The sequence below is a fragment of the Gavia stellata genome, chromosome 5 (genome assembly GCF_030936135.1).
Source record: "Gavia stellata isolate bGavSte3 chromosome 5, bGavSte3.hap2, whole genome shotgun sequence".
NCBI classification, from domain to species: Eukaryota; Metazoa; Chordata; class Aves; order Gaviiformes; family Gaviidae; genus Gavia; species Gavia stellata.
This window is the reverse complement of record NC_082598.1, coordinates 21089-293915: the sequence shown is the minus strand read 5'-3', so window position 1 is coordinate 293915 and position 272827 is coordinate 21089. Positions and strand designations below refer to the sequence as shown.

At 60.4% G+C, this 272827-nt stretch overlaps 13 protein-coding genes across 14 annotated transcripts; 4 read left to right on the top strand and 9 right to left on the bottom strand.

Annotated features, from left to right (window-relative positions):
• Nucleotides 1–5375: 5375 nt before the first annotated feature.
• TLX2 (T cell leukemia homeobox 2) lies at nucleotides 5376–9414 on the top strand. The gene is made up of 3 exons (XM_059817824.1): nucleotides 5376–5772; nucleotides 8276–8513; nucleotides 9198–9414. Exons 1-3 carry the CDS (start codon nucleotides 5376–5378, stop codon nucleotides 9412–9414), a joined length of 852 nt encoding a protein of 283 aa, XP_059673807.1.
• A 4128-nt stretch (nucleotides 9415–13542) lies between these two features.
• On the bottom strand, nucleotides 13543–15905 carry LOC132317038 (interleukin-12 subunit beta-like). The gene is made up of 6 exons (XM_059817823.1): nucleotides 15836–15905; nucleotides 15115–15336; nucleotides 14692–14800; nucleotides 14432–14613; nucleotides 14159–14307; nucleotides 13543–13704 (listed from the first exon to the last, which is right to left on the bottom strand). The coding sequence occupies exons 1-6, from the start codon at nucleotides 15903–15905 to the stop codon at nucleotides 13543–13545; spliced, it is 894 nt and encodes a 297-aa protein (XP_059673806.1).
• A 2506-nt stretch (nucleotides 15906–18411) lies between these two features.
• On the bottom strand, nucleotides 18412–25359 carry DQX1 (DEAQ-box RNA dependent ATPase 1). The gene is made up of 11 exons (XM_059817873.1): nucleotides 25075–25359; nucleotides 22328–22521; nucleotides 21648–22023; nucleotides 21086–21325; nucleotides 20675–20774; nucleotides 20331–20489; nucleotides 19923–20114; nucleotides 19669–19794; nucleotides 19177–19367; nucleotides 18900–19090; nucleotides 18412–18670 (listed from the first exon to the last, which is right to left on the bottom strand). The coding sequence occupies exons 1-11, from the start codon at nucleotides 25357–25359 to the stop codon at nucleotides 18490–18492; spliced, it is 2235 nt and encodes a 744-aa protein (XP_059673856.1). The 3' UTR covers nucleotides 18412–18489.
• Nucleotides 25360–29355: 3996 nt separating this feature from the next.
• Nucleotides 29356–113685, top strand: LOC132317027 (dedicator of cytokinesis protein 2-like). Its single transcript, XM_059817651.1, has 53 exons — nucleotides 29356–29398; nucleotides 31372–31455; nucleotides 31657–31697; nucleotides 31927–31982; nucleotides 32087–32183; nucleotides 32255–32403; nucleotides 32895–33030; nucleotides 33164–33318; nucleotides 34130–34211; nucleotides 35390–35525; nucleotides 37083–37158; nucleotides 37668–37747; nucleotides 38261–38386; nucleotides 38504–38628; nucleotides 39512–39610; nucleotides 40132–40204; nucleotides 41177–41280; nucleotides 44218–44407; nucleotides 46882–46979; nucleotides 47534–47623; nucleotides 48228–48328; nucleotides 48498–48632; nucleotides 54840–54931; nucleotides 62848–62941; nucleotides 63566–63672; nucleotides 65579–65690; nucleotides 67029–67050; nucleotides 69313–69402; nucleotides 99684–99782; nucleotides 100051–100145; nucleotides 100639–100717; nucleotides 100863–100963; nucleotides 101176–101234; nucleotides 102074–102222; nucleotides 103688–103773; nucleotides 104345–104501; nucleotides 104814–104854; nucleotides 105113–105203; nucleotides 105281–105400; nucleotides 105918–106007; nucleotides 106142–106246; nucleotides 108429–108570; nucleotides 108755–108836; nucleotides 108937–109021; nucleotides 109278–109364; nucleotides 110680–110856; nucleotides 111000–111083; nucleotides 111195–111332; nucleotides 111679–111764; nucleotides 112198–112348; nucleotides 112724–112835; nucleotides 113393–113526; nucleotides 113596–113685. The coding sequence occupies exons 1-53, from the start codon at nucleotides 29356–29358 to the stop codon at nucleotides 113683–113685; spliced, it is 5433 nt and encodes a 1810-aa protein (XP_059673634.1).
• On the bottom strand, nucleotides 72824–84897 carry LOC132317028 (INSYN2B protein-like). The gene is made up of 4 exons (XM_059817652.1): nucleotides 84023–84897; nucleotides 83363–83974; nucleotides 78297–78371; nucleotides 72824–73025 (listed from the first exon to the last, which is right to left on the bottom strand). The coding sequence occupies exons 1-4, from the start codon at nucleotides 84895–84897 to the stop codon at nucleotides 72824–72826; spliced, it is 1764 nt and encodes a 587-aa protein (XP_059673635.1).
• Nucleotides 113686–114751: 1066 nt separating the features above from the next.
• On the bottom strand, nucleotides 114752–116982 carry LOC132317120 (BCL2/adenovirus E1B 19 kDa protein-interacting protein 3-like). The gene is made up of 6 exons (XM_059818128.1): nucleotides 116892–116982; nucleotides 116187–116319; nucleotides 115948–116077; nucleotides 115764–115858; nucleotides 115472–115621; nucleotides 114752–115128 (listed from the first exon to the last, which is right to left on the bottom strand). The coding sequence occupies exons 1-6, from the start codon at nucleotides 116980–116982 to the stop codon at nucleotides 115080–115082; spliced, it is 648 nt and encodes a 215-aa protein (XP_059674111.1). The 3' UTR covers nucleotides 114752–115079.
• A 395-nt stretch (nucleotides 116983–117377) lies between these two features.
• On the bottom strand, nucleotides 117378–128641 carry AUP1 (AUP1 lipid droplet regulating VLDL assembly factor). Its single transcript, XM_059817801.1, has 12 exons — nucleotides 128574–128641; nucleotides 128012–128149; nucleotides 127322–127472; nucleotides 126226–126413; nucleotides 126066–126138; nucleotides 123006–123079; nucleotides 122035–122101; nucleotides 121350–121455; nucleotides 120866–121012; nucleotides 120529–120692; nucleotides 120230–120318; nucleotides 117378–117426 (listed from the first exon to the last, which is right to left on the bottom strand). The coding sequence occupies exons 1-12, from the start codon at nucleotides 128621–128623 to the stop codon at nucleotides 117378–117380; spliced, it is 1296 nt and encodes a 431-aa protein (XP_059673784.1). The 5' UTR covers nucleotides 128624–128641.
• A 441-nt stretch (nucleotides 128642–129082) lies between these two features.
• On the top strand, nucleotides 129083–138604 carry HTRA2 (HtrA serine peptidase 2). The gene is given in 8 exon segments (XM_059817712.1): nucleotides 129083–129444; nucleotides 131434–131659; nucleotides 131661–131903; nucleotides 132149–132181; nucleotides 132602–132710; nucleotides 133539–133608; nucleotides 137816–137911; nucleotides 138223–138604. Coding segments are annotated over 8 exon segments (1305 nt in total). The 3' UTR covers nucleotides 138389–138604.
• Nucleotides 138605–140704: 2100 nt separating this feature from the next.
• LOXL3 (lysyl oxidase like 3) lies at nucleotides 140705–152331 on the bottom strand. Of its 2 annotated transcripts, XM_059817450.1 has the most exons (15): nucleotides 152022–152331; nucleotides 151168–151331; nucleotides 150278–150489; nucleotides 149685–149738; nucleotides 146965–147024; nucleotides 146496–146715; nucleotides 146001–146181; nucleotides 145515–145669; nucleotides 144460–144633; nucleotides 143697–143859; nucleotides 143114–143357; nucleotides 142454–142569; nucleotides 142179–142315; nucleotides 141559–141670; nucleotides 140705–141289 (listed from the first exon to the last, which is right to left on the bottom strand). In XM_059817450.1, the coding sequence occupies exons 1-15, from the start codon at nucleotides 152329–152331 to the stop codon at nucleotides 141216–141218; spliced, it is 2376 nt and encodes a 791-aa protein (XP_059673433.1). In that variant the 3' UTR covers nucleotides 140705–141215. The 2 variants fall into 2 exon arrangements, with proteins under 2 accessions (XP_059673433.1, XP_059673434.1); XM_059817451.1 differs by lacking the exon at nucleotides 149685–149738.
• A 9266-nt stretch (nucleotides 152332–161597) lies between these two features.
• LOC132317111 (protein O-GlcNAcase-like) lies at nucleotides 161598–180267 on the bottom strand. The gene is made up of 18 exons (XM_059818108.1): nucleotides 180228–180267; nucleotides 176739–176790; nucleotides 171509–171606; nucleotides 170806–170936; nucleotides 169692–169863; nucleotides 169229–169327; nucleotides 168722–169006; nucleotides 168289–168417; nucleotides 167094–167749; nucleotides 166716–166895; nucleotides 166470–166644; nucleotides 166097–166153; nucleotides 165050–165135; nucleotides 164705–164809; nucleotides 162842–162933; nucleotides 162363–162555; nucleotides 162111–162282; nucleotides 161598–161734 (listed from the first exon to the last, which is right to left on the bottom strand). The coding sequence occupies exons 1-18, from the start codon at nucleotides 180265–180267 to the stop codon at nucleotides 161598–161600; spliced, it is 2859 nt and encodes a 952-aa protein (XP_059674091.1).
• Nucleotides 180268–186143: 5876 nt separating this feature from the next.
• On the top strand, nucleotides 186144–192190 carry DOK1 (docking protein 1). The gene is made up of 5 exons (XM_059818037.1): nucleotides 186144–186206; nucleotides 186671–186967; nucleotides 188847–188958; nucleotides 189114–189286; nucleotides 191060–192190. The coding sequence occupies exons 1-5, from the start codon at nucleotides 186144–186146 to the stop codon at nucleotides 192176–192178; spliced, it is 1764 nt and encodes a 587-aa protein (XP_059674020.1). The 3' UTR covers nucleotides 192179–192190.
• Nucleotides 192191–197054: 4864 nt separating this feature from the next.
• On the bottom strand, nucleotides 197055–235739 carry M1AP (meiosis 1 associated protein). Its single transcript, XM_059817653.1, has 10 exons — nucleotides 235702–235739; nucleotides 226365–226657; nucleotides 220756–220938; nucleotides 211266–211443; nucleotides 202901–203074; nucleotides 201281–201431; nucleotides 199891–200032; nucleotides 199119–199325; nucleotides 198109–198264; nucleotides 197055–197809 (listed from the first exon to the last, which is right to left on the bottom strand). The coding sequence occupies exons 2-10, from the start codon at nucleotides 226611–226613 to the stop codon at nucleotides 197669–197671; spliced, it is 1581 nt and encodes a 526-aa protein (XP_059673636.1). The 5' UTR covers nucleotides 226614–226657; nucleotides 235702–235739; the 3' UTR covers nucleotides 197055–197668.
• An 11642-nt stretch (nucleotides 235740–247381) lies between these two features.
• Nucleotides 247382–249361, bottom strand: LOC132317037 (uncharacterized). Its single transcript, XM_059817822.1, is given in 5 exon segments — nucleotides 247382–247554; nucleotides 247713–247863; nucleotides 247865–247920; nucleotides 247923–248457; nucleotides 249263–249361. Coding segments are annotated over 5 exon segments (1014 nt in total).
• Nucleotides 249362–272827: the final 23466 nt, after the last annotated feature.

Here is a 272827-nt window from a genome sequence, read left to right as displayed (position 1 = left end):
TTGGGGCCCCGGGAGCCCGCCGTCCGTCCGGCGGGGCCACCTCTCACCCTGCGCGGTGCTGCCCCGGCAGCGCAGCATCCCTGTCCCAGCCCCATCCCAGCCCTCTCGGCGGGTCGAGGTGGGGAGCGCACCCGCCGGCTGCCACCCATGTCACCCCGCGCACCCCGGCCGGGTGCCGGCGCCCACCCCGGGGCAGGCGGCGGGGGGCACCGGGAGTGTTTCATGCGGTTAAGAAGTGTCTGATTGAGGCAGGAGGCGCCAGCAGCTCCCCCGGGAGCCGCAAGCCAAGGACTGGAGGACCAAATGCAGGCTAAAGTAATCCAATCTGGGCTGGCTTCATCTAATTAGCCCAGAATTAACCCAGCAGCCAGAGAGGAGCTGACTGTCCCTATAGTTTGCCAGCGGGTTTGGGGGGAAGCGGGAGGAAGAAGGGGACGTCCAGCGGTAATGAGATTACGGGGGGGAGCGGGCGGGAGCGGGCGGCTTGGCAGCATCTTGCCAGTGGTAACGTGGGGCCCTACCAGGCCTCCGCCGCTTAATTGCCGCGCGCTGGCCGGTGCGCGGGGAGCGGGCTGTCAGCGGTGAGGGGCAGGCAGGGACCCGTTTTAATAACTCCTGCCCCGGCAGCAACACCTGAGCCTGGCAGGAGTCCCCGTGGGGGACGGGGACACCGGCACGGCTGGCCCGCAGGGATGCAGCGCCGTGAAGCCGTGCGGCTGCGTCGGCTGCGACTGGCAGCCCCAGGGCCGTGGGCACCCGCAGGCATGGTGGGGGACGGGGTGAGAGGCTGGCGGCGGGTGTCCAATGGAGCACCGGCAGCTCCCGGGGTGGCCGCAGGGACGGGCAGTGACACCACTGGGACCCCCGCTGTGGAGCGGGGCGAGGGCCAGACCCCAACGTGCCCAACCACCTGCCTCCCACATTGGCTGTGCCAAGGGCTGGGGGGCCCCGGGGTGGCGTGGGGGGCGCGGAGTGTTGGGATGCTGGGGTGCAGCTCCACTCTGGCAGCCGGCCCTTGCAGAGCCGGTGCAGCTCGGGCGGCGGCAGGGCCCAGTGCCGCGGTGGCCGCAGGCAGAGTCTCGTGGCTGAAGCCTGATTTCCCACCTGGAACGGGGCAAATGCCCCTTCTTCTGCCATGTCCCCTCCGGCCGTCCCTGCCACCCAGGTGCCAGGTCACAGTCCTGCCCCGGCGTGGGGACACGTCCCCTGTGCTCCATGGGGGACCCTCAGGTCCAGCCCCGCGGGGCAGGAGGGGGCACACACCGGGGACCACGGGGGTTTGCGCTGTGGCTGAGGAATGAGGAGCGGGTTTGTACCGGTGGGCTGGGCGGTCCCAGCCCTCCCAGTGCGGGTGAGCGGGGTTCCCCCCGCCCGAGGCCTCGCTGGCCGCGGGATGCCAGGCTGGAGGCAGAGCCGGGGGGAGCTGGGGGCAGGGACCCTGCCTGGCCCCCACCTCGGGCTGCACGGCGGCTGTGGGGACCCCAGGGGCAGGCACAGGGAGACTGCCCCGTCCCGGCTGCCGGTGGCCTGAGGGTCACTGGGCAGGCAGGGCCAGCGGCACAAGGAGGTGACAGCGGGGGGCCCTGGGGCCAGCGGGGGCCCTGGAAGGGTGACCCCCCTGCACCCACAGCCGGGGGTGGCAGAGGACTCGCCGACTCCCCGAGCACCCTCATCCCTTCCCTGTGAGCCCTCGGGGCTCTCCCTGCCCTGGGCCACCCTGGGGCAGCCCTAACCCCGGTGCCGGAGGGAGCCAGGCAGGGGTGTCTGCCCCAGCCGAGGCACCTCGTGCTGCCAGCCCCCCTGCCTGGTGGTGCCGGCCCCAGCTCCGGAGACGTCCCGTCCTTCCAGAGCGGGTGCCCGGCGCTGGGGGCCCACCCTGAGCGGGGTCGGGGTGAGCACCACCCGGCGAGGCCCCGGCTGGGGGTGCCGCCCAGCAGACCCCCGTGGGCGCGGGGCGGACCGTGGTACAGGCAGGCGCCGCGTGAGCCCGCGCCGCCCCCGGCCCCATCACCTGCCCCCCAATCCATCTCCCGGGACCGGCAACATTCCAGCCCCTGGGCACGGCAAACATCTGCCTCCTGCTCCAGGTTTAATTAACCTGCTGCCGCCTCCCTCCCCCAGCACCAGGCATTTCCTCCTCGCCACCGCTCCCGGCCGGGGCAGGCGCCAACAGGGCCTGGGCCAACACCCGCGCCAACGCCAGTGCCAGTCCCGGTGCCAGTGCCGGTTGCGCCCCGTGGGGCCGTGGCGAGCCCCTCTGCTGTGGCAGGCCTGGAGCCGGTGGCTCTCTCGGGGTGGGAAAGCCGCAGCCGTGCCATGCGCATGCAGCGGGAGCACCGGGCAGGTTTCTCCCGGCACCTGCCAGGTTGTGAGCAAAAAATGCCGAGAAACATCTAGCGCTCAGCCCGGCAGGGCCCTCGGCGGGGCAGGGTCCCAGTGCTGCGGGCCAGAGCGCAGTGTCCCCCTCCCCTGCTGAGGCGCACGGGGACCTGCACCCGCCGCACGGGGCTCCCTTGGGAGCAGCGGGAAGGGAAATGCCCCCGGCATGGAAAGGGGCAGCTCCGTGCCTGCCCGGCGCTGCGGTGGGATGCGGGCATGGCCAGCTTGGCACGGCACGAGGGTCGGGCAGGGCGGCATGGGGCCAGCGTGGGCCTGGTGGGGATGGATGTGTGCATGTGTGAGCGTGTGCATGCGTGTGCGTGTACCAAGGCGGTGCAGTCGGGCCTGCGTACGAGTGCGCAGCCATGCTGAAGTGTGAGGTGTGCGTGCGTGTGCACGCGGGTGCTGTGTGTGCCGGGGCAGCTGTGCCGTGCCTTGGGTGATGTGCGGGTGTGTGAGCATGTGTGTGCGTGTGCAGCCGTGCTGTGCAGCGTGCGTGTGTGTGCGCGTGCAGCCGTGCTGTAGGCTGGGTGTACACCCGTGTGTGTATACACACACTCTGCCCCGCTGGGGGGGTGTTTGTGCATTGCCACCCCACGCCTCCGGGCGAGCGTGCGCCCCTGCAGCCCCGGGTGCCGTGGCCCCACGCCCCGGCGGACTGCGGGTGCAGGGACCGTCACCCCACGCCGCAGCCGGTCCGGCTGAGCCCAGGTCCACCCGGTGCCCCCGGTGCGTGCGGTGCCCCTGGGTCTGCCTGGTGCCCCCGGAGCGTGCGGTGCCTGCAGTGCGTGCGGTGCCCCCGGGGCACGGCAGCTGCAGCTCCCGGTGCCGCCGTGATTTACAGGCGCAGGCCCCGGTAATGTCGTTTGCCCCAGACCGGTGGCGCCAGGGTGGCCGGGTGGCCGCCCCCCCGCCCGCCGGCCCCTGCCCCGGAGCCGTGACCCGCCGCCCCGAGCCGCCGCCCGCCCGGGAGCCGGGACCCCTGGCCCGGGAGCCGCCGGGACCGACCCGCGGGGCCGCCCCGCCGCCCCACAGCCGCGCCCCACGGGCCGGACCCACCGCCCGCGGCGCGGCTGTCGCGATAGTCGCCGGGAGGCCCGGCCCGGCCCGCGCTGCTCTCCGCTGGCCGCCACCGCCCGCCGGCGGAGCGGGGCCGGTCCGCGGGCCGGGGCCGGGGCCGGGGCCGCCCCGAGCGGCGTCGTCGCACCCCGCGCCCGGACAGCCGGTGGGGCCGCAGCCGCGCCCGCTCCTGCGAGCCAGGTACGAGCGTCCCGACGGGGCCGGTCTGGGCTCCGTGCTCGGGAACGGCGGGCTGGGGGGGACCGGGATGCATCACCCGGGCAGGGCGCGTCGGGGGGACCGGGGTCGGTGTCCCGGGAACGGCTGGTTAGCAGGGACCGCGGGTGCGCGGTACCGGGAACGGCGAGTCCGTGGGAACCAGAGTCCCTGACTCGGGAACGGCGGCTCGAGGGGACCGCGATCCATCACCCGGGAACGGCGGGTCGGGGGGACCGGGATCCGTGCCCCGGGAACGGCGGGCTCGGCGGAAACGGGATCCGTGATCAGGGAAAGGCGGGTCCGTGGAAAACGGGGGCCGCGCTACCGGGAACGGCGGGTCCCGGCGAAACGGTATCCATGACCCGGGAACGGCGGGTCGGCGCAACTGGGGTCGGTGTCCCGCGAACGGCGGGTTTCTGGGAACCGGGGTCCGTGCTACCGGCAGCGGCGGGTCGGGGGAAGCGGGCTCCGTACCGCCGGGAACGGCGGATGGGTCCGTGTCCCGGGAAGGGCGGGTCGGGGGAACCGGAATCCGTGTCCCGGGGACGGCGGCTCCGCGCTACCGAGAAGGGCGGATTGGTCCGTGTCGTGGGAACGGCAGGTCGGGGGAAGCGGGCTCCGTACCACCGGGAACGGCGGATGGGTCCGTGCCCCGGGACCGGCGGCTCGGGGGAACCGCGGTGCGTCCGGGAGCGGCGGGTCGGGGCCACCCCCGGGTCGGTGTCCCGGGAGCGGCGGTGCCGGGGGCCGCGAGGTCCGTTCGCTCCGGGGTGGGCGGGACCGGTGGGAGCGGGTCGGTGCGCCCGGGCAGCGGCGGGTCGGGGGAGCGAAGCCTGCGCCCCCCGGGAGCGGCGGGAGCGCAGCCGGTCCGTGCGCCCCGGGAGGCGGGAGCGGGATAGCGGCGCCGGGGCCGGCTCCGTGCGCCCCGGGATGCGCAGCCGCGTGCGCCCGGGAGGGCCGGGGGGGGCCCGGCTCCGCCTCGGGCGGGCGAGCGGCGGCCCCGGCCCTGCCGCGCTGGGCGCCCCGACGCCGCCGGGACGCGGAGAGGCGCCGGTACGGCGGCGGCTCCGGCGGGCCCCGCGCCGCCCCTTCGCGGCTGCGGGCCGGGGGACGTCCGGCGGCTGCCCCGGCGGCGGGGAAGCGGGCCGGAGCGCGGCGGGGCCGGGGGGCGTCCCGGGGCCGGGCGGGGGCGCCGTGCGCTCGGGGCCCGACGGGCCGGGCCGGCCGCCCCGGGGCCGCGGCGGAGGCGGTGCGGGGGCCCCGGCGGGCGGCGGGCCGGGCGGGGCGGGGGCCCGGTGGCGGGGCGTGGCCCCGGGATGCGCGAGCCCCCGCCCCCGGGGGCGCGGGGCTGTCAATCACGGGGCGCGGCCGCCAATCAGGGCGCGGGCGGCCGGGATTTTGGCAGGTCCAGATGGAGCGGGGCAGCAAAGCGCGCGCCGCCGGGGCCCGCCGCGCACCCGCGCTCCCGCGCCGGGGCCGCCAGCAGCCGCGGGCCATGCCCCGGACCCGGCCGCTGCCCCGGAGCCGGCCTCAGCCCCAGCCCCGGAGCCTGCCCCAGCCCCAGCCCCGCCGGGCGCGCAGCCGGCGCCCCGAGCCAGCCGCCGCCGCTCCCGCCGCCGCGCGGGGCCGCCCGCCGCCGCCCGCCGCCCCCCGCCGCCCCCCGGCCGCCGGCGGCCCGGCCATGCCCGCGCCCCGCCGGCTCTGAGCGCGGCCGGGCGATGGAGGCGGCGGCGCTGGCGCGGGAGGGCGGCGGCCAGGGCCCCCCGCCCCACGAGCCCATCAGCTTCGGCATCGACCAGATCCTCGGCGGCCCCGAGCCCGCGGGCGGCGGCGCGGGGCCGGCCCGGGCGGCGGGGGAGCCCGACTACGGGCTCTACGGCGGCGGCTACGGGCCCGCCTGCTCGCTCGGCTCCTACAACCTCAACATGAGCATGAACGTGAGCGTCAACGTGACCCCCGCGCCCGCCGCGCCGCCCGCCGGGGTCATCCGCGTCCCGGCGCACCGGCCCGCGCCCGCCGCGCCCCCCGCCGCGCCGCCGCCGGTGCCCGGGCTCTCGGGGCTCACCTTCCCCTGGATGGAGACGACGCGCCGCATCGCCAAGGACCGGCTCTCAGGTGAGGCCCGCGGGCCGCCTGCCGACGGCTCCCGGCGGCTCCCGACGGCTCCCGGCCGTTCCGGCGGCGCGGCGCGGCGGGGGCAGAGCGGGGTCGGGGCGGGCGCGGACCGGGGCCGCTCCGCCCGCGGGGACCGGCCGGGGTTGCCCGGGGGGCCGTGCGCTCCGCCGGCTCCCGCAGCGCGGGGTCCTCGCCCGCCGCCCGCCCCGCTCCGCTCCGCTCCGCTCCGCCGGGGCCCGGGCCGGGCCCGCGCCGCCGCGGGAAGCGGCCGCCGTCGGGGCCCGCGGAGAGCGGCTCGGGGCTGGCGCAGACAGCGGCAGCTCCGCCGCGGTCCCGCTCCGGCTCCGGGCAGGGGCCGGGCCGGGGTCCGGCTCCGAGCGGCGCCCGAGGGGTCCCGCCGTGCTCCGGCCTCGGGCTCTGCTCCGTGCGCGGCCCCTTCCCCGGGCCCGCGGGCAGCGAGTGCCGGCTCTGTCCCACCCGTAACGGGGAGGCTGCCCCGGGGGCCGCGGGGCGAGGGGAGCCGGGGTGCGGGCTGGGGGCAGCGGCTGTGGCGGGAGCGGGGGGCAGGGACCCGCCATGGGGTGGGGGCACCCGTCCGCGTGTGGGGCTGGGCGCGGGGAGCAGGTGCCCCTGTCCCGCGCGCCCCTGGGGCCGGGGCAGGCGGCGGGGGGTGCCTGTGGGGCCCGGCTGTGGGGCGCCTAGGGATGGGACTCAGACACCCGTGCGTGCAGGGACGGGCACGGGGCACAAGGTGCCGGTGCCGTGGGAGAGGCTGGGGCTGGTGCGTGCCGAGGCCGGGGAGGACGGGCGGCAACGCAGGTGTCGGGGAGGCGGTGCGGGGTCCCGGTGCTACTGGTGGGACCAGCTCCCGTGGTGGGAGCTGGAACACCCACCGCTGGGGCGAGGATGCCGATCGCTGCACCCCAGAGGAGATGGCGCGGGGTGCTGCAGTTGGGGTGCTGGGTGCAGGGGCTGCATGCCAGGCGCACGCGGGTGCCCAGGAGCTCTGGCCTGGCTCGGCTCAGCTCGGCTCTTTCCCAAAATGGCGGCGCTGCCACGTCCACAGCGCACGGCTCTACGCAGGGACGAGGCCGGGGGCCGCGTGGGGCTGGGGCCCAAGCGCTGCCTATGGGGGCTGCTGGAGCCATGCGGGGCGGGAGGCCGGGGGCTGCAGGGGCCCAGCCCGGGCACCAGCAGAGCCGGATTCGCCTCCTGGCCCACCCCGCCATTCCGGTGGTGACGAAGCACCGTCCCTGCGCAGGGGCGGTGGGTGACGTCCCTGTCTCCTGCCTGGCGCCAGTGGCGGGTGGACGGGGCGGCCCCTCCCCGGCACGGGGTCTCCCAGCCGCGGCCATCACTCAGCGCCGCTGGCCTTGGGGTGGTCTGTGGGCTGTCGGCATCTGTTCCCGGCGAGGGGCCGCCCCGCACGGGGAGGGGGTGCGAGGGCCTCCGTCCCCCCGACTGCGTGGCTCCACCTGCGTCAACCGCGTCCGCCCCCGCCGGCGGGCAGGCTGGCCTCCTGCCCGCGCTGCCTGCATGGGTGCTGGCGGGAGGGAGGGTCTGGCCTCGCAGGGAGGGTCTGCTGGGCGCCGGGCTGTCCCTGGGGCTGTTGTGGGGTCTGCCCCACGCCCCCGCGGGCATGGGGAGCTGGGGCCCCATGCCAGCCCCATGGGCCAGGCCATGCGCAGCCCTGCCCATGTGGTGCCGGCGATGGCGAGGGCTGTGGCTCAGCCCTTGGCCACCAGCAGAGCAAGGGGGAGCAGAAGCTGGGCGCTGCACCCTGGCCAAGCTCTTGCCTTCTTCCACACTCCTTTGCTGCCCTGACGCTCCCCGTGGCTCTGGCTCTGGCTTCGTCTGGGGCTGGGACGTGGCATGCCAGCCTTGCTGTCCTCGGCTCACGCCCCGGCCGTGCAAGGACAGCCCCTTCCCTGGCCCCCATCACTTGGACGCTGCTGGCACGCAGAAGGAGACGTCGGCCACCTCCCGACAGCTTCTGGGGTCCTGTCTCCTCCCTGGGAGGGCTGGGAAGCCCCGGCAGCACCACAGAGGCTCCTCTGGGGCTGCGGCAGGGCTCGGCGCGTGGGGAAGGGTGGGTTTGTGCTGCCGGGAGCCTCACCGGCACCGCACCGGCGCTGGGACCGGGCCTGCCCAGCCGCCCCACTGGCCCCGGTGCCCACCCAACGGGGCTGGGGGAGCGATCCGGCCGTGGGGTGGGGATGGGCCCTCTCGCCACGTCTTGAGCTGCTGAGCGCGTCCCTTGGGCTATGGGAGCGGGTGGGGACAATTCAGGGTCTCTTCCTCCCCTCCTCTCTGCCAGGCAGCACTGGTGGCCCCCCCGGAGCTCCCCATCCCCACGGCCCAGAGCATCTGAGCATCCCCCCTGGGCTCCGGCGCTGCCCTCGGCAGGGGCTCTGCCCGGCCCCTGCCTGCGCGGCAGCAGCGGTGGGCAGGGTGCTCTGCCCGTGGCTCCCCGAGCAGCCCCTCACCTCACCTCTGCCCACAGCTGCGCTGTCGCCCTTCGCGGCGACCCGGCGGATCGGGCACCCCTACCAGAACCGCACGCCGCCCAAGCGGAAGAAGCCGCGCACCTCCTTCAGCCGGGTGCAGATCTGCGAGCTGGAGAAGCGCTTCCACCGCCAGAAGTACCTGGCCTCGGCCGAGCGTGCCACCCTGGCCAAGGCCCTCAAGATGACGGACGCCCAGGTCAAGACCTGGTTCCAGAACCGCCGCACCAAGTGGAGGTAACGGGGCCGGCCCCGGGGCGGCCGCCGCAGCTCCGACTCCCTGCCTCCCTCCGGCAGCCACCCCCCACCGCGGCTGTGCCCCCCCGGGAGAGGCTGGGCTGGGGCGAGCTGGGGTGCTCGTCCCCGCTGCATTCCCCTGAGCCCGGCTGGGTGAGGCACGGTGGTGCCAAGGGAGGGATGGGCTGCCGGGCAGAAGCTGTGGGACATTGCCGCACCAGTCCACGGCAGTGCCGGCAGCAGGATGGGCTGTGGGCAGAGGCTAACGGGGCGCTGCTGCATCGGTGCGCAGTGGTGCCAAGAGAGGGACAGGGCTGTGGGGTGGCGGCTGTGGGGCAGTGCCACACCGGCACGCAGCGGTGCCGGCAGCAGGACAGGGCTGCAGGGCTCTGCCAGACCGGTGCACAGCAGTGCTTAGAGAGGGACGGGGCTGTGGGGCAGAGGCTGCGGAGCATTGCCGCACCGGCACGCAGCGGTGCCGGCAGCAGGGTGGACTGCGGCGGGAGGCTGTGGGGCATTGCTGCATCCCAGCACACAGCGGTGCCGGCAGCAGGATGGGCTGTGGGGTGCAGGCTGTGGGGCGTCGCTGCACCGGCACACAGCGTTGCCAGAAGCAGGACGGGCTGCAGGCGGCAGCGGGCACGGGCAGCGGGGCAGTGCCGGACGGGCCGTGTGTGCTGGCAGGAGGCAGACGGCGGAGGAGCGCGAGGCGGAGCGCCAGCAGGCCAACCGCCTGATGCTGCACCTGCAGCAGGAGGCCTTCCAGAAGAGCCTGAGCCAGCCGCTGCCCCAGGACCCGCTCTGCATGCACAACTCCTCCCTCTACGCCCTGCAGAACCTGCAGCCCTGGGCTGAGGACAACAAGGTGACGTCCGTCTCAGGGGTGGCCTCTGTGGTGTGAGGTCCCCGGGGAGCTGTGGACGTGCCAGGAGGCGGCAGTGGGCGATGGGAGCGCGGCAGGGTCTGAGCCTGGCACCTCCAGCCCGTGGCAGGGAGGGGGCTGCTGCTTCCCGGGCGTCCCCTCCATCGGCAGCCCCCTCCCTGCCACGGGCCAGCCCCCTCGGGCCCCCCTCGGCCACCCCACATCTCTGGGTGGTTGGATGGGCCCCCGCGGTTCGACTCAAAGCTCTGCCGACCCTGCCTGGACCCCCGCCCGGAGCATCGCTGTGGGCAGCCCCTTGCCCGGACCCCCCAGGGCTGGGCCTCCGCACCCCGCGGGCCTCTGCAAGCGCAGCCCCCCCCTCCCCAGGGCCCCCTGCTCTGGGGGCAGCTCCTCGGGTGGTCCCTGCTCAGGACCTGCTGCCCACCCATCCGTGGCTCTCCCGGCCGGGCCAGGCCCTGCTCCCTTGGGACAACCGCAGCCCCCCAGCCCACCCAGGGCCGGCCGAGCACGGGGTGGGGTGGACCCCCCCATTCCCGGTGCTGGGAGCTCCCCCTGCCCTCGCTGGCGGCCGCCGCGGGGTCTGCACCACCTGCACACACTTGCCTTATCCCAGTGGGATTTCGCCAGCTCTGGCTTCCAGCCGCACCCCCTGGGCTGGACGAGGAGCCCAGCTCCCCGGCCCCCGCAGTGTCGGGACAGACTGACGGACTGGGCTTGTTTGCCCCACGGGCTGGGCTCCCCAATGCTCCCGGCCCCCGCCGGTTTGCCGGCTCCCTGCGGCCCCGGGCCTGGACGTACCCCCGCAGCACCCCGCAATAGACTTGGGGTGCCCCTGCGTGCCGAAGGATTGCACCAGCCCCCCAACCTCCCCGCGCGGAGCTGCACCCGCCAGCCTCTGGCCCCCTTCGCCTCCCCCTGCGCAGCCCGGGGTCGGACTGAGCCTTGGCCTGGCGTGACCCACAGCACACTCATGGGGAGGCAGAGGGGTCTGCTGGGGGCTGAAACCCCCCTCCTCCAGCAAATGTCTGCCCCCCCTCCTTTTCCCTGGTGACCCCCTGAGTGTCCCCAACCTCGGGCGGGGACCCCCTCCCCTGCCTTGCTTCCCCCCCCCCCCCAGGGACCGATGCCCTCAGCCCTACTCCAGCCCCGTTTGGGATGGGGCATTGCCCCCCCCGCTCTGCCAATGCAGTGCCCAGTCCCCGGGGCCAGCTCCGGGCGGGGTCCCTGGTTGATGATGGAGGGGGGGGGGGGGGCAATAGCGACCACCCTGACCCTAAACTTGACCTTGACCCCCCCCCCTGCCGCTGTCCATGGTGCTGCAGCCGCTGACCGGGGGCCGGCAGGAGCCTGCCCCCGCCCGCAGCCCAACGGGCTGCGGGCGGGGGGCAGGCTCCTACCGGCCCCCCCCCCTCCGTTGCTACCGGGAGGAGGCGGACAACCGGTGCCGGTTCCGCCGGCGGCAGGATTGGCTGCGTTTCCGTGACGCGGCCCCGTTTTACCGGGGGGGTGTGGGGGGGGTGTGTGTGGAACCGCTGCTGCGCCGCCGCAGAGCCGTCGGGATGAGCGCGGCCGAGGGTTGGCCCCGGTCCCGGTGCCGGTGGGGCGGTGGCGAGGCGGTACTGCGTGCCCGTGCCGAGGCTGCCGGTTACCGGAGGTTGCTGCGCGCCCGCGCTGCCGAGGTGGAGGCGCTGCGCGGGGCCGTGGGCGCGTTGCACCGGCAGCTGGAGGGGCTGCGGGACCGGCGCAGCGGGGAGCTCGCTAAGTACCAGGTGCGGTGGGGCGGGGGGGACACATGCGGGGATGGGGGGGTGCCTCTGGGGTGGGGGGGTCCCAGGTGGTTTGGGAGGGGGCATGTGGCTGGGTTGTGGGTGGGCGTTTGGGGTGGGGGGGCCCAGGCAGCGGGGGGGAGGGGCTGGAAGGGGGGGGGAGAGGGGTCGGGATGGAGCTGGGGAGGGGGAGAGGGGTGCGGGGGGTGGGGGAGGACGGGGGACGGGAGGGGGGTGTGGATGGGCTTACGGGGCGGGATGGAGCTGGGGAGGGGGGAGAGGGGTGCGGGGGAGGACGGGGGTCGGGATGGAGCTGGGGAGGGGGGAGAGGGGTGCGGGCGAGGACGGGGGTCGGGATGGAGCTGGGGAGGGGGGAGAGGGGTGCGGGGGAGGACGGGGGTCGGGAGGGGGCTGGGGAGGGGGGTGTGGGTGGGGTTAGGGGGCGGGATGGAGCTGGGGGGAGGCGGGAGTGCGGGGATCCGGATGGAACCGGGGGGGTGTACCAGCGGGGGGGCAGGGGACGAGGGTCGGGCTGGGGCGGGGGCTTGAAGTGGGATCCGGGCGGGGGTCCCGGGGGTCGCGGGGGTCCCGGGCGGCGCTGACGGCCCGGCCAGCAGGAGCGGGTGGCGGAGCTGGAGCGGGAGATCGGCGAGGCGGAGGCGGAGATGGCCCGGTGCCTGCGGGAGTACCCGGCGCTGCTGCGGCTGCGGATGGCGCTGGAGGCGGAGATCGCCGCGTACCGGTACGCGGGAGGGGGGGGCGGGGGGGCGGGCCGCGGGGCTCAGCCTGGGCCTGTCTCTTGCAGGGAGATGCTGGAGGGCGAAGAGCTGCGCCTGGGCTGCCTGGCCCCGCCGTGACGGGACCCCCCGCCCCGCGCCCGGGCCCCCAGACCCCGGACTTGTGCGCCTCGGGGTCCCCTGAGCCCCCGCTCGCCCGTGCCTCGGGACCTCTGCCGCTGGACCCCCAGGCCGTGGGATCCCTGGACTCTCTGGACCCCCGTGGACTCCTGGAGACCCGGACCTTCTGTCCCCCCGCGCCATGGGCCCCCCAGACTCCTGAGACCCCCGGCTACCCGGGCCCCCCAGACCCCTGCCCCGGGGGGCCCCGGCCCCCCAGGAGGGCAGCGCCCACGGGGCCGCACACTCTCACCAGCCTCTCCGGAGCAGCAGCGGGGCTGGGGTCCCGGCCCCGGCCCGTGCGGAAGCACCTCAATAAAGCTCCGTGGCATTACCTGGAGCGGGCCCGTCTGTGGTGGTGGGGCAGCGTCCCCCGGGGCACCCCGCTGCGCTCTTGGGGTCTGCGGCAGAGCCGAGGCATGGGGGGGCTCTGTGGGAGCTGGGGTGCCGGGGCCGTGTCCCACGGGGGCTGCCTAGCTGCGGGGTCTTGGCTCCCTCCCGCCTGGCCGCAGCCCCTCACCCTGGCGCTGGGCATTCCACGGGGATGCCGAGTGGGGCACATCGTGGGGGCCTGGCCACGGCCACGTGGTGGAGGGAACTGTGCCTCAGTGGGAGCTGAGCCCCCCCAGTGCTGGTGGGTGGTCGCTGAACCCCCCACACCATGGCCATGTCCTGTGCCGGGACTGGCGCTCCTGGGGTCGGGCAGGGATCCTGCACCCCGGGACGTGGGGACGGGGTGCTGTGCCCCAGGCCATGCCCCCTTGGTGTAGGGCAGCACATCCCCGCTGGGGTGCTGCCCCTGGGGCTGGGCATGTTGCCCCAGCATAGCCCCCAGAAAGGAGGCAGATCTGGGGGGGGGTGATGAGGAACAGGGGGGTTCAGGGCGCCCATGTGCCCTGGCAGACAGTTGGGCAGGGCTGTGGGTACCCCCACCCAGGCCAGAACTGGGTACGGCTGCTGAGCTGGGCTGCCCCGGCCGGGGTGGAACGCGTGTGCACGTGCGTGTTAACACGTCTGTTTTCAGCTGTGGGTAAGGACCCCAGGGGCCGAGCCCAGCAGCCCAGAGCCGGCAGGGAACGGGGGCCCCTCAGGCAGCTGTGGGGCAGCGGGGGCCTTGCACAAGCCTATGACCCCCCATGGGGCAGGGGCCAGTCTGGGCACCTTGAGCAGAAGGGCAGGGCAGGCAGGAGCCCTGCCTGTGGCGTGCCCAGATGGAGTCCGTGGAGGCTGGGGGCTGGTGGGGCCCCAGCAACCCCCCCCGCCAAAGACTAACCGAGGTTTGTCGTAGTAAAGCCAAGCCCAGCTCTTTAACAGAGGTAGAAAGCCTCTTCTAAATCATACAAGAGAATGGGAAGGTCGGTGTTGGGTGCCTATGGTTGCCACACCTGGGGGGTGCCCCCCAGCCCCCGGCATCCCTGTGCACATGGAGGTGCAGCGGGATGGGGGAACGGGTGCGAGGTGAGAAGGGGGTGTCGTGCGCAGGGTCAGTGCACTCGGAGCCGGCGCGGCTGGGCTGCATTGACGTCCTGCCAGGCGCTCCAGGGGCTCCAGGCAGGGTTGGCGTAGGGGTCCTGGCAGCTGATGCGCACCCGCCGCGCGCTCTCCTGCAGCTGCGTCTCCTCCGCGCCCTCCACGTACTTGTCAACCTGCAAAGCGGAATAGGTCGTGGCCTCGGGGAGCACCCCGGCCCCGGGGTGGGGGGCAGCCGGCACGGGCGCCGCTGGAGGTGAAGCTGCGGGGAAGATGGGACAAGGCAGGAGCAGCGCTCGGTGCTGGGGGCTCGGGAGTGGGAGATGCCGGCACCTCCTGGACCCGGGCAGTGATGCTGCCTTGCATGGGCAGTGCTGGGGGTGGAAGGAGAGGTGACAGCCAGGAGCGACAATTCACTGCACCGAGGAGAGAAGCAGCGTAGCAGGGAGGGGGCCATTGCTGAGCCCCCGGCAAGTCCCTGTTCCCAACGGCACCCCTGGGCAGAGGGGAGAGCCCAGGCAGGGGCTGGGGCACGGGGCAGGGTGGGCACGGGGCAGGGTGGGCGCAGCAGAGCAAGGACGAGGGATGGCACGCGCAAGGGCAGGCTGGGCGTGGGCATCCCACAGTTACCTGGGTGCCGTTGAGGAGCTCGTACTGCAGCCGGTAGAGCAGAGCGAAGTAGGACTTGGGGAGCGACCAGGAGGCTGGGGGGGCCCAGGCCAGGTGGAGCTGCTCCCCCCGCCGCTGCACGGTCAGCTGCTGCGGTGGGTCAGGCCGAACTGCGGGCAGAGCAGGGCTCAGCATGGGGCAGCACTGCCCAGCCCTGGGGCTGAGCCCTCCCACAGGGCCCCCAGTGCCCCGAGGATGCCCCCCCGGACCCCGCTGCCGCTGGTCTGAGCTCACCGATGTCGCGGACGAAGAAGTGGATGGAGAAGTTGAGGTAGGAGGTGTCAGTGAGACCCTCCAGCTGCAGCTGCAGCGGGTGCAGCTCCTCGGCGAAGGGGCAGAAGGAGGGGTCCGTGAAGCTGGCGCTGAACCGGCCACGGTGGCTGGCCACTGGCACCCACTCCCCCAAGGAGCCGTCGCTGCGGGGGGAAGGCAGGCGTGAGGGCTGGGTGGCCATGGGGCTGGGGCTGGGTTGGGGGGGTCCCTGGGGCACCCACCTGTGTGTGAGTCGGGTGCGGAAGGCGGCAGGGTAGGGGACGGTCCAGGAACAGCGGAAGGAGCCGCGGTAGGACTCAGCCTGGCAGGAGACGTTCAGCCTCTCCTCGCCTGGTGGGCCGAGGGGTCGATGGCTCAGGGGCTGCATGGGGCCAGGAGCGCTGCCCCTTCCCCGTGCGGCACAGGTGAGGCTGCCCCACGGCTGGCCTTCCCCCGGCCCCACCCAGCCCCGCCCGGTGCATCCCCACAGCCCCATGGGTTGGGCATGAACATCTGTAGATGCATGAGCATCTCCTGGTCCCCAGCCTGCCCCGAACTCCCTGCATCCCCCCCTCACCCCATCACCCCCCATCCGCCCCCCTGCTCCCTCAGCCCTGGCTCCCCTGCCCAGCCATGCCAGCCCCCTCGTGCCCGGCCCCACGTACGGGTGCTGCTGACCACCACGTAGGTTGTGTCCAGCAGGACGGTGCCGGCCCAGCAGCTGTAGTTGCCTGTAGCCGGCAGGTCCAAGCCGTGGATGGTGAGAGTCTGTCCCTCGTTCGTGACCTCGATCATGGGGTCCAGCTCCCCGTTCAGCGTCCAGGTCACTTGCTGCTCCGAGGTGTTGCATTTCACCACCATATCCCCATTCATTTTCCCCACCTGAACTGGAGACGAGAGGCAGAGATTGGGGTCAGAGATGGGCTATGGTGTGGGCAGCCCGTCCCCCACACCACGATGGGGCTGGGTGCCCCCTTGTCCCAACACACCACATCCATCCTTCCCTACGGTCCCCACCGTGCTCCCGCACCCCACATCCATCCCCCCTGCCCCATCACCTCACATCCATCCCCACCCTGCCTCATCACCCCATGTCTATCACCCCACATCCATCCCCACCCTGCCCCATCACTCTGTGTCCACCCCCCTGCTCCGTCACCCATGTCCACCGCCCCCCCCGACCCCATCACTCTCATGCCCGTCCTCTAACCCCCACCCCACCAGAAGAGCTGCCCCAACCCAGGCTCACGTCGCCCCGTATCAGAGGGATGCAGGATGCGGGCGCTCCCTGCTCCCTCCAGCTGCTGTGTGGGTCCTGCAGTCCCCCCCACATCGGGGTGTCTCCCCTCCAAGGCCCCCCCGGTGCCCAGGCAGGGCAGGACTCACACTTTGGGGGGAAGGCAGTCAAGGCGTCCGCAGGAGCGAGGCACAGCACCAGCCCCACTAGCACCAGCATCTGGGAGGGGAAGGGGAGTGGTAGGGGAAGGGGAAGGGCAGCCCCGTGCCGGGGAGGGGGCCCAGCCGTACCCCAGAAGAAGGGGAGCCGGCTGAGCTGGGGTGCAGCCAGCAGCACCAGCGAGGGCAGAGCCCTCGGCCCTGGGACAGCCGCAGGGTCAGGCAGGAGGGGGAGCGGTGCAGTGGGGTGGGGGAGCCCCGCAACAGGGCTGGCAGCTGATGCGACGCCCCGACCCTTTCCGCTGCGGCCCCGCCGGGTGCCCCCCCGGGCAGGGGGTTGCAGTGACTGCCTGGAGCAGCAGCTTCCCGGGGCTCCCCGGTGGCCGAGCCCCCCCCCGGGGCCGCAGCACCAGGGCCCCCCGGCAGGCCCCGTGCTGTGCCTACCTCGCCGTCGTGGTCTGCGCTGCGCCAGCGGGCTCGGCACGGGCTGGGGGCCGGCGGGCAGCCGGGTATATACCGAGCTGGGACCCTGCGGGGCTGCCCCAAGGTGAAGCCAAACCACAGAAGCATCACAGTTCTCAGAAGAGGAGAAAGCTGCGCTGGGTAGAGCTGCGAGCCGGGACCCATGCTCAGCCCCCGACCCACCCGGCCCCAGCCTTGCTGGGACTCACCGTGGGTACTTCCCAGGCTGGGGGGCACCGGGGACCCGCTGCCCTGCCCCGGCTGCAGGCATCGCCTCGGCAGAGGGGACGGATCCCCTCCCATGCAGGGGTGAAGGGGCAGCGCTGGGCACGTGGACGGGTGCCGGAGCCCTGGGTGCTGCCAGCTCCCTCAGAGCAGTCCTGAGCCCCAGGACCGGCTGAGGGTTTGCACATCACCATGTGCCCCAGGGAGCACCGAGGTCCGGCAGTGCCTGTGCCGGGTGTCCGGCGAGGGGCAGGCGCGGAGCTCGGCCCTGGCCGGTTGGGCTGCAGTGCATCCCTGAGGAGAGGAGCGGGTCCCTGCAGAGGCTCGGGGTGCTGTCTCGCCCCTGCCCTGCCCTCCCCTCCCCGGGCCATGCAGCTGCCCCGGCCACTTGTCCCGCAGGACACTGTGCCGGGATGGGGACACAGGAGCAGAGGCAGCCACAGCCACCAGCCTCCCCTTCGGCATCCCTGCGAGCACCAGCCCCGCTCCGCTGCACGGCCGCCTCCGCTCAGCCTGGCAGGGCGCAGCCCCCACGCCCAAAACGGGCCCCAGCCCCAGACCCCACTGCCTGTAGCCCCAGCCCAGGGACAGGGCAGGCCCCCCACCCTGGGGGCAGGCCCCCCACCCTGGGGGCAGGCGGCCCCTGGCTGAGAAGGGTGGAGAGGCGTGAGCTGCGCCCTGCTGCTCCCGCTCACGTACTTTCTGGGGTTCCTAGAAAGCGAAGGGGAAGTTCGGGCTCTGAGGAGGCTGCGGGGGGGCCCGACCCTCACCCTTCCGGCCGACCTTCGAGGCGCTGCGGTGGGAACGGGGCGGCGGAGCCTCTGGGCCACTTCCCGGGAACAGCGGAGCACCCATGCGTGGGCTGCGGGGAGGGAAGGAGGGAGGGGAGACAGGGGGGTTGGCTGCCGGGATGGAGCAGCCCCATGCTCATGCCAAGGGGTCCGTCCTGGGGCAGGGGCTGGAGCACAGCACCTGCGCCGGGACCCCCGGCCCCCCCGGCAGCAGCTCAGCCCTTGGCCATGATGCCATGAGAGAAGCGGGACATGCTGGAAAGCTGGAGGGGACCCCAAGGGAGGAACGGGGACCCCGAGGAGCGGGAGGGAGGGGGGGCACCTCGCCCCAGAGGAAGCACCCGTGCCCATCCCGTCCCAGGGGGAGCAGGAGCTGGCTGCATGTCCAGGCTGCCGCCCGCCCCCCCACCAGCCGCAGCTTCCCCTCTGCTTCTGCAGAAGAGCGCGCAACCGCGGAGGGGAAGACCCGGAGCAAAGGCCAGGGCTGCCCCTCGGCGCGTCGGTGTTGACCGGGGCAGCGGCACGCTACCCAGAACCGGAGGTGGGAGGTGAGCAAGACCAGGGATGCTTCATGTTCAGAAACCCCCCTGGGAGAGGGGAGGCTGGGGGGGGCGCAGAGCTGCCCCACAGGGGTGCGGGGGGTGGAAGGAGCCCTCACCCCACTGCAGGCAGGACCCCGGGGTGGGATGGAGCCCACCCTCACCAGACCCCTCTGCAGCGTGAGCCCTCCTCGGCTGCAATCACGGACACGAGGCCAGGAGCAAAGGTCACAAAACTTTATACAGGAGAGACCCACAAGTGGCCCCTCGGCCACTGGGCGCAGCTCCCCCGGGCGCAGGGGGAGCGGAACAGGCAGGGCTGGCAGCCCCAGCCCCACGGCAGCCCCCGGGGAAACACGGGGTGAAGGAGCCCTGTGTGCCTCCCCAGGCCCAGGGCCAGCGCTCCCCCAAACCGGGCTCCGTCCCCAGGGGAGATGCCGGGGGCCGGTCCCCTGGCCGCTGGCACCGTGACCATGGCGCAGAGCTGTGGTAGCAGCAGGCTCTGCCTGCGCCTCCCTGGGGATCGGGTCAGCCCCCGCAGCAGCACAGCCTCCCCGGTGCTCTGCCGTCTCCGGTGATCACAGCCAAGCCCAGGCGGCCCCGACGCGGGGGCTCCGGTGGCTCCGGCTCACTGCAGCACGCAGACTTCCCTCTCCTCATCCTCGCCACCAGCCGCCTCTCCCAGCGGCTCTGGCACTGCTGGCACATCTTCCACGGCCACCACCTTCTCCCGCAGCTCCATCAGCAGGTCGCGGCTCTCGCTGGGCGGCAGGTTGCTCAGGTAGTACTGGGGTGCCAGCTCCACCAGCCTGCAGGGACAGGGGGTCAAGGAGGGGCCACCACACCCGGCGGCCTCCCTGGAGCAGCCTCCTCGTGCCCCCACATGGGGACAGTCCCCCACCTGCCCACAGGAGCGGAGGCCAGGCCAGGCAGCGCACCCCAAGGCTCCACTGCGCTCCCAGGCCAGTGGCAGCTCCGGAGCCACGCACAGACGCAGCCCGGGCGCGACCCGCCCCTCCCCGGCCCCGAGGTCCTCACATTTGGGGCTGGATCTCCGAGACCACGCGGAGGCAGTTGTCCTGCGAGATGGTGAACTCGTGGTAGAGGACCCAGGGGGGCAGGCGCTGGGGGGGCTGCCGCAGCAGGTAGCAGCAGGCGGGAGGCAGGTGGGCCACGTGCTTGTGCGTCAGCATCACGTAGTTGCCAGAGCCGTCGATGTCCCGGGCCACCTTGGGGGAGCGGAGCGGGACGGGAGCGGGGCTGGCTAGCACGACCCCCGCCTCGCGGCCGGGCCCCTCGCAGCCCCCCGGCCCACCTTGAGGAAGTAGCCAGAGATGAGCGCTCTCTGGATGTTGAGCACGTTGGCGTCGGTGCCGAAGGCGGGGGGCGAGATGGGCAGCTCGATGCGCTGCATCACCTCCAGCAGCTCTGCCCGCACGATGCCCGCCAGCCGCAGAGCCTCCCCGCTCACCGCGTGCTTGCGGCACCAGCCCTCGTCAGCGTTGTCTGTGGAGAGAGCGGGGTCAGCATCGCGGGGACAGGGCTGGACGAGACCCCACGCAGAAGTGCTGACACCGCTGCTCCCGCAGACTGCGTCCCCTCAAGGCAGCGCAGTAAGGGACTACGCAGAGCACGGCCCCCAGGCTGGGGCTGGGACCCCCTTGCAGCCAGGCTGGGGCACCTGGATGGGGTCACGAACGTGGCTGCGGTGCTTTCTCCCGAAAGGAGCAGGGGACGCGCGAGGGAGCTGTGGGACACCGGTGGGGTGTGCAGCCCACCGGCAGTCGAGTCCCTGCCTGGCACTCACGCTGCTGGAAGGCGTTGAAGATGTTGATGAGGGTGAAGTGGTCTCCGTCCGGGTGCAGCAGGGCCCGCCGGCGCATGGTCACAGCTTCCTCCAGGTGTGTGGAAGGGGGCACAAAGCAGGGGGAAGCTGGGGATGGCGCAGAGGGAAGGTCACCGTGTGCCCCCCAGCACCACCCCTGCCAGTGCTGGCGCTCCGGGGCTGCGCCGTGCCCCACGCCAGCAGCAGAGCGAGCTCCGAGCCCCTCGGCACGGTACCTGTGAGCATGGCGGCCAGGCTGACCATCTCCTCCACACAGTCGAACTCGCAGGAGGCGATGAGCGCCTTGGCCAGCTGGGGGTCCAGGGGGAACTCCGACATGATGATCCCCACCTCCGACAGGTTCCCATCATCGTCCAGGGCAGCCAGGTAGTCCAGGTCCTCCAGTGCTTGCATTAACGACTCGGGGGCTGGGACAGGACGTCAGCCGGCTGCCAGGACCAGGCAGCCCTACCCATCCTCCTCCTGCAGAACCCTCCAGCCCCTCTCCAGAGACAACCTGGGCTGCAGTGACGGCCACAGCCATGGCCATCCTCCAGCTCCTCCTGCACAGCCACCCCTATCACGCCCCTCTGCTCCGGCCCCCCCATGCTGTGCCCGGCCCCTCTGCACCCCACGGGCACTACCTGGCCGGTCGAGGAAGTCGCACTGGCCCATGTCGGCGATGTCCAGGCGCTTCAGCAGCAGCACAAGGCGGCTGAGGCTGGTCTCGCTGACGTGGGGCGCAGGGCTGGGGGGCAGGCGCTGCTCATAGAAGGCCTCCGAGTAGAGGCGCAGGCAGGTGCCTGCAGGAGAGGGGCCGTGAGCCATGATGGTGGGAGGGACGGAGCCCAGGGACAGGGCAGCAAGCACAGGCAGGCAGGCACGGAAGCGTGCTGGGCCACGGGCTGCCTGGGGCCCCAGCAGGGTGGGACAACAGCCCTCTCCCGCTGGAGGCACATTTGGGGGATGCCCGGGCAGGGGCTCTCACCTGGGTGGCTGCCTGCGGCTCGCTGCATGCGCGACTCTGCCTGGCTCTTGCTGATGGGCCGCAGCACCTGGGACTCTGCCCTGATGCGGGGGTTGTAGACCTGCAGGCGAGGCCGTGAGAAGGGACACCCGCAGGCGAGCCCCCACCTTCTCCCAAGGCCCCTCCACCCCGCCGGCACAGCGCCGCCACTGCCACCTCCCTGGAGCAGGTCCCGCACCCCGCACAGCGTCCCCCAGCCCCGGGCGTCATGGCAGTGCTGGGGCTGAGCAGACAACGCAGACCGCCGCGGCTCTGCTGCTTGCTCCCTCGTGCCCTCCCTTGCGGGCTGCGCCCCAGAGCAGAGCCAGGCCCTCTGCTTGCCACTGCTCGGCTTCCCATCCCGCTGCCCCCAGCGCAGGCTGGCACACTCACGTTGCGCAGCTCCAGCCCTGAGTCGATGACGAAGCGCACGGTCCCCAGAGAGAAGGACGAGTCCGCAAGCCAGTGGGTGACGATCACCCGCCTTTCTTGGTCGCTCTCCTCCAGCACCTCGTACACCTTCTGTGCTGCGCGGCCCACGCCGGGGTGCAGGGGCAGGACCAGCAGCGGGCCCAGCCCTGGGTTCAGCGCCATGGCCTCGGTCTGGATGGCCCCGCAGCACTCGGTGATCTCCTGCGGGGAAGGACGGGGGACATGAGTGACGCCCACCGACGCCTGGAGCGGCCCCATCCCCAGGACAGGGCGCTGCGCTGTGCCCTGCGGCTGCCTCCCGGTGCCTTGGGGGAAAAGATCCCAGGCCCCACACGGTGCCCACGGCCCCGCTGCAGAGGAGCCCCAGCACCCACAATTTAATCCCCAGCAGCTCCCGCTGTCCTCAGGGCTCCCCGCACACAGCCGAGAGGGATCCCCCATACCTTCCCACCGCCCCGTTTCTGCCTGCCTCATGGCACACTGAGACCCCCAAGAGCTGAGCCACGGGGCGCCTGCAGCCCACCTGCTCGCTGGCCAGGAAGAGCAGGACGTGGCCGGGCTCCTGCCGCCGGTGGATGTCCAGCACGGCCTGGCAGGCAGCCGCGACGCGGCCGCGGGCCGGCGGGTCCCTGTAGAGCAGCTGGGGAGGGGGCCCAGGCCCCGGCACCCGCACCACAGGGGGGTCCCCGCAGAAGGCGCGGAGCCGCTCCTCCATGGCCGGCGAGGTCACCACCACCACCTTCAGCGCGGGGCGCTGGCGCAGCACGTCCTTCAGCAGCCCCAGCAGCACGTCGGTGGGCACCGTCCGCTCCTGCGCCTCGTCCAGCACCACCACCCCGTACTGCCGCAGCAGCGGGTCTGATGTCATCTCCCGCAGCAGCATCTCGTCTGAGCAGTACCTGCCGTGGCCCAGCCCTGTCAGCGTGGGGCGGCCACGGGGACCCCTGGCACCACGGGCTGCACCCCCGTGAGCGTCCCCGCACGCAGCCCCGAGGGAGCACGCCTCACCCCCTCCCCCATGGCAGGAGCCCCCGCTGCAGCCCCAGGAGGGCCCGGGCAGCCAGCAGCCCGCTTCGTCGCTCCCTCAACGAGGCCAGGCTGGATTAAGAGATTACGCTGCTGCCGGGGAGCTCAGCAGGATTAGAGCGCGGTGCAATGGGTGCTCCCGGCACAGGCAGCCCGTGGGCCCCCCCGTCCCCATACCTGAGGATGGTCTCGGTAGTGCAGCAGTCTTCGTGGGGGACGCAGTAACCGACCTCGTGGCCCAGGTTCAGGTCCATCTCGTCCGCCACGCGCAGGGAGAGGCTGAGGGCGGCCAGGCTGTGGGGCTGGGTGCAGGCCACCAGGCCGTGGGCGAACTGCAGGGAGAGGGCGTACTCCGCGCACCACTGTGGGATCTGCAGGGCCAGAACGCTGGTCAGGGCCCGGGGACAGCGCAGCCCCAGCCAGGAGCACTGGGATGTTCCCCTCTCCATCACCGAGCGGCGCCTGCTGGGCCCCCCCAGAAGGGCAGAGGGACCCTCCCCACAGCAGCCCCCAGAGATCCCGCTGTAGGACCTCCCGGGCCAGAGGCCATACAGAAGCACTCGACAGCCCTGGCAGGACCTTCCCTCCCTGGTACCGTCACTTCTGAGCACCAGCAACCGGTGACACGAGGCCCACAGCCTCATCGCCCGTGCCTGCAGCTTTCTGCCTCGCTATGGGACACCATGTCCTCAGCTCTTGCATTAAGGACATGGGACAATGTCTCTCTCCGCCTCCACCTCCCCAGGAAAAATGGGGCTGGGGGGGGTATGAGCTGCGCTGCCTTTGCCAGAGCTGCCAGCTCAGACAGAGCAGTGCCTGCGGGTCACGCCTGCCAGGCTTTAAGAGGCATTTGGGCACTGCCGTTAATAATGTGCTTTAAGTTTTGGTCAGCCCCGGAGCGGTGAGGCAGTTGGACGAGGTGACGGCTGCAGGTCCCTTCTGACTGCAGCCATCCTGCTCTACTCTAACCAGCCCCCTACTCCTCTCTAGGGAAGGCTGGGCAGGTCCCCGGCCAGGTTCAGCACCGAGCAGTGGTCACTGCCCAGCTCCACGAGACCCAGACCTTGCAGCAGCCACAAGTCTGGCGCAGGGGCTCGAGCGTTCTCGCATGGGGCCAAAGGGATCACACACCACCCCAGGAAGCCCCACGGTGAGAGATGGGGAAGGAAGTGCCAGGGAGCAGCCGCTGCCCAAGCACCTGGCCAGGCGGTGCGGGACTGTCCCGGGGCTGTGCTGGCATACCTTGGGCACTGGGGATCAGAAATCTGCTCTTTAACTGCTCCCAGCACACCTGCCCGCCTCGCTCACTCCTCCTGTGCCGTGTGCCCCCCATGAGCAGGTGCCTGCGCCCCTGTCTGCCCAGCACCTGGGGTCACAAAGCAGCAGAGTCCTGCCCAGGGGCTGCCTCCAGAGAGCCCAGCTCACAGCCGGGCGGGAACACACGGGTCATCCACGCACCTGGCAGTGACTGCGGGCGGGCGTGCAGCCTGCTCTGTTCCTCCCCCCGGCCCCACAACTGCCCCACGGATTGGCCGTGCTCGGCCATGTCTCTGTGCACGGCTCTGCACCCTCTTCTCCACCGCCTTGCTGCATGCAAAGACCGGCAAGGGCAGCAGCACAGGGTGCAGACAGCCCTCAGCCGCCACAACGGTGAAGGGACCTGGCTTGTGCGTTGGCTCTTCCCACTTTGGGTGGAAACACCACGTTTGAGGGGTGCTGGTGCACCAATGTGCAGGATTAGATGCTCCACATGGATCGAGTCACATCCCCTGGTCCGTGCAGGGCACAGTGCTCCCAAGGCCCCGCAGGGATTGTAGGCAGGGTGCCTGCACCCAAAAGCAGCCCAGCCCTGGGACCAGCCCAGGCCAGGGCCTGCACAAGGGCTTTATTCCCCAAATCCGGCACCCTGTGGGTCAGCCGGCGCTGCAGGCTGAACCCAGGCCTGTACTGCAGCGGGGTCACACCCAAGAGAGGTGGTTTGAGCCAGCAGCCCCGAGCCCAACGCCCCGATAGCCCCAGAGGCCAGCAGCTGCCATACGGTGACGCAGCCTGCATCCGGCCCCAGGGAGGCCATGGCTGCCCCTGCAGCTTCCAGGTGATCCCTCCCCGGGTCAAAGTCTGCCTGACGATGTCTCCGGGTGCCGCAGCAGGGGCTGTCAGACAGGATCAGCTCCTCGGGGAGGGCAGGCGGGATCCTGGCAGCACGGACCCACCACCGTCCAGCCCGACTGCCCACAACTGCTGCCGCCCTGTGCGCCCGGGGCCAGCTCCAGGGAGGGGCCGCTTCCCCCTCCCTGCGCTGCTGCGGCAGCCGCTCCCGCAGCGGCCGTGGCACCACTTCCGGGCTCGTGCCGAGGCTTTGCCCGGGGCCCCAGCGCCTGCCCCGGCACATGCTGGCACGCGACCGCCCAGCTCTGCACTAGCCCTGCCCCACGCTGGGCTCACCGCAGCAGCACGCTCCCGGGTACCGCGGTGGAGCCAAAGCCCTGTGGGGTCTGCTGCCACCTCTGCTCCCACCACAAGCTCAGATGCTGCCATGGGGTCAGGGAGCTGCTGCCCGGCCATAGTCCCGTCTCCGTGCCTTCTGCCCGCAGCCCCACGGCTGCCCAGGCTCCCACCATGGCCCAGGGCCTGCCAGCATGCGGCGAACGTGTGGTAACGCTGCGCAGGGGGCTGGTGGGAGGGGAGCGCGTGGGGCCTGCCGGCGCTGCTCTTGCAGGGGTGAGGGCCTGGCGGCTCCCATGCCACAGGGGCTGTGGCTCGCTTGCACAGGAGCGGGATCCATGCGCAGGCTCCGTGGGGAAGGCAGCGGCCTCGGGGCAGGACCCGGCTACTGCCAACAGTGGTGCCGCAGGTGTTTGGAGCAGGAGGGACGGGATGCTCAGCTGGGAGTCCGGCTGCCCTGACACGGCCCCCCCGCTCACCTGGGTGCTCTTGCCAGTGCCGGGGGGCCCGGACACCAGGACGATGCCGCTGTTGCCTTCCAGGTGCTCCATGAAGCTGTACTTGGTGGTCCAGACGGGCAGCTCTCGGCGCTGCCGCAGGAGCTCGTAGTAGCAGGAGGAGAAGGGCAGCCCATCGTAGGGGTTCACCTCCAGGTCGCCGTCGCAGCCTAGGGCTGGGTCATCCTCCTCCTCCTCCTCCCTCTCCAGCACGCAGCCAGAGCCGCTCTGCCGGGGTGGGGAGCCGGGGGCCCCGCAGCCGGCCATGGCGGGGACGCCGGCACCGGTGCTGCAAGGGCAGGCAGGAGGTGGAGCGGGACCCGCCGGCTCACAGCAGACCTGCGGGAGCCCGGCACTGACCCGCCCTCGCCCGCGTCCCCGGCAGCAGCCTGGGGCGGCCCACCGTCCCGTCCCGCTGGGGTGGAGCGACCTGCGGGGCACAGGGGACCGGGACGGGCTGGAGGGCGCGGGCAGAGAGGAGCAGGGACAGGCGGAGGGGGTGACAGGGCGTGGGGAGCAGGGACAGGCAGGGACCGGGCGGGGGTGCGGGGGACTGTCAGGGCACCGGGGGGACAGGCAGCGGGGTCAGACCGGGCCGGAGGGGGCCGAGCCGGGCCACAGGGAGAGCACGGCAGGACCGAGCGGGCTGCGGGGGAGCGGGCCGCGGCGCAGGACAGGGACGGACACCGTGGAGGCGGGCGGACAGCCCGGGGCCGGTCCCAGCAGACGGACCCGAATGGCACGGGCCGTACCGGGCCGGGGGGGCACGGGGCCGGGTCGGACCGGCCCGGGCACCTGAGCACCGGGACCAGACCGGACCTCACCGGACCGGACCGTGTCCCCCGACTCAGCCCCCCGAGCCGCGGCTCCGGCTCCGGCTCCGGTTCCCGCTCCGGTTCCGGTTCCGGTTCCGGCCCGTCCCGGCCGCCGCTCACCTGCGCGCGCCGCCGCCACCTCGGGCCCTGCCTCGGGAGACCGTCAGGTGACCGCGGCGCCGTCACGTGGCCCTGCCCGCGGCCACCAATCAGCGCCGCGGGGCGTTCCCCGCCCGCCGGCGCGCGGCCCGTTGCTAGGCGCGGCTCTGCCTGCGTGGCCACCGGCCGGGCCGGGCCCCGCTGCCCCCGCCGGGCCCCGGGGCCGCCTGCGCGCCCCGGCCGAGGGACGAGCCTCCCGCTGCCCCAGCCCTCCCGGGAGCGCGCCCGGGGCGCCCCCGGCCTCCGCGCTTCCCCGCGGGCTCCGCCCCGGCGCGTTCGCATGGAGCAGCCGCCCGGGACCCGACCCCGGAAAGGGGGACCCGCCCCGGCAGCGCTCCCGGCCCCGGCCGCGCTCGGTGGCTCGGACGCGAGCGTGCTCGGTAGCGCGGGCCTCGCCCCCTCCCCGCTCGGAGCCCCGCGCTGTCCAGCCCGCGGGCCGGCCCGCTCCCCCGCGGCTGCCCGGTGCCCCTCCGCTGCGAGACCCGGGTGCGCGGGCCCGAGCCCACCGGCATTGCGAGCCCGTGCCGAGCACCCCGGTGCCGGGCATGCCGTGCCGGTGCCGGGCATGCCGTGCCCGTGCCGAGCACCCCGGTGCCGGGCATCCCGTGCCGGTGCCGGGCATGCCGTGCCCGTGCCGAGCACCCCGGTGCCGGGCATGCCGTGCCGGTGCCGAGCACCCCGGTGCCGGGCATCCCATGCCCGTGCCGAGCACCCCGGTGCCGGGCATCCCGTGCCGGTGCCGGGCATCCCATGCCCGTGCCGAGCACCCCGGTGCCGGGCATCCCGTGCCGGTGCCGGGCATGCCGTGCCCGTGCCGAGCACCCCGGTGCCGGGCATGCCGTGCCGGTGCCGAGCACCCCGGTGCCGGGCATCCCATGCCCGTGCCGAGCACCCCGGTGCCGGGCATCCCGTGCCGGTGCCGGGCATCCCATGCCCGTGCCGAGCACCCCGGTGCCGGGCATGCCGTGCCGGTGCCGGGCATGCCGTGCCCGTGCTGAGCACCCCGGTGCCGGGCATCCCGTGCCGGTGCCGGGCATGCCGTGCCCGTGCCGAGCACCCCGGTGCCGGGCATGCCGTGCCGGTTGCCGGGCATGCCGTGCCGGTTGCCGGGCATGCCGTGCCGGTGCCGAGCACCCCGGTGCCGGGCATGCCGTGCCGGTGCCGGGCATCCCGTGCCGGTGCCGGGCATGCCGTGCCGGTGCCGAGCACCCCGGTGCCGGGCATGCCGTGCCGGTGCCGAGCGCCCCGGTGCCGGGCATCCCATGCCCGTGCCGAGCACCCCGGTGCCGGGCATCCCGCACCGGCGCGAGGCATCCCGTGCCCGGGACCCTGCACCCAAACCGAGCGCCCTCAGCACGCACCGGCGGCGGCTCCCGGTGGGGGCCGGCAGGTGGAGCTGCCAGACCGGCAGACGGCCCGTGGCAGCCCGGCCCGGCCCGCGCACCCTGGCACCGAGCTCCCGCCGGCGCCGCGGGGACCGGGCAGCGCGCCCCGCGGGGCCGCAGGGCAGAGCCCGGCCGTGCGGTCCCTGCCGGCCCCGGGACTTCGGCGTCGGGAGCCGCCGGCGCGGGCGGGGCCCGGGAACCCCGGCTGCCGGTGGAAAGCGAAACCGCGGAGCCGCCTGCAGCTACCCCTGCCCTCGCAGCTCCGAGAGACGGCCGCCGTCCCCGGGCCCTGCCTCGGCGTGCCCGTGCCTGTGCCGCGCTGTGCCGTGGGGACGGCCGTCCGACTCGGCCTCGGCCACCCTAGAGCCGTGGGCCCCGGCGTGGGCAGGTCCGCGCGGGCGCGGTGACGGCGGGGCAGCTGGCTGCACGTCCCGACCTTTGCCGCCAAAGGATGGCGGCTGCTGCGGCTCCCGCCCCTCGCACCTCGGCCCCGCGTGTCAGCTCTCCCGCGTCGAAGGTCCGTGCTGCAGGCTTCAGCGCTGGCACAGCCCTGCGGCAAGTGCCCGCGGGCTGCAGCACGCCGCCCCGACGCGCTCTGCTGGCACTAGGCATTGCCACCCCGGCCAGGGGCCTGGCCGTGCCACCACGCGGGAGCAGATGCCCAGGCAGAGGGGAGGATGCTGGCAGAGCGGTCGTGATCCCAGGTTATCCCCTCCCAGCTCTCTGCACTCGGGGCCCTTAAGCCCTCCCGGCCACCTCCTTGCTCCTGGATCCCCCTGTATGCCCAGCTCCCCTCGCCCAGCTCCGGCGGCTCACCCGCACCCGCTCGAGCACCCTTTCCCGTGGGGCTCCACGTCCCCTCCATCATCTCTTCCACATGCTGAAGGGTCTGTGAGGGCTGCCTGGAGGGGGCTTTGGGCCAGGGGTGACCCGTGGGGTGGGGAAGCTGCACCCAGGGGTGACCCCAGTGCGGGCTCAGGCTGGCGGGGGGAGGCGGGGGCCTGCAAGGGGGGTGCGGGCGGTGCAGGGAAGGAGCCTGACGCTGCCTTGAAGGGGCCGATGGAGAAATGGTTCAAACTGCGAGAGCGGCAGCCCAGCTGCGGCAGGCCAGCAGCGGGTCTGGGGGCACAGGGGGTCCCAGGGCAGTGTGGCCGTGCAGCGGGAGAGGGCCTGGCCAGCGCTGGCTCGGGGCTGAGCAGGGCCAGGGGGTGAGGGTGCCGGACAGCCGGTTTTGCAGCAGGCGGGAGGAAGGAAGTGGTTGATGCTGAACCGTTGCTTTGCTCACCGTCCTGGTGCTGCAGGGAGCAGAGGGCTGGGCACGGGCCCGCAGAGCCCCGGGCGTGGCCATGCACCGTGCCGGGCATTTGTGGTGCCGAGCATCGTGCACTGAGGGATGGGGACGGGCAGCCCTGGCTGGGGAGGCAGAGGCCTTGTCCCGGCGGTGCTGGTCTGGAGCGGCACAGCTGGCCCAAGCGCACGGCTCCCTGCGGCTCCCCATGTTGTGGGGCGGCCAGGGCTGCCCTTGCTCTGTGCTCCGGGCTCCAGCCCCGTGTCCCGCTGGCAGCTGGGCTCTGGCAGCGGTGCTCAGCCAGAGGGGCTCGCGGTGCAGCATTGCCCGGGGCCGGCAGCCCCATCGTGCCCTGCGGGCAGGGCCAGTGACCCACCCGAGCCTGGGCCCCCAGGTGGGCGGCGTGGCAGGGTCCCGGGGGCTCTGTCCCCACCATCCCTGCCCCGGTGCATTGGGGGGGCGCAGGGCGGTTGGGTGGGTCCCTGCAGCACCCAGCTGCGCGTTGAGGAAGCGGAGGTTTGCACAAGCCGGTGAGATACACGTGACCTGGGGAGCGCGGCAGGAGGAACCAGCAGCTGCCCCGCGGAGGGCCTCGGTCCCTGCGGCTCAGCCAGCCATGGCCCCGTGGCTGCCCACCAAGGAGGAGAAGTATGGTGTGGGTGAGTGCAGGCTTCGGGGCTGAGCGGGCGCTGAGCCCTGCTGGGCTCCCCGGCTCGCCGGAGGGGTGTGGGGCTGGTGGGATGAGGCACTCGCTGCCAGGGTGATGCTGCTGGTGCCCCCCCGGATGCCGTGGCCCCACGGCAGTGGGCTGTAGAGGGGGCGGGCGCTGGCGGCTGTGCGATGGTGTGGGGCTGCGGGGGCTGTGGGGTGAACGGTGCCAACAGCGCCGGTGGTGCTGGGCTGGGTGGGGCTGACGGCGATGCTCAGCGGTGCGAGGCGGGGGCCGTCCCCCTGCGATGCCAGCGCTGGGTGGACCAGTGGGTGCAGGGATGAATGGGGCGTCGGCGGGGGGCTGCAGGGCTGGTGACAGGGTGGCCCAGGGGACCCACACACCCAGAGGCTGAGCATGGCTGATGCTGGGTGGGGATGGGGAGCTGTGGGGCTGAGCGGGGCGGGGGTCAGAGCACTGGGGCAGGGGGGTTGGCACAAGAGCTGGCCCTCCCCTCTGAGCTAGGGTCTAAGCTCAGCCTGGCTGTTGAAGTGCGGAACCCTCCACCCAAGAGGTGGTTGGCTTGTTAACAGGGATCGTTAGCTCCTGTATGACCTGCTCTCGGGGAGGTGCCTGGGGACGCCAGCGCCACCCCTATAATTTACCCCCGGTTCTGGCTGGGTCTTTGCTCCCAGCCTCTGTGTCGGTCATGGCAAAGCCCTGGGCAGCCCGGTTCCCTGCCCCACCTCCCAGCTCCGGGTCCCTGCGCCGACCCCAGTCCCCGTGCGAGCACACACTCCTCGTGCCCTACGCCGGCCCTCGCAGCCTTGCGCCTCTTCCCGTTTCTGGCTGGGGCCGTTTCCCGCGCCCTCCTCTTGCACTGCCGGCAGCACCGGGAGCAAGGGCTGAGCCCCCGTGGGGTCCTGGGCAGTGCCAGGAGCAAGGGCTCGGTTCCTGCTTGTGCCCGGCGGGCATTGGCTGTCCTGTGAGGAACCCGGCCTGGCTGTGGCCTGGGAGGGGTGGGAAGGGACTAGAGGGGAGCGAGCCTGGACCGGGGCTGGATGTTGGTCCAGGCTGACTTAGGGTCCTCATGCGGAGGGCGGGGTGGCAGGAGGGGTCCCGTGGGACCTCAGGGTATCCGCCGTGCAAGGTGTGCCGGGGCCAGCACGAGGGGTCCTGCTGAACAGTGCGGGTCTGGGGGTGTCGCAGTATGAGCTGGCCGGGGCCGGGGCTGGTGGTGGGCACAGGCAGCGTCCCAGCAGGGACCCCCCGGGTGCAGGCATGTCTGCAGGGGACTGCCCCCCGCTGCAGGTTGCAGCCGGTCCTGGGGCCAAGCCAGGGCTGCCTCCACCAGACAGAGCTGTCACTGTCCCCAGGACCAGAAATAGCGGCAGGACTAACCACAGCCTGGCCCGGTGCAGCCCGCGCCGCAGCAGGAAACGTCTGGCCGCCAGCGAGCTCCTGCGCTTCCACCACCTCGCTCCGCTCCCCCCGCCACCCCCACTGCCCTTGCTGCCCCGCTCCTGCCGCCAGCTCCCGCTGCCCCCCGGTACCGGCCCCGGGGGGCTCTGCGCAGGGGCTCAGCTGGCGCTTGCCTCTCCGTGCCGCTTCTGGTGGGAGCGGGACCACTGGGCTCAGCGCTCGCTAGGGCCAGTGGCGCCAGGGTGCGGGTGGCCGGCAGCGTGGTGGGGAGGACGCCGGGCAGGGGACCCTCCTGTGCTGTGGCCAGCACTGCTCTGCCTCTGCGTCGCACCACGGCCCGGCCCCACGCCTGCTCGAGGGTCTCACGTGTTTGTGTGGGGCTGGGACCCTGCACCGTCTCAGGGCTGAGCAATGGCTGTTGAGGTCGCTCTGCCTCATGTGGGGAGGCCGGCTGTGGGGCACGCTGCCCCTAAGGGCACAGGGCCCCGGGGGGGCTGTGCTGGGTGAGGGGGGGTCGGGTGAGGGACCCGTGCTCATGGCTCCCTGTCCCTCTCCCCGCAGCTGTGTGGAACTTCTCGTGCACCAGCGAGCATCACCTCCCGCTGCAGATTGGGGAGACGGTGCACATCCTGCAGGCCTCCGAGGGTAAGAGGGTCCAGCAGCCCTGGCCAGGGGTCACCGTCCCCTGCCCGGGAGAGGCTGGGCTGGGTACCTGGCTGCATCCTGACATGGGGGCTTCATGCACCCTCTCTTGGCCGCGCTGCCGGCGGGCACCCAGCCCTGCCCTGCCGCGGGCTGCCGGGTCCCCAAGCCCGGCTGACGGCATCCCCTTCCCTCCCCTTGCAGGCTGGTACCGCGGGTACTCGCTCAGGAACAGGGCTGCCCGGGTAGGTGAGGGGCTGCTGGGGGCCAGGGCGCAGGGGAAGGAGTGGGCATGGCCGGCGGCTTGCCCTGCCCTTGCAGGGGGGACGTGCCAGGCACCCTGTGGCACTGCCAGGCTGGGACCCTCTGCGGGACCCTCAGTCCCAGGGCGGGGAGCCCCCGGCTGTGGCCCTTGGGGAGGGCTGTCTCCTGCCCAGCCCAGCCCGCGGGTGCTGACGGCTCCGGCTCCCCCAGGGCATCTTCCCGGCCTCGCTCATCCACCTGAAGGGCGCCGTGGTGGAGCGCAGGGGGTAGGTACCAGGAATGGGTACGGGCGAGCGGACCCCATCCGTGTGCCCGGAGAGGGGCCCGCGCGGTGCTGCAGGGCTCCAGGGCTCCCCCCGTCTCTCCCCAGGGCGGAGGAGAGCGTGGTCCCCGCCGAGATGCCCATGGTGCAGGAGATCACCACCACGCTGCGGGAGTGGGCCACCATCTGGAAGCAGCTCTACGTGGTGAGGGCCGGGGGCCGGGGTGGGGCCGGGGCCGGTGGGGGCACGCGGTGACCCTGCGCTGCTGCCCACAGGCAGGGCAGATGGAGCGGTACCGGCAGGTGAAGCGGATGATGTACGAGCTGATGGAGCAGCGCTCGCAGCTGCTCTCGGGGACGCTGCCCAAGGATGAGCTCCTGCAGCTCAAGAAGGAGGTGACTGGCAAGATCGACTATGGCAACAAGTGAGAGTGGGGACGGGAGCGTGGGGTGTCCCGGGCCTTCGCCCCAGGCACAGGCTGCGCGGTGCCGAGGAACGCTCGGCCCCTCCGCTGCAGTGTCGCTGCCAGCCTGGCTGGCTGTCCCTTTGTCCCCATCCTCCTGGCTGGCCGGCAGTATGTCCCTGCTGTCCTGGCTGGCTGTCCCAGGGTGGCTGGGGACAGCAGGTGCTCTGGGGGTGTGCAAACCACCTAGCCAAGGGCTACCACCAGTGAGCCCTGGCTGGGGCAGGAGAGCATCCCTGGTGCTGCCTGGCTCTTGTCACCTTGCCACGGCTCTGCTGCTGTCCACGACCCGTCGGGATCTGTCCTGCCCCCACACCATGCCTACACCCCCAGACCCCGTGCCAGCCTGTGCCTGTGCAAGGGCAGGCGTGTCCCAGTGGGATGCACAGACCCGTGTCCCCCCGGTCTAGCCGGGTGCCGGGTCCTGCCTCACCCTGGCCTGGCCTCCTCAGGATCCTCGCGCTGGACCTGGTGGTGCGGGACGAGGACGAAAACATCCTGGACCCTGACAGAACCAGCATCATCAGCCTCTTCCAGGCACACAAGAAGGCTGCGCAGACCATCACGCAGCGCATCCAGGAGGAGATGGTGAGAGCCAGCGCCGGCCCCAGCACGCCGACCCCTCCGTGCTGAGAGCCTGCTGCCCCACATGTGGCCATGCCATGCGAGCGGCTGTGCCATAGGGCAGAGCCGTGGCGCTGAGCAGCCTCGTGCCTCGCAGAGCCCGCAGCAGAGCGCGCTGGGGTGCAGCGCCCGCCTGGCGGCTTCACCCTCCCACAGCCTCTACCTCTGCGTGCGCAACTTCGTCTGCAACATCGGCGAGGAGGCGCAGCTCTTCATGGCGCTGTACGACCCCGGCGAGCAGCGCATGATCAGGTGGGGCCCCAGCGGTGCAGGACTGGCCGGGTGCCCGTCCCACCACTGCCTGCAGCGTCCCCTGCTCTTGTTCCCCCTGAACGGGGAAGCCCCTGCCCCTTCGTACCCCCTTCCCACCCCTGGGCTGCCCCTCCTGCCCAGCCCGGCTGCCCGCCCAGCTCCGCACGAGCCAGCACTTCTCACAGAGGGGAAGGACGCATGTCGCTTCCCGCAGGGTTTTCTCCTCCGGAGCGGGAGGGTTTGTTGGCAGCATAAGGCATGCAGCAACGTCCCATGGGGCAGCCCATGGCTCGCCCTGCCCGGGGCCATCTGTGCCCGATGTGCTGTGGCCCGTTGCGGGTGTGCTGCCCCGTGCTGATCTGCCTGCGGCCCCACGGCAGGCAGAAGCCGGCTCAGCCTACGCCGGATCCTGGGTACCGCTGGGGCAGCACAGCCCCGTGCAAGGGACCGTTGAGCTGGTGTGCCCGGAGCACCTACAGCTGCCTGCCCGCAGGCAGGGCTGGGCTGGCAGCCCGTGCTGCTGGGGATGGCCAGGCTGGGCCAGTCCGTGTGCTGTGACTGGAGCCACTGGTCGGACGAGGGGTCTGCGTGTGGGAGCTGGCAGGGCCCGGGCACGCGACCCGGGGCCCGAGCGCACCCTGCCCGTGGCCGAAGCGCTCCGGCCATGTCATGGTGTTCGCTCGTGGGCTGCTTGCCGGCAGCCTCTGCCTGGCTGGACCCCCGCTGCGCAGGGACACGCTGAGCTCCAGCTTTGATGTCCTGGTGCCTGCCCCCCCCGCGGGCTCCTCACCCCCTCGCCTTCCCCTCACAGCGAGAACTACGTGATCCGCTGGGCCAGCACAGGCGTCCCCCAGGACATCGAGCTGCTCAACAACCTCAAGGCCATCTTCACGGTGAGCGCAGAGCCCTCGGGAGCAGCGCTGCTGCTGCCTGCCTCTCCCCTCCTACAGAGCTGCCTGCGCCTCCTCCCCTCCCCGCTGCCTGCGGAGGTGCCCCCCACACCGTGCAGCATTTCGGATGCACCCAGCACCATGCACGGCCCCAAGGCTCCGCCACAGCTGGGTCTCCCTCCGAGAAGCCAAATCCCCGCTCTTTCCCGCTGCTCTCTTGCTGCTCGTTTCTCCCACACCCCCCAGCCTGGCGAGCCCCACGGCTCCCCCGCAGACTCCAGTCCTGGCACCAGGACATCGGCACCCTTGCAGCCTCCCCTCCCAGGTTCGGGGCTGCTGGGGCACCCGTGCCCCCATCCCCACTCCATCCCTCTCCCGCAGCTGGGCTCCTCGGTCCCTGGCTGCGGGCAGGAGGGAGGCACAGGCAGCGCCTGCTGACACAGCATTTTTCCTGCTGCGCCAGCAGAGCTGAGCTGACCCTCAGGATGGCCCAAGCAGAGCTGTCGATATGCAGATGAGCCGGGAAAATCAATGCTAATGAGCAGCATCAGCACTTCCAGCCCCTGCGGTCCAGCTCCCCTGGCTCTCGCCCACCTCTGACCCCTGCCCGCTGCTGGTGTCGGCTGCGCATCCCTGTGTGCTGTGGCGTGACCCTGCCCCGTGCCGCAGCCCCGTGCCGCAGCCCCGCAGGAAGGTTCTCGCACAAGGGCAGCACCCGCGGGACCCGGCCCCCCCAGGGTGCCTGGAGCTGGGGTGCGTGGCCACCCCACCAAGCCCTACGCCATGGCAGACCTGCTCCCTCCCAGGGCAATGTGCCCCCCTCAGCTGCGCTGCCTGGCCTGTGGGTGCCCCGCGGGGCCATCGGTCGCCACCAGCCCCAGCATCGTCCCCGTCCCTCCGGCTTAGGGCTGCCTGGGGTGCACAGAAATCCCAGGCTTCCTGGGGCAGTGGGGCCATGTGCCCTCCAGCTGAGCCCCTCTGTGGGGCACAGCGGCAGGGGGACTCCCCGGCCCCTGAAGGCAGAGCCGGGGTGCCGGGAGCAGGGACCTGCGGTGGCTCTGCACCCGCTGGTTCATCCTTCCGCACAGCCCCGGGTACACTGTGGTCACCCGGCGCTGGCAGAGGCACATCCCTGCATGGTGCTGCCGGTGCCCGGCTCACACAGCCCCTGTCCGCCCCAGGACCTGGGCAGCATAGACTTGAAGCGGGAGAGGCTTTTCCTGGTATGCCAGATCATCCGGGTGGGACGCATGGACCTCCGGGAGACCTACAGCCGCAAGCTCAGCACGGGCCTCCGGCGGCCCTTCGGCATCTCAGGTGAGAGCAGGGTCTGCCGTGGGTGCCGGGAGGAGAGCCCCCAGCGCCGTCCGTGCCAGCATCCCCCAGCATCCACCTTTTGGCCATCGGGCTCCATGGGGCTTGCTGGCTGTGGGGTGCAGTGGTTCGGGCCAGCAACGCCCCAGGGCTCCTCCTGCCTCCAGCCAGGCAGCCCCCATCCCCACGCATGGACCCCGATCCTCGCTTGCCTCTGCACGGCCGTGCTCGCCCCGTCCCCCCGGGCTCGCTGCCCCGTCTCCCCCTCCCCAGCCTGACCCACAACCACCCATGGTGGCGCAGGGCCTTTCCCGCGCGTGCCTGATGCTGGGGTACGGGGAGGGATCTAGCACGGCCGCTCCGGCAGCCAGGAAAGCTTTGGCTCCCTGCTCCCGCGACAACCAGGGCCAAGCACTTCCCCTGGCCGCCGTCGCGTCATCCCCCACGGGCTGGCCCTGCCCTACCGGGGCTGCGGCTGCGGGGCCCGTGGGGGTGCAATGCACCTGCCCCGGCAGGGGAGAGGGACTGGGGGGGCCCAGCCGTCCCTCCTTGCTGCGTGGCAGCGGGGACCCCCAGCATGGCGCTGCCAGAGGTGCCCCCGGGACAGCCCTGGCTCCTCCGTGGCACCTGTCCCCCGCGGCTCAGGGAGCTCCCCCCTCCGCCTCGACCAATGCTCCTGCTCTGGGTATTGATCCCCATCGGATGGGCTTGCTAGGAAATTATTAATTTTACTTGGCTAATTAGAGTGTGCTAGGACCTCAGCCACAGAGAAACTACCAGGTGAATTATGAACATGTCGGCGGCTAATCGTGCTCTGAGCTGAGCGTGTCCCCGCGGAGGGGCCAGATGGATCGTCCTGGTGCCCACTCTGCCGTGCCCTGGCCGTCCTGCGCCAAACCCTCTGTCCGTGGGCGATGGAGAGGTTCTGGATATGGCTTATTTTGCCCAAAACCTGCCCCAGACCTCTGAGATCACCTGTGGTGACCGTCTGGTTGGTGGCCGCACCATCTCTGTGTGCCATTCCCCAGAGGGGACGCTGGGCATGTGGCACGAGCCCGGAGCCGCCAGCTCTGCCCCAGGGCGGCCGGAGAAGCGCAGGGCAAGGAAGGGAGAGCCGGAGGGGCGGCCGGCCTTCGGGCCAGACCCCAGCACGGGATCCTTCCCTGCGCTGGGGGCTGATGTCAGTGCTGCTGCAGCCCCCCCAGGAGCGTTTCCCATGGGTGAGCTGTGCCGGGACGCTAGGTCCCAGCCATGTTGGCAGCACGTCCGTCTGCCGTGGAGCCATGCGGCTGAGGGGTTTCTCCCCACCAGCTCGGTGCTGTCTGGCGTGGGGTGGCAGAGGGGTCTCGGTGGGGCACAACGACCTCCCCGTGGAGCACCGGCTGGGGCACAGCAGGGTCAGCACTGGGGGCACAGGCGAAGTGGTGGCTGCAGGACGGGACGAAACCGTCCTGGGTGCTGGTCCCAGGAGGATTTGGCACGCAGGGCCGTGGCGCAGGGGGCTGGGGCTGCCGGCACCCATGGCAGCTGCTCCATGTTGCTGCCTCTGTGCTGCTGCAGTGATGGACATCACGGACATCACCAAGGGGAAGTGCGAGAGCGACGAGGACAAGCAGCACTTCATCCCAGTGCACCTGTGAGTCCCGCGGGGCTGGGCAGTGGGCAGGGGGGCAGCGGGCAGGGGGGCTGCACTCCATGGGCCTGGCTGGCAGAGGGACAGTGGTTGTGAGGGGGCAAGAGGTGCCAGGATGAAAGAGAAAAGATTTTTTCCATTAAATGTAGCTTTGCAAAGGGACCATGGATCCCTGGGACACGATGTCACCAGGTCCGAGACCTCGGTGAGGTTACAAAAGGGGTATTTCTATGGGCAGTGACGTACTCGGAGATACTGAAGCCCCGCTGGAGCTCTGCCTCCCGGTCCCTTGGGGCATACATGTGCTCAGGGTCCCAGGTCCACTGTGGGTGCTGTCCTGCACCTCCCTCCTGGCAGGCTGGAGGCTGGCAGGTTGGGGAGCCGCAGCGGGATCCGGGCTGCTGTTCGGTTTGCTGGCGGTCAGTGCCCGGCTGCGGGGAGCTGCCACGCGGCGTTCCCCGTGTGCGCCCGGCTGGGAGCTCCTCCGAATTGCCCCACTCTGGCGTTTGCAGGGTGGCTGCTGACAACGATTTTCTTCACAACATGATCAGGAAGGCGGTGGAGGGGAAGGACATCAACCACAAGGGACAAGGTAGAGCTCCCACCTGCCCTGCGTGCCCGCTCTGAACCGTGGTGTGCAGTGGGGGACGGGGTGAGACCCCTCCCCGGCCCACCCGTGTTTTCCTGCAGCTGCTGCTTGTGCTCGGAGAGTCGGGCTGCCCCCCAGCCCCTGCGCTGGGCCAGCCCCCCCGACGCTCCTCGCAGGGTCTGGGGGCTTGGTCCAGCTCCCAGCTGGCCCTGGGCCCCCTCCCACTGCCTCCCCCCGCTCTTGCACGCTGTCACCCATTGAAAAACCCCAGCGGCCACGGGGGTGTGAGTTTGATCCTGCGTGTGGCCGGGGCTCGCTGTGTTCATTGTCCCGGCAGTTGGGATCAGAGCCGTATGGGGTGACCGGGAACGACCACACGCATCCAGGGCTGAGCCCCAGGGAGGGGCAGCCGCTTCCGCAGGAGGCGTGCATGGGCAGCGGTCTTGCCCGCCATTGCACAGCTCAAGCTGAGCTGATGCGGGCCGTGGGGCGACGTCCCGTGCTCTGTCCCGGCAGGGTTCTGGGTGTCCCTGAAGATGCTGTGGGGAGACTTGAGCCAAGTGCGGAAGGACCATCCCCACCTCGTGGACCGCAGCACGGTGGTGGCACGCAAGCTGGGCTACCCGGAGGTCATCATGCCAGGCAAGCAGGGTGGTGGGTTGGACCATCCCTGGATGGTCTCTGGGGGTCCCAGCATGGGGTCACGGGGTGCCCTGCTGCAGAGGGGACCCGGCCTCGCTGACGGGGCTGTCTCCCCAGGAGACGTCAGGAACGACATCTACCTGACACTGGTGCAGGGCGAGTTTGACAAGGGGAACAAGAAGACGCAGAAGAACGTGGAGGTCACGGTGTGCGTCTGCGACGAGTCAGGCAGCGTGGTGCAGGTATGGCAGGCACTGGATCAGACCTGGCGTGAGGGACTGTCCCTTGCATCACCCCGCCTTGGGCAGAGGCAGCATCTCCATGGCACGCCGGTGCTGGTGTTGGTGCTGACATGAACCAGCTGGACTAGCCTATTTTCTGGCAAGCTGGAGCCCCTGAAGCTGCTCTTTAGAATAAAGATTTGGAAAAGGGGTGGGAAGGGATAGAGAGACAGTCGTCCTCCCTTGGGGACAGCCAGAACCCCTGGCCAACCCCAGAGGCCCCCGGCGCAGGGTGTCCCAGCCCTCCGTGTCCCCAGAGGGGCAGGAGGGGGAAGGAGGCGGACTGGCTGTTGTTGCCTTGCGTCTCTCCAGGGTGCTTGCTTTCATTTCCCACGCAGTTCTCACCCGGCCCCTGGGGAACAGGCTGTGAATTGCTGAGGGTCCCGCGGGGCTGGTCCAGGGGCGCAGCCCCCACCTCCTTCTCCGTCCCTGATAATGCCTTTCCCACGGGGCAATGGAAGCCAAGCCATGGCTGTGCCGCGGGGGGCTGTGTGTCCCTTGCCGGCTCCCTTCGGAGGTTGCACCAGGCCTGGTGGAGGTGGAAGGGTTGAGGATGGGGATGGGGAAGCCTTTCGCTGCTCCCGGGCCCTGTCTGGGAAGGGACAGTTGGAAAGATGTCCCCGCGCCGGCTGGGTGGTTGTAAAGGGGCAGCTGTGCCGGGGGGCACTCGGGTGGGGGCTGCCGTGGCGTGGGCAGCGGAGAGCAGCTCAGGGGGGCTGGACCACTCGGGGGCTGGCCCGGGTTAGCAGGGGATGCAAAATTCTTCAGCCCTTTGAGTTTATTGTAACAAGTAATGTCAGGAGCTGACCATGAAGCATCTCTTCTGCTGCTGCCCTCTCTGCAGAACGTGATTTACCACGGTGCGGGGGACAAGCCGGCGAGCGAGTACCGCTCTGTGGTCTACTACCAGCAGCGGCACCAGCGGTGGATGGAGACGGTGAAGGTCTGTACCAGGCTCAGGGTGTGGGGACCGAGGTGGGACTGGGGCTGCGACCCCCCAAGGCTGCGTCCCTCGCTCCTCCTGCGCAGCGGGACTGAGCTGCTGGAGGGGAGCCATCAGGGCTGGCTTTTCAGGGGGCAAAGTCCCCTGCTCCCTGGCTTGAGGAGGACAGGAGATGCTGCCAGTGTCACGGCTTGACCCCTGGATGGAGACCCAGGGCAACCCGCAGCAGGCAGGCGATGTCCGCCGCCCCTGCCGACGAGCAGGGCTGGGGCAGGGACTCTGGGTGCGCTGCATGGCCGGCGGTGCTCCTGCATCGCTCCTGCCTCTCCCAGCGGGCTCGTGGACGTACACCACCGGCCCCGCACAGACACCCGTGTCTCCAATTCAGCCTCATTAATTGAAAGGAAAGCACGTGGGTTTGGATTTAGCACAGCCTTTCCCCAGGCACAGCGGGTCTTGGCCAGCCAGGTCGCTCAGCTCGTGCCCTCCTGTCTCACGCGGGCACACGTTCTCTCTCTCAGATTGCTGTTCCCATCGAAGACGTCCACAAGACCCACCTGAGATTCACCTTCCGGCATCGTTCCTCCAGCGACTGTAAGTATCTCCTTTCTTCAGGTCGTCTTCCGCTAACGTTCGCAGCAAGGGCTGCAACGGCGGTGGGCTGTCTGCAGCTCGGGGGCTGCAGGAACAGGAGGGCCCTGTGAGCGGACCTCGTCTCACACCGTGTGGGGACACATCAGGGATGCTGTGAAACCTGGATTCACGTGTGGGGGGAAGGAGGCCGTCACCCCTGCTCTGCTCTGTCCCCGCTGCCCGTGGTGAGGCAGCAGACCTCCGGGAAACCTCTGCCTCTTGCCCGCAGCTGCTCGCCGGCTGCCTGCGCTTGGCTCTCCGGAGCTCCCGCCCTGTGTCCTGTGGCATTTGGCTGCAGCAAAGCTGTGGGCTGCGGTGTGCGGCCAGGAGGATGGGCCGCTCCCGGAGCAGAGGCGCTGCTGTCGGTGCCTTCACAGAGCCGAAAACCACACGTGGTGAGACGTGGTGTGGCATGTCCGGCGACTGTGGGGACCTTCGCCAGGGCCACTGTGGAGACCTGCAGCTGAGGCTGCTGCTCGCCTGTCTGATCCTGCCTGCCCCATGCCCTGCCTGCCCCATGCCCTGCCTGCCCCATGCCCTGCCTGCCTCAAACCCATCTCATTCTCGCAGAGGCGGCTCTCCGACGGCTGCTTGCCCAGGCAGCACGTGCTGGCAGCCCAGCAGCTCCTCTGGTTGCACATCGGCTTGTCGCTGCCGTCTCTCCCCTCTCTCTTTGCCCGAGGTTCCCAAATGGCTGCAGCAGTCGCTTCTCCTGAGTGCGCCGGGGAGACCGGAGTGTCTCGCTGCACGTGGGCACAGCCTGTGGGCTCCAGGAAAAGAAAAGCAATTTCCCTGGCAGACCCCTCCCTGGACCGCTCCAGCTGCCGGGAGGGCAAAAGCCCCCGGCTGCGCTGCCCCTTCCCTGCCCACGCGGCGCGTCCTCGGGCTCCTCCTGAGCCGGCTGCACCTCACCCCGTGTTTTGTCTCTCCCAGCCAAAGACAAAAGTGAGCGGATTTTCTCCATGGCCTTCGTGAAGCTGATGCGACCGGACGGCACCACTCTGCGTGACGGGGAGCACGACCTGCTTCTGTACAAGGTACGGGGGGGCCAGGCAGACCCCCCTCGAAGCGGGGAGGCCGCAGGATAGCAGCTCTCCTGGTGCGCAGGGCTGGGGTCCCAGTCCCTGCCGGAGCTGCCGCACTGGTGGCACGTACCCAAAGTCCCCCGGAGGGTTTCCAGTCCCTCCCTCCCGTCCTTTCTGTCCTTGATGGGGGGGCTTCTGCCACGGCTCCCTGCACGCGGCATCTAATCTCTGCGCTGCTCCCTTGCGAATGACAAGTTTTGTTTAGAAAAAAGTAACTTAAACGTATCTGACTTGGGAGGGAACGTCCCCGTGAAGATACTTGCTGAGCTTTACCTGAATTCACCAGCGTTTGTCTGCCCAAAACCGCTTGGTTTTTCTTCTGAGAGAGCAGAGAGAGAATGCGAGGAGGGAAAATTCACTGTTCATTTGGAGAAAAGGCGGGTGGCTCTGACGCTGGAGTGTGAAAGACCCCATGAACACGCTGCCCGCCCCTTGCCTTGGTGTCCCCCTCTCCCAGGCTGGGGCTGGCTGCGGCCAGGGGAGCGGGAGGTGTGAGCTGGGCCCCGCTGCAAGGATGAGCTCAGGACTCTTCCTCTGCGTGTTGGCACCACTTTGGTGTTCCTCGCTGGCAATGGAGCTCCAGCCTCCCCAGGAGGTGACCTTCCCACCTCAGCCCCTTGGCTGCTCTGGTGTTTAACTGAAGTTTTCTCTAATTTTCCCTGCTGTTCCCGGCGATGTGACCGCCGTTACTTGAGGCAGACCCATCTTCCTTCCCAAGTCCTGCATCTTTTTTGTGATGCGCAGATCTGTCTCCCGCCTGCTGTGGCAGCTGTGCGGCTGGCCTCAGGCAACGCTTCCCATGAGCCTGATGGAGGAGTTCCTCCTCGTCATCATCCCGTTTCCCTCTTAGCACCCCGATGCTGCTCCTGCAGCTACGTAACGTCCCGCAGCAGCAGAGGTGCTCCAGCAGACGGGCTGCTGCCAGCACACCGCTGTGCTCACCATCGTCCCACATCGGAGGACTGTGCTGTGGATCTGACGCTGTCACTCCGGAGCGCTCCTGCCCTGTGCTCACGTAACTGCCCCACAGGGGCTGAGCCGCCCGTGTGCCCCTGCAGGTCTCTGCCGTCTGTCTGTCCGTCTGCACCGGGGCCACCCTGTCCATCTTCTGCCCCGAGGCAGGACCAGCCCTCCCCGAGCCGTCCTTGCTCGGACATGCTTCTGCTGACGGGACAGGCTCACCCCTGCCTGCCCGGTCTGTCCGTCCTGGCGCTGCCATTACCGTTCCTCCTCTATCGCTGTTGTGATGCTCGACGTCCCTCCCGCAGGAAGCCCACGGTGCCCTGCCCTGCCCAGCCTGGGGACCGGGACAGAGCAGTGCTTTTCTTCCCCAGCATTTGAAATTGTTATCGTGTCCCTCCTCCCTGTTCTTTTCGGGCAAAACACCCAAATTCTTTAAATGCTGTCGTGGCCTGCAGAGCTACAGACGTGGTCCCTGGCTCTGCGGGGGACTGTCCCCTCCGCAGCCTGGGCTGCAGCAGGAGCACCGAGCGCCTTCGGGATCTGCCAGTGCTGGCTGGGGCAGCGAGATCAAACCCTGCACACCTCCCACCTAGATGGGTTTTCTCCTTAAAGGGTTGTTGCTGCCCTCGTTGAACCGTCGCGTTCACCAGCATCCTCCGCCCCTCAGCAAGTGAAAGCCAGTGTGCTCCGCTTCGTCTTCTCCCTGGCTGACTCCTGCTCTTCCCGGCAAACACCGGGGCTTGATTCTGGGAGTCAGAAGCTATTTCATCTTTTTATCTTTGTTTACCAGAGGAATGTGAATTATATGCTTTTAGCTCCTCAGGCCTCTTGATCTCATGCTGGTCGAGAAATGTGAAATTAAGCCAGTTTACCCTACGAGGGCTTAGCTGCCCTTGGAAGAAGCGCAGTGCCTCCTGCGAGTCAGCTGGCCACCGTGGGTGCGCTCCGTGGAGAGAAAAGCCAACAACAAACAATTTTGTGATCTTCCTCTGACCTTCAGCAGGAAGGCTTTTATTGTGCAAGGTTGCAGGCAGGGAAGGATAAATGCCCTGTTGCCGAGCCGTAAGCGAGTACTGGTGAGCTCACAGCGGCACGGCTGCGGTCCATCGTCGCATGTCTGTCCAGCTCTGGACATCCACCACGTCCCAGTCTTGCAAACAAGCACGGAAGGATCATTTAGAAAGTCACCCCAGTGAGTCCTCCTAGATGTAACATCATCTTAATTCTTCAACTTAAGAGTAGGGGACACAAAGAAATAGGATGTTTTGCCGCGGTGGAGAGAGACCCTGGTCTGCCCACGCAGGCAGGACATGTCCCGTCGGGCTGGTGACGGTGGTGCCGTGGGACCGCGCTGGCCGCGTGGTCGGTGTCGTGCTGCGCGTCCGTCCCCGCGACAGTGCTCAGGCGCGTGCTTCACTCCCAGCACGCTGCTGCCCTGCCCCAGGCTCCTCCACGTCACGGGCCTCCCCCTGCGCTCTTCCTCCTGCCAGTTCTGTCCTCCCTGAGTGGCACTGGCCAGGATTTGGTATCTCTCCCGGTCAGTTGTCCCAGCTGAGCAGGGGTTCCCGCAGAGCCCCGCAGGGAGAAACTTTGTTGGATGCTCTGTTGAAGTTAATGTTGGGCGAGCCCGCTGTGCTGCCTGCGCAGAGCTCCGCGCTGCGGGCAGCACTTCCCCTGGGCCGGCTCCTGCATCCCAGCAACTCCTGTGAGCCGGAGGTTAGCAAGCTGTAAGGATGCCGCTAGGTAGGAGCCACCGTTACTTGTGCGCGGCTCCGCTGACCTCCTTGCCCTGCCCCATCCTGCACAGCAAAGCCCCCTGCGCAGGGGACTTGATGTGGGGTCAAAACCGAGCCCACGGGCCAGCCCTGTCCCATGGGGCTCCCGCAGGGCTGCGCTGCCCGGTGTGAGCCGTGCTCTGCCTTGCAGGGTGACAGCAGGAAGCTGGAGGATGCTGGCGCGTACTTGACCCTGCCCTCCACGAGGAACCTGTCGGAGCCGAAGCTCCTCTCCGGCTCCTCCTTCCGCGTGAGCGGGGGCGCACCAGGCTTAACCGTGTCGGCCCGGGACAGCTTCCAAATCTCCACGCTTGTCTGCTCCACGAAGCTGACCCAGAACGGTGAGTCCCGGCTCTCTGCGGGCGTGGCGGCGGGGCTGTGCCCCCACTCCACCGGTGCGTTCCCACCCACCGGACCCCGCTTCTCCCAGCTGCTGTCTGACGGCAGCTGGACCGGGGCTTGCGCCCGTCGTACACGGCACTGGGGCAGCGTGCCGAAAATGCAGGGAGAGCGGGGTGAGGACTGAATTGCCGTTTTGACACGGTCAGGACTGCCAAGGCTGTTCCTGGGGCAGGTGCAGGCTGGTGGGGCAGCACGGGCGCTCCGGGGGGCTGCCGTCCCGTGGAGAGGAGCGGCAGGAACGCCTGCGGCCAACGTGGCGCTGCCCTGCCCACCGCCCCGGCCATCAGCGTTCGCTGTCCTCGCCCCGTGGCACCGCTGCCAGGCACCCTGTGCCGAGCTGCCCCGGTGCCTGCACTGCTCTGACGGGACATGGTTTGCTGCAGGCTCTCTTTGCGTATTGCTGGGTCAATAACTCCGGGCTGTAAGTCAGAGAGCTTCTCAGTTTTTTCTCTTTTTTATTAAGGTTGTCTTTTGGCTTATCAGCCTCCTGAGCCCTCCTGAGTTAGCAGCAGATTAGTTTTCCAAGGCGGGGGAATGAGAACAAACAATAACAGGCTGCAAGTGTTTCCAGGCGCTCTCCCACCTTGGGGGCGTGGAGCCGCTGCCAGCGGCTGTGGGTAGCGAGCGGTTTCTTGGCTGTTACAAACCCTTGCAGATGGTACTTAATCTGCTCTTCCCCCCCCGGGGGGAAACTGAGCCACTGCCTCCGGTCTGGGAGCTGGAGTGAGCTGCTGAGTGTTGCTGTCAAAGGCTCCATGACCTTCTTGGGCCACATCAGGGTGGGAATTGGGACTGCCTGGTTTTAAACGCTGTCCTCGGTGAGCTAGCGTGGGCTTCCAGCCCTGGGGTGTTGGCACAGTTCGTTGCAGGGCAGCCAGGAGCGTACATGCCGCCTCAGCACAGACGCATCAGCATTTGCAGGTGGGATTTTGCCTCGTACAGAATGTTTTGGGAGGTGGCAGAACCTTGAGCGAGTGCTGGCCATTATCAAACTGCTTCCCGCGCCCCTCTGAAGTGAGCGGGGAGAGTGGGGCTGGCAGCGAGCAGCCAGGCACAGGCACTGTCCGAGTGCCCTCGCAGGCGCCCGGCTCGGGGGAACTGCAGCACACGCACCTCTGCCGTAACGGGTCTGACCCCGCTGTGCTGCGTGGCGGAGCTGGCGCTCGTGCCGTGGCCACATTTTCAGCCCGTGCGTCTGCGTGACTGCAGAAAGCCCCGCAGCTGCCCGTCCCTCGGGGCAGGCAACACGAACGCCTGGAGGTCATGTCTCCAACTGCCTGGGGCGTTAAATGCTGCACGGGAACACCAGCAGCCGATGGGCGCCGCGGCCAGGGCACGAGCGGCAGTGATGCTCAGCCAGGGGAAGAGCGTGCAGGGAAGTCGGGGTTCCCTCCCATCCAGCAGCATCGCCTCTGCAAGGCTGGCGGATGCAAACGCTTTGTCCCGCTTTTGCTGAAATGCAACGATGCAGCTGGGGAAACCGCAGCCCTGGCACGGGGTGGGGTGCTCGGGGACCCCATCCTCGCGGCTCAGGGGATGCAGTGCAGGGTGGCTCACTGCTGCCTCACTGACGGGGTCTGGGGCTGCTGTGGTTCAGTGCGAGCGGGGCTCGGGGCCGTTGCTGGTCAGTTAATTCCCTTCCTGCAGCACAATTACAGCTTCTACAGTAACAACCTTTTATTTAACTGAGTTTTATGGTACCGAAGTCAGGAAGCTGTGCCGAGCAGCAGTTGTACAGGGAGTTGGAGGTTGGCGGGGTCCTGGCTGCTCCTGGTAGGGCTGTGCTGACCACCAGCTGGCACGGTGCCGAGGCCACGCTCTGCGTGTGCCGCAACCACTCCCCAGGAGCAGCGCTGGTGGGTCGGCACACGGTCCCGTGCACATCTGAACGGCAGCGGTCAGCTCTGCTCAGTGCAGGAGAGGAGCTTTGGAGCGGCCGCTGTGGGCAGGCAGCACGGCCGGTACCGTGGGGCAGGCACCTGGGGTGGGCACCGGGGAGCCCCAAGGGGCGCGGGGGACCCTGCTGGGTCCCAGCTGGCGGAGGGCACGAGTCGGGGGAGGATGGCGACCCACCGACCCGCTGCCCGAAGGGTCCCTTCTTCTGAAAGGTCCATGGGGAAGCTGCAGCTCCAGTGCCGAGTCCCGCTGTTTCGGGTCTCAGTTCCTCTCCTGCAGGGTTGTAAAGAGGACGGCAGCGCCTGCCCGCACGGCCGCACGATGGAGCGGTGGGAGCTCAGGCACGATGGGCGCTTGCCCTGTGCGTCCCCGGGTGTGGGGCCAGCAGCGAGTGGCACTGTGTCCTCCCAGGACACGCTGGGCAGCGAGAGTGGGGCGGCGGAGCCTGGGGGGGTCGGTGATGTTCGGGTCTGGCAACAAGTGAAGCTGTGCTGACTCTCCCATTCCTCCCTCCCAGTCAACCTGCTGGGGCTGCTGAAGTGGCGCTCCAAGCCCAGCCTCCTCGCCGGGAACCTCCAAAAGCTGATGAACGTGGATGGAGGGGAGGTCATCAAGGTACAGCCGGGATCTTCCCTCCCACCTCCTCCCTTCCCTGCTCCCGTGCTCATGTCTCCAGCCACGTCCCCAGGCGGCTGCTCCTGGGAGGGGGCAGAGGGGCGTGAAAGCTTTCGGGGGGCGGCAGCGTCGGCACCAGGGGTTTTCCGGCAGCCTGGCCAGGCGTGCCGAGGGCAGCTGCCGGAGCGGGGGGAGCCGCCCTGGGCTGGGGCTGGAGCGGGCACACTGGGAGCATCCTGGACAGCCTCAGCACCTCTTCCTCGGGGAGAGATGCTGCCTCTGCTTGTGGTGATTGCCCCATCGGCCCCGGGAGCCCCGCTGGGGCTGCTGGGGCAAGCAGGCGGCCGGAGGAGCAGTGCCGGGCTGCCTGCCAGGGGACAGGTCAAGCCCGGGAGTTGTGTCCTGGCAAAGGGCTGGGTGCCCCAGGCTGAGAAAGGCTGAGGGTGGGCACAGGAGCGCTGTGCCCAGGCAGGTCACTCCTGCACGCAGAGGTGGGTCCGGGATGATGCTGGGAGTTAACGCTCGAGTCCTCACAGTCCTCTTGTCTCCCCCAGTTCCTCCAGGACACGTTGGATGCCTTGTTCTCCATCATGATGGAGAATTCGGACACAGATGTCTATGACACGCTAGTCTTTGACGCCCTGGTAAGCAGGACCTGCTTCCCCACGAGTGCTGAGCGTGGCTCTGAGCCCACTGACCAGTGCAGGATGGGACCGGGTCAGACTGAGGCAGGTTTGAGATGGGGCTTGCTGATCTGACTAGGCAAGCTGTGCTCAGAGCCATGCAGTGCCTCTGGCTCCCCCGCGGTGCTGCGGGTCGGTAGAGCCCAGCCGACCCAGCACAGGGCAGGACCATGGCTCTGCGGGGACGCTGTCCCTCCAGGGGACAATTCCAGCAAGATTCAAAGGCATTTCTCCTACACCGAGACAAGAGTGACCCCAGTGACAGGACCAGGGAGGGTCGGGGTCAGGGCGGCTCTCGTGGGACACCCAGGGTCGGTGATGGTGGAGCTCTGTGCAAGCTGGCCATGAAGAGTCCTGCGGCCATTGGGCTCGGGGCTTGTTTTGGGCTTTCCGTGTCTCAGAGGTCTGCCCATCCCAGCAGGCTGGGTGGGTGTGCAGGGGGCTCCGGTGGCCTCAGCGGCTCCCACGAGGGGTCAGTGCCGCTCTGGCCGCAGCTGCGGGCACCCGGCTGTCCCTGGGCATCCTGCTCCCGCACCGAGCTGTGCCCGCTGCCCACTCCCCCCAGGTTTTCATCGTGGGTCTGGTGGCCGACAGGAAGTTCCAGCATTTCAACGCCGTCCTAGAGGCCTACATCCGCCAGCACTTCAGTGCCACGCTCGCCTACAAGTGCGTACCCAGCGGCCGCAGCACGGGGAGGGATGGGACTGGGACAGCGGGTGCGGGGCGGGATGGGGACGGACCCCAGCGCAGCGTGGCTCAGTGGCTGCCCTGAAGGCTGCTCGGCTGAGGCCAGGAAGCCCGCCGAGCCCTGGCCACATGCGTCCCTGTCCTGCAGGAAGCTGATCTCGGTGCTGACACAGTACGTGGACCACGCGAGCCGGGGGGAGCCCTGCGAGCCGCTCATGCGCACCTTCAAGGCCTTGGAGTACATCTTCAAGTTCATCGTCCGCTCCCGGCACCTCTTCGCCCAGTGAGTACTGGCGATTGCTTCCACCGGTCCAGGTGCCGCGCTCTGCCGGGCTGCGACGCCAGCGCTATGTGTCAGCAGCCCCTGGGGACGGGGTCTGCGGGAGGGAGGAAAGGAAAGGTCCCACGGGGGTCCCTGTGCTGCGGGAGTGGTGTCGGTGCCGACCGTTGGCCCCAGGGATGTGGCACTGGCACCTCGACCTGCCTGGTGCTGGTGCCAGCTGCTCAGGTGGGATGTGGCACCCAGGGGTGGTACCCGTGGCTCCCGGCACGCTGTGGTTGTGCCGCTGTGTTGGCCGTTCCCTGGCCAGGCTCTCCTCCACCACCGCGCTTCCTGTCCCTGAGGTTTCCGGCAGTTCTCTGCTGCAGGCTGTCCTCCGGTTGCTGCTGGAGTGGTCGTGGTCTGGCGCGGGTGGTGGGGAGCACCGTCCGTCTCGGGGCGGGAGAGCTCCTGCGGCATGAGGGGCCGTGGCAGGACGGGTGCCGTTGCACAAATGTCTCTCCGGCCAACGAGCGTCGTTTCACAAGGTTTGCAAAGCGAGTCAGCAGCAAGGCAACGCACCCCCGTTAGCACGAAGCAAGCCTGCGGTTTGCTGTCTGTCAGGCTAATTGCTGCTGGTTCCTCCTGTGCGTGTGCTGATCGAGAGCCTCGGTGTGGTGTGCTGGTGAGATCGGCTTTGACGCCGCAGCTGCGGGGTTGCCCACGAGCCCCGGGCTGGCACGAAGCCTGCACTCCCTCCCTGCCGCACCAACGGCTTTGCTGCGTGTCTGCACAGTCGGGTCCTGCCCCGGCTCCCGCTGCCATGCGCGGTGGCGTTGGGAAATGCCCAGCTCCTTTGTGTACGGCTAACCCAAACGCCATGTGAACAAGGCCAGCGGGACCTGCAGTGACCTCCTGCCCAAGGCAGGGCTGGCTCTGCCCGAGCTGCTGCCGACACGTGGGGTTTTCCAATGTGCTCTTAAAACCCTCCCACGACGGAGACAGCAAAACTTCCCCGGGCAGCCTGGTCCCCTGCGTGGCTGGCACTGTGGCTAGAAAGGTTTTCTGGCATCCAGCCTCGCTCTTCCTACTCGTTCCCGGAGAGCTTCTGCCTGCCCAGCCTGTGCTGTTCAGGAGCTTTTTAACGGATTTTTCCTTGGAGAGGAAAACGTTGCACTTACCCTCAGCGAGGCAGGTCTTACTATGGAGCGGCGCTCAGCTCGGCTGAGACCGTCTCACCCCTCAGCCTGTTGTCAGCCTCGATGCCGCCCCCGTGGCATCTCCAGCTCTGCCGACGGCGTTACCTCCGAGCCTCCTGCTCAGCACTAACGTCGCCATTAGCAGGTGCGGGTGGCGGTGGGTGTGGATGGCGGCAGGTGTGGTGTCAGCGATTCGGGCAGCGGGGTCTGTGCAAGGACCACCCTGGCACATCAGTGACAAAGACGCAAGTTTGGTGTCGGAGGGTTCCTGCGAAGCACCCTCTACCTCTGCAGCTCTGGCGGTGCCCGCAGCTCCCGGACCTCGTCCTGGGCGGCTCTCATACTTCAGCCGGTCCCTGGGCTTTCAAGTCATTTCCGATGCAAAAGGCATATTCGGTCTCGGGGTGTCCCTTGCGCCACAACAAAACCAGAGACGGCACGGCGCCTGCCCTGGGGCCTGGGGAAGGGGGGCCTGGGCCAGCCCCCCCCTCCGCACTTGTCCTGGCTCAGCAGCACATCCCCCCGCTCAGCACAAGCTCTAAAGGGGGTTGTGAAAGACAGAGAGAGGCTTTTTACTTGTCCTGTAGTGACAAGCCAAGGGGCGATGGTTTTAAACTGAAGGAGGGCCAATGTAGATTGGACACAAGGAAGAAATTCTTTACTGTCAGGGCGGTGGGACACTGGACCAGGGTGTCCAGAGAAGCTGCGGATGTCCCATCCCTGGAAGTGTCCAAGGTTGGGTTGGACGGGGCTTTGCCCCATCCCTGGAAATGTCCAAGGTTGGGTTGGACGGGGCTTTGCCCCATCCCTGGAAGTGTCCAAGGTTGGGTTGGACGGGGCTTTGAGCAACCTGAGCTAGTGAAAGATGTCCCTGCCCACGGCATGGGGTTGGACTGGATGATCTTTGAAGGACCCTTCTGACCCAAACCCTTCTGTGATCCTGTGATAAGCGGTGTAAGGGACTGGGACCCTTGACAGCTCCTTGTTGCTGCTGAGGATAAGGTTAAAGTCCCCCCGGGTATCTCCAGAGTCCTCCTAGGACCTGGGTTGGTTTGTTCCCATCCTAATCTGTGTGATGAGACAAACAAGCCTCTGCCACGCAGCCTGGGCAGGCGTGGGTGAGCCCAGCCGTGCCGCTGGGCTGAAGTGGAAAACCGAAAACACGACTGACCAGAGTTACCAGAAAAAGCAAGTTACATTCCTCTTTCATTCCAAGTACACGGCACCGAAAGCTGAAGCGTCCCAAGGGAGCGGCGGGAGGCGGGGGCCCTCTGCATACAGCGGTGCTCTGTTGGTGCTCTGCGCCCCACTCGCAGTCAGGAGCTGTGTTGGGTTCCTGGCATCCACGGGGACTCTCAGACCTCCCTTTGCCCCCAGTTTGTCTTCGCCGTCTCGCTTTGCTGTCTGCTGGGGGTTCCCCGTGTAGCTCAGGCTGCAGAGCACCCGGTCTGCCGGCGTGCGAGCTGCTGCAATCCCTGTCTGTCCTTCCTCATCGCTGTCGCCTGCCAGCCCTTCCCAGGGTCTCATTCACGGCCAGGCAGCTGCTCCAGGGCGCTGGGATGCTCCAGCATTAGACAGAGGTATCTACCTCCTCGTCATATATGAAAATACAGAGCAAATTCCCCAGCTTGTAGAACTGCTGGCAGAGAAAATTAATTATATGGAGCATTTGCAAACAACCCTGTGAATTAGTTTGCATTGGAATGAAGACATCCCTGAAGACATTTAGTGGTTTTATTCATCTTCCCTTTATCTTAGTGATCTTAACAGTGCAATAACACGGACTTCTCAGATCTTCTAAATACTTTAAACGGTGCTACAATTTGTACACAGTCTATAATTTAAAGAAATTAGATTGTAATTATAATAAGTTACTGCAGATTACTGTATCTATTTGATTATGTGTGCTACCGCTGGAATCGGATGAGCAGCTCAAGCAGCTCGTACGCGGATCCCGGGTTGCTGTGAGGATGATCAAAGCGGGGCCCAGCTGGTGTGGGGCTGGAGCTTCAGCGCCCGAGCCCCTTCGGCGGCTCTGGGGCCACTGCGTGGGGAAAGGGCTGATTCCCCTCCTGCCTCGGGCCGGAGGCGAGGGAGCTGGTGGGCTGCGAAGGGGCTGGATCCTGCCGCCAACCATGGAAGCTCAGTGCCCGAAATGTGCTTTCCTGAGGGAATGCGCCCCCAGCCCTTGCTCTGCAGGGAGCCGCCGTGCCCTGTCTCCAGCCGCATTCCCCTTCGGCACCCCACGCACCGTGCTGGGGCATGCAGGGACTGGCGGAGCCCCCCAAAGCTCCCCGCGCCCTTCCCGATGTTGGGGACCTCTCCTGTCCCCCACCCTGGCCGTGGTAACCCCAACTTCCCTCAGAGCCCCCCCGGCGCCTGCGTGGCTCCGTCGCCTCGGGGAGGGGGCTGGAGGAGCTGGGGCTTGGCGACGGTGCGGTGACGTGGCCTCCCGCTCTCTGCTTCCTCCCTGCCAGTTCCTCCAGCTGCTTCTGCTTTTTGGCTGCCACCGAGAGCGGCCAAGTTTTCCTGAAAGCGCTTGTCGTCACCCCGGGGCTTGCCCCGCGCGGGGCGTCCTCTCACCTGCCAGCGTGGGGGGAGCTGGGGTCACTTGCTCTCGCCAGCATCCCTCCACGGCTGCCTGCTTCTCGGCTCGCGGCCCCCTTGCCCAGCCTTGAGCAGCCCCCCCAGTTCCTGCAGCCGGCCCCTCCGCCGGCAGCACCCGCAGGCTCCGCCACGGCCACGCTCGTCCCCTCTCCGGTTCCCGGGGCAGCCCAGCGTCCCAGCGAGGACTGTCCCCTTACCCCCCCGCCCTCTAGCCAGCCACTTGTGCAGTCAGGGACCCCACGGCTGCTGGGTGTCCCCACCGGCCCCTGTCCCGCGGGGACTTTGCTGGGGTCCCCGGGGTCCCCAAAGGCTGTCGCAACTGCTGGGCTCCAGCTGCCGTCCGGCTGGAGGCTCCTGCAGAAGAGCTCCGGGGGTTCGCAGGCAGGGCGGCCCTTCCCGAGAGCCACGCTGACCCTTCCCAAGTAAATCACCTTCAGCACGGGTTTTATCACAGTCCGTACTCATTTGCTTAGTGGGCTGGTGGCCGGATAATTTTTCCTGCTGCTTTGCTGTCGGTGCTCGCGGGATTTCTGTGCCGCTCCTCAAGCTCGGTTGCATGCCGGAGCCTGAAGCTGCGGGATGTTTTTTGCACACTTTTTTTGTGTTCAAAAACCATGTAGACGTGGCACTGTGGGACGTGGTTTAGTAGGCGCGGTGGTGCTGGGTTGATGGTTGGACTTGATGATCTGACAGGTCTTTTCCAACCTTAACGATTCTGTGTGATTCTGTGAACCGAGGCAGGAGCGTGCCCGGTGTCTTCACACCCAAGAGGCATTGGGCTCACGGACCGGGCTCCGCCTGCCAGTTTTCCGGATGAAATCCTCCAAATCAATAGGTCGGTGATAAACTCAAGACCGCGCTGACCCACGTCTGCTGCAGCAATGTGAATCAGTCGTTATTTTGGCTTAATCGAGCTGCACGCTCCGACTGCTTTATACTGCTCCGGTTTAAGTCATTACACAGTTAAAAGTTCAGAAATTAGTGTTGATAATACGTCTTACAGTTGTTAAAACAGCATATCGTATTCCTGCGTGCCCTCTTCAATGTAAAAATACGGAACTTTGTAGGCAAGAGTTTACGGTGGAGATGAGCTTGACTATCCATGCCAGTCGGTTGTGGAAAAAAGGGTCTGCGTGAAAAATCCAACAAATCTCTAATAAACGCCGATCGTTGCCAAGTTTTTTCAAATTTCCCGTCCTCTGGTGGTGTTTTGGGGCAGGCAGAGCAGCTGGGCCAGGCTCCAGGGCTGCGGGGAGCGGGGGGCTGCTGGGGGCTCCCACCGTTTAGTAGCCTTTAAGGCGTAGGATGAGAGGGAAGGACCTTTCCGGAGCTAGTCTAAAATTTGTTTTGACTTGGAAGTCGGTCAAGGGCTGTAAACCAGCCACTGCTCAGCCGGTGCATTTGTCTGAGCACATCTGAGGCGCCTCAGGCAGATCAACAGGCTTCTTCCCGCTGCCAAACCCACGATGTTTCGTATGTTCCCTTGGGCTCCTTTACCGGATAGGAAAGATGAATTTTAAAGGAGAACTGTCTGACTGTAATTATATAAAACAAAGCAGCAAACTTTTTTACAAAAACTAGACCCAATAAAAATAGCTGTTACGCAAAAAACGACAGATCTTGTTTGTTCCGCTGCTGTACGCACAATTGGAAACCAAAACATGGTTAAGAACCCAACACGTTTTGCGTGCCGCCGTGGCGGTTGGCATGCAGGGGTCAGCTCGGGCTGGAAGACACATCTGTCTCGGCGGCTGTGGGGAGATCAGCGGTTTATCCCGCGTTTCCCCCATCCGTACCTGCAAACCGTTCCCCAGCGGGGCTCGCTGCTTCATTCGCCGTGTCAATGGACGTGGTGAATTAGCTCAAATACGACCTGTTTTTCACAATGAGTTATTACGGTGACCTTATTCTTATGAATATGCACTTGATTAGCAGCTTTGACACTTTCTCGCTGTTTTGCACGTCTCAGCGCTAAAATTCCCTGCGTGTTCAGTTTGTTCTGCGACTGGTCACGCGGGTCGTGGTCAGGCTGGAGGGTGCAGGAACTTTCCTGCTCAGGTGGGAAGACGCTAACCTCCTTTGAGAGGACTTTGGTCTATAAAATCTTGTATGTAAAATCATTTTATTTAAAAAAAAAAAGAGGATATACGTCAGTACGTATAAGTGGTGTACATAAGTACTGTAAGAGAGCAGATAGCGGTCTTTAATATGGGTAATTCTGCACATCTGAAGCATTGCTTCTGGCTGGCCTCGGGCCGGGGCAGTGGCCGTGCCGGGGCAGTGGCCGTGCCGGGGCTCGCTGCTAGACCCAGCTATGGAAAATGGTCACCGAGGAGTGTAATTAATTGGGATCACAGGTGACACCCGCAGTCCCCGGGGGCAGGCGCGCGGTGTGGCGGTGGTGCGGTGACTCTGGCTGTTGCAGGCTCTACGAGGGGAAGGAGACGGCTGAGTTCCAGCACTCGCTGCAGCGGTTCTTCCTCTCCCTGAACCAGCTGATGAAGTCTCCGCTGGAGGGTCCCACGCTGCTCTCCCAGGTATGGCGGGGGGCCGGTGCTGGGGGGGGGCTCAGTTCTGGTGCGTGGTGGGATGGACGGTGCCCCAGCGGGGGTGACACCGGCTGTCCTGCATGCAGACCTCCCCACGCACGGGGCATCAAAGGGAGCTGCCACCTTGTGTGGTGCATCGCTCTCCCTGGGGACCCCCATTTGTGCCCCCGGTGCAAAGCCCCCCGAGACCCCAGACCACAAACCCCTGCATTGTGCTGGTGCCGGGGGCTGTGGCATGGGTTGAGGTCAGCAGCTCAGGCAAACGCTCTCCTGGCCGTGCATGTGCCGATGCCGGGAGAAGAGGGTCTTGGGAGGGCGCCTGGGGCACGTCCCTGTCCCAGAGCTGGCCTGGCCCCTCTCCCTGCACCCCGGGACCAGGCTGGCACGGGGGGCCCGGGGGGAGCAGAAAGAGTGCCCTTGGCACTGCGGGTCCCTGTGGGCACGGCTGCGTTCTTCACCGGCAACCGCTGTCGAGGTCCTCCAGCTGCCGGTGTGATGGTGCCGGCGGTGGGAGCTGAACGGAGAACGCACGGAGCCACATGCACTCTGCAAAGTCAATTAGTGAGAGGAGGCAAGAGCCGGTGCCGGGGCTGAGTCAGGGCTGGCGTTGGTGCCGTGCCAGGGGTGAGGATGGGGCCGCACTCCGCACCCGCGGTCTCGCAGCTGGAGAGAGGTGCTGCAGAGTGCAGTCAGGGACCTCGTCTGCAGGCTGGGACGCAGGGTGGCCCCAGGACAGCTGGCAGCTCCTGCTCCTGTGTTGCATTATTTCATGGCTTTCTTAGATAAACCCTTATAAACTAATCTAATATAAAAAAAAGTCGTTTGAAGACCAGTATGGCAGCTATCCTCATGGAGAGGAGGAGGGCTGTCCCTCCATATCCCCTCTTCCATCTAAACACTGATCATTATTCTGATTTCCATCTCAATACCGTTGCTCTAGAGACTCTCTGCTATGGTAACCGGAGCGCTGCAGGGTTAGCGACTGCGGCACATTCACCTGTGCGATTTCTGCATCACTCAGCACCTTGTTCAGGTCTGCAGAAAATAATTCTTGCAAATGCATCCAGAGTAGAGAGGCCACCGTCCGGGACAGAGGGGAAAGGTCTGCCCGTGCATCACCAGAAAAGGCGTCCCGACAGCTGCCGGATCAGGAATAGCAGTGGCAACAGCAAATAATAGCCACGAGGCACACACGGTGTGGCAGGGTCTGCTACGGGGCACAGACGGTGCAGCCAGGTCCGCCAGCCGCCTGTCGAAAGCGTTGGGGAGGAGGCAGCGGACTGTCGGGAGCGGACGAAGCCCACGTCTGGGATCCAGCCATGGCGGGTGTCCAGCCGAGGCGTGGGGAGACACGGGTGTGCTTCACCCCGAGCGCCCTGAGGCTGCAGCCCTACAGCAGACGGTGTTAACTGGAAAAGACGAGGCTGCGGTTACCCCAGCTGGGCTGGCGTCTCAGCGCTGGGGCAGTCCAGGCGAGCCCCTGCCGCATGGCCAGCAGCGGCTGCCCATCTCAGCAGGACAATTTTTCCAGCTGCAGCACTATTGCGGTTCCTCCGGTGCGCTCGAGGCACTGTGGGTGTGCACAACACACATCGTTAAAAAGCAAGCTGGAAAATGGTGTTTCCTCATGTATCATCGCACTGCTGTGGCTTCGGAGCGGGATCCCTTAGTTCGGGGTGGGGACTCGGTGGGAGCTGCTCTCTGCCCAGAGCATCCTGTAGGAAGCTGGGGATGGGCCTTGGGAATTTGCCCCCGCTGCTGCTGCTGCTGCTGCCAGGTTTGTGACTGTGCTTTCTCCTAGAAACAGCCAACTTCTGCAGTGGGATCTCAGCTGCCGAGCGGGAGCTTCCCCTGTGAAAATAGCTTTTCTAGTCACTATTACTTTGTTGGAGAGAGCAGGAGAGATGGAAGCTCTCTGGCAGATCTGTGCTGTTCTCTTCAAGGGAAATGTCCCCCTTGGAAGCCCCCGGGCTCTTCCTTGGGGATTGCTGGAGTCTTGAGCAGGTCTAGGTGCTGGGGCCACGGTCTGTAGTGGGCTTTGGTGATGTGCAGTAGCAGGATGCGGTCCTTCAGAGAGACTTTCCCCCTGCTCCCATCTCTTCTGGGTGTGAATAGCTGGACTCGGAGAACTCATCACCGCATCGCTGGCTTGGTGGTGGCTCCTTGGAGGTGGCAGAAAGGGGAGCTCGTTCCATCAGAGCGGGGTGGCATCAGGGTTGTTTCTCGTTGACCTCCCCCAGGTCATTTTTGGTCATCGCCTCCCAAGTTTAAAGTTGTCAAGTCTGTCGATGCAGCTTGTGTTCGGTATTTCTGAGCGTGGCTTTGCGCTCAGCCGCATCGCAGCGCATGGTGCCGACTCGCCCCGAGCGTGGTGTCAGCTGCATCTCCTCCTCACCATCACTTGTCCTCCTTGGTGCTCGCTGCCGGCTCTGCTGCTCCGCAGATGTTACGGTGACGGGGTTTCTCCCAGGCCACCGACAAAGTGCTTCTGGGGGAGAGAGGGCCCAGATGAAATTATTCAGTGTGGAAGTGAAAATCAGAAAATGGTCTTAAAAGGGAGAAACCCCTTAACTTTAAACGCACAGTGATGGGCTCTGAGCTGACCAAGGCGCTGGTGCTTAACACCTGGGACTATCACGGATAGTGGTCTGGCAACATAAGCTTCATGCCTGGCACTGATTAGGGAACACTCACTCAGAGTTGGGAATTATCAGGAAGGGAGTCGAGAAGAAAACGGAACACGTCCTTTGCCACAGCACAAGTCCCTGTGGTGCATCTGCATCTGGTGCCCACGCTTCAGAGAATGCAGCTGAGGTAGAAAAGCCCCAGCGAAGGGTGACCGGGTGTACGGGGCAGCGTTCAGGTGGGACCAAAACCCCTCCATCCTGGAAAAGAGATGTGCAGGGAGCTAGGACAGGGAGCTGCAGATTCGCCTCTGATCTGGAGAGGGGGGTAGGAGATGGAAATGGTTGCTCAAGGTCTCTCCTGACTTAGGAAGGAGGGAGTGTCTCGTGAAACGGGCAAAGGCAGTGCTTGTTCATGCATGCACTGTGTGATGAAGCTGTCGAGCTCCTTGTGATGGTCTGTGTCTGCTCCTCGGAGCAGGCTGTGGGTGCTGAAAGTTTGTGCAAGTTTGCGGACAGCTGTACTGCTCTGTGGAAGAAAAATCCACCCAAGATTATTTAAATATAAAGACATTTCTGACCGAAGAGGCCTGACTTTGGGAAGCACCACTGCGGGCTTGTGAGCCAGCAAGGTCCCGTCCTCTTCCCCTCTCAGCCCCGGACCAAGTGCCCGGCCTTGTGATGCCTGGCTCCCGGTGCCTCTGCCCGGCCTCGCCACTGCTCCGCTATCCGGAGGGTCTTGTGGCTTCCCCAGTGTCCTGACCCACGGTCACTCCGGAGGGTCTCGTGGCTTCCCCGGTGTCCTGACCCACCATCACTCCAGAGGGTCTCGTGGCTTCCCTGGTGTCCTGACCCACGGTCACTCCGGAGAGTCTCGTGTCTTCCCCGGTGTCCTGACCCACGGTCACCCCGGCCTCGGTTCTCGTGCTGAGTCCTGCAGTGGTTCCTGCTGGACCCCAGCCACAGGTTCTTGCTGTATCCAGCCCTGATGGTATCTCCTGAACATCTTGAGCAGGCTCTCCAAGGAGAGAACTTTTTTTCTTGTTGTCTAAGTGGACTTTGTAGCTGCTTTACAGAGTTTGCAGATCCCCTGCATCTCTAGCTGCGATGACCAGCTCCCATCTAGCAGCTGAAGGTGATACCTGGAAGATCTGCTAGTGGCTGACGTAAGCTTTGCAGCTTCATCCCATTCTGCCTACTCTTTTCGTTAAAGCTGCAATTATCTGATCAGCCCAAGGCAGAGCTGATAATAGCTCCTTAGCTGCAACACTCCTGCAAAGGCCACCTCTCTTGTGGAGAGAGCCAGTCCTGTTGGACTACATCAGGCTGGGAGGTTTTGTACTATTTTGAGTACTCGGAGCCGTGGAGAGGAGGCTGAGACTCTTTTGGCTCTGCTTACTGGTGTCAGACAGGCTGGCGGCCAGGGACGAACCCACGGCCTGGTCCTAGCCGGAGAGCAGGAGCAGCTCTTCAGCGAAAGACCTCCAGCATCGCCAGTAAACGCTGTGACCTGGAGGGTGTGCCAGATGTGAAGGAGATGGAAGGCTGCCCACTCCCTGCGTGCAGCTGCCTTGTACATCTCCAGCCAGGAGACGGGGCTTCTGCTGCAACTGCTCCCTGCTGTAGCCAGAGGACTCTTGGGAAGAGCTTCACTAATCCCACTGCTTCCCTCCTGGAGCCCTGGTTTTCTCTGCACCCAAAGAAGTTGTGTTTTGAGGCGGGATTGGGGCACAGACTTAAGCAAACCCTTAGGGCTCGCGCCAGCTGCCAGGACGCTGAGCAGGGCGGAGCAGAGCATCACGCTGCTGCCGGCACAGTCTGCTTCAGGGCACCCAAAGTGGGTCCCGTGCCTGGAGACAGCCCGCGCAGGCATGCAGCGACGCAGGTCACTACTTGCGGTGGGTGGACGTTTCCTCTTGTTCATGCCTTGAGAAGGACACCCCGCTCCCCTCCGTCTTTCCTTGGTGTAGGTCCCGGCTTACCTGCAGCTCAGCGGGGTGGAGCGGGGGAGATGGTCTCAGCCCGCTGCGGCCCCGTGGAGTATTTGGGTTTGCATTTGCATTTCACAGCCCGGGTCAGGGGCTGCGTTTTCCTGAGGGTTGCCCACGAGTGTCCGCGGTAGGAGCTTCGCTGAGGTTGCTCCGACGCTTCCCCTGTGGCCGCTGGCACGTGGGTGGGTTTCTGCAGGACACCCTGCCGCCGGCGTCATGCAAAGGCGACAGTCGCTGCCACACGCTCCAGAAGCAGCTCCCGCCCCAGGCCGGTGACCGCTGGGCTCGGCGCCCGTCCCCGCTCTGCGCTGGGCTCCCTGACGGCCGTCTCCCTGCCCGCCACCACCGGACCCGGCGGGCGGGTGCCAGCAGTCCTTGCTCCAGCCCCGCCGGCTCTCTCTGCCAGAGCATCACCAGGGAGGGCACGGACGGGGCAGCTGGTTCGAACAAACATCGCTCTTCTGCCGCTGGGGGGAAATCAGACACGATTTTTGCATTGTGGCCAGGCCGACACACTCTTGCCATGAAAAATCAGTGAGAGGGGCTCGTTCTCAGCAGTGAAAAAAAGATTTCCAGTTCTGCAAGGCCAGGCAGTTACCTCAGCAGTTGCAATAAAGGCCAGAACCAGTTTCTGGAAGAAATCCTTTCTGAGACATAGATGCTGATATGTAAGAAGTCTCGTAACACTGGAAAAATTCCCGAGGAGTGGGAAAAATTCTGTATTAGCTCATTTTTTAAAAGGTGAATCAGATGACCTTGCTAACTGTAGATCAAAGAGGCTGACCATTGATCCCGGCTCAGTCGTGGGGAGGATGCACTCAATTCAGAGTTAAAGGGTGGCACTATAATTAATGTTCATCAGTCCAGCTTTACTAAGCATAGAGTTTAATAAAAAAAAAATCACATTTAGCTGTTACTTTTTTGAAGTTACGAATGTGACTGACTAAGATAACTGACATAATAGGCGAGACTAACAACTGTTTGACTTCATACGGCATTCTAATTTAAAGTTAGCATTGTGTAAGTTTATTAAAATAACTACTTTTAAGCTCCTTAATATATATCTTCTTAGTTCGAAAAAAAGGAATTACAAATGGAGAACCATTGTGCTGGGACGGGCATTTCTTTTGGGTCCTGGGGGAATTGGCTCTTGGCTCTCGGTCCTTGGATTTATACGCAAAGAGGCATTAAATGGAAATATCTGGAGGGGCACGCGATGTGAACGAGGCTGTTGGTGGATCATGCGACCGGCTTTGCTGCTCTCAGTTGCAACAGGTATTTAAGCATCGGAAGAGTGTTTGCAAAGAGCTGCAGAAATGACTTGGGGGTCTGGTGTGTCTGATGAAAATTAACGCTCTCTCGGATAGCTGGAAGAAGATAGCAGAGATGCCGATCACAGCCTCTGCAGACCCAGGGGGAGAAGGCGTTGCTGCAGCATCGCTTAGTGTCGCAGGCAAAGGCAGAGCCCAGGCTGGCAAAGGGTGCTGGAGCTCACCGAGCTTGCTGGGAACGCGGTGCCAGGCGGCAGGACGGGCGACCGCCGTCGCAGGAGCTGGCTCCGGGCCGGCAAAGCCTCTGGGATGGAGTTTTCAGTCACACCTAGAGATCTTCAGAGAAGCCCAGATGTCCCGGCTCGGGCCGGGGGTCCACCCTGCCCGTTACTGCCCTGACGTGGGCAGCAGCCGCCCAGCAAGGGGTGAGAGCCGAGCAGAGGTTTCGGTCCCGCTGCAGGGTGCTCCCAGGGCAATCCCCTCCAGGGACTTGCCCAGCCTGCGCCCGTACTCTCCGTATTCGCTGTGCTGTGAGGGATGTGTCCAAGGTGAACTTGTCCAGGCACTTTTTGCAATAAGTGCTGGTCTCTCAAACTCCTACCGTAACTCAGAGGGAGACAGCGGACTCGATGCCGAAACTGCTGGGTAGAATTCCTGGAGCTGAATCACACATCAGTCACATAGGACCCTCATGACAAGAAGGACACTGAGGTGCTGGAGCGTGTCCAGAGAAGGGCGACGGAGCTGGTGAGGGGTCTGGAGCACAAGTCTGATGAGGAGCGGCTGAGGGAGCTGGGGTTGTTCAGTCTGGAGAAGAGGAGGCTGAGGGGAGACCTCATCGCTCTCTACAACTTCCTGAAAGGGGGTTGTGGGGAGGGGGGTGTTGGTCTCTTCTCCCAAGTGACAAGTGTTAGGACAGAGGAAATGGCCTCAAGTTGCGCCAGGGGAGGTTTAGGCTGGATATAGGAAAAATTTCTTTACGGAGAGAGTGGTGAAGCACTGGAAGAGGCTGCCCAGGGAGGTGGTGGAGTCACCATCCCTGGAGGTGTTCAAGGAACGTGTGGACGAGGCACTGCAGGACATGGTTTAGTGGGCATGGTGGGGTTGGGGTGATGGTTGGACTTGATGGTCTGACAGGTCTTTTCCAACCGTAGTGATTCTGTGATTCTGTGATTCAGTCGGACCCGTGTGGATCTGTAGGCATCGAACCTCCTGAAACCGATGTTGAAGTGCAGATGTGTGTGGAGACCAGCTCTGGCTGGAGGGACTCCGGCACCGCTTTCAGCACAAACTGAAGCCCGGGGAAGCCTGAAGGACCAGCTGCCCTGCAAAGCTAGGGATCGCCAGAACTCAGCAAGTCGTTTATGCTACTTAGTCACATCACAGACACAACGAAGCAGATTTTAATGCAGAACAATTTGTGGTCGGTGTGTTTGCTCTTCCAAAAAACAAATAGCCACGTGTCCCCCACCCTCGCAGCCTTCCAGCGAGGGTGCAGAGCCGGGCTGGATGCCGGGCAGCCTGCTGCTCCGGCAGCCTCAGCTGTGGCAGCAGCGACTGCCGGCAGCCGTGAGCAGTGTTGGAGGGTTTTACAAGCAGTACAAGCCAGGGACCACGTACCTGATAGTAGTGTTGTAGGAGTTCATGGGGTTTCAAGGTAAAAGCTGCAGACAGTTACTCTTATTGACAATGGTAGAGGTACGTGACCGTAGCGGTTCTGGGTGCTTTGCTGGGTGCTGGTGGCTTGGCAAGAGGAAGCTGCTGCCAGCTGGACGCCCCTTCCCCAGGGACGGTGACGGCGATGGGCTGGCGGCTGTGGGCGAGCCTGAGCGCAGCGCTGCCTGAACGAGATGGGCGGCTGAAGGAGGCTGGTGCTGGTTCAGCACCCACAACCTGGGGGGAGGCAGGAGGGGCCGGGGGTCACCTCCCTGCCCACACAGCATCCATCTGTCTGTCTGTCCTGCCCCACGGGCGCATGGCGAAGCACGGCTGGTGCAGAGTCAACTCTTGTCTCTTTGCAGGGAGCAGCCCTGAAGTACCTGCCTTCCATCCTCGAGGATGTGTTTGGGATCTTCGACTCCTCTGTGCTGGGGTAGGGTCCCCGTCACCCCCCATCCTCCCCGGCCCCGCTCTGCGGCGTGCTTGGCGCCTGCCGCAGCCACCTCTGCCCCCGCTCCCATCCTGCAGCCACGCCCCATCCCAGAGCTGCCGGTGGGGATGTAGGCTAACACCATCGAGCCAAGGGCGAGGGCAGGCAGAGGGGTCTGGGTTTCCTGATGCCTGGGAATCGCCTCCTTATCCCTTTCCTAGTGCAAAACCATGGGAGGGTTTTGCTCAATTTGAGCAGTAGCCTGTGCTTCAGGCACGGGCTGAGCCTGGAAGCCCTCAGTCCCAGCCAGCTCCGTTTCGGGTATTCAGGCGGGGTTTTTATGCCCGGTGTCTCCATGCAGCTGTCTGCGGTGGGCACGGCTGCCTCGCCGTGTCATGCGGTGGGACTATCCTGCCCTGCACCTCCCTGCACAGCTCTGCCTGCCTCGAGCAGCTCCCCCTGCCCCGCAGCCCCGTCCTGACCGACACACGGGGGCAATCGGTACCCGACCCCCCCCGCTGCGTTTGTTTTCTGCAGAAGGAAAGGGGCTGCAGGTGCTCGGGACTGCAAAACAAGCCGGGTTCTTGCAAGCCCCGTATTTAACGCTCGTTAAATCCTGGATGGCAGGGCCTTGCTGCGGGACTTCATTGGGAACCTGCCACCCCAGCGCCTGCTGAAGCAGAAGCTGCAGTCCCTGACCGACATCGTCAACAGCAAGATCTTCCAGTCCTACGGTGAGAAGGGGCACCGGGCGGTCGCGGTGGCACTGCCCGTGCTGAGCTCTCCTGGGAGGGCCATGGCATAGGATGGGGACAAGTCCCTGCAGCAGGGACCTCTCCTCTGCCCCGGAGCCAGCGCCCGTGCCCGGGGCGGCTCTGCGGAGGGAGGCAATTCCCTTGGGCTTGTGCTGGAACCGTGCGTGGCCCAGCCCCTTGCCGGGGTGCCTCTGGCGCAGTTGGGGTGAACCTCTCCCGCTGTCGGAAGCACTGCCAGGCTGCAGAGGGAAATATGGTTTAGCTGAAGCAACATGCGGTTGGTGTGACGATGGTTTAGCAGTGGTGTTCAGGGAGGGGGTGTCGGGGGCTTGCTGCCAGACTGGAAGGGCGTGCTGAGTAGGATTCCCCAGGTCTGCCTTGACTCTGATGCTGTTTGGTATTCTTAGGAGTAAGCTAGATGATGGAAAAAAGAGTAGACTCGGTAAATTTTGCGCAGCAAGGCAGAAGTGGCTGGAGGTACGCTGGAGGACAGACTCAGGATTGAAAATAATCTCAACAAGGTGGAGAAAAGGTTTTGAAAGCTATAGATTGTATTTAAATTGAAAACAATCACGTGAAAGCAATCACTGAGCAAGCAGGGGCCGGAGCCCAGGGCGGCGGCAGTGCTGCGGGAGGGGTTTGGGCTGGGGGACCAGAGGGGCTCGGCGATGCAGCCCTCACGGGGGAGCGTCCCTTGGGCACGCGAGTGCCCTGCACCCTGCTCGGCATCACCGAGTCCTCGGCTGGGCTTACTTCCACATGCGGTTTTGGGTGGCACAAGAAACTTGTGTCTAGACCGGAGAGAGTCCAGAAGAAAGCAGTGAGAGAAGCAGAGCTTAGAAGACAGGGCAAGGGAGAAATGACCGCGGCCTCGGGGCAGGAAAGGGCACAGTGGAGATGCGATGAGCTTCCATGGGTATCTACACGGCATCGTCAAGGAGAAGGGGAGTGGGCTGCCTTGGGGTGCTGTGCCAGGGGCCCTGGGCTTCAGCCGCAGCAGGGAGGCTCGGGGGAGCAGCTCAGCCGCAGGCAGCAGGAACCGTTTTGTGTCTCTGCCCGTGGAGACTTTGAGAGACGGCAGCGTGAACATGTCTAACTCAGCCATCGAGGTCACCTCCTGCTGCGTGCTCCCGCTCTGCTCTGAGCCGCCGTGATCCTGTGAGTGGTCCCCGCGTCCCTCCCTGCATCCTGCCCTGGGTCCCTCCCTGTGCCCTCGGGAGCCAGCACGACACCGCTCCTCCGTACCCCACAGCAAGCAGATGGTCGTGCCAGCAAGAAAACATTGAAGAAATGTTTCCCCCCACGTTCCTTCCCCTCAGTCCCCCTTTAGTGGTGCCGTTGTAGTGATAAGCAGCGTCGTGGAGCCGCCAGTGCAGCGCGGTGTCACAAATACCAGCCCTGGGCGGAGGAGCAGCGTAGTACGCGGTGGGGAGAGCAGCAGGTTTCTCATGTATTCAGCACTAGAGACTCTGGTTTGTCTAGACGGTGTCCAGTTTAAAAAGTCTCCATCTGTTAAATCTGAAGCACTTTTAACAGAGCAGAGAAGCAGAACAAAGTCCGTTGGTGGAAGCTGAAGCAAGAGCGGTTCAGATGAGGCTTTTCTATTTTATTTTACTTTATTTTAGTGGAGAGGGTAAGTAGCTGTGTAACAGGGTGCAATGGATTCTCTGTGTCGGAGCCTTCCCACCAGGATTTAATGTTTTTCCAAAAACCCTGCTCCATCTGAGGAGGAAGTTGGCAGCTCCATGCGTGTGGGTCGCAGCCCAGCCCAGGCGCCGTGCTGGTCCCGTCTGTCCTGTGGGTCCCTTTCCTGCCCCGTCCTCTCCCACGCTGGGGTTGTGCCGGCGCACCCGCCAGCCCCGTGCTTCCCTCTCTGCCCCAACAGAGTGCCGGGAGCTGCTGCTGCAGACGGCGGTGCCCATCCTGCAGGAGCTGATTGAGAAGGGGGAGGAGGAAGATGCCTGCATTGAGCTGCTCAGCAACATCCTGGAGGTGCTGTACAGGGCCCAGAAGGTAAATCCCGTCGTCTCTGCTGGCTCCTTTTCCCTCTCCACTAATGGCCGTGGAAATGACCTGACTAAACCCATTTGAGTAGGGCTAAGCACAAATTACTGGGCACGGTATGGTTGGGACTGATCGCGGTCCATCCAAAGTCAAAGGGGGCCGTTGACGTTCACCAATCCCAGTGGGAATCAGCCCAAGCTGGGGCTAGAAATCTTGATTTCCACCTCAGCTGCTCTCTGGTGAGTTCCCATCAGTCCCCATGACTCTGGGACAGCACCGACCCAAAGGCGAGGGGTGCAGCGCCGGCCGTGCCTCTCGCTGTCCCTGCTCTGCAGACCCAGGAGCAGGGCGAGGGCAGGGGAGAAGGCAGCCGGTCAGCGATTGCTTGCTGGTCCCTGCGCAGCGTTGGGCTCCAAAATTAGCAGTGACGGCCCTAAACATGAGCCAGAGCCCCACGGCACGGGGGTCCAGCCCAGCATCTGGCAGCAGAGAGCCGACCGTGCCTGGAGCGGTGGTTGTTGGTGCGGGGTACCAAAGCAAGAGATCGCAGTAATACACCGGTCCAGCTGCACCGGGGGCTCAGCGTGCTGGGTGTCCGGCTAGGCAGGGTCCTGCTGCGGGTGCCTGATTTGTCCTGGGATGGCCTCCGGTGGAATGGGGCCGTCCTTGCTGGGCATCAGCCCGACTTCCCAGGGCATTGTTTTGTTGCAGAGAGCAGAGGAGCTGCGAGTGCAGCAGCGCGCAGGTGAGGGACGGCACAAGGACCACGGGGACGCGGAGCTGGTGAGTGTCTCTCTGGTGGGATTCGGCACTCGGCAGGTGACGGGAAGGAGCCAGGCGCCCCTGCGCGTTCGGGAAGGGCTTATCTGCATCTCTCGATGGTGACAAACCCTGTACGGTCACCTGGAGTCGGTGCGCAGGGCTGGGCTGCTGGCAGGGATGCCGCGGTGATGGGTCAGGCGTGGGAAGTGCCCTGCAGGGCTGGGAGGCCGGGGGTCTGCATGGCTCTAGGCTTGCTGTGAGCCCCCAGGGACCCATGTCCCACCCTGGGGTGGGGGATGTCTGTACCCAGACCTTCGCCCTGGTCCCCCCCGTGGCCTCGGTGCTTCCTTGTGCACCGGCAGGTGGGCTCCGGCCGTTCCAGCTCCTCGCTTGGGCGAGGAGCGAGCAAGGTGTTGTGGCTCTTGGTGGGGGGAGCAGGGCAGCCCGGTGGCATTCCCAGCGGAGCAGGCGAGGCGCGTGCGAGGTGTGCCGGCGCTCCAGAGCCGGCTCACGCTGGGTCGCAGCCCCGCCAGCATGCCGGTGGCCCCGCTGGACTCGCTGCTCCCCAGGCGCTGGAAGGATAAAGCGTGGGCTTGCAACACGAAGCAGCGTACAAAAGATGTGGCACAACTGGTGACTGCCGACAGCCGTGGCAGCGTGACCTGCGGTCGCAGCTCTCCTTGTAGGCTCCTGCCCCGGCATCATGGGTGTTTGGGCTGAGCACGTTGAAGTCGCAGGCGCCGGCACAGCCCTCGCACAACTGTGCTGGCAGCTCCCTCCTTAGGTCACCCTTCTCCATTTCCCACGGCACAGAAACGCGGCACACAGCGTGGTGTGGGATGCTGGGTCACGTCGCTGTGGTGCCAGGCTGATCTATCTGGCAGGGCCAGGCGTGTCCGTACCTCGGTAGCTGTCTCCCTTTCCCCGTGTTGCCTGGGTGCTGCCCTCCATCCCCTGCCTTTCCGCAGCTGGCATCGGGCCATGTCCCTGGGCCACCAGTGAGCCCATCACCGTCTCTCCCCGCAAGCCCCAGTCCACCCACAGTGGGGCCGAGTGGCTGGAAGTCACGTGGCAGCTGCCGGTGGTGGCCACTCCTGCAACGTTTTGGGAAAGTGCAGGGATCCATGCTCTGGCTCTGCAGGATACTTCCTCCGTTTCTGTCCTTTCTAGGCTGGTTTGTGCTTCGGGGTCCCTTTCTGGGACCCCTTGGGAAGTCCAAATGTCACACCTACAGCACAGCGACCGGCGCCGTGGATGCTGAATCAGACACATGCCACCACGTCCTGGGTGGGCGAGGTGGCTTTTTAATTCCCGCGGCACTGGGAAGCCCAGGCAGTGGAGGGGAAAGCTTGGACATTGTGGTTGAAATGTCTCATTTTGGCCTTAACTTTTAAACCTAAAATAGCCTTTAAGGAGAGGATAGTCAGGATGCTCATGGGTGAGGATATTTCTCTTGTGTCAACCCCATGTGAGCTGAAACCTGTCTTTTTCTGCCGTACTGACTGCTCGGGGGGACAGCTCTGGCTAGTGTGGACGCAGCCGTCCCCAGCCGTGCCCAGCCGTGCCCAGCCAGGTGGCCGGCTTCGCCAGGGCGGTGTAGGAGGCCGAGCTGTGCCGAGACCCTGAGCTCCATATTTACACCGGAGTGCATCACCTTGTTCCAGCTGCAGCTCCAGCTGGTCGCCCTGATGCTGCCAGCCCCCAGCGCGGTGGTTAAATGAGCCGTACTTGCTGTGCTGGAGTGGACAAGACTTTTATTTCAGTATTTCATATAAATCACGAATCTTTAGAGTCAGCTCGTGATTTCCCATCTCCCGAGGTGCCATGAGCCTGTCCCTCCTGGCAGCGTGCTCCCACCCGGCCACTGCCAAGGACCAGAGCTGTCTGATCCCACACTGGGATGAGGATCCTGGCTGAGGATCCCGGCTGAGGACAGGGCTCATCCGGCAGCCACGCTCCCCCACAGCTGGAGCTGCAGAGGTGTCAGGGCTCATCTGATGGCCACCGTCTCCCACGGCTGGAGCAGAGTTTCTCCCTCACAGAATCACAGAATCACAGAATCACAGAATCACTATGGTTGGAAAAGACCTGTAAGATCATCAAGTCCAACCTGGGGGAAAAAAAAAAACAAAACAAACAACACAAAAAACAACAAAAAACCAAAAAAAAACCCCACAAACAACCCACGCAAGCCAACCACCACACAACAACAACAAGGCACAACACACCAAAAACCAACCCACCCAACACCACACAGCACCATGTCCATCAAGCTACATCCCACAATGCCACATCCACACGCTCCTTGAATACCTCCAGGGAGGGTGACTCTACCACCTCCCTGGGCAGTCTATTCCAATGTTTCACTACTCTCTCGGTAAAGAACTTTTTCCTAATATCCAGCCTGAACCTCCCCTGGGGTGACTTGAGGCCATTTCCTCTAGTCCTGTCACTTGTCACTTGGGAGAAGTGACAGGACTAGAGGAAAAAAACCCTCCCTGCTCCACGGAGCACTATGGGGTGCGGATGAAACTTGTGCCCTCAGTCCCAGCTCCCGTGACCTCTGCCAAGAATAACTGCAAACACTTTGCAACCTCCTTGCCTGCTTCTTTTGGTGAGCCGCAATAATTGCGGCAGTGCCACGGGGCCGATCGCATGTGGCCTGGGAGGTGGTGTGCCTCCAGCAGCGGGTGCCTGCGGGTGCTGGGGACCGCATGCCAGCTCTGTGCCATGGGGGCGATCCCCGTAGGCTGCGGTGATGGTGCTGTCACCTGTGCCCTCCCTCCCAGCACCATGGCAGGCAGCGCTGGGTGCTCAGGCATGGCTGTGACACCTCTTGCCTTGCAGGTGAAGGTGAAGAAGCACATCCAACTGATCCTGGAGCAGCTGCTGCACACCGTCAATCGGAGGGTGATCGTCCTGGACCGGGAGAACTCCCTGCGGGTGAGTACCACCGCCGCTGCCTCGTGCTGTGCCAGGCGTCAGGGCCGCGCTGCTTCCCATGGCTGCCTTTGGGCAATGCGGGAGATGCAAAAGGCGTCGTTGATTTAGGGGTCTGGGATTTGGTGGCCAACGCTACTCCTCAGCTGGCATTGCAGCCTGGCACCCGGCCGGCTGGGGCTGGACATGCAGGTATTAAACACAGCGGGATGCACGAGAAAGCCCAAAAGGGAGGGGGAGCCATGCCAGGAGCAGGTCTGGAGCAGAGGGTGCGTTGGGAGGAGCAGGCGGGGTGTTTGTGATGCAGGAAGCCCATGTTGGAAGCAGATGCGGGGTTTGGGCTATGTTCTCCAGAAAACCAGCGACTGGACCCGGTGAACCGTCACAATTTTACATGCCAAGAACACGTAGGGGGAATGTGCTGGGACACCCACCTCTCGTGGGAGGGGTAGGCAGGTCAGAGCGCTGCCCAGCCGAAGCTTCATGCAAAGCCGCTGCACCGGGTGCAATGATCTAATCATGAAGGAGGGGGAAACAGAGCTGTGGCCAGCGTGGGTTCATGGGCAGTCTGATGTGGACGTGGCGGCAGACCCAGCGTGCCTGGCCAGCCAGCGAGGCATGGGACCGACAAGCTGCTCTGGGTCATGAGGGTGGTAAGGACCTGGGTCCAGCCGCATTCCAGGAGCCTGGAGCAAGCGGCAGGGCCGTGCAGCAGCGGAGAAGTGCCGTGCTGTGGGGAAGTGCCGTGCTGTGCCGTGCCACACTGCGTGCCGTACCCGGGGAGGTGTGGGCATCTGGAGTGGCAGCTCGGCCCTTTGCTTGAGCCTTCTTGGGATAAGCTGCAGGTTTGCCATCCTGTTCTTTGTTCTCATTAATAAAGACCTAACTAAACCGAGGCAATAAAGCCGGCTGGCAGGACAGGAGATTTATCCTCCCTGGCCCTGCCCATGCTCTCCGGTGGATGAGGCTGCCCTGGTCTGCCAGCGTCCCAGGTGCTGGGATTGCTCCCGCCGATGCGCTGAGGCACCGGCGTTGCCGCTCCCTGCCTGGTGACCCCTTCTAGTAACCCCGAGGGACAGGGGAGGCGCGAGGTATCCCCTCCGGCTCTGGGCTCAGCCTGCCCTCCCCTGCCCACTCGGCCAGCGCAGCCCCGGCGGTGCGGCCCCGTGGTGATGTTTCCCGGCAGCGGCTCTGCTGTCCCGCGGTGGCTCTACTGGCCGAGCCGATGACGGGTGCAGTCCCCGGCACGCGTGGCCTCGTGGCCAGGCAGTGCTGCTTCGCTAGACGTGCCCGCGGCTCTGCTGCCAAAAGCCGCACCGCTGGGGCTGTGCCGGGCAGGAACAGCGGGCTCTCAGCGTTGGAGTATGATTCAGGCAGGAGATGCGACTCGGGCAAGAGATGGGTACAGGGCTGCAGTTGGTATCATCTTGCTTTTAGCCTTTGTTCCCAGGCTGTGTGATTCAGTGCCAGAGGAAGCAAGAGCAAACAGAGCTGTCGGGCACACTCTGCCAGGCTGCGACAGAGGGGAGAAGGGATGCTGGGTGCTGAAGCGTGGCCCCATATACAGTGTGGGAGAAGGGGAGCGGTCCTTTGGCTGTGCCTCACTCCCACCGCTTGCTCCCCTTCCCACACGCTGGCCCTGCCGGGCTCCAGAAATGCCATCTGGCAGCTTTTCCAGTGTCGTTCATGGTTTCCGTGCCACTGCTGCATCCCCTGCTTCCACCCCCGTGTCCGAGGCCCCTCAGCCCAGGCTGCTCCAGCCGCTGTGGCTGCCGGGAAGGCTTCGGGGAACCAGAGACGTGTGTGCCCACACCAGGGGTGGCCTCCATCCACGGGGCTTGCGAGCGCCTTGCAGGGAAGGGATGAGCTGCCACAGGAGCGGCTGCGGCTGAGGCTCGGGCGGCTGCTGGCGAGCGGGACTGGTGCTGGGCGCTGCAGCATCTCCCGTGGCCAAGCAGTCAAGGCCCCTTGGCACCACGGGGTCCCTCGGCACCGCCGGTCCCCCTCGGCACTGCCGGGCTGCAGCCCCACGAGCGCCGGGCAGGTCCCCGGCACAAGGGATGGGGCTTAACGCCGTGTCAGCTCCTGCACGCGCGAGCCTCCTGCTTTGGGGTACCGCGGTGTGGGCGCCAGCTGGAGAGGCCGTGGCCAGACCTCCCTGCCCTGTGCCCCGCCTCGCCAGACCTCTGGTCGCAACAGCCGCTTGCTGTGGCCGGGGGTTCCAGGCGCTTCCTGCAGCAGGCTGGGTGACGTCCTCCTCTCCAGGGCTGGTGGCCCCGCTGGGAGAGCCGTGACTGCTCCTGCCGCCAGCGTGGAGTGGTGAGAGCCCCGGTGCTGTGTGCGGACGGCATCGCCCGGAGCGCTCACCCCGCGGCTCCACGGCTGCGGAGGGTGGTCAGGGCACGGCGTTTCCCGGCGGGCTGGGGGGGGAGCGTGGGGAGCACTGACTGCGCCACACTCGGCATACACTCGCCTCCCACTGCTGCCGCCGGCCGCTTTGATCTGGGACCCTCATTAAACTGACGCTGAATTTCTCCTCTCGCGGGCAGCCTCGCAGAGGCCGGAATATTTGAGCTGCTAATTCCTTTCTCCCTGTAATTAGCCAGCGCATCCTGCAGCCAGAGAGGCCGTGCCAGCCGGCTGCAAAGCGGGAGAGGGAATTTCTAGCCTTCGCCACCCCAAGCCACCCCCGCTTCTGCAGCAGCCCCGGGTACAGGCAGGCTGGGGGGGCTCAGCCCCCAGCCCCCTGGCCTCGCACAGGGGAGCTCGCCGGAAGGAGAGCCATGTCCCCCGGGACCCCCACACAGCCCACACACCCCCCCGGGAGGTCTCGGGGACAGCTCTCTCCTGGCCAGGGTCCCCCAGAGACCATTTTCGGCCGTCCCTGACCGGGGGTGCAGGAGGAGTCCCGGCACTCCTGGTTAACCTGCAGGCAGCAGCCGGGGGGACAGGTGAGCAGCCCACGCTGTGGGGCGCGGGGACCGGGGCCCATTTCAGCTGGGGCAGGCTGGGAGCACTGGGGCTGCAGGCGGCCCTCGGGGAGCCCCGAGGCAGAGGAGGGCTCGGGCTGCTCTCGCCGAGGGGCTGTGGGCGCCTGGGGCTGGGCAAGCACTGCAGCCTGTGCAGGGGAACGGCCGCTGGCCCCCTCCTCATCCTCATCCAGAACAGAAGTGCACAGTGGGAGAGGATGTAACAAAAATAGCGTCTCCGTAGGATTTATTGAATTCTCATTAAATACAGCCATTGTTCCCCTCGCCTTATTTACACAGGGGCTTCGATAGATTAAACTGAACGGTTAAAAATATAAAAGCTGGTGCTACCCAAACCCTACCGTCAGAGGGAGGGAGAGGAGGAAGGAGATGTGGGCAGGGGGTCAGTGCTGGGATGGTGCCCCCACGCTCCTGGCCTGCCAGGCACTGCTGGCTCACAGGAACCAGAAGCATTTGCGCCTGGATTTCTTCGCGTCCAGCTTCGCAGGCAGCTTTGTCACCGGCGACAGCTCTTGCCTGGGCGGCAGGACGGTCCCCGCCGCCGCTGCCGTGGGGGAGCTCGGCATTGTGTCGCCCTCGATATGGCTCAGCACCCGCTGGAAGCGGCCCTCCTGCTGCCGGAAATCGTGCTCCACGCTGCGGGCGAGCAGGATGAAGGGGACAGCGTTAGAGGGCATCGCCCGCCACGGTCCCCCACCCGCCACAGCTCCATGCCCCAGCACCCATCTCCACCCCTGTGCCCCTGGGGAGCTCAGTCCCCGGCACGTCCCCAGGGCACGTCCCCGGGGACCTCAGCCCCGCTGCGCTCCCGAGGCTGCTGCGCGGGGACGGCGCGCATGGCAGGGGACCAGCCTGGCGTCGGCAGCTGTCGTCCTGCGGCTGGAGGGGATGACTGAGCCCGCGGGATGCGCAGGGGCCTCGCGCGCTCAGCCGCCGGCTGGGAGCCTGCGGTGCAGAGCGGCCGTTTGAGCATTTCTCTGGCAGCTTTCTTCAGGGCTCCCGGCATTTCCCGGTGGGCAGAATTCCCGGGGTCACCATGCGCCCCTGCGAGGGGATGTCCTGCTGGCATGCCCTTCGGACAGCTCCTGCCCACCACCCTCACCCTCAGAGGCTCTAAGTGGTGGGATGGGGGCCGGATCCGTTCCTAACGGAGCCTCCACCTGTGGCAGTGCAGTCCGCAGCCGGGCACGCGGCACTGCACAGCTAAACCTGCTGTGCCGGAGCAGCCAGGGACCTCTCCTTCTAGGACAGACCAACAAACAGCCCCTGACCTGGTGGCAGGGGATATTTTGGGATGGGTCACCCTCAGCTGCCCCCCCGCACCTTCTTTCTTATCCAGCCTCAAAGCCTGGCGCTGCCTCTGCTTTTCTCTCGGGCTCGACTGTGCTTTTTCCCGTTTCACCCACTCGCCAGAGCTCCTTCGCCCTAAACGCCTGCCCTAAACAAGGACAAACACACCAAGTCCCTCCTGGGGAGCTGATCTGCTGCAAAGAGCCTCCCTAAGTGCCAGGGACTTGCTCCCGGCACGCTGTGCTGGTGGCACTTAGGTGGCACTCGGGCACCGGGCAATTGGGGTTTCCTGCAGCAGAAGCAGAGTCCCCGGCTCGGGAGCGCAGCGGCTCCTCTGCCCTGGTCAGGCCATCGGTGGCAATGCCCCTCAGTGCCCCGCAGGCACCGGTGGCACTGCTGCAAGGGCTGACTGTCCTTGGCAAGGCGGCCGCGCTCCCAGCACGGGGGGACGGGCAGAGGAAGGCTCCGGACGTGCCGGGCACCCTGTAGTCACTGGCCACAGCAGCATGCTTCCCTCGCTGCCATCCCCTCACCGCAGGACTGCGATGTGCTCCCCCCGAGCAGGGTACGGCTGCTGGTGGTGCTGCTCTGTCCCCTCGGGGCTGCAGGGTCCCTCCAGCTCAGACGAACACACGAGGAGACTTTGCCGGTGACGTGCCCGGGGCGGGTAGCCAGCCAACCGCCCTAGTTGGGGACGGGTGCTGAGGCAGGGGGCCGAGCCCAGGGTCTGTGGGACCCTGGTTAGCACTGAGCCCCCCAGAGAGGGGCTGCCCGGCCCTGGGGCCAGGGTGTCTTGTCCTGCCACTGCTGCCACCAGCACTGTGCGCCCGGACCCGATGGGCTGAGAGCAGCTGCGGCATCAGGAGGCGGCACAAGACACGATGGCTGCGCTGCTGCCTGTCACACCACTGGTGATGCAAGGAATTAGGGTGCCCTGGGCCTGGGTAGGTAAGGGGGTCTGTGCCCCCCACCACAGCCTTCAGGTTTCCTGCAAGTGCCAGAGCCCTCCGGTGTCCCCGCAGCACCCCGCAGCACGCAGGCTGGCTGCTGGCGGACACGTGCCATGCTGCTTCCTCACATGGAAAGTGCTCTGATCGCCTCACACCAGCCACGTCCCATCGGATCAGCGAGGTGCTGCGGTGTGTGCTTGGGACCACCTACGTGGCACGGCCACCGCACACATGGGGAGCGCCCCACGAGCCCCACGCAGCACACTAACATCTCCTGTCACCTCCTGTCTCCTCGCCCTGCTAGGACACTGATTGTCCCCAGCTATTTCTAGCAAAAAGGGCAAGCGGTGGCAGACAGCCCCTTAGCAGGGGGACAGCGTGGGGAGCGACCCCGACTTCCCAGCACAGATGCAGAGGAAGGGCTCAGGGCCACTATAGGGGCGCACAGCTGGCGCCTTCGTGCGTGGTCCTGGGACGGGACGCAGGCGGGCAGGTCTGCTCCCCGCCTGCCGGCGATCCCCGAGGGCTGGGGCCGGGAGCACTGCCCTGGCTCCTGGCACCCGGTGCGCTCTGCACTCGGTGCTGCCGCCGCTCCCCCCCACGTCCCATGTCCCACTGGAGCCTCTTCTCATCACGCGGACGGCAGCAAAGCCCAGAGGGAGTCCCCAGCGGGAGCCTGGCAATTACAGGGAGCCACCTCCCCTAGATGTGACATTTCTCCCCACCGCAGTGCTGTGTGGAGACAGGCTCGTCAGACCCAATTAGCACTGAAGTCCCCCACCAGCTACAGGGGGGGGCAGTTCATGGTGTAAATAAGCAGAGAACAAGAGAGACAGACGCAGCACTGCTGCGGTGGCACGGGTGCGCAGGGCAGCCGGCGCAGGGGCTGCGAGGACGCCGGTGCGCAGCAGGGGCCGGCGCCGGGGCACCCCTCAGCCCAGAGGTGCCTGGAGGAGAGCGCGTCTGTCCCACGCACAGGCACTCACAAAAGCACGGGGGGGGCAGCAGCTAAACCGCCATGTGTGCACTCCGCGGAGCACTGCTTGGTGCGAGCGCTGCGTGCTGCGTCCTGCGCTTCTGAGCACTAGCAGAGTAAGCCTAATTAATAGCAAAATGAGAACATGCCTGGCCAGCCACCTGCATGTGTGGCAGGCTGCACGGCCAGAGGGGCAAACAGACACCTGGATGGGCAGAAGGCTTGGGTGAAACTGCAACGCCCCGATTCCCATAGGGCTGATGGGGAGAGGGCTCTGGCCATGTCATTGCCTGCACCGGGAGGGTGTGAGATGCCTTTCCCTGAGACTGAACGGGCAGTGGAGGAAAGCGCTTCCACGCCCCAACCCAGTGTCGACGCCAGGGAAGCAGAGCTGAGGTCGCGTGGTCCCAGACCCTGGCAGGGGGCCGGAACCCCGTGCACGACCGGCAGCCCAGCTGCAGCATCTGTGCCAAGCTGACACAGGGACAACGAGATGCAGCCTGGGCTCAGAGCAAGTGAGCAAGCCCACCCACCAGCCACTAATGAGGCTTTCCCTGATACATTGCTTTTACAGAAGATAAATGCTCTGCCGCTGAACCGGAGCAGCTCTCCTTCCAGCTGCAGCCAGTCAGCTGTCCTTCATGAAAATCACCCCATCTATTCCTGGGAGCGAGAGCTGCTCTCCACAGAGATAAAGGGACCAGATTCAGGCCACGTAACACCAGGACCCTGCTCTGGCCTTTTGACGCGTGGTAGGACCTGGCTGCAGAGCAGTGATGTGCCTGAGCCCGTGCCGGGAGCCCCGGCAGCACACTGGGGAAGAGCTGGCACCGGTGTGCCGGAGCAGCTCCTCGGCAGGCCCAGTGAGCCGAGCCCTGCTCCGAGGACAGCGAGCACCCACGCTGTGCTAGCACCCGTGCCCCTCCAAATCTGCCGCTGAGGGGTCCCGGCATGCCGGCTGCCAGCCGCGTCCCGGCGTGGCTTCAGTGTCCTGCCTGGCACGGGGATGGCAGGGCCAACGTGTGACCGTGCCCTGGCACGGTGTACCCTGCCGGGGGAGATGCTGCCTTTAGAGCCACGAAGAGAGCCGCGAGGAGAGAGGGGAGGCTGCAAGCTCACAGCCGGAGCGTGCCGCTGGTGGGGAGCAGCCTGTGAGCCCCATCTGAGGACCCTTGCAGAGGGAGGGTCAGCCAGCAAAGAGAAATCATCCCAGGAGGGGCAGCTGCACCACCCTGCCCTCAGAACAGCCCAAGCTCAGGCTCAAATGGCATCTCTGTCCCTGCTGCCCCCATCCCACCTGCCCTGGCGCAGCAGCCCAGCTGCCCGGGCTGGGTCCGGGTCCGGACCCCCTGCTTGGTCTTGGCTGCAGCAGAGGCCGGGGAACAGCAGTCCTCCGGGTCCGGACGAGGCATGGGAATGCATCCCCAGCTCTGCCACATCCCCAGCTCTGCCACATCCCCAGCCGGGGAACAGCAGTCCTCCGGGTCCGGACGAGGCACAGGAATGCATCCCCAGCTCTGCCACGTCCCCAGCTCTGCTGCAGCTCTGCCCGGAACTCCAGGGTACCCTGTGCTGGCCGAAGCACCGATGAGCACACCTCTGCGTCCCTGGGGGTGCACGGTTGCCCGCTGGGCCCCAGGCTGTGAGGCGGGGCTGCGTTTTGCACCAAACTGTCTTCTGGCATGACAGGCACTGCCGGCTTCTCTCCAGTCCCATGGGAGCCTCCCGGCAGGCGCAGAGACCTTGGCAATGGCCTGTCCTTGGTAAATCAGCACCTCTGGCCTTCTCCCGCAGGCTGGCAGAGGCTGGCAGGCGACGTGTCCCCTGGGGCTGGTGCGAGACGAGGGCGCGCTGCAGACCGCGCGGCGTCGGCCCTCTCCTCCCGGCCAGCTGTCACCCCTGTAACTCGTGATTAGCAGAACGCCGTTGTGCCGACGCGGGCTGGGGCAGCTTTGGTGGTTGCAATGAGGGCGGTTGCCCGACACCCATGAGAGGTCTGTACGTGATACCCAGCGACACCCGTGAGCAGTCCATACGTGGTGCCCCCCAACACCTGCGAGCGGTCCGTACATGGTGCCCCAGGAGCAGGGGCAGCTGCGGGGACAGCGGGGCTGACAGCCCTCTGCGTCCCCAGCTGCTGCGGGGCCACAGACAGGACGGGTCCCTTGGGACAGGGATGAGCAGGACGAGGCGCAAGGACACAGCGCTGCACACATGGCACAGGGACAGCTGCTCCCTATGTGCCCTGTCACTTTTTCCCTTGAGCTTCCAGCAATGGCCTCTGCCAGGGACCTGGCACAGGGGGTCTTAGCTGGTCCTGTACAGCCGGGATTGTGTCTGTCCTAAGGCGCTGGAGGCGTTTCTGCGACAGAGAGCTCCTCCGCTAGGAGGGACAGGAGAGGAAAAGCTGCGACTGTGTTAGTGCCACGTCTCCCTGGGGACAGCTCAGACCTGGGCAGGGTGAGACCCTGCAGCCCTCGCGGCTCAGGGTGCCCTGAGCATCCACCCTGCCACGGGGACAGGAGATGGAGCGTAGGCGGGCAGGTCCCCTCCGTCCCCCGACACAGTCCCCAGGAGTGAAGGCTCGCAACTCCCCTGCACCTCTGCCTCGTAGCCAAATTAGGAGCCTGAGGGGTGGAGGAGAGCAGGGGCCCTGCCGGGAACATCCAGGGTGCCAGAGCTGGCTCTTACCTGTAGATGATGCAGGCACAGTCCCGGCAGGTCCCACAGTTGGCGATGTCTTGCCCTGTCCGGTACGAGTGTCGCCTGCAACAGAGCAGAAGTGCTGTGAGCCTGGAGACCCGGCCGCCGTCTGCCTGTGCCTCCCCAGTTCATAATCCAGCAGCCAAGAGCCGGGACCCAGCTCCTCTCCTCCCTGAGTCCCAGCTCCTGTCCTCCCTGCGATCCAGCTCCTGTCCTCCCTGGATCCCAGCTCCTGTCCTCCCTGCGATCCAGCTCCTGTCCTCCCTGGATCCCAGCTCCTGTCCTCCCTGTGATCCAGCTCCTGTCCTCCCTGGATCCCAGCTCCTGTCCTCCCTGCGATCCAGCTCCTGTCCTCCCTGGATCCCAGCTCCTGTCCTCCCTGTGATCCAGCTCCTGTCCTCCCTGGATCCCAGCTCCTGTCCTCCCTGCGATCCAGCTCCTGTCCTCCCTGGATCCCAGCTCCTGTCCTCCCTGTGATCCAACTCCTGTCCTCCCTGTGATCCAGCTCCTGTCCTCCCTGGATCCCAGCTCCTATCCTTGCTGGGATCCAGCTCCTCTCTTCCCTGGTTCCCAGCTCCTCTCCTCCCTGGATCCCAGCTCCTCTGTTCCCGAGAGATTCCATTTGCTGCCAGGCCAAGTGCGGTGCCTGTCAGCTCCGCAGATTTCTCAGATGGTTGCAAATCAGAGACAGACACAGCAGAAGCCCCGAATCCTTCACACCTCCTTTCATGTCCATCCCAGAGCTGCACCTCGTGCCTGTGGCCACCCCAGGCCACCGTGCATCTCCCCACACATGGTGCCACAGAGGTGGCGAGACCGTGGGCAGCGTGAGTGCCCTGACGGATGGGCAGAGGGAGATGCGCCAGACTAATCACCAGCCAATGCCAAACTCAGGATTTATCTCTTTTTGATGCTTTCACACCAGAGAAGCATCATCCTCCTCCAGGGAAGGTGCACGGGACTCAAATTAAGCTGACGAGCCCCAAAGCTCAGCTCAACCTCAAAGCAGTCCTCCTCCCCAATCCCTACAGAAGGTATCTGCACCCCAAATGTTTCTGCTCAACACCAGCCCCGGCGCACCCCCCGGCCAGCTGCACGCTGCGCAGGGACCACACGCCGTGCCGCCCCGCTGGGCGAACGCCGGCTGCCTGCCCTGCTGCCCTCCTGCCCAGAGCTCCCCGGGACCATGTCTGTGCTCTGGTCCCCCCACACAGAGTGAGTGTCCCCGGTGTCCCCGCTGCCTGCCGGCAGCATGTCCCAGCTCCTGCCGCCCTGCCAGTGCAGGGTGTCTGCTGGCTGCAGCGTCCTGGCACCCCAGGGGCCAGGCAGCTGCGGGGCACCGGGTCAGCAGCGAACCTCTCGCCCGGCTGCAGTGCCAGCCCGGTGCTCCCCTGAGCCCGGCAGCCTCCATGTGCCACCGCTGGCCCTGGCTTCGGCTGCCGGCAGGATAGCCACCACCTCCCCGGGGACATGGCCCACCGATGTCTCTCCTGGCTTAGCAGCCTGCAGCTTCTCTGAACAGAGCTTGTGTGCCTTTGGCTTTGCAGCCCTCCCGAGCCCCCGGGGTGCCGGGGCTGTGCCAGGGCTGTGCCGGGGAGCTGCCCACGGCGCCCGGTGCCCCAGCACTGCCAGCAGGTACTCCTCAGTGGTGCCCCAACTCCGGTTGCTCTCACAGCTGTAAGAAAAGGGCTCTATGAAATGCTTTTGGTCACCCTTGCAGACTCCGTCTCCACATTTCCATTGCCCCTCTTAGGCAGCGCAGGCTGCAATTTTTGGGGGACAGCTGAGGAAACACCCCCATATCCAACTTAGCAGTCACATTTTCCTGTTTAAAGCTTCCTCCTATCACTCGACCTTGATCATGATTGTTCTCAGCCCTTGAAAACTAGGTTTTTTAATGCACCAGATTATGTATTACAATTGGGATTCTACTCTTAGCACGTAAATTAGATCACTATACCTTTTTTGTATATGTAAGGTACATATATGTGTGTGTGTGTGTGTGTGCGCGCGGGTATCTAACATCATATAAACTGCACCTCTCTACCAGGATGAGATCTAACCCTGATATAGGTGTTTGGTGTGGGATGTTGCCAGCGGTAGACGCCTGGACCCTGCGAGGACACTGTGAGCGGCGTCGGGGCTGGTAGCACTGCTCTGGTGCATGGCGGGTGCCTCGGAGCCACCGTGCGTCTGCACGATGCAGACTCGTGGCAAATGAGGCCACGCTGTTCCTCAGCATCAGGACACTAGGATAATTTTTTTATGTGATTTCCCATCCCATTCCTTATGTCTCCAGGCATCTTGTTTGCTCATTTGACTGCAACAGTATACAGAGCCGAGATCTTAATTAAGCTGCCCACAGTGAAGCTAAATCAGCTTCCCAAGCAGACAAACTCAATTCTGACAGTGGGAGCAAACCTGCCCTCTCAACAGAAACCACTCTGCGCACACCCTCGCCATACCCCGCAGGGACGAGGCTCGGCATGGCCACGGCACGGCCACGGGTCTGCGGGCGCCCCAGAGGGCAGCACCGCAGGAGGGGGTCACTCCCCGGCCTCTCTCCTCCGAGCAGCCGCGCAGCCCTGCGGGCAGCAGACCCTCGTGCAACCCTGACAGGCGAGGGGCAAGCGGGCTGCGCCGGGGGCTGCACGGCGAGGGACAAGCTGTGCCGGGGCTGCACGGCGAGAGGCAAAGAAGGCTGTGCCGGGGGCTGCACGCTGACGCGCAGCAGCGGCAGCAGTGATCGCGGGAGGAGCGTACCCCAGCCCTGGCCCTGGCCGGAGCCCTGGCACCGCTCTCAGGTCCCGGTCCATGGAGGCAGGAGCAGCACTGCTGTGCTCGGCTACAAGAAGCACTTTTTCAGCGCTTTGCTCTGAAAAGCCAGGAAAGCGCAGGCGGGGTGCTGGTCCCCCCGGGGACCCAGAGTGTGCTGAGCTGCTGGTGCTGCTCCTCTTTTGGGGTGAACAGGGCCAAGCTCCAGACCACGCTCTCCTCCCCGCCGGCGCGGTCACCCGTGCTGTGCTGGGGCAGGAGTGACCAGGGCGCGCACAAAGCCGACCGGGGCAGGCAGCTCCTGCGCGGCCAGGGGGGACGTGTGCTCAGAGCCCGTGGGAGCTGGCGCCCCAAGGGCCGCTGGCAGCTCCTGGCTGGGACGGGCACACGGCTGCACCCGCGGCTGGGCAGCCTGCGCCGGGGAGGGAGCATGGCGCTGCACGCCCCGCCTAAACACCCGTGTGGGCTTGCACGCTCTTGCTAATGCCTCTGTGGGATCCACGCCGCCTCTCTTGCCCCTAATTGGGAGGAAGTACTCAGCAGTCATTCATTTTAGATAAAACAATCAAACACCTGCGCAGGCACCAGGGCCAGGACTACCAGGAGCTGCCCATCTGGCAGGTCCAGCTCTCCTCCCGTGTGCCACCCTGCCTCCCCAAAAGCCGCGTGCCAAGTCAGACACACCAATACCGCCGAGGCAGACACTGAGCGCGGTGTCCCTGGCAGGCTGGGCCCCTCTCCAGCTGGGACACCAAACTAACGAGCTGCCAAACTGACGAGCTTTCCTGTCCCGGTGCCGCAGGCTGGCCCCACGCGGCTGAAGCGCAGCACGGCTGTACCTGAAATGCCACCCGTAAGCAGCGCGGGGGATGCTCCACAGCACCGCGGTCCCCAGCGCCCCAGGGCCACCTCGCAGGCAGATAGGTTGAGGGCAGGATGGGTCAAGCTGTGCTGCTCAGCGCGAAGCCTCCCGGGCTCTCCCTCCAGCCCAGGCGCTCCCGGTGTGGGCACCCAGGTGAAGCTGCTGCCTCCCTGATGGCTGACCCAGGGGAATGATGGCAGGAGCTTAATGGGAATATCCTGAGCCGTGGCCACTGCTCGGTACCACAAAGGCTGTGTGCGCGTTTCTCCTCACCGCTTCTTTCCCCACGAGGAGCAGAGAGCACCAGCTGCACAAGCACTAGAGATTGGGAGCACATTTTCACCCCAAGCGTTGTCAAACACTGGGACAGGGGCCCGAGAGGTGGGGGATCTCCGTCCCCCTGGACACTAAACCGCAGCTGCGCAAGGTCCCGAGCAGCCCGTCCTGGCTGCACCCACCTTCGGTGGGCATTGGACCAGAGACCTCCGGCAGCCCCTGCCCACCAGCACTGCTCCGGGTGGCACGAGGGCAGCTTTGCCCGCACTTCAGTTACAGCCAACATGGGCTTCGTTAGGTATAACGACCGGATCACTGCACTGCCCTGGTGGGACCTGGCCATCTCAGGGCGTGGGTAACATGCCCCAGAGGGTTTTACAGGAGGGTGCCAGGACCGGCACGGGGTGAGCAGCGCCTCGCATCTCCAGGGAGGCTGGTGGCCCTTGTGTGAGATGAGTTTGGAGGGTCTCAGCTCTGGGCCATCACAGACTAACCTCTAACACCTTGCTCCATTTGGCAAATCTACCTGGGAGGCCAAGGAAAATTGGTCCAGGGGATGCCCTGCCCCACCGCCCATGGAGCAGGTCCTGGGCAGGGCAGGGCAGGGCAGGACTGGGGTGCGTGGGCACCTCCACGGGGCGCAGACATGTCAGTCACTGAGGCACCGGCCGCCTAATTTGTGCCTTAGGTAACTTGAAGGATGGGGCTGAAAGCAGGCGTGAGAAATAGGGGGGCTGTCCCCCAGGCATGGCAGGGAGGCTGTCCTCGGGGCATCCGCCATGGCTGGCAGGGTGCAGCATCCCAGGTCTCTGCTCCCAGTGACCAACGGGCACATCAGCTATGCCAGAGCCGGGCAGGGGGCCCAGCTCCCCTCGTCCCCCTGCCCTGCACCCCCTGCACCCTTTCCCCGGGCACGGGGAGGGCACCGTGGGCACACGCAGAACAAACCAGGGCAGGCAAGACATCGCACCAAGACGCGGTGTTGCGTGTGCGTGGACGGCAGCTCTGAGTTTCTCAGAGGTAAATGCGTCTGGGAGGCGGCAGCACCCAAATCTCTGGCAGGGTGCCCCCATCCTCCATCCACAGCCCCCCCCGGGATATCGGCCCCCCCAGGCCCCCGCCTTTGTTCGCGCCTGCTCACCCGTCCCGCTGGGCCTCCTTCTTCTCCAGGTCCTGGATGACGTCCAGCAGCACCCGGATGGTTTGTTGGCTGGTCTCCAGCACCCCTTCCAGGGACTGCAGCTGGGACTTCAGGTCCCCCTGCTCCCCGGGCCCCCGGGGGCCCTCTCCCTGAGATGTCTGGGTGTCCTCGTCCCCCGTTGGTGGTCCCACCGGCCCCTTGGCCACCACCACCAGCTGCAGAAGGTCCTGGACGTGGCGCAGTGTCTCTGACTGCTCAGCGGTGAGGCAGGGCTGCCCATGCCGGGGGACCTCCGGTGCCTGCCCCGCTGGCTGCGTCCCCACACCGGGGCCCTGCAGGGCCGGGGGCAGCGGCTCCCCGGGCCCCTCCAGTCCTGCCCCGCCATGCCCAGGCTCAGCGGCGCGCAGCCGGCTGCAGATGCCACGGGGGTCCGGATGGCCGCGCGCAGCTGGTGTCTTCTCTGGTGCGGTGGTGGCAGACCCATGCCAGCCCAACACGGGTGGGATGGGGGCTGGCGAGGTGCAGCAGGGTCCCCCCCAGGGCACGCCGCAAAGCTGGTGCTGGGGTGGTGGGGGGTCCCGTGGGGGGTTGCCCTGAGCTGGCTGGCGGAGGCTGTGGGTGTCCGTGGCGGGGACGGTCTGCTGGCGGTGTGGCGAGGGCTGGGGCGGTGGGCGCCCACGGAGCAGGCTCCACTCCGAGTCGCTCCGGCCGAGCCCCTGTGGCTCGGCAGGCAGCTGGGGCTGACCGCAGGGCATGGAGGCCGGGCGCAGGGGGACCCCACGGCCGTCCCTGGGCTTCCCGCGGAGTCGGGCGCAGGCAGGAGGTGGCAGGCAGGGCTCAGGGGCGCAGCTCTGAGCCGGGGAGTTGCAGCAGGCAGCGGGGCACCTGGCTGTGCCAGGGTAAGGGGGACAGGGATCCCTGGGCGGTGGCGGTGGCACACGGCACACCGTGGCTTGCTGGGCGGGGGCTGCGTCACGATCATGCACGGGGAGGCTGCCCGGCACCTGCGGGGGCACAGCCCGGCTGGCGCCGGTGGGCACGGCCCCCCCTGGGCACCAGGTGCTCCCCACAGTGGCAGCCAGCACCGCGTCCCCAGCCACATCACAGATGCTCTTGCTGCGGGGCTGGGAGGCCGGGAAGGGCTTCTGGAGGCTGGGAGAGGTCTGGATGGCGGTGCTCATGCACGCCTTCCTGGGCATGGGCAGTGTCAGCGAGCCCAGCTGGGCCTGGGGCCAGCTCCGCCGCGAGGCACAGAGAGCCGCCGGCTCAGGGGCATCCCTGGGGGGCGGTGAGGCACGTGGGGTGTTGGGGCCAGGGGCGGCCGGGGGCCCTGGGGTGGGGCTGGCTGCCTGCCCCACGCCGCCCTCCACCAGGTCCTTGAAGCGGACCTGCTGCGTGCGGTTGCGCCGGCGTTTGAGGCGGCTCTCGATGTCGGGAGAGTCACGATTGAGCAGCACTGAGCGCACCGTCATGGCTTTCTCCTGGCCGCCCTCGCTGGTGGGGGCCGGGACGGGAAGGGGCTCGCGGCTGACCATGGCTCAGGGCCCCGGGGCCGCTGCCCTGCGGCGGGGTGCTGCGGCGGGGCACGGGGGGCCGAGCACCGGCGGCCAGAGCCCTGGGCTGCACCCGTCCCCGGAGCTGCCCGGGGTAGCGGGCGGCCTCATCCCGTGCCACTGCGGAGAGGGGATGCTGCGTGGGAGGCAGATGAGGGGCCGCTGGCCATGCTGCCCGCTGCCTGGCCCTACAGCCCCTGGCACGCTGCCCCGACAGCCCTGCCCGCCACCATGCCTCCCCAATGGTGCCGGCAGCCCATAGTCCCGCCACCGTCTGCCCTGGCTCAGTGCTGCCCGCAGCGGGCTGCCCGGGGCGCCGGGTGCCGGCCGTCCTTGTCCACGGCTCCTGAGCTCCCGGACCTGTGGGGACAGAGAGAGGTGGGTTAGCCCCAGCCCCGCCGCTGCAACCCCCCGAGGACGGGAGCGTCCCCAACGCACCGTGCTGCCCTACGGAGCCGCTGGCCTCTGCCCGCCTCTGCGCGCTCCCTCCCAGCCCCGCCATCACGAAACACAAAGAGACAAGCTTTGATCTCCGGCACTGCCTCTTCAGCACAAAGAGAGGAGGAAAAAAAGAAACCCCTTTAGCATAAACACGTTATAAGTTCACAGCTCAAATCAAGCAGAAGCAGCTGTTAAAAATAGCTCTGCCTCACTGGGGCTGGTGCCTCATGTTCGCGGGGTGCTGGCAGCAGGAGGGCAGGCATGGGGCAGGCACAGGGGGCTGCTGCGCGTGGGCACGGGGCAGAGCTGGGCTGGGCACGGGGGGCTCCTGTGTGGGATGGATGGACGCGGGGCATCCGCTGTATGCGGGGCACCGGCTCTGCGTGGGGCTGGACAGGGCGTGGGGCACCCAACCTGTGTGGGGCATGGCTAGTGGGCACGGGACCTGTCGTGCGTGGGGCAGGGCTGCACCGGGCACAGAGGACCTGTTGTGTGTTGGACGTGGCCAAACTGGGCACAGGGGACCTGTTGTGTGTGGGGCATGGCTGGACTGGGCACGGGGACCCATCCTGTGTGGGGCATGGCTGGACTGGGCACGGGGACCCATCCTGTGTGGGGCATGGCTGGACTGGGCACAGGGTCCCATCCTGTGTGGGGCATGGCTGGACTGGGCACGGGGACCCATCCTGTGTGGGGCATGGCTGGACTGGGCACGGGGACCCATCCTGTGTGGGGCATGGCTGGACTGGGCACAGGGACCCATCCTGCACGTTGGCACCCACCAGAGGTGCGGCAGGGCTGGCTGGGCTGCAGGTGTGGGGGACCCGCTCCATGAGCAGGGGGAGAGACTGCGGCTCGGGGACACTGAACCACCTCGGGAGCGTGAGAACCAGCCGAGAGGGAGAACGGGCATCACGGCTAAGACACCGACTTTGGTGAAACCAGGGGATCACTCCCTGCCCCTCACCGTGGGGAAGGGCGGTTGCTGGTGTCTCTCCAGCTCTCGGCCCCGGCTCTGCCGCAGGGCTGTGGCTCAGGGGGGCTGCGGCGGGGGTGCCTCTGAGAGCGAGGTCTCCCCAGGGCATCGTACCTTCTGCCACCGTGCAACCCCTGGCAGCCTGCCCGCCCGCGCCGACCGCAGCTCTCACCTGCCCTGCCTCATGTGCAGGCACGTGGCACAGCTCCCGCTCGCAGGGCCACCGCAGGGACCTGGCTGCAGCACCGAGGCCGCAGCTTGTGCCTGGGGACACGACCCTGATGCCAGCAGTGCTTCCCAGGCGGCAGAGGGGCAGGATGCGGGGGGCTGGCCCTGCCCTTGAGCAGGGGCTCTCACAGCGGGGGGATGACACCCAGCCCTGTCCCCTTCCCTGCCATCGTTAGCGCACAGCTATGCAGGGCTCCTTCTCCCAGCGCGGGCAGGGCAAACCTCCCTCCGCAGCCCTGTCCTGGCCATACCCCCCGACGCCAGCACCGAGCCCCCATGCCCACCTTGCTCTGCCTCTGCCCACCCTCATCACCGGCTGCTGCCCCGGCCTGTCGCACTGCCGGGGCATATGACACCACGGAGCACGGGGTGCACGTGGGGAGCCCTGCCCAGGATGCCCCTGGGAAGCAGAGAAGGCTAACAGCTCATTTCGGGAAGCAGCGCCAGGGACAGGGCGGGAGAGACGGAGACACCAGCCCCGGCAGGCAGCAGCGCTGCTTCGCCTGGTGGTTCAGTCTCCCAGCATTCGGGGTCTGCAAACATCCAGAGGTACCTGTGGCGTGTGCGAGGAGCGGAGCGATGTGGGTTCCCCCGTGGCATGGACTCACCTCCTCGCACCATGCCATGTCCCGCATCCCGCAGCACCACGGCTGGCACCGGCCCGTGCCCTGGACCACAGCCCGCATCCCCCCGGTGCCTCCGCACCCTCTTCAGCACACCGAGACAGGAGCCGTGCTGGCTCCGCAGCCCTCCTGCCCTCACTGCGGACAGACACGCGGCACGAGCCAGCCTCCCCAGCCCACCTCGCCGTCTTGCCTTGCTCCTGCTGTAACGAAGCAGCTGACTCAGCAGAGCGGCCTGGAGTCACCCTGCACTGGTAACGAGCAAACTTCCCAAGTGCTGAGCGCGCCGGTGCCCGGTGCTTCCCTAGACCGGCAGCAAGCCACCAACCCAGCAGAGCCGGGGGCTCACGCACCCCTCCCCGGCACTCTGCGCCCCGGTGCCTCCGCACCCCGCCACAGCATTAGTCGGGATGCTGCTCCACGCGCCGCCCAGCCGCCCAGCGCTTTCCTTCCCGAGCTTGGAGCCGTGCCCAGACACCGGGAGATGTTTGTGAGGCAGGACGCGACGGAGACACAGCGAGCGGAGGGATGGGGCACCTCGTTAGTATGGACAGCAACAGGCAGAGGAGAGAGCTGGCTCGGGGACGAGGCCAGCACCGCCTGCCCCTGCGCCCCGCGCTCGCCGCAGCCTGCGTGCGAGCCCGGCAGGAGCAGCCCTGCGTTCACGCCTGCCAGCGGGCACCTGGCCCAGGGCAGCAGCCGTGCCGGCACCCACGCGGGACGGGGCAGAGCCTGCCAGGGTGGCGAGGGGCCGCGGGGCAACCCCCTGCCCGAGGTGCTGCCGCAGCCACAGTCACCGCTCCCCGCTCGTGCCGCAGCGACGGCCGGTGCCCAGAGCTCAGCACCCCCCACCCAGGTACCGCTTCAGCGTCCTGGGCTGCGTCTGTGCCAGGGCGGCAGCACGCCGCGCGGCAGAGGGAGGCCGGCTGGCATGTCTCCGCGCTGGACTGGCCTCCTGAGTACAGCTTGGGACCAGCGCGGCCGGGCTGAGCGCTCCCGGAGGGCAGCCTGCGTGTGGCCAGCCTGCTCCAGAGGTTTCCTTAACGAGAGCGCTAAGGGGCATGGGGCAGAGGGTGCCAGGAACTGCTTCAACAGCCGAGCGCGGGACAGGAACACTCCCGGCATGGTCCGAGCGCGGATGCAGCCGCCATGAGTCCGCAGCAGGGACCTTGCTGAACCACGGCCGATGGTAGAGCGAGATGATTCTCTTCCACTGCCTGCGCAGCAAACACGGTGCTGTCAGTCAGCAGGGCCTCCACCGAGGCACCCTCTGCCTCCCCAACCGCACCGCTGGAGAGATCAGAGACAAGCCACAAGGACAAAGAAAAAGTCCATAAATTATACATGCACTAACTCCATTTGGGAACAGCTCTGAGGATGTCAAACACCAAAAGCTAGGACCCTCCCACTCGTCTCTGCGTATGCTTTATGGCACGGTTAGGTTTAGTGCCACGTTCGGGCGCTGTTTGCAGCGTGCCGGCATCTTTGAGTGCTGATAGAGTCCTGCTGTAGGACAGAATCAGGACTGTGCAACCCAGTGGCTGCGGTATCTGATGCGCCCCCCTGTACTGTAGCTGAATCCGAGGAAACTGCTCTGCCAATGGATCCGTCTGGAAGCGTGGCTCCAGGGACATTTTGGATGCACAGAAAGAGCCACTGGGAAGGGTCTGTGCAGGAAGCAGAGGCACCCAGCATCCAGTCACACCAGCATTTTCCAGATGCTATCCTCAAGCATATACACTGGGAAACGGCACTCAGCCCCACGTTCCCGGGGCCACACGCTCACCCACGCCCCCCCCCGTGTTTCGCTACCTCAGCCGATGCACCGCATCGCATGGAGTCATGCGGCACGCAGTCATGCTCCCCGATCGCCTTCCTGTGCCCCACCAGCTCCCCCGTGAGCACCCCAGTACGGGGACCTGCGCTGCTCAGACTGGAGCAGCAGGAGCAGGGACGTCTGCCGCTAATGCCACCCTACCCCAGAACATGGGTCTGGCCAGTCCGGCAGTGCTGAGGGCTGTCGGGAGGACAGCGCTGAGAGACGAGGTGCTGTGAAGCTGGAGCCCCTCTGAGGTCCCAAACCCACAGCAACCCCTTCCAGGGTCTGGTCCGTCAGGAGCCCAGGGCTGCGGTAGCTCCTCGCTCCTGGGGGACGATGGGGATCGGGGACAGAGGCGGGCAGGGGAGGGGATGGCTGAAGGGGATCCGTCATATCTAATGTGTCATGGATCTATCTATGTCATATCTACTGGCCCTCTACTGAGCCCCGGCGCTCTGCGCTTGTGTGCCCCGCTGGGCTCTGCGCCTGCGGGACAGGGGACATCGGGGTCCTCCCTGGGGTGCATCGGTGGAGAGCAGCCTCGGGAGAGCCCGAGCGTGTGGGACGGGGCAGCGGCAGAGCCCGGGCGCAGGGCGGGCCGGGCCGGCGCGGGTGGGCTGGCACTGGCCGGGGCATGCGACCGCCAGCCCAAGATCGGCCGAGGGCTGCAGCGGGGGAACGGGCTCGGAGCCTGACTAGTAACAGCTGAAGGACAGCAGCATGTACCAGCCATGCCAGTCAGCGCAGGGCCATGGAGAAGACGGCACATCAAACCAATTTGCTGTCTGTTTTGATGAGGTTCCAAGTCTGGTGGATGAAGGTAAAAGCCTCGATGGAACAGACTTGGATTTCTGTGAGACATTTGACATTTTGACGAAGAAAGGAGAATAATACGAAAGCAATGTGGCACACATTAAACGGATTAAAAACTGGTTAACCAGCATGTCTCAAGACATAATCATCCCACGATCATCGCCAATTAGCAGTGCTTCTGCCCAGCTCCTGCAGAGGGGCAGCCGGGCCCCGCGCGGCACTGGCTGTCACTGACCCAACAGGAAAAAACTCACCACTGGGAAAACGTGCGGATTATACCAAGGCTGAGAGAAGGGCAAGGAAGGAAAAAGACAAACGCAAAGCCGTGAGAGGAGCACGGAGCGGATGCTGTGCAGGAGGGGTCTCTGCTGCGGGAGCCTCGGGCTCCTCTTCGGCCGAGCAGGCAAAGTACAGCAAAACACGTCGGCTGAAAATCAGGGGTCAGCGCAGTCAGAGGAGCGACTTTCTGAAAAAGTGAGGCCAGCCGGCGCTAGAGCAACGTGGAAAGGATTTGCACGGTGGTGGATCATCCGTCTTGGTAAATTTTTAAGGTCTGAGTGTTTTTCTCCTCTAGTTCATATGGGAATTACAAGCGCATGAATAAGGTGAGACAGCAGGTCACATCAGATGATGTATAGATAAAATCAGACGACGCCACTATAATGCAATAGATGACATGAGTACTTCAGCGGTGGGCTCTCCGGTTCAGCTGGACGCTCAGCACAGTTGGGAATGATGTCTCCTCTGCTGAATGAGCCCAGGAGCCGAGGAAGCGTCAGGGACCGCTTCCTATGACCTGGCCGTGGACACCACTGAACTTCAGGTGCCAACTCCCACCCAGTCCTCAGATTGTCCTCACTCCCCGCAAACATCAAATGCTCCTCAGAACGACGGGGATTTGTGAGCAGCGCTGGGGCTGCATCCCCTGGCTGCCATCCCCAGCCTGGAGCCCTTCGGATCCATGAACCTGCCGTGCCACCTTGGATGGTGGGATGCAAAACCTGGTCCTGCGTCACTAGCCCATGCTTTGCTGATGTGCTGTCAGCTCCCACGTGCAGCCTGTAAAGGGCTTGTGAACGCCCCTTGGAGAGCCCCATGACTGGGTCACCCCTCCTTGGCCAGTAGTGACTGATGGTGAATTTTGTGAGAGGGAGGCACTAAATCTTCCGGTTTTGCATCTTGAGACTCGTCTCTCATGGGCTGCAGGGTTGACCTCAGAGGAACAGAGCCCTGTTTCACACCGTCCTGTCCAAAAATACCGCAGAGCAGAGGGAAAGCCTCCAGCTGCCTGCTTGCCTCCTCCTCCTCCTCCTCCGGGACAGCAAGGCCCAGCTCAGCTCTTCCTCCTGACTCAATGGACGTCGGTGTCCTGTGGGAGAGACCAGCCCGGGACTGATGAGGCTGCAGGGCAGACGCCAGCGCACCCATCGAACAGCGGGACCGCAGGCACCGACGGAGGGTCCGGCTGCCCTCCCCAGCCGTGAACAACCCTGCCCTGCCCTTCCTCCACCCATCCTCCACCTCATCCTCCTGGTAACGTCTGTGGCAGAGGGAAAACCAGAGCAGACACATAAATCTTCTCCTCAAGACGCAGGAAGCCTGGAGATTAGATTTATGAGAGAGGAAGTCATATTCTCCTGGAACTGCAGAAGAGAACAGCTAATTACCCAGCTCCTCTCACTGGGCACCACGGCTTATCTTGGGACAAACCCTTTGCTTTTCCTGATCTCTGGAAAGGGAAGAGGTGCTACTGGTGCCGAGAGGGGTGGCAGCAGAGGATGAGGCATTTGCTCTCAGCGGAGGACCGGGCAGGAGCCCGGTTCACCACACATCACTCAGCAGCAGAGCTTAATCCCGCCTTGGCTCCGGGAGGACTCGACGCGCTTGTACTGGGATCGGAGCATCTGTGGGACTCAAGGATGGAGGACCAAGAGCATCTCCTCAGGCAGCTAGCCAACCCGAAATCCGGTTCCTTGCTGAGGGAGCTCCACCACGAAGCCAGCTCATGCCCTACCCTCGCGGTTCTCTTGGAGGCTCTTCCAGAGCCCGGCTGCGCAGAGGCTCACAGGCCTTCTAATTTCCTGCAGGCACTTAATCACGGCCAGTTTATATCCGATTGTGCTCGTGCCAGTACAGTGCTTCCACTTGAACGGCTCTTCCCCCTCCTCAGCGTTCAGCCCGCCTGCCTTCACAGCGAGGCAAACACGTTCTTTCTCCGGCCATGCTTTGCCGTGCTCAGCAAGTCCAGCTCTGCCAGCGTCCCCCGAGGCCAGCTCCCCGGGGCTCCGACGATCCTCCCAGCCTCCCTCCGCACCCGCAGCGCTTGACCTCCTCCCTCCTGGGAGCGTTCAAGGCAAGGCCTTGGGCTCTGCTCGAACACCGCTGGGGCTCCACCAGAAACACCCGGGCTAGTCCGGCTGCGGACGGCAGGCACAGTCCCCTGCCGCCGGGGCGATGCCCTGGGTGCCTCGTGCTCTGCAGCACCCCGGCGAGCATCGCCCGGGGCCTCCGGGGAGCGTCGCTGACACACACGGGTCCTCCCCTGCATCAGCTGGGGCCTGGTGCAAGCGGCAGCTCGCACGAGCGGAGGGATCTGCACGCATCTCTATTTAGGTCACTGGCTGAAGTGCTCTGCAGGAAAATTAGTCACTCTCCCAGCCACAGGGCCCAGGAGAAGGCTCTCGTCGCCCGGCTGGAGCAGGGAGCCCCCGCCACCCACCTCCCTGCAGTGCCAGCACCCCCGGGCACCCTGCGGGCGCCTCTCCAGAGCTGCCTGAGGCTCCCGGCTGCCGTCGCCACACGCACCAGGGCTAATGCCCCGTGGAAGGGATCCCATCAATTAGGGAAGAAGCAACAACATCCTCCTCCCGGCACGCAGGGGTCATCGACTCTCACTCGCATCGCTCCTCTCTCTTTCAACTGCAGATACGCTGGTGCTGTCAGATGGAGACTTTACGTGGTTGGGAGACGCAGTGAAATACAAAGCCGTTGCACAAAGCCTTCAGAAGCCAAATTACTCCTCTGTCTCCCATGGATGCTAATATGGCTGTCATGACAGTAGTGCCTCTGCTCTCACTGCTACCCGCTCGCTTTCCCACCTCTCTTTGCCAGGCAGAGGCATTTTACATGACAGATGAAGAGGTAGGGTGACCTACCCAGGGGAGCACGGGCAGACTGTGGCAGACAGCCCGTATGGAGCGGGATAAGGTCGGGACGAGTTTGTTTCACGTCCCAAGGCTTCCCTCAGCTGCCTCCGTGTAAGAGCAGGTGAGCCTCCCTTGTGCAGTCTGCAGCCGCTGTTGGGCACTGGGCTTCAGCACCTTTCCCAGGGGCTACAGAAGAGACCACCGCCGGAGGAAGGAAACACCTTGTTTGGCTGCTTCCTTCCCAGTGAACGTGGCGTGGGCAATATCACATTCCTCCAAGTCCCAGAGACGCCTTGCACGGCTGCACGGACGCGGGAAAACACCTGATGCGGAGATCCGTCCCGGAGAGCAGGAGAGCTCGGCCGGTGCCCAGCACCGAAGCACGCAGACTTTGCCCGCGCGTCCGACACGGGCTATTCCCGCAGTGATTACAGGACAAGGGAAGGAGGAGATGGCCCAAAGACTTTCGGCCATGGGAGATGCAGCTCATCACAAGACTTCCCGCAGATCCACGCTTTCCTGGGGAGGAACGTCTCCCCTCTGGGAGGAAGGCGCTCAGGCACCCATCTGGAGCCAAACCGCCCCAGCGAGCGGAGCAGCCGGCCGGGCTGGGGAGCCCTGACAGACTGGGACTCCGGGTGCTCCTTCACATGCCAGAAGTCTTATTAGAAAGCCACAGGCTGTCCACAAAGCACATTTCTGGAAAAGGCTAGAAAGGCTTCGCCGCCCAGCAGTTCACAGAGGCGACCGCACTGCCCTGGCCGACTCTGCACGCGCCGGACCAGACTCCCGGGGGCTCAGCCCCGGGCACAGGCAGTGCCCCCCCAGCAGCCTCATCTGCCCCCACTGGGCAGCTCCCCGTCCCGCCAGTGCTTGCCCGGCCGTGGTCCCTGCAGCCAGCGCGGGAGGCCTCTGCGGCTGCGGCCTCCCAGCACAGATAGGGAGAATGTAATTTCAGAATACAAATTCCTCCCCTTAAGTGGATTTCCAATGCCATCTAGCAGCCACAGCAGCCCCCCCCCCCCCCCCCCCCCGCCTTTATCTTTATGCGCTTTAGACAACACTGGCTACCAGGGGAATTTAGGAATTAGCAAGTGTCTGTCTTTGATGTGTGCCTCGGTTTCCCCACCCACCAAACAGTCAGGATGATACAGACCATCTTCGTAAACATCCAAGAGAGACCCTGTCCGAAAGCACCAGTTAGGACTGAAATAGTATTGTTACTAGAGATGGGAATAGACCCACTAATTATTTGTGGCCTCTGGATGCTACCATACTATTAAATAATTATAATAATTATAATTCATAAAGAAGATAACCTCAGTCTAATGGAGCTTCTGCATTTAAATCCACTCTGCTCCTCTGAGCACACTGGAAGGACTGAACACTTCCCGCAGAGAGGAGACATGCTGGGAAAGGACGGCGGGTGCCAGCCTAAGCCCGGCTTTGCCTGGGAATCACTTTCCCGGCGGCTCTCCGGCCCCCTTCCTCGGGCAGCACTAGCAGGGAAGGAGCGCAGCCGGCAGTCCCCAGCACCTCCTGCCACGGCGGCTGTCCCAGGGGGCTTGCTCCCGTGCCCCCCGGGAGGTGACGAGCGTGGAAACCGCCGGGAGCTGCAAGCTGGCAAGGAGCACTCCGCGCCTTCAAGAGCAGGCAGGCAGCCCGGCTGATGCCCGCCGTCCCCGTGCGGGCACACGCTGGCAGAGCCCAGGTCCCGGCGATTACTCATACGTGTCCACCTCATGCTCCGAACATGAAAAGGGCTCTGTGGAGACCTCTTCTCCAGGCTCTCCCCACACTTCTGTGAGGAGCTGCGGCTCTACCTGGATTTTGCGTGTGCTCCTGCGGGGAGGAGACGGACTGTAGCCGCCCCGAGAGCTGCGCCTTCCTATTTCATGGGGAGCAGCTAAGGCTGCACCCGGCTCTGCTCCTGCCTCAGCCCCACCGGCAGACACAAAGGCCTTGAATGCAGAGCACGGCGCTGGGAGCTGCTGGGAGCAACGTGGGCTGAATCCCTCCAGCGCGAGCAGCCGTACCCTTGGCCGGCGTCAGCGTGGCGTGCGGTACAGAAAGTGTCATCCCTGGGATCACGCGTGTGCGTGTGTCAACCAAACACAGCCCCGGCTGATGGACGCGTCTCCCACCGAGGGGGAGCGGAGCACCGGCCAGCCGGGCCGAGCAAGGCGGGCTGCTCCCGGAGCGCAGCTCCCTCCCCGCATCTCCCGCACGGAGCTGCCCGGCGAGCGGAGGTGCCGCGGGCCGGGGCGGCACAGCGGGGCAGGCGGAGCGGGCGCGGGGCTGCAGCACCGGGGGCCCCGACCCTCGGGGGTCTTCGGCCCCTCCAACACGGCAGCTCTCAGCGCGGATCTATCTCCCTCGCCCGCACACCGCGCCGCCGCCTCCGGCACGGCCGTGTCCCCCGCAGACCCCCGCACCGGCAGCCAGCGGCTTGCCCGGTGCGGCGTGCCACCGGCGCCGCGCGGGGCGCCCGGTGCGGGGTGCCCGGTGCGGGGTGCCCGGTGCGGGGAGCCCCCGGCCGCCTTGCTGGGGGGTGCCCCGAGTGGGGTGCCCGGCGCGGGGTGCCCGGTGCGGGGTGCCACCGGCCCCGTGCCTCCCGCGCTTCCCCGCACAGCTCCTGCCCGGCGCCGGGCGGAGGAGGGGAGGACCGGGGAGCGCTGCGATCCTCGGCGGCACGGGGCGCCGGGGCGGCCGACGCCGCCCGGGGCCGGGCACCGCGCACCGGCGGCGGGGAGGAAGGGGCACGGCGGACCCAGCCCCCGCCCGCCCAGCCCGGCCCCCTGCCCCGGCCCCCCGCATCCCGGGGGGCCCGCTGCGCCCGGCCCCCGGGTGCCTGTACGGCCCCGGCGCCCCCGGGCTCCCCGCACCGCCGCGGAGTCCCGGTTTCGGGGCTCCCCGCCCCGCTCCGCGGCTCTCGGCCCCGCAGCCCCCGCCTCGCGGCCCCGCCCCGCCCCGGCACCCCCGGCCGCGGGGCTGCCGCGCCGCCCCGGGTGCCCGTGCCGCCCGGGGTCCCGGTCCCGGCCCGGGTGCCGCCGCGGCGCTCCCGGCGCAGCGAGCGGGCGCCGCAGGGCCGCTGCCCGCAGAGCCCGGCCTGGCCGCTGCCCCGCTCCGCTCCGCTCCCCCGGCCGGGGCCCCGCTCCCCAGCCCGCCCGGTACCTGGTGCTCGGCGGCGGCGGCGGCGGCGCGGGTCGGGCAGCGGCGGGCGCGGGGCACGGCGGGGCGGAGCCGCGCGGGCTCGCCGGGACCGGGGCGGAGCCGGCGGGGGCGGGGCCCGTGTCGGCGCCGGAGCGGCGGGCGGGCGCCGGCGGAGCGGCGGGAGGGCCGCGGGGTCCGGGCGGAGCCCCGCGGCGGGGACCGCGCCCGGGTGCCGAGCCGAGCTCCGGTAGCTGCAGCCTCTCGGCCGGGTCCCGGGCGGTGCCGGGCAGGCGGGGAGGGCAGAGCCGAGCCGAGCCCCGCCGGGGATGGGACCGGGACCGTCGAGGCTCCGGGCAGCGCCCGCCCCGAGGGCTCGGGGCCGGGCACACGGAGGGGCGCGTCCCCCGTCCCCCCGCCGGCCCCGGCCCAGCAGCGCCGCTGGGCCCGGGAGCAGCTGCACGGGGCCGGGAAAGGCCCCGGTCCGCCCGGCTGCGGGCACCGGGGAAGGCGGCCTCGGCGCCAGGCGGGGCGGCAGGAGCCCGGCCGCCGCAGCGGGCGGGGGCTGGGACGGGTCCCCGCGCTGGGGAGCAGCGGGCGGGAGTGCAGCATCCCCCGGCGAGCAGAGACCCTCCGCTCCGCCGTGAGCCCGTCCCGCCCGCGGCCCTGCCGGTGCCGGGTGTGCGGCCGCGCTGGGGCCGTGCCGGGGCTGCGGGGGCTCCTGGAGGTGCTGGGCGGTGGGGCTGCGGCTCGGGGCTGTTTGGGACCGTGCGTGCCTGTGACCGCCCAGCGGGTTCGGGGGCCCCGTGCTGTGCCGGGCTACCCTGGGCCCGTTCCCCACGCGCACGCCGTCCACAGGACAAGCCACATCCATATGTGTAGCAGTGCCTGGCTGTGTGGCTCCCAGTAATGTAGTTTAAATACGGTTTCCCTGGAAGAAGGTGTCGCAGGCGGTGCGGGGAGTTCACCTGAATCTAACTCCAGCAGCCACCAGAACAGCTGTTTGCAGACGGCTGAACTAATCTCATTAAATCCCCAGAGCCGACCGGCTTACCACAAAAGTTTCCTCCCGTCGCCTTCTGCCTTGCCCCTCTTTCCCCACGGGGCTGTGCTGGTTGGGCAGCGCTTCTCTCTGCAGCGATGGTGGGTGACGTCCGCCCCTGGCTGGTGCATGAGAAATGGCCCCCCAGAACCTCGGCGACAGCTCAGGCTGCTCCTGCTCCGCTCCGGAGAGCAGCGGGGCTGCGCAGCCGGGCTCTTGTCAGTGGGTAAGGTGAACCCGGCTCCTGCCACAGGGTCTCTCCCGAGACCAGGGTTCTGTGGCGTCGCACATGTGGATGCTCGGGGAACATAGGTGGATTGGGGCACTTTCCCCACTTTGCCAGCGCTTGGTGCTTGCTCCCTTGCAGGGAGGGCATCCCCTGCTCCTGAGCCGAGTCCTGGGAGCAGGCCGTGCTGCACAGTGAGGAGGGACTCGCCTCCAGCTTTGTGGGCAAGTTGTACTCGCTCAGACTCGTGCAGGCAGGCAGCCGTGGGCAGCCGGCGACCTGGGCGTCTCTGCAGGATCGCTGCCGCGCACCTGCGTGGCCTCCTCGCATGGAGCTGCTGCTGGCCCTGCTGCGTGCCGGCGTTCAGCAGGGAAACCTCAGGTCTGTGGCTTCGCTTTGATGCTAAAAGCACTGGGATTTATTGGGGTTTTATTCATTTGCTTCTCAAAAGATAATTCCCTGCAAACCTGCCTGCACCCTTGAGGTCGGCCAGGGCTGGCCGTGGGGCACGGCGCTTCCCTGCAGCAATCCCTGCCGCGAGCTGCAGCCCTTCCCAAGGAGCTCCTCCGGCTCTGCTGTTGGGGCTGCTCAGGGGCCAGCGGGGCGAACCTGGAGCCCTTGGTCACAGGCAGCAGCCGAGCGGCCCTGGGCTGTCCCCTTTGGCCTCTGAACCCCCCTCCCCGCTGGCTGCTCCATGCAGCTGGCGAGAGCTGGCTGGGGCTCCATCCCTGCCACGGAGTGAGGGGATGCCGGAGCGGGTGGAATGAGCCAGGAGGAAGCTCCGGCAGCGGCTGAGCTGCCCTGTACCTTCACGCAGCTGCTGGGGCTGCTCCTGCGCACCCGGGACGGGCAGTGGTGCTCCGCACCCAGTGGTGCGCTCTCAGCACAGCCGTCTCCAGGGAAGTGTTGGCACCTGAAGCCACCCCAAAAGCTGTGTCGGTGACACTGGGGCATGGCAGGGCCTTCGCTCCTCCTGAGCCTGCCAGACAATGCATCCTCCTGCTCTTGCCCCCAGAAATAGCCGCCCTTTCCTGCAGTTTCCAGTCCCGGGCGCATCCCCAAGACAGCTTCCCAGCTCAGCAGTTAGACGTGGGCTACGCTGGACACTGCTGGAAACTGAGTCTTTAACAGCAGGAAGCGTCAGGCGCTCTCGTGGCCAGGCGTTCGCCCCTCCTCAGCCCCGGCAGGGCCGGGCTTCCACCACGCTGGAGTGGCCTGAACAACCCCGGGCTCTGCCCGTCCCCAGCACACCATGGCGCTTCCAAGGGTGGTTGGGTTGGTTTCTATGTTCCCCGGCGTCTGCGGCTCGGGTGGTGGTTTGCGGGGTGACAGCACCCTTGCTACGGTGGTTGATGCTGAGAGCAGCCAGCTTTTCCACGCGCTGACTCTGCCGCTGCGCTGCGGGGGCTGGACCAGGGCTGCTGCGTCCCCGTCCCCGGGTGAGCTTGGGTGACTCCTGAGAACCCTTCCCCAGGGAGTTCCCTGTAGCTTTGTCCCCAAAGCTTCCTCTTAACGAGTCAATATTCAGGGTGCTTTAAGGTCTGTTGCAGACTCAGATTTTACATTAGAAGTATCGTCAGGAAAACGCTGCGCTGATTAGCTCAAGGGAAGATGAAATGCTGTAGTGAGCAGCAGGTGGGTGTTGCACCCTGCCACCCACACCTCTTGTTTCACAAGCAATGCAGCTGAGCACAATTTGGAGATCAGGCACGGCCTTTCTCAGGGTGCAGAGACGGGCAGCCTGTGCCACTGCCGCGCTGCTCATCTGGCAGCAACGCTGTGAGCGCCCAGAACAGGAGTGGAGTTAATGGCTCAATTTGGGACCCTTCGCTAGAGGCAGTCTAGACACATCGGCCTCCGGAAAGAAGCTGCTTGCCATTTACAAAATGCACTTACATCCACATATTGCCTTAAATTACCTTAAAAATTACAGATGTGTGCTACAGCAAATAGGCTCTATAGTTACAACTGCGTCCTCACCAGCCTGGTGTCAGAGCTGTCCCACCTCCAGAGTGGGATGTGTTGGACCGGGAGAGGAAGGGCTGGCTGCAGGAGCCGAGGCTGAGTGGGGCAGGAGGAGAGGTCTGGAGAGCCAGGGAAGAGGGGACCGCGGAGGGCGAGGGGCCCCCAGGGCAGCTGGGGCTCTGGGTACGGACCCGCTGGAGGAACATGGGTGGGTGCGCGGACCCCTCGGGACCCCAGTGCACCCCGCGGAGCCAGCCATGGGGCGCCCCTCGGCCCCAGCGCACCCCACGGTGCTGGCCATGGGGCCTCGGCAGTGCCTGAGCAGCTCCTCTCCCCCAGAGTCACTACGTTGCCTGCATGGCCGCCATCCTGAGCCAGATGGACAAGGACCACTACAGCTCCTACATCAAGGCGTTCCCCTCCCGGCCTGAGCTGATGGTGAGTGCTGCCCCATGCAGCGAGACCTGGGCTCTCCATCACCCGCACCTCCCTGCCTCTCCACCCCACATCTCGGGGCATCCCACCGGCCCCAGTGCTCTGCTTGCATCCAGGCACCTGACACTGGTGCCACCTGCCCTGGACCCCAGCACAGCCCACACCCCCTCTCCACGGAGGTGAAGCTCCCAGCCCCAGTGCTCAGCACAGCATCACCCCGGGAGGGCATCATGGTCGAGCCCAGCTCCTGACATCTCCTCCTCCCCGGCAGGACTTCCTCATGGAGACCTTCATCCTCTTCAAGGACCTGATTGGTAAGACGGTGTACCCCTCCGACTGGATGGTGATGAACATGGTGCAGAACCGGTGAGGACCTCTGGGCTGGGAGGGACCTGCGGGCGGACATTGGGGCTAGACGGGAGAACCTGGGGTGCCTTGCCGGGGCCTGGGCGGGGGGCACGCTCCCTGCTCTGTCGGGCCACTCCGGCCCCATCTGGGAGCCGGGTGGCAGAGTTGCTCTCTGCAGCCCCGTCTGTGTGCTTGGGGGGCAGCGGGAAGCTGATACCAGACACCCCACCCCTCCCACCCTGGGCGTTTGTGCATGGCGTGGATGCCGGGCGTGCAGGACCGGTGCATCCGGGTGGCACTCGGCTGCACCGCAGTGGGCAGAAAGGACCAACTGGAGTGTGGGTGCGGGCGGGAGCACGCTGCGAGGCCTGGGACCCGACTACTCCCCGCACTGCTCCCCACCTCACCGTCGCTGGGAGCCACCAGCCCGGCTCTTCCCGCTGCTGCAGGGTCGGTGGGCAGGCAGCGCGGCTGCCCTCCGCTCAGCGCCCTACGGCCGCTCACCCCACAGGGAGTTCCTGCACGCCATCAACCAGTTTGCCACAACCTTGACGGAGATGTTCCTGAGCAACAGCAGCTTCGAGCTGCAGGTGAGCGGGCGCTGCCCCGGCCCCGGGGCTGCCTGTGCCCCGTGGGGGCCAGGGGGGTGGGACGGGGACCCAGCCTGGCACTTGGTGCTGCCTGCCCCCCGCCGAGCCACCCAGCCTGGCATTCGTCCCTGTGTTCTCACCGCAGCTTTGGAACAACTATTTCCACCTGGCCGTGGCTTTCCTCACCCAGGACTCCCTGCAGCTGGAGAACTTCTCCCAGGCCAAGCGCAACAGCATCCTGGCCAAGTGAGTCGCCCTCGCTGGCCCTCCCCACACGGCCGCCTGCCAGCAGCGCCTCAGGGTCGAGCTCTGCAGCTCCACTTCAGGTTCCTGCCCCAGCCTGCTGCCACGCCATGGGGTCAGGGATTTTGGGATGAGCTGGTTGGGCTGTGCTTGGGCTCCTGGCCTGGGCGCTGCACCCCAGGCTGCGGAGCGATGCTAACCATCTGTCCTGGCAGGTACGGGGACATGAGAGCCATGATCGGAGCTGCCATTCGGGACATGTGGTACAGCCTAGGTGAGCCACAGCGTGGCCAGCAATGAGGAGGCTTGGCAAGTCTCTGCAGGCTGGCGTTCATCAGCACTGTCCCCAGAACGGGTGCTGGCGAGCGGGATGTTGCCCGTGTGGGGCATGAGTATTTGCAGGTGTGAGCAGGGTGTATGAGCCCGCAGGCACGCAAATCTGCAGGTGTGCAAGCCGTGGGTGTGAGCCCTCACACTCCCCTCTCCAGGCTGGTGTCCGCCTGTAGCGCTGCCTTCCCATTCCCCAGTCCCACGGGCTCCTGCCTTCCCTCGTTTCTCCTGCACGGGGTCTGGCAGCGGTGCGGGTCACACTGCCAGCAGCATCTCGGGGCCAGGCAGGTGGGGAGGGCGCAGCATCTCGGGTCTCTGCCCCACACCCCAGCAGAGAGCAGGGGGGGAGCATGTGGGGCAGCCCACAGCGCGGCATCAGGCACATCCGGAGGCTGGGGCTGTTGAGCCTGCCTTTGGGTGACATCTCACGTGTGCGGGATGGTGGAGCAGTGACAGGTGCCTGCAGGCTCCTGCATGGGTTGTTCACATGTGCCAGAGCCTCTGGACCACCGGCACAGCCCCAGCTGATGGTCCCATAGCCGAGTGTTTGCCGTGCTGTCCTGGCCATACGGCATCACCTGCCCGCCAGCACGGCTGCCCTGGAGGATTGCCCGGCTCTGCTGCGGCCGCCTGCCCCGGGCGTGCAGCCCTCTTCCCGGCACCGCTCCCCCTCCGCTTCCACGCGTTGCTGCCCGTTCGCAGCCGCGGGGACCCGGGCCAGGGCTGGCCCCGGGGAGCAGGCTGCAAGAGCCCGGGCCCCCCAGCATTCCCTGCCCTCCCCAGGCCATCGCAAGATCGAGTTCATCCCAGGCATGGTGGGCCCCATCCTGGAGATGACTCTCGTGCCAGAGCTGGAGCTGCGCAAGTCCACCATCCCCATCTTCTTCGACATGATGGTCTGCGAGTACCAGCTGACTGAGAGCTTCAGCCGGGTGAGTGCCCAGGGCTGCGGCCGGGCCGTGGCGGGGGGACACCGTGGCTGGATCCTGCTCCTCACCCGGGCTGGACCGTGGCTGGATCCTGCTCCTCACCCGGGCTGGACCGTCCCTTTCGGGGCGGGTGCAGGTGACGCTTAGCCTCCCCTCTCTCATCCTGGGATGTGGGGCTGCAGGAGGGAGGGCCGAGGGACAGGGGACAAGGGAGCTGGCGGGCATATGAGCAGCAGGGAGAGCCGCAGGGTGATGCAGAGGATTTCCCGTGGATGAGCAGGGACAGGTCAGGCGTCACCCACTCAGCCGGCCCCAGCACTGGCTGGAAACAGGAACACAGCGGGGAGGTCTGCACAGACCTCCTGCATTTCCACTCTGTCTTCCCTCGTTGCTGTGAGTTTTCGCCATGCAAAAGGCTTTTCCAGTTTATGAGTAGGTGGCATTTCTCTCTACTGAGCTGGAAGCCTTTCCCCCTGTTGGGGTGTCCCATGGGAGGAGGGGGGCTGGGACTGCCCTGGGAGCCGCGGGTGACACGGGTCCTGCTGCAGCCCCTTCCCCAGCCCCTTGCTCGCACCTGGGCCTGCAGCCACAGGAGAGCTGCACTGGAGGAGAGGTGCGGGCACGGCGGGGCTCGGAGGACCTGAGGCCTTCGCAGGCGATGTCCCCAAGCCGTCAGGGCACAGGGGCTCCGTGGCTCGGGAGCCGACCGTGGCAGTGCCCCTGGCCCAGGCAGACAGGGACCCCCGAGTGCGGGAGGTGCAGACCCCAGAGGGACCCAGCGTGGAGGCAAGGGGTGCCGGCGATCAGATACCTGGTCCGGGCCTTCCCATCCCATCCCATCCCATCCCATCCCATCCCATCCCATCCCATCCCATCCCATCCCATCCCATCCCATCCCATCCCATCCCGTGCATGTGCAGGATCCCCCAGGCTTTTGGGTCCATGGACTGCAGCTGGAGCACAAACTCCATGGACCTGAAGGCTGAGCATCAGCTGGGAGATGGGGGGCCGCAGGCAGACCCCGTCCTGCCACCCCTGGCAGGGAAGGCTGTGGCTTTAGGGGGCACAGGGCACTGCCCCGAGACCCCCAGGGTCAGCTGGACCCAGGCTGCTGGGGGACGGCGTCGAGGCCAGCACGGGAGCGGGACGGGGACCTGGGGAGCACGTCAGGGACCTGGAGAGCGGATGGGGCCGTCTGTGCCGGGGCAGTACGGGGGCCCAGCCACACCAGGGAGCACTATGGCCTGGGAGGGGGGACAGGGACCCGTCTGTGCTGGGCAGTCCTGGGGGAAGGGGCTGCAGCAGCGGAGCCTGGGGGCTGTTTGGGGGCCTGAGCTGGCTCCAGCTCCCACAGCCCCCCCTGTCCCAGCGCTGCGGCCCCATGTCCCGGGGGCTGCAGCTGCAGCAGCCTGGCGCCAAGCTCAGCGCATCCTCGGCTCCTCGGCTGTGCTCATGCGTGTCTCTGCAGTTTGAGGATGAGATCCTGCACAAACTGGACAGCGAGGTGGAGGGCGGCCGGGGAGACGAGCAGTACAAGCAGCTTTTTGAGAGCATGTGAGTGTGCAGTGGCATCCCCGCAACCTTCTCTCCAGGGCACGACCCTTTGCTGTCCACCATCCTCCCGCCCCAGCTGAATCTCGGCCATCCCGCTCCTCCTCACGCTGTGCTCTGACCCAGAGCATGCCTCTCGGGGGAGCGGGACCTGAGAGGAGGAAGGCTGCTGCTCCAGCAGCATCATGTGCCCCTTGCACACCGCTGCTGCCCCAGCCAGCCTGTCCCTGCCTGCCCCCGGCAATGCCCCTGCCCCAGAAATTACCCCTGCCCTGCCCCAGGTGATGCCCCTGCCCAGCCCAGGCTTTGCTCCTGCCCCGTGGTGCCCGTCACAGATTCGTGTGCAGGGTGGCTGGAGCTGTCAGGTCTCTCCCCCATTCCTGATGTGCCTGGTGGGGGGCAGCACAGGGCTTTCCCCGTCCCGCTCCTGACCAGGGGTTGCTTTTTGTCCCTTGTTGTGGGGGCCTTCCCCCCCTGCCATTCCCTGCAGCTTGGGGGACCTAAGCCGGGGCAGTGGTGGGAGCGTTGCGGAGCTGAGCACACAGTGAGACCTGTGACCTCTTCTCCTCCTCAGCCTGCTCAGCTGCTGCCGGAGACACCCTCAGCTGGCCAAGCCCGGGGAGAACTTCGTCGCACTGGTGACCGGGCTCCTGGAGCGGCTCCTCGACTACCGGGCTGTTATGAACGATGAGAACAAAACCTACAGCATGAGCTGCACCGTCAACCTCCTGGTGGGCACCTGCCCCATGCCCCCAGCTCCCCGGGGCCAGCAGGGCTCAGCCCCACCTCCCCCAGGTCCCCCCAGGGGCTGCGGTGCCCCTGGCACAGCAGAGATGGGGTGCACGTGGTGCCAGACCCGGTGTCCCCTGGGAGGTGCTTGCTGGGAGGCACCGTGCAGCTCCCCGCTGCTGAGGGCAGCCCAGTCCCCACGCCGGGAGGTCCCAGCAGCACCATGACCCAGAGCAAGGTGTGCGAGCATGGGAGGCTGCGGCACGTGCCCCCTCCTGGGCTCACTCAAAACAGGCTCATCTGCTCTTCCCCAGAACTTCTACAAGGAGATCGACCGCCAGGCCATGTACATCAGGTGAGCACAGCCCTGGGGAGACCGGCATCACCCCGGGGTGAAGGGTCCCAGGGCCCCGAGCTGCTCCAGCCCCTTGCCGCCCTGGCCCCAGGCACGTGGGATGGGGATGGCGGAGCCAGAGCGGCAGGAGGGGCAGGGCGCCGGGGGCTCTGCCTCCCACCTGGCTGCCAGGGCAGGACGCTGCCCCGTGGGGGACCATGAGCCGGACCCTGAGCCACACCGGCCATCGTGCCCCGCGCACGGTGCCCTCGCTCCCAGGTACCTGTACAAGCTGAAGGACCTGCACGTCAGCTACGAGAACTACACCGAGGGAGCCTACACCCTGCTGCTGCATGCCCGGCTCCTCAAGGTGGGGCATGGGGGGCTGTGGGGGACACAGGGGGCCGCAGGGGCTCAGCCTAACAGGCTCCCACTGCCTCCGCGCAGTGGTCGGACGAGGCGAACACAGCCCCCATGCAGGGCTTGCACAGCCCCAGCCTGCACACCCAGCGCCAGCTGAAGGAGGCTCTCTACAACCAGATCATCGACTACTTCGACCAGGGCAAGGTGAGCGCGGCCGCGTGCCCCTGGCAGCACCCCTCGCCCCGGCCAGCCGGCAGGAGCTGGGCAGTCCAGGGCAAGCCCACCTCCCCGGCCACTGCCGCCTCCTGCTCCGAGCCCCCAGCCGCAGCCCGGCTCACCTGCCCTCCCCGCCACCATGGCAGGGCTGCAGCTGCCTCGCAGCGAGCCCGGGCTGCATGCTTCACCGCACAGCTGCGTAGCTGCGGCGGCGGTCCTTCCCCCCGTCCTGTCCCATCGCAGCCTCAGCCCCATCGCTGCCTGGGGGCACCCCGGGAGAGGGGCTCGCCGGGGCAGGGGGCTCGGTTGCTGGTGACAGCAGGAAGCCAAGTCCTGCTGCAGCCCACCAGTGCCCAGCTGGACAACCAGCCTGCATGGGGAGACCCCTCCCTTCCTCGCTGAGGAGCAGGGGTGTGGGTGTCCCCACAGATGGGGCTGATCTCCTCTGGAAGCCCCCAGTGCCCCCCTGCCCCAGCTCACCCCGCCCTGGCCCCATCTCATGCAGATGTGGGAGGAGGCCATCCACATCTGCAAGGAGCTGGCGGAGCAGTATGAGAGCGAAGTCTTCGACTACGAAATGCTGAGTGACATCCTGGTGAGTGCCCGGCTGGGCTGGGGAGGGGGCGGCTGCCGGCAGAGCGGGCTGTGGGGAGGGACAGGGGGTCTGCAGGGCTCCCGTCCCGCAGAGGAACCCCCTCCGTCCCCACTCCTGCCCCTCTCCCCCTGCAGCAGCGGCAAGCCAAGTTCTACAAGAAGATCCTGAAGGTGCTGCGGCCCAGCCCGGACTACTTCGCTGTGGGCTACTATGGGCAAGGCTTCCCCCCCTTCCTCCGGGTAAGCAGCCCCTGGCCGCGCTGAGCCCAGCGCTTTGCCAGCGGCCGGCAAGCTGCACCTGCCCAGGCCGGTGCCGGCACCCACGCCAAGCCTCACGGCTGCCGCCGTCTCAGGGTAGCACCCTGCGAGCCGAGCCCCGGCAGCGTCCCCGCTCCTGAGGGATGGGGCCGCTCACCGGGGTGGTGGCCACGACTGGGTGAGTCCGCAGGGCTGAGCGCCAGGACAGGCTATCCCCGTCTGGGAGAAGTGGAGGAGGTCTGGCAGCGCATGGGGTCCCTGCCCGCTGGGACAGGGGTGTCCCCCGGGACGGGGCAAGCGGGGCACGGGCAGGAGCTCGGTGCCTGCTGGGAGGCAGCCTGGCCCTGGCTCGCTGCGGGGTGCGGCGCAGGGTCTGCGAGCCCCGGCTCTTTGGGCACACTGCTTCTAAGACAGGGATTTGCAAGGGTCAGAAGAGAATTTTAGCCACAAGCAAAAAGCACAAAGTGAGAAGCCACATCCCCAGCGGCAGGTGAGGAGCCACTGCTCCTCCAGATCCCTGTTACCTTCTCCGGAACACTCCGGGAGCGCCGGCAGAGCGGTGGCTCCAGCGCTGCCCCTCCAGCTCCCGGCCCATGCTCCAGCAGCAGGGAGGGTTGCGCGTGCAGTGGGTGTCCCAGTTCTGCCTCCTTCTCAGGAACGACCTTGGGAAATGCCTCACGTTAACAGCTCTCACTTCGGGTGTGCTGCCAATTCTGCCCAGGCCATGTGCCAGCCAGGCAGCGGATGTGACCGTGGCCCCGAGGTGCCATCCGGCGCCACCAGCGCCCGGGGATGACGCTCCTCTTCCCAGCACACACCGCGTGCTCTGCCCCTAAGGCAGCAGCTCATCCAGTCGAGCCTCCTCCAAGGACGAGCGGCGCGGCAGGGTGGGCTCCATCCCAAAGCTCCTCTCCTCCGTGCCCCGGCCAGCAAGTGCCTGGCCATACCTGCACCCCTCCGGCACGGAGCAGTGCCAGGTCCGGGCGGGTTTGTCTGCCAGCAGGCACCCTCCCTGTGCTCCGTTCCCAGAGGTGCTTGGTGCTCGCCTCTGTGTCTGCCACCTCCATCCCCGCTCGCTGGAAGGGTTTGGCCACTGTCAAATGAAGCCAGCAGCTTCACTCTAGCCATGCCGAGGGTTATGGTCCCTATTTACAAACAGTTGGAGACAGACTTAGAGAAGAAAGGCGTGGAAAGTTGTGGTTCTCCCTAACGCACGATGAAGGGGCTCCTGGACTGTGTCCTCTGCGCACAGGGATGTTGTATCTCTGCCGGGCTGTCCCTGTGGCCCGCGGTGGGGCAGGTTCTGCTCCATCCCTGGTGCGTGGCTGTACTTCTGCTGTTTCATGATTGCGGCACACAGATACGTGTGTCTGCACCGTGTTGTACCTGGGGTGCAGGGACAGATGTGCGTTGTATTGTGCTTTTGGTGCAGAGGTGGGTCTGTGCTAACGGTGCTATTTATGAAGAGATTCGGGTACCTCCGGGGTCAGTGCGGGAGCCCCGCCGACCCTCTCCCCGCTGACCCTCTCCCCGCCGACCCTCTCCCCATCCCTGCAGGGAGGTGCTGTGGGCAGGGGTTTGCTCAGCATCTCTCCCTTTTCCTGTGCTGGCAAACGGGCTCCTGGGGTCCACCCGTGAGGGCAGGGCTCGTCTTTCCAGACAAGAGCAAAATGTTTCACCCCCATTCACTGCTGTTGCATTCCTTAGGTTTTTAATCTGCTCAGATATAAGTTGGCAAGCTTGGTGGTGTTCTTCCATCTGAAGTGTTGGTCTTTATTTTCCCACTCCACTGTTAGGGCCCAGCAAGGGCAGCACCGTTTTCATGGAGGTCACGGCAGCTTTCAGGGGCTCCTTGCTGTCTCCTGGCTGGTTTCTGTACCCACCGACCGCAGACCCCCGTCGCTGCGTCCCCAGCCAAAGACCTTCGCTCCAGAGCCCTGGCTGTCTGAGCCAGCCCGCCCTTTACTTCCTTTTTCCTCCAGTTGCTGGGTTTGGGGAAATATTTTTTTCTAGGGGGGGTCTCCTGCTCAGCTGGGGGCTCAGCCTCGTCAGCGCCTGCACCCCTAACACACCGGGGCTTGCTGCAGCCGTAGCATGGGGCCGAGGGCTCCCCAACCCCGCTCCGCAGTGCACTGGGACAGGCTGCCATCTTCCTTCCCCGCAGAACAAGGTCTTCATTTACCGGGGCAAGGAGTACGAGCGCCGGGAGGACTTCGAGATGCGGCTGCTGAGCCCCTTCCCCAACGCCGAGAAGCTGAAAAGCACTTCTCCACCCGGCCAGGACATCACCGGCTCCCCAGGCCAGTGTATCCTCCCAGTGTGGGGACGGGCTGGGAGGGCGGCTCGTTCCCTGTGCCATCACCCCCCGCGCAGGTCCTGCAGCACCTCCCCACTCACCCCTGGGGCTGTCCCCCTCCGGGCCCTGGGGACCCTCTCCCCTGTAGCCCCCGTCCCCCGCAGTGCGCACTCGTGGCTCCTTCACTCCCGCAGATATCCAGTGTTTCACCGTGCAGCCAGTGGAGGAAGCCAAGGTGCGGTTCAAGGACCGGAGCATCCCGGAGCAGATCACTAAGTGAGTGCCCCAGCGTGCAGGAGTGCACCGGCTCTGCTCCGTGTGGGAGGGAGCGCAACACGGGACATCTCCCATCCTCTGCCCCTTCCCTCCCCTGCAGTTTCTATAAAGCCAACCATGTCCAGAAGTTCAGCTACTCGCGGCCGTTCAAGAAAGGCCCAAAGGATCCAGACAATGAATTTGCAGTGAGTGCTGGCGGGGGCTGCCGGGACCCCTGGCTGGGAAGCACAGGGAAAGCTGGGGGGACCCCGTGAGGAGCCAGGTGTCCAGAGGAAGGGGGATGCAGGAGAGACAGGGGGTCCCCCAGTCCTGGGATGGGGAAGGTGGTGGCCCCGTGCCCATGGGAAGGGGAGTTGGGAGCTCCCTGCCCCAGGGGGCAGCCAGGGGTGTCCCAGGGTGATGGGGAGGGGGGTGACAGGATGACTGCTGCCCTCCCTGCAGACCATGTGGATTGAGAGGACGACCTTCGTAACAGCCTACCCCCTGCCCGGCATCCTGCGCTGGTTTGTGGTGACCTCCACCACCACGGTGAGGAGGGGGGTGCGGGGGGAGTGGGGCTCTCCCAGGGCATCCCTTCCCCGACCAGCATCGCAAACCCCAGATCCAGGTGGGCACGCTGCCCCCAGCCCCTTCCAGGCTTCCCAAGCTCAAGCAGCTCGAGCCGGGGTGCAGGGAACACATCCTGCCTGGTGCCCCGGCTGAGCCCCTGTCCCGGTCCCCACGCCCCGTCAGTCTCTGCTCTCAGTGCAAACCCGATCCAGCCCACCCAGCGCTCAAGCCCCCAAACCCCGCAACTCCCAGCTCGCTCCTCTGCCCCTGTGGTCCCTCGGGTGCGTGGCCCGGGGCAGCGCCTGCAGCAGAGCAGACTCAGCTCTCACGTGCACCCTCCGCCTGCAGAGCGGGGTGCGAGCACGGCCCCCTTCGCTCTGCGAGCACAGAGCCCAGCTACCACCCCTGCCCAGCAGCGGGGGACCACCCCCCTTTGGCATCACCTTGGCCCTCGCTGCCCCGCTCCGGGGGCTGATCTCAGGCCAGTGCCCCATGGGAACACTGTCCCAGCGCACAGGGAAGGGTTTCTCTGCTGACACTGGGCACAGAGACCCCCCCGGCACCCAGGGCACCGACAGCTTCCATCGGCTGGTGCTGGTAGCATCAACCCAGTGACAGGGACAGGTTTATGTGGCTCACCCACCAGGACGCACATCTCCGTGGGAAGCAGGAGACCGTGTGCAGGAAGCAGCAGAGGCGCTGGAGGAGTTTCAGCAGACCGCTGCTACCTCTAGCACTGCTGACAACAGCTCCGCGCGTGGGTTTTACGCCTCTGTCAGAGGGGGGTGCTTGGCCAAAGTCCAGGGCGTTTCAGGTGCTGCAGCAATGAAGACACGCGAAGTGCCCTAGCTGGGCTGTCGCAGGACAGCTGTGCTGCAGAGCAACTGCATGGCTGCACGTCTGTCTGCTGTGGTGCTCGGGCTGTGCACGCTGCTGTTGCACAGCTGCCCTCTCACAGCGATGAAGTTTCCCTGGGTTTCCCCTAAGCCCACCGCTGAGCTGCCACCGCCACCCGTCCCTCAGCTGGCCTGCAGCCGCTCACCTGCAGGACTAACCCCGCCGGCAGCCTGTGCTCGGAGCCAGGGACCGGCACTTCCAGTGCTTCCCCCATGAACCCTCGGCTCAGCTCCAGGCAGCCGGCGCCGGGGGGCCGCGGGGCTTTGTGGGGTGAGATGTGCAACCCGGGGGCCTCCCTTCTGCGGGGCCAGGGAAAGACCACCTTGCTGGCCCTAACCAGGATGGGCAGGTCGCTGGGTCAGCCGGCTGCTGACCTTCCCTCCCTCCCTGGGCACAGACTATCATCTCCCCCCTGGAAAATGCCATCGAGACCATGATGAAAACAAATGAGAAAATTATGAGCGAGATCAACCGGCATCAGAATGACCCCAGCCTACCCGTCAACCCGCTCTCCATGCTGCTCAACGGCATCGTGGACCCTGCCGTCATGGGTGGCTTTGCCAAATACGAGATGGTGAGGACACGTGGGTGCTCTGCCGGGGCCAGTGCGGGTGCTGTCAGGGCTGGCGACTGCAGGCATTGGCACACTTCACGCCACCCCCTGCCTGCGTGGAGCCGAGCCATCCTGTCAGCAGGACTGAGAGGGCGTTGTTGCAGGCCTTTTTCCAGGAGTCCTACCTGCAGGAGCACCCTGAGGATGAGGGGAACATCGAGAAGCTGAAGGACCTGATCGCCTGGCAGGTACAGCCCGTAGCATCCCTCTGGCAGCTGCTCTGGGGTGCCAGATGCCTGACGTCCCTGTCCCAGGGGAGCCCCACAAGCCCAGGCGGACCCGTTCCCGTTCTCCCGCAGACCCCACTGCTGGCAGAGGGGATCCGGATCCACGGGCGGAAGGTGACGGAAGACCTGCGGCCCTTCCACGAGCGCATGGAGCAGTGCTTTGTCCAGCTGCGGGCGAAGGTGGAGAGCCAGTACGGGGTGCGGGAGATGGTGAGTGCTGGTGTGGCAAGCACGGTGCAGGCTCAGCTGCGGCTGCACGGGTGGTGTGTGGCACCTGTAGGGTGACGCTGGACAAGCCCATGCAGGTCTGGAGCAGCAGGGAACAGCTTGATGGGACTGCAGCAGCCACAGGGCAAGGGGCACTGTGCATGGGGGACCTTGGGGTCCCTGCCTGCCCTGGGTGGGGGGACAGCACTGCCATAGGTGGCTGGTACTGGCACAAAACCAGGACTGGGCAGAGAGGGCACTGCTGGCCCTGACTGAGCGAAGGGAAGGAGAAGGTAGGCTCTGTGCTCTCATCCCTCCTGGCTCGCTCTCACGCTCCCTGTGCTCTCAGGTCTGCTTCGAGGACCGGCGGAGTGGACGACCCAGGTCCATGGCCTGGGGACCCGACTGGGACCGGCTGAGCCATGCTGGAGACAGGCGAGTGCTGTGGTGGGGACCACCGGCCCCGAGCCACCCCCTCTCACTGCCCTCACCCCTCCCCGCTGGCCCCACACCCTTGAGCCATCCTCGCTCTCCTCAGCCCCGGACACTTCTCCCCCACCTCCCCAGTCCGCTGCCCTCCCAGCTTCCCTTTATGCCAAGCTGCATCTCAGGGGTCCATCCTGCCGTGCCACCACGATGTCCCCATCCCCATGGGGTGGCGTGGACACTGCTGTCACCTGAGCCATCCATGCTTGTCCTGCTGGCTTGTCCCCCATAAATAGCCACTACTGAGCTCTGCCAAAGATGGTGCTGGTGCCTGGCTGAGGGCGGCCACTCCTGGCCATGGTCCAGCTGGGCCACAGCGCAGCCGGGCTCCCCACTCCCCCCTCCACCTGCCTGCTCCTCACCAGCCACAGTTGCTCCACAGCACGGAGGCAACCCTGACCCCAAAGCCTGCCCCTCACACCTCCGAGAGCGAGGACCGCAAGAACGAGCGCAAGGAGAACCGCTCCAGCACCTTCTTCGGGTACCGGCGGCAGGACCTGCGCCAGTCCATCTCAGAGCTGCCGGAGCCCAAGGTGATGCTCAGCACAGCCCTGGTGCCTCCCCTCCTCCCCAGGCCCCACTCACACTCCCCGAGGCATCTTGCTGCACCCGGAGCCCCTGGCCCAGCCAGCAGCACCAGGACCCAGCATGGCTGGGACCCCTCGGGGGGCTGGTGGCAGCCCTGGCTACAGAGGCAGCTGGCTGAGGGCAGGGGGGCCAGGAGCAGGGGCTGGTGGGGAACAAGGCTGGAGACCCAGAGCTGTGGGCAGGGGCTGCCTTTGGGCTGCAGGCAGGGTGCTGGGGAACATCGCACCCTGCCAGAGGCTCCTGCATTCCTGGGGCTGTGGGTGCTGCCATGCAGCCTGGTCCCCCCCCCCGAGGCGCTGAGCCTCCCCTCTGCACCCCAGGACGAGAAGCGGAGACTCTCCCGCAACATGAGCGAGAGCAGCCTGGGCAGCTCCGATGGGAAACAGCCCCCGCCAAGCCGAGACACCGCCGGTGCTCAGCCCAGCACTGCAGGTAATCCCGCTACAGCTGCCAGCTTGGGGCACCTTCCTGGCCCCCCACGCACCCCTGGCATGGCTGGGGGGGCACCTTCCCTAGCCCCCACAGCCCCAAGCAGCATCCAGCCCTTGTCTCCACGAGCAGGGCCGTGCCCCCACCCCAAGAGTGCAGGTACCAGCACCCCCAGCCCTGCACCCCAGTGCAGGTGCCCTCACCCCCTCATCCCATCCCCACAGCGGCACAGGCGTGTCCTGCAGTCGGGAGCAGGCAGGGAGAGCACTCGGTGCCAAAGCACAGGCAGATCCCACGCGGCTCACGTATTGCCCCCCAAATGCTCCCTGCGGAGCTGTCGGCCGTCGCTCCCAGACCTCGTGCCGCTGGGTCTCGGTGCCAAGATCAGCTCCCAGCAGGAGCCAGCTCCCCTCTCCCAGTGGGGCTCGCACCCCACGCTACCCCCAGCCTCTCTGCTTAAGGCTCTCGCAGGCAGGAGAGCTGCCCCTGGCAGCCCAGGGCACCCCAAGGGGCCCCCCAGGCTGGCCGCTCTGCCCAGCCCACGTCCCCTGCCTGCGCAGGGCTGTGCCTCTCTCCCACTGGCTTCGGCGGCCGCGTGAAGAGTGCCAGCAAGGCCCCGCCGCTGCCCCGCAAGATCAGCCCCACGGTGTACGAGACGTTCCTGGAGCAGAGCGACGCCGCAACCGGAGGGAAGGTACTGCCCAGCCCAGGCCCCCAGCCCCTGCCACCCCCCGCCCTCCGTAACCGTCCTCTCTGCTCGCAGGCATCCACATCGCTGACAGCGGATGGAAATAAAGGCCTGAAGTCGCCACCGCTCCCACCACCGAAGTCCAAGCGCATGTCACAGCTCTGACCCGATGCCCACCCGCAGCTGCACTGTCTGCTCACGGCCCCCCCTGCCCATGGGATGGAAAAGCCAGTGGTGCCCCTGCTCCCATCTGGTTGCTGGACAAATAGCCCTGCTTGATCCTCGCCCGCTGGACCACTCCTCGCCCCCCTCTTTTGCAGTATTTACACCACAAGCATCCTACACAGCCACGGGGCTCCTTGTGCATCCTGGTACTCGGCACAGGGCACTGCCATCCTGTGTCAGCCCTCAGGCTGGGCTCGCCTCCCTGCTAAGGTGAAGCAGTTCCACGCCAGCCTGTGCCAGGACGTCTCTCCCATGCAGAGCTGTGCTGAGCTCCCACCCACACAGCCCCTCCGGTGATGCGACCACAGGCACCTAAGAGGACTTTCCTCCCTCCACCCAGAACTGCCCATGCCCCAGGCGCAGGGCGACAAGCAAAGCTCCCCGACGGCATGCGCTGAGCTCTTCCCTCCCCTCCTGCTCTCCACCCCAGGGGCAGCTCCCGTCCCTTGGCCGAGACCCCATCCTGCAGCACCGCACCAGGACAAGCACTTCTGGCCCAGGCACTGTGACTGCACGGGAGCCAGCCCGCTCTGTGGGTGGGCCCGGGTGGTGTCACGCTTCGCAGTGCCAGTTCTGCTGCCCGTATCTGGCTTTGCAGCCCTGCCTGTGCCAGGCTGGTGCTGGTGCCTTGGCCAGCCGTGCTGGGCTCCAGCCCCTGCCTCCCTGCTGCAGCAGGCCACAGCCACGGCCAACTAATAAAGGACTAACACATCAGCTGGGCACCCTGCGGTGGGGCTGAAAACCCTGTATGCACCCCAGCACTCATCCCTGCCCATGCACAGCCCAAGCAGGGGCCCTTCCACGGCCAAGCACCACCTTGGCCACTGTGCCCCAGCACCCCAAAGAGCAAGGGACTCGCCCTCCCACAGCCTGGAGCCCCACGGCAGGGAAAGCCCACGGGAACTCAATGCTGCTGGGAAGCACGTTTGCTCTCCCCTGGCCAGGCTGTGCCTGGTCTGGCGCGGTGACTGCCGGCACGCTGCTCTGCCTCCCGTGCTGGCACAGGGCTGTTTATTTGCACGTGGCGTTGCAGGATCAGGAGTCATATTTACAGTCTTGTGTTAAAGAAGAGGAACCTGGACCCGTAACCAAGGGATGGGGAGGGCAGGGGCTGCCTGCAGCAGGGAGCTGCCATCAGTGGGTTCCTGTCTATGTAGGAGAGCAGGATCAGCTCCCTGGGCTGGGGCTAAAGAAAGGACAAGGGAAGACGGCACCTCGTGCCACAAATATGAAGTCTGGGAGCAGTCGGGCTGCGCTGGTGCCTGGGCTCCCTCCACAGGCTGAGCGGAGGAGCGGGGCAGTGGAGCCACACGCCTCTCATCGAGCCCAGCTCTTCACAGCGGGTTTGCTGAGGAGGCTGCCAGCCGCTTCCCAATGTAGATCCTGGATCAGAGAGAGCGACTGTAAGGCACCAGCACGGGGACAGCCTGCTGGGACTCAGCAAGACAGCAGTGAGGGGAGAGGGCAGCAGCCACAGAGACAACTGTGGCTGCTGAGAGAAGTGGTGTAGAACAGCACCCAAGCATGAGTGGTCCAACCCCAGGAGCATTCCTCCACCCCCAGCTTCCCGTGGGGACAGCCCCCTGGGTCAGGGCAGCCAGAGGCACCCCGGCAGCCCCAGACTGCACAGACACCCAGCAGCACAGGGCTCACCCCGCCTGCACCCAAGGGGTCGGTTCTGGCCAAGGCCCCTCGACAGCACAGGTCAGGCCCATCAGAAACTCACCCCAGTCCCAGGGTCAGCACGTGGCTGAGCAGCAGCGAGGGGATGAAGAGCAGCAGCAGCTCTGAACTGAAAAGTCTCTTCTTTCTCCTCACTGCACCTCCCTGCAGGCTCCACAGCACCGGCTGGGGGGAGCACACAAAGGCAAACTCCCTGGGAAAAGCGCACCGTTAAACGTGGCACAAGGGAAGAGGGCAGAGCACACAGGAGGGTATGGGGACAGCAGCACGGGGCTGCAAGGCAGACAGCAAGAGCACAGGACAGCAGGACACGCTGGTGGGGACACGGGCCTTACTTTGGAGGCAGATGCTGAGGGCAGCGGGCACAGGCCCAGCCGAGGGATGCTGGCAGGCATCGCTCCCTCCGCTCAGCTTCCTCCGGCACATCCCGCTAGAAGGAGGCATAGGGCAGGTGAGGCCTGGGGCACGGCCAGCACAGCCCACGGGGTGCAGCGCAGCGTGGGGGGCCGGCTCCCTTACCTGCCGGCGGGGGGGGCATCCTGGCTGGGGCTGGCTGCAGGGAAGGAGCAGCTCGCTCTCCCCAGGCTGCTCGCTCGCCTGGCTGGCTCCGTCGTCATCCCAGGCCGGGGAGCCCAGCACGAGCAGGGCACTGCAAACATAACCCCCTCGGTCACCAAGCCTGTGCTGCCCCTCGGCCCCCCGACGCCCACCCTGGCTGGGCAGGACTCCAGGTGCCCGGGCTCCTCCTCGGGACTCACCCGTCACCACTCTCCGTCTCCAGCTGGGCCTCCAGCAGCATCTGCTCCACGTCGGCATGGCAGGAGGAGAACCGCGAGGGTGCGGGCTCGGGCTCCAGGCACCCTGGGCCATACCGCAGCTCCACCCAGGAGCCTGGGGGGGCTGTCAGCCCAGCACCAGCCTGGCCCCCCGCGCTGCCCACCCACTCTGCCCCCGACCCACCAGCACACCCCACGCTGTCCAAGAGACCTCCTCGGCTCAGCCCGCCCCGTCCCGTCCGGGAGCCCTCCCCGGAGCATCCCACACCACTGCCCAGGGACGACGGGAGCAGCAAGTGTGGTCTCGGACCTGGGACGTCCTGCCCCCCCCTACCTGCCCAGGGCTGCCCCTTGCCGTGCCCCGCTCCCCCGTGACCCCCATCTGCCTCCACCCTGGCCCCCACGGCGCACGTCGGCCCACCTGTACCAGACCCCCCTTGACCCAGCCCCCCGCCCAGTGCACATCAGCCCACCCGGGGCCCCGCGGAACCGCCCCCCCGGGGCACACCGCCCCCCCTGGAGCACACCGGCCCCCCACGTCGCCTGCCCGGGCTCCCCACTGACTCGCCCCCGGGACTGCCGTTGACCCCCACCCCCCACGTGCACGCCAGCCCGCCCAGGACCCCCCGAGCTCCCCAGACCCCCCGGGTCACGCCAGCCCACCCGCGCCCCGGGCGCCCCACGGACCGTCGTCGCCGGCGCACGCCATGGCCCCACGGGTGCAGCCGCGCTCGGCCCCCGCCGCTCTGCCACTCACGTGACGCCCGCGAGCCCCCATGTAAATAAAACCACCGGCACCGGCAGCCCGCGTCTTAAAAGGGCACCGGCTCCGTCCTCCGGGGCCCGCGCCTGGGCGGGAGCCGGGTGCCCGCACGGCTCGCCGCCAGCGTCGCCCCGGGGGCGCGGCCGCCGCGTTGCCCCTTTAAGCGGCGCCTACGTGCGGCGAGCGAGCAGGCGGCGGCCGCGGCGCGTGCGGATCCGCACGCAGCCGGGCTGGCCCCGCCCCCGCCCGGTGCCCCGCCCCCCCGCGCCCGGTGCCCCGCCCCCGCGCGCCCGGTGCCCGCAGAGCCGAGCCGCGCCAGACGCTGCCGCCGTTTATTTCCGCCGCCAGGGGGCGGCCCGGCCCGGCCGCGCAGGGCACGGGCGCTTCCGGGCCCGCCCCGCCGCGCCCGCTCAGGGGCTGCCGCCGGCCCGCGCCGCGCCGTGCTTCTCGGCGAACCTCCTGCGGGAGAAAGCGCCGTCAGGCAGGGCGGGGGCCGCCCCGGCACCGGGCCCCCGCCGCCGCATCCCCGGGGCTCTGCCGCTGGCGGAGGCTGCCGCCCGACGACTCCTGCCAGAAACGCGACCGGGGGGCTGCGCCGGAGCGCGGCCCGGAGAGGGGAAGGGGCGGGCGGAGAGGAGAGGAGAGAACCCCACGGGGCCGGGGCCGGCGGGCAGCGGGGGTGACCCTCTCCGGGGGCGGCTGGAGGCCCCGCGTCGGCGGCTGGGCCGGGCCGCTGCCCCGAGCGCCCGCTGGCTGGCCTCGGACCCCCTTTCCATCTCGAGCTCGGGTAGAGCCGAGGGCAGCGCGGGGGAACCCAGCGGGCACAGCACTCTGTTCCCGGAAAGCCACGCGGCTCAGTGAAGCGACGGGCAGGGACAAGACCAAGAGAGCGTTCACCGAGCGCGGGACGAGCCGGGAGGAGCCGCGGGAGTCTACCGGAGACTGCCAGCAGCAGCTCCGGGTCCCGAAGGGGTCCTGCCTGGCCTTCAGGAGGGAGTTTTCCCAGCCGAGGCTTCCTGACACGACGGTTCTCTCGAACCACCCCGCCGGCAGAGCCCCAGCCGCTCAATGTTCAACACGTCCAGGCACGGTACCGGCCTGCGTCCAAAACCTTCCACCCCGGTAAGCTAAAAAGCACACGGGAAGTGGTGCAGGCTGCTGGTAAGAAGCTGTAACTGCCCCCAAGCGTGGGGCTGTGAAAGCTAAGCCTTACACCTCGGTTTGGATGAGAACCCCAGGCCCCAGAGGCAAGAAAAGGTGCCAGACCAAAGACAGAGCACCTGGGGGGACGGAGAGGTGGCGCTGCAAGACCGCCAGACTCCTGCGACCACCGCCCTGAACTGACAGACACCCAGCTTCTGCCACATCCTGCGTGCGCTGCCATTAAACACCCGCTAACAGGGTAAGGAACCCTGCTGAAAAAGCAAAATCCTCCCCCGAGAACAGCCATGTCTCGCTGTGCACCACCAGCACCTTCAGCAGCCGGGGCAGAGGGCTACGTGAAAAGAAAACATTCAGCAAGCCTTGAGCTGCCGACCTTTTCTGAGCTTCAAATGGCTGAGCGACAGCGGTTACTGCTGTCACTCAGAACCCCTTCGGAGTAAAGAAAGGTGAGGAGCACAATCACCTTTCCAAACCTCACTGGGATCCTTTCCTCTCAGAGGAGGAGAGAGATTACTACTCTACAGCCATAAGCCAGCAGAGCCTCAGAAAAGGGACGTAAAAGATCGGCACGCAGAAGAGCAACAAAGTCAGGTGGGGTATGCACAGGAAAGGGTTTCCACCTCCTTTTCTTTGTTGTTGAACAGATCATGCCCGGTGGATCCAGCAAGAGCCCTCAACCATCTCTGTGCTCGGGTTAAAAGGTCTGGGGGACAACTCTGAAGATGGAGTCTAACATCCCCTATGGCACAGGACTATTCTGAGATATAATTCCTCTAAAATGAAATGATCTTTCAGAAAAACAGACCTGTTTAAATTAAATTCTTGGTGACTTAAGAGCCACCCGGGGCCACCTAGGGCTAGCCCTTTAGAAATGGGCACTCTGAATTTGCCAAGCTTCAACTTCCAACCATGGGAATTTCCTAGACTTTCAACAGCAGGGAGAAGCTGATGTGGTGTCAAAAAGCCAGAGGATCTCAAAGGTTTAACTGATCCCTGAGCCTCCACAATCTTCTCCCAACTCCCGGAGCGGTCTGGGGCAAAGCTCAGTGCAACGCCTGAGCACGGCACCAGACGGATTCTCTCCTTCACAGCGAGACCCTACGGAGTGGAGACCCGATCTTGCAGCAAGCCAGCCTCGCGTCACTCTGGACTGAGCCAAACGCTCCGTTAGCTCTACCATCTTCTGCAGCATCTTCTCAGGAGTCGGCCAGGCTCACCAGGAGACACCCAGACACCGAGAAGCCATCATTTCTGCTGGAAGCTTATTCCACTGATTAATCCATTTCCTTTTCAGAAACAACTACCCTATTACCTGTGTGAAGTCTGTCTGACTGCAACTTCTAACCATTAGTCACTATTCTGCTTTTCTCTGCCAGATTAAACAGCCTTTCAGAACCTGGTTCCTTCACCCAGAATTACATATAGTGTGCCATCTCATTTACAGTTAAGTTTAACAGACTTAACTTCCCCTCCAAACTCATTCTGAATTTTCAGTACCTTTTCTAAAAAAAGACCCAGACACCAGAACTGGACACTCGTTCCAGTATTTGCCTCATCAAAACCACGCACAGAGGTCAAACTCGCTCCCTGTTCTCTGTAATTCTCCACTTACACTGAGGAAGATTAATTGCACTGTCCTTGTTGCCAAACAGCCAACTTCTTTCTAAAATGAGTGCTCCATAGCATCAATACTAATTTCAAAGAAATCAATAGTCCCGCAATGACTTCTATCACTCAAATCTGTTACACCAAAGAACTAAATGAGGTTTTTTTTGGCTAAGCCCTATTCCTCAGCAGCTGTGTCTCTGTCCCACCTAGTCCCCAAAACCAGAAGCCCAAGTGGCAATTCAGGAGACAGAGTGCTTCCCAGGAATGACAAGGGGCTGCATGCTTGGAAGAGGCGAAGCAGACAAACATCTGCCTCCTCTCTCCTTCAGCCACAGTTCACTGCCTCAGCCCTGCTGTCTTGGGCCAGAGGAGAGGAATGGGAGGACACGAGGCAAAGCAAGGGCTGACCCTTGCTTGGGGCAGTATCTGGCTACTGCTGGGGACGGGGCTTTGGGGACTCCGACAGGGTGAGGTGTGGGTGGACTCTCACCTCCTGGCATAGTCGTACAACGCTCGTTTCCGCTCCTGCAAGGACAGATGCCGCTCCACGGGGGACTTTGCAAATTGCTTTGTAGCTGGCTGGAACAGAAAGCACAAGAGCCATCAGGAGACAGTCAAACAAAGCCAGGAGACCTCCTTAGTGGCTCTGCAAGGATCTGGCATGCCAATTCGGTCTCCAATTTAAAATGCTCTGTTCCCCTGACATCATGGCTAGTCCTGAACACAAGGCCATCATGCTCTGGCTGCGAGCCCTCAGACCAGAGGAGACAACACAACCACCAAAAGTACCTTGGAAGAAGGCACAGCTACGGAGCCCTGGATGCCAGAAGCAGCTGCAGCCTGGGAGGTAGACGGGGCGGGCAGGTCAGTACCAGCCTCCTTACTTTCAGGGAAGAAGGGTACTCTCCCCTCCAGCAAGTTGGCAATGGTGGTATCCACACAGTTGGTTTGGGCTGTAGGGACAAAGAGGATCTGTTAGAGAGGGAGCTGCTACATCAGGACACTCACATCCTTGCTGCCGTTGTGCTCCACTGCAGCAGGGACAAGGTTTCTGCTTTCAGGTACCACAGAGACTTGGCATGGAAGGCGACCCTGCATCCTTGCTAATACGCCAGGCATTGCTTACCCAGGTCTATCCTGATGACCTCCAGAGGCACGTGAGGCAGCACCTCCTTGACCCGCTGAGCCATTGCCGTGATCCGCACATCCTCAGGAGCGACACCAGTCAGGCTGGAAGGCATCCTGGGCCTGGCTGCCAAGGGCTGGCTTGAGGCTGCAAGAGAAACAACAGTGGGCACAAGAGGGTGGCCTAAAGGTGCACGGCCTTCGAGTTGCAACAGTTCCGCTTCTCTAGTATGAACTGGCGTGATAAGAAAGCCGGACTTTGCACATGACCATCATGTCTGTGCTCGGGAGTGGTGGTCCTCTCCCTGCCACCTAGCTACAACCCCCAGCCCAGAGCACACAGGCAGCCCCTGCTTCCCAGGAGGATGTCGAACATGCCTTCTCCTCTCCCTCCACGCATGAGTAACCAAGAGCAGCCTAAGGCCATCCCAGAGGCAAAGCCTAAGTGGCAGTTCCGTAGTCGGGACACTACCCAGGACACCTACCTGGGGCAAAGGGCAGAAGCGATGTGTGTCTCAGCCTCTTCATGTGTTCAGTTTTATCTGCTGCAGTGAGCCGTGTGGATACCACACCCAGCTCCATGGCCAAGAGCTGCAGAAATGTAGAGAAGAGTCACATGTACACGACACACAACCCGTATGACCCAGGCATTCCCATCTTGCAGGGGAGTGTATCAGATGTACAGGCCTGTGTGGAGCCACGGCGAGGGGAAGAGGACAGGGAACTGATTTCTCCAGGGCCTCAGTGATGCATTTCAGTGTTGCATGGAGCACATGAAGGACCAGGAATAGGCAATATCATCCTGCCAAAACAGGCTGACAGGGAGATACGAGATCTTTGGTACAGGAGCTATGAAGTACCCAGCACATAAGGGAAAGGCGGAGAAACAATCGCTTTATTTGATTTGTGGTATCATGAAAAGGGAGTGAAAGGTTCAAACTGGATGGGGAGAACCTCGATAACTGGCAGAAAGAATAAATGGGGGGTAGCAAATAGGCCATGGAAACACTGAATAATTGTAACGGGCAATAAATACGGGCCAGAGTTCCCATCATACGAATGCACCCATCCGGAAATACCCTTTGCAACTCTGCTTGCACCCCACTCTCCTCTGCGACCATCCCAAATTGCAGTAGTCCTACACATCCCTCTCCCACGTCACCCTCCTACCTCCTGAACTCGGAGCGCAAAATCCTCACTCAGTTCTTCAGCTCGTCTGGGGACAGACGGCATCCACCTGAATGGGGACAACAGCACTGGGCTGACTGCTTCAAGGGCTGCTGGAGGAGCCAGCCCCATCTGGGATCATAGTGCAATGGTGCTATCCCCACCTCAGCTCTCCCTGCTCACCCCAAATCTCTCCCCACCAGATAAGTGTCAAACCTCAACACTAGCTTGCAAAATTAAGGGCAAGGCATGGCTCAGAAGACAAAACTGGCTCACTGAATCTTTTATTAGCACTCAAGCGTAACACGCAAAGTGTCTCCTAATGAAGTGCCCAGAAAGGCCCCAAATGAGGAGCCACTGCCATTTACATAAAAGTAGAAAACAGATCAGCAAGACTCGAGCCAGATAGGGCCGGGGAAAGCTACAGCACAAGACTTTTCTTTGCTGAAATACCCCGACCCCTAAATTTGACTTCAAGTCCCTTCTTCTGCCTATGAACCCTTATTACACCAAAGCTACTCAGCCAGTCTGGGCTCACCTGGGCCTTACACAGGTGTCTGAACCACCTCTGCAATTCACAAGGGATTGCAGGGAAGAGACAGACGCCAGAGGACTGAGCTGCCTGCAGAGAATCACCCATGGGACCTGAGCAACCCTGGGGTGAATTACAGCAGAGCAGCTAGCTTCAAAAATACACCCAGCAAACTTGACATAAAAGCCCCAAGAGACTCCTCTCCTTCACCAACTGAACGCAAGAACCAAGAGCCCTCTCCACTTCAGAAGCTGGTTGAAGCTGGTCCAGAAGCTGGACCTGGCATGGACCAAATAATGGTGAACAAAGCCATGCTGAGATACCACAATGAGGGCGCGCATTAGCGCATACCAAAAGATCTCTTACTACAATGGCAAAAACGTCAGGCTCTCTGCCCACCCTAAACCCTGCCCCAAATGAAAGAGAGAGAGAGAGATAGTACCTTACTTGATATACTGTGAAGGGAACAAAGAAGGTCCAGAGCAGCTCTGTAATCCAGGAGGAGTCAGCCACACTCTGGGGAAGAGAGCGCAATGAGATCGCGGCCCACAAAACATGAGCTAGCCAGGTCTCCTTCAGGGAAGCAGGTGGGCAGAACACAGCTAAGCCATGGCAGTGAGTAACAGATACACGGGCAGAGAGATGTGGAGGACTGGGAAAGAGGGAATGGCAAACCCAGCGCACAGTGAAGGCAAGCCCCAGGGCAGATTCACCTTCACTAGTCTTCACCAGGCAGAGCAAGAGAGTCAAAGTTTTCACTGCTCCAAGTCATCTTTTCCTCCCACTAGGACAGCAAGATTTTCCCTCAAGATCCTCACATTCTCTCCTAGACTGTGCCTTTAGAAAGGACCGAAAATGCCTTAAGACCTACTAACACTTTCTTAGAATCATGATCAATCCTCCCTTGTTCTGATGGGAACAGCCCCTGTAATGTCTCAACTCCTGTATGCTTTATCTCTTCATTTCCAAACAGGCTGCACTGTGAAGTCTTAAACAACTCTTCTCTTTGAAGATAAATCATTAAAGGTGAGCTGTAATTTATTACTTTCTTCCTTTTTCTAAAAATTAGTAAATAACCTTCTCCCTAAGAAGTACTGCGATGCCTGCCAGCAGAGAGCACTGGAACAGGTGCTCCGAAGCGGTGGGCTCTCCATCCTTCTCAACAGGACACAGCCCCGAGCGGCTGGACCATACTCAGAAGCCAGCCTGACTGTGAGCAGAAAGCTGAACTAAAGACCTCCAGAGATCTCCCCCCAACCTACACGGTTCAATGATTCTAAAGTATTTGCTATCAAATGGACATTGTTCTCAGGATTTTTGTAGTTGGTTACTTCTATCCTGCAGTCACCAAGCTTTCCACAAGCTAGTGAGAACACCATCTCAAGATCTACAGCTCGCAACGTAGCTGCCTTGGCTTCTTTTACACCTGACTTTGTCCTCGACCCAAGCAGCGTGGTTCCAAGACAGGCCTCGTGCCTGGTTTATTCCACAGCCTGGAAAGAGGTGCTATAAAGGAGAAAAGCCCAGAAACCACAGTCACCAAGGGTAACATAAAGAAGCCTCATGTCCTGGATAAACAGATCTAAGAAACCTAAAATCAAATGCCTTACAGTGATGCCAATAGTCAGACTTTAGTTACACTGCCTTGTGCCACAGAACAACACCCTCCTTCAATGTTCCAGCCAATCGGAGCTGGAGAAAATTCTTTCTTAAACCCAAATTCGGTGGTTTGCTCAGCCCAGTGTCTGTAAAGCACTGATCAAACCATTCAAAGTATCGCATCTCCAGTCCTCGGAAGTTTCTGATGGTTTAAAATTACGTAAGAAATCCACCGGGATTTACTTAGCCTATGTGTTTGAAGGGCAAAAAGTCCTGCTCGACCTCTGAAGGTAAAAATTTGAGACAAGAAGTGACTATAACCAGTATCTTCAAACAGATCTGCAGTTACGTGCATACTGTTCTGCCTAACATTCATGAAGGAAAGGCTGCACAGACGAACATACAACTTGTCACGTCTCATAGAATTTCTCGGAGGAGCCAAACCCATAAAAAGATAAAGATATTCATCATAAACAGCCCAGAACAGGACAGCTCTCCCACTTCTCTGGAGCAGTCATTCAAAAATTTAAAGTATCGTCACTGTTAGAAAACTGCATCTTAATCCAAAACTGAACTTGTGCAGCACCAACATTTAGTCTTAGCACCTGCAAAGACTGCTGCTATGTGCTTTGTCAGAAAAACAAAACAAAAAAAAGAATTCTCCACTCTTAAGCCTCTTCTCCAACACGCAAGCAGCTATCCACAACAATCTCTCTGTCTCTTCTCTGATAAGCTGATTAAGCTGAGTGCCTTTCAGCGCTGCTCTCTGGATTCTGCATCATGCTTATGGCCACCTTGAACTCTGTCTACTACTGCCCCACTTTCTTGGCAGCGGGGTTACCAACGTTTCGCATAATATTTTAGTGGTTTTCATCATTGCAGACGTCCAGCTAACACTGTGTTCCTCACCCTGCCAAATACTCCTCTTGTTATGCACCTACAGACCACATTAGACTTACAAGTAACAGCCGTTCACTGGCAGCTATCAGTAGTTCATTGGACCACGACCAATAATCTAGCTTCTTTGTTATTCACCAACTGGAACTTTACCAGCAGTGGTCTCAATATTGTCATCTGCAGCGCCGATAAAAGCAGTAAATAGTGCTGGGCAAAGAACTAATCCCTAACAGAATCTCACTTTAAAAATACCTGCATGCTGATGGTTTAGTATGGGCAGCGATGTTTTGTGACCTGCTGGTAAGTGGCTTCAAATCTATCTGCTGTGCCCTACTACCTTAAAAAGATGGACAATAGAGAATCAACTAAAATGTCTGACAAATATAAAATGTAAGCATCTCTTAATCAAGTAGATCCATACATCATACCAAGAAACAAGAAATTCAACAAAAATCTCACTTTGTAAATAAGCTGAGAACAGTTTCATTGCAATCTGTTTAGCAGCGCTAGTATTACCATGATGAACTTTGCCACTTTTCTGAAGCTAATGTTGCATCATGTTACATATCTGCCTTTGGGAGATGTGAGTTCAAGAACCTACTCCAGAGAGCCTTGCACAACCTCTGGCACATCAGCCACTCTCCAAGGTGACTGGAGCTATTCTTTCAAAGCACTTTAAAAGAAGGGAGCTCACAAAGAGGAGAAGAGGCATAGTGATGCTATGGTCATGGAAGCCAGATGGCACATTGTTAGACAGCTGAGCCACTAAAACGTTTATCAAAATGGCCAGTGTAACTAAAAGAGTATTGACTTAGCAGAAGTTCCCGGGGAAAGGCACCTGAAAAACAGTGTTAGCACTCAGAAGCTAGTCCTTGGGGTGACAGGACACAAGGCCAGGCTGCACTACCCACAGGCTTCAAAGCAGAAGCAGAATTAACAGCATCGCCAAGACCCTCACGCAGTGCACGCCTCCACAACTCCTCCTTGCCCTACGTCCCTGACTCACCACAGTGATCAAAGGCCTCTGAACTTGTAGGGCAACTGGTTGTACCACATCCAAGATTGAGAATGGCCAAGAGCTGAAAAGGAAGAATTCAGCAGTGAATGACCCCAAAGCTAAAACAAAGTGACGACAGCCCCACCGCAGGAATACCCACTCCTAGTACCTGAAGCGGAGCAAGCCAGCCCGGCCATTGGTGGCAGCCTCCTCCGGGAACAGCAGCAGTGGTGGGTTTCCTCTGTGGGACGAATACACCTTCAGGGAATCCACCAGCTCTGCTCGGCTTCCTGTTACTCCCAGCTCCATGAATCCCCGTGACCAGCAGATGAAGCCAGGGGCACCGTTCAACGCAGGCTGCAAGGAAAAACAAGAGTAAGGAAGAAATGCTGCCCTGTCCTCCCCTCAAGGCCTACTTTCCCAGATGACAGTGGGAGACGAACTTCCTGCTTATTAGCAAAAATGCCTCTGGGGGCTGAAGCAGCAACCTGCATGCTAAAAGCACTAGTAGCAGAGAACACGTTACTGCCAGGCTTCAGGAAATGCTCTGGCCCCAATTCCCTAGGAATTTGATTCCTAATCTTCAATTCAGACTGTACTCCGTCTGCCCGAGAAATGAACTCCCGCCCCCCGCGCTGGGCGACAACCTTGTTTCCGGCTGTTCTCTCTAGTAGTTCCTGACATGCCTGGCAAAGGATACGCTGCTTCCAAGAGTTACTTTTCTCCAGGTAAGGAGCAAGTCTACTGCTGTGCAGGATATAGGACCAACCAACTCACTCCCAGGCACATTCGGAGCCTGTTGATTCAGGAACTCCCCACATAGGGAATTTCACAAGAGTACAGGGAAAGTTACGCAACCACCACAGCTCCCCTCAGTGCTCCTCTGCAGCGCAGCCGGCGGTCCACACACACAGAAGTGGCACCCAATGCTGGGGGAAAACCCCACAGCCAACCCTGCTTCTGACACCACCTATTTGAAAGGCCAGAAAAAGATACAGATGCTACGATTTACCCACTCTCTTTCCATAAAATCAATACCCACTGTAACATTTCCTGTTCCTCCTCACCCTGTTTCATTTTTTCATGCAGACCCTAAAGCGTGACACTGAACCACAGAAAAAAACTCAAGGCTTGTGCAATCCTGTGTTAATAAATAAAAACTGAAGAGGCTCAGGACAACACCTAAATTCTGAGTGAGATCTCTGTGCACTTCTCTTGGAGAGAGGTGCTTCCAGACCTGCCATGCTCGGCTCCGAGTTACTCACCGTATTACATGAGGTCAGAAGGTTGATGACGTTGTGATCGAATTGTGTCACGTGGTTGGCAATATACACCCTCACATTGACATCACGAAGCCGGGGATCACTTTGCCGCACAAATAAGCCCAGCACTGAGCACATCACACGTACAATAAACCTGGGAGGGGGGGAAAAGAGGTTTCCTCAAGTCTTGCAGTCCGACCCATCGCTGGTTTACACATCTGACAACCAGAACAGAGACCTGGGAATTCATGTGACTTGCAAAAGGACACTGGTACAAAATGAAAATGATATGACAGATGTCTGAGACGGGAATTGTTGGGGGACTACAGTTGGGGCTGAAGGCTGCCTGCATGCTGTAGCTGCAGCATGAAATATGGGGCAGCAAGCCACACACAGAATTTCTTAGCAGGATACCCAGCTGATCCAAGTGTCAGTCCCCGAGCACTCAAGAGGCAACTGCCAGCTTTGGCCTTGGCAGAGAAGGCACCTTCATGGGTCCTGGGGACAAAGCGTCCTGAAAGCACAGCTCCCCGTAAACCTCTACATGAGCCAAGCCTCCACGGCTAAGGACCCCAAATGGGCAAGGGCCGCCCTCCTGCCCCACGCTGCCCCGCAGCAGTGTCTACACGCCACATCCCCACCCCGGGGCAACAGCAGGAGCTCCACGCCCCGGGCAGAGCTGGGCTCACGCACCGTCGCAGCACGCTGTCAGGCAGGGCGCAGCTGACCAGAAAGACATGTACACCGATGAAGAGGCGCAGGATGAGCAGGCAGAGCCCCACGGGTGCGTAGAGCAGCAGGGCCAGAAGCAGAAACCCATCGGTTGGAAACCTGTAGGGTCAAAAAGCAGCACAGACAGCCTGAGCATGGCTGGGACACACGCAGGACGACCGGCTCCCCAGCTGCCCAGCCGGGCCCTCCCCAGGGAACACCCTGCTTCCCCTGCTCTGTGTAACCTCCCGGGCCTCCCCAAGGAGATACCCAGCCCACCCCGGGCCTCCCCGTGGGCCTCCCGGGCACAGCCTGAGCCCTCACCAGTCCCCGCATGGCACACCCCGACCTTCCCCACGGCACTCCCATGGCAGACCGCTTCCCCCCGTGGACCCCCGGGGCCTCCCCCCAAGGACACCCCAGCTTCCTGCACAGCCCTCCCACAGGACACCCCGAACCCCCGGGCCTCCCCGGGAGCCTGCGGCCTACCCACGCGAAACGCGGAGAGGGCCACGCGCGCCCCCTAGGCCGCCGCGGTTCTCACCGGTGCGAGTCGAAGAGCCGCTCGGGGCCCGGGGCCGCAGGAGGCTCCATCCGCGCCGCACCCGATGCCTCAGGGCCGCCCGCCGCCCGCCACCATCTTCCCCCGCAGCCGCTCGCCTGGCCCGCGCGGGGCAGCCTGGGAGGTGCGGCGCCTTCCCGGCGTGCACCGCGCCGCCGCACGTTCCCCCCCCCCCCCCCCCCCCCGCTCCCTCCCTCCCTCTCGCCGCGGGCCCTCGACGGTCGGCGGTGCGGGGAGGGCGGTTGGCGGCTCCGGCGGGCCCGGTGCTCTCGCCGCAAACCCTGCCTGTCCTCCCCCGCCGGCGGCCGCGCTACTGCTACCGGCGGGACTACAACTCCCAGCGCGCCGCGCGGCGGGACTACAACTCCCAGCGGGCCTCGCGGCGGACTACAGCTTCCGGCAGGCTCCGCCTCCGGACTAGGCCTCCCGGCGGGCCTGGCGGGGCGGGGCTCCAGCTCCCAGCGTGCCCCGCGGGCGGGCGCCGGAGCAGCATGGCGGCGTTGGCGCGGTGGGCGCGGGCCCCGCTGCGGCCGGGCGCCGCGCCTTGGTGCCGGGCGCTGTGCGGGGTCGCCGAGGCCGCTCCCCCCACCCCGCCGCCGCCGCCGCCTCCTCCCCCCCCACCCTCTGCCGGGGGCCGGGCGCTGGCGGCAGCGTTGGGTGCCGGGGCGGCGGCGCTGGTGCTGCTGTGGGCCCGGGAGGGTGAGAGCCGCCGGCCTGCGCTGCCCGCGCTGCGCGCCGCCGTGCCCGCCCCGCCGCCGCCGCCGCCCGCCTCGCCCCGCGCCGCCTTCAACTTCATCGCCGACGTGGTGGAGAAGACGGCGCCCGCCCTGGTCTACGTGGAGATCGTGGGCAGGTACCGGTACCGGGCGGCTGCCCCGGCCCGGCCCACAGCCCCCGCGGAGCCGGCTTCCCCGCTGCCCGACGGGGAAGTTTCCCTCTTGACCCGGTCCCCTCCCGCCCTGCCTCTCCCAGAAGGGCCTGGCCTCGTCCTCCCCGCACCCCCCAGGGAGGGATCCCCGACTCTCCCCGTCCCCCCGGCTGCACAGCCAGCCTCCCTGCACAGGGCAGCCCCCCGCCCCGGCCACCCCCGGGGCCTCTGCTGGCCTCTCCCGTGGCCGCCCCATCTTGTGTCCCAGGCAGCCTGAACTGGGCACAGCGTCTGGGTAGGGTCCCACAAGTGCCACGGATCCATCCCCTCACCCCGCTGCCTGCGCACACAGCCAACATGCGGTCGCCCTTTGCCACAGGGACACGCCGCTGCTGCACTACTGCCGCCTTGTCCTCCAGGACCGTTTTGGCAAAGCTGCTTTCTAGGCAGTGGCTCCAGGCTGTCCTGTGGCACAGGATTACTCTCTCCCAGGAGCACGACTTTGCATTTACCTTTGAACTCCATAATGTTCTTGCTATCCTGCGTCTCCAGCCTGTCAGGGCACCTCTGAATAGTAGCTCTGCCCTTCAGCTTGTTGACCACTCCCTCCAGTGTGGTGTCACCTGTGGGCTCGCTGAGTGTGTGCAGTGTCCCAATCCTCTGGTTCATGAACATAAAAGGCGTTAAATGGCGTTGGTCCTTCTCTCAGTTCCTGAGGCATGGTTTTAGTAGCTGACCACCAGCTGGACTTGGACCTTAGTGGTCCAGCCAGTTTTCCATTCGCCTTCTGAGATTATTAGCCTGCATGTCACCTGCGTGGCTAGAAGGGTACCATGGGAGACTATGCTGAAAGCCCACTTAAGATAAACAATAGCTGCTGCTCACCCCTTATCTGAGCAGCCACTCATCTGACCGCAGAAGCCAGCCAGGTTGCTCAACCATGATTTGCCATTGGTAAGTCTGTGCTGGCTGCTCCCAGTCCCCTTCTTGTGTGGTGTGTGCTGGGAAGTCATTTCTGGGAGCATTTGCTCCGTAACTTTCCCAGAGACGGGGGTGAAGCTGACTGACCTGCAGTATTCAGGACCCTCTTTCTTAGCAATCTTGCAGGCTGGTGTGACGTTTGCCTTTGTCCAGCCATCAGGAGCCCCCCCTTTACCACTGTGACGTTTGAGCACTCACAGGGGCATCAGCTGTCACCCTCATGTGTATCCTGTCTGGTGCCGTGGACTTCTGCGTGTCCAGCTGGCTTTAGCGATCCCTCCCTTGATCTTCTGTGTAATGCTGCATTCCCACAGGCTCTGCCTCAGGGCACAGGGACTTGAGAGGCCCAAGCAACAAGGCAAAAAGGTACCGATCATCTCGGCCCTTTCTGTGTCTTGTGTCACTAGGTCCCTTGCCCCACTGAGCACCAGGCCTTCCCACAGAGGTCAGGGTGACTGATGTCCCCCATGGGGACCAGGGCCTGCAGTCGTGAGACTTCCTCTAGCTGTCTAAAAAAGACATACCCGTCACCTCCCAAGTGGTTATTACCTGCTCCGAGGCAAGGCTCTGTGTGTTCAGGCTACTTCTTTGCGCAGATCACAACCCCTCCTACTTAACCTCATTGACGCTCTTTCCCAAAGAGCCTGTGCCATCCATTGCAGCTCTCCATTCATGTAAGCTTCCCACCATGCCTCTGTAGTCCCAGCGGGATCATACCTTCGCAGCTGTGCACAGACTCCTGATTCTTCCTGCTTGTTCCCCTGTTGCGTGCGTGTTTGCGCAGACTCTCGAGATGGGGATGTTTCACTGGGAAGTGAACGAGTCTCCCTCATCGTGCTGTCGCCCAGACATCCTCACTATCCCCCGCTTCTTTCCAGGCCTACCAGTCTGGGCCACCCAGTCTGCCTGCCTCCCGTGCCTGCCCTCCCCAGCGTCCCCAGCAGTCCCCTCAGGGTCCCTGCCACCGCTCCCTGACCTGTGCCCACCTTGCAGGCATCCCTTTTCGGGCCGTGATGTGCCCATCTCTAACGGCTCGGGTTTCCTGGTGTCCCCGGATGGGCTCATTGTGACCAACGCACATGTGGTGGCAAACCGGCGGCGCGTGCGGGTGAAGCTGGCCAGTGGCGAGCAGTATGACGCCATGGTGCAGGACGTGGACCAGGTTGCAGACATCGCTACCATCAAGATCAAGCCTAAGGTGTGCATCGCGGTTGTGGAGACGCTCCCTTCGCTCCCTCCCATCCGCTCACCATCCTCCTTTCTTCCAGCACCCGCTGCCCACCCTGCCCCTTGGGCGCTCCTCCGAGGTGCGGCAGGGAGAGTTCGTGGTGGCCATGGGCAGCCCATTTGCCCTGCAGAACACCATCACCTCCGGCATCGTCAGCTCTGCCCAGCGGGGCAGCCGGGAGCTGGGCCTGACCGCCTCTGACATGGAGTACATCCAGACTGATGCTGCTATTGATGTAAGGGGAGCTTGCGGTGCGTGGTGGGTTGGTGTCTCATCTCGGCTGCCCTCTTTGGGGAAGGGGGAGCTGTGGGTGCTGTGAGGTCAGAGGAGGCTGGACACAGGACTGGGAGATGAAGGGATTCTGGCCGATCACCTGGGCACTGGCTGCATTTCTCGGCCTGACCCTGTTCTCTGCCGCGGGTCCTGCTGTGCGAGGATGTTGCTTTCATGGCCTGTTTACTGCTCTCTCCTCTGCTGCAGTTTGGGAACTCCGGGGGCCCCCTTGTCAACTTGGTAAGTTCTCCTGCTTGCACCCTCGCTGGCTGGGGCAGAGATGTGCCTCGTGCCTTTTGGTCTGTGCCCCCCGTGGGAGCACTTGTGGGTGCTACAGCTGCTGGGAGGGGAGGGATTGTGCATGCTCCAGCCTCCGTGTGAGGGGGAGCAGGGGATCGGCCCAGTGTGGGAGCCTGTGCAGCGTCTGTTTCAGGGAGCCGGAGCTGATGGGACTCTGGGGAGGCCGGCTTGGCTGATGCTGGCAGGGCAGAGGGAGGGGCTGCGTGGGCTGCAGCCCGTGGGTCCCTGCCCAGCCTCGGCAGGCTGCAGAAGCAGCAGGCTGGGAAGGGACGGGCGCACAGGTGGGACTCCAGGCTTGCACAGTAGTTCCCCTCTCTACAACAATGCAGGCTGGATAGCACTGTGCCCTTTCCCCTGCAGGATGGCGAAGTGATTGGGGTGAACACTATGAAGGTGACATCAGGCATCTCGTTCGCCATCCCCTCAGACCGGCTGCGGAAGTTCCTGCAAAAGGAGGAGCAGCGCAAAAGTGAGTTGGGTGCCTCCCTGCCCAGGTGTTGGGGGAAGGAGGCCAGAAGGAGGAGAATGAAGGAGGGAAGCTCTAGCACAGCTGGGCTCCAGGCCCTTCTTCTGAGAGAAGGGCAAGCGGAGCAGGAGAAAGAGTCTTTGGGGGTAAGAAGATTCTCCCCTCTGCCATGGGAAAGCGATGCTGCTTCTTCCCTGCCCTCAGTGGCCTAACAAGGCAAGGAGGATGCTGGCCTGCATTTGCTGCAGATAAAGACTTTTAAAGTGTCCCAAGTAGCTTGCACTTAAGTCCCCAGGGGTAGGTGAGGGGTTTTTTTTTGGTCCATTGCTGCTTTTCATTAGATCTCAACATACGGGAAAATCAGTGGACCATTTGTTGGTGTTTGAAAAGGGAAAGGGTGACCTGGAAACTGGGGGCTACTTAGCCTTGTGTCTACTAATGGAAATGCAGGTGCAGGATTCAGCTGTATCATAAAGGACAGGTAGTTAGTTTAGTCCTGTGGAACATTGCGTGGTTTTGTTCCTTTGTGTTTGTGATAATTTATTTAATGCAGACTCTTGCTATCTGGTTCTCATGTTGACACTGTGGAGTGATATTCTCAGTCAAAAAAATGACATCTCAAACCAGGAAAGCGAAGTATGCAATACCTATAAAGCTCGTAACTGGTAAATGGAACGTAAATAAGCTCTTGGTAGGGAATCAGAATGACTCCCTCTGCATGATGTCTGCCTTGAGGTGTGTGGGCTTTGTGACTCAGCTGGCTCAGCCCAACGCTATTTTGAGTGCATGTCTGTTTTCAGCCTTGTCATTTGATGTCCTTTCCTTCGACAGGCTCTTGGTTTGGCAATACAGACACAAAGCGCCGTTACATAGGGGTGATGATGCTGACTCTTACACCGAGGTATGTGTTCTAAGGTCAACGGCCAACAGATTGATCTTGTTGGGGTGTGATGACTGTGTGATGGGATGTTCCAAACTAACTGAGAGAGTGCCTGGTTGTGGGAGGATTGTCTTCACAGCTTAGGCATTGACTCTCAAATCTCTTTGTGCTCATGTTGTGTTTAGACTCTAGGCTGTGTCAGAGGTAATTTAGAAGCTTGCAAGTTTCTACACTTGTGGCAGAATCTGTAAGCAGGTCCCTGAGCCTACTCCCCAGAGTGCCAGATCAGTCTGCCATTGCCATTGGGAGAAGCTCGATAGAGAGCCATTGCAACACAGCATGAATGAAAAGCCACCAGAAACATGGTGTAATTAACAGATACGCAGCGTGCCAACTGGAAGTTGTGATGAAACAGTTGGGCAAGTTGTACTCTCTGGGAGGAGGGATCTACCAGGTGAATTGCTGTGGTGCAGAAACAGTTCTAGAATATGGGACTTACAGAATAAAAAAGGGCAAGTTTGCCTGCAGTAGGGTTGACTGAGGGAGGAGGTAAACAGGTAGGAGAGCAGGCTGTGTTGGCACGCACAGCGTGGCTGCCACCCAGGGGGTGGTATGAGGGTCCTGGGTTTCAGGAGGAAGGCTGGGTGCTGCCTTTGGAGAGAAGTCATCATGGTGCTGACCAGTGCAGCACTGGCAAGTGGGAAGAGGGTGACTTCTTGTAGGTCTGAGACTCTTCACCCTCATGGCTGTGGCTTGGGAAGGGCATTGTGTTACCTCCGCATCTCAAGGAACGCTCTGGTCAGCAAAGAGGACTGCAGACAGACAACCTGCTTGGGTCTGATAGAAGGATCACCTGCTGCCCTTGTTTCAGCTGGTCCCCAAGACGTGCCTGTGGCCTTGGCTGCCAACCGAGCGCCCTGAGACAGGTGCCCTGCAGGCAGTGGCAGCTGTGCCTTGCTGAGGGCTGGACAGCCCTGGTCAGGCCTGCACAGAGCTCTGCTCAGGGCTGCAAGGCCCTGGGAGGGCATTGCTGCAGGAGCTATACCTGAATGCCTGCCAGCAGCCTCCTAGCTGCAGCAAGTGCACGTGTTAGGAGCGTGCTGGACCTGCACTCTCACTTCTGAGAGCAGTTCTCCTTTTCAAGGACGGAGTGACTGCTCTGGTTCCTTGGCTCTTGCAGCCATCTTTCAAGAGACCTTTAACTGACTCTCGGGGCTCAGCGTGCTAGTGGGATTGGTGCTTGGCAGAAACACCTTTCAGGGCTGTGCTCTGGCCTCCCTAAAGCTCTCATGGTTCCTGTGTGTTGGTTGGGTTTGTGGGCTGCCTGCACCTCTGGACACCACGAGCAGTCTCTGGGGTTCCTGCCTGGGACACAAACGGAGGAGCAGATGCTCTGTGCCTCCTGAGATTTGGGGCAGTGGGGTGGGTGGGGGAACACTGTCAGCATTGCTGGCATGCCCAGTAGATGGTGCTGGTACTTGGCAAAACCTGTGGGATGTGGGAGCCCAATCTCCTGCTTCACTGGACAGGCATGCAGGATGAAGTCTGTCAGGGAAGAAGCGTGAAGTGCTTAGGACGTGGCTCTTGGGAAGTGGGTCCAGCTTCAGCACAGCCAGCGAGCGGTCTGGCAGCTGGTCCTGGGAAACCATCTGACTGCAAGGCTTGTTTGTGCCCAGTTGCTGGGAAGATCTCCCAACAAGGGATTGCTCGCCTTGGAATCGGGTGATTACACTGTCTGAACATGCTCATTTGAAAGGTCAGAAACTTGCCCTAGCACAGGAAGAAGGAGAAGCTCCATGCTGGGTACAAGAACCTCAGCATCCTGGTCCTGCTGCACAGTTTGTCTGGCAGGCAGGAGCTTCCCGAGACACCAGGCCTTTGCTCTGCTGCCCAAAGGAAACAGACGTTTGCCAATGGCTTTGAGCTCAGCTGTGGCAGAGCTCATAGGTACCCTCACCTTGGCCGCAAAAAGCCATGGCATGAGGCAGGGCCCTGGCTAGCACAGCCCTCTGCAGTCATCTTGCGGGATGGAGTAAGTAGGGACTGAGCAAAGGACTTAGAAAACAGCAAAGGAAAGAGATGCTCATTATCGGGAACAGGTTCTACATGAAACTGCTGCTGGGGTGTGTTGCTGGTCAGGGGAGTTACTAAAGGGATGTCCAAAACATGGGGTCGTTCTTCATGCAATGTGTGATAGAACTTGCTGATGTTGTAGGGTTCAAAAGAGCAACTAAAAAACTTCACAGAAGAAAAGTCTTACTGGCTTTCAAATGCAAAGATGCAGCGTTACAGCTCAGGAGCTTCTTGAGCCAGGCAGCTGGAGGCCATAGGCATCTGGGGAACTGTCTCATCCGCAGCTGGTGTTGTAGGTGATAGGGTGGTGGGGAAGATGGACCCCTCATCTGACTGACCTGTGGACTGGGTCTGGCTGGGATGGAGACATTTTCTTCATAGCAGCCCACGTGGTGCTGTGTGTTAGATCTGTGACCAAACCTGTCGGTAACACACCGATGTTTTAGCTGTTGCTAAACAGTGCTTATTCAGTGTCAAGGCCTGCCCCTCCCACTCGGCACCCCAGGGAGGAGGCTGGGAGGGGACACAGCTGGGACAGCTGACCTAAACTGACCATGCCATATGATGTCACGCTCAGCAGTAAAACTGGGGGGAGTTTTTCCAAGGGAGCCATTGCTCAGGGATTGGCTGGGCATCAGTCTGCTGGTGGGAGGTGGTCAGTGAGTGCCTTTGCATCACTTGCCTTTTTTTTTTCCCCTCCTTTTTTTCCTTTTCTTTCTTCACTTGTTAAACTGTCTTTATCTAGACCCATAAGTTTTCTTGCTTTTGCGTTTCCAATTCTCTCCCCCATCCTGCTGGGGGAGTGACCGAGCAGCTGGGTGGGGACTTACCTGCCAGCCCGGGTCAACAACCCACTGCAACCGGGTGCAGCCTACATAGTGCTATGTAGCCTAAAATCACAAAATCACGCATTTACTATGTTTGTACAGAGACCTGCTTACGGGCATGTATAGTTCAGTGTTAGTGACTGAGGCAAAGAAGCAAATGACTTAGTAAGCACGCAGACCACATCAAATCACTAGTTCTATCAGTTAGTGCCCAGTGACAGGACAAGAGGCAACGGGCACAAACTGAAACACGTGAGATTCCATCTGAACACAAGAAATCACTTTTTTACTGTGAGGAGGGTGGTCAAAGCCTGGCACAGGTTGCTTGGAGAGGTTGGAGAGTCTCCAACCATGGAGAGGCTCAAAACCTGACTGGACACAGTCCTGGGCAACCCGCTTTGACGGAGCCTGCTTGAGCAGTAGGCTTGGGCTAGATGTTCTCAAGAGGTCCCTTCCAACCTCAGCCGTGCTGTGATCCTGTGAAATCAAGAAGGGATGGCAGCTTGCAAAGGTCTGTGAAAAAGTACAGTAGAGTTCAGCAAGGACCAGTGCGAAGTGGGGAGCCGTAACTGACTGAACAGGTACCTGATAAGGAGCCAGGAGCCGGGCAGAGAGACCGTGAGAATTTCTGGGGCTGCAGTGAATCAGATCTGATGCACAGTGTTTGAAGGAAGAATGCTGTTTACATGATGCATGGTCCCTGCGCTCTGGTGAGATCCAGCTGGAGGGCTGTGTCCAGTTCTGAACACTTTCAGGAGGGGTGAGGAGCAGTTGGAGAGAGTCAAAAGAGGAGCAGTGAGAGGTGCGGAACTCAAGCTAGGTTTAGAAAACCTAATCTGTGGGAAGGTTGGAGGAACTGCGATTATTTAGTCTATAGACTCTGGAGGAGAGATGTGGGCATACCTCTGCTTGACACGTCTGGCAAAAAGAGGGGGCATAGCTTTTGTACTGTGTCCTACCTGCCAAAACCAGAGAAGTGAAACTGCAGCAGGGGAGGGGTAGATCTGATACCAGGAAGGGCGGTCTGACGTGGGGCTGCTCAGGCAGGGGATGTGTATCACCAGCAGCTGTGATCCAGCTGGCAGCTGCTCTGGTAGTTCCCAGCTCTCTCTGGCACAGTCAGGCCTTTTGTCCTCTAGTTTTTGACAGGAAGATGGTGGTGTTTGGTTGCCCCTGGGGTTTGCAGCTGGTTGCTTGTGCTTAGCAGGGTGCAGGGAGGCAGGAGGAGAGGTTCCGTGCCATGGTCTCCAAGCCTGTGCAGCCACGGTGGGGTGGGAGCCTGCTCTGCCTCCCAGCTCCTTACCGTGATGCTGATTTTCACTCTGCAGCATCCTGGCTGAGCTGAAGCTGCGTGACCCCAGCTTCCCCGATGTCTCCTATGGAGTGCTAATCCACAAGGTGATCATTGGCTCCCCGGCCCATCAGTAAGTGCTGCCCTGTGCCTTGGGGGGTAGCATGAGAGAGCAACTACGCAGGATGGGTTGTATTTAGCTCTGAGTGTTGTGCTCCAGCGCAACAGGGCTTGGGCCCCACAGCCATCAGTCTGCAGCAGAAACCAGCTGGTGACCCTTGCCCAGGCTTGGTGTCTCTTTGGCCAAGGTACCTGTGTGGCTGCAGGAACACCTGGTGCAGTGGCCCAAGCCTCCCCTAGTGTCCGGCTGCCTTTCCTTCTGGGAGGACGAAGCTGAGTGTCTGCTTCTCCCACTGTGTGCCTCTGCCGTCATTCTCCCCACAGGGCAGGGATGAAGGCGGGTGACGTTGTGCTGGAGATCAACGGGCAGGCATCACGCCGCGCAGAGGATGTGTATGAGGCAGTACGGACGCAGCAGAACCTGGCCTTGCTGGTGCGGCGTGGCTACGACACTTTGTTGGTGAGCGTCGTCCCTGAGGTCACAGAGTAGCGGTGCTGTTGCGCAGGCCGCTGTGGGTGCTTGCCAGCGGTGCTGGCCGGGAGCTGAGGACACAGGACTGAACCGTGTCTGTGCGCTGGTCAGGGAGAGACTGAGAGCTTGTGAGGGACTGGAAGGGGCCAGGCAGAGGGACCCGGCCCAGTGTTTGCGTGGACTCATGGTGCATCCGCTCCCCTCTGTACTCAAATAAAGCACTTTTCTAGGGACCCCCCAGTGCTGTGTGGCCTCCTTCCCATGGCAGCGGCAATTGCCTAGGGGAGGCTGGGCTGTGTGGGACCCTGCCCCTCCTGTCTGTCTTCACGTGAGTCCTTCCAGCTGGGGAGGAGTACACTGGCTGTGCCTCCAGGGAACTCCTCCGTGTTAGAACAGAGGTGTCCTGCCACCCACTCGGCACCCACCCAGGCTGTGATCCGACTCCTCCATCTGTAACACGCAGGCTCCTGTTGAGCTGTGGCTCATGACACCACCTCTTCTGCGAGTGAGTGGCCCTGGAGCTGCTCTGGGGCAGGCTTTGCCAGGGCGGCTCTCCCTGCCTCCCTGGTGCGCCGGCTGAGCTGGTCCTGGGCAGCGCTCACTGCTGTGGCTGTGCCCATGAGGCTAGAGGGACGTGGCAGATGTCTGCCTCACCAAATTCCTTCCACTGGGAGCATTGCAAATCCTTTAAGGTCTGCATCCACACCCGCACCCATAAAGCAGCTTTCTTGGCCATGGTGAAAGGGGTGTCGATGCTGGACTCTGAGACGGCCGGGGCAGCATCTTGCTGGCCCTGATGTTCGGGAAGGCCGGAGGTGGGAGCCTGCACTGGGGCTTTGCGTGCCTCATTGGTGCTGCCCGTCCCTCCCCCAGCCCAGTGTCCGTCTGCGCTGGAGCGCTGCTCTCCCACGCACGCAGCCTGGCCTCTGGGGACTGGCCGGGCCCTCCCTGTGCTCTGCAGCTGGTGGCTGAGAGCCCGGCCGGCCCTTCTGGGAAGGAGCAGCTCTGGCTGTTCCTCGCCTTCCTGGAAGAGCCCCTGCTCTGCTCCGGCCCCTGCCAGAGGCTGCAGGAGGCAGGCAGCTCTGCGGCGAGGGCTGCCTTGAGGGGCTGTGTCTGGCCCTGCTCTGGTGGGAGGAATGCATGTGTCGAGCCAGGCCCTGCTTGTGACGGGGCTCCCGAGCCCTCGCCCCTGCCTGTTATTTTTAGGAGATGAAAGAAGCACAGTTCCTTGGGGGTGCTGTGGCAAAGGGCAGCTCTGAGCTGCTGCTCCCCACCGTGCTCCTCCCGCCCCAGAGAACAGGCCTCCTTTCAGGCAGCCCTGGCCTCGCCAGAGGAATTTGTTCCCCCGGCAAGCCCCAGCCGGCTGCTTGCAGGGGAAATAGCTGAGACATCGGGCGGCGTTTCTTACATAGCTGCTCCGGCAGCGCTGACCGCAGTGCTTTCCACTGCCTGGAGCCAGGGCCTGCCCCAGCCCAACCGCCGGCTGCCCCTATCCTCCCTGGGTGTGGGGAAAAGGACTCTGTCCCCCAGCAACATGGAGGTGGCTGAAGCTGCCTCTCTCTGCTGCAGATGGGACCAGAGCATCTGGCTGAGGTGCAAGAGCTGCAGGAGCTGGGGTATCCCTCCCTTTGCCCTCGTTCTCTGCCCCAAGTGTCTGTGCCCCAAGTGTCCGCTCCCTCCATGCCAGTTGAGGCAGCCCATCTCTGCTGCGAGACTGCAATCCTCGTGAGTCACAGCCCCACGGTGGGATTTCTGCTCAATAATATTTGCATTGCATCTGGTGTGGGGGAACCAGCACTTCACCACATCCTTGCTGCGCCAGGGTGTCCCCATCTGTTCCTTCGGGTGCAGTGCTGTGGGGCTGCTTCGGGCCAGGGCAGCTACGCTTGGGCTCCTGCTGGTCCCTTCCTCTCGCCCACATGGGCTTCTCGCAGAAGGACCGGTACCATCTTTCTCTAGCCCAACACTGGCTGAGGGTGGTGCAGGCAGGTGAGGGGGAACTGGTGTGGGACTGGTCCTCGTCCAGCCAGGGCTGTGTGGGCAGGGGGGAGCTTCCTTGCTCCATGTGGGTGTTGGAGGTGGGTGCAGGGGACAGCGGGGGCAGCTCCCATGCTCTCTCTGTGCCAGAGCGTGCCAGCCAGCTCTGCAGCGTGAGCCATGCTGTGCCTCCCAGTCCTGCCGGGCTCCTCGTCCCACCCCAGAGAAAAGCCAGCAGCCGTTAGGGAAATAGAACTGACAACTTTATAGAGAAAATAAAATTACAACTAAGAGAGGGGTGTGGGAGCCACTGCCGGGCAGCTGGAGGCAATGCTGCCAGGGCAGGGGCAGCCACACCATCCCCAGGGCAGAAGGGGCTCCCTGGGGCTCTGCCGGTGCTATGCAGGGGTGCGACTCCCTGCATGGGTGGTGGGTCCTGGGCCCTGCTAAGGGCAGAGCGCTGGCGAGGGCTGTGGGGGTGAGAGGAACCAGGGCAGAATGGGGGAGCAGGAGGTGGGGTGCAGCTGGGACGGCAGGAACTGGGAGCAGAGGGGCACACGGTGAGGGGGGTACAGGACCTCCTGGACCGTACCCACGTGCCACAGCCCAGGGAACGTGGGCGCAGAGTCTTCTGGCCAGTGGTTGGGGTGGTGGCCCCAGGCTGGGAGGTGCAGGTGTGCAGTGCCTCCAGCACCAGCCCTCCGAGGTGGGGAAGGGCAGCTGGTGACGGTGAGAGTCCTGGGTAGTCCCCAGCAGGGCACGGTGGTGGCAGTGCCGGGCACGAGGCCTCCCTGCCGGCCCCCCAGCAGCTTCCTCCCACCTGTGCAGGGCGAGGAGGGAGATGCCCGTCTCCCCAGGGGCTGGGGCCCTAGGAGATCTGGTTGTTGAGCTGACCTGGGTACTGCTCAAACCGCTTGTTGGCCTCCTCGCTGAGCGCATCACCTGGGCAGGCAGAGGGCAAGAGCTGTTGGCTCTGGCACTGCGTATCGCCTGCCCCGCCAGCACCTATGCTCCCACCGCAGCTGCCCCCACGACCCCAGCCCCTGCCTCCCTGTGCCAGCCTGGCCATCCTGCCACAAGCCCCACAGCCTGCCCCCAGCCCCACTGCTTCCTGCAGCCCCCTCATTGCCCTCCTCCTGGGCCATTCCTGCCAGGACACCCCTGCCCCGGTGTGCCCTCACCCCCCCCGTGCCGCGTCCCAGGGCTGTTACCGATGTGGCAGCTGTGCACCCAGATGCGGTGCCCATCGTACTTGCAGTTGCATTTCATGGCGTTGTTGGTGAAGTCGCTCTCTGCCACCTCGAAGTTGGGGTTGATCACAACCTGTGGGGCACTGACAGTGAGGCTCACAGCTCCCTGCCCACCTGGCAGTGCTGCAGCCCGGCACCATGTCAGCTTGGCCTTCCTGCCCTTAGCGGAGCTGCTGCCCGTGGCACGGCCCCCAGCCCCGGCAGGACTTGTCTCCCCAGCTGCAGTGGGGGTGTGGAGGGCTGGAGGGCTCCAAGGAGCCAGTGGCTGCTACAGTGGTGGGGTGGCCCTGTCACTGTGCACCATGTGCCCACGAGCAGTGTTGCTCAGAGCATGAAAACCCGGGCTGAAGCATGCCTGAGCAATTCCTGCACGACACCTGCACATCTCCGGGCAGGAGGACAGGCAGCGTCCCACACCGTCACACACCCCATCAGTCCCGCTGCGCTCCGCCCTGCTCAGAGAGCAGGGGAGAGAGGGCTGGGTGGCTGGGGCGCATGGAGAGCTGGGGGTGCAGAGGCAGAGGGTGGGGGTGCATGCGGGAGGGTTGCAAGAGGGGCTGGGGGTGGCTCAGCTGCAGCACCTGCAGGATGTAGTTGCCTGGCTTGACATCAGTGATGTCGATCCACTGGCAGTCGATGTCGTGCCGGTACAGGTCCCAGCAGCCCACAGTGATGCCCTGCTCCCCAAAGTTGGCACACTCGTACCGCTTGGCCACGTCTGCAGGCAGGAGGAGAGCACAGCTCGTCCGTGCTGCAGCCCTCTGCGCAGCCCCCGTGTCGGCCCCCAGCCTGGCCCCAGCGCATGCCATGGCTGGGGATGGGCGGGGGCAGTGCCGCAAAGCCTGACGGCGCCCACCTTCCTCACACTCGGTGTCCTCGAGGCAGAAGCTGGCCTTGTGTCCCTCTGCCACCTTGGTGCCGTTGGGGGTCAGGATGTCGTAGTGGGTGAAGATATCCATGCTGTGGTAGTGCCTGCAAGACGGAGCCCACAGCACCCTGGCTGCACCAGTGCCCGGATGCCGGGGAGCTCAGGGGATGCTTGGGGCGGAGGAGGAGACCCACGGAGCAGACAGGAGACTCGCCCTGCTCTGCTGCAGGTCACCCGCTGCCTGCCCGGCCCCTCGCTGTTGGGGAGGGTCCCCACAGCCACTGCTCTGAGGCCGCAGTGCTGCAAGGTTGGGCAGAACTCAGTCCTGCCCTGGGAGGGGACACAGCTGTCCCCAACCAGATGGCCCAGGCAAGCCGGGAAGGGGGGGGGGCTCAGCTGCAGGGCACAGCCTGCAGCCCCATCCCTGCCCCCCAGCCCCAACACTGCTCATCCAGGGACAGCCCTGAGCCAAAGCAGGCAGAATTGGACCCTGGGGAGCAGAAGCTGCCTCACCCAGCGCCACCCTCACCTGGCGTCACCCTCGCCCGGCCCACCGCAGCAGCAGCATCGCCCTCTCCTCACCCTGCCCCCCCGGCCCAGACTGTTCGCCTGCCGGCATGCCTGTCCCTGCCCGTGCTGCACACGCACCGGTGGCACTCGTGCCAGACCCAGGAGTGCCGGCCGGCCTTGGGGCGGAAGTCCGCGCGGCCGTTGTTGTGGATCTGGGAGGAGAAGCGGAGCAGGCGACGGTGCCCATAGGGCCAGTTGGCCAGGCGGGCCGAGCTGGAGAGGCAGTTCTCCTCGGCGGCGCAGTACAGCATGTGCAGCGGCCGGTCCTCAATGTACGCCGTCTCCTGCACCAGCGGGGCGTGCAGCAGTAGGTCGGAGGCGGCTGGGGAGCAGGCAGCTGCTCAGGGACAGACCGCCACCCCGCTGCTCGGCGGGCAGCAGGGACGGGGCGAGTGGCAGGGACGGGGCGAGCACCCAGCGCAGGCAGGGCTGAGCCAGCCGGGGGAACGCGTGCCCTCCCCATCGGCTGGGCACAGGCTGACCCTGCAGTCCCGTCATCTGCAAACGCCATTGCCTGCAGCCCCATTGCTCCCAGCCCCTTTATCTGCAGCCCCTGGCCCCACAGCACCATCGCCTGCAGAGCCCGCTGCCCGCAGACCCCACTGCCTGGAGACCCCATTGCCCCCAGACCCACCCCCCCCCAGACCCCATCACCACTCACTCTCGGAGCAGATGACGCCTGCGGCGAAGCGCGTGCCCGTGTTCCTGCAGTTCAGGCTGGTGCCATGGTGCTGGCAGTGGCTGAGGGACATCTCATGGCCGGCACACTTCACCCCGCTCAGCACCATCTCTGTCACGTTGCTGGCATCCCAGTACCACGTCTCCTGGGGAGGGGGCGAAACAGGCTGGGCGGCAGGGCTGGCTGCCGGGGGTGCCCCAGCTCACACGTGCCCAGGCTGCAGCCAGCGCCCCGCCACGGCGCAGCCCTGCCCACGTGCCCAGGCTGCAGCCAGCGCCCCACCACGGCGCAGCCCTGCCCACGTGCCCAGGCTGCCCACAAGGGTCCCGTCCCGTGGCAGGGAGCGGCCACGTCCCTTTGCCCTCGTACAGCCCCACAGCCGTCTGAGAAGCGCCGGTGCCTCTGCTCACCGGGGTGTCACCGGGGCCCTCCCTGCCGGCACCTACCGTCACTGCGTGCAGGGAGTAGCCGAGGCCGAGCTGGCGACAGGCCACCATTGCCTCCTTGGTGGTCCAGCCATCGCTGCACACCATGCCCCACTTACTGCCTCGCTTCACCTCCACGCGGCCCTCAAACGCCGTCCTCCCGCCGGCTAGGCGGATCTGCGGGGAAGCCCTGGGGCCGTGAGCAGGCACCCTGCGCCATGCTGCCTCCCACCCCGTCCCCGTCCCATCCCTCTCCCTGTCCCCACGGAGCAGTGGTGGTGGCGGCTCGCTGCCCTGGCCAAGCTGGCGCTGGCACCTACTTGTAAGCCGTGGTTAGCGAATCCCAGACCCAGCTGGCGACAGGCCACCATCGCCTCCAGCGTACCCCAGCCTTCGCCACAGACCAGACCCCAGCGGGGCTGGTCCCCGTCGCCAGCCCCCACCGCCACTTCGACCCGCCCCTCGAAGCGGCTCCGGCCCCCACTCAGCCGAATCTGCGGAGAGAGGCAGTGGCAGCATCATCGTCATCACAAGTGATGCTCCCGCTCTGGGGGCCGTGTCCCACAGGACAGTCCTCCCCAGCACCCGTCCCGCAGCGGCGGCAGCTGTCCCGTCCCCGGCACAGCCAGGGCTGTGCTGCGGCACCCGGACGGGCCCGGGGCCAGGAGCTTTGGGGTATGCGGGGAGGTGGCAGCCAGGGGCTGAGCGGAGCCAGGCACAGCTTTGGTCAGCAGGGAATTCACAAAAAAATGGCAAGGTTTCGCGCCAAGAAATTGCTCGTGAATTTGGGAATTGTCTAAGCAAAGCAGGGAAAATGGTTCATTTTGAAATGGCATTCTCACTTCAGAAATGAGGTATGAGAGCTTTAAACATGATTAAAAAGCCCCAGGTGGATGAAATGAGAGGCCAGGGCAAACAGGAACACACGGCTCCATTTGCTCATTTCATCATCCATTAAAAAAAAAAAAATCTCTCTTGGTTGGCCCACAGCGATTTTTTTTTCTGGTGCTTTTGCTGGGGAGCTGGCACGGGCTGGCAGCAGGGAGAGCAGCAGGGAGCAGGTGCCCCACACCACCCCACACCGCAGGGCACCACAGGGCGCCCAGAGACCCCCGTGCCCTCCCTTCCACCCCTCTCCTCACGGGCGCAGCTTGGGACTCCCACCCGCAAAATCCCCAAGGCCCCCACGGCAGCCCTTGCCCCAGACCGGGGGAAATGCGTGGGGTGTGATGGGGTGCAGAGGAGCAGAGATGATGGGCCATCCTACAGCGGGTCCCATGCGCCCTCCCCCAGCACCCCGCTCCAGGGGCCCCGATGCCGGGAGCTGCCCGGCACCGTGGCCCCACGGATGCTGGCAGCCCCCCGCAGTGCGCACCAGGTTCTCGTAGCCCATGTAGGGGATGTTGCAGCGGACGGCCGCATCCTCCGTGTGCTTGCAGTCCTCCTGTGTGATGTTCTTGAAGGGGCAGCTCCAGAGGGACTTCTCGGTGCCCAGGCACTGCACCTCGTTCATGTGGATGGGCCCCGTCCCTGCCGAGGGGATAGCCGGGCTCAGGGCCGAGTGACACAGGGACAGCCGTGGCCATCCTGTCCCCATGGCTGCCCTTGATCCCCGGCATGCATCGAGGGAGCCCGGCGCACCCCTGGCCCCCGCGGCTGCTGCCCGGGGCAGCACGGTCGAGTGGCCACGGTTCACAGGATGGTCGGGGCAGCCCTGCACTGCCTGTAACCGGCAGCCAGGCGCCACCGGACGAGCCTGGCCGTGGCTCCCCCCAGCCCAGCAGAGCCCTGCGCCTGGACAAGTGCCTCGTCTGCAGGCCCAGGCGGGCGATGCCTGGCCCCTCCACCCCGGCACCCTCACCTTGGCCCATGCGTGCCCCGGTGAGCGCCTCCTTGGCGCTACCAAAGCCCAGCTCACGACACACCACGCTGGCTGACAGCAGGTTCCAGCGGTCGTCACAGATGGTGCCCCACTCGCTGCTCTTGAGCACTTCGACGCGGCCCTCGCCGACCTTCGCACCACCCTTCAGCCGGATCCGTGGCTGCAGGGGAGCGGGGTCAGGCCATGGTATGGGACAGCACGGTACGGTGCGGTGCTGAATGGCGTGCTGCGGCACAGTGCAGCACAGCATGGCACGGCACGGTGTGGCACAAAGTGTGACACAGAGGTTGCTGGCCATGACTCCTGGGATGTGCAGGGACAGGATACCGTCCCCACCTCCTGCTCCATGAGTTGGTCACCCAGGGACCCACACACCCGCTCTCGGGTGCAGCCCGGGGGGGACAGAGCCCTGCAGTGGGGCAGTGGCCAGCTGTGGGCCCCCGCAGGACTCGGCCCCCTCCCCACAGGGCTCACCTGGCCCTGCTGCTGTTGGCGTTGCTTCTTCTTGTGGGCATTGCCAGGGGTGAAGAGGGGCCCAGGCACGCAGCTGACGACAGCGGGCATGCCGGCCCCGCAGGCGGCCGAGGCGTTGCCCCGGTAGAACTCGAAGGCGCACATGGAGAGATGCACCTCCGTCCCTGTGCAGGAGACAGAGTGCAGGCGGTAGTTGAGCTGCTGCCGCTCCGTGAAGAGCCTGCAAGGAGAGAGGAGCCCTGAGACACGGCCAGCCGGCAGCGGAGGTGTCGACAGCCACCCTGCCTGCGGCTACGCTCGCTGTCTGTGCCCCTTGCGGCATCCCCCAGGGAGAGACGCGCTGTGTCCGCAGGGCGCCCGTCCCTCGCCAGCTGACTGCCCCACGTCCCCGGCAGCACAGGGACACGCACGGCTCCGGCAGAACCGAGTAGGGCTCCTGGCACTCAGGGTCTCCACTGGAGCCATTTACCTCTTCTTGGACCTTACGTCCTCCCTGCGCTTTTGTTTAGGCTGAGATTTGGAGGCCAGCCTGGAAAACAGAAAACAACCATCAAGGAGCCCGGGGGCTCAGGCTGTCACCTCCGCCGGCTGCAGAGACACAGGGAGCGCAGCCTGCCCCGGCTTTCACTGAAGACTGAGCTGGGCACGTTGCCCCCCCACCCAGGGAGACTCATGCACGTCCCCTTTGTGTCACGCATGGGTGCAACGGCATCATCTGCTGCCAGCAACTTGACACAACTGCCCTCCGCAGCAATGATGCAGTTTCCTGCCCACATCCCACCAGGAAACAGTGCCGGATGCAGCAACATCCCGTGCTGCCTTGTCACACAGCAGAAGATCAAACACCAGTGGCAGCAATTTGATCTGTCAGGTACAAGTGAGGTGTGCCCACGTCCTCGTCCAGACACCAAACAACGTCACTGCGTCGTGCTCCAAGGGGAGCAGGACGCCCAGCACGCACAGCACCAAGCAAGCGGCACAGGCGGTGGGCGCTCTCCCCAGTGCCACGGGGCACGGTGAGACTTGCTGCAGGCTTGCAAGGACCCACTCCCAGCGAAGGGAGCTCCCTGGGCACACGCTGAGTGATGCAGGGAAGAGGAGGCTGCCCCGGGCCCGGCGCACACGTGATGTAGGTACGGTCCCAACACGCTCAAATGCTATGCTTCACTTGGGGAGGAAGATGCCAAGCAGGGCCAAAACCCCAGGGACCACAAGGAGTGAAGAGCAGAGTGCCCCAAAACAGGGCAGGGGACCGACACTTCCCCAGGGACAAGGAAAAACCAAGCCTGGCAACTGACCCTGCTGGCCGGCAGCAAGTTTGTGTCATCCCACACAGCCCAGCGAGCCTTGGGACACAGGACAGGGCCGCCAGGAACCGGGATTCAACTGGCCGGCCGGAGGACATCGGTGCCCATTCGCACTCATGAAACCACATCTCAATCCTGCTCGTGGTTCTGGGTCCCCAGTACAAGAAAGACATCAGCTAAGCAGTGCGAGCCCTGGGGACAGCCACCAAGACATCGGGGCTGGAGGAGAGGCAGGGGCACGGGGCTGCTCCAGCCTGGGGCTGAGAAGACTTCAGGGGGCTCTGGCAGCAGCTGACCTGCACCTGCAAGGGGCTGTCAGGGAGCCAGAGCCCGGCTCTCCCAGCCGTGGGAGGGAAGAGCACGAGACAAAACAGGCGTGATGATTGGCAATGCAAGGTTCAGACCCGGTGTAAGGAAAACTTTTTCCCCATGAGGGCTGTTCAGCATTGGAGCAGAGGCCACAAGGCTGTGGGATCTCCACCCTTGGAGGTTTTCAAAAGCCAACTGGATGAAGTCCTGGGCTGACCCACAGCTGGCCCTGCTCCACGCGCGAGGTCGGACCAGGACTCCCCAGGGTCCCTTCCAGCCTGGATTAACCTGTGACCCCACGTATGACTGCAGCCACGCAGCCCCAAATTGATCAGCCCCGGCAAACCAGCTCATGGCTTTCAGGAGACAGCTGCTGCTCTGGGCAGAGGGAAGGGAGCAGACCGCAGCTTCATGGACTTCACAAAGCATTTTACCCAGTGCTGCAGGGGAAATCCCTGCTCATGGGCAAAGGGGCGGTCAGCACCAAACCAGACAAATAATGGCATGTTGCAGTGAGCAGGACCTGTGGGTGGGAGTTTGAGGAGACCCCACGGGCTGAGCTCGTCTGGATTTCCATCACCAGCGCAGGCACGGCTGCAGGAGCTGGTGAGGACACCTGTTGGGGACACAAAGCTGGGAAGTGTCACAACGAAGAGCTCAGGATGGGTCCAGAGTGTGGGGCACCTTCAGCACCAGGGAAGGTGGTGGGACCAGGGCAAGGTCGTGTGCTGGGGGCAGAGCAACGTCTCCACGTGGCAGTGGCTCAGGCGAGAGGTGCCATGCCACAGCCCAGAGAGGATGGGCTCTGGCTCGCTGCACCCACCACCAAATCCAACAGCAGGGTTCAGGGTCAGAGGGAAAGGGCAGCCAGACTATCCCTTGGGACTGGCAGAAAGGCAGCAAGAGCGAGTAGACAGAGGGTGCGAGAGATCCTGGCAGATGCAGCACGTGGGACAAGACCTGCCACACCGTGCCCATCACACCGGTGCCCAGCACTGCTAGCACTGCTGTGCCCATCACCCTGGTGACCAGCACTGCCGAGCAAGGGCTCTCCTGCCCGCGCCAGCCCACCCTGCGGGGAATGGGGGGGTGCGCAGCCTTCCCAGCTTCCCCACTGCTGCTTTCTGCAGAAAGCAGCCCATTTCCACAGCCCTTCCTCCCCATCCACCGGGAGAGACGGCTCCGCTCCAAGGCCTCCCGGTCCCTGTGGGACCACAGCACAGGATGCCACAGCCCTCTCTGCGCCTCCCAGGGGATCCTGCCCAAAGTGGTGCTGCAGACCCCAATCCCTGTGCCAGGACTCCTGCCTGGTGCACGGGATGGGGGCGGCTCTGCCTACGGCACGGCCGGCCTGGGAGAAAGATTGTCTCTCACGGGGGATGGGGGACCCCGGCACGCACAGGCAGGTCCCACCGGGGTGGGGTTCGTCCTGCCTGCCCAGCACAGCCCGGGCCCTCGGTCTCCTCCGTCCGGATCCATTTGCGCCAGGATCTGTTCTGACGGCTGAGACCGGTGGAGCCGGACAGCCCAGCTCTGCCAAGGGCTCAGCAGATGGGGCGCCCCGGCCCCTTACCTGCTGCCTGGCCTCAGGCTCCGGCCCTTCGTCCTGGCCGCACGCTTCAACCGCCTGCAGGAGCAACACTGCGGCTGCCCGGTCAGGGGCACATGCAGCACCGGGCGCCGTGCTAGGCACCACGCTGGGGGTAGAGCGTCCGTGCCCACACCCCCGGGCCACCTCGCTCAGGCCATGGTGCTGCTGGAGCATCCCCGCCTGGCTCGGCCGCAAACCTCCTCTTGGGGCGTGGACCCCTGCACTCCGCGCCAGAGGGAAATGTGGAGGTGTACCACTGCCAGGGATCAAAAGCCGCCCCCTTGGAGCGGCCTCTGCAGTAGTGCTGGGGTAGGTGGGCGGCCATGGCCCCCCAGCCATGCCATGGCCCCCCGGCTTGGTTAGCGAGTGCCCATATGGCCAGCTGGGGCTAGGACAAGTGAGCAGCAGGGATGGGAGGGATGCTGGGGAGCCACAACGCCCAACAGCATGTCCCCCTGCTGCCCCCCCAGCACTGCCCCGTGTCCCTGGCACCGTCCCCACCTCTGCCCCAGCCCTGTGCCCCCAGCTCTGCTCTGACACCTCAGGTCCGCGGGCTCCCTGCCAGCTTCACTCACTTGTAGAAGTTCCTGTTGACCTTCTTCTCAGCAGGGAAGCCCATCATGCCGCAGACAACACGGCTGTTCTGGCTGTCCCAGCCCTCGTCGCAGATCTGTGCCCAGCCGTCCTTGTAGCGCACCTCCACGATGCCCTCTGTCACCGGCAGCTGCCTCCGGGCCCCGGACACCACCGGCCGCAGGCGGACCTCCTCCACATGGCTCTGCTCGGTCTGCAGGGCACAGGTCAGCCCAGGCTTGCACTGCACCCCGCTGCCCCGGCTCCCTGCCAGCCCTCTCCCAGGGATGCCCCAAGGATGCAGGCACCCGCAGGGGATGGGATCCCCAGTCCCTCGGCGGGCAGGTCCTGCATCCCTGCACGCCACATCCGATGGTCCTGGGCAGCCAAGGACCTAATTCCATCCTGTGCAGCCAGTGCCCCACATCCCCCTGGCCCCCCGGGTGCATCTCCTGGGAGCGCAGCCAGGAGAGCCAGCGCTGCCATCCCATCACCTCGGGATCCTCGGTGCACCCCAGGGAAATACATGCTCACGCGACTCAGGGGCACTGCGGGTCCAGGGAGCCAGGGCAGTGGGGTAGCACGCTCCCCTCCCCATGGGGAGATGGGGACAGCCCGTGTGCTAGGGCTGAGGGAAGGCACCGACAGGGCCCCCTGGTCCTGCACAGGGGAGCCTGCCAGTGTGCGGTGGGGAAGCTGCCTCCCAACTATTCAGGGAGGACTGAGGTCAGGCTGGCCTGCCCCATGGCAGGGCTGCCCCACAGCATGGCTCCCAGCAGCTGGCTCTGCCCCACAGCATGGCTCCCAGCAGCTGGCTCTGCCCCACAGCACGGCTCCCAGCAGCTGGCTCTGCCCCACAGCACGGCTCCCAGCAGCTGGCTCTGCCCCTCACCTCAATGATGTTGGAGTCCTTGAAGCCTGGGATGCGCTCATCCTTGCAGATGACACCCGCATCTTCCTCATGGCTGCAGTCGCTGTTCCCCCAGCCCCGGTGTTTGCAGTCCCCAATGCTCTTCTCGCCTCCGGCACAATTCACGTTGTCCAGCCAGATCCGCCCTGCCAAACACCGGGGCCAGGGGTGGGGGGGGGGCAAGCCCACACAGCATCCCCCAGGAGCAGGGAAGGTGCCCATGGAGCGTAGCCAGGGACCACACAGCCGTACAGCAAGAGTGTGGATGTTGGGCTGGGGGCAGCCCTCCCTCGGCACAAAGGTGAGGCGGCAAAATGCCAAGAGTAAAGCCCTGAGTGGGGGATCGGCAGATGGGGAGTTTTCATCGCCCCAAGGGGCTGCTCTGGCAGACATAAAGCCCCATGTAACGTGCGCCCCAGGGTCTGTACAGCATCTCACCTGCAGCAGAGCCTGCTACACCTCTGCACCATATGCCCACACCAGCCCGGACCTGCAGCCCCCCTACACCGCCCAGGGGCACGCGCAGCCCTGTTGCTGCAGTGCATGCCTGCAACCGCTCTATGCCTTGGATACATGCACAGCAGCTCACGCACAAACATGCAGAGTTCCCTAGCCCGCTTTCCACGTGCATACATGCGCAAGTGCCCACACACAGACTGCTGGGTACGCAGCAACCACAAGACCTGCCTGCCTCTGCCCCCCCGTCCCACCACCAGCGCATGCAAACCTGCTGTGGCATGCACTCCACCCCACGGCAGCGGGCTGATGTGCAGCCCCAGCCAGCCTGGCCCCAGCCCGTGTAGTATGGGGGGCTGCGCCCACCACCCCTCTCTTACCGACGCCTTTGCCGTACTTGGCGCTGTGGGCCCAGCCAGTGGCAGCCACAAAGCCGAGGTGCCGGCACAGCACATGCGCGTTGGCCAGCGTGAAGTCATCGTCACAGATGGTGCCCCACTCATCATTGTAGAAGACCTCGACACGGCCCTCGTTGTGCTTGCGTGGGTAGCCAGCCAGGCGAAACTTCAGCTGGGGTCCGGGGCTGTGCGTGGGGCCCGGGGCGGTGGGCTGGGCGCTGCCCACCCACAGCCACACGCTGCTCAGCAGCACCAGCAGCTCCTGCCATGCCCACGTGCTGCAGCTTCCCATGGCAGCTTGGCTCTGCAAGGGCAGAAAGGGTCAGGGTACGCGGGATAGACTAGCTGTGCTGAAACACCAGCTCCCCTGGTCCAGACCTGTGCTGGTTAAATCCCCTGCTCACACGCAGCTCCGCTCAGCACCAGCCCTGCACCCCCAGCGCTGCCGGAACCAGGGCTCTGCCCAGCGCCTCCGCGGCACCTCGCACCCCTCCGCGAACGGCTGCTACTGAAATCCCACTGCGCCGCCGGGTCGCATCTCCTGCGCCAAAGCGCAGTGACGGCAGACAGGCAAAGGGGTGTGCGTCACCCCCGGGAGAGTCAGCCGGAAAGGAGGGGGATCGGCTGCCAGAGCAGAGGGAGCTGGAACAGGACCAGGGCCCGGGGAAAGCCCGGCTGGACCGTCCAGGAGCTTGATCCACCAGGAGCGGAGCAACGGCTGCTGGCGGTGAGGGGCTGCCAGCCCATGCGCCTGCCCACTGTGAGGAGCGAGGCAGCCGGAGCGGAGCTTCGCATTCCTCTCTGCGGCATTTCTCCAGCCCTCCAATAACATCTGTGGCTCCCTGAATACCTGAGGGAGATGTGGTATTCCTGCACCAGCCCCATGGCAAACAATGGTGAAAACACTTCTCTGTGAACCGCCTTCCCGTGCACTATTCCCATTTATCCCATCAGGGACCACTTTAACTCCGTGGGTGCCGCAGCAGCCCGAGAACAGCATTTCTGCGCAGGCGATGTCAAGCCCTGCTCCAGGCTGGGCTCGCCGTGCTTTTGACGGCAAAGCTCCCATGTTCACCCAGCACCGCCGGCGCGGCGACCCGCCTGCATCCCACCACCGCAGCCTCACCTCACCCTTCCAGCCAGTCCCTTCCACAGCCGGGAAGCACACCCCCAAACCTGGGAGCCCCCCCAAGACAGGCCCACCAGAAATAAGTCTCTGCGCCCTACACCCCCGCCCCGAGAGCAGATCCTGCACGCCACACTCGCACACATCGTGCTTGTTGTTAGGCAACGTTGCAAAGAATAAGGTCTGGCTTACCCACGAGAAGGGGTGATTGAATACTCCAACGTTTAGCTGCAGGATTGCAGAGGAAGGAAAACAAATGCAAACCCCGCGCAGCGTGGGGCTGTGATGGAGGCCAGGTCCCACCTCCAGCCTCTGGGAATGCCTCCTGGACCCAAGGCAAGGACGAACGAGGACCGTGTCCAGAGACAGCCCCTCTTCCATGCCCATGGCACCAACAAAAACCCCTGGAGGGGCCCAGCCCCGCTGCCCGCCTGCCCCGTCAGACACGCGCCACGTTGGAGGTGCCACCAAGAGCAGCGGCTTCCTTGGGATGAGCGCCTGGTGCCCGCAGGGATGCTCCGGGAGAGAGGGTGAGGGGTAATGAGGACCAACACCACCGGTCCAGGCCAATGCGAGACATCGTGGCAAGAAGCACACCCCCCCCCTTGGGGCAACCACATCAGCACCGGGTCCGGCTCTCTCCTCTATCCCAGCCTGAAGCACGGGGGACAGCACGGAGCTGATGGAGACACGGCAGCAGGCAGGACCGCGCCCCAGCTCAGGGCAGCCCGCGAGCCCTGGGGCTGGTGGGAGCTGGCTCTGGGCTCCCCACACCTCAGCTGCCTGCTTTGGCACCGTGAGAACAAAACAAAGCCCGGCAGGAAGCATATTTGGGGGCAGCCAGCGGGGAAACACTTTGCTGAACCTTTTAATTAGCCTGTTACGGCAGGAGAAAGAGGAGGGCGGGCACAAAGGGCCCCCCAGCCCTGCCAGCGGCTCGGGAAAGAGGGGCTCTGGGCTTGCCAGGGGCAGGCAGGGCAGGAACGCTCCATCCGCACCTCTGCGCTGCCTGGAAAGCAGTGAGGGGATGAGTTTACCGCCTCACAGCAGTGATAAAATACTTCTTATTCCGCCCATCGGTGACTGAGGGGACATCCCCCTGCCCAAACGAAGCATCAGAAATCCTCAGAGCTATATCACTTTGCACATGACAGAAAAGTTTGGGTCCTCTCAGTGCTAACTCTAACACACCTTGGGAGGCTGTGAAAGCTGCGAGCGCGTAAGGACTAAAGCTTCACCAGCACTTGCACTGACCGAGCGAGATGATCTCTGCTGACGCGGACTGCAGGAAGGCTCCAGGCTGTTTTGTAACGGGGTCAATGCAACGCTAAAGGACAGCCACACAATTAATGCCAATCTCCACAGTTCTGCAGAAATAGCCCGTGTCAGAAAGCTGGTGTGACCTTTTATGAGATCACAGGTTTGGTTAATTGGAGTAACTGTGTTGATATAACAGGCTGAGACTGGAAGGCATTCAATTCATCTTGCACCACCTTTTAATGAATAATTAGCACTCAACAAAATCAGTGCACCTTCTACTAAGTGGATTAAAACTAGTCACCTGCTGGAACTAAAATGTGGTTACAACGGGGCAGTCACCATTCAGTGGGCTTTCTGGTGAGGATCACATGCTTTTCAAAGCAAAACTGTGTCTGCAGGAGGAAAAAAGTCCTCTCCTGCTACAGTCTGCAAAGACAGAAATGGCGGGGGGGAGTGTGGAGAACTGTGATGGGGACAGACCCGGACAGCCTGGTAAAATGGCATCATGTAGCCTATATCCTTGACTACAAGGAAAATTTAAGCCCGTGCATTTAGGAACAAAGCATGTAGGACCAGAGACCAGAACATGGCACCTGGGAAAGCATTTGGGCTTTGTGCAGCAAAGCACCATGTCCCCACCGAGCCCCAGTCCCCACCGAGCCCCAGCAGTGTGACCTCCAGGATCCGGTATGCTCAGTCTGAACAGGATCACCAAAATCACCAGTGACACCGCTTGGCTTGATGCGAGGTCTCAGCCCCAGCCCTGCAGCGATGTGGGGTAGCCCCACATGTGCCTGAGGTCTCACAGCCCTGCCAGACGAGCACCTGGCCCCACGGCTGGGCACGGGACGCAGCCAGAAGAGCTGATGCTGGGAGGGCATCCACGTCCTGACACCGTGGTGGTCAGGGCGAGAGCTGTACGGCTGCGTGAGGCCACAACAGTCGTCCCCCAGCCCAGGACCCCAACCCCTACAGCAGCGGCAGGAGGTGCCCTGGGACAGGGCAGTGATGTCCCGCTGAAGCCCTGCTCTGTCACCCCCCAGCTCAGCTACCTCAGCCTCCATATTCAAAAGCTCCCTGTGGATGTCTCTTCCTCACAGTCCTGCAGTTCCTTCTGAACTTGCTCAAACTCCTGCCATCCATTTCTGCATTAACCCCAGCTTGCTGCCACCCTCGGCACTCTTCTCCCTGGTCATAGCTTTCCTCTGATCAGGCTCCAGCGTCCCCCATCCCCACTGCGCTTCCTCTGCCCTCGCAGCTCAGCGCTCAGCAGCTCCTGCCGCTCGTCACGGAATTTCCCAGTGAAGTGTCCTGTTGAGGTCTGCATGGGCCAACGGCGCTTCCCGCACCCAACCGAGGATAGCCGTCGGGCTGGCAGCGTGAGCTCCCTAGGGCACGGCAGGAGCCGTTTCCCCGTTTCTGTACTATCTCCCTCTCTGAACGTGCTCCGAGTCCATGTGCAGGGAGGTCAAGCTAACAGGGCTCTCATTGTCCAGATCACTTTTTCCACTTTCTGAAACGCAAGCAGTGCATTTGCTCTTCTCCAGCCATGTGACGCTGCCCAACTTCCCCGCTCCGCTGGCAGGCTTTGCTCCGGGTCCTGCCTGCTGCTCCTGCACAGGCAGCCCACCCCCAGCCCTGCCGGGGCCGTCCCGGGGAGCTGTGGCACAGCCATGCAGGCTGGCGATGGGGCCGACCCGTGCACAGCATCTCCCGGTTCCAGCCTGGGGCCAGCCCGGACACAGCCTTACGGGACCGCAGTCCTGCCGGCTGGCACAAGATCTGTGCCAGGGCTGGGTCTCTTTGGCTGGGACAGACAAGCCGGGGCTGACCCTCCACCCTGCAGGGGCTGATCACCCAGCACAAGAGTCCCAAGGGGGATCTCCCATCTCCTTCCCACCTCTGGCCAGGGGAAGGTGCACCCCTTTGCCCAGCCTCGGCAGGCTATTCCTGCTGGGAGCAAGGGTCCCGCAAGGGCAACAGCTGCCACCCTGTTGGCACATGGGACAGCCGGTGCCACCAGCAACACAGTGGGAGGATGTGAGCGCTGGTGCTTTCGGAGGGCCAGGAATCTGCAGGAACCGCACACATCCCCTGGAGACGGTGAAAGGCAGAGGTGCAGACAGCCTGGGCACGGCCAGCCAGCACCTGTGGGAGGGGCAGGGGGCTGAGAATTGCCTGGGACAGGGATGGAGTGTCCGGCCATGTCCCCCGGCTGCTGCCGCCACACGTCTTGGACAGGAGCCGGGCGCGGTCCTGCCCGGCCTCGTCTGCCCCAGCCATCCTGCTGCCAGCTGCCGCTCCGGCCAGGGACAGTCTCCTCTTGGACTGGGGCTCCTGCCAGAGCCGCCGGCCAGCCTGTGCCGTGCCGTGCCGTGCTGAACGTGCCTGCCCTGGCAAGCAAATGTGCTCAGATGCACAACAGCACTCATGTTGCAAGTGGAAAGGGCTCAGGAGGACGGGCTGGCCCTGAGCGAACGCTGGGCATGGGAGCCGGAGAGCAGCCCAGGTCCTCACCACTGCCCAGGAAACCTCAGGAATGTCCCGGCTGGGTGCATGCAGGGCACCGAGCCACCTCCCGGCCCGCTGCGCAGCTGGCGCTGGCAGCGGAGCATCCAACAGCCCTGCAGGGCTGAAACCCTGGGGCTCCCTGCGCTTCCCTGGCCTTGGCCCCAGGCTGCCGAGGCTGGCACGGGTGCAGGCACCCTTCGGTGCAGACGGCAGCCCCGTGCGGCAGCAGGAGCCATGGCACTGCTTGACCTGCTCCCACGCCAGCCCCACCGGCTCTGCCTGTCCCAGCAGATGAGGGGGGCTCCTGTGCCTCCCCAGAACTACTCTGGCAGGGCCTGCACCCCTCCCGGGCAGGCACTGCCCCCATCGCTCCGCTCCCCCGACTGCATCACAGGGGCTCAGCTGTGCCAGCGGCGGTGAGTGATGCCGACAAGGAGTGCCCAGAGCCTGGGGGGGGGCTCCTGGCTCCCAAGGACTGTTCAAATCTGATGTGTCATTTGGCACCCACCGGGCACTCGGAGGGACATCGGTCTGCCCCAGCGAAATGACAGAGAATGGCAAACAGACCTCGGGAAGGGGCAGCTCCTGATGAACTGGGGCTCCCCGCAAGTCAGCACGTTTGATCAGCGTGCGTTAGGGCAGCCAAGCACCGGGCATCCTTGCAGCATGGGGATGACATCCCAGGCCACAGCGGCAGGGAAGGGCCAGGCCATGGCAGGCACCGCAGGAACGTGCTCTCTCACCAACGGCCTTGGACACACGCACAAGGACATGGAGCAACCCAGGCACCGACAACTGGAAGGACTCAGACAAGAGCAGCACAAGCGACCGAAGAACTGGGAAACCCGCCAGCACAAGGAAGCAGCAGTTCCCTCTGTTTATCCTTCCTTGGGAAGGTTAAGGGGTGACACGGTCACGCTCTGCCGAGGCCCACACCAGGACACCCCTGAGAGCGTGGGGTCGCGTCCCCAGCACTAGGGGCAGGAGAAGGTCTGGTGGGTCCCATGGCTTCAGGCGCTGGGCTCCATCCCTCCCCTTCTCCCCAGAGCCCCAGCCCAGCGCTGGCCCTTTCGCAATCCCGGCTGCCTGGATGGGCCTGCTTTGCTCTTCCTGCTTCCCGGCAGCCCTGGGGTGCTGGGAGTGTGTGTGCACAAGCTGGGGGAGCCCCGACACCCCCACCCCGCTTGGGCTGGGACCAGCCGGCTCCCTGCCTGCAGGGACCCCACGGAATCGGAGCTCCGGGCTGAGCACAGCCAAGGTCTGGAAGGCAGCAGGGCTCCGCAGCTGAACTGGCCCCAGAAGCACCGGGGAGCAGCCCAGGGCCGCCACCAGAGCCTGGCCACCCTGGCAGGCTTGGTGACACCTCCTGACACCACCCACCTTCCCGCTCGCTAGGACCTCACTGCCCCTCACCGCCCAGAAGGCAGGGTGCCTGTCCACACCGTCCTGCTGCGTGCCCCCATCCCGGGCAGTGACAGGGACACTGCTGTGGACAGCACACCCCGGCTCCCGGGGTGTCAGCTGGGGCAGAGCACTCAGTGCACACCAGGGCTGCGCTTCCCTTCCCCTGCTGACTCTGGGTCCAGCCCCATCGGGCTACCTGATGTCCCCCTGTCCTGCTGTCACCCTCTAAGCCAGGACAGGTCACAGTACAGCTCTCTGCAGTCCCTAACGCCACCCAGCTTCCCCAGGACACAGCAGGGCCCTCGGCTCTGCCAGGGGCTTGCCTGCTCTACTCCGGGCTCCCCTGGGCTCTGCAGGGGCAGCCGGGGGAGGAACCAGCTGCAGGCGGGAGGGAAAGACCCCAGAGGAATGTGCAGACGCTGCAGCCATCAGCCACATGGTCTCGACAGCCCAGACAGGCTGAGGGGCAGGCGGCGCGTCTGGGCAGGCGGCGGGTCTGGGGGGCCCAGGCACCCCGGAGCAGAGGCAGCCTGCTTGGAATGACTGGGAGAAAGCTGACCTGCCCAGCTGCCTGCCTGCTCCTCCGGAGAGCAGCGGGGAAGATGCGGGGCCAGCAGCAAAGAGAGGATATCCCCCCCAGCCCTCACACCTCACATCCCTTCATCCATCCTCTCTTCCAAGGGCTACAGCACATTCCGTCTTCATGGAAATCCTGAGTCTCCCCCGGCCTTTGTAAACCACAGCTCGGCAAACAAGCCTCCCGAAGCCTGCGCGCAGCCCCGACGTGGCACCCCACAAACCCGCTGGGCCTGCTGGGTGCCCGCTCCCATCGAGCGGGCGGGAAGCGCCATGCGCCCGCGCTGCCCGCGCCCTCGCACCCCGCCGCCCGGGGACACGCGGCACAGCTCGGGGCGCGACACGGCCCCCCACGCCGCGGTGCCGCCGGCCGGGCGCACAAAGCGCGCCTTCCGCGGGGAGCGCCGGGCCCCCTCCCGCCGGCGCGGAGAGCCGGAGCCGGCGCCGCCGGCGCCCCCGGGCGCGGCGCGGACGCGCTCTGACAGCCAGAGCTCCGGGGGCTGAAACCCGCCCCCCGCACGCCCGGGCAGCGCTCGCAGGGCCCGTCCCTGCCGCAGCGGCTGCACGCCCGCCGCGCACCGGGCACCCGGCCGCCCCGCACCCGGCCCCGGCGGCCGCCCCCGCCCGCGCCCCCGCCCGCGCCCCGGCACGGCCAGCCCAGCTCCGCGGCTGCCGGGCACGGCTCGGCGTGCCCAGCCCCGCCGCTGCCCGGACGGTGCCGCGCCGGTCCGAGCCGCGCTCCCCGCCGGCGCCGGGCCGGTCCCGCTCGGCGGCCCCGGGCGGTACCTCTCGTCCCCGCGGGCTGCGCGGCTCCGGCGAGCGCCGAGCGAGAGCGTCCAGCCGAGTGCCGGCGGGGCCGAGCCGGGCTGAGCCGTGCCGCGCCGAGCCGTGCCGAGCCGAGCCGTGCCGTGCCGCGCCGTGCCGTGCCGCCCCTCTCCGCCCCGGCCCGCCCCGCGCCGTGCCCGAGTGTCCGGGGCCGGCCCGTGCCGCCCCGCCGCCCCGGCCCGCGCCGAGCGACCCCGGCCCGGCCCCGCAGCCGGTACGGCGAGGGCGGGCCCCGCACCCCCGGCCCACCGCCCCGGCTTGGGGCCGGCCCCACCGGGGCCACCGCCCCGCTTGGGCTCCGCTCCAGGGCCGGCACCGGTCCCCCGGGACGGAGCTTCGGGGGCTGCCCCGCCGCTCCGGGGCGGCTCCGGGGGCCGCGGGGGGGGCTGCCCGCTGCTGGGGGGCAGCCCCGTGCCTTCCTCCGGACAGCCCAGCCCACCCCGCCCGCCCGCCCGTGGAGGGTCCCCGAGCCTTGCTCCCGCCCGCGTGGCCGTGGGCACTGGGTCCCGCCAGCCCGGGAGCACCGAGCTCCGGGTCCAGCCTGGGTGACCCACGGCAGCCTCGGCTACAGGAGGCGGCTGCTGCCGCACTTCGCAGCGGCTCTCCGGGCACGGCAAGCCAGAGTCCTGCAAAGGCGCAGGGAAGGGCAGGGCTGCCCCAGTGCCCCCCCCGACTCCTGGGCTCTTGGTCACCCCTGCCCCAACCTCCTCCTCACCCCTGGGGCTGGGGGGCAGCCAGCTCTGGAGGACGTGGAAGAGAAAACTTCAGTGCCCATTTGCTTCTTCCACCCCTCCCTCCCAGCGCTTTTCCAAAGGGCTGGACAGACGTTCCCCCCTTGGCCATCCTGCCCGTCCTGGACGCGCAGCAGCCCACGGTCCCACAAGGCAGCCGTGACCAAAGGGAAGCCCCAGGCCCGGGGTGCCACATCCCGCAGGGGAGCCCCAGACCCGTGGGGAGCCTTGCTGTGAGCACGCTCTGCCAGCTCCTGGAGCTCCTTGCTGGAGCATGGTGCGGGGGGGAGACGAGGGATGGTGAGCAGCTGGAGAGGTGGATGTGCAGGAAGCTGCCTTGTTTGAGGTTACACGGGACCGGCTATGAGGACAGCCGGTGTGAGGTGGACAAACAGGGCTGCCTGGAAGGTGGGTATGAGAGTGTGAGAGGGACATGCTGGCAGCCCAACACTTTCCCCCAAGAGACGAACATTGGTGAGAGCCCAGCGATTGCTTTATTGCGAAGGACAGCACTTCCCTCAGCCCCTGTGCAGCAGAGATGGAGGCTGCCTCACTGTTTCCCATACCAGATTGGTCCGTACAAACAAGATCCTGGGTGCCGAGAGCCAGCCCTGGCACCGGCTGCCCAGCCTAGGGCCGCACAGGGGATGGAGAGAGCTGGACAGCCCAGCCTGCGGGACAGGGACACTCCCTCAGCGCTAATGCACTGTGCCATGCTCCGAGACCACCACCCTAAATACAGCCCGTGTGGCTCCTGCCAGGCCTGGTGGTCTGCAGGCAGCCTGGGGACGGTGCTGGCTCCTCAGCAAGGGTGGAGGGTGCTCAGCAAGCAGCAACAGCTGGGGGAGGAGTGGAGGGGCCGTGATGCCCAAATCTCCTGAGATGGCAGAAACACCTCTCTGTCACCCAAGGACCCTCACAGCCTCATGCCCTGCACACACCCCAGTGGCATCCTGCTCACCCCCAGGCCATGTCCCCCATGCACCTCCCGTCACACGTACCCGCCCTGCTCAAGGTGCCCCTCTGCTCCCACTCCCTCAGGCCGATGCTACATGGGATGGGGGGGTCAGCCTGCTCCGTGGCATTGCCTCCCCGTGCCCGCACCCAACGCAGCGTGCAGCGTGCTCAGAGGAGACGTCCCAGGAGCCGAGCGCTGGGGGAGCTGTCCTGGGCCACTGGCAGGGCGACGAAGCCCAGCTTGCTGTAGAAGCTCAGCTGCTGCTGGTCAGTGGCACTGACCTGGCAAAACACTCCCCGCGACCCTGGAAGGGAGGTGAGAGGTCACACCCCGGCACCGGGAACCCAGCACTGGGGCTAGGGACCAGTGGCTGGGACCCCCTCCACAAGGGGGTCAGCCTCTCCACTGCCCTTCGGCACCGGGTGCCCGTGTGATGCCCTGAGACACAGGTCCGCGTGTCCCCTGCTGCAAGGGGAGGGCACGGTGCCTGGGAGCTGGGGCCAGGCTGCGTCAGAGAGGGGACGGGGAGCCCCGGTGAGGGCTACCCCAGCCCTGTGCTGAGAGGTGGAGTGCAGGCGGGGCCGGCCCTGGCTCTGGGGTGGGCAAGGGAGCAGTCGGGACGGGGTCGTGCTGGATCAAGGGGGCCTCAGTCCCCCTCAGCGTGGGGAGGTCATGCTCACCGTTGGCCCTGAGTGCGCTCAGCAGGCAGACAGCCAGGCTGCGGCTGGCCCCCACGTCCAGCATGCGGGCAGCCGTGCCCAGCTGCACCAGGGAGGGGAAGCGCCGCAACACAGGCAGGGGCACAGCCGGTGGCTCTGCGTGGAAGAAGAGCAGTGCTTCCTCCAGGGCATCCTGCAGGAGACAAACACAAGTGAGGGAACCCCCTCCATCCCCCCCGTACCCGCTCCCCTCTGCTCCAGGTGCCCCCTCACCTGTCCCATAGCTGGGGTACCTGTCCCCAGGTCTTGGGGGTACTTGTGCCGCATGGCCGGCAGCCAGCTGCTGTCTCGCTGTTGCAGGAAGCCTTCAGCGCAGAGTGCTCCGGCTGCATAGCCGCACGGACCACCCTCGTCCTCCAGCACAAATGTGTACTCGGGGCTCAGACTCAGGAAGCTGCCCAGCAGCCTGCCAGCCATAGCAGCAGCACTGCTGAGCCACTGCCCGGAGCCCAGCCTGCCCCAGGGCAGTGGGTCCAGCCCCACGGTGCAGCTGGATGTTAGCGCAGGGACTGCCCTCCCTGCCCACTCCTGCAGGGTGAGGCCACCGCCAGCCGTGGTGCAGGCAGAGCGGGTCCCTGCAGGGGTGCAGGGAGAGGCCACTGCCTCACACCACGGCCCTGCAGCCCCCTTGCGCGTGGCTGGGCTCGGCACACGCCTGGCAAGAGGGGAGCCCCAGAGGGGCCACGTCTCACCTGTCACCGAGGAGATCAGGGTGGGCCGCAAGGATCTCTGCGACTTTGGGGTCACAGTCCAAACTCTCCCGGCACATTCGGTAAAGCTCTCCCTGGAAGACCCAGATCCACCTCAGCCCTGGCTCTGCCTGCCCTGCCCAATGCCCTCCCCGCTGCTGCCCCTCAGCTGCCTGCCGCCCCTGCCACAGCCCCTGCCAGGGCACGGTGTACCGGCAGCTGCCCGAGTTGGCCATAAAGAGGGACCGCGACTAGGGCCGTGGCCTCCAGCGCGTCCTGGCCGGGGGAAGGTACGAAGGTATGTGCCTCAGCCGTCCAAGGGCGCTGGCCTCTGCGCCAGGTGATGCACCGTGCACCACCTTCTGCTGGCCTCCGAGGCTTGCTGCCGCAGCACAGCAACACTTCAAAACAAGAAATTGCCATTCCAGTCAGGCATCCCAGAGCAGCGGCTGCTGAAGAAACGCTGCTCGCCCCGCGACGGAGCATGCTCAGAGCAGCCAGAACCGCAGCGAAACCAATACTGAAACTCAAGCCTCCACAGAGCGTGTGCGCAGTGGGACACGTCAAAATTTCCCGTCTTGGTCAGATTTGAGTTTGCTGCTGCTCGCAGGATCAGCGAAAAGAACATCCTGATAAAAGCGTTGCTTCTCAAGGGAAAGGCTGCCCCGACCACTGAGCGACAAGGGCAGGACAGCGCACTTGTGAGCGCCATTGCCCGCACGGGCTGACGTGCTTAGCTGGGTTTTTCTCTCAACGTTTCACTGGACACAGACATTCAGCATTTAAAGTTTAGTCTTATCAGATGAAATCTGACAACAGGCAATTGAAAATAAGCTCTTGCAATGGGAATTGCTGGCAGCTGCAGTCTGATATTATGACCTGCTCTCATGTGCTTGCAACTCCTCCTCTGTCATTTACAAGCGCTGCAGCTGTGCATTGCCAGGTACCGTGTTTAGCAGGGATGTGCAGTTGTGTCCGTGATGGCTGGATTTGCAGCGTTAGCATTTCCTTTAGCTAGGAGAGGCAGCAGGGTGAGGGAGCAGCGTGTTCGCTGCAGACTGTGCGCTACGTGGGGAACCCAGGGCTCTGCTGGATTTGGCAGCAGTTTAACTTGCGTGTCTACCCACCTCCAAATTCCCCCTTTCCCTCCCCATCCCATCGAACCGCTGGGATGTCAAACAGAGCGGGGGGGCTGGCAGCAAGCAGGTCACAGCTGACAGAGGCTGCTGCCTCTCCAGCGGGGAATCATCCTGTAAACTGGATGAGTGTTTGAAGAAGGGTCTGATTGAGAGATGAACCTCAACAGGCTCAGGCAGCGCCCAGAGCTGCAGACTGATAAAGGCTGCAGGAGGTCGCCATCCAGACTTGTCCTGTTCTGGATATTTCCTGGCATCTGCTCGCAGCCAGCGCTGGAGATCAGCGGTGGGGGTGCCCTGGAGATCGCCCTCGCGATCGGGTGACCCCGGCTCTGTGCCGGTTTATCTGTGGCTGTGCCTGCTGCTCACTCTGAGCTGGTCTCCCTCTCCCGCTGCTGGCTGTAAGGAAGGGCTCTGCCCAGGCACTCGTCGCAGGGAGGCGGCTGATGGTCCCTGCCGAGGCCGCTGGCCACAACACCCGCTCTCCAGCCCAGGGGACTGACACGCTGCTGGACATAGCCCCAGGTGACCTGCCCCAGGCTGGCCTGCTCTGAGTGGGGGCTGGACCCCAGAGGTCCCTTCCCACCTGCATCACCCTGCACTGCAAGCTCAGCCTTGGGGTCAGCAGCAGATGGGCACATATCTCGTTAGTGCCTGTACAGCACAGGCCGTGCAAAAGTGAGCTCCGGCCCGAGTGGTGCGGGCCGCCCCTTCGGGCCACGACTCTCACCTTGTCGAGGGGCAGCAGCGGGCGCAGGAGGTACAGCTGGCTGGACGGGAAGAGCGGAGGTGGGTGGTAGAAGAGGTCCCAGCTGTTCCCCACGGGCAGCAGTGCCTGGAAGAGATACCGTCCGTCAAGGAACAGGTTGTCCTGGCTGAAAACCTTGTCCTGGAGGCAGCAGGAGGGTCCCTCTGAGGCACCCTAAACCCCAGCAGTCACAGCCAAGACTCAGAGGCCCGGGGCAGCTCTGCCTTCCCAAGCCTGCAGCAACCCAGCAGCAGGGCCAGGAGCAGCAGCTGGCAGCCTGGCTTCCCAACGGCTCCGTCAGCCCCCACAAGTTCGGCATGCTCTCACCTGCAGCTCTCCAGAGAGGCCCCCACGACGCACCCAGGGCTCGGCGTCCCCCTCCAGCAGGATCGGGGCAGCGATGCTGTGGCACCCTGGAGGCAGCAGGAAAGAGACACTTGCGAGGTGAACAAAAACCCGCTGGGCCAGGGGGAGATCAGCCTCCATCGCACAGCAACATCACGATCCACACTGGTCACAGCTCCAAGGATCTGCCCCCACGGCTGTGCAGCCCGGGCACAGGACCTCGCCTGGGCTCGGGCAGCCAGCCCCATGCGTTGGGGTAGCAGGACACCCTCCTCAGCAGGGCTTGAAGTGGGGGAATAGGGAAAGGTATGATCTTGCCTCCGTGAAGGGTGTAAGGTAAAGACACAGCCTATGGCTAAAGCTGAGAAGCTGCAGCCTGGCACAGCGAGCAGCACGCTGCTTCACTGCCTGACCAGCCGGCTCTGCAGTGCCTATGGGAACTTGCCCCGCGTGCAGCTGCTTCCCTGCGGAAGTAGTTCAAGGCACATAGCCCCCGTCCCACACGACTTGGGAGACCCTCTCAGGTTGTTATGTGGCAATGGTTACTGGTTTGTAAGAGGTCACAAGGCCCACAGAGCAACCAGGGAACCCTAAACCAGAGGAACGGGGGCTCCCGAAGAGATGCACAGGCATTCAAAATCCAACCTCACCTCTGTCACCCAGGGCATTACTGCTCCCAGTGGCCCATGGATCCCTTTTACCAGAAAGGCTAAAGGGTCCTTGGATTAAAAGGGCTGAGGAACCATGTTCTACAAATAGGCATTCCTTCCAAACTGCGAGAGATGGTGAAGAGCTGTTCCGATGACTGCCCTGTCCCCAGCAGCAGTGCCCCATCCCGCCTCGGCGTGTCAGGGCACACAGGGGTGCCAGCCTTCCCATGGCCGTTCCTGCTCCGCTCGGCAGGCAGGGCATGGGAAAGGGCAGCCCGATGGCGAGTGCTGGCTGCTGCTGCGGGGCTGGAGGTAACGCAGGGCAGCAGCCAGGGCCCCGCCACCCGGGCGAGTGAGCCAGGGCAGCACCGGTACTTACAGCCAAAGCAGCTTCCCCAGGTGCCCTTCGGGTCACGGTCGCAGAGGAGATGGCCATCTGCAAGGGAGGCGAGGTGGTGAGCATGGGGCACAGGTCAGCCGCAGGGAAGGTGTCAAGGGGAGGTGCACTCTCAGGAGAGACCCCGACACCCCCGGCTGGACACAGGGAACCCAGACCTCTGGGAGGGGGTCCCAGACACCTTCACCTCTGTAGCGGGGGAAACAGCGGATCACCACAGAACAAGCTTCAGATGCCCTGGGTGTGCCGCAGTGCCCGGCGGCCCTTGCATTTCAAAATGGCTGGATTTGGCCAGGGTGCGAATACGCGCTACGGGGCCACAGGGGCTGCCTCGGGGCTGGCATCAGCCACGTACCCAGCCAGAGGATGAAGGCACTGGCGGCCAGCAGCATGTTGCGGATGTCCCAGAGGTAGGGGTGGAGGTCATAGAGCAGTGCCTGTCCGGCGCAGCTGACAAAGCGGCTGTGCAGGCGGCACGTCTGAGCGCAGAGCAGCTGGAAGGACTGGGCTCGGCCACGCCACTGCGTGCCCTGCGGACAGACCGGGCATCAGTGCAACCATGATGGGCACCATCCCACAGCAGCGCCCGGACCAGCCTTACCCCGCAGGCATCGGGTGCCGTGGCCGGGACCCCCACGCTGAGGCTGTTTGCCCGGAGCCACCGAAAGTGCTCCAGGAGACGCTGCGCTTGTGGCCCATGATGGTAGGGCAGGTAGAAGAGCTCCACCAGCATCCGCACCTCCCCCAGAGTCAGCGGTGCCATGGGGCTGGACCCGGTCTCCTCTGGGGTCAGTGGTGCCGTGGGGATGGACCTGGCCTGCTCTGGGGTCACTGGTGCTGTGGGGCTGGTCCTGGCCTCCTTGGGGGTCAGTGGTACCATGGGGCCAGACCCAGCCTCCTCCAAGGTCAGCAGGGCCATGGGGCTGGACCCAGCCTCCTCTGGGGTCAATGGTGCCATGGGGCCAGGGCTAGCACCAGCCTCATCAGTGAGTGGTGCTGGGGGGCCGGGGCTGGTGCCAGCCCCATCAGTGAGCAGAGCCATGGCCCTGGGGTTGACGCCAGCCCCATCAGTGAGCGGTGCTGGGGGGCCCAGGCTGGCACAAGCCCCAGGCCCTGGGGGTGTCTGAGGCGTGTCAGCCCTGCTGGCCTCAGGCTGGGTACTGCTGGGGGGTTGAGGGGGGCTGCCACCCCCTGTCCTGGCATCACTGGTGGGTAGGGGAAGGTTCTGGCTGGTGTTGGCCCCATTGTTGCAGCACATCATGGGGTCTGGGCTGTGGAGGGTCTCGGTAGCCACCGGGGTTCCTGCGGACCGGGCGCTCCGAGCCGTGCTGGGCAGAGCAGAGGAGGGCTCACAGCTCCGTCTGCTCCCCGTGGTGAGCTGGTCCCCGTCCCCTGCGGGGCTTTGCTGACCGCTGGCAGGGGTCCTGCTCCCACTGCCCTTCTCGGACTCCGAGGTTGCCTTCCTCCTTCCTTCCTCTGGTGCCAGGCCGCAGGGCTCAGGGCCATGCTGGTCTGCCCCACTGGGAACAGAGTCGTGGGGCTGGGGGTCGGACGTGACCTCCTGTCCTCCCGCTGTGCCGGGCTGCAGTCTCGTTCCTCCCTTGAGGCTGACGCTGGTGTGTCCTGGGGTCCTTCCTCCTGGCAGAAAGGAGCAAGGAGCAAGGAGCAAGCCCCTCTGGTACCTGCATGGAAACTGCTGCCCATGGGGCAGGACAGCCCTGGGGATGGCCGTGCCGAGAAACTCCATCTCTGAGCTGGCAGGGACTGGGGAGCTGCCAGGACCATAGGCTTTGCATCACTCTGTGCTCTGGAGTTCAGGCCTCCATGGCTGGTGAGACCCCAGCCTTTGCAGAGGCAAACGGTGCAAAACACCAAGCTTGCACCTGGCTGAACCCCCCTCCTCCAGAGCCGTATCGTGGCCCAGGCTCCCACGCTGCCAGCCGAGGAGACCCCCCCTCTGGGATGCCACCAGGGCTGGAGCACCCACGGGGCAGCGTGGCACGATGGGCACCCGCGCCTGCCCACCACAACACACACAGACCCCACTGCAGCACCAGCCAGAGCGCTCCATCCAAAAGGGCAGGGCATGGGGCTCCCTCACTCCACCGAGCTCCCAGAAGAGCCGGTCCAGCACTCTGGAGGGGGTGAGGGATGCTGCATGGTTCATCACCTACCTGGCTCCAAGGCCTGCCGGTTTATCTCGGCCACCCAGTCAAGCAGCGCCAGCTCCAAGGCCTCCTGGGGGCTGTAGCTCCCGTCCCGTGGGCCTTGGCTGTCCCCCAGGGCTGCCGCAGTCTCCATCTCTAAAGAACTGGAGCTCGTCAGCCTGGGCAGCCCCGCTCTTTGCTTGATGGAGCTATCCCACGCCACGCTGAGGGTGGGCAGCCTCCCCCCCCAAGGAGATGCCCCCAGGATGGATCCCATGCCCCAGGATGTCGGGTGGTGCCCAGCCAGGTGAGACACCTCACCCAGGCTGCCATGCAGGAAAGCTTGCAGGGCCATGGCAAAGACGGGCAGCAATGGGTGCGGCCCTGCCCTGGTGCACAAGCTGACCGCCGGCGCTGTGGCCCCAGGTAGAGAGCTGCCCGGGGCGCTGGGGCCAGGTACCTGTGCGATCAGGGTGGGCACAGCTCCCCAGCTCGCTCCGAAACCAGCTGCCCAGTGTGTGTACGGGGATGAAGTTGGCCTGGAGCTCGCAGTTGGGGTTGAGGAGCAGTCCACGGAGCCTGGGCATGAGGCCGGGGGCGCGTCCCGTGTAGGGGCCCAGGAAGACGCGTCTGCAGTCGTAGTCGTTGGCGTACAGGTTGTCCCAGATGACGGGCCGGCGCTGCAGGACGCCCTCCACCTCCTCCAGCAGCGTGGCCGAGAGCTCCTGTGACACCACCTTTGGGCCTGGAGCATCACGGCACGGACGTGCGTGGAGCACGCAGGCAGCACCGTCCATCATGCACACTCACAACAGGGACATGCACGTGTCTGGGCACTGAGCACGGAGATGAGGGTCAAGCCACCCCACCCCACCCTCCCTAGCTGGAAGGAGAGCAGACTCACCGCCCGACCCACTGCCTGCCGGGTCGGGGCTGCGCACCCCCCAGAGCCGGGCCAGGCGCCCACCTGTCCAGATGACACCGATCCCTGGGAGCAGCTCCTGGCCGAGTGTCAGCAGGTAGCAGGACTGGCTGGGGCTGGGAGAGCACAGAGAGCTGCAGTACTCTGGGGAGAGAGCACAGAGCATCCCTTGAGGGGCAGAGAGACCGGCAGAGGAGAGGCCGCCTGGGATCAGCGCACAGGGGCTGGGGAGATGTGCCGTGCAGGGAATGCAGCATGCACGGCTGCTGAAGCGCCAGCCCGTCTGCAGCCTGGTCCTGTCCTAGTCCTGAGATCTCCAGGGCTCCCGCAGGAGCACGAGGGGTCAGGGGGGAGCCGTGGAGGCTGTCAGGGCAGTCAGCTCTCAGCAGACACGGGTGCTGGGTGCAGCCAGCCGCAGGGCAGCTGGTCTGCTGCGGGGTGCCACGGCTGGCCAAGCGCCGGGCTCCCAGGGGTGGGGTGGCTGGGGCCGCAGAGCTGCAGGTGGTACCTGTAGGGCAGAAGAGGAAGACGGAGGGCTGGCCCAGCTCCCGGTACACCTCATTGGCCACAGAGGCCTGAGCCTGCGCCAGGGAGGGGAAGACGTCTCTGTCAGCTTGGCACATGCAGGGGTCGATGTCGTCAAAGAGCAGCGCGAAGGAGCGGCACCCGATGGCAGCCACCTGCGGGCATGGGCACGGGCTGCTAGGATCCCTGGGCAGCAGAGAGAAAGGAGGCAGCGAGCCCCGGACGAGTCCCTGCTGCCTGGGCCCCGTAAGGGCTGCAGAAGTCTGAGGCGCCTGGACGGGCGGGACGGTCAGAGCAGCCCTTGCCACGTCCCCCACGCCTGCCCACTGGATGCCATGCGGGAGGCCCAGCCGCTCCGCAGGCACGCGCCAGCCACACGGCCACGGCCCACCTCGCTCCGAGCCCTAGGCACAGCCGTGTTTGCCACGAGCCAGGAGGCCCTTCAAACCAGAGTCCGTGCCGCAGCGGCCCAGAGCCCGCTCCCACCGTGCCGCTGCCAGACAGCCCCGCTCGCTGCCCACTGTGTCTGCTCCCCCTGCACCGCACCTCCGCATCACCCTGCAGCACTGGGAGCCCCGCGGCAGGAGCGGAGGCCGGCAGAGCCTCCGGAAGAGCCTCACCACACACCCAGGCAGGTGCTCCCTGCACCGGGGCAGCCTGGGGGTGGCTGGAGAGGCGGCCGGGCACGGTGCAGAGCAGGGCAGCTGCTATCCGGGCTGTGCTGCGGGGAGGAGCAGCTGCCCACGGAGCAAACGCTCTGTGCCAGCAGCTCTTTGCCCTCCCTGGGGAGCAGGGGGCTCAGCAGCAGCCTGCACCGGCCTCCAGCGCTGCCCAGCAAGCTCTGGGGTTTGGCTGGTCCCTCTCCTGCCCCCAGCGCTGCCTGCTAGCAGTCAGGCATCCATGGAGCCCTCTGCGCTCTGTCACCGTGGCAGGGATAGCACATCTGCCACCGGGCACCCCACAGAGCTGCTCCCTGATGCGCAGCACAGGAGGGGTTTACAGCCCCACGCCAGCCTTTGGGGTGGGCATGTGCCCCACACACAAGCACGCGTGCCCCTCACGTGGGAGCAGTGGGATGAAGGAATGGCCCACGGTACCTGCCTGAGTTTTTGCTGCAGCAGGAGCCGATCCCCAGCACTTGAGAACACCATGTCCTGGCCAGCAGAAATAGCGAAAACAAACTCCACACCCTGCTCTTGGGCAGCTTCGATGAGAGACTGCATTCGGGCTGGGGACAAAGCAGAGGGGGTGCTGTGAGCGCTGGGAGGCAAGGGACGGAGGGGCACAAGGGACAGAGGGGCACAAGGGATGGAGGGGGGCAAGGGACGGAGGGGCACAAGGGACGGAGGGGCACAAGGGATGGAGGGAGAGGGAATCACAGTGGCCTGAAAGGAAGGAGCTGAGGGCACTGGGAGGCATGAGAGAGCATCTGGAGGGGAGGGGCCCAGGGGAGACAGTTTCCAGTCCCTTGGGACACAGAGGACTCTCTGCAAGGGTCTGTGGGCCCTGGTGTACTCAGGCATATTGCCAGAGACCCACGTGGGGAGCTCCCCATGCTGGGTGCGCTCCTAGGGGACTCCATGCGATGGGCAGGGTCTGGGGGGGGTCCGTGCACTGGGCAGGGTCTGGGGGACTCCTTGCACAAGGCAGGGCCTGCAGGGCTCCCTGCAACGGGCAGGCTCCTGGCAGGAAGAGTGGCAACAGCCGGCCCGACCCCGGCTGAGATGCAGACTGTGCTTCACCCTTGAGGACCCAGGACGCCTGCAGCCCATCCATGCTGGGGCCCAGCAGAGCCGCTACCTGCCTCATGGTCTGTGTAGGGCTCTCGCCAGAGCAGCCGGTGCTTCAGCTCATCCTTGGGCGCATACATGTAGCAGTTCAGTCCCCAGCGCTTCAGCCTGTACAGCAAGGACAAGGGGTCAGCCAAGGCTCCAGATGGGCTCTTTGCAAAGAGGCATCCGGGCAGGTGCCAGCCCACAACACCCAGAGCTCCGCAGCACACGGCGCCCTCTCCTTCCCTGGAGCTGCACCGTGTCCCGCAGGCTTCCAGCCTCTGCTCACACAGAGCCCCCAAGACTGCGGAGCCACAGCTCTTCCCTGCACAGGGAGCCCTGCCCTGCGTACTTTCAATGGCCACAGGGAGACATAAATCTCACCCAGTGCTCCCAGTGCTGAGCCCAACAATTTGTGTTGTTTAGGGACCTCCAGAAAGATAGTGCATCTGGATGAGAAAGTCTCAGAGACCAGCGGGATGTTGCCTCCTGGGAGATGGGCTGAGTCAACACCCTTGCTGCGGAAAAAGCGGGTGAGAAGGACCAGCTTAGCCTAAACAGCCTGTTTCAACCGCTTGACAAAGTCCTGTGATGATGAAAAGCTCAATAGCCTGAGCGAGGAACGGAGGGGGGTTGAATGGCCAGAGCAGCCTCTGGGGGAGGAAGGGGGGTCCCTGGGGCAGACCGAGAACAAAAAAGCCAAGGAGACAGAGGATGGGGCTGGAGCAATGGAGGGAGCAGCTCAGCGGTCTGCTGCTCCACGTGGCTCCCCGAGGGTGCAGGCAGCCCCAGCCCTGGAGTCCGGCTGTGGGGCTCCATCAGGACAAACCACCCCTGCAGCTTTGCAGCAGCTCTTTCAGGGCTTGTAGTGAGACCTGTGGAAGCCCTTAGCATCTTGTGTGAGCATGTTTGGGGTGGGGTTTTCTCCACCAACAGTCCCTATACGCCTGCTGCACCATTCCCAGATCATCCCAACCATTCCCATTGATTACTGGAACAGGTCAAGACCTTCAAAGCTATCACTCTACAACGGGTTTTGCAGCTACTGCATCTCACTGGGGCTCTTCTGCACTCTTGCATTTTTCCATCTCCCCTCCAGTGGGACACCAGCACAGGACACAGCACTGCAGCCCCAGCCCAGACCTGGACACGGAGGCTGCAGCCTCCTCACAACTGCTGGGCTGTCCCTTGCCTGCCCTGGTCTCCCTTTCCCCACACTGCAGCCAGACGTGCCCCGCACCACCCGCCCAACTCCTGCACAAACACCTTGCTTTTTGGCTGTGTTAGGTGGTGTTTCAATGGAAGGGGGCCCAGAGCAGGCTGTATGTTTACTGCTGGGACAACGCGCGTGCCACACGCCGCTGTGGTCTGACACAGACCTCCGGAGGCAGCTCTGCGGCAGCTGCTGTGCACACCCTGCCAGTGGGGCTCGCAGAGCAGCTCCAGAGAGCCTGAACCCCTCTCTGCTGCACCCCGTTAATGGGGGGTCTGTAACAGGGACAGGGATTTATCAAGGTGCAGCATCTGGCATCAGCAGTAACTCCGCTTTAACTGAAGTCCTTTTACAATGAATCCACAAGCTGCTGGCATTACAATCACAGAACGGTTTGGGTTGGAAGGGACCTTTAAAGATCATCCGTTGCAACCCCCTGCCATGGGCAGGGACATCTTTCACTAGCTCAGGCTGCTGAAAGCTCCGTCCAACCTGACCTTGAACACTTCCAGGGATGGGGCATCCACAACTTCTCTGGGCAACCTGTTCCAGTGTCTCAGCACTCTCACAGTAAAGAAATTCTTCCTTGTGTCCAATCTAAATCAACCCTCCTTCAGTTTAAAACCGTCGCCCCTTGTCCTATCACTACAGGCCCTCGTAAAATGTCTGTCCCCATCTTTCTTATAAGCCCCCTTTAGGTATTGAAAGGCTGCAATAAGGTCTCGCTAGAGCCTTCTCTTCTCCAGGCTGAACAACCCCAACTCTCTCAGCTTTTCCTCACAGGAGAGATGTTCCAGCCCTCAGATCATTTTTCTGGCCTCCTCTGGACCTGCTCTAACAGGTCCATGTCTTTCTTGTACTGGGGACCCCAGAGCTGGATGCAGTGCTCCAGGTGGGATCTCACCAGGGTGGAGTAGAGTGGGAGAATCCCCTCCCTCAGCCTGCTGGCCATGCTGCTTCTGGTGCAGCCCGGGATACGGTTGGCTTTCTGGGCTGCAAGTGCACACTGCCAGCTCATGTCCAATTTTTCACCCACCACTACCCCCAAGTCCTTCTCCGCAGGGCTGCTCTCAAGCCCTTCACCCCCCAGTCTGTATTGATACTGAAGATTGCCCCAACCCAGGTGCAGGACTTTGCACTTGACCTTGTTGAACTTCATGAGATTTTCACGGGTCCACTCCTCACGCCTGTCAAGGATGCTGATGAACTAGAGTGAGTCTGTCAAGGAGCCATGCACACACAGACACAGGCAGAAAGCCTGCGAGCAACAGAGTCTTGGAGCCCAGTCTGCTCATCTTCCTGCCAGTGCTCTGGAGGAGAGAAAAGGCGCACCCAGCAGTCGGGGACATGGCAGGGTCCAGGGGTGACTCACAGGGACACGCATTTGGGTGAGATGGGAGGAGAAAGGTCTCCAGCTCTTCAGATGCTCCACTGCAGTCAAAGCTGAAGGGAAGCAGGTCTGAGAGAGATCAGGGCCTGCTTGCTTCAGGAGATCAGGCTGCACCACTGTTCATAAGGCCCTTTCTGGCCTCAAAAAGCACAAATTCCTTCCAAAATCTCCCCAGCAATCCAAGACTCACTGGAAATTATCAGGACAGGGCAGACACCTCCCTAGACAGCTCTTCTGGCACTCCTGTGTGAAAGCCATCTGACATATTCATTTATTTTTATTTATCCTCCTTAGTAGGCGATGTTTTACATTTTCCCACAATGAACAGACTGGGAAGCACTTCATGCACCACGTGATACAAGTGCCTCATCTCGTTTCTTTCCAGAGAAGAAAAACACCAATGAACACACCGCTCACATGTGCAAGCATGTGAACATACATCCCAGTCCAGTACCAGACAAGGCCATCATTAGACCCTCTCATCCCTAATATAGTTTAAAACATCACATCTTGTTTTCCTTCCTGCATATTTCCCCCAAATTTTCTCAACTACATTTTTTCTGTATCTGCATCTCTGGTCCCTGCACTATGGTCCTTACTTGCACTTGTGGCTGCCCACACTGACACCAGTGCACTCTCACAGCATGACCAGCTCATTTCCCATGCAGTGCACGGCTGCCAGTGCCATCAGCAGCACAGGCACCAGCACATCACCTCTGGCCCACTGCCCGGCCACCACCGGTACGCTGCCCACGCTGTCACCAGTGCACTGCCCAGCCACCACCGGTGCGCTGCCCACGCTGTCACCAGTGCACTGCCCAGCCACCACCGGTGCGCTGCCCACGCTGTCACCGGTGCACTGCCTGGCCACCACCGGTGCGCTGCCCACACTGTCACCACTGTACTGCCCGGCCACCACCGGTGCGCTGCCCACGCTGTCACCACTGTACTGCCCGGCCACCACTGGTGCGCTGCCCACGCTGTCACCAGTGCACTGCCCGGCCACCACCGGTGCGCTACCCACGCTGTCACTGGTGCACTGCCCGGCCACCACTGGTACGCTGCCCACGCTGTCACCAGTGCACTGCCTGGCCATCACCGATGCACTGCCCACACTGTCACCAGCACACTGCCCCTCCTGTGACCAACACACTCTCCACACCATCCCCAGCGTGCTGCCCATGCCATCACCAGGGCAGTACCCACACTGACCGGTGCACTGCCTAGCCCATGACCATCGTGCTGCCCATGCCGGATGCTCCATGGGAGGCCCAACAGGGCCCCAGTCCGTCGGTGGCAGGTCCTGTCAGTGCAGCTCATCCCACTGATGGCCGGTGCCTGGGCGCCAGCTGCTAGGAGAGAGCTTTTTCTCTCCTGCACAGACCAACTCCCCTCCCAAGGTGATTCTCACAACCAGCCAGTGGCGGATCCTGCCCACATCCTTCCTTCACAGGGACACGTGGTGACACACAGACATACACGGGGGCTCACAGGAACACAAGGGCCACCTCCGCACCAGGCAGGGATGGCAGCCTCAGGATAAAGTGGCCACCAGTGCCCATGGTGGAGTGATGCAGGTTTGCTGTGCCATCTGTTTCCACAACGATGAGCCTGGCTCCAGCGAGGCCGGGCTGGCTGGAAGCACCCGCCTGGTGCCCTCGCTGGGAGCACAGGGCGGCGGGGACAGTGGCCCCAGGCAGGGCGAGCTGGCCGCTTGCTGCTGATGGCAGTGGGCACACAGCACGCTGTCCTGCGACCAGCACACCCACAGGGACTGGTGCCGCGTGGCACCGCCCAGGCCTGCGTGGTTCAGAGATGAGGCATTGGCGCTTGTCCTGCCAGGTCAGCACCCAAGGTGGGCTTCCAGCCCACTGAACACCCCCACGTTCTCTCTCACGCGGATCTGACTTCCCGTTTCCAGCCCCAGCCCCTCCGCCTGCTCCCCGACACCCCTCCTGCGCACGGGCTGCCGTAGCTGACCCACGCCACACCGCAGTCATGGCAGAGCAGCTCTTCTGGTGCCTCCAGAGGTGGCATTTTCAGTGCCGTGTAGCCCGCACGCTCCTCTCCAAACCCTCCCCAGCTGCCATCGCTCCTCCCCTGGCACGGGCAGCAGGGTCCGACCCTGTGGGTCGGTCCACTCCCTGTGGGTCCGCACCCTCACGGGAGCACCTCTGCGGTGCCAGCACGCAGGGGCTAGTGCCCACCCAGCCCCTCCCGGGGCCCATCCCCAGACCCCATTCCCTTGGGGCGCCCAGCCCTGGCCCAGGCCCCCAGCCACGCACATCTGGCTGCAGCTGGGCTGTGCCGGAGTCCCGGCACCATCTGCCGGCACAGGGCGGCAGAGCCGCGTCCGTCCGGGCGTCCTCGGGCTGCCGCTCCGTCCCGCAGCCACCACCCCCGGGCCCAGGGCGGGGAGTCCTTCCCCGGGCTGGATCCGGGGGTGCAAGAGTGCCGGGACTGCAGGAGCAGCCCTGGGAGAAGCACGAGCCCTCTTCGCTGCCATTGCCCGGGCGTCCCAAAGGCAGGCCGGCCCCGGGAGCCTCCCGCCAGCATGTTTTCCCTCCCCGCTCCTGCCCCCGCAGCACTCTGCCTTCCGCCTTGTCCCTCTGCCACAGGCTAGTACCTTCAGAGAGGAAAACTCAGGGTACTTGCCATTGAAAGAGCAGTTTCCTCTGTTCCGTAGACCACGGTCTCCCATAGAAACCTGTAAAAGGGGGGAAAAAAGCACCAAAATGCAGTTGTCAGTAACTGCCTTAAAACAGAGTCTCTCTCTATACACTCCCTAGATAGCTGCTCTGGGTACTTCAAATGTTTATTATCCTGCTATGATCTTGCTGGGCATTGGTATTCAAGCAAGCGGGTATAACATCTGTGCTTCCATCCTTCCCAGAAAGAGGCAGCTAGGAATAATTGCAGAAGGTAGCACTTAACCTGGGAGGGGGAATTTGCACAGTAAAAGCCAAGCCTAGAGGAGACGGCTGAGGGCTGGCTAGGTTACAAGGCACTCTAGCATGATTTTGGGGTGCACCGAAGCACAGAGCTATTGTACATCCATCCCAGAGTTTTCTGCCTGGGGATTTTCTTCTTTACAGAGACCAGCTCTGTGTCTCTCTGCATCTGTGTCTGTGTAGTGTCAGGCTATGTCAGGCAGAGCATCATCACTCCTGTATGGGCTCTAAAAGCTGCTCTCTCTGTATTTAATCACTGCACAACTCAAACAGCACCAAAATTGCACCGACACAGCTCTCCCCTCTGTCCCATGGCAAGCTGTTCAGATCAGGAACACACAAACAACCTGCCAGGACGCCCACGAGTGCTGGGACTGGGACTCCACAAGACATTTCACAGACAACTTGTCCGTCCCCCACTGGAAAACACCATCCCCATAAGCTGGCAAAGGGAAAATCCAGAGAGGGAAAGCACCCCCGGGAGCAACTTCACCAGTTGTCTGCTGACAAAGACACCAAGGCTGGCCGCAAGGACATTGCCCTTCCAGAAGGTTCACATCAACAAAACCGAATGCGGGAAATACAGATCTGGAGTCAGCAAATTCCCAAGTGTTTCTTAACATTTCCACTTCTGCTGCTTGCAGGCTTTAGGTGGTTGTTGGGCACCAGTGTCTGACACAGGCTTGAGGCTGCAGCACCACAGCAGCTGACAGTCTGCCCTGTGCTCATGGCAGGGAACCAGTCTGTGACTGGATATGGTGAGCAGGGGCACCGCGGGCCATGCAGCACCATTCCTCTGTTGGGAACGCTTTCAAGGAAGGGCCCTTCCTATTTCTGCATGTAGGAAGACCTGGGAGGTGCAGAGCTGTCTGCAAAGCCAGCAAGAAAGAATACCCAGTGGAAAGCAAGCCAGTTCGCTTGGGGACAATGGGAGAATAGGCAGGTAAACAGGTTTGGAAAGATGCAGATCTGACAGCTTCTTAAAGAGGAGGTTAAGGGGAACTTGTAAGCGTTCCAGTGCAGACCTGAAATTTAGCAAAAGAATCTCCAGTCACTTCAAGTCTCTGCAGGATCTGGCAGCTGCAATGTGAAGCCTCACAGAAAATACATTACGTCTTGAACAGGGAGGGCAATTACCCATCAAGGCAGCTTCCTAGTTTCAGATGGGCTCTGCATCATGGGCAACTTTTAAATCAGTCAATGCGCTTTCCAGCAGACAAGGGCACCGGGAGCAGATATTCAGGGAAGTGAATGCATTCACTGAACTGAGCAGCGCAGAAGTGCAGATCGCGATGACTCTGTTAGCCTGGGAGAAAGGACCAGCTCTCAGCATCTGGGGTGAGGCCAGCATCGCCCAGAAAAGCACCCGCATTTCCCCAACGCACCTGAGTGCACCGGAGCTGGTCTGCCCGGGAGGGGACCCCAGTGCCCTGCTCCCTTTGGGGGGAGCCCACCCTGCAGCCCTCAACACCAACCTCGAGCAATGGTGTGGTAGGTTGTGCCACAGCACACACTGCACATTATCTTCTTTGCAGATAGATCTTGTACCTGCTTGAACATCTACACGGTTATTCCATCTACTTTGAAATAATATATATTCACCTTACTAGCCATCCTCCACTGTGCACGGGGCCAAATTTGTGGCCGCTCAAGGATCCCAGCAAACATTTCACCCAAAGAAGGTATTTCCATGGTAAATAGATTTTCCACCTCCCAAAGCATAGGAACTCCTGCTCAGCTCACAGTGGGGTCCCTGTACAGCACCTGCCTGCAAGTGCCTCACTCACACTTTGCCATGAACTGATGCTGCCTTCCCAGTATGGCACTCACCCCCTACACACGCCCTGCCAGCAGCAGCTCTGCTGAAAATGCCATCCTTTTGCCCAGCAAAGTGGCTTCAATCGGACCAGCAAAATCTGTTTGTAACTGTGGCTGCACCTCCAAAGGAGCGACGTTGGTGCTCTGCTTTTTTGAAGACAGACGAGCAGTGATGAGTGATGCTCTGTGTTTGTACCTCGGCTCTCCCATGGCCCACATCACTACACCAGTAACCCGTCAGCACCATTACTTGCCAGACTCTCGGCCATCTGGGATGTCCCTCAGCAATTTCTTTGCAACCGCAAGCAAAGTGCTGATGAACACACTGAGAAGCAAAGTCCCTCGGCCTCAACTGTTCCCCAGCCCCTCCCGTCCCGGGTGCAGGTCACCCAGAGGTGTCAGTCCATCCGTGCTCTCTGGCTGCTGCTAGCAACGTCCGGGGTGTCAGGAGGGAGCAGGGGGCTCTGCACAGGACGTGCCGCTCAGGCCTGCCTTGACCCTGCTGCAGCTGCGCCCTGCTCAGCAGCCTGCCCACCCCAGCACCACCCGATGTTCCCTGCCAGGGCCTGTGCTAGTGGGGTGAGGGATGCCTTTCCCTCCTCACTCTCTAGGGACCTCCTCCTCCTGGAGTGGCTCTGCCGGCAGCATCTGCGTCCTTCTATTTCCCAGGTCAGATTTCCCATATCAATGATTCTTGTCTGACCCTTATTTCTTTTTAGTATCAACTTCCCCATCCCTGCACTTTCTATTTATTTTGTGTTTATTTGCACGGTGCTTTTGCTTCCTCCCAGGCACGGCAGTGGGCTTCAGCGGGGTACCGTGCTGCCGGGAGAAGAGGAGATGCTTTTGCCTAGTGGGTGCCTGGCCTGGCCCAGCTCCAGAGGTGCGGTGCTGCAGAAACAGGAGTCGGGGCAGAAGGACAGGGCAGAGCCAGAGGGAGCTGCCAGGAGAGCAGGCTCTTCCTGGGCAGCTCCGGGCAGGGCCCCGGGCAGCGCTGCGCTGCGGGCAGGGAGGCGGGGGGGGGGGGGGGGCCGCGCCGGGATGCGCCCGCACGCCCAGGGCAGAGAAAAAACCGCCGCCGAGTGCGGGAGGCAGAGCGGGGGGTCCCCGCGCCCCGCTGCGGGGGGCTGAGCGGGGGGGACCGCCTGTGCTGGGATGGCTGCGGGGGGGCGGCAGTGCTCTGGGGACGCGCTGGGGAGCGGCAGCGGGGGTGCTGGTCCCGCAGCCCTGGGCAGAGACAGGGTGCTGTGCGGGGGCCCGGCTCCCCGCCTCCCCAGAGCCCTTCTCGGCCCCTGTTCGCTTTGGGTGGACCGGGCCGGCGCCTGCAACGCCCGGGCGGGGCACCGGCCCCAGCCGCGGCCCCCGAGGGACCTACCTTCCACCACGCCGCAGAGGAAGCCCGGCCGCCCCGCCATACCCGCGCAGGAGCGGCCCTGCCGGTGCTGGGGCGGGCGGAGGGGTGCGCGGGGGGCGGAGGGGTGCGCGGAGAGACGGGGGGATGCGCGGAAGGACAGAGGGATGCGCGGAGGGACGGAGGGGTGCGTGGAGGGATGCGCGGAGGGATGTAAGGAGGGACAGAGGGATGCGCGGAGGGATGCAAGGAGGGATAGAGGGATGCGCGCAGGGATGGAAGAGCGCGCGGAGAGACTGGCGGAGGGATGGAAGGGTGCGCGGGGGGATGGAAGGGTGCGCGGAGGGATATGCGGAGGGATGGAAGGGTGCGCGGAGAGACGGATGGGTGCGCGGAGGAATGGAGGGGTGCGTGGAAGGATGGAGGGGTGCGTGGAAGGATGCGCGGAGGGATGGAGGGGTGCGTGGAGGGATGGAGGGGTGCGTGGAAGGATGCGCGGAGGGACGGAGGGGTGCGCGGAGGGAGTGGCGGAGGGACGGCTCCACCGCTTGCCCTCCCCCCGCGGAGACGCGCCCGCCGCAGCCCAGGGGGCGGCCCCGGCGGGTGGGGCCGCGGCGGGGCCAGGCCGCGGGGCGGGGCGGGGGGGGCCCGGGCAGCCCCCGGGCAAAGCCGCCCCGTGGTGTGCCGGGCGCCTCAGCCCTCACCGGCGGTCGCCCGGGAGGACCTGCCCGATCCCCTCTGCCGGAGCGGGGCCGCGGCCCGGGGCGGGCCCTCGGCAGCCCCCCGGCAGCCCCGCCGGGCCAGAGCCCCCGCCGCCCCGGCCACCGGGTGGGGCCGGCCCGGTGCAGCGCGCGGTCCTGACCCGCAGCCCGGTGCCGGCGCGTGCTCCCGGCGCCGCACGGCGGGGCTGCAGCCGCCGCAGCTCGCTGGCAGCGGGGCCCGGCCTGGTGCCCACGGCAGCCCCCGCGCCGCGTCCCCCAGCGTCCCCAGCCGCCGGTGCTCTCCCGGTGCAGGCCGAGGGCCGTTACTTCTCCTGCCTTTGCGGAACCCAGCAGCCCCAGGCCCCAGAGCTGTTCCCGGTGGTCGGACTCATCACCGAGCCGGCACCTTCCCCGCCGGTACCCTCGTGCCGGGCCCGGGGTGCGATGCCTCTCTGGCTCGCCAGGCCCACGAGATCAGGACTGCTGCATGTGCCTTGCATGTGACTCACTTGTTTGCGTATGTCAGGCTGCTGTTTGCCTTTTGTCACGCTGCTCTGAGCTGTTGACACACGTTTGGCTCATGATCCTCGCCGTGCCGCAGGTTGTGGTTTGCAGAAGTGCTGCCACATCGTTAGCTCCCTGTCCTGCAGCTGCACAGTCACGGGTACCTGCCTACATGCAGGACTGTGTGTCCGACATCGCTGAATTGCTCTGCTCTTTTTCTGACCGCTTTTCCCCTTTGTCAGTCTCACTGGAAGGTGGACCTGTGCTCTGCAGCATTCCTGCAGCCTTCCCCAGCCAAATGGCATCATAACCCAGGGACTTTGTTACCATGCAAGTGTGAGGGATGGAGCCCGGAGAGAGCAGAGGTGCACTCCTCCTGCAGTGAGGCACTGCCAAGTGCCCTCCCAGCAGCTCTCACCACCTGCAGCCATTTCATCGAACCCACCGGCATGGGCTTGCACAGGAGAAGTGGGCATCAGAGGCCTAGAAAACCGGGATCTCTGGCATCTCCCTCTTCCCTTTGCAGGTTAATGTAGTGCTAGGAAACCAAGTCATGGTGGCCGGACCATCGAAGCAGCAAAGAGCCCAAGAGCAACTAACCAGCAGTGATCTGGCAGGGAAGAGGCCATCAGAGTGCACTGCGGGCTAGCGAGGTTTGCCCAAAGCTCAGCAGTGTGGCACGGAGGAGGCCACACAAAGCAAGGAGAGCCCAGAGCGCTTAAAGCCTGAGCCCCTGAACAGGGGTCTCATAACCAGACTCACACGCAGCAGTAAAAACTGTGTGCTGGGTGCAGGACAGACAATGACGCTGCGGGAAAGCTAGCTCAGCACTACCAGGTTGGGTTATTCACGTGCAGGGAGCAGCTGCTGGGGCTTGCTGGGCGCTGGCCATGCTCGTGCTTGCTCTTCGCCTCACAGCCTGCAGCCCCTGCTGAGTTTTGCTGCTGGGGAATGCTGAGTTCGAGCCTGGCCCTGGAGAAGGCTGTTGGGGCAGACCGCAGCAGCCAGCCGTGGCAGGGGCAGTGCTGGGAACAGCCCAGTGCCGCTGGGGTGGCTGCGGTGCCTGGGGACATGGCACGGTTAGCGGTAGAGAGACGTGGATGACATTACCCTGCCCACGAAGACTGTCAGAGAAGGAAGTCAGGCAGGGCTGTGCATAGATGGGCACGTTTGCTGTGATTCTTCCCCTTCCCTGTTGTCTCTGGGAGCACCTGGCTATTTGTTCCATGGTTTCCTTGGACTTTGCAGTTGAGCTAAGTGGCCTCTAATTCTTCACTTCCTTTTTTTCCTCCTCTCAAAGACAGGCACTGTGTCACTCCTTTTTCCTGCTCTCTGAAACCTCATCCATCGTCTACCAGTTCTCACTATTACCCTCACTTAGCTGCAGTCCAGCCAACCTGATCCCATTTTCCCTTACCTAGCGTGAGCATTCCCCTCTGTCGCTCGCCTTAGCGGTGTTACCCACCTGACCGCAGCCACCCCCTCAGCGCGGCGGAGGGGAAGACAACATTGAGCCCTCGAGTCCTCTCACCTTCTGCTGTCCCTCCCAGCCTCAGCGGGACAGTGGGCCACACGGGCTGCTCAGCATCCCCCGACTTCCTTTTTGAAGGTTTTCTTGCAATCCTTCATGTTTCTTCCTTGTTACAATTCATCTTGTACTTCGGCTTCCCTGATTTTTTGTTAGCTTTTTCTGTTCCTCCTAGTTTTTTCACCCAGTTTCTACTTCTATGCCCTTCCTTGGGAAGTTTCAGGTCATTTTCTGAACTACGAGTCCCCCCCCTTCCCCCAGCGCTTGGATGGTTTCCGTTGTGCCCTGTTGCTTCATTAAAGCCCTGCCAGGTTTTCTGAATGTGTTTTGTTGGGCCTGATCTCCAGCTCCCTGACTTCCTCAAATGTTCTCTGAAAGGCACTTTGCAGTTGCTCTCCACTTCAACACCCTCGAGCGCTTCCTCTCCTTTGCCTGAGTAAGGTCTGGGAGAGCCTCCCCCCGGGTTTCCTGCACTCCCCGGCCCAAAGCCCTCGGTAGCCCGAGCCCGCGTGGGCAGCCATGCCCTGGTGCAGGCAGCCCCAGAGGATGCCCGGCTGCAGGGGACTTGCAGGAGGCTCCTTCAGGGAGGGGGCCAGGACAGTCCTGACCCTGTGACAAGCTGGTTTTGTCCCTCTCATTTCCCAGGTGACCGGCCTTCGGGAGGTCAGAGCCAGTCAGTCCATAGCTAGGTGTGTCCACAGAATCACAGAATCACTAAGGTTGGAAAAGACCTGTAAGGTCATCAAGTCCAACCTAAAAAAAAAAACAAACAAAAAAACCCCCAAAAAAACCCCACAAAAAACCACACACACAACACACCAAAAACCAACCCACCCAACACCACACAGCACCATGCCCATCAAGCCACATCCCACAGTGCCACATCCACACGCTCCTTGAATACCTCCAGGGAGGGTGACTCTACCACCTCCCTGGGCAGCCTCTTCCAATGTTTCACTACTCTTTCAGTAAAGAACTTTTTCCTAATATCCAGCCTGAACCTCCCCTGGGGTGACTTGAGGCTGTTTCCTCTTGTCCCATCACTCATCACTTGGGAGAAGAGACCAGCACCCCCCTCCCCACAACCCCCTTTCAGGCAGTTGTAGAGAGCGATGAGGTCTCCCCTCAGCCTCCTCTTCTCCAGACTGAACAACCCCAGCTCCCTCAGCCGCTCCTCATCAGACTTGTGCTCCAGACCCCTCACCAGCTCCGTCGCCCTTCTCTGGACGCGCTCCAGCACCTCAATGTCCTTCTTGGAGTGAGGGGCCCAAAACTGAACACAGCATTCGAGGTGCAGCCTCACCAGCGCCGAGTACAGGGGCACGATCCCCTCCCTGCTCCTGCTGGCCACACCATTTCTGATACAGGCCAGGATGCCGTTGGCCTTCTTGGCCACCTGGGCACACTGCCGGCTCATCTTCAGCCGGCTGTGGATCAACACCCCCAGGTCCTTTTCTGCGGGGCAGCTTTCCAGCCACTCATCCTCCAGCCTGTCGCGTTGCGTGGGGTTGTTGTGACCCAAGTGCAGGACCCGGCACTTGGCCTTGTTGAACCTCATACAGTTGGCCTCGGCCCATCGATCCAGCCTGTCCAGATCCCTCTGCAGAGCCTTCCTACCCTCCAGCAGATCAACACTCCCGCCCAACTTGGTGTCGTCTGCAAACTTCCTGGGGGTGCACTCGATCCCCTCATCCAGATCATCAATGAAGATATTAAACATGATAACATAAGAATTAATTATTACCTCTTGTCCCTACCGCATTACAAACACTTAAAGCATCTGAGCATTGCCAAACCATTTGCTAATGAAGGTTTGTATTTGTATGTGATATAGATACTGGCCCTATCTATTTTCTGTTTTGGGAAAACAAAAAAACAAGCACTGAAGATAAAGCCCTAATACATTTTTATGAACATAATCCATCTTCTGCAAGTCCCAGGGAACCTTTTTCTATATGTGCTCTGCAGATTGCTGACCAGTAAATGGCTCTGCATATCTGCTCGCCAGGAATTTTAAGACCCGTTGCACAGTAGATGGCATCCCAACCCATTCTTCCTACAAAGGGATAGCAATGAGTGCAGTGAATTTCTTTTTACAATTGCCATGTATTGTGCCAACTTAAGATGTGTAAGTGGCTACTTACCTATTACAGAAGAGAAACTAAAAAAATAGGAAAATATTTACTGAGGAAAGGACTAAAACATTTACCAGCCCCAAAACACTGTCTCTCAAAACACAGGTAATTCCCCTTGTCACCTGTGTATACACTATTTGCAAAGCAAATCCATGCATTTCCTGGTGCTTTGTCTTCCGAACTGTTAACGCCATCTTCAGCGCATATCCCGGAGAGAAACCTAAGTCTAAAAAAAGTAGGGAGTGCACCACAGCTGAAACACAACCAGCATGCTCTCCAGGTGCATTAGTGCATTCTGCAGGGAAATGAGAGCAAGACTCCTAGCATCAGGGCAAGTGACTGACAGCGGCAATAGCTTTGTGCTTGAAGAACAGTCTGCAGAGAGAAGCAGAGCATTCCCTTCCACCAGAGTATCCTCCAGCAGTGCTCTGTGGGGGAGAAAGCCATGTTCCGGTAAGCCTCAGAGAAGACTGGGGTAAGGCATGATAGCAGTCTTAAGATACATTTTTAAAAGCTGCTACAAAACTAAGGGAATAATCAGTTTACTATACAGATTTGGGAAGAATGAAAAAAAAAAAAAAAAAGAAATGTCCTTGCAGCCAAGGAATAAACTGCCCAGGGAGGAGGTATTCAAGGAACGTGTGGACGTGGCACTGTGGGACATGGCTTAACGGGCATGGTGGTGGGTTTTTTTGGTTGATGGTTGGACTTCGACTTGGACTCCCCGGGAGCGCGGGCCGGAGGCACGAGGGGCCGCCCGGGAGATCCCGCCGGAGCCGCGTCCCGGGCGCCCAGGACCGCGGGGCACCGCACCGGGGAGCGGAACCGGGGCCCAGGCGGCACCGGCGTGCGGTGCCGAGCGCGCGCGCCCAGGGCGCCGTAGCTACACAGCGGCGCGCGCGCGCCCACGCGCGCCCAGGCACCCACCCAGGCAGGCGCGCGCGCGCGCGCGCGCAGCCCCTCCCTCCCTCCCCCACGTGCGTCCCCAGCGCGGCCCCGCCCCGGCCCCGCCCCCCGGCGGCGGGCGGAAGCGCGCGGCGTGTCGCGGCGCATCGCGGCATCGCGGCGCGGGATGGACCCGCCGGCCAAGGAGGGGCCGCTCCTCGTGCAGCACAGCCACAAGTTCGGCACCAAGGTGGGGCCGCCGCCAGCGCGGGGCGGGCGGGGGACGGGGCCGCGCGGCGGGACGGGCCGGGACGGGACGGGCCGGGCGCGTTCTCTTCCTCCCTCCCTCCCGGGGGCCGGGCGGTCTCCGTCCCGCCGCCCGGCCCGGGCCCGCCGTCCCCGCTGCCGCCCCGGCTGGGCGCGCTGCCGGGCCGCGGGCGCCGCCCGGCGACTGGGGAAGCGGGGCCGGGGCTTTGGCGGCCGAGGGGTCCCCCGCGCCCGCCCCTCCCCGGCCGTCTGGGCGCGGGGGTACCGGCGGGCGCGGTCGGGACCGGTCTCCGCGGCGGGGCGGGGCGGGGCGGGACGGGGCGCCCGGGCGGGGGGCACCCCCGCGGCCGCCGCCGCTGAGCTGCCGGCCGGGCCGCCGCCGCGCCCGGCCGAGCACCGCGGGCGCCCTCGGGGGAGCCGTCCCGCTCTGACGCCGCTGCCCTGCAGAGGTGGAAGCGGAGCTGGTTCGTGCTGTACCCGGCCAGCCAGCACGGCGTCGCCCGCCTGGAGTTCTTCGACTGCAAGGAGCCGGCGGCCCCGCCCGAGCGGCTGGGCACCAGGCGGCTGGACAAGACGGTGGTGCGGCTGGCCGACTGCACCAGCGTGGGCCCCGTGGCCGAGAGCGGCCCCCGGGCCGGCACGGCCGTCTTCCGCCTGGAGACCAGCGACAGGAGCTACCTCTTCGCAGCCGACAAGCAGCAGAGCGAGGAGTGGGTGGCGAAGCTGTGCGAGATCGCCTTCCCGGTGAGCCCCGGGGCGAGCGGTGCGTCGGAGCACGGGCATCGGAGCACGGGCGGGGGCTGCGACCCCTTCCTACACAGCAGGAGGGCCTGGGGGTGCAGGGAGGGAGACCCCGAGGCGTGCGTGAGTGGTCCCAGGCAGTCGGAGCGCCTGGCCCTGGGGCTCCGGTCCCCTCACGACAGCTCCCGCCGTGCCAGCAGCCCGGTGGGTCACAGGAACTCCCCAGGGCGCTGTTGGTAATTCCGGGCCGCAGCTCCAGTTTTCAGGTCAGGCTCTTCTCCCCCAGCGCGGAGCCCATCCTCACCCCCTCCGGAGACCTGGCGGGGGCCGGGTGATGGCTGAGGAGCATTTCCTCTTGGCCCAACCACCGCTGCCTTTCCTGCCACAGCAGTGGCGGAAGCGGAGCCCCGAGAGCGTTGCAGTGCCTGTCTCCGGGACCCGCCTGGCTCCTGGGTGGCAGCGCCAGCAGCTGCAGGGCCAGTGCACCCCCTCACCCAGCCTTGGGGCTCGCTCCTGCCTGCTGCAGGGAGCACCCTGTCAGTGCTGGGCCTGCGGCACAGCCCTCCGGCTCCCCGTCCTCTGCCTGCGCCCCTGTAGCAGCGCTGCGGCCTTCCCTGGAGCTGGTGGTCGGTCAGCGCGACACCTCCCTGCAAAGGCAGTTTGGACAGCGGGCAGCCCACGAGTACGGTCAGTCGTCCACACTGCTCTGCCAGAGCAGCCCATGCCAGCCCTGCCCCACGGGTCCCCTGCTCGCTCTCCTCAGAGATGTTTGCACAGCCCGGGAGAGCATGATTTTGTGTCATGTTGTTTGTTACTGCCAGGAGGGTAAGTAGGGTCCAGTAGCTTGGGAACTGGGGCCAGAGATCGTTTAGAGTTCAGAACAGCATTTCTTTTTCTTTTGAAGATGAGGGAAAGCCCTAAAGGGCTCTGGCGGGTCGGCTGGCCCTTGACTTCCGATCCCAGACTGGAACCCTGCTTCACTGGATGCTTTGGCTGAGCAGGAGCTGCTGCTGTCAGCTCTGAGGACGCTAGGTTTTAGCAGTCCGCATTCAGTTTAGGAGCCAAACAAGAGGGCCTGATGGCCCATTTTGGGCCTTGCCTCTTGTTGAAGAAGCTTGTGTGGCTGGGTTTTAAACCGAAACCGTGACAGCTTTCCTTCTGCAAGACATACACTCTGCTGCAACCCCATCCCACGTGACCCTGAGAAACAGCTTCCAGCTCCTGTCAAAATACAGACCCTCATGCAACAGTGCAAAGTCTGCTGGAGCAGCTCCTGCAGGGAATCTGTGAGCCTTTGATTTGCGTGGGGCTTCCCTGGAGGAGGATCTTTGCTGTTCGGTGGTAGCACCGAGGGTGGATCCCCCACACAGGCCCTTAGGGGACCCTGCTGCAGGGAGACCGTCGCTGACAGAGTGTGTGCGTTGCACTTTCAGTTCTGCATGCGCTAAAATAGAAGTGTTTGCTTCCCTTCTGCGGCCTGTGCATGACACTGGTACCGCCTTCCTGCCTGTGCAGAAGCAGGACGCAGACCCTTGCGTTACTGGGTCATCTCATCAGCTCCCTCCCTTGCTCGTAGTGTGGGGAAAGTGTGCCTGGGCCCATGCAATGCTTTGGGCACCGATGTCGCCTGCGCTGGAGCACATGGGCGAGGAAGCAGAGCTGTCCTCTGCCTCGGCACCGAGGCTCCTGCATGGCTGTGCCATAGCAGTCAGACGAACAGCAGTGGAGTGGGCATGGGGTGGCTACAGGACGGCCAAGCTGTGTGGGGCTGGAGTAGGCCCCTTGGGGAGAGTGGCGGGGCTGGGGAGGGCGGTGGCTGCAGGGCTGCACAGGGGCTGATCTGGGAAGAGGGGGCTGGGGCTGATCTGCTCTCCTTTGTCAGGGAAATGGCCCCAGCGATGCTGGTGTGGTGGCCCGGCGTGGCAGAGAGGGCAGCGGGGAGGCACCGGCCCTGGAGATGGCCGTGAACTCCATCTACTACTCGAGAGACGAAGGTGGGACCTGCCGCTGCCCTGACTTTGGGCCACCTTCTGCAGGGGCTGTCCTGCTCCTGCCCCATCACCGGGGCTCCGGTGGGCAGGGCGAGGCCTCGCCTGGAGCTGGGGTCGTGGCTTCCTCCGCCCTCCCCTGAGCATCCTTCTCCCCACAGTGAACGCCTTCTGGGTGACGGTGCAACGGACCGAGGCTGCGGAGCGATGCGAGCTGCGTGGCACCTACGTGCTCAAGGCTGAGCGTGACAGCCTCGTCCTGAAGGACCCGCGGACAGATGAGATCCTCTATGTCTGGCCCTACCGGCTGCTCCGGAGATACGGCCGGGACAAGGTGGGGGCTGGGGGGGCCCTGCGTGCTGCGCACTGAGGCCTGTTCCCCCGCAGGCTTTCCCTTGCTGGAGGGTGAGGAGCTGATGTGCCTGACCAGCCTGTGGCAGCCGTGCAGCAGGCCCTGCCAAATGCCGGAACTGCTGCAGCCCTTGGCGACCACAGCAGGGGCCGCAGGGGCATCTGTGATCCCGTCCGTCCTCAGCTCCCACCTGTGTTACCGTGCAGGAGCGTGGGCTAGCAGGACGCTCATCCTTGCCGAGGGCATGGCTGCGCAGAGCCCCTCTCTGTGTGGTCCTTGCCCCGCTCCCACTGGGGCCATTGCAGCCCCTGCCAGACATCCCCGCAGCTGGCTTGCCCCTGTTCTCCATCCCAGCGCTCCCCAGCCCACACTGTGGGCAGGCGTGTCCTGTGCTGCGCACAAGCTCTCCCCAACCTCCAGGGACCTTGGCTCTCTGCAGTCCTGGCTCTGCCCTGGATTCAGTCCATCCCTCCCAGAGGATGGTGGCCAGAGCAAGAGGGGCTGTTTGAGATACTAGTTAACTCTAGATTTGTTCACCTTGCAGGGCATACTGCTGTTAGCCGGGCTGACCTGCGTAGGTCTGTCCCCTCTCCAGTGTCCTCCAGCAGCAGGTCCCTGATCCGTCTTGCTGCTACCCTGAGCGCAAGAGCTACCTGCGCACTGGATGGGGAGGAAGTGGTCTCCCCAGGGCTGTTTATAGAAGTGACGGTGTCAGCTGCAGTCTGCTGATGGTGCTTTCTGCGGCACTTTACTGAAACAAAAGTGGAAAATGAGCTGCTCTTGGGGAGGCATCTGGGTTGTCTGCAGGGTCTGCCCCAGGGGCAGGACAAGAGCCACATGGTGTGAGGACCAGGCAGCTGCACCCACAGGTCCCCGAGCTGTGCTTGTGTTTGGCAGTGTTTGCCCACAAAAGGAAGTCTGGCCCCAGAGGCTTTTGCAGCAACCCCAGAGACTGCTGCTGCATGTGAGAGAGCACTAGTGAGGCAGAAAATCTCACCTGGATTCAGGGACGGGTTCAGGAAGGGTGTGGGCATCTGCTGGTGGGAACCTGCGCAAGAGTCTGTGTTCAGGCCTGAGGAACACAGCCTTGGTGCAAGGCTTCTCTTTAAAGTACTCTATACCGTTAACAGAGCAATGCCGGTATGGCAAATGCTTTGCTTACTATCGGTAGCCAAGCTGCTGCTTCTGGCCTTTCTCCTGTGGAAAGCCATGTTCCTCTGTCTTGCGCCTCTGGATCGCTTCCCTTCTGCCTGACTAATGCTGACTTACCCAAGATGCCCATAATAGTTTCCCCTGCTGAACCGTCACTCATCTTCTCACACTACTCCGTCCTCGGCGCTAACTGCGTATTATTTCCTAGACTATCTGGCGCCAGTTGTTGACCCTGCTGGAGTTGCTCAGGTGAGGCAGCAGGTCTCCAGCAGGACCTGCAGCTCTGGCCCTGGGGCATCTTGCAGTGGTGTCCCCTGAAGTGTGCATCCCGCTCCGATTTCACAGCTTGTTCTGGGCTGCTGGGCGGTGCAGCCGCCCCCCGCTCAGGCGCTGTGCAGCCCTGAGTGCAGCATGATGGGTGCTCGCTGAGCTGTGTCCCTCGCTGCGGGGAGCGGAAGGAGCAGGGTGTTCAGTGAGGTCTCTCTTGCAGGATGTGCAGGATCAGCGCCACAGCCACGTGCCCTTCAGCAGGAAGCGCAGCCTGCATGATGTGCTGGGTCAGCAGGTGCTGGGCAGGATGTAACCCTTCCACTTCCCCTGCAGGTGATGTTCTCCTTCGAAGCTGGTAGGCGCTGCGACTCCGGCCCGGGGAACTTCACCTTCGAGACCAAGCAGGGCAACGAGATCTTCCGCCTGGTGGAAGCCTCCATCCGGGAGCAGAAAGCGCAGGTGGAGGAGAACCGGCAAAGCTGTGACTCGCTGGATTCGGACAGCCCCAGCATGGTGCTGATCCGCCAGGCCCTGGCCGACTCCCTGAGCCTAGAGCTGCCTGCGGAGGGGGATGACACCCCGGCACCCAAAGTGGGGCTGGCGCCCCGGCCCAGTGCGGCGGCGGAGGAGAGAGACATCACGTCTCTGCTGAAGACCCGGACTCTGCCAGAGCTCCCTGTGCCACAGGCCAAGCCTGCGGTCCCCAGCACGCCCCCGCGCTCCCCTCTGCCAAAGGTGCCCCGTGCCGTGCTGCCAGCCGAGGACCTGTCCAGCGTGTACTCGGAGCCCCTGGATGCGGTGAAGGGCTTCCGGCCCTGGCTGGATCCATTGTACTCGGACCCCATAGACAGCAAGCCTGCCAGCGGGGCCAAGGTGCCCAGCGGTGCCTCGGATGAGACGAAGCTCTGGCTGCCGGCACCGCCGTACTCGGGCACTTACGAGCAGGTCCGGGCTGAGGGCCGCAGCCAGACCCCCACGGCGCCTGGGAAGAGGGACCACATCTACGACGAGCCCGAGGGTCGCGCTCCCCGCTCACTGCCCGCTCCCACCTGCATCTATGACGAGGCGCGGCCCACGGGCGAGGCCTGGCGCACCCAGGGCCATGATGGCAGGGGCGGCTACGAGTATCCCTACAACCCCAGCACTGATGACTACTCGGTACCTGCCTTCCAGGCCAAGGCCAAGGGCCCCAAGCCGGTGCCTGCCCCCAAGCCCCAGGTGGCCTTTATCCCTAAAGGCGTCGAGAGGAGCGGGGACCCTGGCAGGCGGCGGGGGAACCCTCCTGCTCCTGAGAAGGCGGTCGTCAAACCCAGCCTCAACAGCAGCAACAACAACAACAACGTGGAGGTGCTGTACAGCCAGGTGGTGAAGCCCCAGCACGTGCAGAAGAAAGAGCAGTCTGTGGATGAGTGCAGCTTGTCGCCTGTCTACGAGGACTTAGGAGAGATATAGCGCGCTGCTGCTCTGTACCTGCCCAGGAGGGACTGGGGGGCCCAGGCCGGTTCGTGAGCGGTGCCGGCTGCTGTTGTCCACGTGTCCTGGGGGTGGCTTAGGGCTGGGGACTGTTCTGGCTCAGGCGGAGCCCCTCTTGCTCACCAGCGCTGAGGGGCTGTGTTTCCCTGGAGGCCCTTTCCACAGTGAGAGCAAGAGTGCTGTGGCTGCTGCGGGTGCCAGCGTGCTTCTCCGTCTCTGGAGCTGGCTCCGCTGCCACCTCCTGATGAGCAGGAGGGCTGGCTGTGTTGCCCTGCACCAGCTGCTCTGGCTCTGCTCTGGCTCCCTCTCTGACCCAGCCGCAGGGCTGGGATGCCCGTCGTGGTGTGCACAGGCGACTGCTTGCAATCAGTCTCCAGAAGTATTTTTATACCGAATTATTTTAATATTAAAATCTGTATGTCTCAGAATGAAACGTTTGCCTGTTGTGGCATGTCTGGGCTGTCAGGCATACGGATGGGGAGATGCTGGCGCAGTGCTGCGGAGCAGAGTGGCCTGGCTGAGCAGCGTTCACGCAGTGGCACGTTCGTGCCTGTGCCAGAGCTACTGAGCTAAGATGAAACCGTAAAGAAAAGTGTGTGCCAGGTTCGGCTGTGGCTAGGATGCCATGATGCAAGGGGATTGAGGGATATGAGAGTCAGGCTCGCAGGTGCCTGTGTGTGCTGATCAGGGCACAAAATATTGTGATGGCCGGAAAATGCGTGGGTTTCCTCTGAGCGTAAGGCTGGGCAGGGCCAGGCTCCAGCTCTGCTGCAGCTCAGTGACTGTTGGTTAGTCACCGGATCTCTCCTTCCCCAGCCTGATCCCTCTGCTCGTTTCCCCCCGCTCCCGGCTGCTCTTGAAAGGCCTGGGATGGCCCAGTCTGGACCCCATTGACTTCAGTGGCAAAAACTGTGATCCCTGCTGGGTGGTCTGAGGCCAGGGGTTTGGCTGCGATTGCTGTGTGGCCAGCCTTGGGCAGAAACCTATGCAGGGGAAAAAACGGTTGTCCTTTTTGTGCTGGTAATGGTTTTGAGAGATTTTTATGTCCCTTCTGCGCAGGGCTAGACCAAGCACCCTGGCATTGGCCGTCCCTGAGTCTGGACAGGGCTACTGATCTCTGGAGGTTTACCAGCCTGTTGATACAGACAGCAGCAAAGCAGCCAGCTGACAAGCAGCACTGCGATGTACCTGTGCAGAGGACTAAGCATGACTTCCACAGCCCCAGCTCAGACCCAGGGAGCCACAAACCGCTGGGGAAGTCTGGAGGATCAGTTTCAAGGCCCCAGACTGATGAGACAGTGACGAAGTAGTGAGCTCTGACTGGGCGCATGTCTGATGCCCAGGTTGCAGGGGGGAACCCTCAGTCCTGTAACAATACAGCTCAGCTGTAGCCAGGACCACTTTGTGGCTGTTCTCCGGTGCTGGGTCCTCTTCCCCACTGTGGTTTTGTTGCAGGAGACGGGAAAAAGCCTAAGGGGCTCTGGGAATCTGAGGTGGTTCCTGCCTGGGATGAGAGGCATGAGCAGCAGGTCTCTGCTGCTGGTGGTTGGCTGCTGGGTGGTCCCGTGCCTGTACTCCTGTCTGTGGCACGGTCCGTGTATGCATCCCAAGAGCGGTTCTGCCCGCCTGCTCCAGAGAAGAGCTCTGGGCATTGCTTAGCGGGGGGCCCAGGCCACCTGCCCATAATCCTTGCTCGCGACTCCAGTGCCAGGCTCCAAGACTTAAACGATGAAGAGCAGCCTCCCAGGAGTGGAGCCCCGGGGCTCTCCCTTCCATACGGCCATGGGTATTTGTGCGTCTCCATCACTGCGGTCACTGTATCTCAGTGCACTATGCCTGCTCCGTCCCGTGGAGCTGAGCACGGTGGACATGCAAAGTGGCTGACCCAGCTTTTGCTAAAGAGGGTGGCGGTGAGGAAGGAAAACGCTGCAGCATCTGCGCCAGTGATCCCTGCACTCCTCTTGGCTGGGCAGAAAGGGTATCTATTTTTCTTGCTTCAGCAATGACATTATCTCTTGGAACAGCTGACTGGAGACTAGGACATAAGCGTGCAAGACGGGAGGAAAGCTCCTACATGTGGCCTGCTTTATGCACCCTGCAACGTGACAGAGAAGTGCGTGCAGCAGGGAAGGCTCTTGGTCTCTGCTGATCAGGAGAGACAGTCCATTCTTTTCTGGCTCAGTGTTGTGGACCAGACCTGTCATCTTGCTCAGACTGCTGCTCTGTGCTTCACCTTACCTGCTTTCTGGCAGCAGTTCAGGGTGTAATAGATGCTTTGGGAAAGCATGAGAAATAAGGTAAATGCAGAGTGAGCCTTTGGTTGGTCACAGCCTTCCTGTTGCCAAAGCAAAAGCCTGCAATGAACCCTGACTTTAGGACCAGGAGATGATCTTTCTGGATTCTGCCTGGATTAGGATTTCTTCCATCTGCCTTCATAGAATCGTAGAATGGTTTGCGTTGGAAGGGACCTTAAAGATCATCTAGTTCCACCCCCCTGCCATGGGCAGGGACACCTTCTACTAGACCAGGTCGCTCAGAGCCTCATCCAGCCTGGCCTCGAACACTTCCAGGGAGGGGGCATCCACAGCTTTTCTGGGCAGCCTGTTCCAGTGTCTCACCACCCTCACGGTAAAGAATGTCTTTCTAATATCTAATCTAAATCTACCGTCTTTCAGTTTAAAACCATTACCCCTCACCCTATCACTACGCTCCCTGATAAAGAGTCCCTCCCCATCTTTCCTGTAGGCCCCCTTGAAGTACTGGAAGGGGGTAAAGCTATAAAGTCTCCCAGGAGCCTTCTCGTCTCCTGGCAAAACAACCCCAGCTTTCCCAGCCTGTCCTCACACAGGAGGTGCTCCAGCCCCATGATTATCGTCGTGGCACTCCTCCTTTCCCTTCCCTTTGCCTCACTTCCACTGTCTCCTTACAACCAATTTCCATGTGTTTGTTGAACAGTGAAGCACCTGGGTGCAGCTCAAACGCAGCCGTGGCACGTCACGGTGGCTGTGTGCCATGGCTGAATTAAGTCTGTGTGCTTGGAAAATGGCATCCTGGCAGCCGGTCCTGGACAAGGCTTTGCTGAGGTGCTTGGGGATGCACGGCTTATGCTTGGCTGCTCGCTCTGCCCACTTCCTTACAGCGCAGAAACGGTCCTGGACGAGCAGCTTTGTTTGCTTCTGCCCAGTCCAGGTGCTGTGGGCCGGATTGGGTGGTGCATGGGAAGTCCTTTGGATATCAAACTTCCTCATGTGAGGACAGCCTGTGTGCCTCCCTGTTCTCTGCTAAAAGCCCGTACCCAGATTAGCTGAGAAATGTCGGAGTACCAGTCTAGCAGCCACAGCTGGGATGAAACGCAAGTCTTGGTCTCTGTAGGCCAGGTGGCAGTTTTCACTAGGAGAAAATGACTTAGGAGCTGCTCAAAACCCAGGCAACCTCTTCCCCTTGGAGCTACCTTTTTCTGTTTCCTGTTCTGAAAGATACGTCCTTTTATAACTGCTGCCTCCTCCCCTTTAGGGCCTAGCGTGGTGCAGGCATGAGACAACCGTTCTGCCAGGATAGCCGTGCTCACGCTGGCATTGGGGAAAGCACCCCAGTTCCCTCTGGCTGTCAAGAGTTGGTCAGAACAACAGCACAGTTACTGCCCTGCTTCACGCTGTGGTGATCAGGTGGAGGGCTTTTCAACAGGGACCCCCAAACAGCCCCAGTTTTGGGATTTGCTTTCCCCTTATAGTCCCTTTTCCGTCTTCACAAGTTTCCCCTTTAGCAGCTTCCTTCTACCAGCAATAAATCACAAGCCCCTGTTTACCCCTTCCCATCAGCAAGGTGTTTTCGTTGACTTTGTACCCCGGTTTGGTATTTATGATATGGTTGCCAAAGTAATTTCCACCTGCGTCATCAGTTCAGTCAAGCTAATCCACCGTCATCCCCACCCCCAGCCTGCCTGATTTTGTCATTTTCCTAGGGTCTGGTTTGCATGCCCCAGGCTGGGCCATTTGTATGTGCATCACTGCCCTTTGCTGCTGCGCCTTCCCAAGTTCCTCACGCTGCGAGCTCGTTACAGACAGGCCGGGATTAGCCACCAGCTTGCACACGCTAACAAACCCATATCCCTGTGCCTGCAGGGGTGTCTGCCCTGTCCTCAAGGTACCTGCCCTTGACACCTTACCCCAAGCAGCTGCCCGAGATGCAGCCTCCTGCCAGGCATGGAGTGCTGCTAGGGCACGGGAAGAGCAGGTCCGTGCCCTGGGTGGCTAGCAGGGCCTGTTGCTGAGCTGGGATCCCAGGGAAAAGAGACGGCTCTGCTCTCCTGCTGTAGCAGTCCCCCCGGGAGCATGGTGTTTGCATCGTGCCCTTGGTCAACTGCAGCTCTTTCTCAGGAAGTACGGGTCAGCGCTGGGATTGCTGCATACCGTACACATTACAAACTAGAGGCAGTAAGTGAACATTATGGTGGATAACTTTATTTCGAAACAGCTTGTCGGAACAAAGTAAGTCAAACACAAACCCTTGCCAGTGCTCGGCATCCAGGAAGCCCGGTGAGCCCTCTCCACCTTGGCTCAGTCGAGCTGCCCTCAGCTCCTGCCCTGCCAGGGGCAGGTGTCCTACGTCTGCACTGAAAAGCGGGCTAGCATCTGTGCAAGCACCGGGCAGAAGCTCTCTGGCAAGCTGCAGGCCAACTCCCCCCATCTTCTGAATCCTGCCAAGAAGTACTTGCTGTGTTGGCTTGCAGAACAGCCCCATAGGCACAGACGGGCCATAAGGAGGAGAGCATCCAAGCAGCAGTTGGCTGGGAGAACGGTGCTGTGCTGCAGCTCCAGCTGCGGTGAACTGTCGCTGCGCAGGAGCCAGCCAGGGCATTACAGCTGGCTTGGCACTTGCTACAAACGCCATCATGAGCTGGGGTGTTGGACAGCGAGACCGGTTATGGAAGCAAGCAAATCAGCATCATGGGTAGTGTTGCTCTCAGGAGGGCAGCATTCTGGGCTTTAAGATTAAATTCAAAAGCCCTGTTTTATGCCTGTTCAAACACCCTGCTGAAGCCGCTCCTGTAGGATGAGGGCAGCTTGACATTACTGCCTACTTTATGAATCTGTCTGGCTTCCTCACTGCCCTGCTTGCAGCTTTTCTGCACCCGCTGACAGCAATCTGTGGTTTGTGGCCTGCACTAGCCTAGTCTCAGAAACCAAAATTTGAGGCATGCTGGTGATGTGTGCTGACAAGAATGGGAAATACGGGGTGTTGCAGGGGATAGCTGAATCTCTGGACAGAGGGCCCCAGAGTAGCAGGCTTCCTGCAGACTGACTCAGTGACTAACAAAACCATAAAACAAGGAGGAACAAACGATGGGAAGTGCCTGTCTGCCCAAGGCCAAGCTTAGTGTCTTGCCTGACCGCTTCCGGCCCGGTGCGTACGACTTGGCAGCCGAGCAAGAAGCCAAGCTGTGACTGCACTTGAGCAGTGCCCTGGGGTTCACTGCAGGAACTCATCGTACTCTTTGGGGAGCAGGGAGCGCTCACAGGAATCTCTCCTCACTGCCGCTGGTCTGAACACTTGGACAGGAGAAGCAGCCATCAGAAGGGGCGCCACCGTGGCTTTGGCTCTGCTCTGATGCTGCAATACAGGGACAAAATATGAATGCACCTTGTGGAAGGAGGCACTGGCTTGTCCAACAGCACACTGTCCGATGTGTCTGCGTGTGCCAGCTGTTCAGCATCCCTCTCCTCAACTGCATGAGCTTATGCTACACCCATCCCTCTGCCCTGCCAGCTGCAAGTGAATGTTGCCCCTGCTGTATGCTGCCTTCCCTGTACCGCTGGGGTATCAGGGAGCTGCCCTCAGCCCTTCTGCAGGAAGCAGACCAGAAGGGCAGAACAGAGACTACCTAGGCTGATCAAAGGCAAGAGACGTACCTGTTTGGGTTGATGCCGCTCTGGTCGCTGGTCCCTGGGCTGGGCCTGCTGCCTGTGCAGAGGTTTGTACAACACACTCTTCAGGTATTTGTAGAGGTTGCTTTTTACATGCAAGGGGTTATAAGCAACTTCCACTTCCAAGCTGTTCAGGGCACTCTGCTCAGACAGAAGAAAGAACCTAGTGGCTATGCGATGTGACAGGTAGAGGCTGTGGGGTTTGCTTGGCGTTTTTTGTTGTTAGTGTTGAGGGCTTTTTTTACGGGGCTGAGTGTTACAGACACTCCATGCCACCCTGCGGTGATGGGAGAAGGGATCTTTGGCTGTGCTGCTACCCACAAGAACCGCTCTTAGCTGTGTGTAGAACAAGAGGCATCTGCAACCAGCTCTCAATGGATTTAAGCATTCCCTTGCAGGATGCGGCCCTATCCTCCCCCATGCCCAGAATCAGCCAAGAAGCTGGAGCACCCTGTCTGGACACCGTCACCCTCAGCTCTGCTTCATAAGGCCTCTTCCCTGTCCCCCCAATGGACATGCAACATTGCTCCAAAGGACAGGCATTTGCTGTCCGTGAAGAAAGCTGTAGGCTATACTGGCTGCTAGAAAGAAGTTCTGGAGTGCTCCATCATATTCCAGCTGTCACTAGACATTTTCACAGCTCTTTCCTCCTCTGCTCATCTGCTAAGACCTATAGTGAGGGCTTTGCCCTTCCTGGCATCACCTGAAGCAGAGGCAGACAACTCAGGAGAAGAACATACAGATGCACAATAGGAGATGAAGAAGCCTGAATCTATTGGAAGAAACAGAGACACTTTATGTAGTGATTTATCGTACGCCTAAAGCACCTCTCTCTGCAGTCTGAGGAGATCCATGTTCCCTGGCAGTGAGGGAGATAGTTACATCTTCAGCAGCAGCTGCATGTCCCGTGCATAAAGGCTGATCATTACTCTGATCCCTGTTTGTACAACTGGGATCCTTTCCACAGAGATTGGGCAGGGCTGTCAATGACTTACCTCTATAGGGGCATGCACTCCCTCAGGATGTTCAGCAAGAAGGGCTGGGAAGGTTGACGGCAGCAAGAGCTCTCTGATGGCGACTGCTTTGACAAGTAGAGTGGCAGAGTCAGAAGGGACAATGATGTAGTAGGAATGCACTGTGATGTTCCAGTTTGGACTAACGTTCCGTGGCTCACGTTTGGCCAAAAGCATCCACTTCCTTTGCTAAATGGCAAAAGCCAAAACCGATGTGAACAATGGGCAACAGCCACTTCCTTCAGCACTTTCACTGTAGGGGCTGCTGGGTTCAGGAGCAGAGACATTCATACGCATCAGAATAAGAACACTATTCTGCATTATGGTTGAGAATAGTATGCTGTTTGGGTTTTGGGGTTTTTTTAATTGAATGCAAGACAATTCTTAAGAAAAACATCCAATTTTGCTTTACGACTTATCAGCAATGGAAAGTCCTCCACATCCCAAGCCTTGGTTAATTATTTTCACAAAGATGCAAGTCTAACTGCAACCCTGACTTTTGCACTTCATGCCTCCAAACACTGGATTTCTGATATGCTAGAGAGGCTTCTCTAAGGTTTGATGTGCTGTAGCACCTTTCCAGCGGATGCATTGGCTGGAAGGTTTTACAAGCCCAGCTCTGGCCCATGAGATGAAGCTGCAGCTTTTGAAACATGTTTTCTGGTGCAGGCTAGACAGATCTTACTAGATGTGCACTAACTATTCCTTTCTATGGCAATCCCTCCCCAGGAAACTGCAATTTTCACACACTCACCAGAAGACTACGACATAGAGCATGGAAGCTGTGCTGGTTTGTCTCCAGGTCATCCCAGTCTAGCTGCCAGCAGCTTGTGGGCCTGATGATGAAGGGCAGTCCATACACCACAGACTCACAGACCCCTTCAGACTTCAGAGCCCTGCAAATACACAGCTCATGTTAGTGAAGCACAGCCAACAGGAAACCAGCCAGAAGACTCTACCAGGAGACGACTAGCTCAAGTGGTTACCGCGGTATGAGCTGCAATACTGCTACAAGCACTTAATGTCTGTATTGCTGTGGCCTGTAACTATGAAACCTTGCAGAAAAGTCCAACTGCAGTGAAAAGAAGCTTTCTTGCTGATTTCCAGACTCCCTTGTGTCTGCATTGACAAGAGCATGCCAAGAAGCAAATCCAATCTTCATTTTGTATACAAAACAGGTTGTTAATATGGCCTCTTGAGCAGTATCTCAGCCAGGCAATTACATCTCTTCCTAAGTGATTTTTACTGGATTGTGCTTATTCTTCAAACTGACACGTGCTCTACTCCTGCACAGAGCCAACATCTCACCACAAACACCACTACAGACTTTACAGTGCTTGACATTGCCTGCCCATAGCACGCTTCGGCTTCATGCCAGGGAATTATTAAGCAGCTTCACTGCTTTGGCTGTGGGCCATTTATGCACAATTACTGAGTGCTCTTCAGCTACTGACAGGCTGAGAATCATTTTAAGAACAACTGTATAGTTCAGAAATTGCACAAATTTTTTCCTATAAATAAACCTCAGAAAAGACACTAGAGAGCATCACTCTTCTTGTTATGCTCTGTGCTTACCAGCCATAGACTGCTGACGGGAAAGTGAATAAATTCTTACGTGAAGTCACACAGCACTATGAGGCTTTGCTTGCTTTTTTACTACTAGTCAACTAGTTAGCTCAGGCTCTGACATCCAGTTAATTGCTGTGGCCTCATGAGGTTGGACTTGATGATCTTACAGGTCTTTTCCAACCTTAGGGATTCTGTGATAGTGATTCTGAGGTAGTGAAAGAACAGCAGAATTATATATGGAGCAATGGCTGCAATCTACAGAACTTCACACTGGAGGAAAACAACTGTTGCGTGAATAACACCTATGGTGTTACACTCATAAAGTGTTCGTGTCATGGTAACACCGTTTTTGAGTCTGCACTCCCGTCTGCGTGTGTGGGATGTCCTGTTCCATAACACTAAGAGTTATGGCAGTTGAGGGTATCTCACATCAGAATTTTGCTCACTAGCACTTTGAGTCCCCCAGCGCTTTACGGTGATGTAACTAGGTCCTAAGTGAATTGAACAGAAAGAATGAAGGCTGCTATTACACCAGCCTTCCAGTTACCAAGCACAAAGCATGTAACAACACTTACTTTACAACCTGGAGTTTATACAGCTCAGTAGCTGGCCAGGCTGCCATCTGGCTGGGTGAATTCAAATCTGCTGCTCTCATGGTGCCATCAACGGTCCCAGAAAGTAGAGCTGGGTCAAGCAATCGCTCCTGCAAATCGCACTTCAGACACACTAGGAGAAGTGTGGTTTAGAGGAGAAGATTGGTTTAGATTGCTGGAAATGGCACCGTTTAGCACATGACATGCTCAAAGCACCTACGAATACTAAGTTAATGTTTTCTAGCAACAGCAACTATTAAGGGAAGAACAAGGCTAAAGCCACTGACACAAGGCAACAATCTATCCCCATTTTACACACATGCTTGGCATGTTACGAAAGGATTGGTAACTGGGCAGGCAAGTTCCAGTTGCGGCAATGAGTAGCCAGCTGTAGAGGGAGCAGAAGCTCCTTTCCCAATGCCACACCGGGTTCAGGGCCACACATTTCCTGCCAGCAAACCCCAGCACACTGATGACACTAACTGTGGTATAATACGCTATATAGCTGCATACAATTTCTCTGGCCTTCTCCAGATTTCTTGAGTGTGGGAAGGTGAAAAAAACTGACTGCAGTGTAACTTGGTTTGTCTTGCTAGCTATAAGAAGACAATGCATCAAGTATGAAATTCAATGTTATGACAAAGGAAAATCCACCTTTAACAAAATACCATAATTGCCTGTGCTGGTCTGGAGGCTGCTGTGGTAGCTACTACATAAATAAAAAGTCACACCAGGCTTTCTGATCTGCTTGCTGTGGAGCACATCTGCCAAAGCCACCAGCAACTCTATACGAGCTTTGTCTCCAGTCTGGAACTGGCCTGTGGATCACCAGAAGAAAACAAGCGTGCTTCTGCTGCGATGGCAATGGGAAGCTGCACGTGAGTACCATGTTGGAGTGGCATGGAAAGGGGATTGCTGCAACTGCATGTGCAGATTCCCATGGCAGTGCAATGATGACAATACAGTTAAAAACAACTTACAGGAAACAGCTATGTCTGTTGGTGTTTTCAGTGCTCACCCAAAGATGGATTAGGGATTTGGACTTAGACTAGTAAAGGAAAAAAAATTACATATTCCTTATAAATTTTCCCATGCATTGTAATAACTGTTGGCAGCTCCAGCTAGAACATTAGCTATTTTAGTGCTATATCATTAGACATAATACAAGCCAAGTCCCTTTGTAAGACAGCCTTTACTTAAGTGCAGCTCTGGCACAGGCTTTTAGTATCAAACACAAGGAATACAATTTTTAGGGCTATACAACTGAGCCAGAAGGTCCTTGGCTCTTAGTATGTGAGTTACTAAGTTACCTTGACCGAGTGGCTATAAATTCACATACTCTTCAAGGCACATTTTTGCTGCAGAATGGAAATGAATTACAGCATCAGCAGCCACAGGACATGACAGCAACCTAGAAGTATTCTAAGCAAACGGCCCCTCTCAGCCTGAGACAGCAGAAACTCCAGGCAGCCTTCAAAATCCCCCCGAGACCTTCCTTGGGTTTCTCAATGTGAGGGAACATGCCCATAGGACAGGCCTGGGTAATCTTTAAGGCTGAGGGATTTAGGAGCTCCCTGCAGAGGGGGAGAGAAAATGAAATACTTAGGGTGGTCTTGGGTGCAGTGGCATGGCTGAAGCCTCCTGATGGAAGGAGGAGATGGAGGTGTTCTCTCTCTGTGCTATAGTCATGTAGCCATGTTTTAAACAGCATCTCCAAGCTGATGACATTGTCCTCTATGGTTTGCACATCGATGTCCATTCCCAGTATTGCAACGTCTGCAGGAAAAAAAAGGTGAAAAAGCACGAATATTTTCAGCCATAGAAAAGAATATTCTTTTGCATATTCCACTACACTACACCTCCTTAGTCCCTCAAGTGCTTTCACATAAGAAGTGCTTCAGAAGCCACTACCATGTAAATCACAGCACAGCACTGTGATGCCTGCCAGCCCTCTTAAAAGGACATTGCTAGAAGCTGAGCTGCTCCACAGCCACACCAACACCCTTCTCATCAATGGGGTGGGTGGACTGGCTACTGTCGTCTTCAGAGGACAAGCTGTGACTGATGCAAACCATCCTCTGCTGTGGTCACCTTAGCACTGGCCTCAGAGACTCTTCTCACTATTTTAAACCATTTCCTCCTTTTCCCTAGGCAAGGGACACTGGATACGTGATGCTATGAGAAATCAGACAGACTGCAAAACTGAAATGCTATACTGATGGGGAATTTTGTAGTAGTGATGGAAAAGTACCACTCCGCATACAAAAGATGAATGTTACTTTGCAGTCTGGCTCCATGACTAAATTGCTAAACATCCTCAACATGTGTTTAAAGGAGCAGCTAGTCACAGACCTGAGAGGAACAGATGCAAAACTTGACCTGGACCTGACCAACACAGAGGACATGTTTCAACACATGACTGTTGAAGTGCTGCTTGGTAACAGCAATCCCACAGTAGAACATCCTTCCAGATACAACAGTCAAAACTATCCACCACTGTTACATTTCATTTCAAACAAGTGAAATGCGTAAAATGTAGAGACTTGTTAAAAAGAAATTAAAAGGAGAAAGTAAAAATGTTTGCAAGGACATAGCAAATATTTAAGCTACCATGTTGGAGGTGTATATGGTACAGCTACAACGTTTAGGAATGGAGAAACGTAGGCTAGGCTGGACAGCAGAGCTAGGGAGGTCATAAACAAGGTTAAACCCTCACCAAAAAAAACCCCAAAACACCTTCAAATAATAACTCAAAGGTGCATCCAAACAGGAAGCTAGCATAAAGTCTAGCAGATTAAATACATTTTTTAAAAAATAGGTAAAAGTGAAAAAAAAAAAAATTTGATGAGCAATTTGCAAAATGCGTAGGACATGTAATGTACCCATTTGTAAACACAGACGGAACGGACAGCCTGGCAGCATTAATAGGGTCGCCATACAGGTAGGATGTGAAACAGGTATTCTGAGAAGATGAATACATAGCAGAAATAGCCTTTTTTTTTCCCAATATGTTTACCAGGCCAGCTGGGGACTAAAACACAGTGCTACATCCATCTGCAATGAGAAATCCTTTCTTTATGCATTAGTACTTACAGTTTGCAAAAATGACACTATGCATCCACTCCTACATTTAAAAAAAAAAAAAAAAAAGGACAGAAATTCATTTATGTCCCTCAGCATGGCAAATAATTTCGGGCTAATATAATGATTGTCATTCTTCAAATGGTCTGCAACTTGCAAACACACTTTTTGTAGTATGGCCATCACAGCAGGACATACTTTCTAATTGTTTCCACCTTCCAGCCTTGAGGAAGGCATTGAGATCATGTAGGTTGTGCCCCTGCAGCAAAGCAGAATCAGCTCCTACTTGCAGCGGGAGGTCCTTCACGCTGTTCTTGCTACTGAAAGCCTTTCCTTCTTAATGTCTGGTCTGACTGTCACAGAATCACAGAATCACTAAGGTTGGAAAAGACCTGTAAGATGATTAAGTCCAACCATCAACCAAAAAAACCCACCACCATGCCCATTAAGCCATGTCGCACAATGCCACGTCCACACGTTCCTTGAATACCTCCAGGGACGGTGACTCCACCACCTCCCTGGGCAGTTTATTCCTTGGCTGCAAGGACATTTCTTTTTTTTTTTTTTTTTCATTCTTCCCAAATCTGTATAGTAAACTGATTATTCCCTTAGTTTTGTAGCAGCTTTTAAAAATGTATCTTAAGACTGCTATCATGCCTTACCCCAGTCTTCTCTGAGGCTTACAGGAACATGGCTTTCTCCCCCATAGAGCACTGCTGGAGGATACTCTGGTGGAAGGGAATGCTCTGCTTCTCTCTGCAGACTGTTCTTCAAGCACAAAGCTATTGCCGCTGTCAGTCACTTGCCCTGATGCTAGGAGTCTTGCTCTCATTTCCCTGCAGAATGCACTAATGCACCTGGAGAGCATGCTGGTTGTGTTTCAGCTGTGGTGCACTCCCTACTTTTTTTAGACTTAGGTTTCTCTCCGGGATATGCGCTGAAGATGGCGTTAACAGTTCGGAAGACAAAGCACCAGGAAATGCATGGATTTGCTTTGCAAATAGTGTATACACAGGTGACAAGGGGAATTACCTGTGTTTTGAGAGACAGTGTTTTGGGGCTGGTAAATGTTTTAGTCCTTTCCTCAGTAAATATTTTCCTATTTTTTTAGTTTCTCTTCTGTAATAGGTAAGTAGCCACTTACACATCTTAAGTTGGCACAATACATGGCAATTGTAAAAAGAAATTCACTGCACTCATTGCTATCCCTTTGTAGGAAGAATGGGTTGGGATGCCATCTACTGTGCAACGGGTCTTAAAATTCCTGGCGAGCAGATATGCAGAGCCATTTACTGGTCAGCAATCTGCAGAGCACATATAGAAAAAGGTTCCCTGGGACTTGCAGAAGATGGATTATGTTCATAAAAATGTATTAGGGCTTTATCTTCAGTGCTTGTTTTTTTGTTTTCCCAAAACAGAAAATAGATAGGGCCAGTATCTATATCACATACAAATACAAACCTTCATTAGCAAATGGTTTGGCAATGCTCAGATGCTTTAAGTGTTTGTAATGCAGTAGGGACAAGAGGTAATAATTAATTCTTATGTTATCATGTTTAATATCTTCATTGATGATCTGGATGAGGGGATCGAGTGCACCCCCAGTAAGTTTGCAGATGACACCAAGTTGGGCGGGAGTGTTGATCTGCTGGAGGGCAGGAAGGCTCTGCAGAGGGATCTGGACAGGCTGGATCGATGGGCCCAGGCCAATTGTGTGAGGTTCAAGAAGGCCAAGTGCCGGGTCCTGCACTTGGGTCACAACAACCCCACGCAACGCGACAGGCTGGAGGATGAGTGGCTGGAAAGCTGCCCCGCAGAAAAGGACCTGGGGGTGTTGATCCACAGCCGGCTGAAGATGAGCCGGCAGTGTGCCCAGGTGGCCAAGAAGGCCAACGCCATCCTGGCCTGTATCAGAAATGGTGTGGCCAGCAGGAGCAGGGAGGGGATCGTGCCCCTGTACTCGGCGCTGGTGAGGTCACACCTCGAATACTGTGTTCAGTTTTGGGCCCCTCACTCCAAGAAGGACATTGAGGTGCTGGAGCGTGTCCAGAGAAGGGCCATGAAGCTGGTGAGGGGTCTGGAGCACAAGTCTGATGAGGAGCGGCTGAGGGAGCTGGGGTTGTTCAGTCTGGAGAAGAGGAGGCTGAGGGGAGACCTCATCGCTCTCTACAACTACCTGAAAGGGGGTTGTGGTGAGGTGGGTGTTGGTCTCTTCTCCCGAGTGATGAGTGATGGGACAAGAGGAAACAGCCTCAAGTCACCCCAGGGGAGGTTTAGGCTGGATATTAGGAAAAATTTCTCCACCAAAAGGGTTGTCAGACACTGGAACAGGCTGCCCAGGGAGGTGGTTGATTCCCCATCCCTGGAGGTATTTAAAAGAACATATGATGTTCACCACTACCTAACTCATACTGTAAACATTTTTGCAAACTGTGCTTAAAATTTCACTTTTGTGTCACCTTAAATAGTGTAACCACACATAGTGAAAGAAATTATCGGCTTGCTTTTGAGGTTTGGAGAGAATAAAACTCAGCACTACTGTTGCATGCAAAAGAACTGCCTGACTGCACTGTTACACCCGAGTACTTACCTGTTAGTTCATTTCAGGGAGTCTGCCAGTAACAAAACTTGGGTCCTTGGGTGAAAAAAAAAATTCTAGTAATAATCAAGAGCTACAGCTCTTCATTGTTAGAGTCAGTCCACATTTCTATTGCTTCCAAACTTGGCATTGATGCTACTGGGTGGCTGTTGCTGGTCTGTAACAGACTTCTCCACCATATTTATTCACCTTAAAACTAGATGTCTTTCTAAAGGTTTTTGATTCTCCAGAAACTGTGGGCTTGATTCAGAAATCTAATAAAACTGTACCCTCATGTTATGAGGGAACAAAATTAGGTCGTATTCTTGAAGTCTGTCAGTATTTAAAAGACAAAATTAAAAATCCTTTACTCCAGTTGTATAATGGCCAAGAGAGTTATCTCCCAGAGGAAAGATGACATGCAGTCTGTTAAAAAGAAAAGATTAATGCATCCAAGTTAACTGGGAAAGAAAGGTGAAACACCAAACAGACCTTTTTGGTCTATCCCACCAAGGTCCAGGTCGGTCATTGCAGACAGATGGTGGATGTATTTATGAGACAGGTGAAGTTAGGAAAACAACATGTTCCTGTTCTCCTTCTTGAAATCAGGAGTCGTGGATACTAAGTCAGGAGAGAAACAAAACCTTAATTTTAAGTATGTTTTAACAGGAGGTTCTAGAGAAGCAGAATGTTGGGCGTAGGGAAGAACATGTAAGGATTACCACAGTGAATGTCAGAAGTCCGATACGGAGGCACTCAGCCCCTTCATACCCAAGACACATCTGTACAAGAGAAAGGGGAGAGACGCCAGTAACAGCTGCCTCCTGCCAACCCTCCTGCCTGACAGAAAGGCTGTTTTGAAAGCAATACCCAGAATGGTTGGATAAAAAAATCAGCGTGTGGTGTGGTCAAAAGGTGCATTGGACAGGAGAGCTTCTTGATTTGGGGACCAGATTTAAACCATCCCTTTTGAAAATCTGGGACAGTGAGATGAAAGAACTTTGAGGAAGTTCGGCTAGCAGGACACAGCTAACTGATCCTTACAAAGCAGGCATGAGGTCCAGCAGCTGGAACAGCAGAAAAAGACAGAAGCCTACCATGGCACAAAGACTTGAAACCCAGTCAGAACATATTTCCACTCTCATTGGTACACATAGAGGCTGTTAACTGTTAAGACCTCAAAAAGAGGACGATAGGGCCAACCAAGAAAAGAGCTCAAATTCTAGCAATCTAACATTGAAGCCCTAGAGCATGTCAGAAGAGATTTTGAGACCAATTTACCAAAGCCATTACAAATAGGTTACATTTTTTCAGGCTAATCAGATTCACAATATTTTAAGATGTCTGAGGCCTGTGGTAGAGCTATATAAAACAACAACAGAAAAAATAAATTGGAAACTGTCATTTGCTTCCAATAAGCTGAGATGGAGAGGGCACAAAATGAATTTCTCAGGCAGAGGATTTAAAAAGAGATGATTTTTTGACGTGCTACGAATATAAATGCAGGATGCAATGTCACAGCAATGCTCCGGATATTAAAAATTTAAGTAGGTTCAAACAGCCACTAAACAAACTAAAGGAAGAAATACCCATGGTGGGATGAACCTCATAATTAATTGCTGCATCACAATGTTTATTTTGTAGTGGGAAATGGGCTGCAGTTGAACACAGCATTAATTCTTGCACTTCCTGCATGCTAGATCTTGCAACTTCAATGTTCTTTACTGTGATTTTTTTTTCCTAATACAATGATTTTTATTTTTTTTTTTTCAGAAACAGAGGAAAGGAGCTCCAACAGGTAAAAAAATCCTCTTCATAAATCAGTTGGGCTCCTTTTTCAAACTATTTGGACTATCCATCCCCTGGTGCTCCTCTTAGAGAGCAAATACATCATCTGAGTCTTCTCAGAAGTAGAAAACTCAGAAAATTAGATGTCATCATCTGAAATTTCAATGGCCTTTGTGTCCCCCTTTATGTTTTCATTCCATTTACTGGGTGAAAGGGCTACACAACTTAACTTTTAAAAACAATATGGTGGGGTTTTGCATGCTCCAAAGCAGTCTTGTGACCGAGAGGCACACAGCAGCTCCCGTTCTGCGGTGTCTAGTTTTCCAAGGCCTCCCTGCAGGGTTCTGTGCAGCACCAGCTCAATGCAAAGTCCTGACAATAATCCTCCTCACTTGAGAAGCCAGCATCTGCAGCCACCCAAAACACTGTCCTCTTTCATATGGACAAGATCGATGCTTTTAAAGAATACCTCAGTCTTGGAGCTGCAGGCAACAGTTCCTTCCACAATTTTGTAACTCGTGGTTTTGGCATATTAAATTAATTCTAAAGTCACCTCAGAGTGACAGAACCTTGGTCCTCTTCCTTAGGACTCACTGTTCGAGTGTTAGTGGTAAAGGTGCTGGTCAGAAAGAGAAGGCGCTCCCTTTCTCTGGCCAAGCAGTTTTACCTGCAGAGATGAGCACTATCCCTGAGGCTTCTGTTTTCAAACAGGCAGAGTCCAGAATAACCAGCTATGCCTCACTGAGACAGACTGCCCTTTCAGGGGTAGTAAGAGGGTAGCTATACCTTTAAGTGCTTGATTATACAACTCAGTGTTTGACTTGGTCTGCCGCCAGATTAGTGGGATGCAGAGGCAGCAGGAAGAGCAGTCATCGTCTGCAGCAAGATGCACCTAGTCAGTGCTGTGCCGCAGATGGGGGGAAAACCAGTGTAAACTCCTGCTATTTGGTAGTCATTTTATCAGCCTTGAGAAAGAGCTGAAATAACTGAGCAGATTTGAAAGTTAGGTAAAATGAAATACAGAAATTCAAGTTGCAGTTATAGCAGCATTGCAATGTACAGGCTTCCACCACTGAATGGCTGTGGTATTGGACTTTTGATCACCATCTGGCTGGTTTATTTAGAGTCTGCTCAGCACCTTTTACTTTGAAACAAAAAGGCTCAAAACAGGAGCTAACAGTAATTTCTGTTTCTGAATTTCTCATTACTATAGCTTAAATTCTCACTGCTGACAACTGTCAGATTAAGGGAGGAGTTCTTCAGAGATATGGCCAGGAAAAATAACATTCAGGGTCTGGGGTGTACTCACTCTCTCACTAACAAAGCACATGGTCAGGTGTGCGAGGGATGGGGCAAAAGGGAATCTGAGATCCACCTAAACATTCCCAGCCCCTTCTCTGCCAATTGACCAGAAATTTGCTACTGCAACCAGAAAAGAAGAAGAACATCTAGAGACAGGTAAGGCAACAACATCCAACATTGCCTGTCACTCAGTAAAGACAATATTGCCATTGCTAGTAACAGGTCTTACAATAACTTTGCCAGGCATCAGGAGTCAGGTTTTTAAGCTTGTTATCAACTCTTTGTGGGAACTTGCTGTGTGAACCAGAGCTTGGTACCAGACCTGTCTTGCTGATGGGAAGTTTAAGTGTCAGCAGTAAAGGCCTTTGAAATGGAGACCTAGATTGGAAAACAGAGGCCACAGGGCTACGAAGAACTCATTGATGTGCAATTACTGGTTACTGAAGAAGTCCAACCTTAAGACCTCAAGAAAAACTGCCCTAAGCATAAAGAAAAGAAGCAGCAGCTAAGCAAGAACAGTATCAGTGACAAAAAACAGTGAATCAACAGGTTAAGTACCTGACCTGGTCTGGAAAAGTAACTCTTCCCAGCATTGTGCAATATGTAGTCTGGAGAAAAGGACTAAAGGCTAAGAACTGTCTAGAACCCAAACATCTTGTAAAAGGACAAGATCTTGCGTTGGCGAGGGGGAGGAGGGGGGTTATCTCTGTAGGATCATTGAAACTGTAAATGGCCTGCCTGCGTCTCCTTCTCCTGTCTGCCTGCTCCTCTCTCCCCTGACTACCTGCTTCAAGGATTCTGGTTGCCGCTGTCTACACCAAGGACCTTTTGATCAGCCAGTCAATTGCCCAGGGTGATGTTCAGCAGTGTGAGTATGTGTGTGTCTGAGACTGTGTTACCCCTATAAACTCTATGCATTTTTCTCTTTAATCCCCCAATACAGCTGTACTGCACATGAAGTCAATTTTAGGTAATACCAAGAGATGCAGTAATGCATGAAGTCTATATGTTAATTTTGCCAAAATGTGATAAAACCCCAGAGAAGTGGTGTGGTACAAACTTTTTGCTGTTCCTCCGGGCACAGTAGTTCCCACTTACATGAGTGACGTGAAATGGCAAAAAGGGAAGTGGCATATATTGGACCAAAGCAAGAACTAGTGGTTGTCCTGCTGTCCAAAGCCATAACTTCCCTGAGTACCCTGTCTGTCTTATACTCACCATTGCTGCTGGGCTCTTCTGCTGGCATGCACTGTTCCACATCCTCTGGCTCCAGAAAGTCTCTCTTCAAAACCTCAATGACTTGTATTCTTCGGAGATTCACAAGGTCTACATCTTTTAACTTCTTTTCCAGCTGCTTTACCATTTCTCTGCTGGACTGGCTAGTCAAAATTGTGATCTGAAACACAAATCAGAGTGTGCAAGAGCTGCCTCTACCCTAATCCTCTCTTGATAGGCGATGATGCCTATTCTGGTTGAATAGCACAGGTCCCACTATGGAGAAAGTAGAGAAATCTCGCTAAAATATCTCATCTATTCAAAAGCAGATTTAAAAGCATTTTTTTGAGCTTTGTCTTATAGTTAAGCCAATATGAAAGGGATTTGAGCGGTTCACTGCAGGACCACGAACAGGTTTTGTGCCACTGCTGGAAGAAGATGAAGCAATCCACAACTGTCTTATATTCTGTGTTTTGCATTTATGGTCAGTGAGTCTGTGTGTGTATAGGAGGGACTCTGCCTGAGACTTTCCGAGGGACAGCACCACTTCCCATTACTGCATCAATTATAGTTCAAGTAGACTAAATTTGGCCTTCTCCCTTGAAGGCTGAATGCGAATTTTTTTTTTTTTAAATAAGCATATAGTCTATCCTAAAGATGTTTCTTAAGAGAGCAACATTGGTTTGATCCCACCTCCCAGTTTTGATGTAATACTAAGTAAGTGACTGCAAAGAGTTTCTCCATCATTGACTATCAGCAACAGTTTCTAGAAACATGTTGGACATGTTTGACACCAGCTTCGACCCTGAAAGAGTAGTTAGGTGAGGAAGGGGGGGGGGGGGGCGCAGGGGGGAGTGCAGGGAGTATACCTTCTCCATCCAGATCTATCCTTACTGTTTATCTACAAGATACTTCATACTAATGAAGTAGTAATTACGATCTCCTTTATGAACGGACAAAAGTAGGTAACAGGAACTGTTCTTGAGTTGGGGGGGCAGAACCATCTAAAGATACTATTTTTTTTACACATCTATAAATAGAGCATTTCCTAAACTAGTACACCTCAATTTCACAAAAACCTTTAGGTTATGTGATGGAAGCTCATCTGCACGCCCACGAAGGAGAACAGAGACACAGTGACAGGCAGAAGAGCCCAAATAATACCCTGGCCTGGCTGCTGCCCTCAGCCCATCAAAGGCCCATTTCCCCAAGCCTAAAGGAGCACAGGGGACAGTGTCAGACCAGGAAACCAAACAAGGGGCTTGGAGGAAGGGACAGACCACTGCCTGGGCTGTCCCCAGAGAGCCCTTGTCCAGGTGTGAAACCCAAGAAGACAAGTCAAACCCCGAGCACCTTTCTGACTGAGAGCTGGGGTTGTTGCCTAGGGGTGTCGGACACATTGTGGGATGCAGGGGAAAAGCAGTTTGGGATTGCACAAGGCTTATTAAGGGATGTTTAGGGGAGGAACCAAAAGTGGGCAAAGGGATGGAGCTAGGGGATTTGGGAAGGAACATGTGTGGGAAAATAGAGGGGCAAGGGGATAAAAAGAGTCGGTCCCATGTAAACAGTTGGCTGGCCAGTACGCTTGCCCGGTCAAGCCCTGCCCTGATCACCACAGTCTGTCCCACCTTCTTCTTAAATTCCTTCCCAGCTCTGTCCCGGGTGAAGGTTCTCTTCTGTGTGCACATGTGTGTGTGGGGGTCTCAATGCAGCAGCTGGAGCCACACCACGGGCTGAAGGCCCGTGTGTCTGTGGTGCAGCGGCTGGAGCAAGTGTGAGTGAGCATGTGATCATTAGCAAATATCAAAATGGACCAGCCGGTGAATAGGTGAAAGAGCCTGGGAGCAAGGGGGTCTCTAAGGGCGAGACCACGGGCTATCGGAGGGACGAGGGGAGTCCTGGCCAGCTCTGTGTGTGTGTGTACACATGACGGTCTGTACCAGCAACTGGAGTGGGGCTGCAGCCTTGGGGACTCGTACATCCAGATGCCAGCAACTGGGGAGACTGGGACCCAGAAGCAGCTACTGGGCAGACCGAGTGTCTCAGCCCAGCTGCTGGAGGGATCACAGAATCACAGAATCACTAAGGTTGGAAAAGACCTGTAAGATCATCAAGTCCAACCATAAAAAAAAAAACAAAACCAAAAAAAAACACAACAAAAAAACACCAAACCAAAAAAACCACCACACACACCCACAAAAAAAAAAAAAAAACAAAACCACCCACAAACCACAAACCACACCACAACCCACACCAAAACAACCTACCCACACCACACAGCACCATGCCCATCAAGCCACATCCCACAATGCCACATCCACACGTTCCTTGAACACCTCCAGGGATGGGGACTCCACCACCTCCCTGGGCAGCCTCTTCCAGTGTTTCACTACTCTCTCAGTAAAGAACTTTTTCCTAATATCCAGCCTGAACCTCCCCTGGTGCAACTTGAGGCCATTTCCTCTGTCCTAACACTTGTCACTTGGGAGAAGAGACCAACACCCACCTCCCCACAACCCCCTTTCAGGTAGTTGTAGAGAGCGATGAGGTCTCCCCTCAGCCTCCTCTTCTCCAGACTGAACAACCCCAGCTCCCTCAGCCGCTCCTCATCAGACTTGTGCTCCAGACCCCTCACCAGCTCCATCGCCCTTCTCTGGACACGCTCCAGCACCTCAGTGTCCTTCTTGGAGTGAGGGGCCCAAAACTGAACACAGTATTCGAGGTGCGGACACGCTGCAGGGCATCGCCCTCAAGTACGGCATCACGATGGAACAAATAAAGAGGGCAAATAAACTGTTCACTAATGACTGTATATTTCTGAGGAAAACCCTGAATATTCCCGTTATATCAGAGAAACCGTTACTGTTCAATGGACTTAATTCACTGGAGTCTCCTGACAATGAAACTGTTGACAGCTCCCCTTCTTGTGATGAAGGACCAGTGACAGTTCAGGAAGAAAGTAGTTCTTCTCCCAGTCCTCAAGAGGGATCCACATTGCACATATGGAGATAGATATGTGCATGTGTGTATATATATACTCATATATATATTCCTGCTAGTGGATCTCCATCCTGCTCAGCCACATAGGGGAGCAGGCTGAGGCCACTGGTGCAGTCTGTGTTTGTGAGAGTGCTCTGAGTGTCTGTCTGTGATCTGGGTGACCAACCATGTATGTATATATGTGTTATATACGTGTGCTCTGTGTGCTTGCTGGGAATACATGCTCAGCCTCACAACTGGGTGGGCCTGCAGGCATGGAGCTGTGGCAGCCTTGCTGATGTCAGATCAAGCCCGATTTCCCTAACGAAGCATACCTCTCCAACCCAACTTATCCCTAGTGTTTGCCTCTGAGTTACTGGGAATGAAGAAATTATTATGGGCTCCTTTCCGGAACTTATAAAAATGGCTAACAGGGACTGTTCTTCAGCTGGGGGTAGCTGAACTGTCTAAAAGATACAATTATCTTTTGCAGAGCTACAGAGCTCTGCTCTTTTGCAGAGCATTTGCTACACTGATGCACCTTTATTTCATCAAAACCATGGCTGCATTATATCTGTAGCCTATCACCTCCAATTTACCCTTTCCACAACCTGAGTCACGCTAGCACATGCTGGTCAGAGACCGTCTCCAGCACCTCAATGTCCTTCTTGTAGTGAGGGGGACTTGCATAAGCAAATCGCCAGTGGTGCTCTTGTACTATAAATACCGGCCATCATGGTCTCACGCTAAAGAAACTGTACTTCTAACATTACCGTAACGCCTCCTTAAGCGCTTGCATTTCTGCTAGCTCACATGTAAGCAGCTTCTGCCATATTACGTTTCTTCACCCTGCTGCCATTCATAGTCCTGTCCTCGCCTTCCTGCCTCTTCCCACTTAGCCGCAGAGGTCGTGTGCTCGGCTGCCTGCAGCCTGCTCCGCTGCTGCTGCCCTCCAGGCTTTGCCTGGGGTGCGGCGGTGGGATGATGCTGCAGGCAGTACAGCAGCCGTGCGTTCCTGGCATGCAGCTCCGGAGCAGTCTCTTCCACGTGGACGGAAGCATGTGGAAAGCTTTTTGGTTTAACTTGTGTTGCTTTAGAAGCATAACAGCAAAAGCAAAAAAGAGCACTTCTTTCAGAAGAGAAGGCTTCACAAACAGAAACGGTAACTTTCTCTGCTGAGACGAGCCAGTGCACCTCAGTGACAGGTCTGGCCCCTCGCTGCCTGCCTTCTCCTCTCCTGCCCAGCTGTGCATACTCCCTCTGCTAAGCATCTTCCCTCTGCTGCAGGACTTCACAGACAGCGATCTTACTTGTTCCAATTGTTTACTCCTCAGTTGTTTACTGACTGTAATTATATGCCTGTAATTTGCTGTTCCAGCCAGCACCACGGGTTACTGTATCTCCAGTAACAGGGCCACCGAGATGTCAGTTTGGCAATTGGGCATTCATCCATCCACAAAGCATTACATTTTGATGAATTACAAACACTCCAGATAAGTCTTATGTTAAGTCTTAACTGCAAAATACTGGACTCATCTGATTTATGAGGGCACTTAACTAACACATGAAGCTCTTGAAACAGAAGGAAGAAATTGTATTGGTAGAACCTGACAGTCATCCCATCGAAAACCAGACAGAACTAGAGAGTTCCAAAAATTCTGTAAGTAGGGCTGATTTTCTCTTGTCCATGCCTTACAGTTCAATGCCGGAATACTTCTCCTAATATGTTTTCTAATCATAGAATCATAGAATAGTTTGGGTTGGAAGGGACCTTTAAAGGTCATCTAGTGCAACCCCCCCTGCAATAAGCAGGACCATCTTCAACTAGATCAGGTTGCTCAGAGCCACGTCCAGCCTGACCTTGAATGCTTCCAGGGATGGGGCATCTACCACCTCTCTGGGCAACCTGTGCCACTGTTTCACTAATACTTTAAAGTATCACAGAAACAGAATTGCTATTTCTCTTCACAGTGGACTAAATAGAAAACGCTTGTGGGAGATGTTACGTACTCAGTCACCACACATAGTCTACCTCATACAGCTGAATTTAACAGGGTAAATGGCTGCTTTAACTGGCTTAAGTTATCCAGGCTTCACTTCCAAGAAGGTATCGTTTTTTTTCTTCCTTCTTCAAAAAATACAGTATCTGAGCAAAAACATTCAAACGCTTTCTGAGAAAAGGAAGCAGAAATAAAAATCCAACTTACTCTGCATAAAAAAATGCTTGTGATGAAACAAAAACATCAGAAGCAGAAAGCTGCCTTTTTTAGAAACATGACCTTTTGTAAGGGTAAAATACCCTTCTGCCTTTCTGTGATCACCGGCTTTTATTTTTCAACAAAGGCTCGAGAATTGTAGGTGCTCTTCTGCTCACTTCTTGGCTCCTCAGTGATCTGACGATGCTTATTCATCCTCATGAGAAAGACCAAGGCCACCCCTTAGATCCCACTGAGGTCTGTGAAACACCTTTTGTCAGGATTTGCAGAAGACTGAATTTCATCCACAGGTTACATTTATGCAGCATGCAGAACAGGAAGGATTGCTAGCTTGGAGAGAAGTCCTTTGTCCCTGAAACTCTCCACAGAACTAAACTTTGAGCTCAACTTTCCTCAAGATAGGCAAGTATGATGTGTTTGCCTTTTGGAAGCCCTCAGCAGCCTCTCCAGTACCTGTGCTAAAATCAAGTGTACCATAATACTGCAGATCTGTACGTTCTTTGAATTCTCTCTCTAGTTTTATTTTGGATATTTTTCAAATTAAATAGGATCACTATAAATTGTATCCACTAACGAAGCGACAAAAAAGCTATTCTTAATTTAATTTTTCTTTCCTTTTGCTCTAGAAGGCATGTATTCTTGGAAGAAACAATTGATGCATGTCACAAACAGCTCGAAGGGAAGTAAGGCAGCAGAAACAGGGAATGAAATATAGTTAGCATGGAGCAACTCAGAGGGAAGACTAGTGTGACTGATGTCTATGGTATTTGCTGTTGTACAGGAACTGGGAAAATTCAAAGTCGACAGTGTGGACATTATTTTGCATGTGGTAAAGGGAAGGAGACTGTATGTTCAGCTGTCAGTGAGAGGCTTTTAATTTACAAAGACGGCAAGGAGCTCCTCCTACCTGTTCAACTGACCCTCTGCAAGGGTTCTCTAATACTGTATGAGATATTTTCTGGCAGACATTCTTTATGTAGAAATTTAAGTACAGTTTGCTGCATGAAGTTTCTGAAGAATGGCCACATGTCCTGGGTTACAGAGTTCTTGTTCTCCCTAAGAAATCTTTCAAGTTGGAATCCACGCATATTTGAGAGTGGGTTTTTGTTCGCTTGTTGTTTGATTGTTGGAGTTTTGCTGTTTTGTTGGTGGTTTGGGGTTTTTTTTTAAACACAAAATTCTACTACATCATTCTCTGGTTTGGGTATACTGGAATCAATCACACAAATGTTGGTCAGACTGCTGTTCCAGCTAGGCACAACAGCCAGCTCTACATCTTCTCAGATTGCCCTGAGCATTTTTATAAAGACTCTCCTCTAGGGTCTTCTTTAGATGGGACTGAGTATACACATTCAGGACCTTTGCAGCGCCAAGGATAGTGCAAGAAACCATGTGAACTTGCTGTTTTCTGGTACCAGGAAGAAAAACATTTGGTTACCTATCAAAATTATCAGCTAAGTGGTATGTGGTCACATTAATTCCAGGAGAGTGGAGGACACCCAATTTTCCAGGCTGATGCAAGTATACGAGAGCAAATATAACAAATTGGTAAATTGTCAGAAGAGGAAGAATTAGTGTTGCATCTATGCACACTGTTCCTCTGAGAAAATTAAAGCAGATTGTAAAAATGGTGGCCAACACTTTCAAGTATGTAAATAATACCACAGCCTATCACTGCAGCAGGTGTCTTACATGCCCTTGCAATGAAAAGTATAATATATTTGCATAATCTAGAGGAACAAGGATCACTTAGTGGAGTATAAACTCCCTATATTCATGGATAACTTAATTTTGAATGTAGCTATCTCATTCCTTCAAGTATACTAGAAGACATCCTGGACTGTGTTGTGTGTCAAAAAAGGTCTTGTCTCAACAGTGTACTCTGTTTGTTCCAACCCCCAGCTTTGAACCTAAAGCACAAATCACATTTGAAATGGTCAGGAAAAATACCTCAAGGCCCTAAGAAAAAACAGAGAAGCAGTAAATCAGGAGAAAGGCTTCCTGGATAGACATTAGAAGTGAGTCTTAATTTCAGCTAGGAGAGTCTGCCTAATCACAGCGTGACTCTGGAAGGGTTTAAGGATCTAAACACAGAAGAAGGACTGGGGAAATTTCACTCACAGGAGTCTGGATTCCTTTTTAGGACTGACAAAGCTCCAAAACCAGATGGACCCTGAGTCTGTGAAGTCTGAAATGAAAAACAGTTTGGAGCTGATGTTTCCTCATGTCCAGAAGAAAATACTACTTCTATCTGAGTCCTTCCTCTCTTGGTAACTGCCTGTCCTTTCACATCAGTTGATACTACTTTAAAAAAAATACTTCTTCCTGTGAACCTTGCTCTGCTTTCTACATTTGCACATATATTCTCATGTGTTGTTAGCAGCTTCCCTCCCACTTACGCAAGTATACACACCCAGCTGAGAAAATAGCCACTCGCGTGCACCAAAATCCATTAGTTCCTGTCCCAGGACTGCTGTACATACAGTTTTCCCTAGATATGTCCCCTTTTCTACAGCAATCTGCCAAGAGGGATTTGAGGACTTAATAAATTCTTGCAGGATTTCTGGACATTGGATCTCTGAGACAGCTAGATTGCTGAATACCTAAAATCTTCTGGCACATTCACTGTACATAGGGTCATGTCAGAGCCACTGCTCAAGCTAAGGAGTGACAACACACCTATGCAATCGGCTCAGGAAGCACTGGACAGACCTGCTGTGTGCATGTTCATTCCCACTGAGAATCCTGGGGAAACCAGACGCCAGTATGTATGTGCACTGAAATGCCAGACGAACATCAGGCTGTCCTACCGTACCAACTCATGCCACTAACCTGTCCAACAAGACTTATTTAGCTGAAGTCCCTGTTCTTTCTGCTTTCTTCAGGCAAATCATCAATAGCCAGCCCCAAAACTTCACAAAGCCTGAGCAGAAAGGAAATGTTTGCATGTGGTGTTTCAAAACACTTTACTCCCCCCTTCCCAGCGCCTTGTTCCTTAGAAGGAACTTTGGGAACTGCTGTGGCGTGGGATACAGAGTAACACATAGCCTAGAGCTGGAATGAACAGAAATACCTTTCATGATGCAGGAATGCTTATTTAGCTGTAGAACTTGCTTTTAGGCTGTCTTTTATGAAATTGCCTAAGCTCTGTGAGTGTAGGTGGAACATGAGAGATACACATTTATAAAGCACGATTAATGAAGTGGGAAGTGAGAGAGCCAGTGCTCCTAATGCATTGGCAGCTGCATCTTATTGAGGGCCATGTAAAGTGCAAGGAGTGGGGATAAAGTACTAGTGCATCACGATGCAGATAAAGTATTAGTGCATCAGGATTACAGCAGGCACAGTTCCCTGATTTCTCTGGGGCATGGGTAAAGCAATTGGATTGCCCCATTCTTTCTGTGCATGCCATAGAGGTGTCAGAGATTACCCTTCTTCCATTCACCCAATGCAGGGACACATGCCAAGCACAGACATGATGCTTCCGGAGTTTCAGGGCCTGTCTGTTGTACAGAGCTTACAATGGTCTTTTCAGACTTTTCAGTTATTTCACGCAGCCATTGCCAACGATGTATTGTAAGGGACCCCTATTACAATTTGCAGAATAGGAGCCCCGTGGAACTCCCAAGCTGCCACTGAGAAAATAAAAATGCTAATTATAAACAAACCCTCTTATTATTCCAAATACTGACCATATTTTCTTTTTACTCTGAAAACTGATTTGAGGAGGACTGTGCCAAGACAATGACCATTCTGCAGGCTTTTCCTGTCCTTTGCAACTATACCAACTACTCTCAGGATGAAATGCATTTCTTTTGTCTGTACGAGTTCACTTTCAATGAACTGTGGACATGCTTTCAGGCACAATGAGGACCTCTGTACAAACATCCTATTGTATCAGTGGAAGTTCCAGACACTATAACCGCAGTACGTAAGGCTGTAGGCTGAAAGGAAAATCAAGTCCATAAGTACTGTGAATGTCTTTGCCTTTGACACCGTTCTTCTGTGAAAGTAATCAAAATAAAGCTGAAAAAAACATCCGATCTTAAATACCTGGAAATTAAATTCATTTATCTATACTGTAAAGTAAGTCAGTCTCCATAAGCAACTCAAACCTGAATCTGTCTTGTTTCCATGAGCATTCAGAGACTGCCACATGGGTTTTTTTGGAGGGTTTATCTTCTTAATTACTCTCTCCCTCACATGGACCTTAGATACCACACAGACTATCATCCTAATGTGCTAACAAGTGGCAAGTCTGGTGGATGGCTCTCCCTACCTTCCCAACATTTTCTTACCTCAACACAACTGTTGGCTGAGCCTCCTGCTGCTGTGTGTCTGCTGTATTGTTTGAACTGTTGCAATCCATCCTGCACAGCTTGTACCACTCCGTTTCCCCCCTGTGGGAAACAGCCTTCTCTTGGTAGCGAACGGAGCTCCGAAATGCAGGCTTGAATTCGTGCAAAGTTTTCTCTCACTTGCTGCAAAACAGTATTAAATGAAACTGAAAGACTGGAAACGTCAAACTGATGATAAAGTATTTTTCCATAATGTGGAAGGAGGCTTTTGAATTCACAGCCCTGAGATAAGACTGGGGGCAGGAGCCAGGTCATAAAGCAGTGAACAGGGGTATGAATCAAAACCAGGTGATTGTTATGCTAGTAACAACATACATGAGCACTCCTCAAGTTTTCAGCTGTCTACCTGTTGCCTGCTGCTGGCAAAAAGGTAGTAGTTCCGCATGCCCCTCTCCTCTGGCCCTGCATAACAAAGAGGCAGAACTTGAGATATAAATAGAAGCACTGAGGCAGTGTGATATCCCCAGGCCATAGCCACCCCTGCCACATCCGTACTCCTTTACTCATCGGGCTGTGGACCTCTGGAACCTGCGTTCAGGAGGGTCTGGCGTCAGACTGTGGCAACAGGTTCAAAAAGGGGTTCCACAAACTCATGGGTCCAGAAGCAGATACCAAGAGGAATAGCCTCAAATGTATCCTCTATCATTCTTAATACAACAGCTGTGGAACTAGGGGAGTGTGAGGAGAATGAACTGCAGAAAGCGATTGGGCTGGGGCACTCCCCAAAAATAGCCTTTCCTCTTGAGACTGGGCTGACGGACTGTTGGTCTGAATCAGGAGGGCATTTCTTATGCTCTGACACTGCTCTTTTAGGACATTCACCACAGTAATGATTATCAAAAAAGCAAATGCTGATGGAAGGTCTGTGGACCCTCCTGCTTCAAAGATGAGGTACCAGAGCAAGCATTAGAAAGCAAAACTTATTCTACAGCTGTCATTTGTAAAAATGTTTTATTCCTTCAGGCAACAGCTACCCCTGTACAATGGCTGCCCCGAGGACAGCTGGTCTGACTACTTATGGCAAGATGAACATTACAAATGCACAGATTATTAACCCATTGTGCTCCACTACGATGCTTTGTGTCAGTCTCATGGATTGGAGGATATTGGGCCATATTCTCACTGCCTGCTATGGTGATTTCGATTACCTGCAGACCAGGGCTGCTGAACCCTTATATCACGTATGTTGCTCAGCACATCCTTGAATTTGGTATCACTTTATAGTGGTCACCTAAATCCACAGAAGGCAGTCTGAATATGAACCAGGCTGGCCAGGATCATGGTAGACCCCTCTCATGCTCTTTCTCCATGCAATATTAGTTGAGGCTACCTTATATCTATTACCCAGCCGCGAGCTTTCCTTAGCGTAGACATGACAATGCGAGGGAGCACCCAGGATCCAAAGGTGTGTGGAGCAACTCAGCCAGCATTCACATGGATGTCAGCTCCCCTGAGCTTCAACAAGAACTCAGAGGAGTTGAGACACACCCAGCAGGTAAACTGGCAAATTATGGCCATAGGAGAGATTATTAGTGAACTCTACCAAATCTCCTTGAAGCAATATAAGACACTGCTGCCAGAGGTCACCTTCCTCACAGAAGAAGCAACAGATGAACACATGACTCGTTTGCTTGAGACGCTTGGAGCTCTGACTCACTGAACCACTCCTGAGAAGCCATGGTTTACAGCACGGTCTTTCAGTGTGACTAAGTTATGAACCAGGGGCCTCAGGCATGTGTTCACAAACAGGTCCAACGGTTCTGCAAATACGTTGGGGAAGAAAGCTGGGATGGCTCAAACCTCGCCTCAGAATGCTGAAGAGAGCAGTCTTAAGGAAAAAAACTACACGTTGTACTCTGCAGTGCGAGAAGTGTCTGGCCCAGTATGTCAGTTCTGCTGTGAGGTTAGCAATCTTCGATAAATGCACCAAGCAGAGGCAGCCAGGAGCCTCTTCAAAGTGCTACAGCAAAACTCCCTGCAGTTCATATGCCTGCCCTGCAATCCCAGAAGGCAGCTGCAGCTGCCACAGACATAAACCAGCTGTCTCAGGCCAAGTATTGCCCCTAACTGGGGCAAAACAGAGGTCAGCACAGGCTGCAGGGCAGCCTGAAGTCCAGTTAAGTACCTGTCCCTCGGAACTGGCACCAGCAGAGTTCCATTTTCTCTTGTATATGCACAGCTACTTTAAACGTTAACTTAGGCGAGTCTACGCAAGCTGCAGTTCCAACTCTGCAATGTGCTTGGGACATAAGTTAAGCTTCTAAGCACAAATTGTGTTAACTATTTCTGACTGCACCCCTCTTCTAGGCGCCCAGCCCCGTGCCATAGGCCTTGACATGTCTCTTCACATGTGATCCCACCCCTTCATTACACAACTGCAAGAATTTGTAACTTCACACTGTGCATCCAGCAAAACATTTCAATCTGCACCAGTACATTGCTTCCAGAGAAAAGCTACCAAAATGAGAGATCAAAGCTGGCCAGGAGCCCGGGTAGGCACTGTGCTCACTGCCCCGTCTGGCTCCTTCCACATGTTGTACCCTCACCTACTTCACTTTCTTAATTTGCTAGTCCCTGTAGTTAACGTCTTTCTCCCTTGTTTCTTTTTCAGCCCTTTTTGTCAGGGAGTGTCTGGGAGTTGTGGGGGATGGCTGCCCATCCCAAGGGAAAACCAGTAGGAACAGGGCTCATCAGCTGGAGGTGCTCTGCTCCGAGTCTTTACTCAGTCCCACATTAACATTTTTTGTTGCTTTAATGCTTACTTCCTCTCTTGTCACCATCTGTTGTCCTCCACCAAATAATCAAAGAAAGGATATTTACTTTCTTCCTGGTTTCCTTTTCTTTGGCATCCCCCTGCCCTTTCCAGGGAAGCTCTTTGGACTTGTTAGAGTTAGGCCAATAGGGCAAACCAGTAGGAACAGAGACCATAAACAAATGTCCAGGAAAGACTAAGAAAAGGGTAACCATATACGACACTTCCCCAGTTACTCTCCCACTCTATTTTCAGCTCTGGGGCTTTCCTGACTTCGTATGATTTGTCTAATAAGCAACCTTCAATATAGCTCTATCTTTGTTCCTCACTGAGAAGTATCAAGTTGTTCTCTAGCTAGAACAGAAAGTCAGTGTGATAAACAGCATGTCCTGCTGAGAGAAAAGGGGCAAATTCAGGAGCACAGAAAAAGCTATGGAGCCCTGGTATTTCTGAAGAAGGCTGAAACGGAACAGATGTTTATCATATGGAGATGTAAAACTGCTCCTGATTCCAGAAGCTGCAGAGGACCAGATATCATTATTAGTGAAATTACGTCCACTGAAGAAGATAGTCATCTTGCTATGCTTTACTGCTCCTAAAAGAGGAAGAACAGTTCTGAGAAACAGCCTATACTACAACAGCAGATGTGTAAAATAAAGAGATGGCTCACTAGGCAGAACATCCAAGCAAAGCTGGGGAGAAGGGGAGTAGAGGCTCACAGCAGAGTTGTGCGTATCAACTGGGTATGCACTACTGGCTCAAGTCTTTGAGTGTGAACTTCACTGTCTTGGACAAGTCCCAGAGAAACACAGTTGTTATGGCAAAAGAGTTGATGTGATTACCAGTCATGCAAACAGGAGGAGGGGGTTTTTTTTTAGCTCTCTGTACAGCACTGCTGAGTCCAGTATTGGAATGTAGCATCCAAAAAAACAGAAGAGTGAATACATAGAAGGGCTTGGAAGCTATTAAGGGCCTGCAAAAATGCCTTGCAGATAAGACTTATACTTTGCTCTCTTTCATTTACCAGCTAGAAGATTGAGAAGGGACCTGCTTATGTTTAGAGGAAGAAAGTGTAAAATACAAGCAGGTTCTTCAATCTAGCCAAAAAAAAGAAATATATTAACAAATCCCTGGAAGCTAAAGCCAATAAATGCAAATTAGAAACCAGGTGCAAGTTTCACAATTACAGTGATTAACCACTGGAAGAAATTATCAACAGAAGTACTTGACTCTCCATCTTGTAATATCTTGAGATCAAAACTAGATGACTTTCTGGAGGAAGTGCTTTAATGATATATGGGTACTTTAGTGAAATATAATAGCCTGTAATATGAAGGAAGCCAAACAATGACCTAAGGGTTCCTCTGTCTTTAAAAACTGTGATTATCAAGATGAGAAGTTGTTGTTTAAATAAGAAAGACAGCCTGTCATGAGTAGAAGATTCATATGATGGGGCAAGTAGAGGGATTGTGTCAAAGTGCAGTTGTGCTCTGGTGCCCCATGATTACCAAATGAGATCTGAGGTTGCTGTCAGCCAGCACGTGTTAGATCAGTGTCAGGACATACCTAGCAAATACAAAAGCAGGTATTTGGCCTCAAACACTTACAAATTAACTTGGACATAATGCAAAATCACAGGAAACAGGCCTGGAACCAGTTGTGAAACAGATTACCTAGTCCATCCTACAGTGACATACCAGGATGAATTACATGTAAATACATCCTAGGAAGCAAGACAAGTGTCTGTTCTTAAAGCCTCTAATGAGAGTGATTTCACAACATCTCCGTAAAACGTTTCTTTGGTATCCCCTTAGTAATCCTTGTCACATTACCTATAACCTATTCTACAAAATAAACACCACCATTAGCCACAGTCTTCTTGCAGACCACATTTCCTATGATTTTTTTTCCCACTTGGCCTCTACCTTTCCTGAGATGTGAAAACTTGACAAAATATTTCAGAATGTTTTCACCATTGCTGAATAAAGCGGAAGGGTTAATACTGTGTGTTTACACTACATTGCATAAATGAGAGTGCTTAGTATGACTGTTCATAATAGCATGACTTCATAGATTCTTGTGAACTTTACGATGCTTTGTAATCCCAAAATTTTATTGTAGAGTCATTCTCCATCTGTATTTATTCTGCTTTATATCCCTAGATTAGTGAAATATTTGTTCTTACTGACTTAGATCTATGTATTCAAAAGATGTGTAGATATGGCACTTAGGGACATGGTTTAGTGGTGGACTTGGCAGTGTTATGTTTGTGGTTGGACTCGATGATCTTAAGGGTCTTTTCCAACCTAAATGACTCTATGATTTCAGGATATTTCTCAAATTTGGCAAAAAATATTTTGAATTCTGATCTTTCCCCCTTAAATGTCTGGAACCCCTCCCAAAGTGGTAATATTTATGTAATATACAGACCACTTCACCATCCAAATTTTACAGCTGTAGAGTTGTGTTTGATAATCTCGACAGAGAAGCAGTAGAGACAGTGCAGAAAGCAGCATATGAAAGGGAGAGTTACAACAGATGTTTTAGAAGGAAACACCACAAAACCTAATTTATGCACATGAGCAACTTCACAGGTCAAAAATATGACACTCCTCCTTTTAAACATCATTCTTTCATGAAATTCACCTCTTCCATGAAGTCTATGAAACTATGCTCTTTGAAAAATGATTAATTTTTAGATATAAATTTGTTGTAAATCATAACTTCCTTTACCGAACTGCACCCATGTATTGCATTCATGCTTGTTAGATCCCAAGAGACATAATTTCACACATACCGTAAAGGGAAGCAGACACTCCTGCTGGTTCTGCACCACGTAGAGGCTCAGCAGGGGAACACGGCAGGGGCCTGTCAAACTGCATGCCAAACAGAGTGTGTTTTCCAGAGCTTCAGAGAGTACAGAACAAGGGTTGGTCCAGGAAGGTGATGTGACATCCACAATGAGAATCCGTGATGGCTGCTGGCAGTGTACTTTAGTAGCAGGAAATGCTCTCCGTGTTTCCGAGAGCAATTTTCTGCAGTTCATGGCTTCTGAACACGGGTATTAGATGCCCAATTCTCCATCTGCATCTGAACAGGAAAAATTAACAAATAATAGCAATGAGTGAGACTCTCCCTTTCCCATTCACTTGAAAGCAACCTGACACATAGCAGACAGTAATGCATTTGAGTCCTACAGCTTTCTCCAAAGCAATCATTGTCAATACTCTAAGATAAACCTGCAACAAGCGGAAATACATATGGTCAGAAAACAAAATGGTTCAACTAAAGAAAATGCATGGCAGATATCTCTTACAGATGCAACCGGAGCAGTTAAAAATGTTAATAGTGTAGCCATGCTCAGCCCACGGATGAGCTGTGTGATATGCCGGATGATCCCTCAGTATGGCTCAGGTGCGTGGCATCAATCTCCAGCAGAGAAGTGATCTCCAGCAGCTGGTGGATGGCAAGACTTTGAACTGCTACTCCTGTCTCTGCAGTGGCCAAGTGATTATACCCAAACACCAAGGAGAACACAGTCCCCACTCCTTGATACCCAGTATGAGACAAGTAGCTGCCATATCCAAAAAAAGGCCAGCATGATCCAGCAAGAAAATATTGCATATACATAAATTTTACTTTGTGGGCAGTAGAGAACCGACCTTTGTCCTCCAGAGTGTCGAACACCTGGGGTTAGCTCTCTGCACTGGCAAAAGCCTCAAAGAATGCAGCACTAAGGTTGCCCAGCAGTATCTCATACTGTTCAAGAACATGGGAGTGCTGCAAGCCTTAAAAAATCTGTAACGTCAGAAACTCCAACAGAAACAATTTTCAGCCAAAGACCAGCTTTGATTCCCAGAGCTGGCTGGAGATGCTGGGAATGCTATGCACAGAGGTGGCTGTGCTTCATGTGTCACAGAGCTGTGCCAAATGACGCAGAGATTTGTTAGAGCAGCTCGGTGATGCTTGTCAGTGTTCCAGGCGACAGCTTGCACAAGGAAGGAAAGGAGAGATTAGGGCTCCTCAGTTCCCAGCTCCTGTGTGTGTGGGAGGAGAGGTGGTTCTTGTTGCAGTGCCCTGAGAGACCACGGATCCCTTAGGCGCATGAACAGAGTGCGTGGTCAGCACATGTTTCTCCCCCACCTCTTTTTGTATGTTTTCTTCCAAATATCCACCCTTTGGTCCAGCAACACCACTACATATCTCTGCCTGCATAAGGCTCAGCTGGTGCTGTTTTGAAGGACTTCCCCACAATCTTTAAGAAAAGTTTCTGTGAAACAGTAAGCAGAGAAGAAGCGAGAAGCAAACGGGAGGAGTGTACTGTCAGGTCTTGTGTCTTTCCTGCGCCTCACGTGTCCGAAACAGAGGAAAGCACTCAGCCCAGAGTGAACACCTCTTAGTTTGGCCCAAAGGTTTAGGGCAAAGTATTCAAATGCACTCATCTTCAGACCTGAAATATGACGTTTGTCCCCCTCGCTATTTCCCGTCAACGCATACATCTTAAGCACAAGAGCCAGAGTTTTTCTGTTAAAAAATTCTTTTTCTTCCTTCATTGTGAACAAAGATCCTGCCTAAAATCTTCACTAAATCTAAACATATCTGCACAAAGCAGTCAGTGCTGTTTCTAAGGATATAGCAAATGATTTAAAAATGTGTCTTGGTCTTGGTAATAACAGCAGTATGTACCATAGAAGTCTACTTGTGCCCAGAAAAGTATTTGTATAATTGCACATACCTTCTCAATATGAACTAGAATAAATTCTCTCTTCCCACACCCGTGTAAATCCCCAGCAGGCTTAGAAAAAGTTTGAAGCAACCCTGGATTTACGTAGTTGGGCTCTGGTCAGAACCCAGGCCAGTATGCATTCCTGTTATTTGTGTGGCGTATTCACTTGAGACAAGTAACTCTTTTATGGTCACCAAGGAGGCAAGCTACTGTATTTCCTACAGCCTCCAGAACTTTGGAGTCAGAATTTCTGTAAGTCTTGAAAAGAGCAAGAAATGCATTTCTATTTGACTGAAGGATCATCAGAAAAAACCTCTGTATTTCTAGGATGTTTGTCAGTGAAGGCAAAACAGAGTGATCACAGACTGAATTTCAAAAGTGAGGCTAACATTTCAGAACTGGTGAAAATGTTATATATACATATATATATATATATATATATCAGGTACATATGTGTAGGTATCTTGCTTTGACTAGTAACCTGATGTCATTTCATTGGAAAATGAAAAACTGCCAGATACCACTTTAATCAGTGTCTCTTCTGGAGCTTTACAATTTACAGGAGAGTTTACTAAATTATTTCACTGAATCTCGGAAAATATTTGTCTGCATTTTTTGTGATAAGGCTTCATACTACTGAACTCTGCAAGCCCCCAGTGCTTTTTCAAACAAGGAGACAAACCCCATCCTGTAGCCATGCATCTAGAAGAGTTGGGTCTTTGATTTGCATCGGTTTCAGAGAGAAAAATGAGCCTTGATTCTGAAAAAGACGGTTTTCCTAAATTTGAAATAATTCTCTCATTCTTGACACTGTACAGGACTATGCTTATTTTAAACTGCTTCAGTAAAATGGATCCCTCATCAGCTGTGCTCTTTATCAACTGAATGAATTTCATTTCTTCATAAATGTGGTGTCTTAATTAACTTCTGCTTACCAGTATTACCATGATTTACATGCAGTTCTGTGTACAATATTGACACACAGTGTAAACTGCCCACCTCTCTTACAGCCTACACCAGTTACACTTGGCCATGATGAGGTTCAATAACAAAAGAATTCTGTAGAGTCTAACTGGTTGCTATGGTAAAATCGCATCTTCATTTAAGCAGCAAGTGAACTGACAGAGAGCCTAACCTAAGGGATTACACCATAATTCAGTGTGCATGAGTGAAAACTGTTAGTTCTAGCAGCTGATATGACATTAACTCATTGCTCAACAGAACAGAACTTATCAACTGTCAGAGCTAGTTGCTAAGGGTGATGTACATTTTCCCCCAATGCACGAAGACAAATTTTTCAGAACTAGAAAGACAGGGACAGAAAGAAAACTTCGCCATATTGAGTGACTTGTGAGTACCGATGACATTTTGCAGTTGCATATTATCCCATGGGCTTAATTTTTTCCAGTTATACAAAACCATTAAATAATATCCAAGTCTAAAGAAGTGTAAATGAGAGGCAACACCAAAGCCACTGGTTAAAGAGTACTAAGAATAGTCTCCATCTTCTTTCTAATATAAGAACCAGCAAAACTTGGATCCAACCTCACTCTAAGTGGGAAGAAAAAACCCACAAAAATGTGAATAATGAGGTGAAGTATGCCTTACTGGGTAGCTATGCCCTACAGTCCTACAGCTATGAAGAGAACTACTTTGACAGTGGTCTGTTTACAGAGAAGTAGGGAGTAAAACCAAGAAAACCTTGAGATGCAATAATAATGAATACAAGCTATTGGCAAGGAAATGCACACAAAATGGTGAAGAACAGGCCCCAACAAACAGTAACAGTTAACAGGTCTAAGGACGATAAAAACTTATTCCATAAATTATGAAAGAATAAAAGCTACTCCTTAAACACATCAAGAACAAAAGACAATCTCGAAATAGCATAAATCTGCTATTAGCTTATAAGGATAAGATTTTCTTTAATGATTCAGAAAAAGCATTCAATAAATATTTTGATCTGCATTTAGAAAAAAGGACTGATAACTAAATATTATCTTTTCCATCAGTGGTTGGAGAGGATATTAACCTGCAGCTGCTAGGACTGTGAGTTTTACATTTCAGAAAGGGGATCTTTGTGCCCAGGAGCTCTTTGAACCGTTCCTGTTAACCTTTAACTCATCTCGGAGCTGTGCAAGTTCCAGAGCACCGCAGTGTTCCTGTTTAAACAAAGAGCAGGCAAAACAATTCAGATAGCAATAGCCTATTTGTCATAATGTACATGCCAGGCAAACTCATAGGAACAGTGATATAATGCAGTCAATAGCAAATTAAAAAACAGTTGCGTAATTACGCAAAATAAATCTCATTAATCAGTAGATTTTACCAGGGTTACATATAGGCCCAGGTGGTCAAGACAGGAGTGTCAGCAGAATATAATTTGCCTCTACTCAGCATTCAATTCAGCATTCTATTCAGCATTCAATTTAAGTTGCTTTTAGTCACCATATCACTATAAAAAGCAATGAATGCCCTCAATGAATAGATGAAGAGCTCGTTAATGGAGAAATTGCAGATATAAAATCTATGAATGAGGATTATTCAGTAAAATGTTTCTACTGCAGTTATACAGCAATCTGTTTGTTGCTTAATTAGGTAGAAACCAGATGATACATAAAAATTTACCTCATAAAATTGATAGAAGACACAAACACTGACATTGCAAAGAAGAATCATTTATAAAGGCTTAACACAGCTGCTTATCAAACTCGGCTCATTTGCATACTATGCATTTTAATACAGCCAAATGCAATTAACCAAAAGAGCAGCAGAGGTAGCGGAAGGTAAGAGTTTATGTCACATTCAACTCAGCAAGTCCCTGAGCTGCAAATAGTCGGCGGCAGGGAGAGCGCTCTGCAGCAGCATCACTGCAGACTCACCTTCCCACACTCTTCCCAAAGCATTTGCTGTGGACCACAAGTTCACAGAAGAGACGGATCTTGGATCTTACCCTGTGTCACTATTTTAACGTCTTTATCATTTGGAGTTTCAAACTAGCTGGTTTAAAAATGTGCCATTTTCTGATTAAGCTTCGAGACCCTGGGAAACATGAATATTCTCATGTGGAAAACAGATCAAGCTGCATAAATAAGTGGGCTTACTAGCAAAAAAACCAGCAAGCCATGGAAAAGCCTGAGCCGTGAAGTGGCTATGCAGTGTGGATGGCCTCTGTTGTACATCTTTTTGTCTACCTAGCCTAGGAAAGGCATTTATTTAAAATGGTCACGATGAACGGAAGAATAAAAACAAACAAACAAAAAAGCATAAAATCAAGCTACTGAAAACAAAATTATTTAAGATCCTATACAACAGAAGGTATTACATGTTTATCTATACACCAGTGCTATAACCAATAGTAAATAAGGGGCTTTAGGCTTGTGCTTTTATTGACATAAATTCACCATATCTCGGTGAGAATAGTCACTTTATCATAGTGTTAAAATCACTCATTATAACCTTTAGAGTTTTTTTTTTCCTTAAAAGAAAAGGAATTATAACATTATAGGAGCTTAGAAAAAGGTATTTTCTAACTCTGAATCACTAAAAGTGATGCAGCAAATGATTGTGAATGCTTATCAACCAGTGTGTTGACAGATAAGGCAAAACAAGGACAAGCTGATGCATGATGCATAATGCATGTGCCCAAGTGCCCCTATAGAACAACCAGCCAACTCATAAAACCCATCAAGAATGCTCTGAGGAAAGCCGTGTTATCACGAGGGACTTCTGTTTGAGTGATGTGCTGGAACTCTCAAAATAAAAAGTTTTTAGGTATTGTAATATCTTTTTGATGAGATTATATGTATGATTAATGAAGCCTCAGAGGGCATATACTGTCTTGCCTGGCATCTTGATTCAGAAACTAGAATGATATGAAGTCAACATACACACTAAACGGATAAAAACCTGCATAATTCATAAGCCTCAAAACATAACTGTAGACAGGCAATCATCGCTGAGGGTGCTTTAGTAAGTGCACGTGAAATTGTGAAATACACACACGTATCAGAGCAGACAAGAATTGTCCTCCATAGTAATGCTTTACAGACAGACACAAGACTTCTTGAATCCTTTTCAACACAATGAAACAGGATGGAGCAAGAGGGGACTGTTATTTCCCTTCCATCACCCCTTGAAATATCCTTTAACCTGATGGCCAGGACACTTTTCTGAGAGGTAGGGTATCTTAGGTGAACTCTTCACCCTGAGAACAGCATTGAATCCATACCTCGCACATTTCAGATGTCTTTTCTAGCCATTAATCCAGTGTATGAAATGATTAGTGGCAATAACCACATCAGCTGCAGCAGAGGAGTGATCTCTTCTTGTTTTTTGAATGCAGCAATTTAGTTAATGGCACCAGGAGAGAACTCTGGTGTGTGCATCCTCAGTGGAAGCAGCTGCCTCACAGTAACCTAGACCTGAGCGTTTACATGCCAAAGAGGGTAGCATTTAAGATACCGCTTTCCTTTCTCTACTCCCACCTGGCCAGCTGAGGTAATTCCTTGCTCAGGGTTAGACCCAGAAATCTAACACTGTGGTCTGGGTTCTGCACAGGATCTTCCCAGCCGTGGCTGAACAGGGCTTGCACCTGAAGGACCAAAAGCCAGGCTGAAATCACAAACGTCAGACCGAAGAAGCCAGTCTTCTCTTTCTCCATCAACACCAAATTCTGCTGGACTGTGGACAGCAAGAGGCTGAATCAGACAGAACTGCTGTGGGGAGGGTTTTGGGAAGGAGGTTTAGAACAGCTGCTCCTCTCAAATCTGCCCCGTGGGGAGGCAGAAGCTGGTAGAGGAGAGCAGGAAGACATCCTCACAGATCCCGAAGCCTGCATCCTCAGGTGTCCAGTACTTCTGGTGTGTACTGCTGTACACACTGGCCTGCCGTGCAGATTGATTCCCCAGACACTACAGCCGCCCTTCCTAAGCAGTTGCCCCACGAGCTGTACAGTAACACAGAAGACCTAGCAGGCGATAACGTTGCTTCACAGCAAAACTCATGACTAGATTTACAAAGGAAACCCGCAGTTTGGCAGGGGACAATGCTGTGGAGAGCAGCCAGTCCCCTGCTCCAATCTCTCCCTCTTCAAACCACTTTCCTCTACCAAATAAAAATTGGTGCAGGAAACAAAGAAAAAAACAAAAGGGCTTCTGTCAGCTCCTGGGCAGAATAATATAGCAGAGGGCTGCGTCTCCTTACTCTTCCTCCTTCCTACCTCCAAAGCACTTGACACTCTATTGAAGGTTGCAAAAAAGCTGATGCAATTTATCTCAAGTGGTATGATTTCAGGTTATGCTAGAAGCAGTCTCATGATAGGATGTGTAAGACACTAAAGTCATGCTGTATTAGGAATACGGGATTGGTCAGTGAAACTTTCCTTAATATCACAGTTAGCATGTCATGCGGTTTCCTTGCTAACTGGTCAAGACTCACTTTTAAAGTAGCTAGGGCTTCCTGTCCCGCTGTTTCTCTTGACAGGCTGCTCCTAAACCTCAGCGCTCTAGTGATGAGAAACCTTCCAGTAATTTCCACCCTAAACGTGCGGTGTCTGGCCATTGTTACACCATTGTTCTTGTGCCAGCATTATCCTTTCCTTCCCTAACTTTTCTCCTGCAAATTTTACATATTTGCAGAAAAGAATCATACCCCTGCTCAGCTTCACCATGCCTTTTCAAGAGGCAAGGCTTTTCTAGTTACAGCTCATAAAACGGGCTCTGTATTTCCCCAGTTATCCTAGTAACTCTTCTCTGCAGCTGCTCCAGTTTGAGCATTTCTGTACATATTTCACTTCTGTTCATATTTTATTCAAATTACACAAAACATTTCAGATGGCATCTCACAAATTTATAATGGAACTGATACTTCCCCATCACTACTGAATGGCATTTGTCATATATGACAATTGGGAATATGCAATACTTTAAAGTCAGATGATAAACTGAAGTGCATAATTTAGAATGCCTATTTTTTTAATGGCTTTCAATTTTCCTAAGGTGTAGCTTAGGATTTTTCAAGTCTGGAAGTTGTCCTCGAGAGGTTTTATAAAAGAAGGAACAAATTTTACTGGACACAAGTGGCAGAAAGCACAATTTATGTGTTAATGACATGTTAATAACAAATCTTGTTAATCAATAAAATCCCTACAATACTAATGTATGCCCACTGCTTACAAACACAGTTCTGTGTGTTTAGATTGCGTGCTACAACCCAAACGCCTTGTATCCTGGATGGGACCTCTGAGTCTCTAAATTCCAGTCTCACTGTAACATTCTCATAGGTTCATATTTCCTGTACTGGTTTTTTTTCACAGAATCACACAGCATCACAGAATCACTAAGGTTGGAAAAGACCTGTCAGATCATCAAGTCCAACCATCAACTAACACCACCATGCCCACTAAACCATGTCCCGCAGTGCCTCGTCCCCATGTTCCTTGAACACCTCCAGGGATGGTGACTCCACCACCTCCCTGGGCAGCCTCTTCCAGTGCTTCACCACTCCCTCAGGAAAGACATTTTTCCTAATATCCAGCCTAAACCTGCCCTGGCGCAACTTGAGGCCATTTCCTCTTGTCCTGTCACTTGTCACTTGGGAGAAGAGACCAACACCCACCTCACCACAACCCCCTTTCAGGTAATTGTAGAGAGCTTTAGAAAAGCAATACTACCTCATCCACGAGCCCTGTGACTGGATACTCAGAACAAGGGAATACAGCACACACCAGCCTGCTGCCCTTGTCCTCTGGCCCACAAGACCGGCACAGTAACATCTGCACGCTTTAACTACATGTCCCACCTGAGTAGGAGGAAGTGTCAAGGCGGCTGTGGCAGTTGCGGTCTCTAAACCAGGCAGCCTCCCCCACCGCCAGCCAGGTCTGTTCTGCTGCAGTGCTGTGGTAACGGCAGACCCTCTCTGCTCTGCCCACGGGGGTGCCCGCTGCAGAAGGGCACATGCTTAACATGGCAGGTTTCACAGCAAATGGGCAGGCTGGATGACACGGGTGGAACGCTGCCTGTGCCATTCCTCCTCCAGAAACAAATCACAGAATCGTTTACGTTGGAAAAGATCAATGAGTCCAACCATTAACCTAATGCTACCAAGCCCACCGCTAAACCACGTCCCCGAGTGCCAGGTCTACAGACACACTGGGAGGAGGGTCAGGAGGGAGCTTCTCCCCATCCATGGGGAGCCTGCCCACAGGGGACGTGCCCGTGGCAACCACGCTGGGCACAGCAGGGCCCCGCTGCTGGGGACGTGCCCGTGGCGGCCACGCTGGGCCGGGGCACCGGCCAGCCGGCAGCACCCCGTCCAGGCCTGCGAGGCGCCGCCACGGCAGCCATGCCGGGCCTGTGGGGCGAGGGGGGGCCCTGCACGGGCGGGTGGCGGCCGGCGCTGGGGTTACCTGCGCAGCAGGGCCGGCAGAGGTGCCCGGCAGCGGCGCAGCAACGCCGGCGGACGGACGGCTCCCCCTGTCGCCGCCCCGGGCCGCCTCCGGCGGGGCGCCCGCCCGGGCGGGGCGCTGGGCTGGACCCTACTCGCTCCGGCCGGGGCCGCGCCGCACGCCCTCGCCGGCGCGCGCGCAAGGTGGGCAGGGGCAGGCGCGCTGGCGGGCGGGCGCGCCCGGACGTGGCCAGGCAGGCGGAGGCGGAGGCGGAGGCGGAGGCGGAGGCGGAGGCGGAGGCGGAGGCGGAGGCGGAGGCGGAGGCGGAGGCGGAGGCGGAGGCGGAGGCGGAGGCGGAGGCGGAGGCGGAGGCGGAGGCGGAGGCGGAGGCGGAGGCGGAGGCGGAGGCGGAGGCGGAGGCGGAGGCGGAGGCGGAGGCACGCGTGGGCGTCTGCAGGCCCGCCTGGGCGCCTGTGGGCACGCGCCGGTCGGCAGCGGGGCCCGTGAGGCTGGAGAGGGAGGAGGGCGGCAGTCACCGCTGCCTCAGGGCAGCTGTCTCTTTTCTCCGTGCCCCGGACCTCTCGGCTGTTAGGAAACGGCGGTTCAAAGGAAAAACGGCCTTTTTCTGAGGGGATTTCAGAGGCCGCACCTCGAATCCTGTGTTCAGGTTTGGGCCCCTCACTCCAGGAAGGACACTGAGGTGCTGGAGCGTGTCCAGAGAAGGGCGACGGAGCTGGTGAGGGGTCTGGAGCACAAGTCTGATGAGGAGCGGCTGAGGGAGCTGGGGTTGTTCAGTCTGGAGAAGAGGAGGTGAGGGGAGACCTCATCGCTCTCTGCAACTGCCTGAAAGGGGGTTGTGGGGAGGTGGGTGCTGGTCTCTTCTCCCAAGTGACAAGTGTTAGGACAGAGGAAATGGCCTCAAGTTGTGCCAGGGGAGGTTCAGGCTGGATATTAGGAAAAAGTTCTTAACTGAGAGAGTGGTGAGACACTGGAAGAGGCTGCCCAGGGAGGTGGTGGAGTCCCCATCCCTGGAGGTGTTCAAGCAACGTGTGGATGTGGCACTGCGGGACATGGTTTAGTGGGCATGGGGGGATTAGTTGATGGTTGGACTTGATGGTCTGACAGGTTTTTGACCGAGATTCTCACATTGTAGAGGAGACTCAAAGTGTTTTAATATGTTTTTCATCCACCTAAGGCACAAGACTGCCTCTCCTCCCCATAGCTCTGTTTTTCTCCACCATTTTCCAACTGCAGAGGTATTTGTGCATAAAAGTGGTTTTCTTGTTGTGTAGCACAAGGAATGGTCTAACAAAAATGAGTAGCATTGATACCATCATCAGAGCTACCAACAAACATGGTACCTTGGATTCTTTATTACTGCTAATGTGGTATGGTGGGGGAAAACCCATGGTGATGTAGCTCCCAACACTTCTGAAGAACTAGTTTTTAAGCTTAGCCTGTTGACTTTTTCACTGGTGTCATGATACATGTATGATAACACTAAACCATATGACTAAGAGCGTTGTCCAGACGCTCCTTGATGCTGACAGTCTTGGTGCCATGACCACTTCCCTGGGGAGCCTGTTCCAGTGACCGACCACCCTCTCGGTGAAGAACCTTTTCCTAACATCAGACCTAAACTTCTGCTGTCACAGCTTCATTCCATTTCCTCGTGTCCTATGGCTGGTCACCAGAGAGAGGAGGTCAGCTCCTCTTCCTCGGCTGCCCCCCTTGAGGAAGTTGTAGAATTAGAATTAGAATTAATTAGAATGCCTTCATAAGAATAGCCATGTTCTAATCACTAGAAAATACCTGAGCCCACTCAGAGTTGTCTATAACTTAGTCTAGTAATTATAGTTAGAATAGTTCAGTTAAAATATGTAGTAATCACACATTAGAAAACACCTAAAATATATGCATTTTTGTATAATTTTGATTAACTATGTAAATATAAAAATTATTTATTTGCTATTAGTTCCACTTACAACAATTTCAGATGTAATCAATGGTTCAAATAGCTTCAGAAATAGAGTTACTTTGGGATTCCCTACCTTTTCCCTGGCTCTGGCCTGTCTTCCCCACCCACCTCTTGCTTGCAAAGGTTACGCTTCCACGGGGCCAGGGTCTCTGGCGATGAGTGGCTGGCAGGACGATCCCCTGAGGCAGGCTACGCTGCTGAGAGCCAAGACGTGGCCTTGCTCAGAGCCCATATCCATCATGCCATCCTTATCACTGTTCCCCACAGAGGCCATGTATAGGTCCAGACCCATATGCCGCTCCTACTCCGCATTTTTCCTCGTTAGCACATGCTGAAGTCAAAGGACCAGCGTGTGCTCTGAGAAACCTGGGGAAAGAGGAGAGGAGATGGTACGATACGGGGGGCACTGTTTGGTCTACGTGAGGAGGGCAAATCAGACTTGGTGTGAATATCGTAAAGTTTAACAGGCTCCAAGGGGTGTGTTATTGTTCTGCAGTAGTTGTTCGGAATTTGAGTAGTTACATTAAAGAGAATAACAAGCATCTGTTTTCTGGAGGATTATGCAAAGTTTGTTAAATATTCTCTGCATCCCTTCACTTTACATAGTATACTGGATAGGATTTCACTGGGGATGGGATAAAAACTTCCAGTGAAAGGCCTCTGAGACAAGTAGGTAGTATGCTGTTGCTGTACATAAAATGCTTCATACATTTTGGATGTATATATAAGCTTCTAAAAATTACTGAAATTGTGCTTCTAAAAATTACTGAAATCCTGTAAGACAGCTGTTGTGATTTGCTACCAGCGACCAGCCCATTGTTACCTAACAGAATGGAGATGTGGCAATCCAAGCATCAATTTTATTACCTGGAGAAAGGCGCTTTGCCAGGGGTGATGAGGCAAACTGCTTCTCCCATCGGAGTTCGCTGGAGTACGTACAAGCAGGGTGGCCAAGCTTCAGAGAGGTGGCAGGGCAAACCAGCAGCTTTGCTAGAGCCTGTCCCATCCCGTCTGTGCTTTTCGTACATTATTCCATGCTGCCATGGTATCTTTCGCCGTACTTACACTGGTCACTGTGTGAGGCATGGATTGGGGAGGTAAGCACTACAAGTTTGTTCCTTTGACAAGCTTCATGAAATTTTGGCAGGGAAGCCATCCATTAGTCTCTTGCTGGTCACAAGCCCTGTCAGTGAGGACTGATGTGCAAAGGGCTCCCAGTTCTTGCTCCCAGGGTGCTTCCTGCAGTGCAGGAGGGATGCAGTTACTTAGCTCCAAAGGGCTCCCCTTATGCCTCTCCAGAGGGGTACAGCTTTTCCCCCGACATGGGACCTTGAATGTACATTTAGGCACTGCAATGAAAGCAAAAGCAGGAATGAAACCCTCTGCCTGATCTCTGCTCTTCTGATTTCTTTTTAAGGTACACCCTCCACTCCTGAGTTACTCTTTTTTTTTTAATTTTGTTTGTTTTTTTCACATTCACTCTCAAGTTTGCTGTATGTTAATCGGTGCCTAATGCTGCTGTTCTTCAGGGTTTGGATGCCTTAAATGCATCTAAAGGGTAGGAAAAGTAGCCAGTAATTATTAACTGTTCAGTTTCCACGGAAGCACAGAATGTTCTTTTTTCAATTTTGAAATATCGTCAACTAGGCTTTCCATAAATAAGTTCTGGAAAGAAAAATCCTTTTTCCCTCTTCCTTGTACGTGCTTTGAAATTGGAGCATTGTATGTGATAGGTCTTCATATCTATGAAAAACACAGGAGTGCAATTGTTCACCGCACAGCACTTCCCACATTGCTGTTTGCTGGGACTTGGCACAGAGCCAGTGACCATGGAGCTTACTAACGCTGCTTCTGTTGGTAATAGCCACATACTCCTGCACTTACCCCATTATTTTTCCTTTCAAATATTGGACATTCAGAGACTATTAAAATGGAATCACCTCCAGTGCGGTGTTTTCTTGGTTTTCTTTCAAACCAAAACCACCTGAAGTCAGTAATAGTATGAGCTCTTCAAATGCATTTATTCATGACCAATGAAAATACTGTACAATACCCCAGAAACGCAGCAGGGGAAGGCAATGTGTTGATACTTGCATAGAAGATCAACCTGTTATACATCATGTAGCAATGTCTTTCCCCTTTTCATGCCACAGGCACAGGAGTTAACTTAGGTTCACTGTTGATTTGAAAAAGCCAGACAACCAAAGCAGTCAAAGCTTTCTCTCCTCCACCGTGGACCAGATTCAAGACCAATTCTGTGTTCTGGGTACCCATACACACCTTTATGTGTTGTGTTATATCCAGCTTTCCGTTCCTTTTTTCCTCTCACCTTCTGTCCAGTGCCCTGTCTCTCTTGTTCCTCTCTTGTTCTGTCCAGCTCCCCATGCCTATACCATTCCCCATCACTATTTTGCGCTCTCTTGTTTTTTCTTTTTCTCTTTTTAAAAAGTTCCCTGTGCCTTTTCTTTCACTCACCCATTCCTTTGTCCTGTGCCATGTCCCATTTTTTAGGCCATGGAAGTGACATCAGGAGCGTGACAGGTTGTCAGAAACAGGTCCTCCAGCCCATTGCTGTTTTACATTCTCCATCTCTTTGTCCCAGTCTGCACCTCTCTATATGTTACTCAATCCTTCTCCCCTGTTCTCTGGCCTACTTTTTCTCTCTCCATGTATCCCACTCCCTGTCCGCATCTTTATCCTTCCTTCCTTCTTCATCTCCTGTCTTTTTCTCCTGCCCCCTGACCCTATTTCTTCCTCCTTCTCATCCTTTTCCCAGTACCTTTCTGTCTCTGCTCCTCACTCCTTCTTCCTCATCTCACTTTTTATAATCCTCTGTCCCGCTCCCCATCCCTCTCCTTCTCCATCCCTCTCTGCTGCTCCCTGCCCCTGTCTTTCTCTCTCTCCCCCCGCCCCTTATCTCTGTCTCTGTCCTTGTCTCCCTCTTTGTCTGTCTGTCCTTCTTGTGTCTCTACCACTCTCCTGCTCCCTGCCCCTCTTTTTCTCATCCTGTCCCAGTGTCCTGCTCCCTGACCCTCTCTCCCTCTGTCTTTCCATCTGTCCTTCTCCCCCGCCCCAGTTTCAGTCCTGCTTCCTCTCCTTTTTATTCTCTGTTGCTCTGTCCTGCTCCCTGCCCGTATTCTATTTAATCCCTCTCTGTCGTGCTGCCCATCCGAGGTTTTTTTCTCCATCCTGCTCCCTGTCCTTATTTTTCTCTGTCCTGCTCCCTCTCCCTCTTTCTGCCTCTCTTCCTCTGTCCCTGCTCCTTCTTTCTCCATCTCTGTCCTGCTCCCTTTTTTTCCCCTCTAGCTGAGCCTCTGCCATTTTTCTTGTCCCTGTCTTTTCCGTCTTTCCCTCGCCGTCCCGTTCCCTGCCTCAGGCTCCCTCGCTACACCCGCGGCCAGGTGCCCCGGGGCAGGGGGGTCCGGGGCCCGGAGCCCCGGAGCAGACTGGCTCCCAGGACGGGGTATGTCTATGGCTGAATAAACACTTTTGCCCTCTCCTTTGCACTCCCTTTGCACTGGGTGAGGGGCTGTGACAGAGCCCGGGGGAGGAGGTGACATGCCGTGAGGGTGGGGCGATGGCCCCTGTTCCCGCTGGGCTCCTTCCAGCTGCGGGGGGGCTGGGGGAGCCCCAGGTGGGGCCAGTGAGGCTGCTGGTGATGGCCCCTCCCTTTAAAGGGGCTGCTGGGGAGGGGCTGCCGCCGGTGCTGCCCCGCCCCGGGTGGCCGTGGCGGGGTCGCTGTGAGCCGCAGGAGGAGCGGAGCGGTCGCCGAGCGTGGCCAGGCTGCGGCTGCGGCGCGGGAGAAAAGGTGAGCGGGGCAGGGCGTCCCTTTTGGACCACGAACGTCCCGGGCGGTGGTGGCCCAGGGGGTGGGGGGGGCGCCTCTGCCAAGTGCCGGGGCGGGTGCGGGGGGTTCGCTGGGGGCCAGGGAGCCCCTGCGGAGGGGGGGGCACTGGGTCCGGCGGCGGGGCTGCGCAGTGGACCGGCGGGACAGCCCCGGGGAAGATGGCGGGGCCGGCGGGGGCCGTGTCGGAGGCACGGAGCGGCGGGGGTTTGGGGGTGCCGCGCCGTGTCGGACCCGGGCGGCGCGATCAGCCCGGAGCAGCGCTGGGGAGAGCGGGGCTGCGCTCGCGCCTCGGCGGGGCTGGCGGGTGCGACGTAGCGGGGGGGGGGGGGGGGCAGCAGCGAGCGCGGACAAAAACCCGCCACTGCGCGTGCGCGACGCCCGGTTGCAGTACCGCACTTTGGTCACAGGGCGGCAGCAGCGAGCGAGTCTGAATAGCAGCCAATGCGCATGCGCAGGGCCTGAGCTGCAGTACTGCATCTTAATCACACGGTGGCAACAGAGAGGGCGGAGAGAACCCAGCCACTGCGCATGCGTGGCGTCCAGGCTGCAGTACCGCATTATGGTCACAAGGTGGCAGGAGAGAGAGCGTCCAAAAAGGAGACAGCGCGCATGCGCGGAACCCGTCTGCAGTATCGGACTTCGGTCACATGAGAGAAGCCGCGAGCGCGGCAAAAAAAGCAACACTGCGCATGCGGATCGCTCGGACTGCAGTACCGCACCTTTACTACCAGTTGGCAGCAAAGAGGGACGAGAAGCAGCCACCGCGCATGCGCTACACCCGGGAACCCCGGGGAAGGGTGAGTGTACCGGCACCGAGGCCCAGAGCACAGTCGCCCTCGGGACTTCTGTGCCTTAATGAATAAACACTTGCGGGGCGGGGGGCCGCGCCGTGTCGGAGCTGGGCAGCCCGGAGCAGCGCTGGGGAGCGCTCCCGTCCCGTGGGGGCTTCCGGGTGCGGCGGAGGGCGGGTACGGTGTCCCTGCAGGGTCAGACAGCAGGGCGGGCTGCCTCCGGCGCATGCCGGGAGCTGCCTGTCGGCGGGGGTGGTTCGCGGAGCACGCCGGGAGGCGCAGTCTTCCGGCAGGGGGCTGCCGGGCGGCCGTGCTGTGTTTGCCAGTGCACGCCGGGAGGTGTAGTTTTGGCGGACTCGGCTGCCGGGCAGCCGCATCGCTCTCGGGCGCGTGCAGGGAGGCGTAGTCTTTGCTACCGGCGCGGCCCCCGCTGCGCGGCGCGAGGTGTCGTCTTTGTTGCCGCTTTCGCGTGGTTTTCTGCGGTGCCCGCTTCCCGACAGGCGGTGCGTGCGTGTCACGGCGGCGCATGCGCGGTGGGGCGCCTCCCGGCGTCCCGTCCCGCAAGTCGCGCGCCGCGCATGCGTGCTGGTGCGGGCCGCCGCGCGCTGCTGTTGCCTGGCGACCGCAAGTCTATGCCGCGGGTCCGACTTCCCGCATGCGCGGTGTGGCGCAGCCCGTGCTCACTGCTGCCGCCTGGCGAACACCGCCGGTACTGCAGGCGGGGCGCCGCGGGTGCGCGGCCGCGTGCCGGTGGGGGCGATGGGCTCCCGCGGTGCCTGCGAGGTGCTGCCCCCCGGGAAGGAACCGCCGCTGCCGCCCGACGTGCGCGCTGTCGGCGGGTGCTGGGCGCGGCGCCGGTGCCGGTGCCAGGCAGGCGTGCGGCAGTGCTGCCGCCGCCTCCCTGTGGTGGGCGAGGGCCGAGGCCGCCGGTGAGGCGCGAGGCCTTGGGCGCCTGCGGGGGTGTCTCGTGCCCGGGGGTGGCGGGGCGGGAGGCTGCCAACCGCCCGCTGCGGCAGGCTGCCGGTCAGCTGGAGGCGAGCGGGGCCCGGGCAGCCCCCGGGAGCCAGCCGAGAGCCGGCAGAGGGGAAGGAGGCGGACACCCGCCCAGGCGCAGCCACCGGCTGCCCCCCGACTCGCCAGACCTCCCCCCGAGCCTCCCCCGGCCCCGCAGCTGCCCCCAGCGCCGGCACCTCCCCTGAGGCCTGTCCCGTAGCCCCAGGCTGCCCCAAGCCCTGTCATGATGGCGGCAAGCTGGCCCTCGAATGCGCTTGGTTCTCCCTTAACGACGCGGGTGCCGTCAGCAGCCGTTCAGGGGCTGAGCTACAGCCCCTCCGTGTAGAAGGGCTGCAGCCCCAGGGGATGGTGCTGCTGTGGCATGCCTGTGTGAGAGAGCTGATGAGCTGCTGCAAGGATGTTTCCAACCGAGCAGCGCAACAGGTTGACGGTCAGTTGGAGTCAGTCCCCATGGAGGCAGCTCCCAGGCATTTTTGGAGAGCTGGTGGAGAGGAAGCAGGAAGAGGGGCGGGAGATGGCTGCCCCCACCCCTCCAGGTACCTGGAGGCCTTCCCACCCCCTGGAAAAGGTGCTGGGTGCCTCCCCAACTCAGCAAAACTCCTCCAGCTCTGCTCACCCTCTGCAGCTGCTGCCCCCAGCTCTGGCGCCTGCCCTGAAGCCTGTCCCGCAGCCACAGACTACCCCCGAGGCCTGTCCTCAGGGCAGGGAGCTGGCCCTTGAATACGCTTTATTCTCCATAAACGCAGGTGCCATTAGCATGAGTTTGGGGAAAGAGCAGCGGCTCCACGAGCGCCTGCAGCAGGAGGGCTTCCTGCCTGAGGAGAGCTACCGTAATCGCTAGGGATAACAGCTGCTTGTTCTTTCCCTCTCCCAGAGGCAGCACTGAGGACTTGGTTGTCGGTTTGTCTCCGGGGATGTTGTTCACGCATCTGGCTCAGGTTTGTGTGGCTTGCCTTTGCCCTCATCCTCGTAGCAGCTTGGGCGAAAAGGGACAGCTGGAGGGCTTACTGACTGTGGGTAGGAGCTGCCGTGGCTGAAGCTGGAGAGGCCAGAAAAAGGTAAAGTGCCTGAAGAATAAAACCCAGGGGATCCAGCTGACAGCCGCCTCCAGCTGCGGACAGGAGAGAGCCTGCCTCTCCAGGTGAGGAAGGATCCCTCTTAGCGTAGTCCTCAGCAGATCGGATCACCAGTGTGCACGGCAGGGTCTCTACATGTAAGCAAAAGCACGGGACGGTTATGGAGCGTGTGCGCGTGTGAGGCTATGTATCTGGGAAGCCTCACGTTGTAAGGGCTGTAGGATGCCAATCTAGACTTTTAGGTGGACGACAGTCAAGCAACCGGAGCCACAGAGGAGGAAGAGAGGGGGAGAGAGAGACAGAGAAAGACACGTCTGAACTGTCAAATTCTCCCAGCAGCTCCGAGAGCGGGAGCTGCGTTGAGTCCTGGGGCCCTGTCGCCCCTCTTCTGCATCCCAGTCCCGCCCTGCGCCTCCCCCCCCCTTCTCTTTCTCTCACTGCTGTCATTTTTTTCTGCTTCCCTGGACCTCTCCCTCTCTTCTTCTCCAAGTCTCCCTCTTCCCCTGTCATTCTACCTCTCTATCTTCTTCTCTCTGTGCTTCTGCCCTGTTCCCCCTCACTCTTTTTTTATCCTCTGTCTCTGTCCTGCAGCCCATCGCTATTTTTGTCTTTCCCCATCCATCTGTCTGTCTGTCTTCCTGTCCCAATCTTTTTTATTTCCTCCCTGCCTGCCTTTTAGCCCTTCACAATTCCCACCCCCCACACCTCTCTCTGTCTGGCACCATGTCCCTATTTTTAAATTCCTCTCTCTCTGCCCTGTATTCTAGATACACTTTTTCTGTCTTAGATTTTCTCATTCCAGGTCCCTGTCCCTGTGTTTTAATTTCTTCCCTCTCTAGCCTATAGCCTGTTTTTTTCCTTTACCGTTCTCTCTCCGTTTGGCTCCCTGTCCCTGTTTTTTAGTTCCTTTGTCTCTGCCATTTTAGCTCATTGAGGTTTTTCTGGTGTTTCTCAGTCTCTCTCTGTCCACCTCACTGTCCCCTTTTTTTAACTCCTCCCTCTCTGCCCTGTGGCCCATCACTATTCTTTGCTCTTCTCCATCTCTCTCGGTCTGCTTCCCGGTCCCTTCCTCCTCTCTGGCCTGTAGCCCATTGCTATTTTTTTTTTTTCTTCCGCTCTGCCTTTGTCTTTCTCTGTGGCTCCCTTTCCCTATTCTTCAGTCCCCCCTCTTTGTCCCGTAGCAGCTGGCTGTTGTATTGTCTTGTTAGCTGGGGCGGGTAGGGGCTGCAGGGCTGGGTTCTGTGAGGAGACACCAGGAACTGCCCCGTGTTGGATGCAGCCAGTTCCAGCTCAGAGACCGCTCTGCTGCTGGTCAAAGCTGAGCCCATCAGCAATGCTGATAGTGCCTCTGGGATGACGTATTTAAGAAGGGCTAAAAAATGCTGTGGAGAAGCTGTGATAGAGAAAATGTGAGTGTGAAACAGCCCTGCAGACTGTGTAGCTTTGTGGTTTGGTTTGTGCTCTGTACCTGTCCACCTTCCCCCCATCATTTGTCGTCCCGGCTCCCTGTCCCTGTTCTTTCATTCCTCCCTCCCTGCCCTGTTTGTTGCTTTTTTGTCTGTCTGTCTCTCTCTCTCTGTGTCTGTGGAAAGGGCATCCGCCTGACCATTGCTGAAGAGAGAGACAAGAGACTGGCGGCCAAGCAGAGCAGCAGGTGAACTGCAGCTTGGGCTGGCAGTGGTCCTTTCAGTGTATGGATTAAACCGTTTACCAAATGGCTGTGTGACTGGCTGGGCAGCATCGCAGGGCTGAGGGGAGCCGTGCCGTGCCAGTGCGAGGCCACACTCTGCTCTCTGGAAGGGCCTGCTGGTCTGGGGAGGCTCCTGGCAATCAGAGCAACTGCCAGAGCCGTCTTCCAGAAAGGTGAGGAGGAGCGGTGGGAGAACCTCCAGGCTGCTCTGACCCCAGGAAGGTGGTGGCACAACCGCTCCTGGATGTCGTTCCCAGGGACGTGCTGGAGGAGCAGGGGACTGGGAAGAGCCAGCTGGGCTCTTCCCGGGGCCAATGGTGCCAGACAGGCTTGAGGCCCTCTGGGATTGCCCCCGACCGGGGCCCTGAGCAGAGAGGGGAGGCTCTGCAACCAGCACCAGCGGTGGGTGGTACATTGGCCGGTCGGTTGGGCGCCAGGGGTGGTGGCGCTCGGCGTCCCAAGCCTGGCTGGCGGCTGCTTACAGGGGAGGTCCCTGACGGGCTGCTCTTGTTCAGTGGCTTTCCTCGGAGGTGGAACGTGCGAGGGATCGTGCGAGGGATCGTGCTGCCAGCCAGGCCAGGGGAGGTCCCCGCGCTGGGGGTGGCAGTGGCGGTGCTGGCAGTTGGGCTACTCTTGGGAGGGACTTGGCTGGAGCAGTGGAATGGGCTGCCGGGGACCCCAGGAAGTCTGGCAAAGGCAAGCGCCAAGCACTGGCCTGGGGATGGGCAGAGGTGCGGCTGGGGCCGGGTGGCTGGACAGCAGCAGTGGCTGTGGGAAAGGCCCCGGAGGCCAAGGCGCACAGGGGTGGGCAGCGTGCCCGGGCAGCAAGGACAGGCCTGCAGCCCAGGCTGTGCTGCAAGGGCATGGGTGGCACCGTGGGGAAGGGGTTCCTCTGCGCCGCTGGGCCCAGGGGAGGCCGTGCCTGGGCGCTGGCTGTGGGCTGGGGCTGCCCGGGTCCCGGCAGACACGGCCACGGTGGAGTGAGGCCAGCGGAGGCCCCAGCTGGTTGGGAGCTGGAGCACCAGAGGCACGGGCAGAGGCCAAGGACGTAGGCTCTGCTCAGCCTGGAGAAGAGGGAGCACAGGGGCTCTCCAGCTCTGCCTGCCTGTCTTTCTCCTGAGATGGAACAGGCACTGACGAGCACTGGGGGAAAATGGTCATCTTGTATTGGCTTCAGAAAGCTTCCACAGCCGAGCGGAGGCTGGCAGCAGAATGTCCTCAGGGCAGCTGAATGCCTGGGGTGCTGTCCATGCACCCATCCCTCGCGTGCCTCCCCTTGCTGCTCCTTCTGGATGCTGTGCAGGCTCAGGGCCAGCTGCCATCTTCAGAGATACACATAGTGCTGGCAGCGGGGCGCTGTTCCTCTTGCTGTCCCATGATGCAGGTACAGCGGAAAGCTGTGCGCAGAGCCCTGAGCGCCCTCCTGAAGAAGGAGGGCCATCGCCATCGAGCTGGGGTGTGCGGGAGGGCGGCCATGCCTGTGGGGGAAGGAGAGCTGTAGGCAAGGGGCTGGGCGGGTGACAGGCAAGCTCCCGCCTGCCACTCGCCACTGAGGGCTTTCCCCAGGGAGGGGTGGCCAGGGCACGGCCAGGCCCCAGGTGAACAGTGCTGCCGGCCTGGCCTGGGTGCCGCTCACTGGGAGAGCCGGGGCAGTGCTCGACTCGGGGATGTACCTGGGTCATCCTCGGGCATGTCCCTGGAGGCGGAGGAGGGCTGTGCGTCGCCTCTGTGCTCTGAGGCCGCCTGCATGGGGAGAGCAAGAGCACAGGTAGGGGAGGGACGGTATGTCAGCGGGATGACACGGAGAGCATCAGGCATCTCCCTGCCGCACACAGCCCAGGCACTGCGTCTGCCTCTGGCACCTCGGGGTGCCCGCTGCTGACCACACGTGCCTGGCTCACCTGTTGCTGAGGGTCCCGAGCCAAGGGAGAAGCCACTGGGTCTCTTTCGTTATCCGCTGCTGGGGCAAGGTGGGGTGTGCCAGTGTCTGCTGCAGGGTTTTGAGGCATTGAAGAAGCCACTTCATCCTTGTGTGCTACCAGGGAGACAATGGCTGTGCTGGCCTCTCCTTGATGGTCTCCAGACATGGGAGAAGCCATGTTTTCTCCATCCTGGCATGCCGTGGGGATGAGAGGGGCTGTGCTGGCCTCTCCCTGAGGCTCTCCAGCCGAGGGAGACTCGGTGTCCTGAGGTGCTGCTGGTGTTCTTGCTGCCGTTGCCACATCCATGCTTTGTGCCAGGTCCCGCTGTGGCGCCGGCTGCTGCCTGGGTCCCTGGCTCCCAGTGAAAGCCTTGCCCAGGGCCTCATTCACGAGGCACCGGGCTGTCTCCCGCAGAGCTGCCTCATAGGCTGCGGGGCTGTGCGGGGCAGGTTCTTGGCTCTCTGCCTGTGCTGCACCGGCCTGCTCGCCCAAGACAGGAGAAGCTGGTGCCTTGCCCTCCATTTGTGCCCCGGGAGCACAGTGCCCCTCCTCAGGAGCTCCGGCCAGGGCAGAAGCTGCCAGCTCGGCATCCGTCAGCCCTGCCGGGGCAGGAGACACGCTGTGCAGGTCGCTGTCTGCCTCTCCTGCCGCCTCTGTGCCTGTGCTGCTGGGCCAGCCGGGCCCCTCCTGGGGACCAGCGTGGTCATCCTGGAAGAGTTCCGGGACCAAGGGGTTGGCCCAGATGTTGTAGAAGGTGGTGTCTTCCCCTTGGGACAGCTCTCTGTTGCTGCCGTCTTCCCACTCCTCCTCCTCCCGCCCTATAAAGATCTTCAGTCAGTGAGAGAGAACAGAAACAACACTGAGACAACTCACACAGTGCTTATTGTCACTGTGTAATGCATCTTTTCCTCCAAGTAGTATTTTTACAGTAGGAAGATGACGATGCAGGAATATGCGATAGAAGGTGTTCATGAAAACCCAAAACTCATTAAGAAATTCACAGTACGTAAACACTTGTGACTGTGGAGGATGTCATGCTCTTTCACATTTCCTAGCTCAGTCTCTGCTTTCAAGGAGGCTTTGTTCAGGTTAAACAGTTGTCAGTGCTAATTCTACCCTTTCTCACTCAGGGAGAACTGACCATGACAAGTGACGTGGAGAACCTGCAGAATGCCCTCTTCTTGGACACGGTGCCCGAGTCCTGGATAAAGAGAGCTCACCCTTCCACAGCCAGCCTGGGCACATGGTTTGCTGACCTCCTCACTCGCGTCAAGGAGCTGGAGGCCTGGACAGGAGACTTTTCCTTACCCTCCTCAGTGTGGCTTGCTGGGTTCTTCAATCCCCAGTCTGTCCTGACAGCCATCATGCAGTCCACAGCCCGAAAGAATGAGTGGCCTTTGGACAAGATGGCTTTGCAGTGCGACGTGACAAAAAAGAACAGAGAAGATTTTGCCAGTCCTCCCCGGGAAGGAGCATATGTTCAGGAATGGGAAAGATGTGAAAGACGGGCTCTCCTCTGCAGCCTAGAGTGGGTATCCAGGGTGGTCAGATGAATCCCCCCTTGGAGTTGTGTGTCATGTCCGTGAAGGGAGCTCAGGGTGGCCAACTTGGACTGATGCATCTGGTTTTTACAGGGTGGATCTCAACCTCGGTGTACGTTGACTAAGCTGTGGTCGGTACTCATGGCGTTACTACAGACAGAAGACACGGAGGCCCCTCGGACGGAGCGGGGCCGCCCGGGGCGGGCGGGGCCGTGCCTACCGGGGGGGGCTGTGGGCGGCGCGGCGCCCCTGCAGTTTGGGCGGACCGGGCGGGCGGCCCCAGCAAATCAGTGCCGGGCGGCGTCACGCGGGCTCGGCCCCCGGCCCTGCGGCGCGGGGGGGGCTCTGCCTCTGCCGGCCCGGGCCCGCCCCGGCCCCGGGGGGCTCGCCCCATCCCGGGGTGCGGGGGGCAGGCGGGGAAGGACGCCCCTGGGGCGGGGGGCGAGGGGGGCGCCGCCGGAGCGGCTCTCCAGCCTGGCCCGGCCGGGGCGCACACCGGTGGGGGGGGTCCCGTTCTCCCCCCCCGCCCCGTTCCCGCTGTCTGCAGACTGGAAAGGGCGACAGATCCCCATTGCCATGGGAACACCACATTCTGCAGAAGAGCTGCCAACCCCCCCCCTCCCCCGGCAACGTGGGAGTTGTTTTGCTGGGAAAGGAGGGTGCTCTGGAAATGGAAGGAAGAGCTTGGCTTGGGCTTTGCTGAGGAAGGGGGGAGGTATTCCCCCTCCCCAAATGAGTAGAGCTCAGGGGCCTGACGAGGCCAGCCTGCACCAAGTCACCAAAGAGCCATGCAACACAGGTCTCCTCCACGGGGGAACTGGTGGTGGGAATGGCAGGAGACACAGCTGAAGCTCCGTCTGTGATGCCACTGGCCACAAGCCTTAAGTTTTAGACCTAGGGCTGGCGGCAGTGAGGATGCAAACAAGGGCTTGCTCCCTGCAGGCTCCTGTAGCTGCATGGTTGGGAAAGGGCTAAGCAGAGCTGCTTCTGCACAGGCAAAATGTCCTCGGACCCAGAAAGCAGCCTGGCAAAAGACCTCTTCCGTGCTCTTGGGCAAGGCGGAGATGACAGAGGAGGAGGGCAGCATCAGGGAGCTGCTCTCCCTGGGAGTTTGGGTCCCAAGGCACCCTAGGGAGGAGCAGCGGCATGCAGGATGGCCTGCCCTGTCCTCACCTCCTCCTACACCCCCTGGCTGGGCTCTGCAAAAAGGGCTGGCACTGTGAAAGGTGAGATGAAAAGTCGTATTGAATGAAGGGTTAAGTCACTGACGGTCCCTGGCTGAGACCCTGCTGTGATACATAAAAGCTTTACTTGCATAGTTTTAGTTATTTGCTGAGCAGAGTTGATAGTAGGATGTTTCAAGACGTGTAACCCCCTTCCTGACAAGATCAAATGGGCCTTGAGGTAGCTCATTATGCCTCCTGAGTATATCATTGATAACAGGGACTCGGGATGTTTGTGTCAAGATAAGCGCCAAAGAACTAGTTCAAACTGACCCTTTTGTAACATTCCGAGGCCAAAGGATGGATGAGCCAATTCCATGACCATGTATGGACAAAGGAAGGCCAAAGTTCAACTAGCGGACAGCGTGAGGAAGACTATGAATGACCACCGGAGGGTGAAAAGACCCTAACCCTAATTTTACTGCGCATGCTTGGACTATGCAAATGAATTCCGGGAACTCATCCACGTAAGACCGCCCTTTTTAGAATTCTGATGTATATGTATGATTTTTCGGTATATGAACTGAGGTGCTTTGCTAACCCGTTGGAGCATTCGTGGTGGACAAATCCCCAGCGCTGCCCAGCGCTGTATTAAAGAGTGCCTGCTTAATAACAAACTAGTTGTTACTGAGTTATTCATCTCGGAAAACTGTCCCGATCGCGGGCTCGGTACCGACTTTGTTGTTTCACTTCTGCATATCCCTGCTGCCTCCAAGGGTGCTCAAGGGCTGCGCCTCCCGCATTCCCTCCTCCTGTAGCACTCTGAGCATCCTGCAGGGCTGGAGGTCTTTGCTCAGCCTGGTCTGCTCACCAGCACACCCTTTCTGGCCCTAGCATTTTGGTCTAGCAGGAAACAAGCAAATAGAGCTCACCAGGCCCAGCCTGGAGCTCAGCAGTGTGGCAACTGCAGAGACTGAGGGTCCCCTTGAGCTTCCATACAGCTCAGAGGTTTTCCCAGCGCACAGGGGCTTGAATTTGGCTCCCCTCCTGCCTGTCCCCCAGCCAGGCAACGTCGTCCCCTGGCCAGGCACAACCTGTTTGCCAGCAAATGGCAAAGGAGCCGTGGTTGGCTGGGGTCTCCCAGCTGGAACCAGGGGTTTTCTGGCTGGAACGTTTTTGCCAGTAGCCAGCTCTGACCTGCTCAGTCCCAAAATAGGGAGTCAGGACTCCTGGTTTCCCTGCAAACAATTAAAATGCACCAAATAGGCCAGGGAAGGACTGATGCTGAATGAAAGTCTGCTGGACACTTTCAGAGATTCAGAAGAAAGGCATGAAAAAAGCCCAGAAGGTCAAAGAGTCAACAAGAACCTGCTGGTGATTTTTACTAGACTGTCTGCTCCTTGCAGCAATGTCTGTCTGCAGGTATGCCCAGCACCTAGACCAGGCCAGGGCTACTTGCATTGCCAAGACACACAAGGAATGCAAACACTAGCCCTACTGCTGCAGCCCGTGTGTCCATCAGCTGAGGGTGGGGTCCCTTTAGCCTCTCAACACTGCCTGCCTCCCCACAGTGCAGAAAGGCCTAACCCCCCCCGACAAGCCTGAGCTCAGCTCCTCTCCATGACCCTGGCAGGACCGTGTTTCTTGCTGTCCCTCCCCGGAGACACTGACTGCTCTGGCAAGCTCTGTACTCTATTTTTAATAGATTAGCCCTGACCTCCACTTGTGTGGATAAATACAGCATCAACCACGCTGCCAAGCCGTTTTTCTCTTGGTTAACACATTAATCCAAGCTGCTCTATTTGTCTTTCCTCCACAGACTCATATTGCTCTGGATTCATTTTGCCAAACAAATTGCACAAGCTGGACTGCCCATTTACCCAGTGCTGCTTGATTATAGGGGTTATTTATGAAACAGCAAGACGTATGGCATTAAGCTTCTTAATAATAATAATAATGAGAGAAGGGAAGGGGGAAAGTGTTTTTTATTACAGACAAAATCTCCTGCCACAGGTGATAAATTCCAGACACTTTTTCCAGTTGCTCTTGTGCTGTTGGCATGATGAATAGCACAGGCACCAGCACGCAGCTCGGCTGCAGGAGCGTGGCCATGGGCTGCAAGGAGAGGAGGGAAATGCCAGAGCATACACACGAGGTGAGGCTGGCTGAGGCGTGCTGGGGCCACTGGCCAGCAGTCACCAGGCAGTTCACTTCCCCGGAGGAGTCACACTGGTTGCAGCGATACAGACCGCCCCCAGCCCTGCCTACCATCATCACCATGCCTGGAGTCCCTCCATTGCAGGCTCAGAGGGACCTCAGAGGCGGTGGGAGGGCAGGTGACATGGCCTCGCCAGTCCCCTGCCGGCATTGCTCCTCCCAAAGCCCAGCTGCGACAATCAAGTGATTACTGGAGAACCCTGTGTTTGAGGAGCAAATTATCCTCTAACTCTGGGGTTGCAAAGCAGAGCATGAAGAAAGAACATAGCACAGAGAAGAGGAAGCCTCAAGCTACTTACTACTGAGCACTCAAATCTGTAAAAACTGCATCTCCAGCCCAGTGAGAATCTAGGCCAGGTCCTCTCCTTCTCCTACACTGTTCCCATGTTGGATAGCATCCATACATGCAGCTAGTTTTTCTACTGCAACCTGTATAATTTCCGGCCGGTACTCAGACTGCCCAAGATACTTAGTTTCTGCATAACTAAACTGCTTTTGAAACCATTTCCCCCTCTTCTCTCTGAGAAGTTTGGAACCACTCCATTCACCACAAGCAGAGCCCAGTTAGGTCTCTGAACTCATCCCCCTCTAACCTGGCCATCCTGGCTCTAGTGACAGCTTACTGCAATTCAATCAAAACTTCTTTCAAAGGGAGATGCTTGATTAAGGGCCTGGGAGACCTTGAAAGTACAGTCATTCCTTCAAGAGGAAGGTAATTAATTTTTTAATCAGTGGGCACTGATCTCAAGGTCAGAGAACAGAGTCAGCAGCAAACTCACTCCCACATGTACATAGCGGAGTCCTGCCACAGTATTGGAGATTTCAGGGAAAGTGTTGGGAACTAGACTTGGTGCACACCAACCTGCAGAGCTGCTGCATCATCTCATCCTTCTCCCTGGTGGGAGCAGTGTGGGCCATTCCCCTGGGGCAGAGGCACCTTGTGCTTCTTCCCCCCTCACCTCTGACGCGAGCAAAGCTCCTGGTCCTGGTCTTCCCTTCTCACCCTGTCCCAAAAAAGGAAAAACCACCAAGCTTGCAATCAGAGGCAGCATCAGACTCCAGAGATGATTCATTCCTTAGCAGCCAAGACTCCCCTCACTGTCTTACAGGGCAGACCCTGGCAATGGGATAAACAAGCTCAAACGCTGAGACTAAAGGCTTTCCCCCGGCAGATGCAAATGGTTCTGCAGTACCAGCCTCAGCTTCTGCTTTCTTGTTCATCAGCTAGCACAGACCTGGGGATGCTGGGCAGGCAGAGTTAATCAGGCCTCTTTTGTGATTATAGTGAACTCCTGCATTTCATGGCCTGCATCCTAAACCTGCTTTCTGATTCCCCAAGGGAGAGGGATTTACGCTTTCAATTTTATGTCTAGTTAGTTAATGGTCCATTACTGTCAAAAGGATCAGTAGCTAGAAGTTAAATCCTACAGGATTTACGATAAGGAAGAACCAAAGGCTGCGGAAGAAAACGTGCCAGACAGAGGGCACGGGAAACACAGAGGGGCGTTTGCAGGTCCTCAGCGCTGTGACACTGGTGGCTGGACGCTGGCCCGGTGACGGCTCTAGAACAAGGTCCACCCCATCACACCCTGCTGGCTGCTTCTCCCTTATATACGGTACCAAGTTTCTGCCTCAGGTATCTCCTTGGAGAACATCTACCAGCAGGCTGCCCGGAGCTAGGGAGTTCAAGTAGAGTAAATTCCTCGACTTCCAGCAAGCAGGGATCTGAGTTGCCAGCCACAGAGAAAGGTCCCCACTCTCCGTATTGAGCCAGTTACCAGACCCCCATCCTCCAGCAGGATTCACCACCAAGACCAAGTTCAGCTGGGGCAAACAGGCACCATGCTGGCTCTGCGTATCTCCTCCCTGCACCTATCTAGCAAACTCTAGGCAAGCCCAAGTCTGCAGAAGACAGCGTGACCTTACTTGAGCACGGTCTGTCAGGGACTCTACTTCCCTACCGCTACAACTGGAGTAATAGTACTCCAAACCTGCTGGAAACTAGAGGGGCTGAGAAAGGCAATGCCATAGTACACATACAGTACAAAACAGATTTTGATGGGACCTCCAGAGTCCAAGCTACCTCTCAGACAGGATTCTGCTTGTTCCCAACATAGTTCCGCTTTAGTCTCTCTCATGGAAAAATACAGAACTTGAGGATGGCATACTGCAGCCCTCACCTTCCCAAAACGGTTCTCCAGAGCCTCTCGAGGGGGAAGTGAGGTCCTGTTTCCCCCACCCCACAAAAGAGTTTGCTTGGGCTTTTACCCCTACCCAGAGCTGAGCTAACATTGCAGACTCTGTAGGATTTGGCCCGTGAACCACTGGCCAGTATTGCTGAGTGACCTTGAAAGCTACTATACTTCCACACTCGAGCATCACTTCGGTGAAGGTAGGCCATGGCATCCCATTAAACTGCATGGGAAATCAGGTGGCCAACACTTTGTTAAGCTCTGGCCTACCTTCCATTAATGCCACTCACAGAAGGATCCCAAGCTCTGCTGTGGGTAGAAAATTATGCAGCTACCTCTGAAGCAGGACACCGTCACTATTCCATAGCACAGAGAAGCAGCCCTTGCTGCAGGCAACCGGAGGCTCAAAGCAAACCAGTAGCTTTGGCAGGAATGGGTTTGCCTTGTTCATGTTGAATTCCTCCCCCCTCCCCACCAAGAGGCGCTGAAAGGTCTCCACTTCCTTAGCAAGATAAAGGCTTCTGTGAAGTATACACAAGCCTGCCAATAGCTGAAAATGTCCGCCTGCTTCTGATCTCATCCCCTGAGATGCACGGTGTTGCTGCTGTCAGAGCAGAGGTATTAAAGCAGCTACGCTGAAAGGTCTGTCAATATTACAGAGCTTGCTGTGCAGGGGTTTATAACCTGCCCATAAAAACCTCACTCCAAGCTGAAGCAGGGCAAACAAGGTCCCCATGCCCCTTGAGTGGGGTAGTGTTATTTTCTTTTTATTTTTGCAAACAAGGAAACAATTTATTCTGCTGCCTGAAGTTTTTCTGAGTTGTAAATGGTGCCAAAGAGACAGAGTTTGGCTAGATGGGGGATAGGAAAATATTTAAGTGATCAAAGAACAGTTACTGACTGTGTTTCACAAGAGGCTGGAAATTATTTTATAGGTCAAGGTAGCTTGAGCTGCAGCCAGGCAGGCAGCACAGTGCAACTCTGAGGTCTACAGCCATCAAGGCAGGTTCAGGGTCCTTCCTCAGCCTGGTCCATACCTGCAAAAGAAGAACACATTAGGTCTGGAAAGACAATCCAGGAGAGCTCCCACTTCTAAGCCCCTCACTCCCTCACCACCAAACACAGATATGCCAGCAGTGTTGCTGGCCCTGGAAAGCCTGGGACAGAGAAGGCAGACTTCAACACTGTTCAGAGACACTACTACCAGTCTGGCTTTCCAGCAATGCTGTAACTCTCTCCCTGCCAGCACTCCCCACTGAAGTCTGCCTTGCCCCTTTGATACAACCATACAGCTTCCTGGAACTCATTACACACATGAGACACATCATTGCCAGCATTCAGAAGTTGTACTGCTATTACTTTCAACCATTTCATCTAGTAAGCTTCTAAGAGATCAGCATTTTTTAACTTCTTCCCACTCCCCCTTCCCGTACAGCTAGGAGCAGTCCTCCCCACTGAAATCTGTGCTTCTCTGCTAAAAGCCTGCCGCAGTAACTTAGACCTACTAGCATAGACACAAAATAGAGCTGTAGGACTCATGACAAGGTGAGTCCATAAAGCTCACTTTCATCCCTCCTATCTACCCTACCAGGGAAGACAAGGCTAAACCCGGAAAACCCAAGGATCATTAAAAAAAAAATCAAAACCCACCCTACCAGTGGACTGCAGTCCATAAACAAAACATAGGACTTTCGGCTTCTACAATGCGTTTCTTTTCACATGTAAGAACAGACCACGGCAGGACCTTAGGATCCAACCTGCTCCACCCCAACAAGCCTCACGATCCTTGGGGAAGACTGCAGCACTACGCTGGTTCTCAGGAGCATACTCCAGCAAAAGGCAATGCTGCCCTCGGGCGCTTCCTAGCAGAATAACCGGTCTGCCCACCAGTCACCAGAGCTAACACAGGGGCTGCAAGCCACGGGTGTTAACATCACGCTGCTTCTCCCCCCATCCCTCATACAGGCCAGCTTCCCTGTATCATGCAGCTTTATCATGGAGAGCCATAGCACCCTGGGCTCCCTAAAAGACTACACTGGGAAGAGATAACCGACCACGCTCACTGACCCACCCCTCACCCCAATAGCACAGACCACCTCTGCCAGGGAAAGCCATCAATTACACGCAGCAAGGTGCAAGGGGCTGTGCTCACTCTCACCCGTGCAGGCCAGGGAGCGGTTTTCTTCCCCTCCCCCTGTTAAAGCTGTTTCTGACTCAGCTGGTGTCAGCGTAAATTCCCTCCTGTATCTCAACAGCAAAAGCACTGAATGTCGTGTTAAGGAGAATGGAGGAAGCAGCTAGCTCTATCCAGTCATTGCTTTGCATGAGGAGGACACGTGGAGACTTCAGGGCAGTTTTTGTTGGCCCTTCACGCTTGATTAATTCATATTTACAAAGTTTGCTTCGTTTGAATACAGCTTTTTGTGGTTTATTTCTAACATATTTTCAGAAGTGTAGCCCTGGCCTGCCAGCGCAGACAGGAATTGCATTAAAATAGGCTGTGGTTTAGTTCCTAGCATTTATTTACTATTCTTGTAGTAAACAGCAGATTACATTGTTTGTGATGCTTCATAAATACCCTTTTTGTTAAGTGTGTGTTTGTATGTAAGTAGAACCTTCCCCTGTGTCTGTATGCATGCATGATTATAGTAGCACTGTTTTCCTCTGACAGTACGTGTTTTTCATCTAATTCTTTCCCTATCTTTTTCATTTTGCCCATCTCTCTCTCCCTGCTGCTGATTTTAATCAACAGAACTTTCCATTTTTCCTTTGGTTGCAAATAACTTGTTCTTTGGGGGGTTTCTGAGTTTCACACTAATGTGTGGCTTCAGAAATACCTATAAGTACTTCCTTCAAGTTAAGAAATAGCAAGAAAGAAAAGGAATCTTACTGAGTAAGATGCTCAGAAACATGCATATTTCCCCCGTGTAACAGCTGCATAAATTCCAATAACATGTATTTTGAGAAATATCTTTTCTTTACTATTGCTAGCCCTAGCCTAGATTGTGGTCATGATCCTAAACATTGCTTTTTTGGAGTATCTTGCCCAACACACTTTTTGACTGAAATCTGAATCTCTTCAAAACAGGAATTCACAACATTAAAAAAAAAATCACAACATTAAAAAAAATCTACCCTGTGTAAAGAGTAAAATGACACATCATGTTAGGACTGACTCATCACAAACACCCTCCACTGCTCCCATAATAAAGAACTATGTAAATAAACACAGTTTATATGTATATAAACATAGTAAATAAAGTATGTAAATAACCATAGTAAATAAAGTCAAATGATTGACTTTATCCTTGCAATAACAAGCTGAGAAACTTACTTGTTCAAAAGGTTTCTAAACCAGCATATGAACTTAAGCAGCAATTTCTTTTTGTTTTTTTAATAATCTCATGTTTATAAACTTGTTTTATAAGCTTTATAATCTCATGATTTATAATCTTGTTTCAGGACTTTGAATGTCTCAGAGGGCTCAGTTTAGCAAGCTAGGAGAATATTGTGATACTCAGACTGGCCAGTGCTTTGTATCCAGGAATTTCAAGGCAAAGAAAAGTACAAATCCAGTTGCAGGGAGAGGAAGGATGCAGGCTTGAGAAGCAGAGCTAGGAGGAGATAGCATAAATCTTTTTGCCTACATTTTTTTCCTGCCATTGCACAGGAAGGGTGGAGAAGGGGGGCTTCTTGATAAGCTGTTTTTTAAAAGAAACCGAGGAGACCACTGAAAAATAGCAATAATTTCCTGGTCATATACTCTACAGTGACAGTATTTTTGCATGTTAAAGGGCCTAAAATATTTTGTTCAGAATTCAACTCCAGAATTATATAAATGCAAGGATTAATGGATTTGCTCAAGAAATCAGGCTGGGCTGCACCTGTGTGCTATTAATTGTGCCTCAGATGCTGCCAATGAGAGCTTCTGCCTCTGGCACCCCAGGAATGCAGCTGGGATCCCTATAAGTAGCTTCCCAACAGTAGGTGAGGGTTTCTGCTTGTGCTGTGGTCTGGTGTGAGGGAGCTGAGAGGTGCTGGAAGGGTCCTCAATGTGTTCAGGATTAAAGCTTCAGAGAAAAATGGGCTGATACAGGTATTTGGCTGGAGGTTGGGTCTAAGTGTTTTTGGAAACAGAGTTTCTAAAATATTTTTTGGGGTTGTGGACTTCATGAAGGGGCTTACATTTTACTTAAGTGATTACCTAGGGAGGGTAGGGTAGGTAGGGTATTTGTCAAATGTTTTCTAGCTCTGAGTTAAGAACTACAATGCTGAGGGAGGGCCAGTGAGGCTGGGTGGTCCTGTAAGTGTTGCAATGCCAGTGGGAGCTGTGCCTGAGCAGGAAAGTCAGGTAGCTCATGGAAGGGGTACAGAGGGATGGTGCTTCAGGCTTAGCTTAGCCTGGGTGATGCGGTGCCTGCTGTTGAAAAATGGATGGCTTGATGCCTGCCAAAATGTGGGCGCTTTAAAAACGTGGTAGAGGATCACTGTTCAAGAATGGCTTTGAGACCTCTTTGCAGGGTCCTATCTCCTTTGGGAGGTCTTCAGGGGCCTTGGGGGAGGCTAGGGCATTGCTGAAGGGATGCTGGTCTGCCCTGTAATTTAACATAGCAACAGACCATGATGATAAATCTCCCCCTTGCTTGGGAAGATTAGGGGTCAACTGCTCTGAGTTTGTGGGCTATGCTGGTGGCCTGCTCTCCAGACCAGATTTGTCAGGCAATATAAATGGTCCTGGGCGATGCAGAGTCTAACCTGGCGGTGGGGGGAGGCGCTTTGCAGCACTGAGATGCACTTTGGGTGGTAAAGCCTGTGTTAGTAGCTTGCTTTGGCTTTACTTAGGTCAATTACCAGTGTGCTTACTCTGGGATAAACACTCCTGTAGCTTTTCCGAAGTGGTTTGACCCTGGAGGCTTGAGTCGGCATGTGGGGGCTGAGCTGCCCGCCTTCCCGGGTGCTCTCTGCTGGGCGTTGGGGCTGCGCTGCCTGTGCTGCCCCTTCCCCTTCCTAAGCAGCACTGGGGCCATAAGGGGCTCTGAGCACCGGGCAGGAGGCTGGTCCCAGGCTGCCCCAGAGCTCTGGGCTCTGCCCATGCCTCCCCCAGGGCACAGGCCTGGAGCTTTCCAGGCAGCCTGCCTGCCTGGCCAAAGGCCTTGTCAATGGCTGCAGGCATAGGCACCTCTTACGGAGCTCACTGGGCACAAAATAATGCCATGAAAATCCTAGGGGGAAAAAAAACTGGAGAGAGAAGGCTGCTCTGCCAGACCTGGCATTGTGTGTTGCTGCTGGCATCTGCATTATTGTCTGCTATAAAGCTGTCCCCTGCCTTGAGACTGTTCCCTTCCAACAAAATTTCTAGTACCTTTTTAGAGTATAGCTGTAGCAGACTGCTGTTTTGCATTGATTAGTACTGGATCCCCATGTTGGTGGATCACCTGGCAATGAAGGTGTTACCTATACCAGTGCACAAACAGGTTTTGTCCCCTTTGCTGGCACATGCAGAGCTGTTTGTGCTGGCTGTGTCAGCTGCAGGAGCAGAGATGATAGCCCATCTGGCATAAACCTGCTGGGACAAATCTTCCTCTGTCAGACAAAATAATACACTGGAACACACCTGACTCAGCAGAGTGAACTTACACTGATGAAGAAGTTCATGTTGGCACAGTAACTCCAAGCTGGTAGCAGACACCCAGGGCCTGGATGTGAGCTTCCAGTTCTGCTAGACGTCAGCTCTTTAGCTCATGAGAGTGCTAAGACTCTCTAGAGAAGATAATTCATGAATCGGCTATGGGGTCCTGCTTTGCCTTGCTCAGGGGTTCTTCTTGAGGCTCTTGAGTATTGGAAACTGAAGTGTCAAGTCCCCTGGAGCCGAGATCCCTAGATAGCTCACCACCTCACCCATGAGGCTACAATATAATCCTGGCCTGCCCGTTGCTATTGCGGTCAGCCTGATCATCAAAGCTGCTGTGCCGAGGTTGCAACAGCCCCATGCAATGCATGGCATCCTGGCTTGTATCAGAAACAGTGTGGCCAGCAGGCCTAGGGAAGTGATGGTACCTTTGTACTTGGCACTGGTGAGGCTGTGCCTTGAGGTCTAGGGCACAACTCTTGGGAGGAGCGGCTGAGGGAGCTGGGGTTGTTCAGTCTGGAGAAGAGGAGGCTGAGGGGAGACCTCATCGCTCTCTACAACTGCCTGAAAGGGGGTTGTGGTGAGGGGGGTGTTGGTCTCTTCTCCCAAGTGACAAGCGACAGGACAAGAAGAAATGGCCTCAAGTTGCACCAGGGGAGGTTCAGATTGGATATTAGGAAAAACTTCTTCACTGAAAGGGTTGTCACACATGGGAATGGGCTGCCCAGGGAGGTGGTTGAGTCGCTATCCCTGGAGGTATTTCAAAGATGTGTGGATGAGATGCTTAGGGACATGGTTTAAGTGGTGGACTTAGCAGTGTTAGGTTAACGGTTGGACGTGATGATCTTAACGGTCTTTTCCAACCGAAACGATTTTATGATGGAGTAGGGGGACTCAAATGTCACCCTGGTATTCAAAGTACACTGGCTCAATGCTCTAAGTTCTCTCTTCTGTACCTGCCTGAGCAAGCTGAAGGGTATGGCCAGCAGCTAGCCCTGTGGCGTTGGAGAGTCCTGAGTCAGTTTTATAGGCAGAGACCACTCAGCCCTGGTGCCTCTGCTGACGCGAGGTTGCTCGCGTTTGTCGCTGGCAGTTTTCCCTGCCCCATGACTACAGCAGTTGCCCAGTCAGGTAGGATCCCTGGGGAATTATCCACAGGGTTGCAGTCTGACCCAGGACCTTATTTAAAGGAAAATGTACATTTTCCTGCTAACCATGAGAACCTCTGTGCAGGTGGAAAGATCAGAGAGTTCTAGAAAATACATGCTTAAAAATGCATAGGAAACCAGCCTTATTTCCTTAACTTTTATAGCTCTGTCTGACCACGCATTCCAGTGCAAAGACAGCATACTTATTCCCTTTGGAATTATTACTGGCAGAGGAATGATACTGCCAAAGCGTTTGTTATGGGAAAACAGCAGCACAAATGTGGCAAAGATCAAAATGGATGTATTTATGTAAAAATCACCTTAAGTAGGCGCATGTGGTGAGAACTCGGGGGAAGTCACATCAGAGCACATAATGCTTATTTGGAGTTTAAAAAAACAATAAAGGAAATGAGAGGGCCTCTTGTGTCAAGCCAAGCTCTGGAGTAGCCTGTGGACTGCCGGGGGCTGGCTGGAGCAAGCCAGAGGACTCGGCCGGGTCTAGCTAGGCAGGGCAGGTGGAAAGGCGATGAGAGGTGCTGGGGCCAGGATGCAGGTGCGGGAAGAGCTCACGCAGGGGGGGCGGTGGGGGACAGAGCGGGGACAGGCGGGTGTGCGGGGAGGAGGGGGCAGAGCCGGTGGGCGGGGCCGGCCTCAGGTGAGAAGCGGTGGTGGGCTGCGAGTGGTCTGGGCGGGAGAGCCGATGGGGTGCCCGCGTGTCGCTGAGGGGGCTGTGAGTGTCCTGAGGGTCACAAAGGGGCGGGAGGTGCCCCGTGTGTCGCTGAGGGGGCTGTGAGTGTCCTGAGGGTCACAAAGGGGCGGGGGGTGCCCGCGTGTCACTGAGGGGACTGTGAGTGTCCTGAGGGTCACAAAGGGGCGGGGGGTGCCCCGTGTGTCGCTGAGGGGGCTGTGAGTGTCCTGAGGGTGACAAAGGGGCGGGAGGTGCCCGTGTGTCGCTGAGGGGGCTGTGAGTGTCCTGAGGGTGACAAAGGGGTGGGGGGTGCCCCGCGTGTCGCTGAGGGGGCTGTGAGTGTCCTGAGGGTGACAAAGGGGCGGGGGGTGCCCCGCGTGTCGCTGAGGGGACTGTGAGTGTCCTGAGGGTCACAAAGGGGTGGGAGGTGCCCCGCGTGTCGCTGAGGGGACTGTGAGTGTCCTGAGGGTGACAAAGGGGCGGGGGGTGCCCGCGTGTCGCTGAGGGGGCTGTGAGTGTCCTGAGGGTGACAAAGGGGCGGGGGGTGCCCCGTGTGTCGCTGAGGGGGCTGTGAGTGTCCTGAGGGTGACAAAGGGGCGGGGGGTGCCCCGCGTGTCGCTGAGGGGGCTGTGAGTGTCCTGAGGGTGACAAAGGGGCGGGGGGTGCCCCGTGTGTCGCTGAGGGGGCTGTGAGTGTCCTGAGGGTGACAAAGGGGCGGGGGGTGCCCCGTGTGTCGCTGAGGGGGCTGTGAGTGTCCTGAGGGTGACAAAGGGGCGGGGGGTGCCCGCGTGTCGCTGAGGGGGCTGTGAGTGTCCTGAGGGTGACAAAGGGGCGGGGGGTGCCCCGCGTGTCGCTGAGGGGGCTGTGAGTGTCCTGAGGGTGACAAAGGGGCGGGGGGTGCCCGCGTGTCGCTGAGGGGACTGTGAGTGTCCTGAGGGTGACAAAGGGGCGGGAGGTGCCCGCGTGTCGCCGAGGGGGCTGTGAGTGTCCTGAGGGTCACAAAGGGGCGGGGGGTGCCCCGCGTGTCGCTGAGGGGGCTGTGGGTGTTTTGAGGGTCGCCAAGGGGGGGCGGCGTGTTGCTGCTGTGCCGCCGTGGGCTACGCGGGTGCATCGCTCCCGCGCGTCTCAGGGGGGCGCCTCTCGCCCTCAGCCGCGCGCGTGCCTGCCCTCCCTCAGCGGCGGGGCGGGGCGTGTCGCTTTTGCGCCTCTTGGGGCACGTCAGGCGCCGACGGCGCCGGGTTTGAAACCGCGCTGCCTGACTGCTCCGCCGTTCAGCGAGAGGGACGGCAGCCACGCGGGCTGAAATGCGCGCCTGCGGCTGGGGTGCGCTGTGCAGGGTTTGGTAATGGGTCTTGGAGTGGCCGTGGGGCAGGCTTTGGGCTGTTGCACAGGGAGGGAGTGCTGGGCAGCTGCCTCAGGGGACAGCACAGTGTTTCAGTGCAATTTCTGAGGGAAAAGCTGAGGTATTTTAGAGGGGACAGTGAGCTTTATGGGGGGGGGGGGGGAGCTGAAGTAACTTAAAAGGGTCAGAGAGGGGACATCTTGAGGGTAAAATGTGAGATAATCTATAGGGGACAGGATGAACTTATTGGCGGGAAAAGCTGAGGTAAGTTAGAGGGGACAGAGGTGACATTTTTGACAGAAAACCTGAGGTAATTTAGATGAAACAAAATGACCTTTTTTGGAGGGATGAATCTGGGGTGATTTAGAGGGGGAAAAATGAGCATTTCTGAGGGAAAGTGCTGTAACTCAGAGAAGACAAAGGCTGCATTTTCGACAGAAAATCTGGGATAACTTAGAGGGTATAGAGGTGATATTTCAAGCTGAATAGCTGGGGTAATTTAAAGGGGACAAACTAAGTGTTTTTGTAGGAAAATCTGAGGTAATGTAGAGGGGACAGGTGGCATTGGGGAGGGAATAGTTGAGGTAATTTAGAGGGGAACCACCAGACAGTTTTTATGGAAAATCTGAGGCACCTCAAAATGGACGGAGTAAGCATTATCAATGGAAAGCCTTAGGTTTCTTAAGAGGAACAGAAACAGTATTTTTGAGGGGCAAGTTTGAGGTAACTGAGATGATAGGGAAAGTACCAGGAGAGACCTCCATCATTTATCAGAGTAAAATTGAGGATGGTTAGGATGGGGTGAGCATGTTTGAGGGCAGTATATAAGGTACCTTAGGGAAGATATTGGCAGCATTTTTGTGGGAGAAGCCATGGTGTTGCAAGATGCTAAAAGTAGGAGGAAGGATGAAGACGTTAGGAGGTCATGCTACATGATTTGTGTAGTTATTAGGGCTCTAAGGTGCAGGACAGCTGAAAAGAGGGTAATGGAGAGGGATTTTCATTAAAAAAAAAAAAGGCATCCGCATAGAAATTGATTCAAAATAACAACTTAACAAAGGTATTTTCTATTATTTAGAGTTCTGAAGCCCAGTTTTAACAGAAATGCATGGACATAATCTGCCTGGAGGAAAGGAGATAAAGGATCAACTGGTACTTAATGGTGAGTTCAGCAAAAGGATTACTTGCAGTGAATGGGCAGGAGGGGTGGAGAGAGAGAACATGGGGCTGGGTAAGAAAGGAGAGGAGGATGCATGAAGCAAAAATTGTAGTTGATAAGGGTTGAAGACAGAACAGGGACTTAAAGTAATGCTGCTCCAGGAGTAAGTCCTTCTCTAGGTTTAGAAGTTAGGAGTTGGCGCTTCTCAGGCCTAAGTGTGTCCTCCTTCCTTGGCAGCAGCTGGCGGAGAAGAAAGAAGAGGCGTCGTGTGGAACGGCGAGGCAAGAGTGAGCGAGAAGAGGAGCGGCGTCGGGCTGAAGAGGGGGCACGAGAAAGGCGCTCTGGGCAAAGGGACCTCCCTGTCAGCAGGGCGCGGTCACGTAAGAGCCTCGCGAGCACCTTTGGGGTGCCCTTGGCTGGCGTTGCGCTGGGCGACCGCCCTGTAAGCAGGGCTCGGTCTTTGCTTTTGCTGTTGTTGGCCTTTTGCCACCTTGCTCCTTTGGCTGCCCGGAGAGAGTGGCAACCCTGTAAGGAGGGTGAGAGCCACCGTCTCCGCACCCGAGGGGGAAATGGAGCTCTCTGGACCCCAAGCCCACCCTGTAAGCAGGGGAGGGCCCTTTCCCTGTCCCCCTCCTCTGGCCCCGCGGCTTTCTGCCTGCTGGCGGCCTGGCCCGCGTGACCCCCTGGAGTCGGGGCGTGTCACAGCGTTTGCCCCTTGGCCACCCGTGAAGCCCCTTGGCGTGTTGAGGCCCCCCTGGCCTCCACGCAGCAGCCCGGGGGGCAGGTCTGAGGCTCTCCTCTCCTGCTCGGCGGTAGGGATGGCTCCCCAGCCATTGGCGGCACAGAGCTCGCGCTCCCTTCTGGGAAGTTCTGTCTGTGTGTCCTTGTCCTTGTTGGTGTGAGTGAGCTTGTCCTTTAGGCCCCTGTTAAAGTTGCTGCAGCTTAGCTTAAACTTCCAGGAGGGAAAGAAGGGCTCTGTGCAGCTACGGGGAGTCCCCTCAGAGCCCGCGAGCGGAGGGAGAGTGCGGGCTTGCCCCTTCTTTCTGAGGACGGAGCGAAGGCGCTTAGTCGTAGCACGGGCAACGCGACCCGCCTGTAGTCAGGGCCTGGGTCTCTGCCTGCGTGGCTGCCTGTCCTGCTGGCGACCTGCCAGCGTGACCCCCTGGAGTCGGGGCGTGTGTCACGAGCTGTGGAGCCCTCTGTCCCCAGGAGCAGCCCGACCTCCCTGTAAGCAGGGCCGGGGAGGCTCCTTTAGCCAGCCTACAGGAACGAGCCCTCCCTCGCCCTTTAGAGGGTGCAGGTTGAGGAAGCGCTGTGCCGGAGGGCGCAGTCCCGCCTTTGGCGCTGCTTTTGGCTGGGGCGACCTCCCCGCGGTTGGGGTCGAGGTCGCTCCCTGGGCTCCTGAAGATGTGGTGTTGTGCTGCAGCCAGGATGGCCAGCCCGTAACTCGGGCGCGGGTCGGAGCCTCGGGCTCCGTGGGGCTTGTTGGGAGTGCGTGCCGAGCCGAGGGGGACCGCCCTGTAAGCAGGGCTGCGCGTGCCCCCCCGTGCTTGGAGGGACCCCCTGTAAGCAGGCGGGTGCCCCTGGCCCCGGCCTTTCTGAGGCGTGGGGCCAGGATGCGTGGGGCTGGGCGTGTGCCCCCCCTGTTCTCGGGGCTGGGGCCCCGGCCCCCCCGGCCTTTGGCTGTGAAGCTCCACTGCCTGGCTGTTGAGTCTCGTTCCTGTTGCTGCAGGGGAAGGCCGAGCTCTCTGGCTCCCTGGGTGTCGACCCGCCTGTAACTGGGGTCTGGGTCTGGGAGCCTTTGTGCTCAGCTGGCAGCCTGTGTGGGGTGACCGCCCCGTTAGCGGGGTGTGGGTCAGGGTGCCCCTGAATGCGGAGAGAAGGAGCCTCCGTGGGCCTTTGGGACCAGGGCTGCCCTGTAAGTCAGGGCCCGGCCAGTGCCCTGGAGTCCCGGGTGCTTTGCAGTCCAGGCAGCGGCTCGAGCCCCCTGTAAGCAGGGGTGCAGCCTCTTTGGCCGCTGCCTTGCATGCCCAGCTCCATTTGCCCAGGGTGCCCGCCTCCGAGGCCAGCTCCAGCACCGGCTGGGACTCTGCTGTGCGTCGCTTGGGTGAGACAAGCTGAAGTAGGAGGGGTGGTGTGGAGGTGGGGTCTCTGTGGGCGGGCGGGCGGGTGGGTGGGTGGCGGCTGGGTTTGTGCCTTGAGGAGCTCCCTCCAGGGGTAGGGGACCCCGTGTCCTTTGGGCGGAGGAGTTGGCGCTTCTCAGGCCTAACTGTGTCCTCCTTCCTTGGCAGCAGCTGGCGGAGAAGAAAGAAGAGGCGTCGTGTGGAACGGCGAGGCAAGAGTGAGCGAGAAGAGGAGCGGCGTCGGGCTGAAGAGGGGGCACGAGAAAGGCGCTCTGGGCAAAGGGACCTCCCTGTCAGCAGGGCGCGGTCACGTAAGAGCCTCGCGGGCACCTTTGGGGTGCCCTTGGCTGGCGTTGCGCTGGGCGACCGCCCTGTAAGCAGGGCTCGGTCTTTGCTTTTGCTGTTGTTGGCCTTTTGCCACCTTGCTCCTTTGGCTGCCCGGAGAGAGTGGCAACCCTGTAAGGAGGGTGAGAGCCACCGTCTCCGCACCCGAGGGGGAAATGGAGCTCTCTGGACCCCAAGCCCACCCTGTAAGCAGGGGAGGGCCCTTTCCCTGTCCCCCTCCTCTGGCCCCGTGGCTTTCTGCCTGCTGGCGGCCTGGCCCGCGTGACCCCCTGGAGTCGGGGCGTGTCACAGCGTTTGCCCCTTGGCCACCCGTGAAGCCCCTTGGCGTGTTGAGGCCCCCCTGGCCTCCACGCAGCAGCCCGGGGGGCAGGTCTGAGGCTCTCCTCTCCTGCTCGGCGGTAGGGATGGCTCCCCAGCCATTGGCGGCACAGAGCTCGCGCTCCCTTCTGGGAAGTTCTGTCTGTGTGTCCTTGTCCTTGTTGGTGTGAGTGAGCTTGTCCTTTAGGCCCCTGTTAAAGTTGCTGCAGCTTAGCTTAAACTTCCCAGGAGGGAAAGAAGGGCTCTGTGCAGCTACGGGGAGTCCCCTCAGAGCCCGCGAGCGGAGGGAGAGTGCGGGCTTGCCCCTTCTTTCTGAGGACGGAGCAAAGGCGCTTAGTCGTAGCGCGGGCAACGCGACCCGCCTGTAGTCAGGGCCTGGGTCTTTGCCTGCGTGGCTGCCTGTCCTGCTGGCGACCTGCCAGCGTGACCCCCCTGGAGTCGGGGCGTGTGTCACGAGCTGTGGAGCCCTCTGTCCCCAGGAGCAGCCCGACCTCCCTGTAAGCAGGGCCGGGGAGGCTCCTTTAGCCAGCCTACAGGAACGAGCCCTCCCTCGCCCTTTAGAGGGTGCAGGTTGAGGAAGCGCTGTGCCGGAGGGCGCAGTCCCGCCTTTGGCGCTGCTTTTGGCTGGGGCGACCTCCCCGCGGTTGGGGTCGAGGTCGCTCCCTGGGCTCCTGAAGATGTGGTGTTGTGCTGCAGCCAGGATGGCCAGCCCGTAACTCGGGCGCGGGTCGGAGCCTCGGGCTCCGTGGGGCTTGTTGGGAGTGCGTGCCGAGCCGAGGGGGACCGCCCTGTAAGCAGGGCTGCGCGTGCCCCCCCGTGCTTGGAGGGACCCCCTGTAAGCAGGCGGGTGCCCCTGGCCCCGGCCTTTCTGAGGCGTGGGGCCAGGATGCGTGGGGCTGGGCGTGTGCCCCCCCTGTTCTCGGGGCTGGGGCCCCGGCCCCCCCGGCCTTTGGCCGTGAAGCTCCACTGCCTGGCTGTTGAGTCTCGTTCCTGTTGCTGCAGGGGAAGGCCGAGCTCTCTGGCTCCCTGGGTGTCGACCCGCCTGTAACTGGGGTCTGGGTCTGGGAGCCTTTGTGCTCAGCTGGCAGCCTGTGTGGGGTGACCGCCCCGTTAGCGGGGTGCGGGTCAGGGTGCCCCTGAATGCGGAGAGAAGGAGCCTCCGTGGGCCTTTGGGACCAGGGCTGCCCTGTAAGTCAGGGCCCGGCCAGTGCCCTGGAGTCCCGGGTGCTTTGCAGTCCAGGCAGCGGCTCGAGCCCCCTGTAAGCAGGGGTGCAGCCTCTTTGGCCGCTGCCTTGCATGCCCAGCTCCATTTGCCCAGGGTGCCCGCCTCCGAGGCCAGCTCCAGCACCGGCTGGGACTCTGCTGTGCGTCGCTTGGGTGAGACAAGCTGAAGTAGGAGGGGTGGTGTGGAGGTGGGGTCTCTGTGGGCGGGCGGGCGGGTGGGTGGGTGGCGGCTGGGTTTGTGCCTTGAGGAGCTCCCTCCAGGGGTAGGGGACCCCGTGTCCTTTGGGCGGAGGAGTTGGCGCTTCTCAGGCCTAACTGTGTCCTCCTTCCTTGGCAGCAGCTGGCGGAGAAGAAAGAAGAGGCGTCGTGTGGAACGGCGAGGCAAGAGTGAGCGAGAAGAGGAGCGGCGTCGGGCTGAAGAGGGGGCACGAGAAAGGCGCTCTGGGCAAAGGGACCTCCCTGTCAGCAGGGCGCGGTCACGTAAGAGCCTCGCGGGCACCTTTGGGGTGCCCTTGGCTGGCGTTGCGCTGGGCGACCGCCCTGTAAGCAGGGCTCGGTCTTTGCTTTTGCTGTTGTTGGCCTTTTGCCACCTTGCTCCTTTGGCTGCCCGGAGAGAGTGGCAACCCTGTAAGGAGGGTGAGAGCCACCGTCTCCGCACCCGAGGGGGAAATGGAGCTCTCTGGACCCCAAGCCCACCCTGTAAGCAGGGGAGGGCCCTTTCCCTGTCCCCCTCCTCTGGCCCCGCGGCTTTCTGCCTGCTGGCGGCCTGGCCCGCGTGACCCCCTGGAGTCGGGGCGTGTCACAGCGTTTGCCCCTTGGCCACCCGTGAAGCCCCTTGGCGTGTTGAGGCCCCCCTGGCCTCCACGCAGCAGCCCGGGGGGCAGGTCTGAGGCTCTCCTCTCCTGCTCGGCGGTAGGGATGGCTCCCCAGCCATTGGCGGCACAGAGCTCGCGCTCCCTTCTGGGAAGTTCTGTCTGTGTGTCCTTGTCCTTGTTGGTGTGAGTGAGCTTGTCCTTTAGGCCCCTGTTAAAGTTGCTGCAGCTTAGCTTAAACTTCCCAGGAGGGAAAGAAGGGCTCTGTGCAGCTACGGGGAGTCCCCTCAGAGCCCGCGAGCGGAGGGAGAGTGCGGGCTTGCCCCTTCTTTCTGAGGACGGAGCAAAGGCGCTTAGTCGTAGCGCGGGCAACGCGACCCGCCTGTAGTCAGGGCCTGGGTCTTTGCCTGCGTGGCTGCCTGTCCTGCTGGCGACCTGCCAGCGTGACCCCCTGGAGTCGGGGCGTGTGTCACGAGCTGTGGAGCCCTCTGTCCCCAGGAGCAGCCCGACCTCCCTGTAAGCAGGGCCGGGGAGGCTCCTTTAGCCAGCCTACAGGAACGAGCCCTCCCTCGCCCTTTAGAGGGTGCAGGTTGAGGAAGCGCTGTGCCGGAGGGCGCAGTCCCGCCTTTGGCGCTGCTTTTGGCTGGGGCGACCTCCCCGCGGTTGGGGTCGAGGTCGCTCCCTGGGCTCCTGAAGATGTGGTGTTGTGCTGCAGCCAGGATGGCCAGCCCGTAACTCGGGCGCGGGTCGGAGCCTCGGGCTCCGTGGGGCTTGTTGGGAGTGCGTGCCGAGCCGAGGGGGACCGCCCTGTAAGCAGGGCTGCGCGTGCCCCCCCGTGCTTGGAGGGACCCCCTGTAAGCAGGCGGGTGCCCCTGGCCCCGGCCTTTCTGAGGCGTGGGGCCAGGATGCGTGGGGCTGGGCGTGTGCCCCCCCTGTTCTCGGGGCTGGGGCCCCGGCCCCCCCGGCCTTTGGCCGTGAAGCTCCACTGCCTGGCTGTTGAGTCTCGTTCCTGTTGCTGCGGGGGAAGGCCGAGCTCTCTGGCTCCCTGGGTGTCGACCCGCCTGTAACTGGGGTCTGGGTCTGGGAGCCTTTGTGCTCAGCTGGCAGCCTGTGTGGGGTGACCGCCCCGTTAGCGGGGTGCGGGTCAGGGTGCCCCTGAATGCGGAGAGGAGCCTCCGTGGGCCTTTGGGACCAGGGCTGCCCTGTAAGTCAGGGCCCGGCCAGTGCCCTGGAGTCCCGGGTGCTTTGCAGTCCAGGCAGCGGCTCGAGCCCCCTGTAAGCAGGGGTGCAGCCTCTTTGGCCGCTGCCTTGCATGCCCAGCTCCATTTGCCCAGGGTGCCCGCCTCCGAGGCCAGCTCCAGCACCGGCTGGGACTCTGCTGTGCGTCGCTTGGGTGAGACAAGCTGAAGTAGGAGGGGTGGTGTGGAGGTGGGGTCTCTGTGGGCGGGCGGGTGGGTGGGTGGCGGCTGGGTTTGTGCCTTGAGGAGCTCCCTCCAGGGGTAGGGGACCCCGTGTCCTTTGGGCGGAGGAGTTGGCGCTTCTCAGGCCTAACTGTGTCCTCCTTCCTTGGCAGCAGCTGGCGGAGAAGAAAGAAGAGGCGTCGTGTGGAACGGCGAGGCAAGAGTGAGCGAGAAGAGGAGCGGCGTCGGGCTGAAGAGGGGGCATGAGAAAGGCGCTCTGGGCAAAGGGACCTCCCTGTCAGCAGGGCGCGGTCACGTAAGAGCCTCGCGGGCACCTTTGGGGTGCCCTTGGCTGGCGTTGCGCTGGGCGACCGCCCTGTAAGCAGGGCTCGGTCTTTGCTTTTGCTGTTGTTGGCCTTTTGCCACCTTGCTCCTTTGGCTGCCCGGAGAGAGTGGCAACCCTGTAAGGAGGGTGAGAGCCACCGTCTCCGCACCCGAGGGGGAAATGGAGCTCTCTGGACCCCAAGCCCACCCTGTAAGCAGGGGAGGGCCCTTTCCCTGTCCCCCTCCTCTGGCCCCGCGGCTTTCTGCCTGCTGGCGGCCTGGCCCGCGTGACCCCCTGGAGTCGGGGCGTGTCACAGCGTTTGCCCCTTGGCCACCCGTGAAGCCCCTTGGCGTGTTGAGGCCCCCCTGGCCTCCACGCAGCAGCCCGGGGGGCAGGTCTGAGGCTCTCCTCTCCTGCTCGGCGGTAGGGATGGCTCCCCAGCCATTGGCGGCACAGAGCTCGCGCTCCCTTCTGGGAAGTTCTGTCTGTGTGTCCTTGTCCTTGTTGGTGTGAGTGAGCTTGTCCTTTAGGCCCCTGTTAAAGTCGCTGCAGCTTAGCTTAAACTTCCCAGGAGGGAAAGAAGGGCTCTGTGCAGCTACGGCGAGTCCCCTCAGAGCCCGCGAGCGGAGGGAGAGTGCGGGCTTGCCCCTTCTTTCTGAGGACGGAGCGAAGGCGCTTAGTCGTAGCGCGGGCAACGCGACCCGCCTGTAGTCAGGGCCTGGGTCTCTGCCTGCGTGGCTGCCTGTCCTGCTGGCGACCTGCCAGCGTGACCCCCTGGAGTCGGGGCGTGTGTCACGAGCTGTGGAGCCCTCTGTCCCCAGGAGCAGCCCGACCTCCCTGTAAGCAGGGCCGGGGAGGCTCCTTTAGCCAGCCTACAGGAACGAGCCCTCCCTTGCCCTTTAGAGGGTGCAGGTTGAGGAAGCGCTGTGCCGGAGGGCGCAGTCCCGCCTTTGGCGCTGCTTTTGGCTGGGGCGACCTCCCCGCGGTTGGGGTCGAGGTCGCTCCCTGGGCTCCTGAAGATGTGGTGTTGTGCTGCAGCCAGGATGGCCAGCCTGTAACTCGGGCGCGGGTCGGAGCCTCGGGCTCCGTGGGGCTTGTTGGGAGTGCGTGCCGAGCCGAGGGGGACCGCCCTGTAAGCAGGGCTGCGCGTGCCCCCCCGTGCTTGGAGGGACCCCCTGTAAGCAGGCGGGTGCCCCTGGCCCC

Bases quoted from the DNA above. Each gene is read 5' to 3' on its own strand.
- LOC132317028 (XM_059817652.1), bottom strand. From the start codon at position 84,897: ATGGTCAGCCGCGAGCCCCTTCCCGTCCCGGCCCCCACCAGCGAGGGC. The intron at 83,975-84,022 runs GCCCTCGCCACA...GGACACCCACAG, and splicing joins CGTGGGCGCCCACCGCCCCA to CCTCCGCCAGCCAGCTCAGG. The intron at 78,372-83,362 runs GTGAGCAGGCGC...GCTCTGTTGCAG, and splicing joins AAGGAGGCCCAGCGGGACGG to GCGACACTCGTACCGGACAG.
- AUP1 (XM_059817801.1), bottom strand. From the start codon at position 128,623: ATGGAGCCTCCTGCGGCCCCGGGCCCCGAGCGGCTCTTCGACTCGCAC. The intron at 127,473-128,011 runs GTGCGTGAGCCC...CCCCCCTCCCAG, and splicing joins CCTGACAGCGTGCTGCGACG to GTTTATTGTACGTGTGATGT. The intron at 120,693-120,865 runs GTAAGCAATGCC...TTGTCCCTACAG, and splicing joins GGTCATCAGGATAGACCTGG to CCCAAACCAACTGTGTGGAT.
- LOC132317038 (XM_059817823.1), bottom strand. From the start codon at position 15,905: ATGCTGGTGCTAGTGGGGCTGGTGCTGTGCCTCGCTCCTGCGGACGCC. The intron at 15,337-15,835 runs GTGAGTCCTGCC...TCTCGTCTCCAG, and splicing joins GACTGCCTTCCCCCCAAAGT to TTCAGGTGGGGAAAATGAAT. The intron at 14,308-14,431 runs GTGAGCTCAGAC...CTCTGCCCGCAG, and splicing joins CTTCTTCGTCCGCGACATCG to TTCGGCCTGACCCACCGCAG.
- DQX1 (XM_059817873.1), bottom strand. From the start codon at position 25,359: ATGGCCGGCTGCGGGGCCCCCGGCTCCCCACCCCGGCAGAGCGGCTCT. The intron at 22,024-22,327 runs GTATGGGGACGG...GGGCCACGGCAG, and splicing joins ACTACCGAGACCATCCTCAG to GTACTGCTCAGACGAGATGC. The intron at 20,490-20,674 runs GTGAGAGCCCCT...CCTCTCCTGCAG, and splicing joins AGCCGCAGGCAGCCACCCAG to GCACCTGCCTGCGCCTCTAC.
- LOXL3 (XM_059817450.1), bottom strand. From the start codon at position 152,331: ATGGGAAGCTGCAGCACGTGGGCATGGCAGGAGCTGCTGGTGCTGCTG. The intron at 150,490-151,167 runs GTGAGGGGCAGA...TGTGCCCTGCAG, and splicing joins AGGACTCCAACATCATTGAG to ACCGAGCAGAGCCATGTGGA. The intron at 144,634-145,514 runs GTGCGCACTGCG...CTCTCTCCGCAG, and splicing joins ACATGGGCTACGAGAACCTG to ATTCGGCTGAGTGGGGGCCG.
- M1AP (XM_059817653.1), bottom strand. From the start codon at position 226,613: ATGAACTGCAGAAAATTGCTCTCGGAAACACGGAGAGCATTTCCTGCT. The intron at 203,075-211,265 runs GTGAGTATAAGA...TTTTTCCTGCAG, and splicing joins AGAAGAGCCCAGCAGCAATG to ACGTTGCAATACTGGGAATG. The intron at 199,326-199,890 runs GTGAGTGTGTGA...TTTGCCATTTAG, and splicing joins CTCTATGTCGTAGTCTTCTG to CAAAGGAAGTGGATGCTTTT.
- LOC132317027 (XM_059817651.1), top strand. From the start codon at position 29,356: ATGGCCCCGTGGCTGCCCACCAAGGAGGAGAAGTATGGTGTGG. The intron at 38,629-39,511 runs GTATGGCAGGCA...CCCTCTCTGCAG, and splicing joins AGTCAGGCAGCGTGGTGCAG to AACGTGATTTACCACGGTGC. The intron at 40,205-41,176 runs GTAAGTATCTCC...TGTCTCTCCCAG, and splicing joins GCATCGTTCCTCCAGCGACT to CCAAAGACAAAAGTGAGCGG.
- LOC132317111 (XM_059818108.1), bottom strand. From the start codon at position 180,267: ATGGCGGGGCGGCCGGGCTTCCTCTGCGGCGTGGTGGAAG. The intron at 176,791-180,227 runs GTAGGTCCCTCG...CCCCTTTTACAG, and splicing joins CCTCTGCGGCGTGGTGGAAG to GTTTCTATGGGAGACCGTGG. The intron at 170,937-171,508 runs GTAGCGGCTCTG...CTTTGTCCCCAG, and splicing joins CTACACAGACCATGAGGCAG to CCCGAATGCAGTCTCTCATC.
- DOK1 (XM_059818037.1), top strand. From the start codon at position 186,144: ATGGACCCGCCGGCCAAGGAGGGGCCGCTCCTCGTGCAGCACAGCCAC. The intron at 186,968-188,846 runs GTGAGCCCCGGG...CTCCTTTGTCAG, and splicing joins TGTGCGAGATCGCCTTCCCG to GGAAATGGCCCCAGCGATGC. The intron at 188,959-189,113 runs GTGGGACCTGCC...TTCTCCCCACAG, and splicing joins CTACTACTCGAGAGACGAAG to TGAACGCCTTCTGGGTGACG.
- LOC132317120 (XM_059818128.1), bottom strand. From the start codon at position 116,982: ATGGGGGCTCGCGGGCGTCACGTGAGTGGCAGAGCGGCGGGGGCCGAG. The intron at 115,859-115,947 runs GTAAGGGAGCCG...GCCTCCTTCTAG, and splicing joins GATGCCCCCCCCGCCGGCAG to CGGGATGTGCCGGAGGAAGC. The intron at 115,622-115,763 runs GTAAGGCCCGTG...CGCTTTTCCCAG, and splicing joins CCTCAGCATCTGCCTCCAAA to GGAGTTTGCCTTTGTGTGCT.
- TLX2 (XM_059817824.1), top strand. From the start codon at position 5,376: ATGGAGGCGGCGGCGCTGGCGCGGGAGGGCGGCGGCCAGGGCCCCCCG. The intron at 5,773-8,275 runs GTGAGGCCCGCG...CTCTGCCCACAG, and splicing joins CGCCAAGGACCGGCTCTCAG to CTGCGCTGTCGCCCTTCGCG. The intron at 8,514-9,197 runs GTAACGGGGCCG...GTGTGCTGGCAG, and splicing joins AACCGCCGCACCAAGTGGAG to GAGGCAGACGGCGGAGGAGC.